Source organism: Bos taurus, chromosome 28 (genome assembly GCF_002263795.3).
Source record: "Bos taurus isolate L1 Dominette 01449 registration number 42190680 breed Hereford chromosome 28, ARS-UCD2.0, whole genome shotgun sequence".
NCBI lineage: Eukaryota > Metazoa > Chordata > Mammalia > Artiodactyla > Bovidae > Bos > Bos taurus.
In genome coordinates, this window is record NC_037355.1 from 33,673,986 (window position 1) to 33,961,663 (window position 287,678).

The following is a 287,678-nucleotide window of genomic DNA, read 5'->3' on the forward strand; positions in this document are numbered from 1 at the left end:
GCTGGCTCAGAGGGACCTTTCTCTTTGCTCTGGTGAGGCCTCATGTGCTGAGCCTGCCCACAGGAGCCAGGCCCTCAATTCTGAAGCCTCAACCCTAGACTGTGTTGGACACGTTTTTGTCGCCCCACCCACTTCTGCCAAAGAATTGTTTCTAGATGCATTAGTATCTGATTTACCTGTTTGGTTTACTGTTGTACTTTCAGTACCTAGAACAGGACTTTGGACTAATTGAATGAATGAAGTCAAGCTAGATACCTGATCCTGGCCAGGCAGCACCTCCAGAAGATGGGTGTGGGGGATGCTGCCCCACAATTCACTGGATTTGAAGTAGCCACATGGGGTGGGAGGGGGCTGGATGCTTACTGCTGACCTTTAGAGGTGGGCCTGCAGCAGGAACATTCATCATTTTAGGAGTTGAAGCCCACCTGTAACCCAACTACCCTGTTTCACAACCCTCTGGGCTGAACTGCCACACTTTTTTGTATAGCACGTTTCCTTCTTTTGAGTTTTGATAGAAAAATAAGAGTTCTGCCAAGAGACAACAAAACTTTAAGAAAAAATCACCACCACATTGTGTCAGATTGAATCAGACATTCATCAGTGTGAACACACGTGGACAGAAGCTGGAGTAGACACACAGCTCTGCATTTAGCTCTTATCCGACAGACACTGAAACACTCCAGAATGTCTCTCCCGCCCCCAAAGTGCTGAACAAAGTGGGGCGGGGCTGTAACTGAGCCAGTCACTATTTCGATCCCTGTGTACAAAGGATGGGAAAAGGGTCAAGGACTGGACAGATCACCAGTCAGAAATACGTGTCTAATGGATGAGGCAGAATTTAAACATTTTATTTCTTCCAAATAGGCCAGAATAACATCCTAACCTTCTGTTCAGCTCGGTCTTCAGTGTATACTGAAGTGTTTGAGTTGTGTTTGCACAAAGCCCAAGGCCAGGGTAGATGATCAGATTAGGGGGAATTTTAACTCCCACCCCTGGGATGTGCAGTGGGGAGGCCGGAGTAGGGTTTACCAGTCAACACCGCCTATGGTGGCAGGGCTGGTGGCGAGGGTACCTCACTGTCACTGGGGGTGTGCCCCTTCCCAGAACCACGTGCTGGTCTGAATCCAACCCAGAACCTGTATCCACCGCGGCCACGTCTCACCCAGGGAGTCAGAGTGCTTGCCAGAGACCGGGCCAGACTCCCAGAGGTGCCCACTTTGTCACGCACAGCAGAAAACTGTGGCCACGGTCTCTCCAGCTTCTGTCACAGAGCAAGGTGGGCACCGTGGTCCCTTCCATCACCCAATTCCACCCTCCCTGTCCCTCACTTGTAGTCCAGCAGTCCTGGATCTGATCAGGCCCAGAAGTTACTTCTCAGGTTTTAGGAAGCCAGTCTTGTGGCTCCTGGCAGGTTGGGTGAGAAGCACAGTCCATGGTGAAGCTGCATGGGGCAAACCTGCATAAGCATTATTAACGGGCTCAACCATTTGTCTTAAACTAGGCCAGATCAGTTCAAAGATACAGGGGGAGCTGAATGTGAAAAATGGCATTTTTTTTCCATATCACCGGCACCCTAAGTGTATAGGTTAACCTCATAGGTGTGGGGCCAAACTAAGTTTACACTCAGTCGTGTCCAACTCTCTGTGACCCTACAGGCTGTAGCCTGCCAGGCTCCTCTGTCCATGGGATTCTCCAGGCAAGAATACTGGAGTGGGCTGCCATGACCTCCAGGGTATCTTCCTGACCCAGGGATCAAACCCACGTCTCTTGTGTCTCCTGCACTGACAGGCAGATTCTTTACCACTGTGCCACCTGAGAAGCCCAGACTCACTTTGGTAGAATTGAAACCTGAGCATTGACAAAAAATAACTCAGGTCAAGAATTCCTAACTTATGTCAGTATGGGGAAAAAAAGCCCTCGTTCCAAACACGCACCCGAGAACCTAGGGCTTTGCAGAGTACCTTAGCAGCATTAACTCAGAAGGTGGGAAATCAACTAGGGAATGACCAAAGAATGTACTTCTATAAAATACTGCTTGAATTCTTTGGGCCTCCCCTTCTTCTTTTACCACACCCTCTTTAATCATCCAAACCATCTTCTCACTCAAAACCAGATGCTCATCTCTTCGGTCTGCACTGTTGTGTCTTCCAGTAGCTTAACAGCGAGATGCACCAGCTATCGTTTCAGAGGTTGATCTTCTTCCCAAGAGCAGGGAGCCAGAAACAGGGTCACAGCTCCACTTTTCATATCATCTCACTTCTGACCAAGCAGTCTAGGTTTTCCAAGGCCCCCCAGGGAGGGAAGGAAAAGCCAGAGTGAGAAGCTTGGCTCCGGGCAGGGAAGGGAAGGACAGGCTCCAGGGAACATTCTTGGAGGAGAGCTGTGGCCACCAGTTCTTTCCCTGTGGCTCCAGCCCCATCCCAAGGAGCAAATTCGGCACAAAGAACCACCGTCTCTGTGAGCAAACCCCTGTGCTCTCTAGGAGACCAGCTGCGTACGTTTCTTTCTGGTGTTTCACAAAACCCCCTGTAAGCCTTGAAAACCCTACCAGCGATGGAAGGCGCGGTCACTAGCAGAGGCCCAAGCAGGCAGCAGAACACGGGCTTCCTGGGACGCCCTGCCGGGTCCTTTCTACCGCCTCACGTGTGTTATCATCACAGACGTCCTCTGAGAAACCCGCTGCAGCCACCTGGGGGACGTCAACTCCAGCGGGCGCCCACCCCCGTGCGGGCCCCACCCTTCCTGTCTGGGTGGCCGCTTCACCCCTGAGAGCCGCGCCTGCCTGCGCCCAGAGGGCCCTCTCACGCCAGGCCCCGGGGCACTCGCGAGGCCTCCGGCTCTGCAGCTGCCTGTGTGCTCCCCGGCTGCGGGAGGCGAGCACACGTGTGGATTCCTCAGGAGGAGTGCGGATGCCCCCAGGCAGGGCAGGGGCCTGCCCCACTCCTCATCTCCATGTACACCGGGAGTCCCCACCTTAGCCAGCTCTAAACTCTGGAGAGGCTTCTACAGGCCACAAAGAATGAGTTTGACTCATGTGCCCCCATGGGCATCGGAAATATACACAAAGAGGGTGCCATGGGAGTCTGCAAAAGGTGTTTCAGAGCAGCTTGGCCTCATGACAGTTTCAACACAGTTTCACATCCTAGATAGCCCCATTTGCTTAACTAGTTTTTCCAAGGATGCTTCAAAGCTGGCTCTCTTGGTTTCCACAGCTTCTTGGTTTCAAAAGGAAAACTAAAATAACAATAAAAACTCCAAATTCTTCAGTGAACAAATAAATACTACGAACAATATTTACATTAGTATGTCACATTGGGAGATTCCAGCATGACCAGGGAACGGAAGAACTGAGAACGTGCCCTGGCTTTGGGGCTTAGCACTGGCTCCTGGTCAGGCTGGGACTCCTGTGAGCGAATGGAGGGACAGGGGAGGTGGAAATGAGCAGAGATGCTTGGCTGGGGCCTCCTTACAAGTCCAGGGAGGTGGAGTAGGCAGGAGGTGCAGAGCTGTCCCCAGATTAAGCAGGTTTCAAACCGACAGAAAAATCCCGGTTTACCCCACCAAGCACTGTGCTATGGCTGGGGTCATGGGATGAGCAGCTCCCAGCACTCAGGGAACCTTCTCCAACAGCCAGCATGGTAGGGGCAGCAGGGCCTCGGTCCTGGGGAGCACAAAGCTCAGGAGTTGGCTGCTGGCCTCCAGCCCTTTTCCAGGTGACAAGGAGCCAAGGTCAGGAACAGCCCCCTCTTCCTTGGACTAGGTGACAAGGGGGATGTGGAATTCGTTTGTGTCGAAGATGAGGGGCCTCCTGGGAGGGCTGGGGTCCCTGTTGGCCTTGTGGAGCAGCTTGAAGAGTCCAGTTCCAATGTTCATGGGGATCCCCATGATGATGCATTCAGACACCCCTGAAACCAACCAGAAAGGAGGTGAGAGAGCGTCTCTACACTTGGGGAAGTCTTCAAACAGGACAGAAAGACTACTGACTTGGAGTCCCAGCCCCCATGTGTTGGACCTGGGCTGCTCACTTTACTCCTCTTCTATGGATGCTGAAGGCATGGCCTGGTGCTCCTGGGCAGGCGGGGGGAGTTCCTGCATCTGGTTGAAGGGAAGTGCTTGCTCACAGCCCCGCTGCTGCCTCAGCAGCCTTTCTGCCCAAGCTAAAGGCATCATGTGGCCTCACCTTTGAGCACTAAACTCAAACAGCAAGGATACACTGAATGATGCTCAGGAAACCCCAAGTTTGCCACCCAGCATGTCCTTAGCTTAGGGCCCAGGGAACAAGCAAATGGGATCGCAGTGAGCAAATGCCAATCCCCATGGAAACAGCAGCACAGATTTGTTCTGTGCCCAGGGGTCAGGGGTGGGCCAGGGGTTAACACCACCCCAACCTCGGAGTCCACAGCTTGAATCAGAAACACTGAGAAGGCAGGGTCCCTCATGGGAGTGACAGGAGTCAGGCGACAGTGTAGATCCTTTCTCCAAGCTCCCTTTCAGCTTTCTAAGATCTAAATGTTGGGCTCTGCATGAGGCTTCTGGTTCTATAGTAAGCAAGTGTATATCTGCTGTGTTCTGGGCTTTGTGCTATCAGGGGCCAGAGAGGCAATCAAACTAAAACCCAACATAGAGTGAGGGCTGACACTAAGTTACAACATGCAGAGGACCAGGGGACTTTAAAGCTGGGGCAGGGCAACCACGCCAGGCCCCTAAAGGTGGAGCAGGGTGCTGGGTCTCAGGCCTGCAAGCAGGCTTGCTCTCACTTTTGGCTGGGCCTTGCCCTTCTCCTGCCCCCATCTCTGCCTGCTTTTCTTTCCTTTCACCCTTCGTTATAGTAAAGAACTGCCTAATTTCTCTTTCCCTCTATTTGCAACCTGTCACCCTAATCTTAGAAGCAAAAAGTAGGCACACACTGCCTGGTCCCATTCGCCCATCACCTCGGGTGCTGAGTCCACACAAGGAGGTGAGAAGGGAAACGGCCACTAGGAAGCGGAGCTCTGGCGGCAGTGCTTGGGGCCAGGCGCGGCGTCACTGTCTGAACCCCAAACTCCCACCTCAGGCCACAGGGTCTTGCTGTGGCACGAGAAAGGCTGGAGTAAAGTGGGCACTCTGGGGCGCGGGGAGCAGAGCTTGGCTGTGACAGCCACCCCTCTCCCCTAGGCCCGCCAGACCAGCTCTGTGTGGGGAGGGCAGGCCAGCGCAGGGCGAGACTCTGATAACGAGTTAGTGCCCTTGGTCTTCTCCCTGTGAAAGGGCTGATATCCATGCCTCAGCAACGTGCTGAGATGGCACACAAGGCACCCAGCGGAAGCGTGCCAGCTGCCTCGTTCAGGGAGTTGGGACAGCGGGAGCGCCTGGGGCAGGACCAGAGTGGCTGACTCTCATTCTGAAGGCTAGAAAATTCCTACCTGCCCAGGGGTGACCTCTCCTCTGTCCTGACTGAGCAGGGTTCTAAAGGATGTGGGGGACGCAGGCTGCCGCAATCAGGCTTTGGAGATAAAAGATCGGTTAGCTCTAATTCTGTGAGCTGCGACTTGACTCTTAAAACAAGGCAAAGCTCTCCCTGCTCAGTTTCTCTTGAGAAGCCCTGGCCATGGTCTAAACTGTAAAAAACAAAACAAAACAAAAAAAACCAACAAAACCCCACAAAGGCCTCTGGTGAGGCTGCTGCAAGCACCAAACCTACCACACACAGAGTCCTTCTGCCCAAAGTAGGCAGCGTCAAAGAGGTGGTCGGCCGTCTTCTCAAACGAGGCCAGCATCAGCACGCTCTCCTTCATCTTGGCCAGGCCAAACCTGGTGATGCCCAGGACTTCACCCTGTGCCAAGGGAGAGAGCCAGAGTGGGGACTCCTGCCAGGTCGAGAATGCAGCCCCTGCCCCCCTCAACAGAAGAAGCAAAAAGCAGCCAGGCTGCTGTTCAAGTCACAATCCAGGTTTGCGAAGGACCCTAACGACCATCTGTCCCACCCGTGTCCCTCTGGGGTCACTGGCGCTGACAGCACAGATCCTGGCACTCAAGGCCAGGGGCCACTGAAACAAAGAACCGAGAACTGGGAAGTAAAGAGTGGATATGTGTGTATGTGTAACCAATTCACTCTGCTGCACAACAGAAACTAACACAACGCCGTAAAGCAACTACACACCAATGAAAACGAACCGAACAAAAGCTGAAAAGTGGGGGATTTTCTGCTGGTCCAGTGATTACGACCCTGCACTCTCACTGCTGAGGGTCTGGGTTCAAATCCTGGTCGGGGAACTAAACTGCACCCCTCCCCACTAAAAGAAAAAAAAATAACTTTTGAAGATGTTTCTTATGACTCAAAGAAATAAAAACCCAAATAATTTAAAAACCTCAAAGTAGGGAAACAAGTATATTTAGGTACTTTCATTCAAAGGAATACTGAACCATCATTAAAAAAGTATCTTTATAAAACTACATAGCAATGTGGAAAACACTTATAATGTTCAATAAAAATGACATGCTCATTTTTACTGTTTACCTGTAGTAATCTAATGTATGCGTATAGAACAAAAATGGAAAGGAAGACTTTAAAATGACTGTCTTTACTACGGGGTGGTAGGAAATGGGTCACTTCTCCCACCCAGCTTCTGAATTTGCTGCAGTACAAGTGTGTCTGTGGAGGCATCATGCCTTATGGCATGATGAGAGAGGAAAGATTTTTGGTACAAGAGACAAAAACAAAAACCAACCAACCAACCAAACTCAGTCCCCAGTCAGATTTTCACCTAGAAATGGCTATAGGAGTATGAGAAATGGGTTCGGCAGGACATAAACCTCAGTCTGTCATGGAATCCTTAGGCTTCTGGCAATGGCTAATTTTCTTTTAGGATAGAAACCATGCCCTGCCTCCTGCCATGTGGTTGCAATTTTCACACGGGAATTTTACCAGCACGCCCAGCTGGACCACTGTACTCTGGTTCTGGGGTAATGGTGGTCATCACAGCCAGGCACTGTATATGTCCTCCAAGCCTGGTGCTCCTGAGACTGGGTTTGCGATAGCAGCCACGAGGCCCCACGCACCTTGTAGGTCATGAGGTCGGAGAGCAGCATGACGTGCCGCCGGTCGATGCTCATGCCGTGGTTGACCATCGTATACTGGATCTCGTTGATGATAGTTGTCCGGGCAGCTTCGATGCCCAGGGTTTTCTCCACCTGCGGAGGGCAGAGATGAATGGAGGCAGCCACGTCCAGGGCTCCCCAGCTTCCCCTCACATCCTCCTCTGCCCTGCAGGTTCCCAGCACCCTGTGTCCCTCCACAGAGATGGAGTGTGGGGTAGTCTTCGGTGCAGACCCAGAGTGAACGGCAGGGTCAGAGGAACGTGCTGGGCCGACTGCAGGAGCCCCGGCTGCGAGCGGTACCTCGTACGTGTTGTTGGAGGTGGTCCGGGTGCCCTTCACGCCGTGGGTGGCCATGACGGCCCGCAGGTTATCCCCCTCCACCAGGAGCTTGTACTTCTCCTTCCCGCTCTGCTCATCAATGTGGATGACAGCTCGGGACACCTCCGGGATGCCCTGCACCACCACCTGGACACAGAGACACAGAGGGCTCCAGACCCCGCAGTGCGAATGGCCCCGCCCACCTAGCAGCCTGGGAAACCAGTGGCTGCGAGAACTGGGGGTGTCACAGCCTGTGTTTGTGGTCTTGATCACCCCATCTCGGAGGTGACTGTCAGGAATGCGCCAAAGCGGGGAGTGCCTGTGTGCTGCCTGAGCCGCTGCGGGGTGGGGAGGTGGGAAAGCAGAAGCGCAGGGGGTCGTGCCCTCCTCCACCACCAGTTTTAGGAGAGAAGAGAAAAGCTGAACAGGCAGAATGGTGAGGCAGGGCAAAGAAGGCAACCTGAGCCTGCCTGACTCCTCAGGGATGTGGCAAAGAAACGAAGGAACCGGGCGCCACCCGCAGTCTCGGCAGCCCTTCCGCGCCCCGATGCCTGGCTCTGCAGCTTAGAGACAAACATGCTCCCTCCTGTCATGCATCCTCAGGCGTGAGGCCTGACAGCTGGGGAGGCGACCTGAGACTCACCTTGGGGAGATCCTCTTTCAGGAACTGCAGCACGTAGTACATGGAGCTCTTGCTGTTCTCTCGGGGGGTGACGCACACCACTGCCTCGCCGTGCACGGCCACGTCGCCGGGCTTCACGCGCAGCTTGGACATGCAGATGGAGTACCTCACTGTCTCAGCGTTCACCTGTGAGGGGTCACATGCCCAGGTTACTGGCGGGATTTGGAGGCTGCAGTTTCTGTGTTTCTTGGCCTTTCAGCATCCTGCCCCTCTAAGGAGCCTTTTTAATTATCCCCGCCCCCCCAGTCTCTCTCCGCATAATGTCTTTTTTGGTACTGTGATATTTTAATACCAGAGATATATGTATATGTATGTACTGTATATACTGTATATACACCTCTGCTTATTCACTAAAAAAGTAGATCCACCCGCCCCTCCTAAATCCATTTTGCCACCGTTACCCGTTTATAAATGCCAGTAAGAAGCCAGGTCAACCCACGTATCCTGAGCCAGCCATTGCTGTGCTGGGGGCCCACAGGTGGGTAAGACACAGCTGGCACTATGGTCCTTCCAACTGCTGGCATGCTGTGTCACAGCAAATGGGCACTGTGGTCTGCATACTACCTCCACTAATGTCCTGTGTGTCTCTAGGTGGTCACATCTGTGCCGGGATTGGGGTAGACAGAACGTGAAGGCACAACAGATCCAGAGGACAGACGCCGAGTGGAAGCCTCTTTGGGGCTTCCCGTGCTACGCACAGCTCTTGCCCTAGTTCATCACACCTGTCCTGGGACTGAAAGGGGATGACTTCCTTCACGCATTTAATTACGGGACTCACTTCCAGCCTCAGAAGTCTGATCCGTTCTAGGGAGAGCTTGACGAGAATGAAGCAATCATCAGGAAGAAACACTTCTTCGATATACTCTGAAATCTGTGGTGTCAAAAGATCAGAACATCCGTCAGTCACTTCCCTGTCCCTCGGAGCATACGAGGCTCCCTCTCGTCTTTAAGGACACAGAGCAGCGTGGACACACGGATTGGTAAACCCACTACAGGAGGTTCTCACACGTCCTGGCAACGCTGCTGGGTTAGTTTTCTTATTATCGAGAGGGATTTCTTCTTACCTCTCCCAAGAGGGTTTTCTCAATTCTGCCTTTCACCAGACGAGCATAATCTGCATCGTCATCCTTGTCCAGCTGTGCTGTGATGATGGGAGTGCTGTGGGGAGGAGGGCACAGGATCACGAGGCTGCTTGAAGACCACGCTGCGTTACGTCCGGGTGAGTTTGGAACCCTAACAGCAACTGCAGTTTACTGTCCTGCGCGTTCACTGGAGTCAGGCGCAGTCCTGAGGGCTGCACACACCCGTGCTCATGAGGCAAGCCACTCCATCAGTGAGCGAGTGGCTTTCAGAACAGTCTTCCTGGCCAAGCACACCTACCTTTTCCTCTTTGGTCCTAATACGTAGTTACTTCAGTTCTGTTCCCTGAGTAAACTGACCCTTTGTATACGATGGGTTTGTATACTACGGCATGTGCAGTGACAAAATCATGTCACTTATAGCTTACCCCGCTCCAATCCCACAACCTCCCCTCCAGGACACCTCTGGCTGCTCCAACTACTAGCTCGTAGCTTCCAGCCTTGCCATTCTGGATGGCATCCCCTGAACGCACACTCCTGGGTGATCTGACTGACCTAGAGGCGGGCAGAGCTCCTGCCACCCTGGACATGGACAGGCGCTGTTCCAGAACCGAGTGCAGCGTTCTCTCCTTTAACGCTGTACTGTCATTTTGCTACATTCCGATCATAGGTAGGACATGATTTTGTCACTGAATGCGCTATAAAATATTTCTCTTTCCTAGTTTCAGGTCACCTACAAATTCTATCATGAAACCACCAGGGGGTGGGATTTGGGCTGGGGGAGTGTTGTCACAGAATACGGCCCCAAAATTGAGTCGCAGACACATCAGGACTAGTGAAGCTGGGAATAACATCATCAAAAGGATGAAGTCTACAATGACACATGGTTCCAATTTTTCCAGGCATTGTTTTAGGTTTCTCTCTTACATGTGACTTGTGGCCACAAGAACCATTGCTTCGGCTTTGACCCTCTCCAGTTTGGACGTTCTGTCTTGGGTGTTTTTTAAGAGCCACAATATGATTAACACTAGCACGTGTCACTCCAGAGTCTGAGATACTGTCCACTAGCATTTATCAGACACCCACTCGTGACAAGGGACACGTTGTTTCTCCTGGACGTGACAGACGAGTGTGAGAACAAGAGGGAAAGGGATGAGGGCACCTGATGGCCTTGGAGGCGTTGATGATCTCTTTGATGCGGGGCACGCCCAGGGTGATGTTCATGGAGGCCACGCCCGCAAAGTGGAAAGTCTTCAGGGTCATCTGGGTGCCCGGCTCACCAATGCTCTGGGCACAGAGCGCGCCCACTGCGGAACCTGGCTCCATCTGTGCCCTGAAAAGACAAAACGGGATGAAATGTACAGCCTAGGGGCTACAGTTAATGACGATGCAATATCTTTGTACGGCGGCAGATGGTAACCAGATGTATCGTGGTGACCTTTTTGCAATATACAGAAATACTGAATTGCTGTGTTTGCGCCTGAAACTTGCATAATGTTGTAGGTCAACTATCTGTCGTTTGTTTAGTTGGCCAAGTTGTGTCCGACTCTTTGTGACCCCATGGACTGCAGCACACCAGGCTCCTCTTTCCATGGAATTTTCCCAACCAAGAATACTGGAATGGGTGGCCATTTCCTTCTCTAGGGGATCTTCTTGACCCAGGGATTAAACCCGAGTCTCCTGCTTGGCAGGAGGATTCTTTACGACTAAGCCACCTGGGAAGCCCCTACTCCATTAATACAATTAAACAAAAGAGATGCAACTATCTTATATAAAACCCATTTAAATATACCCATTTTATATACTTTTACATATAGGTCACCTATACCTCAATTAAAAGACAAAACCAGGGAATTCCCTGGCCCTCCAGTGATTAGGACTTTGTCCTTTCACTGCCAGGGACCAGGTTCAACTCCCAGAGACAAAGATCCTGCAAGCCTTGTGCCACGGCCAAAAAAAAAAAGAGACAAAACTAAAACCCTCAAACTGCTGGGGAGGTGTCTGATTATCTTTCAACAGAAAAAATACATATGCCGTCAGGGTCAGGAAGGAATTGGCAAGGACCCAGGTTGGGCCTGTGACAGAGGAAGAACCGGACACAGATCAGTTACAGGTACAGAGGAGGGGGAGCACTTCTCAGAGGGGCCCAATGACGACAGGGAACCGCGTGGCTACTTGTGGTCAGCGTGGGTGACCGGACAAGACCTACGGGCTCCGCTCACACATGGTACCGCAGGTGGACAAGCAGCCAGCCCTGGCCAAATATGTTGGTAGCTTCCCTATGAAAAAGACGACGCTCGGAAATTTGTTTGCACTTCTTCCCACATGTTGGAGCACTCAGCCTGCCTACCCACTGGAGCCCCTAGAGAGGAGGTGACAGAACCTGCTCGAGGCTGGCAGCTGGTAAGTGATGTGGGCACAGGATTCTGCTTCCTGGGGAAACAGGAAAGATGCCAGAGACCCACTGGACTGCCCGGCAACCTGAGACAATTAGCGCCCTCACCTCATGTACTTGTCCCTACACGTCTCCAGAAACTTCTCTATCTGGGTGGGGGTGATCCGGTCCAACTGGTACAGCACACGGGGCTAGAGGAACAAAAGCCGAGTTCAGGGCCGGGGCCGGCAGCGTGGGAAACCCTCTGCATCTCCTGACCCCCGGGGGAGGGCCACTACCTCTGTCGTGCCGTTGTCGTTGATGCCGTATTTATCTCTGGTCTTCTTGATCTTCTCAGAAACCTCCTTGATAAACTTTTTTATCTCCTGAAAGATTACACAACAAACATCAGATATATATTTCTCAGTGATTTGCACGACCTGATTCATTTTTTAGTAAACTTTAGTCACGTGATGAAGCCTTCCTACTTTAGTGGTGGCTAAACAAGACACTAGAAGGGATATAACATGGATACAGGTTCTATTACAAAATGTTCTTCTAAGGAACACACCACGTTCCCCATACCCTGGACACGTTCATCCGTTGCAGTGTTTCTCAGGTCTTTTCACTCTGATGATGTTTCCTGTGAATCTGCAGTGCTAACCCAGCACGTGAAGGTTGACACAGGATGACCCTTTCCACCTGCCGCCATCTTCCCTGCTCTCCTGGACACCTCGCTGCCCACATTCATGCAGCTCAGAGTAAGTACTGCTGCACCACTTGTACTTCTAAGCCTTTAGACTCATACATTTTTGAGGGTTTCTTCTGAAGCTGTTCTGCTCAACATAAATACTACAGAGCTTGGCTTTGTAGACGCTGTGCACATTTCAAGCACATGCCTTCAGCCTGCCTTCATTTCAAAGGAAACACGCCCAGGCCCCAGCTCTATCTCTGACCCTCACCTCTGCCTTGCTCGCCTGTCTCATGCTCCCTTCCCACACACAGTCAGAACTTTGTAAGGCCTCCAGGAAATCACCCTCAAAGCTGCAAATGAAACATCAGCCTATCTGTTGCTCCCGCTGTATTTTAAGAATAGGGCTCTAAGCCCTGGGATGATGACAAAACGGAGCAAGAAAGAAGGTGAAGAGACTTTACATTGTATGGAAGATCCACAGGGCACAGCTAGAAATGACAGGCCTAAGTTTTCTGGTAACTACTCTAAGGGGAAGACCCATATGCGTTATACTTTGGTATGTGTCTGTGAAAGAGCCTTGTGGTTGCTCCTAGAACCAGCATCAGCCAGGCTCTCCTTTTGAGGAGTTTTCACAGAGGGTGTGGTGTTTAATGGGCCACACACATCCATGTCCTGCTGCCAGCACACACCACGTACCGTGGGACTGACTCCTAGAGCACTTCAGGTGAGCTGAGGACACATGGAATCTAGCAGCTGCATCCTTCAAAGAAAGCACATCCGCTGCTCTGGTTTGATCCAGGGGTGTTTCTGACAGTAAGGGAAAGGGTGGATAGACTATGCTTCCTCTCAGCGACCCTCAGGGAAATATGATTTCTCTCAATGATTTTGGACAAATTGGGGGTTGGGGGGCACTCTGGCCAAGTGCAGGCATCCAGCTGCTTTGTGCGGCTGGCTGAGGTCGGATCCACACATCTGGACAAATCCCCAGGCAGGTCCGAGGGTGGACAACTGTTTTGATGGCTGCAAAGCCTCACCAGGTCTTGTTTCTCAGTTGAGGATAACTGTACCAGAAGACCAGCACGCCTGCCCAGTGTCGACTCAATCTATATCACAGCTGAAAATATCTAAAGTTTTGTCTGAAAGAAATGTTTCAAAGGGCAGACTGGACCAGAAGCCCACTTTTGCAAAAATAAAATTCAATAAGGCACTTACAGAAAGCTTGAGACTTAACTAGCCGGGTATTGTTCTAACATTGCAAAAATAAATCTCTCTAGCCTCCCATAGACTACTGAGCAATTTCTAGTTACTATCTTTACTGAAAGCAAAAAACTAAAACTTTTGGGGTCCACAGGGTCTGTGACCACAAACTCTTCTTAGTCACTTGCTGTCTAGCATGGTGCGCTCTCCCTGTGGGAAGGCAGGACTCTGGCTCCATCACTCTAGAGCAGAGGCCATTTGGGCTGACTAAGGTCAGGGCTTGGCTAAGGGAACAGGCCCCTCTACAAAGTCAAATGTTTCTGCCCAGTCTACACTCAGGGGAGGGGTTTTCTGCAAAGTTGTCTCGGCCCACTGGACACTTCAGAATGGCTCCCAGGAGCCCAGGTGATTGAGGGGCTATAAGGGTGGACTCCGTCACACCTGGGCTGTCCCCTGTTCATGAACACAAGGCTTCCCATGACTCTACTTGTTGGTCAACTCCCCTCACTGACAAAGAGTGGAAGGTTACCATGCCACTCAGCCATCATTCTGTGCAGAAAGACTTTTATTTAAGAAAGAACTTAAACTAATTTAAAAGAACTTGAAAATTCTCAAGAGACTCTTTTTAACGAGAGACTCTACAGGCTTACTTGTTAATTACAGGTTTGAGGCCACGTTTTTCAGATACAGTTAGTTGTTACAAATCAGAGGTAGAACTCAGAGCTGGAGACGGTGGTGGGACAATCTCCCCTGGGGAGGCTCTGCCTTCCAGTGGGATCCTCATCAGCAATAAAACCTGCGGCCACCTAGTGTCTCCTCTGAATCATTCAGTATTAAGAGCTTCCTTCAATGGGTGACTTCTTCCCTGAGCCTACTTTCTAGCTGTGGTCGTGTCCTTTAAGGCGAGCCTCTGAAAGCCCTCCTGACCCAGATGTTGCCATTTGCCTGCTAGGTGTTCAAGGCTGCCCCACTTGTTGGCACCGGGAAACCAGGGCCAGAACCCAAGGCCAAGCTGATCCAGGGGGTTTTCATCTGTTGAGGCAGTCCATACATACGAGCAGTCAAGAGCACACACCTCACACCATCCCCCAGTTTGGGTGCTGCAAAGGACAGCTTTCAGCTGCCACCCATGTGGACATGCTTCTGGCAGCGGCTTTGCTAAAAGGAATGAGTTCCCTCACCTAAGAGTTATGGCAGATATTCTGGAAGTTAGGTTAAAAGGAAAAAAGCTCCCTTTTTGGAAGGGGAAACTGAGACAAGCTACTAAGAGCTCAGCAGGATCAACCCATGCATACCAAGGGAACTCAGAACACGGCAACTGGCAGGCTGTTAATCACACGGCTGCCCAGCAGCTAACGCTCACACTCAGCCCGCAGAGTGTGTGTGGGCCTGGCTGTCGGCTTCTGGCAGGGCTAGGGCTCAGCGCCACCCGCGAGTTCTCTCTGCCTCCCCAGCTCTGACATCACAGCCAGACAGCGTTTTCTCGGCTCAGGTGAATCTGTTCTGGTTGGTGAATTTTGGAATCCCTCGGCAAACCTGAGCTCAGACTGAGTGACTGGAGGGTGAGGACGTGTTCCGCCACCTCTGCGGCCCTGCATCTGTGGGGCGTGTGACAGATGGGGGCGGGACGGATGAACAAGTGCTCACCGAACCCACAAGTGCTGCTGGTCAGGGGACCACTGTCAAACCATAAGACAAGAAAGGGCCTGAGCCAAGTGACGAAGGGGAAGCCCTGCCGGCCGGACTGGGACAGCGCCCTGCAGAGCCTGGGGCTGGCAGACCGCTGGGTGCAGCACAGCTTCACCCCCTGCTCGGCAGCCACAGCGCGGAAGCACGTTACCTCGTTGTATCTCTCATAGCCTGTCTCAGTTAAGGTCTTCGAGGAGAAACAGAAACACAAATAAGTGAATACAGTCATGGAGAAAAACCAAATCACACCTCTCATTTGTTACTTAAAAAAAAAAAAAATTGTGAAGTAACAAAAACAAAATGAAGGCACTCAGCTTAGCCAGGCTCTTAATTTTAAATGTATTAAAATCCGGAAGAGTCTCTTTTTCACCTTTTGTATCTTACCACGTCAAAGAGTGAAGAGCTTTTAACTAAAATATCCTTATGTAAGTGTTTTACTGTTTTCATTTTTTATATACTTCAAGGGATATATTTTGTGCTATATTTGAATCACAATCAGTATACGCAGGGAACCATGTATTCCTGTATTCCTTTGCTTTTGATCATAAACATGATTATCAACAGAAAGGAGGAGGTCTGTGAAATAAAAACAAACTAAAAACAAGACGATGTCAAGGTAACAGGTCCCTGGAAGAAAAAGGAAGGATGACTGTACATTTCTAACCCATCTTGTGGCAAGAAAAAAAGCCATTTAAAATAATGATGGTATTAAACACTACTGCATCATTTATTGTCTAAAACACAATAAATGGCATTAAAACAATGCTCTTACTATTACAAATTACTGGGTTTCAAAACCACGGAGGGAGGAGTTGGCCTACAGGACGAGAGACTGGGTGGCAGGGGGTGATAGGGACAGGGTTTAAAAAAAAATCAGCTCTCGTAACCAGAGCACTTGCCTTCTACCAGAGAAACACTTGTGCAAAAGACAATCTAAAAAAGACATGAGACAAATCCTTTATGCCGACTGCTGAGATTCTCCTGCCTGCGCCGCTCTTAAACCTTCTAATGAGAAACACTCTTACGTAAACACCCCCAGCTTATACACGTCACTGTCGGCACCTGCAGAATGATTCCTTGGTGACGGCCAAGGCGGGTGCGCAACCCCCCGCAGAGCTCACCTGCAGGAAGCTGTCCTGGCAGCAGAGAAACTCGTTCTTCTTCATGATGGACTCGGCGCTCAGGAGCAGCTCGTTCTTACTGAGAGCAGGCTCGCTCCGGCACGGGAAGACTGCCTGAGTATCAAAAGAAAACAGTGTGATTTGGAGGCGGGCAGGGGGCAGTATTCAGTGAAGGAGTTTATAAGAGACAAAACAACCTCCCCCAGAGTGAGCTTTCAGCAGCCTGTGATGTTTTTGTCTTTCAAAACACATTGTAGACTCTACCTTTAACACGAAGGTGAGAACAGCATAAACTGATACTCCCCCTTACGTAACAGCTTCTGGGCTATTCAGTGGGTATTGTGTCATTCCTTCCCAACTTCACCCCGCCCTGGATCTGCACTAAAACCATAAACTGCTGTTATAAAAAAAATAATTCAAGTGTGAAAATACTTGCCCACCCCCAAGCTCATGGGTTTTCCCTCAAAGTTTTAATGGCTATACTGCACCCTAACGTGGACAGACCATTCCATGTTTGACCTGTCCTCCACAGATGGCCTGCATCTGCTATAAACAATGCTGGAAGAACATTCTTGGCACATTTAGATCATTTCTGTAGGGCAAATTCCTATAAGCGAAATTTAAGTATCGCTCAAGGGCACCCAGATTTAAATTCCAGATCAACACTGTCCAGCTACCTCTCAAAAAGCTTGCTCTAAATTATATCCCGTAACACCATGTGAAACAGGCCTGCTTCTCCACACCCTTGACTTTTACACGGTCTCTACCGCACTTTACTAGATACTGACAAGAAGACAAAGCCCTCTTCCGCTGACACTGGTTTACTACCAATAACTAGACTTGGAAATTGAGAAACTCTCTTTCCTTAATACCTGGGGAAAGTTATGCAAAGTGAATACAAAAGACAAACACCATCGCAGTGGTTGGGTAGATACGACAGCGTTGACTGTGTGCTATGCCAAAGGCACATCCATTCTAAGGAAATGTCCTTGAAAACGCTCACAGATATAATGCTTAATCTTACTTTGATGTTGTCCAGAACCCTTTTAAACTCTAAGGGCTCATCTTTTCCTTCCATGGCTGCAGGATCTAAGCCGTCTCCCCCGTAAATGAACTGGATGATATCGCCCGTAGAGCTGCGGACTGTGAGGTCATACTGTGAACAAAGATCTTCCAGGGACTTGACGAGCCTTCTCTGAAGGGAGAGAAGGAGAGGAGATAAAAGTTCAGGTGCTTTGAGAGCGCTAGTCACATGTACGAAGGTTGATATCTGCAACTGAGCTTCAAGGCTACCAGTGCTTTTAATCACATAAAAACGTTGTATTAGAAATCCCTTAAAGAGTCCCTGACCTCAAGAATGGCCCCACAAGTGCCTCACTAGCCTGTGCAATGGGATTTAGAATATGCTCCACGCTCCAGTGTGTTTTAGAATACAAGCAATTTAAACCCCACCACCCCCGAAGGACTCTGCAAACACTGTTTTCCTAGGCTGCTTTACCTTCCCTCTCTGTCTCTCTAAGGTTTAAACTAATGCAATTGCTTTGCATTTCTAAACACAACTTAATCCGGGACCCCTGTGGACTTCAATATGAATTACAGAGGATCCGGTGCAGGCCCTCTTCTGGGACCGATGGGTAAGAAGAGAGAACAGGACTAGTGTTGTTTGAAGCAGCAGGCAGCAGCCATTTCTCAAACCTGCTTAGGGAGAACCTTCCACCAGCAGAACCCTCCAGCCAGCGGGGTGAAGGGGTTCAATGAGTTAAAGGGAAAGATATCTTCCTCCAGGCAACTTCACAACAAAAATCCCTCATGCCAGAAGTAATTTGTTCCAGGTTAACAAGCCACTCTGGGAAAGTCATACTCTCGACTCCAGAAAGGTAAAGGACAAAAAATAAAGTCAAAAGACATTCGGGCAAGAGTGTTAAAAGCATTTCACAGTCTGCTAGGTTTCTGACAAAAGCACACTCTGAAGCTAAAGGGCGATTTCCCATTAAAAGATCATTAAAAGGGAAGCACTATCAGTAATGCCACACAGGGGACAGACGAGAGGTTATGGAAATTGGTGGGTACTGACTCGAGTCCATTTTGCTCTCATCAACCTTGTGTATCCTGGCTTACTCATTCACTCATTGCTCATCTTTGGTTATCAGGCCTGGTTCCCCTGCTTGCCAAGGGCTGTGCTTCTCAGTCCATGGTGGGGAGAAAAGGGACACAAAACCACAGCAGTTCATGGCCTAGCAACTTGGAGTGTTAACCTCAGCATGTATTGTAAGCAGATAAAATCATCAAAAAACCAAACCAAAACCAAAACCAAACACAAGACAAAAAACAAAACGTAGATTATGGAGTACAAGGTAGAAATGAGAATTAGAGACGGAGAGAGATCTTTCGCTTGTGGTCTTATGGAAGCACAAAGTAGGATGTGTTCTCACCCCTCTGCTGTCTAGGATGTACCCCTGTGGCAGTCTCAGAAACACAGGCATAAAAAGCATGTAGCTCAGCCCTGTCCCCCAAGACTGCTCTCCTGCAACTACACACACAGCGGAGAACGAGTCCGCCCTCCAAGTGCCCAAGCCCTCCTGTGGGCCGTGGAACAGGTTCTCTGAGTCCCTTAGAGTGACATTAATGATAGATTACATAAACCGCTGCAGTGAGCACAGCCCTCTCAGTGTGTAATCAGGAGGTGGGTGTTGTCCCCTATCTCTGTGTATTAGCAAGTAGTGGCTCAGTGAGATGACGTGCCGGGGGATTTCTGGTCCATGTTCTCCTCCAGCAGAGCTTTGGTACATGTGGTTCCAGCCTGGTCTGCACCATTCAAAGGAGACACTGATTTTGAACTTCTTTTTTTGAACATCTTACTTTTTTGTGTTGTTTATTTTTACGGCATCTACATCTCTCAGTTTTTCCTTTTAAATGCCAAGACTTAATACATCAGAAGTCAGGTAGAAAAGAAGCGAACACTCAGCAGTCAAGATCTGCAGACCTGTCCGGCTTCACTGCTAATGGCCTACGTTTCTTCAGGTTACCTGCATATATCCTGTTTCAGCTGTCTTCACGGCTGTGTCGACCAGACCTTCCCGGCCAGCCATCGTGTGGAAGAAAAACTCGGTTGGTGTCAAACCAGAATAAAAGCTATTAGCCACAAAGCCTTTGGCAGCTGGGAGCTGAAGAGAGGTAGGAAAAAAAAAAAAGAAAAATCTAACAAATAAAAGTTTAAGGTCCCCAATTCCAAGACCCATTCAAATCAGAAAACACCTCACCTTTAGACCATAAATACCTGGCCAATGCACTCCCATGTTTTATGCCCTTTCCTAAAGAAATAATTTAGTTCAAATTATCCTTACCAGAGAAAAGGAGAGTGAGTTCCCAGCCAGGGCTGGTGCTCGTGCCAGTGGCAGCCAGGTGGCTCAGGACAGGGACACCGAAGCTTGGGCTGCTACTCCTAGAGTTGGCAGGCAGTCATGGATCTCAGTTTAGAGGGCACCCTGGCCTTCTCCCAGGAAACGACTGTTTTTAAGATACCTGCCGGCAGGCTGGACCTGTCCACCTCCAAAACATAGATGTGTGCTGCTACAGTTTATGGGGATTCATTTTTGGGCTGTTGGAAATATCCTAAAATTGAGATTATGTGTGTTCACAACTCGGTGAACACACTAAGCTGCTGAACTCTACACTTTAAATGGGTGAATATTAAGATAAAGAAAAAAAAAAACTGTAAAAAAACAAAAAAACCCACATATAAAAAACACCCTATGAAATGCCCAATGGCCTTTGATCTGGACAGGTTCGTGTTCCTTGGAGGACAACTCAGATGAACAGGCTAAAATTCTTTTGCCCCATTTCACTTAAGGGGCAGCTGGCATACTCAAAAGCACTTCTAGGCAAGTACCATCTTCCCCAAAGTCTGGCACTAGATGTCCTTGGCATCTTTCTAAATTGGTCAGGCTTTGACTCTGAGCCATATAAGCACAGTCAGCCATATAAGCACTCCAGTGACTTGCTGGCTGCCTGACCTCTAGTAAATTCTGATCTTGGACGGAGAGCCCAAGTTGTTCCTGGGGCCACCGGATACGGACAGCGTCTGTCAATTTCAGTACAGCAGGCCCCTCTCCCCAGGAGGGGCTGGCCATAAGTCCTGTAGCTCCTCAGGCCAGGAGCAGCTGGGCCATCTGTGTTTTAGTGTGAATAACAGTTGACTCCATCCAGAATTACTAAGTGACCAAATCAGCTCTAAGTTCCTCAACTGTTCGTTTAATGGCTATCTACCCCAGAATCTCAGAAAACCCCAGTCCAGGCCTGTCTGTCTCACTCTGCTGACAGTAGTGCCCAGACCACGAGGCCCAACGGAACTCAGAAGTCATTTACAGGCAGTTTAGGAATTCCAGAGAGAACCTGGAATTTCCTGGTTGTTTCACTGTGGTTCACGTGTTCACTGTTTAAAACCTTTTTACTTTTATGGAAGTGTTCCCTAAAATAAGCGTACAGATTGAACGCACACAAATGGTAACAACACAAGCAGATTACTTAAGGTGAAGTTCGATGGGAAACGGACATCCTCCTCCTTAGAAGAGAAAATACACAAAAGGGCACGGGTCCAAGTCTTTCAGCTCCGAGTTTCATGAGGGTCCTTCTACAGGACTCAGTCAAGTTTGGGCTGCAGAGGGAATAACTCTGAGTGGTCCCCACCCTCTATGCCAGCTTCAGGAGTCACCTAATTGGCAGCCCCAGAGCTTCGGTCATTCTTTCGTGCTGCTGAAGGTTGTCCTTCAAAGTTGTATTTGATCCACTCCTGCTTACCTTTGAGTGTTTTTCAAAGTGAGGCAGGGACCTGTTTTCAAAGCCATCTGGCACTCGCGAGCCACTGATAGCTTGCTGTCCCACACAGGCAATCATCTGTGATATGTTAATGAAGGAACCTGGGGAAGCAGGTCAGAAATGGAACATTCATTTACCAGAATCACAGTAACTGAAGTACAAGCAGATCTGTTGGTAAAACAGGAATACAACACGGCACAGCCCCCATCCTCCACAAGTTCATACTCTAGGGACGGTGAAGGACAGAACCAGAACAGCAAGGACAGAGCTGTCAGTAACACAAGGAAGGCCAGGCAGGGCTAGAGCTCAGGGGCGAGCGAGCACTCTGGGGCTGGAGGAGAGACTTCCAAGGGGAGTATTTGAGAAGGCAGCATTAACCAGCTGGACTCTTAGATATTATGACTTCCACATAGAGGACATGGGGGAGGAGTTCCAAAATGGGTCAGAGAGTGGGAAGCAGAGACACAGGACAGGAGTGTGGGGTATGCACCAGGAGCAGGGAGGAGACTATGGGGTGAAGGACAGCAAGGCTCAAGAGACTGGACTTTATTCTGTCAGAAATTTGTGAAAACAGGAAGTTTGGAAAGCTCAGGGTTCTGAATTTCAGTGCAGTATCATGAAACCTAACACTTTCAGGTCCTGGCTAACTATAAAATTTAAGGGTATTTAATTATCATCAAACATATGATTTTAAAAATCCCTGGCTCTTCTTTCTTTCTTCAAAAAAATAAGACCAAGTTTACTCAAAGCAGCCTCAAACTCAGAAATCCACACACATGATAAACAAGTTTCTCCAAAGCAGTTAGACATTCTAAAAATGCAAATAACCGTCTCTTTCTCTAAGCATTATTTGAAAAGATACAGTGGCTCAGATGGTAAAGCATCTGCCTGAAATGTAGGAGACCCAGGTTCAATCTCGGAGTCAGGAAGATCCCCTGGAGAAGGCAATGGCACCCCACTCCAGTACCCTTGCCTGGAAAATCCCATGGACAGAGGAGCCTGGCAGGCTACAGTCCATGGGGTCACAAAGAGTCGGACACGACTGAGCGACTTCGCTTTCTTTCACTTTCACACGCTTGTCAGCAGAAGGCCTGAAGCTCTGTTTTCTTGAGCTTGGTGGAGGCGGGCTGCTGTGCAGCTTGTGGGACCTTGGTTCCCTGACCAGGGATTCAACCCGGGCCTGGGCAGTGAAAGCACTGAGTCCTGACCACTGCACGAACAACCAGGGAATTCTCGGCCTGAAGTTCTGATGCACATTTTCCAGAGCACAACCAGCCAGCCTGCATGGAAGGCAGTGACAGCAGCGGCCAGAGGAGGCGCTCACCTTTGGAACCACACAGAGCCATGGTGAGGGGGCTGTTGCTCTTATCCAGCTCCCGGAGGCAGGCGCTACCTGCGTGGTCACGGATCACGGACAGCTCCTTCAGGATCAAAGCCTGGTGGGAGAAAGAGAGATGCACGGTGCCTATGTGATTACTGATGTTCAACGTGACATTTAAGAGAACGTGAAGAATTCGAGTGAGATGTCAGATTTCCAGCAGATAAAAGGTTTCAGACCTTAGAAGACCAAGATGTCCTATCTCTGCAGACTGACATTTTCCATGTGCTAAGTCATTTCCGTTGTGTCCTACTCTTAGAGGCCCTATGGACTGTAGCCTGTCAGGTTCCTCTGGCCATGGGATTCTCCAGGCAAGAACACTGGAGGGGGTTGCCATGCCTTTCTCCAGGGGATCTTCCTGACCCAGGGATAGGACTCACGTCACTTATGTCTCCTGCATTGGCAGGCAGATTCTTTACCACTAGTGCCCCCTGGGAAGTCCCACGGGTTTCATAATCAGTGTGTAAGGAAAAAATGGTTAGTAACAAAACCTCGGAAAAGTATTTAAATGGTCAATGAGGTAGAATACATGCAGCTTTGTGTATATACCCTACACAGTGGTGTCTCTGTATGAGCATTATATACGTCACTGTATATACACACGCTTGTGTATACTGTGTATACACACGTGTAACACTTTGCACTTTATGTGACATTATGTTATACGTACTAAAAGAGTGGCGTGTACTGTTGCTAAAATTTGTCTCTGCCAAGCACACACTTGAATTCCCACCAACTGGGCATGTGATTAGGCAACTCAATAGAATACTCTAGTCCATGAGCTCATCTAGACTGCCATCCCTCAACCCACAACCTATGATGCTCAATCAGCTGGGAATCATGCTTTCACTAAAGAGAAGTGCAGCTGAGGCCTCAAGTAATCTTCTAGGTGAGAAACACCCCATTTCTCTCTCTTTTGGTTTTTCTTTAAGACTTACATTAAGAAAGAGCTAATTGTGAACACCTCACACAACTCTGCTTTCTTTTTGCTTTAAAAAGTTCATCAGAAAATTTCTTACTGAGGTTTCCCTGGTGGCTCGGTGGCAAAGAATCTGCCTGCCAATGCAGAAAGACACGGGTTTGATCCCTGGTCTGGGAAGATCCCACATGCCTTGAAGCAACTAAGCCCATGTGCCAGCACTATTGAAGCTGTGCTCTCGAGCCCAAGAGCTGCAACTACCGAGTCCGTGCTGCAACTGCTGAAGCCTGTGTGCCCTGGAGCCCTGTGCTCTGCAACAAGAGACGCCACCGCAATGAGAAGCCACTGCACCACAGTGAAGAGCGGCCCGTGCTCACCGCAACCAGAGAAAGCCCACACGCACCAACCAAGACCCAGAGCAACCAAAAGACGTACAGATAAAATAAAAAAAATTATTTTTGATTGTTCAAAAATCCTTTCTTCCCTACTTACTGAGTTAAAGCCCTGAGCGCCAGGCTACTGGGAGGCAGAAGAGAGTCAGACAGGGCCCTGGTGCAGTCGGACTGCGAAGGCAGGCTGCTTCAGAGAAAACGCAGGACTCTCAGGCCATTCTGACTCTCACACCTCAGGTCCAGTTCTCAGCTAACTTAGCTCCAGACTGGAACGTGCCTGGAACGTGCAACAGACTGGACTGTGACTCTCAAACATGACTTAACCACGTCTCTTTCAAAGACCATCCTTTCAAAGCTGTGGTGTCAGTCTGGTCACAGGATGCTGGTAATAGGGCCAAAGCACTGAAGTATGAGGGACAGAAGGGGCCCAAGTGTGACGATGGAACAAGAGCAGCCCCATGTGGCCAAATGAACAGATAGCTGATCACCACCTGGAACACGAAAGCTGGAAGCGATGGAACAGATTTGATGGGAGGCCCTCCCATCATTAGAACACACACGAGCTGCACAGCTCACAGACGGGCTGAAGCCACTGCCTTTCCTCTCCGCTCACCTCTGTCGCTTCTCTTCAGGGCCTACAATGCCACTGGCTGCTAACCTGACTCAGAGCCAGACTCACCTCCAGAGTCTCCTCGGCGGTGCAGCCGGGCTGCTGCTGCAGCTTGCCTGTGTTCAGGGCTTCGATGTACTCATCGCATTTTTTGTAGCCAGCGTTCAGCAACTCATACTTGGCCTTCAGCAGCCCTTGGCCAGGTGTGACGTCACCAATCCCGATTGAGAATCCACGGTTAGCTGCAGAAGGGTTGGCAAGGAGAGCCAGAAGAGAGAACCATTGATGTTAGTCAACCTGTTATGCAGAAACAAGTTTATACCTTCAGAGAACTTGCTGCAAGCCAGTTAAACAAAAACTTACTGTACCGGTCCCTAGGTTGTTACACAAAGATGACTAAGACTCACTAACCCCTCTCAGAGAGCTCACAACCTGGTATGGAGCACAGGGATGTCCCAACTATATTATAAAGCAGGCAGCCACTGAACAGGAAAGAGAGACTGAGAGAGCCAGTTGCAGAAAGTGGGCTACCGGATGGCTGGCGCTCAGCATCCCAGACACCTCTCTGCTCCAATTCTCTTTTTCAGAAATCGTTCCAAAATAGAGGCTAAGAAGCAAATGTGAACTCTACCTTTGATTGAACTATATACCATCAATAATCCTAACCCTAACACCTGTAGCAACTGGGCAGGTGAGGGGCAACTGGATTAACAGGGTGGGGAAGGGGATGCTGAAAAGTGGCTGTGGAGTGGAGGGCCACTGAGTCTGAAAGTCTCAGAAACAAATCCTCACATTCTGTTGGAGGTAATGTACGAGCTGCAAATGGGGAAACCTGGATGGAAAGTTTGTACAAGTACACCTTTTTTTACTGTGCTTCACAGATAGTGTGTTTCTTTAAAAACAGAAGGTTTGTGGCAACCTTGTATTTGAACAAGTCTAAAAGCACAGTTTTTCCAATGGTATTTGCTCATTTTGTGTCTCTATGTTGAATTTCAGTAATTCTCACAATATTTTAAACACTTCCATTATTATATTTTTATGATGCTCTGGGCTGTTGTTATTATGACTCACTGAAGGCTCAGAAGATTAGCATTTTTCAGCAGTAAAGTCTTTTTTTTATTAAGGTGTGTACACGTAAGACACTAAGATCACGGCATCTGACCCCATCACTTCATGGCAAACAGACGGGGAAAAGTGAAAGCAGTGACACATTTTATTTTCTTGGATCCAAAATCACTGTGGACGGCGACCGCAGCCATGAAATTAAGACACCTGCTCCTTGCAAGAAAAGCTATGACAAACCTAGACAGCATATTAAAAAGCAAAGACATCACTTTGCTGACAAATGTCTGTATAATCAAAACTATGGTTTTTCCAGTAGTCACGTATGGATGTGAGTGTTGGATCATAAAGAAGGCTGAGCACTGAAGAACTGATGCCTTCGAACTGGTGTTGGAGAAGACTCTTTACAGTCCGGTGGACTGCAAGGAGATCAAACCAGTCAATCCGAAAGGAAATCAATCCTGAACATTCACTGAAAGGATTGATACTAAAGCTGAAGCTCCAATACTTTGGCCACCTGATATGAAGAGCTGACTCATTGGAAAAGACCCTGATGCTGGGAAAAATTGAAGGCAAAAGAAGAGGGTGGCAGAGGACGAGGTGGTTAGATAGTATCACTGATTCAATGGACAAGAATCTGAGCAAACGCTGGGAAACACAGGGAAGCCTGGCATGCTGCAGTCCATGAGTCATAAAGAGTCAGACACAGCTTATCGACTGAACAACAACATGTTAACACATAATACTATTGCATACTTAATAAGACTATAGTACAAACAAGCTTTTTATGCACTGGGAAACCAAAACATTCATATGAGTTGCTTGATTGTTATATATGCTTCATCATGGTATCTAGAACCAAACCTGCAATGTTTGAGGTCTGTCTATAAAAAAAGAGGCCTCAGGCCCTTCCCGCTACGGGAAACAGAGTGCTATAAAAGAGGTGTTTGAGCATCAAGAATAGGAAGTCTTAAAAAGAGAAGAAAGAAAAGAAGGAAACCAAGAGAAAAGAACTACTGGCAAATAAGAACAATGGCTGGAAATTAAATATATGATACTGAAAATTAAAAAAAAAAAAACAAAAAAAAAACAACTGTTAAAAAGAAAACTGAATCCAGAAACAAATAAATGGACAACAGGGAAAAAGAGAAAATCAGAGAATCACTCCAAGAACTCTACCAGACAATTAACAGAAATTCCAAAAAGCAAGAACAGAGAAAGTAAAAGAGAGACTATGATCAGAAAAAGTACAAGAAAATTTCCAGAACTGAAGGACACATGTTGCAGATTGAGAGAGCTTGCAGAGCGCTCAGCACAATGAATGATAAACATCCCAAGGCTGCATCACTGTGAACTTTCAGAATGCCAGAAACAAAGAGGACCTCAAAGCTTCTAGAATAAAAAGACAATTCAGGATAAACAAGGTCCTAAAGTACAGCTCAGGGAGTCATATTCAATATCCTGTAAAAAACCACAATGGAAAAGAATATTAAAAAAAAGAATGCATGTATGTATATAACTGGGTAAACTAAACTGGATTACCCCAAAACTGGATACTGCAATTAAAAAAAAGACAATTCAAATGCAAAAAGTTGGGAATAAGAAGGGAAATACATTTTACAGCAACCCTAAAAGAACAGAATGGAGTAATACCTTCAAAATTCTCAGGGAAAATAACATTCAGTCTAGAATTCTGCACTCAGCTGAAGAGTCAAGTCTAAGAGTAGACTAAAGACAGACTAAAGATATCCGGGGGGACGCAAAGAAAACCTCCTGGCCTGATGCACAGGCCAGTAGGGAAACACTGAGTCAGCTGGGAGGGCTGAACTGTGGAAGGACCAGAGGGTGACACTTCTGCACAGCCTACCTTGGAAGCAGCCCATGAAGGCCCTTTGTGTAACAGCCCATGTATGTCATGGGCATTAGGGAGCTACTGTAGCTTTTGAGAAGAGAACTGGAAAGCAAATTCGAATCTGCAGTCAAATTGGTCAGCATCAAGTTTATTTCATTAAGAAAAGCATAAATGGTTTAGCCTGGAACAAGTATCCTTTTCTTTGTGTTTGTATGTGTTTGGGGCAGGGGGATGAAATAGGAAAAGAACCCCCTAAAACATCAATAACCTATAGCAATAAAACAAGGACGCTAAGACACTCACACAAGTAGACGGGAGCCAGCCTGGCAAGCCGTGACATCGCGTCGGCAGCTTCATTCTGCCCCCAGTCTCGCAGCAAAATGTAAAAAATGTTGTTCTTGGATCCTGACCCCAGCGTTCCTTTGTCCATGCTGCCACTCATCAGCTCGCTGTTCTGGATTGTGACGTCTGGAAGGAAAAGATTATGGACTCACACAAATGATTATCTGTTACTCTGTCTCATTCCAAAATGAATTTAAGGCAGTTGAGAAAATTTGTTTTTTAAGTTAGAGCAGAGCAAATAGAAATGCTCTCTAAAAAATTTCTTTTTGAGGGGGGAAAAGGAGAAATCTAGCAACTTTTGAAAAGCAGGAAAGATCTAGTTTGTTACCATATAGCCCTGACTCTGAAAGGCTCTCTCGTCGTCTTTATCTGTGGTATGTGGATGGCAGTATCAAGCTCTGCCATCTTTATGTCATGGGGATGTTTTGGGCACCAATTCAATCATGTACAACAAAGTGTTGTTTATAAAGCACTTCCTTATTCACTAAGACATTTAAAACTAGGAGTGGCACCATCGTGAAAAGCCTAAACGACAAAATGAAATTTGTATCTAGAAACAAAAACACAATATAAAACAAGAAGCCAAAATACATTAAAGTCCAAGGGAGTACACTTATGAAACCGGGGGGCGGGGGAGAGAAAAAAAATCAGTGCTCTTCATCATGAGACAGCAGAGAATCCTTGACCTTCAGAGTTTTTGCGGTTCAGTCGTCTCTATAGAGGCCTGCAGATCCACCTCTCGTCACAAAGCCTTGCTAGCAAAGGCCATTCTAAACCAGTGTTACTCAAAGCAGTCTGCTGGGGAACTGCCTGTTAGCAGCCTGGGACCGAGAGAGTAAATGCTGCCTGAATAGCATAGGTCTGGGGAACACACTCTTGGGCTGAATCAGTCTAGGGGACTCAGAGGACTCATATTTAAATGTTCTCACTGTTACACTGGGGCTTCCCAGGTGGCGTTAGCGGTAAAGAGCTTGCCTGCTGATGCAGGAGACTAGAGCCAGAGGTTCGGTCCCTGAGTCAGGAATACCCTTGGAGAAGGAAATGGCAACCCACTCCAGGATTCTTGCCAGGAGAATCCCATGGACAGGGGAGCCTGGTGGGCTATACAGTCCATAGGGTCGCAAAGAGTCAGACACGACTGAATGACTTAGCACACACAGCACTGTTACACCTGATCCACATGTGATCAAAGCCTCCACTGACCGGCCGAGGCAGGTAAAAATCAGCCTTTCAGTAGTACTTTACAGCCATGGATGTGTGCTCTGTTGCTCATGTGTGTTCAACTCCTGGCGACCCAGTGAACTGTAGCGCACCAGGCTCCTCTGGCCACGGGATTTTCCAGGCTAGAATACTGAGTGGGTTGCCATTTCTTCCTCCCGGAGATCTTTCTGACCCAGAAATTCAACCTGTTTCCTGTATCTCCTGAATTGGCAAGCAGATTCTTTACCACAGAGCCACTTGGGAAACCCACTTACATATACTTCTAGTCATACTTCTAAACAATGAACACATTTTTGGACATAAAATAACAAATTATAAGCCTTAAATAATGAGACCCTTGTACAGCAAAACACACACACACACACAAACCAACAACAGAAAAAGAGGAAAAGAATTTCATTAATTGGCAGAAACAAGTCACCTGAGACAAAGCACGTGGAGAAGAGCACTCTAACTGCGGGTTGGCCATGTGTCCACATGACCTCTACCTTCTGGAGAAACACCAGCTGCATTTCCCTGAAGAACAAACTTCCTGCCTAAGGCCTTAGGGAAACACGGGGTTTACGCGCAAAGTGAAGGGAACTGCTGGCCCCGACCTGCTGCCTTCACTCACAGGAGTCGTTGACACAGAGGTCCTCGCCTCTGCCGCAGTACTGCTTGCCCTTGGTTCGGAGGTTGGCCCTCACTGGATTGTCATCGCTGGGTCTCAGGATGACACTGAAGATCTGCTTTCCCGTCCACAGGGTGACAGGCTGGAGGAGGAGAGAAGCCAGAGCGTCAGTGGGCCGAGCCTGCTCTCACCTGCCCTTCACACCAATGAACCAAGATGGTACTGCGGTCACAAGCCTACTTGGCACCAGCAGGTGTACCCCAGACCACCGGTGCGTCCGCACACACCGTCACAGCTCCTGCACAAACCTTGAGTATTGTAGGGGGTGGGAGACGAACTTTAATTTTCTCATCCTTGCCCACCAGTATTGAAGCGATGATCTGACAAGCTTTGGCTCGGTCAAAGAAAGTATCCTTAAGAGTGAGGAGATAGGCACCTGAGGATGTTAAGAAAGAACACAAAACGAAGGAAAGGAATGAAATTGTGAGAAAAATCACAAGGTTTCAACTTTAAAAATACAGACAGACTATCACTAAAAGAGTGAGGTAAAACACAGCTGCTGCCTGGCTTTCTCTTCCAATGAGAATCCAGGCTCCACAGGGAAAGGGGCTTTGTCTTACCCGTTGCCATGTCCCCAGCACTTAGAAAAGTAAAAAATATCTCGTGTATGGTTCATGAACACAATCACACTCAGTAAACAAACAACAGAATTACACAGCTTTTCAAGTGCTCACGTGAACACGTGAAAGAGAACCCTCGTGTTCCAAAGTCTCTTTTCAAGTAAATTCCACAAAACCCACCTGTCAGAAAATCCTGAATAGCAGCAATTAGTGGTTCTCCATTTCTCGGTGTTACAAGGTTTGCTTTAGTCTGAAGGAAAAAGGAACACAGTACGTTAGCCGTGTTTGGATGCGTGATGCGGCCCCAAAATCTTCACCACAAACACTCTTAATGGTTATGGACAAGTGAAGAGCGCAGGAAGGTAAGGCTACGAATGGGAGGCTGGGGGTTCTTAACTGCAGCTTTGTCACTAATATCGTCATCTGTCAACGGCAGAGGTAAAAAATAGCAGCAAGACTGACCTCAGAGGTCCCTATGTTTAAATACCGTGTGGAGTCGTTCTGCATTCTTATAAAGAACTCTCTGGGTAAAAGACGTTAGTGTAATTAGAAATGCTCTCCTCCAGAGAAAACTTCCTTCTATGAATGATGGGTAGCACTGTGCTATCTTTGAAGTCAATCAATTCCACGCTGGTTACAATAATGGCAGAATGGTCAAGCTTCTCTTGGTTGAGACACTAAGTTAGAACAGCGTTTATTAATCACCCAAATGTAATGAGTGCCTACGCTAGCAAAAACGGGCGCTAGCTGTTCACTGCATAAGCACCCAATTTAAAGAAGGTTCTGTATATCAAGGTGCATTTGCTTAGGAACTCGCTGGTGGTCCAGTGGTTAGCACTCTGTGCTTTCACTGCTGAGGGTGTGGGTTCAATCCCTGGTCGGGGAACTAAGATCCTGTAAGCAGTCGCTTGGCACAGCCAAAAGGGGGAAAAAAAAAGGTGCATCAGCTCCAATCCTTTATCTGAAGTATAATGGACCATGACATCCAGCAGTCACGCTTCTGACACACCCTGTCTTACCTTTTCATAACTGGTGCGCATGTGTGTGTATTCTCCTAGGAACCCACAGTACAGGTCGGAAGGTACCCAGTCCTTTCAACTCCCCACCCATGAGAGAAACCAACTCCCTTACATACTACGGGTGTTTTCAAACAAGACTTGTTTCCCTTCTCCTCCTTTTTCTCAGGAGCTGGGATGCACCACCCTACATACCCCCATGAGAACAAGGGCTTCTGCTTTAGCTTCTTCTGTTTGAGGAAGATGAAGGTTCATTTCATCTCCATCAAAATCCGCATTGTAGGGTGTACAGACACACTCGTTAAATCTGAAAGTCCGGTGGGGCTTGACCCTGGCCTGTGGAATACAAAATAAAGCAAATCAGGAAAAGGACATAAGTCATTTATTCAAATCTTCTTAGTCCCATTATTTAAAAAAAAAAAAGGCTTCCTGCAGACCTGGACACTTTACATTAAGGAAGAAAATTCCTAGTATGTTCTGGTATGGATGAGGTCATTAGTTCAGTTCAGTTGCTCAGTTGTGTCAGACTCTTGACAACCCCATGGACTACAGCACACCAGGCTTCCCTGTCCATCACCAACTCCTGGAGCTTGCTCAAACTCATGTCCATTGAATTGGTGATGCCATCCAATCATCTTGTCCTCTGCTGTATTCTTCTCCTGCCTTCAATCTTTCCCAGCATCAGGGTCTTTTCATGAGTCAGTTCTTCGCATCATGTAGCCAAAGTACTGGAGCTTCAGCTTCAGCATCAGTCCCTCCAATAAATACTCAGGACTAATTTCCTTTAGCATTGACTGGTTTGACCTCCTTGCAGTCCCAGGGATTATCAAGAGTCTTTGACAAGGAACCTTGCAAGGAAGGCACCACGCCGAGGCATCTGACCTTCTTCACATAGCTAAGACAGCCAGCCAGCCAGCGTGTACCTCCTGAAATATGGCAAAAGGAAGCAGCCAGTACCACCTATGAGTTATTATTGCCAAAAAAGTTCTATTTGAATCTGATTATGCTTTGAGAGTTTATTTCTAGTTTACAGGAAAACAATGAAGCATGCAGGAACCCTCACTGCCACACACAGGCAGACAAATAAAGAACGTGCAGCGTTCTTCAGGACAAATGACCTGGTTTTTTCAGACATGACATGGAAATTAAAAGGAGGAGGGAGGACTGTAATAGGGGCTTAAGACATGGATCAATTAAATGTGTAGATTTCAGATCTCACTTTGAGCAAACTAGCTGCAAAAAGATTTTTAAGACACATGGGGCAATCTGACTATGGCCGGGGTGCTAGACAACACCAGGGAATGACTTCATTTTGGTGAGGTGTGATCATGGCACTGTAGCTACGCGTGTTTTGCAGAAGCAAGCTGAAAACACATGGGAAAAAGACATGGTACCTGGTTTCATCAAAGGAAAAAGGGAGAGAGAAAACCAGTGTGGCAAAAGCTTGAAAATAACTGAATATAAAGGATGGGAATATGTGAGTTCATCACAGTACTCTTTCTACTTTTGTATATACTTGAAAGTTTTCAAATAAAAATATTTCTATGTTAAATGGGCCAAGTTTCCAGAAAGGGAAGGCTTCTGTTCACCTCCTGCTGCTGCTGCTGCTGCTGCTGCGTCGCTTCAGTCCTGTCCAACTCTATACAACCCCAAAGACAGCAGCCCACCAGGCTTCCCCGTCCCTGGGATTCTCCAGGCAAGAACACTGGAGTGGGTTACCATTTCCTCTTCCAATGCATGAAAGTGAAAACTCAAAGTGAAGTCACTCGGTCGTGTCTGACTCTTCGCGACCCCATGGACTGCAGCCTACCAGGCTCCTCCATCCATGGGAGTTTCCAGGCAAGAGTACTGGAGTGGGGTGCCATCGCCTTCTCCATTTGTTCACCTCCTAGAGCTCCATAATCATAAAATCTATCTTTGGTATTTCTGCCATTGAGCAAAAAGATTGATGTAATGTTTCCATAAACTACTGGGAAAAAAATCAATCTAGAAAAACACTACCTTAGGAGCCTGTTTGCAAATGCTCAGGGATTTAATGGTTTTTTCATATAGGAGAATTTATGAATATTTAACAAATTGAAGTTGCATCTTGTTTCCATTTGAAATCTCCAGAAAAGGAAACTGCTGCTGTTGCAAAGTAAACTGCTCCAAAAAATATGCCTTCAGGTCTTGGTCGGAGGACGACTACAAAGAAAAATCCTGTAAGCATTTTAGCTTCTTAGTTAATATGCTGTTTTAAATCAAGTCGATTTTCTGCCATGTCTATTTTACATAATTTTGTGCACACAGATATGCATCTATGTTGTCTGCAAGTGAAATCACAGTCGTCACTTTCACACTAATTTTCAATTAGTTCCTGTTTCACTGTTGTGTGAAAAGTATGTTATAAATATTAAAAACATTGAAGGGAAGCTTGAAATTGAAGAGTTTCACTCAAACTAAAATGGAAGAGAAGAGGAAAACCAAAAGTTATAAAATTTGAGATTACTGGCAGTTTAAACTTTAGATGTCTGGAGTTTGAGCAGGGCGCACACAGCAAAGCTCCACCCAGCAGATACGAACACCAGTCTCCTGCTCACCAGGTGCGCCATGATGCTCAGTTTGTGCAGCGAGGGCTGCCGGTTGAAGAGGACCACGTCTCCATCGATGAGGTGCCTCTCCACAATGTCCCCGAACTTGAGCTCCTGGGCCATCTTTTCTCTGTTTCCGTATTTCAGAAACCTTAACATACAATAATGGACATAACCTGTGAGAACAGTTTCCTCAGCACGTTTCTCCCTCTTCATATCTAAAATGACCATGTTTCACTGAATTTAAGGTGCCTCCCTCCACTGTCAATTAAACCACCGTAACAACAACAAAATTGTTTTTGTAACTTTATTTTTTGGCCACGCCAAGTGGCCTGTGGGATCCTAGTTCCCCAAACAGGAATTAAACCCCGGCCCACGGGAGTGTAAGTGCCAAGCCCTAACCACTGGACCACCAGGGAAGTCCCTAAACTACAACAAATTGATTGTATGACACCTCTTAATTTTAGAAATGTCCAACTGTGATAAAAGTATGTCTTAGAGTCACAGAAACTGAGTAATAAACTAGCTTCTAGCACAGGGCCCTGGTGATGTTTGAATTTCATGAAACGAAAAGCACTGGTGATCAGCTCATGTCACTGTGAAAAGCCAGAACTGACAAAGTGTGTGCCTCCTGGGTTATGAGTGCACCCAGAGCACCCAGGTGGCCCAGAAAATGATCTGCTTTCACACCCCAATGCGGTGTATCTACCTAAATGTTAAATGCTATTGAATAAACGAACACTGTGCATCCATTCAAAGAGCCAGCAGAGGAAACAAAACGTACCTAGGCTAACTGCAATTTAAACAGGTGTTTTCCACATGTCAACATATCACAATAATTGTACTTTGGACTGCCTTCTGTGGCTGAGTATGGCGACAGTGAACTTGGTCACGAGGAGATAATCACATCCAACCACACTGTGAAAGCATTACCTTTTCATCTGCGTGTGTCTCTGCTGAATGAAATTGGCTCCTGGGTGAACTTCAGGGCCATTTCGAACCAGTTTCCTCAAAAAGTTGATGTTTGCTTTGTTCACCTGGAGGACCACAGCAGGAAACAGAGCGAGGCACTGTTAGGTTTCGCTACGCTCGCATGCCATCCTGAATTGAGTCTCAGCCTCCACTTTAAGTGATTCTAGGGGGTGTCCCTGGTGGCCCCTTGCATAGGACTCTGCACTTCCACTGCATGGGGAAAGGGTTTGATCGCTGGTCAGGGAACTAAGACCCCACATGCCACTTGTGGGGTCCAGGAAAAAAAAAAAGCATAACTGAACCCCTTGTGCAATTCTAGGAGAGAGGTACCTGTGGCACGCTGCTGCCGAGGTCTTCAGTGTAAGGACGACGGCTCACGTCTGAATTCGGCCACTCACTTGCTGGGTGACAGGGCCAGGTCCGTGACTGACCTTTGGCTTCTCTACTGATAAAATGACTGGGCTGGACTGATCTGCAGGGACCTTTCAGCATATTCTGTGACCCTAAAAACAGGTGGCAGCTTCATCTGCAGTGATTCACCATGGGCTTCTAAGGTTTAAAAGCTGTTAACACCAGAACAGCAGGTCCTGGACTGCACCAGCATGTCCTGCAGCCTACTGGACAAGAGTCTCGTGGGGCACTGTCTCAGAGAAGGAACTCATCCAAGGACACTGCTTTTTTTAAATTCTGACTGCACTGAGTCTCTGTTGCAGCTCTTCCTTGAGGCGTGTGCAAGGCTAGCTGCCTTGTAGCATGTAGGATCTTAGTTGCCTGACCAGGGACTGAACCGGTGTCCCCTGCATTGGAAGGCGGATTCTCAACCACTGGACCACCAGGTCCCAACCAAGGATACTTTTTATACAAGCTTTTTACCAGAAGCACCTATGGTCTGGGCTAATTATGAATTTCAAGAACAAAGTCAAAGCCAATCAATATCTTCCTGTTATCAGACCTTTCAATTATCTACACCTCAGTTAAAAAAGAAAATACTATAAATACCAGTTTACACTCACGACGAGTATGAACTCAGTGTAAAGTGGTACAGCCTTTCTGGTTATGCATCAACAGCTTTTTAATATTCAGAGTCTTTGAGTCAATGATTCTAATGTTTTAAAAATGATTCTAAAATCATTTAAAAATTCTAATGTTTTAACTCATCCCAAGAAAATTAACTGGGTGTGGATATTTATCATTTAGTTATTTAAGGCATGAGGTATGAACTAGCACAGAAAAATATCAAAGATGGAAAAAAGTAGACTTGAATGTTTAATGCATATCTGAGTATTTGAATATAAAGCAGACACCACTGTGTACGTGTTGTAGATGTTATATATGGTGACACACGTGTGAAACAAACTGGAAAAAAACACACACACACGTGCCAAACTATGGGCTGGGTGGGTTACTGGGGGTTCCCCACTGTTGAGATTGTTTGGAACCTCAGAACATAACATAAAACACTGGATTCAGACAAAGTACTGAGCAGTTCAATGTACTTACCTTCTCAGGAAATGTTAGAATTTTGGCCACGTGAACTGGCACAGCTACCTCATCAATTCGGAGGTTGGGGTCAGGTGAGATGACTGTTCTACCAGAAAAATCCACTCTCTTTCCTGAGAGATTGCCTCTGAATCGACCTAAATAAATAAAAATATATCGTCTCCAGGGCACAACGTGTGCCGTTTGGGAGCAATGCGACCAGAAAGGCCAAGGGAAGACTGTGATCTCCAACGAGATAAGCTGGACACACATCCCCCAAAACGCACCCAAGGCAGCAGACTGTCTTCTGCACACGCAGGTGGACACGTACCCTGCTTTCCCTTCAGGCGCTGGACAAACCCTCTGGTCCATTTCTTGGGTGCCATATTGAGGGGGATGCCTGAGAGCTCGCTGTTAATGTAGAGAGCACACTGCAGCTGCAGGAAGTCCCAGTCTTCCATGATCATCTGGGTCTTGGCTCCGGATATCCGATGCTAAGAATGAGCAGAAGCAAGCCTGGTCAATTTGACTTTCTCCATCAGACACTTCTGTTTGCAGGGACAGACTCTAAAACCTGGAGTTTGGAAATGCCCATGGGAAGTGCTGACCTTTTTAATGACGTCATTTAGGAAAATGATTTCTGTCAACTTCATCGTCAGATCGTCTTCATTGGTGCCAGACTTCAAATCACTCACGACAGAGGGTCTGATGCACAAAGGGGGCACTAAGAGTCGTGTGAGAATCAAATCGGAGGGCTTTCCAGCTTCCGGATTCATCAGAAGTAGAGGGATATCTTCAGCTGGGATTCGTTTAAATAAATTCAAAACTACTAAGGGATTCAAGTTTTCCTATGGAAAGGAAGGAAGAGCAGAGAGAGCTCAGCTTTTTTTCCACAGCTTAGGCAAAGGTTTACTTCCCCATGCCCCCTAACCCAGCAGTACCCAATCTTGGCATCAGGAACTGACTAAGGGGGCGATGGTTCAGGCAGGACTGCCAGTGGGGGAGCAGCAGATGAAGCTTCGCCTGCCTGCCGCTCACCTCTCACGTGCCCGGTTCCTAACAGGCCTCTGACCAGTACTGGCCCACGGCCCAGGAGCTGGGACCCCTGCTCTAACTGCTTACCTGAAAACACGTACAAGTGATGACAACGGCTTCTGATAACTTGCTATATATACTGCAAGAGCCCTAAAAATGTGCATGACTTTTATTCCAGTAATTTAAGCCAATAATACCACTTAATTTTTCCAAAGGGTATGATTTTAGAAATTAACACAAAGATTTAGCTATAAGGATGTTCACTAAAGCAGATCTGAATTGTGAAAGCTGCTAACAGCCTGAAAAGTTACTGGCCAGATAAAATCATGGTACATTCATATGTAGAAAACTATGAAGCCGTTTAAAGAAAAAAAATGAAGACACAAAAATGTGGCCTATGCCATGAAAGGTGTTCATAAAATATTGATAAATGAGATAGGTATGTTTACAATGTGGTCTAATTTGGGCAAAGATGTACATCTACGGAAAAGAGGAAATGGAAGAGTTTACCAAGGTGTGAACAGGGCCATCTTTAGCTGAGTTGGATTATCGTTTTGCTTCTTTTTATACATTTCACCTTTCTGTAATGAACTTGTATTGTCTTTGTATTAACGTCACATAACAGAGGCGCCACGCTGTAAAAATGCTGGTTATTAGATTTTCTTGGGCTCAGACTGTGACTGAGACTGTACGTTGTCAGCACAATTCGCCGCACGTGACTTAATGAAACAGGGAACAAAGCCAAGACGAATGATCAGCTCCTAGAACACCACCCAAGGAAAAGTGTCTACAGTCCTGCCCTGGAGAAGATGGCAGTGTGGCTGGGCAGAAGGAAGGAATCTCACTGGAGGCTTTCGAGTCCGGGCCCCTGTCCAGAGAACAATGCATGTCCTTGGCTCCCATCTCGCAGCAATGGGCACCTCACTGCCATCAGAAACAGTCAGGGAGGAGGAAGCTTAAATCTAACAAAATTCTAGAATGGGACGAAGGCGAGACGTTGCCTGTAGTACCACAGTCAGTCCTGGACGAGAACATTAAGGAGCTGAAGGCCGTCCAGGAGGGCAGGAAGACTGGCAAGAGCCTGGAAACCAGTTCTCAGCAAGTGATAGGAACAACTGCATCCTCAGAGGCACGAGGAAGAGGCCGCTGACTTACTGTTAAATACCAGGAAACGGAGGTCAGGGACTGATGGACGGCAGAGCAGGGCCCGGATGTGCATGAGGCAGAAGACCCAAACAGCCCAAGCTCTCTAGACATAGAGCGTGGCTGCCTCGGGTGGTGATGAGCCGACACAGCTGAGGACTGGTACTCAGTCTGCAGGGATGATGTCATTATGGAGAGACCTTATCTGCAGGTCTACCCATCCCCAGATTCGTACTAAAACAGGAGTGGATATACGTCAGCCCTCTGGAGTAGAGTCCAGAGTTTCTGTCCAATTCCTAAAGGTGTCTGTGACCCACAAAAGGTCAAGAACCACTGCTCTAATGTCTCTTCCACTTCAATCATGTTGTGCCTCCTATAACGGCATGGGGCTGCACATTCCTGAAAATTCAATGGGCAGGCACACGTCAGTGAGTGAAAGCTGCTCAGTCATATCTGACTCTTAGTACCCCCATGGACTGTCACCCGCCAGGCTCCTCTGTCCATGGGATTTCCCAGGCAAGAATTCTGGAGCAGGTTGCCATTCCTTTCTCCAGGGGATCTTCTAGACCCAGGGATCCAACCTGGGTCTCCCACGCCGCAGGCAGAGTCTTTACTGTCGGAGTCACCAGGGAAGCACCATGTTAGGACACAGGCCATCCTGAGATTAATGAGACACCTTTTTGCTGCCTGTCTTTATAAAAGGTAAATGTTAACTCAGTAATTGTTTACTTTGGTTACTGAGTGGCCCTCTCTGAGGAGGGGCTGCTTGGAATTAGGCAATTGGTGAACTCATGCTTTGTTCTCACCCATGGCACAAGAAAGCCCAGGACAAACTGGTAATCTTGGAGGACCCGCCAGTACTCCAAGCACTGTGACTGGCATCAAACAGGACCTCAGAGCAAAGGATCCTGTGAGGGACTAAACTGAAGTGGGAGAAACTAGCAGAAACATAAGACGGAACACAAGAGGTGTATGGGGCACAGCAAATGAACACGTGGTTGAGGAAAAGGTGAAGACTGGGGTGGGGTGCGTTGCAGAGAGAGAGCAGGCTGCATGGAAGCCCAGGGATGGGGGATTCGGGAGAGAGGGAGGGCGCAGAGGCTCTCTTAAGCTGAAGGGACACACAAATAAGAAATGGAAGAAGCCTTACCTCTCCATCATTATTTCTGTTAATACAGGAACATCAGTAATAAGAAAACCACAGTAACTGGGTCACGTGCTTGAAGCATTTGCTATTTGCTAAGCATTTGATCTGGAATCCATCTTTTACTCCTCATAATGGCCCTAAAGCAGACACTCTTGTAATCCCTTTTATAGTTGTGGAAACTCAAGTCCAGGTTGGGTCATGTGTCTAAGATCATAGAGTAAGTAAGTGGCAGTGTGCGTGTGTGCTAAGTCACTTCAGTCATGTTTGACTCTTTGTAACCTTATGGATTGTAGCCTGCCAGGCTCCTCTGTCCTTGGGATTTTCCCACCATGAATACTGGAATGGGTTGCCATTTCCTCCTCCAGGAGGAAGGAAGTCTCCTGCATTGGCAGGCAGATTCTTTACCACTGAGCCGCCTGGCAAGCCCCAAAGCTCTCAACCATCACCATCCTAAATCACATTGAGGGTGTCAGCTGGGTCACGTGGGCTGGGGTGGACAGAGAGGTGGAGGCAGTGGGGGGCACAGAGAGACAAGATGTACACGCTAGACAGGTGGCTCCTAAGTGGGAGGAGGTTACCTCCTGGGCCCAGTCACTCAGGACAGTGGGCCCCAACCTTCGGCACCACGGACTGATTTCACAGAAGACAACTTTTTCACGGACCTGGGCTGAAGGGGTGGTTTTGGGATGATTCCAGCACACTACATTTTTTGTGTGCTTTCCTTCTCATCTAATGCCTCTGCTGATCTTGAAGGAGGTATTGCTCCACAGCCTGGAAGTTGGGGACCTCTGACTTAAGAGACTTTTCCAAACAAGATGCCTCCTAGGCCCTAAACACTTCTACTGCAGAGGGTGCGGGGAGCAGAGAAGACTTGGTCCTCTGCACGTAAGGACAGTGGCCTCAGGGGCCCAGGCGGAGAGTTGGCAGGGGAAAGTGGTGACGGGCATCAGGGAGGCTGATCTGGGGGCAGCAGAGGGAATGCACAGGAGGCTGCAGCTAAGGCCACACCCAGGAGAGCCGGGCAGCCCTCAGACTCGCTGAACGCTTTCTGCACAGTTGTCAGCCTGGAGGGTGGAATTCCTCTACACTCACGCTGGGAGGAGGACGAGATCAGCTTTCTCAGTCTGCACCTTCACTTCATCTGCAGGAGCTTGAAGACATCTCCACTGGGATGCACGGCTGATGCCGTGCCCCATCATGGAGTCCAGGGGGACTACCAGTTTCCAGACGCCAGCACATGGACACCCGCTCACCTCTGACCGCCTCCTCTCACACCCGTTGCCACAGTGGCTGGTCATCAGTTACTATCCATTCTGACTGCACACTCTGACCTCTGGCTTCACTATCACTGCCCAGGGTCAGGGCCTGCTTCCTTTTTACATCTCACTCCCTAAATCAAGGCATAACTTACATATATAATAGTAAACTGCACACATTTTAAAGAGACGGCTAAATTTTTACACAGGTACACAACCACCACCATTCAAATCAGGACAAAGAATATGTGCCCCTCTCCAGAAAATACCGATACCCCTTTCTCAGTACTAAGCCCTCACCCCAGTTCAGTCTGGCCTGTTCTTGGTCTTGATATAAATGCAATTGCATGGACTCTCATATAAGGCTGCCTCCTCTCAATAGGATTCTGTGATTCAGCCAGGCTGTGTGTGTCAGCTTGATTCTGTCATTCCAGCACAGTATTCCACTGTGTGGATCTATTACAATCTGCACATTCTCCTGTTGACAGGCATCTGGGTTGTTTCTAATTCTGGCTTTTATTAATGAAGCTGCAATGAACATACTTGCACAAATATTTTTGTGGATGTATGCACTTGCCTCTCTTGGGTACATGCCCAAGAATAAAGCTGCTAGAAAATACAGTAAGTGTAGGTCTTACTTTGTAAGGAATTTCAGAGTGGTAGAAACATTTTATAAGGTTACTATTGATATAGGAGTGCCAGTTGCTTCAGATCCTTGCCAGCACTTGGTTTTCAGTTGTTTTACATTTAATTTTTCTAAGAGGGTGTGTGTTTCAATTAGTATTTCCCTGATGACTAATAATGTGGAACAACTTTCCATCTACTGATTGGCTGTTTGAATATATCCTTTTGTGCAGCGCCTATTCAAGTCTTGCTTCTGCTTTTAAAAATCAGGACTTTATATTCCGGACATGAGAGTCCTTTGTCAGACATATGAAAGTTGAGCATTTGCTCCCAGCTTGTGACCTGGTTTTTCATTTTTGTTACAGTGTCTTTTGAGCAGTCAGGCTGTTCTAAAATGTCATTGTTTATGTCTCTCCCTTGCTTAAAACTTGAATGGCTCCACATTCTCCAGAGTGGGAGGACCTCGACAAAGTGGGTTCAGCTGTCTGTCTTTTCTCCAGCACAGGCCTGCGCCCCAATGGCCTCAGCGAGGATTCCCCCTCCACCACTTACTGTTATTTTGGCCGATGCGGCCTCACAGGGTTGCTGTCAGGATAAAATACGAGGCGCTCCACGGAAAGAACTTGGACCGACACCGGACAGTAACAGCAGTCACCAAGTGCGAGGCGCTTTGTTAGCGAAACGCTGGGACTTCTGAACAGAACTCGGCTTCAGAAGGAGCCCCAGCACAGCCTCCTGGATGTGGCAGGCTCACTGCCCGAGACTCTCTAAACCCTACTCAGGTTTAAGGACCACAACAAACCACACCTTTCCTCACAGTCCTCCCTAACCAAGCCCCCTATTTCCCACTCCTTCCTATCCTTTCCATGCCTGTGACAGTCAGCACTGTGTCCCATGGTATTGGCTATACTTTCATGGGTTAATGTCCTACAACACTTTTAAAACCATGGGATTCCTGGGTGCAGACCCCCTGCCTGGTGGTTTCTGATGCTCCCCACAGGTCTGGCAGTTTGGTACTCAGTGGCCACTTAACTGTTAGTTTTGTATACTATCAATTCTAGAAGGTACCATGTGTCTCAAGTACTAATCGAATTCAGAACAAGGTAGAACAAGACACGTCACAAAATCCTACTAATTAAGTTTGTGCCAAGTAAAGCAATGGGAATTACCTACAAATTCTATTAACGCCACATCCATGTGAGACCCAGGATCCCTCAGTGTATGCTGTACACAGCTATGCTTTTACAATCTTTCACAATGAAAATGTAACATGTGTTACCTATATAACTAGACGTGTGTTAGTTACGAGGACAGCTCACAATAAACTGAGTGCCAGGCGAATACCTGTCACGTGAAGTATCCCTGGAGATCTAACCCCAGTGGACCTCCGGTTCTGGAGGAAGGGTGTACCCAGAGGGTGAGGAGACAACGTGTGATGCAGACAGAGCGAGGCGGGGCAGGCTCACCTGGGCCTTTCCCAGCAGAGGCTCCACTTCCTTGTTATGCTCTATGGCGGTTTCAAAGGACTGAAGGAAACTTGATACGATGGGATCCACCACTTTCTTGTTGGTCTTGTATTTCTCATGGATTATCTTCAGTAACCCGCATTTCTTGACAGTACCTGTAAGAGTTAATCCATTCTACCATGATTGGAAAAATCAGGTTCTTGGTTAGGCTGGTCTGAGGTCGCGATCTAGGAAATGCAGTTACGGAAACTGCCATCGCGATAACAAACAAGACGTGCATCTGGCTCACCATTGAAGGCGCCGCAGTGATGGCACGTGTTCTTTTTCCGGCACTTGTCAGAGATTTTCTTCTTTAGCCCTCGCTTCTGGAGGTAGGTCAGGCCGGGCCTCTTTAGATAATCCAGAAACTGCTTCTTCTCCTCCTGGGACAGCATGATGTGGCAGCAGGTTTTACAGATCATCTTTTGAAAATTAAACCAAACAGATAAAAGGATGAGAGGATGAAAAAGTATTTTCTTTTTTTTAAAAAAAGCTGCATCCATCCCTTGTCCAGGACACTTAATTATATGCACAGATCTACAGGAAGACATGCTTAGAGGCAGCCCATGTTCACCAGAATGCTGGCTGTAGCCACAGCTGGCAGGTGGGGTTTTTGTTAGCTTTAGTCCCCTTCTTGTGCTTGAATTCTTTTGTGCTTGTATTGCTTTATTATTTTTTTACAATGTATATCTACAACCTACTCAAGGAAAATCAAAGAAAAAGAATCTTCAAGCAATTTAACTTATTGCAGGATGAAATATTATGCCAGAAAAATCAAACCAAAACAAAAAAACAAACCCCTCAAACAAAACAAATAATACAGGTTTAGTATAAAAATGTTCCCTACATGTATCCCCCACCAAGCTCACTCTCATGTCTGAGGATCAGTAACTTTCAGGGAGATGGAGTTACTGTATGGAGATGGACACATACACGCATACCTGTAAGATGCCTATAACTGCTCGGAAGTACCCCACGTGGAAGCACGGCAGCTCCAAGTCAATGTACCCATAGTGGCCTAGACAGTCAGCCAAGTTCTTCCCACAGGTTTCACAAGGACGGTCCTTCTCACTTGTACCCTGCGAATAAAAGTATGATCAATAATCAGTGGAGACCAATGGAGAGGAAACTGGGACGAGCCCTCACAGGTGGCCAGGGGACCCAGAGTCAGAATCACCTGGGAAAGTGCAGGGTATTCATGTTCACTGGACCAAGGAAGGCTGGAGTCCCTGAGATATGCTGGGGAAGGGGGGAGGTGGAAGGAAGACTTGGCTTCTTCCTAGTTGGTAAGTCACCAGTTGCACCGGCCAGTCAAAATACATGGAACCATGAAGGGCAGCAGGTCTTACCATCCTGTGGTCAAGCACCCCGTATAGCAGTGGGGAGTGGTTGTTGTCCTGGCTGTACAGGTTCTTACTCACAACCTGGATGTGTGCCTGCTGGCGCATCTCCTCGGCTGACTTCATTCCAAAACAGATGTGGCTTCTGGAATGGAAAGAGATAGGGGAACAGTTACATCAAAACCACTCACCAGGAAAAGCATTTATGCCTGTGACCCACCATAAGCAACCTTATCCTTCCCACGCCTGACAGGCTCTGCTCTCTCATTACTAAATGTTCCTTCATCCTGCTGACTTGTTCTCACCTTCATTATCTAAGGATGGTTGTCAGTTGTACCTACCTCCTTGCTGCTGAATCCAGGAAGAATTTCTCATTTTAACGTCTCTCTGCAGCACTGACAGTAACCTCTTCACCCCTTATCTTGCAATAATTTCTTTCCCTGGCTTTGGTAACACCATCCATGCTTTGAGTTTTTCCCCTCTCTGGCTGTTACATCTTAAGTTTCTTTTGTGGCCTCTCCTACCGCCCTCTCTCAGATGTTGGCTTTTCTCCTTACCTGGAGTTACAACCCCATTCCTCCTGGCCTTCTACACCTTGTTCCCGAGTGCTGTCTGTCTAATCTCTATCTGTAGCCCAACTATTCCGACTCATACACATACCTCCTTTGGACAGTTACACAAGTACCTAAACTCGGCACTTTCTCTCCCAAATCTGTTCCTTTGTTCATTTTCCCAACAAACTGGGGGTTTATAATGTGCCAGGCACCATCCTGAGGGGCTGAGGGTACAGGTTAGACAAGACAAACTCCCTTCCAACATGGGGCTCAGTTTCAGGGAGGGCAAGACAGAGAATAAATAAACAGATTCACAAAAGTGAATAGATGCAAAGACTGAACAAACTGAAGCCTAGGGGAGAGTTTGACAAGACTATGTTATGTGGTCAGAAAGTCTGGAAAATTGACATTTCAGCTGAATTCTGAATCAGAGGGAGCCAGTCATAAGATGACCAAGAAGTCATGCATAGAAGTACAGCTTAACTAGGGCAAGGGTTCTAGAGCCAGCTCAGGCCTGGCATTTTCAAGGCACCAAATGAAACCAGTACTGTAGAGCACAGAAAGCTAACGGAACAAGAAAAAGTCCGTGAGGTATGCAAAGACCGGCTTTAGGAGGGCTTGGGAACTTAAATGTTAGTCCAAGGGAAAGCTGCTTGAAGAGTTCAATCTCAAGTGTCAGGGATCTAATTTGCGTTTTAATAGAATCACTTCAGGTGGTCAGAGGAAAACAGATTATATCTACATCTGAATATCGTCGGAGGTTGGGATGGCTTTGGAGGGACCACCAGGGATAATTTATCTAGCAAAGAGGCACGTTTCCCATTCCAGTGAATGGCAACCTCCAAACAGTCACCCAAGCAAGAAATTCTGTGCATCAGTCTCATTTCTCCCTTACCCATCCCTACCAAAACTGTCGATTTCACACCTCTCAACCGAGAGAATGGCCATCATCAAAAATTCTACAAATAATAAATGCTGGGGAGTGTGTGGAGAAAAAGGAACCCTCATTCACTGTTGGTGGGAATGTAAATTGGTACAACCAGTATAGAGAAAAGTACAGAGGTTCCTTTAAAAACTAAAAAGAGTTATTGTATGATCCAGCAAGCCCACTCCTGGGCATATATCTGGAGAACACAAACTACAATATGAAAAGCTATACCTCAATGTTCACTGCAGCTCTATTGACAATAGCCAGGAGAAAAGGAAAGATATAAGCAACTGAATGCAGAGTTCCAAAGAATAGCAAGAAGAGATAAAGCCTTCCTCAGCACTCAATGCAAAGAAATAGAGGAAAACAACAGAATGGGAAAGACTAGAGATCTCTTCAAGAAAATTAGAGATACAAAGGGAACATTTCATGCAAAGATGAGCTCGATAAAGGACAGAAATGGTATGGACCTAACAGAAGCAGTAGATATTAAGAAGAGGTGGCAAGAATACACAGAACTGTACAAAAAAAGATCTTCACGACCAAGATAATCACGATGGTATGATCACTCACCTAGAGCCAGGCATCCTGGAATGTGAAGTCAAGTGGGCCTTAGAAAGCATCACTATGAACAAAGCTAGTGGAGGTGAAGGAATTCCACTTGAGCTATTTCAAATCCTGAAAGATGATGCTGTGAAAGTGCTGCACTCAATATGCCAGCAAATTTGGAAAACTCAGCAGTGGCCAAAGGACTGGAAAAGGTCAGTTTTCATTCCAATCCCAAAGAAAGGCAATGCCAAAGAATGCTCAAACTACTGCACAATTGCACTCATCTCACACGCTAGTAAAGTAATGCTCAAAATTCTCCAAGCCAGGCTTCGGCAATACGTGAACCATGAACTTCCTGATGTTCAAGCTGGTTTTAGAAAAGGCAGAGGAACCAGAGATCAAATTGCCAACATCTGCTAGATCGTCAAAAAAGCAAGAGAGTTCCAGAAAAACATCTATTTCTGCTTTACTGATATGCCAAAGCCTTTGACTGTGTGGATCACAATAAACTATGGAAAATTCTGAAAGAGATGGGAATACCAGACCACCTGACCTGCTTCTTCAGAAATCTATATGCAGGTCAGGAAGCAACAGTTAGAACTGGACATGGAACAACAGACTGGTTCCAAATAGGAAAAGGATTATGTCAAGGCTGTATATTGTCACCTTGCTTATTTAATTTCTATGCAGAGTACATCATGAGAAACACTGGGCTGGAAGAAGCACAAGCTGGAATCAAGATTGCCGGGAGAAATATCAATAACCTCAGACATGCAGATGACACCACCCTTGTGGCAGAAAGTGAAGAGGAACTCAAAAGCCTCTTGATGAAAGTGAAAGAGGAGAGTGAAAAAGTTGGCTTAAAGCTCAACATTCAGAAAACGAAGATCATGGCATCTGGTCCCATCACTTCATGGGAAATAGATGGGGAAACTGTCAGACTTTATTTTGGGGGGCTCCAAAATCACTGCAGATGGTGACTGCAGCCATGAAATTAAAAGACGCTTACTCCTTGGAAGGAAAGTTATGACTAACCTAGATAGCACATTCAAAAGCAGAGACATTACTTTGCCAACAAAGGTCCGTCTAGTCAAGGCTATGGTTTTTCCAGTAGTCGTGTATGGATGTGGGAGTTGGACTGTGAAGAAAGCTGAGTGCTGAAGAATTGATGCTTTTGAACTGTGGTGTTGGAGAAGACTCTTGAGAGTCTCTTGGACTGCAAGGAGATTCAACCACTCCATTGTAAAGGAGATCAGTCCTGGGTGTTATTTGGAAGGAATGATGCTAAAGCTGAAACTCCAGTACTTTGGCCAACTCATGTGAAGAGCTGACTCACTGGAAAAGACCCTGATGCTGGGAGGGATTGGGGGCAGGAGGAGAAGGGGACGACAGAGGATGAGATGGCTGGATGGCATCACTGACTCGATGGACGTGAGTTTGAGTGAACTCCGGGAGTTGGTGATGGACAGAGAGGCCTGGCGTGCTGCAGTTTATGGGGTCACAAAGAGTCGGACACGACTCAGTGACTGAATTGAACTGAAGACATGGAAGCAACCTAAAAGTTCATCAACAGATGCATGGATAGGATGCAGTGTGTGTGTATACACACATAAACCCCACACACACCATAAAAAAGAAACAATGCCATTTTCAGTAACATGGATCGCTCTAGAGATTATCATACTAAGTACAGTAAGCTAGACAGAGAAAGACAAATGTCATATGATATTGCTTATATGTGGGGGAGAAAAAGATACAAATGAACTTATTTACAAAAGAGAAGCAGACCCACACACACAGCAAACAAACTTACAGTTACCAAAGGGGCAGGTGGGGGTGGCAGAGATAAATTAGGAGTTTGACATGAAAATATACCCTTACTATATTTAAAATAGATACCCAACAAGAAGCTACTGTATGGCACAGAAATGTATACTTAATATTTTGTATAACCTATAAAAGAATCTAAAAAATAATATGATTATAAAAATAATATGAATATAATCTAAGAAAGAACATGTGTATAAAATAACATATAGTATATATATAATAAAAGGTATATTTTTAGATTCTTTAACAGATATAATAACAGATATATATTATTATACGTGTTGTTTCTTATATCTATTATAGGCATATTATGCTACTTTATACATATACATTCTTTCTTAGATTACATACACATTTTCTTTTTTAGATTCTTTTCCCTTATAGGTTCTATAAAAGAGTATCTGCCTGCATTGCAGGAACTGCCCGAGACGTGGGTTTGATCCCTGGGTCCGGAAGATCCCCTGGAGGAGGGCACACAACCCACTCCAGTATTCCTGCCTACAGAATCCCATGGACAGAGGAGCCTGGTGGGTTACCATCCAGGCAGTTCGCAAAGAGTCAGACACGGGTGAAGTGACTGAGCATACATGCATGTAACTGACTAACACAACATTGTAAATCAACTACACTTCAATTGACAAAAAAACCCTCCCTGCCTGCAAGATGACTCTGGAACAAAGCTGCAAAATCAGCTTTCTTCTCATCACTGTAATGTCTCCCTCCTCTATGCTCCTGTAGGAAGGCTGTTTGGTTTGATTTCTTCCGTCTGAACCCCTTTCCCGTTGGTGCCAACCCTTTTCCTTGCACTTGTCCAGCTCAACCGCTGGCTGGCCTACCTTCTCCAACTAGACTAAGCAGTAAGGTCTTCCTCATGTCATATCCGGAGAAGGCAATGGCACCCCACTCCAGTACTCTTGCCTGGAAACTCCCATGGATGGAGGAGCCTGGTAGGCTGCAGTCCATGGGGTCGCGAAGAGTCGGATACGACTGAGCGACTTCACTTTCACTTTTCACTTTCCTGCATTGGAGAAGGAAATGGCAACCCACTCCAGTGTTCTTGCCTGGAGAATCCCAGGGACGGGGGAGCCTGGTGGGCTGCCGTCTATGGGGTTGCACAGAGTCGGACACGACTGAAGCGACTTAGCTTAGCTTAGCATGTCACATCTCTAATGCCTATCAGAGGGCCCAGCACACAGTACCTTCCTCAACTAAGTGTCTCCTGAAAGAACGATTGATTTATTTCTTTACCGGAAGTTCTAAGGCGAGGCTGTGACCTATTAAATTTCACCTCATTTGGGGCACTGCTATCCATGCGCCTGTGACACAGCTTTCTAGCTGGTAACTCCATTTTTTTCGTCAACAAATATTACCTCCGTGTCATGTATCCTGCAGCAAAATGAGTCCCCGCCCCAGGCTGCTTCCCAAGCTGTAGTGACCAAAGATTCGCAGAAAGGGGTCATCATCTGACCTCAGAAAAACTCTAGTTTCGACCCAGGGTGTACTTTATCGCCAAGGTTCCCACATCTCCCATTCTCTGCCGAAACCCAAAGGAACACCCCTGGCCTGCGGTTCCCCAGATGCTGAAATACCCCCTGCCCAATCAATATTCATTAATCTAACCTGATAATCCTGAGCTGTGCCTACACATCCCACTGATTCTTGGTCCTTTCCTTCCAACTGACCCTCAGCTATGACGCTTCGAGACCCAAGACGCCTGACCTTGGATTCCTTTACCCCTAATTTCTCTGCCCTTTGGGGATTTTGGCTCCATCTTACATTTTCTTGGCCACATCTGTCTCCCGGAACTGCTCCTTCACCATGGTGACGGCTGCCGGGGCTCCCTCCTATAAACTCCTGGAGCTGGATTAGAAATACGACGTTCTCCGTACCACCCGTGGCTGCTTCTTGACCGGTTGCTAACACATCTGCGGCATTTTTTCGGCCACCGTAACACGCCCCACGTGCCCGCCCCCACTTCCGCTACTCGCTAGCGCGAGTCTGTCAAGAGAGGCTTCAGGCCCGCAGCTTCTCGCCTTCTCTCCATACCGCCATCTGGCGGCACCTAGTTGAAACCGCCGCGAAGTCCGAGCTGTATTTTCCAAGTTCCATTTCCAATCTATTTCTGCTTTATTGGTCTGTCTCTCTTTGAACCAGCACTCTTTATTTTATTGCTACACGTCTATCTCCCTGTAATCAACGGACAAATTTCAAATAGCAAATACTTATTAAAAGCTATAAAGAAAGCTGTGCATCGAAGAATTGATGATTTTGAACTGCGGTGTTGGAGAAGACTCTTGAGAGTCCCTTGGACTGCAAGGAGATCCAACCAGTCCATCCTAAAGGAGATCAGTCCTGGGTGTTCATTGGAAGGACTGATGTTGAAGCTGAAACTCCAATACTTTGGCCACCTGATGCGAAGAGCTGACTCATTGGAAAAGACCCTGATGCTGGGAAAGATCGAGGGCAGGAGAAAGGGACGACAGAGGATGAGATGATTGGATGGCCTCACTGGCTTAATGGACCTGAGTTTGGGTAAACTTTGGGAGTTGGTGATGGACAGGGAGACCTGGCGTGCTGTGGTTCATGGGGTCGCAAAAGAGTCGGACACGAGCGACTGAACTGAACTGATTAAAAGCCCACTCCAGTAGTCTTGCCTGGAAAATCCCATGGACAGAGGAGCCTGTCTATGGGGTTGGGTATAGTCGGACACGACTGAGCGACTTCACTTTTCACTCTAACCCTGAGGGTTGGGATGGGGAGGAAGGTGGGGGGGGAGGGGTGGTGTTTAGGATGGGGGACACATGTATACCCATAGCTGATTCATGTGAATGTATGGCAAAACCCACTACAATCTTGTAAAGTAATTAGCCTCCAATTAAAATAAATAAATTTACCAAAAAAAAAAAAAAAAGCTCACTTTTGTAGGGACTAAGATTTTCATGAAAAGACAAAGTTTTGGAAAAAAATTTAGACAATCAGATTCTCTAATCTCACAAAAATAATAGCAACGGTCGGGTCTGCGTACTTGAAATAACAAAAGGTTTTGAGTCAGTTCTGCAGTTTCCCCAGAGGTAAAATGAGGAGGCTGGTCGAGGGGACCGCCAAGGATGCCTTCCAGCTTTACCAACCGCTAATGCGGGTGGAGGGGATTTAACTTTAATCTGCTTTAACTTAATTTTAAGTCCAGACAGTCCAAAATAATGAATCGAAGTGGAACATGTGCTAGCATAAACCTGCTCCGTCTAAACTGTGTACCCTCGGGATTGGCTAGTTCCCGTTCGGGGTGGGTGTGGCGAAAGACCAGAGAGATCAGATCTTAAAGCACTTTCAAACAGGCATTGGCGACGGCGGCCTCACGGTCCGGCCACGCCCCCACGTCGGCGCCGTCCGGGGACCTTCTGTGAGCGTTGATATGATTGGCCGGGGAAGTTTAGCCCTCTTTTCCTCCCTGGCTGCTTGAAGATCAGCCGCCATCATGGTGAGTCTCTCCGAACCCGTGCATCCATCCGCCGCATATCTGAGCCATCCTCCGTCCCCTGGTTCTGACATTGGCGTTACACCCACCGCATAGCCCCGTTACTCTTCCATGGCCGAGTCTGACCGGGCAGACCTGTTGCCGAGGGCCTGGGAGCCTTCGGCGAGGAGTCCGGGATGTGTGCTGTCTACCTAGACATGCCGGGCTTTCAAGAGTCCCAGGAGTGGGGGATTGCGGGAGTACCTACTGTCTTTGTCGTCCTCGTGGAGTCTAATGGATGGGGTGGGGTGAAGAGAGAGACATCGTGTTTGCACTCCCAACTTGTGGTAGACGGTTTGCCTGTGAAGGCAGCCCAGGAGGTGAAGAGGGTGCCAGCAGCGCCCGGGCGAGTTGCGATGAGTGAAACTCATGTGTAAGCTACAGTTATTGTCAGCCGAATGGCTTCTCTTGTTTCATGGGGGAAACGGAGGCCTCCGGGTGTGGAGCCACTTTAAGGCTTGCGTGCCATTGCTAGTTCACTCATTTGAAGGTTCACCAGTTTTTAACCCCGCTCCATCTTCGACCTATTTTTTTCCTTGATCCCGACTTTAAAGAATTGAACTTTGTTAAGTGGATTCAGTTTGGTGTAGTTTTTTTAAACTGTAGTTGAGATAGCTGTCAATTTACTCTGAGAGCTCTTCTTACCGGTTTTGTTTGTAGTGTAAACATGCTGAATGCCCACATTCTTTGGTAGTTACTGTGTAAAAGCAGTGGGGCCATTCAGAAGGGAGTACGATTTTTGTGGGATGTAGAGTCGGTCATTCAAGAAGGGTAGTTTACATGAAGATAGTGCGATGCTTGTCAGATCTCTGCTGGCTCCTACAAACAGGGTGGTCTGACAATAACATTCGTAGAATCACAGCTTCACCCCAGAGAAGTGGAACTTGGGGTGGTTTTTGTCTTAAGGGTACAGTTGGCAGAGTCTGGAGACATTCTTGGTCAGAACTAGGAAGTGGGTGTGCTGCTAAACATTCTGAAATACACGGGACAGTCCGCACAACAGAGTAGTAGCTGGGCCAAGACATCTGAGGTTCGAGAAACCTGGAGAGTGATTTCTGTAACAAAACGAAGTAAGCCTTTACAGATTCAGTGTGTGGCTGTTGAGCACATATTCTTGGTACTGTTTTTGTGTTGGGGTGACCTGTGAGTTAGGCAGTTTGCTAAGTGTGTTAGGAGGAGATGGGAATTGGTGTTTTTTTTTTCCCCTTTTATTCAAGGTTTCCTGGTACTGATGCATATGACTTCTTTGTTTTAAATTAACTGTTTACGGACAGTGGCTATTGATGTGGACCGTGCAGGTCTAGGTCTTGGAAAATCACAGTAGGGTCAGGAAAAGATTGACTAGTTATTAAAACTATTACTAAAACGAGCGTTATGTTTTCAGAACGACACAGTAACTATCCGGACTAGGAAGTTCATGACCAACCGACTGCTTCAGCGGAAACAAATGGTAAGGAGGGGTAGGTCAAAGTTTGGTTGTTACTCAGTTTAGAAGACGTATTTCATTATAATATACTCTAAACTTGATAATTTCTTCGTAGGTCATCGATGTTCTTCACCCTGGAAAGGCAACAGTACCTAAAACAGAAATTCGGGAAAAACTGGCCAAAATGTACAAGACCACACCAGATGTCATCTTTGTATTTGGGTTCAGAACGCATTTTGGTGGTGGCAAGACAACTGGCTTTGGCATGATTTACGATTCCTTGGATTACGCGAAGAAGAATGAGCCCAAACACAGGCTTGCGAGAGTAGGTGCCCTCATTTGTTCAGGCGCTGCTGAAGACATGTTTTTAATGGCATTGTATTGTGGGTGCAGCAGAATGAGCAAGAGCAAGCAGTCTGGAGGGATGACACTAAATAACTCTTCAGTGGTTGACAGAAGAGGTTCTTTGATAAAACGCACAGATAGAGAGTGGGGTTCAGATGGTGTCTGCAGGATTTGAGGAGGTGCCTTTCGAGCTGGGTCTGGAAGAGCAAGTGAAGTGCTCCTGGAGGTAGGAACTGGCTGGCAGTAGAGGGATGGGTTTAGAAAGCATAGGTTGGCCCTACCTGAAGTGAAATCTTTATTCCCAAATGTCTTAGAGTTTGGACTTAGCTTCATAGTTTAGGTTCATTGAGCAAGGAGCCATGAAAAGCTTGGGGTGATTTCCTGAGTATCAGGTACATAGTGAACTCCAGGTGATGCTTGAAGAACGCTGGTTTGAACGTCCACTTATATGCAGATGTTTTTTCAGTCGTACAGTCTGTAGTATGGTGATCCAAGGTTGGTTGAATGCATGGTGGCAAAAGAAAGCGGATGTGGAGGGCCAAGCCAGCCATACATTCTACTAAGACACTCGGCTGTCGAGATTTGATGTCTTATTCCTGGAGTTGGATGAGTTGATGTTTGCAAGTCGTATGTTCATATACACACCTTTCTCCTTCAGCATGGCCTATATGAGAAGAAAAAGACCTCACGAAAACAGCGGAAGGAACGCAAGAACAGAATGAAGAAAGTCAGGGGGACTGCAAAGGCCAACGTTGGTGCTGGCAAAAAGGTATAGTTTATCGAGGAAAATACAGAAATGTCAGTTTCAGGTTTTTAGTTTATAGAAAGGTGGGGTTTTGTTTTCTTAATAACCTTTCTTAATGTTTCTTCTTTTCCCACTTCTTCTGGATTACAGAAGGTAACCTGTTTTGAGAAGCCACGTAACGTAGTATCTTAACACCTCAGTAGAGTAGCTTTGCCCACCCCTTAGCTCACAGATTAGCACAGCACAGGGCCACATCGGTTCAGTGATCCTGGTGGGTGCCTTGCAAGTCTTACCAGGAAAGTTTTCATTTTACTGCTAATTGCAAAGGTTTGTAAAGAGGGAGCGGATCTAGGTTCCCAAGACTGATGTCCTTAAAATTGGCAACTGATTGAGGAAGCAGCTGAATCAATGTGGCCCGTGTTTTCCTGGCACGCTGGAGAGGCAGCACAGTTTTCCATTGCTTTCCTCTCCAGTTAGTCAGGACTTGAGTGATTTTAATTCTCAGCTTTTTACCAGCTTGGCTAGCTAATTGTAAGTAGTTGAATGGAATTAAGGTGTTGGGTTGTCAAATTAACAAATAATTAAGTGTTCTGTGAACTTTTTTTTTTTTGCCTTTTCCCTCTACTATCTTGGAATTCTTGTTCATCAGAAATGAAGTGTCTAGCAGGTACTGAGATTACGAGCACGGTGTGGGGATGGATGCATCGCCTTCACTGAGTTTGCTTTGATGCTTTGCATGTTGGCTTTCAGAGGAGAGTTTTGTAGCAGAGTCTATTATACAACACTACTGCTGTGGTTTAAAATAGTATATTGTGAGCAAAGGAGAGAAACTTTAAATCGTGTTTATTTTGGAAACTCAGAAATGCATGTTAAGTTGTGAGGTGTCCCAGTGGAGGAAGGTGGCCCCTTTTAATTGGCACTTGCTGTGTTCCAGAGCACCACATACCCAGGAAATGAATGGCTTTACTTCATTAACAAGGGCTTCGAAAGGGTTCTCTGATCCAGTCATGAGCAGTGTCTCTCTTGGAGACTGGTTGATTGACTGGCAGCTCAGTAAACTGGCCCAGAAAATCTGGCAAAGCCTCTGTCTCAGAACACCCACCCAAAGCTGCCTTTCACCATCTCTCTACTGTCCCATTGCTTATTATTTGATCTCCAGGTTTCTACCTGATGCCCCCCTTTTTTTTAATTAAAAAATTTCCAAGATAATGGAGTATTCACATCAAAACCTTTGATAAGCTTTTCCCACAGATATTTAAATATATTTGTACAGTGAGCAGCCTGAACATGTAGCATGAAAAGTGGGCTGGGAGTGGATTGGGGCTAGCAGGGTTTGAAGCAGTGGTGGTCACAGCCCTGTGTTTCCTCATCGTGACTCCCTGCAGAGCAGGCAGGCACCTGGTGTGCGCCCTCAGGCTCTGACCACTTCCTGGTGCCGAGGAGCTGTCGTGGACGGACTGCCTGAGGAGCTGCTTGCTGCTTAGAACTGCTCTCTGTTTGTGAGGCTTCCTAAACCTGTTGACAGACATTCCAGAAGTTGAAAGCAGTCAATATTTGTGTACTGATCTGGATGATCTGAAGAATGTTTTTACGTTTTGTTTCCTTCATTCAGCCATGTGTTAGTGCTCAGCGGTGACAAGGTGCAGAAAGTCAGGCACCGTAATTGTTCTTTTTAACTTAATTTTTGTCCACATGTTGGAATTGCATCTTTTGGGTGCTGTAGAGTTTTATGTTAAAAGAATAGTCTTGTGTTTGAGCAGCGACTGAACTATTTTTACATCAGCTAAATTCTGTCTCTTAAAATACTAATTTGCTACTTTTGTTGATTGTGAATAGTGGCTTTTAAATTACTGAACCTGAGACAGGTCTTAAAGACTTGCTTGATCCTTTAGAGCTCTCCCTTTGGTTAAATTAGACTTTAGTCTGGGATGATTCTCAAGTCTGTTGATGGTGCTAACATGCCCAGCATGTTGTTGCTGAGCAGAGCAGAGGGGCTGAGGCTCCTAAAGTGGGCATAGAAATCGGGCAGGGTGTTCTCAAAATTGGGGAGAATAAAATCAGTTAGTGCATCTAGGGAGTGCTCTATATACGATTGCAAAGAATAAAACAATCATCATTAAGGTACCTGATTGCATGCAGATTATTTAGGAGTTTGCAAAGGGACTATTAACGAAATGTTTCTTTTCCCTCTTCCCTCCTTTCTCCCTTCCCTGCCACTATTCAGTGAGCTGGAGATTGGACAACAGGTATTCAAGCTTTTCGTTTAGATTTAGATTTTTGGTTGACAGTATTAAAGCATGTGAAACGATTTAGAAGCATATTTACAGTTGCTCTCAAGAGTTGTGCCTTTTATAAACTAGCAGTGTCATGGTTTTGTTTTCAAAACTTGTTTTTTGTCTCATCCCTAACTGGAATGTTTTTTTGTTTCTTGATGTTTGCATTGTGTTAAGATTACACAGACTTAATACGGACTAGGTTACTAATGTTCGTTGTGCATGAGTGTCATTAATTTTGCAGTTTGTTGAAGACTTTGTACTGTTAATTTTTAAAGACTTTTAAAGGTAGTTGCTAACTAATTTCTTTTTTCTTTGATTCACAGAAGGAGTAAAGATTCTGCAGTGACTGTATCTGTGGTGATTGTGCAGATTTTTCATGAAAGAGAGAATAAACTAAGACCTTTTACATGTCTGGCTGTTTGGAGTATATTTGAAGTTTCCTGGGAGTGTTGTAAATTGGTTTGCTATTTAACAGAATTAAACAGCCCAAGATCACATGTTGCATTAAGCATTCAGTGAAAACTTGCTATATTGGGGTGGTGTTTGTCCTTTCCTTTACTAGCACAAAGATGTCAGTGTATAGAGTATCTGTAGCATGGGGCATGTAGGGCCAGTCCAGTGTGCCATGTTAATACTTGGTATTGTAGTTGGTCAGTCTCTGAAAGAGACACTTGAAACCTGAATTGCTTTTTGGTCTTACTAAAACCAAAACCTTAGTTGTTAAGGAAAAAAATGTGCTGGCTGTGATGAAAATGAAAGTTACTAGGTTGCATTCTCATTATTTACCCTGGAGTAAATAGGATCTGACACAATCATTAGTCTATCACAGGTTTGTGCTTATGTGATAAATGGGTGTTCTGTTGTGGGTGGGGAATTTGGAAGAGGCTCTCAAGTGGTGAATATTTGTGTAGTGTGTAGTTGTTTGGTAAGTCTGATTGTGCATGGGATTTATGAGGTATGGAGGATTATCTGGTGCTGCTTTTTCTTTGCCAGATGCTGATTCTCAGATTGGCTTTCTCAGGCATCAGGTTGAGAGGCTGAACTGGCTTACTGGTCAGTTGTGTGGGGGTGGCGGGCTTGAGGGTTCATGAGTTGGGAGGGCTTGAGTGTTTAGTGGGGGCAGAAGGGATGTTAATAGTTTGGGTTTTCTGTATCATTCATTCTTCCCCACAGTTGGTGTGATTGATTTGTACATGTAGGAATTAAGCTTATAAATGCCATTAAGAACTATGTCAGTGGATGGAAAGCTCCAGAGAAACTTCAGGAAGCAACAGAGGACTGTTTGGTTGGTTGCTTTGATGGGGGAGCCAGGAGAAGTAAGAATTTCCAGCAGAAAGCATCTGAGGGTTGTAGGAAGGAAAGATATTTTGAAGAGAGCATGCTGGGAAGCCTTGACTTGAAGGAGCTATATGCTGGGAGGGCAGGGATATGACCAGGTAAGTGAGGGGCCTGAACCTGCTGGCTGAGGATACAGAGGGCAGAGTGGGTGTAGGTCCGTTTGTAGTATGCTGAGGCTAGATACTTGGGTTTGTGGAACATCATGGCCCTATGGGTTCCCTTACTAGGAAACCTGCTTTGTGTTTCCTTAATAGGACCAGGAAATAAGACCTGATGGTCTACTTGTAGGAAGAGTAGAGAAGTGGGGGATTTGGGCCTGCATGCTACACTTGAACCAAAATGGCTAATGGGTGGCGTGGGATCCCTGGGGGATTGGAGGTGAGTGGCAGTTTTCAGTGAGCAGTGCGTGGGGGTCAGAAGAAGTCATCTAAGCCTGGTGAAGATGCAGTTTCCCACTACTGACTGGGGGTGTGGGAACAGAGACCGATTGGTGAGCAGCATGTAGGCAAGAAGCAGAAGATCCTGGGAGGCTCAGGACAGGGCAGAAGGTAAAGCTGGAAGCAGTGGTGGGCACGGTTGACGGGGTAGCCCCAAGTTCCCGTGGTCACCAAGTTAAGGAACAAGGCTCAAAGAAGCAATGGAGCAAGAACTGAAGGGTAGGAGGTGGTTTTCAGAGTAGGGTACTAGAGGCTGATGTGAAGATAGACACTGCAGGGAACCTGACCAGGTGAGGGTTGGCATGCAAGTCCCAAGGTGTGTAAGCTTTTCTATTGGGATATGCTCAGGAAAGGCAGGGTGCAGTCACTCAGCCAGTAGTCTCTCTGAAGGGGGTTGTATATAAAAGATCCAGAGTTCTAACCTCTTGAGTTGGAGGAGTCCACAGCAGGCCCAACCTGGCATGGTGACAGCTGGCAAAAGTAGAGGGTGGGCTGTGTGCCTCAGGGTAGATGTTCTGCTGTCCCTGTGGCCTCTGCTCCTGCAGCTGGCCTGGACCCTGGTCCACCTACCCTCTGTTCTCATGGCCCATCTGCATGCTGCTTAGCCTTCCATCTAGTCCAGCTGGGTGGGCACGTTGCCTAGTCCCCTGATTGGGTTAGCTTCTCTATATCGGGGCCCTCCAAGAGTGCATTAGCTTCCCAGGTGGCACCAGTGGTAATGAATCCACCTGCAAGGCAGGAGACGCTGGTTTGATCTCTGGGTCAGTAAGATCTCTTGGAGGAGCAAATGGCAACCCACTCCAGTATTCTTGCCTGGGAAATCCCGTGGACAGAGGAGCCTGGTGGGGTAAAGTCCATGAGGCTTCAAAGAGTTGGACACGACTGAACGCGCACGCAGTGTGTGCTCTGCTGACCTGACACAAGGTCATTTTGAGTCTCAAATGATAAAAGCATCTATGAGAACAGTTTGGAAACAAGTGCTGAACAACTGTGCCAGAAAGTGAGGACTCTCTTTCAGTTGTGCCCAATTGTGTGCAGTTTGAGGGTTCTTAAGAGATTGAGCTCTTTGTCGGCTCTGATAGTAACCAGATCAAGTTCTGCTGTCAACAGGCTTTGAAAGAGCCTCCATGAAAACAAAGTTGACTTTACTGATCAGCAGTCAGGGAGGGCACATCCCTTCCCTTCGCTTGGCACTTGTGAGGCTTGTGGTGCCGTGAAGAGAGCTAGAAAGAGTCTGATGAGAAGAGCTTAGGACCGCACCCTTTCTTTCCACTTGCAGCCGCAGGTGCCCAGGTGGGAGTTCAGTTGCTTAATCTATCCGACTCTTTGCGACCCAATGGCCTTCCCCGTCCTTCACTATCTCCCGGAGCTTGCTCAAACTCAAGTCCATTGAGTCCATGATGCCATCCAACCATCTCGTCCTCTGTCATCCCTTTCTCCTGCCTTCAGTATTTCCCAGCATCAAGGTCTTCCAATGAATCAGCTCTTTGTATCAGGTGGTCAAAGTATTGGAGCTTCAGCATCAGTCTTTACAATGAATATTCAGGGTTGATTTTGTTTAGGATTGACTGGTTTCATCTTGCAGTCCAGGGGGCTCTCAAGAGCCTTCAGTCAACACCACAATTCAAAAGTATCAATTCTCATTTGTGCCCAGGTAATCAGCTTCTAACTGCTACACTCTCTTCCAAAGAAAAGATCAAATGGCAGGTTGATTATTTTGGGCTCTGCTGAAAGATGGTATCTTGACAAACCATACTTTTGGAGCTGAGTTAGGTACTGTATGAACAGTTCTTTAATCTGTACAATAGCTCGAAGAGGCCAGTCTCACTGGACCTATGTTGGAGGGTTTAGAGCAGGTAAACAACTTTCAGCTCAGTGATGGGGTGGGATTAGAATGCAGTTGAGACTTTATTGTGCATTTCTGTGTGTGCGTGCCGTGCTCTGCTCAGTCGCTCAGTTGTGTGACTCTGCAAGCCCGTGGACTAGCCCACCAGTCTTCTCTGTCCATGGGATTCTCCAGGCAAGAATGCTGGAGTCCGTTGCCATTTTCTACTCCAGGGGATCTTGCCAACTCGGGTCAAACCCGTGTCTTCTGCACTGACAAGTGGATTCTTTACAACTGGACCACCTGGGAAGCCTGCAGGACTACCTATTATGTACTGTATTTGTCTAACTCTTATTTGTAGTTAGAGTGCCTGTTGCCAGGAGTGTTATTGAACACTCACATTGATGGCCAATCGAATCTCCCATTTACTGACCTGCTGTGCACAGTCCTCCTTGTTCTGGTATCTGGGGAGATGCTGGAGAAGCTGTCCCTGCCCACAGAGCTCAAAGGGGCTTGAGCCACTTACCCCGAGGCTCATGGCCAGGTTTCTGTTCCTGGCCGTTGAAGCAGCAGACTGTAATTAAGTCACGTGATGGGAACCCAAAGGCAGGAAGTCTCCCGAGAGTAACTGACTAGGGCAGGAGGTGGTGATCTGGGCATATGGGAGCAGGTGTCTGACAGGAAGGCTGTGAAAGTGGAGAAGGGTCATGCAGCAGGGAGCTTTAGGACGAGGCGCAGCAGTCATCTTGCAGAAGAGGGGATGAGACGAGAGAGTAGGGGTGCAGTGCAGGCAGGCTTTGTCATCCTCAGTGAGGTGGCCCTATGGCGACTGGGGGCTTCCAGCAGAGTGTTGGCCAGTGCATTTCTGGTAGGAGAAATTCTGTTTCAAAAATAAGACTTCAGGTTGGCTGCAAGAGCACAGAGGTGTGACACTTGATTTATTTATGCTGGCAAAGTAGAGGTGTTCTGGGTTCTGGAGCCCTATAGTGTGAGCCAAGGGAGTAAACACACCTGACTTTCATTTGTCCATTCCTTTCCTCTCACCCTTGAACTTCCTTTCCTATATGCTAAACTTTGTGGAAGTCATACCCACAGAACAAGTGTCTGTGGTCTGGTTGAGGATCAGTGCACAAGGGAGCTTCTGGTGGGAAATGAGACAAGGTCAGCAGGGAAGAGGTCAGGGAGGAACCTTGTATGCTGGGCTAAGGAGGTCTCATCCAGAATTTTGGTTGAGTTAAAACTAGATGTTCGGCAGTGAATTGATTGTCCTTGTCATGTGCTAAGTTCCTCTGCATGGAGGATACCAAAGCCCTTGGACTGCTCATTTATGTTGGAGAGGGAACTTATACAGAAAGTTAGGTGTTGATGAGATGGTATCCAAGCAGTCTAGCTTAGTGGGAAAAGGACTAGACTGGAAATCAGGAGACTTAGTTTCTGACTACTACTCAGCCTCCAGCCACCTGGGGCCCTGGAAAGACAAGGGGCTTCCCTTTCCTAGGCCTCTATTTGCCTGTGTCTAGATGAGATACAAGGGCTTGATGCGTGCTTCCCAAACTGGTACCTGGGGCCTTGTTAAAAAAGCAAATGCCCATGCCTCCTTCCTGTTTCCAGAAGTCTGGGTCGGAGTGAAGGACATCTGAAGTTTTAACAGCTTCCAGGTGATGCTGCTGACAAGCTTGGTTAGGGAAACTGGACTCGAAAGGTCTCTAATGTTCCTTCTGCCTCAGAATTTTGTGTCTCTGTCATTCTGAATTCTCTTGTCATTAAGAAGCTGGCAAAGAAACAGTAGTACTGCTGTTACTACTGCTAATAAAAGTAAAAAGAAGAGCTAACACTTTTGGAGTGCTTTCTAAGTGCTGGTGCTGAACTGATGTCTCTCATTTGCCTTTTATAACCACTGTGTGAGGGACGTATTCATATCCTTGTTTTACAGATGAGGAGATTGAGGCTCCAAGAGGTGAACTCTTTCAGTCAAAGTTTTGCAGCCATAGGGCCACAAAAAGTCAAGTATGAGCATGCATGCCGTGCAGCTTTGACAGCCTATGATACACCTGTGGGCATTTTTGGAATTTCCCAGTAAGGAGGTATAATTTGCACTGAGTCTTGAGTGCAGGGAGGTTAGCTAGCAATTCTCCGAATGTGTGACACAGGCAGCATCTATATCACCCTGCAGCTTGTGAGAAATGCAAGTTCTCAGGCCCCAGCCGAGACCCACTGAATCAGACTGGGGGGTCCACCCACCTCTGTTAACAAGTCCTCAAGGAGGTTCTGATGCAGGTTAAGGTTTGCAAGAACCCCTGAGCTAGAGAGCGAGAACATCCCAGGATTGCAGGCTGGCCCATCACGGGCCTTAGCTTTGGTGGAAGCAAGAGGTCAGATGAGCCACGAAGACTCCCACAAGGGGGCGCTGTGGGCTCAGGCTTGGATGCTGCTTGCTTTGTTGTCATGGCTGCTACCCTGGTGGAAGCGTGAAAAAAGCCTGGTGTCACATCAACTGGAGAGATCATTCATTCTTCTCAGAAAAGGTCTAATGGGGGTGGTAATCTTGTTTATAGGATTCGGCCCTCGTAGGGAAGCTGAACCTGCAGGGCTTTCTGCTGTTCACATGTGCACAGCTATGTCTACCTGTCTGTGCTGCAGTGTCTCTGCAGATCCCCTGCAAATAGCATTCGTCTTGTAGCTGCCCAGCCAAGGGGCTTGTAGTTTCTTTGAGAGAAAGACCGCTTGAACCCCAGCAGCCTGATTCTAGTTCAGTGTTTTGCCTATAGGCGATGCCTCTGCCTAGTTTTTTTGATAGTTTGGGAGCAGGGTGCAATGCTGGGTTACAAGATCCGTCTTCAAACCTTAGCTGTTCCCCAACTATACTTCGTGATCTCAGGCATTTGAGAAAGACCCCTTTCTTCAGGCTTGAGTTTCTGGTTGTGCTAGATAAAGGAGTAGTGCGGAGAGGGTGGCTTCCAGCATCTCTCTCTCTACGTATAAAATGCTGCCCTGGGGAGTTCAGGAGGAGCTAGGCCTGTATTATTCAAGGAGCTGGCAATGCAGGGCAGCAGTAAGCCCAGCTTCACTACATCCATCTCCTGTATCCGTTTAAGTAAGTCAGGTACTTGGTATAAGGCAGAAAGGTGGAACCTGTCAAATTGGATTTTTTTTTTAAGTCCAGATCTTTAGGTAAGGATTTGCCTCTATAAATTTCTGTTCTGAAGAATGAAAGATTTACACCTTGTTCTCTTAGCTGTAGTGTGTATTTCTTAAAATACTGGGGTTGTGGCAGCATGGGGGCTTTGACATTCTCATTAATCCGGGGGTTGGCGTTCTACACCTCATGGTGACTGCTCACCCAGCCGAGCTACTCTGCCTGGGCACTTCGTTTCTGGAATTGTGTTTTCAGAGAGCTGTAAATGTGCTCATCTCAGAGCCAGAGGGAATTAAAGAGAGGGTCTGGTCTAGCCCTCTGCTGGTTGCCCCTGTGTATACACAGTGATGTTCAGAGCGTTTGGTTAGAAATTGCCCCACCCAGTGGCAAACACTGTCAAGCTGCAGCTCTCTTTGGTGGAGGAAGCTCCTTAAACAAGATCTCTTTCCATCAGGCCTCCTTGGAGAAGGAAAGAAAGCTCTTCAGTTGATCTGGCACCTCTGTTTTGTGTCCACGTGATTCTGCTCTTTTCTCCTATTTATGGACGAGGCCGCTGAGGCATCATCAGGTCCAGTGGCTTTCCCCAGCCCCGCAGCTCATCTCTAGTGGTGGAGGAATGCGCATAAGGCCTCTTCACCTTGAGCTGCTCCCCTCCTGATTGCTGCTGAGCCATGTGCTATTCAGGTGCCAGTTTCTCCTCTTCTTTTTTTTTGAAGTATTCTACCCTTAGTTGTTTCTTTTAAAAATTTTTTTTTCCATTTTATTGAGATATAATTGACATGTCGCATGATGTGAAAGATCTATATATCGTGAAATCGTGAAATGATTACCACAGTAAGTCTATTTAACACCCATCACCTCACATAGTTAAAAATTTTCTTTTTTCTTGTGGTGAGAACTTAACAACAGCTTTCAAATGTACAATACTATATTTTGTCCATGTAGTCGCCATGCTGTACACTACGTGCCCAGAACTTCAGCTGGAAGTTGGTACCTTTTGGCCACCTTCCCCGTTTTCACCCTCCTCCTGCTACTGGCAGCTGCCACCCTGTTCGCTGTCTGTGTGAGTTTGGTTTGTTTTAGATTCCACGTAAAAGTGAGATCATTCAGCATTTGTCTTGCTGACTTACTTCGCTTATCATGTCCCCAAGTCCATCTGTATTGTCACAAAAGGCAGGATTTCCTTCTGAAAGACTGAAGAGTACTCCATCTGTGTGTGTGCGTGTGTGTGCGTGTGGCATCGTTGGTCACTCATCTAGTCACGGGCACTAAGGTCGTCTCTGTGTCTTTACTGTTGTGAACGACGCTGCGTGAGCGTGGGAGTGCAGACACCTCTTGGAGAATGATTTCATTTCCTTTGGATATATACCCAAGTTTGGAATTGCTGGGTCATATTACAGTTCTATTTTTAATTAATTAATTTTATTTTAAAATTTTTGAGGAAACTCAATACTGTTTTCGGTAGCAGTTGCACCAGTTATATTCCCACCCACAGTGTACAAGGGTCCGTCTTCTCCACGTTTTTGCCAACACCTGTCTCCTTTGGTCCTTGCCATCTTCAGGGCCTTATGGTTGCCTGCATCTGCCTTGCAGAGTGAGGAGATAGGCAGAGGAGATGCACCTATTCTCCATAAAGGCCTGACCAGAAGCCACCCACAGCACTCCATTCCTACTCTGCCGGCTGCAGCTTAGCCCCCGGCACGCCTAACCACATGGGGGATGAGGAATGTAGGCAGCTCCATCCCAGGCAGAGGCCAGGAGAGTGGTCTGAGGGCACATCTGCTAGTCTTTGCCACGGCAAGACAAAGGAAATGGGTGCTTTGTGGGATCCCTTTGAACAGAAGCCTCTCAAGCAAATGGAATTTATTGGAAAGCTGGAGGTGTCTAATAGCCATAATGTAGACAGTGCTGATGGCTTTTCTGGGATTGGGACTGGGAGTTGTTCCAGTAAAAATCAGCTCTTCTTCCTTCGCCATCTTTGAGTCTATATCACTCCTTTCAGGTTGGCCTTTTTTTGCTCTTCCCCAGAGCTTTCATTTCAGCTTCCCATTCCCTTCCTTTCTAAGCATCCAACAATGTTGATTCGAACCTGCATCCCACTTAGCACTTCCCAAGAATGAGACACTGACTGGCCTGGCCCAGGAGTAGGGTCCCTTCCTCATCCTGCCAGCCCATGGAGCCCACTTTCCTCTTAACCAGGACTGAGGGGGCACTTGCTGAGGAGTGAAGATCAGGGGCTGCCGCCACGCCCACGGCGGCCGCCCTTCGTACTGCTACAACTTGCTGTCTCTCCTTGTCACTCCCAGATCACCATGTTACCACTTAAAGACAAAACCAATGCTTTGTTTTTAAAAACAAACAAAAAGCTTTACTGAGGTACAGTTCACATACCAAAATCTTTTTGAAACTCACATTTCAGTGGGCTTCAGTATTTTTGCAGAGTTTTGTAACTATTATCACCACCTACTTTTTAAACATTTTCATCATGCCAGAAAGGAACCCTGTGCCTGCTAGGAGTCTCTCCCCATTTACTCCAGCCTCTACCCTTTAACCCTGGGCCACTGCTAATCTACTTTCTGTTGCTATGCACACGTGCATGCTAAGCTGCTTCAGTTGTGTCCAACTCTGCGACCCTATGGACTGTCCATGGATATTCTGTCCATGGGATTCTCCAGGCAAGAATCCTGGAGTGGTAGCCATGCTCTTCTCCAGGGGATCTTCCTGATTGAGGGACTGAACCAGCGCCTCTTAGGCCTCCTACGTTGGCAGGCAGGGTCTTTACCACTAGTATAGATTTGCCGATTTTGGACATACTCATTGCATATAAATGGAATTACATGAAATGTGATCTTTTTGTGATTATATTCTTTCACTTAGTATTTTTAAGTTTCATCTATATTTTAGTGTGTATCATTACTTCATTCCTCTAAAAAATACAGCTTTATTGAGTTATAATTGACGTAGCATGGAATTCACCGTATATAGCCCTGCGTTGTTTTTAATATATTCACAGAGTTGTGCAGCACTCACCACTGTCTAATTTTAGAGCAAAGGTTCATCCATGTAGTGGCAAGCAGCAGTACAATTAATGCCTTTTAATTGTCAAATAATACTCAGTTGTATGGATATACCATATTTTGTTTATCCATGTATCAGTTGATGGGCATTTGAATTATTTCTGTATTTTTGCTGTTATGAATAATTCTATGAACATTCACGTACAAATTTCTGTGTGGACATATCTTAACATCTTGAGGTGCTGCCAAACTTTTTTGCAGACACAGCACCATTTTATGTAACTCCCAGCAATCTGTGAGGATCGTGATTCCTTCACGTCCTTGCCAGCACTTTTTATCATCTGTACTTTTGATTTCAGCCATCACGTGAGTATGAAGTGGTTTCTCATTATGGCTTTAATTTGCATTTGATAATCAGTGTTACTGAGCATATTTTAATGTGCTTGTTGGCTGTTTTATATGTTTTACTTAGTAAAGCATTTAAGTCTCACTTATTTTAGAATTGGATTATTTGTCTTTTTAAAAAAAATTGAAGTATAATTGATTTACAATATTGTGTTAGTTTCAGGTATACAGTAAAGTGATTCGGATATATATATATCCATTATAGATTATTTAAAAATATCAAATATAGTCCCCTCAGCTTCCCTGGTAGCTCAGCTGGTAAAGAATCCACCTGCAATGCAGGAGACCCCGGTTCAATTCCTGGGTTGGCAAGTTCCCCTGGAGAAGGGATAGACTGCCCTCTCCAGTATTCTTGGGCTTCCTTGGTGTCTTAGTTGGTAAAGAACCCGCCTGCAATGCAGCAGACCTGGGTTTGGCCCTTGGGTTGGGAAGATCCCCTGGAGGAGGGCAGAGCAACCCACCTCAGTATTCGTGCTTGGAGAATTCTCATGGACAGAGGAGCCTGGCGAGTTGCAGTCCATGGGGTCACAAAGCGTCAGATACGACTGAGAGACTAAGCATAGCACAGTGCTGCACAGTAAATCCTTATTTATCTGTTTTATGTATATCCGCTTGTTAACCTCATAGTCCTAATTTGTCACCCCTCCCCCCCTTAGGTACTGTATTTGTTTCTGTTTTGTATATAGATTCATTTGAGTCATTTCTTAGGTTGCATATTATCATATTTTTGTCTTTGGTTGTTGTCTTACTTCACTTAGTATGATATTCTCTAGATCTATCCATGTTGCTGCAAATATTGTTGAGTTATAAGTATTCTTTATATATTCTAGATATAAATCTCTTAGATATATGGTTTGTACGTATTTTCATCCATTCTTTGGGTTGTGTTTTCACTTTTTTGATTGTGTTCTTTAAAAGGCGAAAAGTTCTACATTTTGATGAATTCCAAACTCTTTGCTTCTGTTACATGTTTTTGATATTTAGCTAAGAAGTCATAGTCTAACCCAAAGTCACAAAGGTGACTGATTTCTGTTGTGAGTTGTATAGTTTTAGTTCTAACATTTAGGTTTGAGATCCATTTTGAGTTCATTTTTGTAGATGGTGTTAGGATGGGGTCTGACTCCACTCTTTTCCCACGTGGCTCCTCAGTTGTCATCACACCACTGGTTGAAAAGTCTCAGTTCAGTTCAGTCACTCAGTCGTGGCCGACTCTTTGCGACCCCATGAATCGCAGCACGCCAGGCCTCCCTGTCCATCACCAACTCCTGGAGTTCACTCAGACCCACGTCCACCGAGTCATTGATGCCATCCAGTCATCTCATCCTCTGTTGTCCCCTTCTCCTCCTGCCCACAATCCCTCCCAGCATCAGAGTCTTTTCCAGTGAGTCAACTCTTCGCATGAGGTGGCCAAAGTACTGGAGTTTCAGCTTTAGCATCATTCCTTCCAAAGAAATCCCAGGGCTGATCTCCTTCAGAATGGACTGGTTGGATCTCCTTGCAGTCCAAGGGACTCTCAAGAGTCTTCTCCAACACCACAGTTCAAAAGCATCAGTTCTTCGGCACTCAGCTTTCTTCACAGTCCAACTCTGACATCCATACATGACCACTGGAAAAACCATATCCTTGACTGGACGGACCTTTGTTGGCAAAGTAATGTCTCTGCTTTTGAATATGCTATCTAGGTTGGTCATAACTTTCCTTCCAAGGAGTAAGCGTCTTTTAATTTCATGGCTGCAATCACCATCTGCAGTGATTCTGGAGCCCCAAAAAATAAAGTCTGACACTGTTTCCACTGTTTCCCCATTTATTTGCCATGAAGTGATGGGACCAGAGGCCATGAAAAGTCGACTTTCCCATGAACTGTATTGGCATCCTTGTGGAAAACTGGTTTTGTGTGTAGCCACTTACTGGATTTTCTGTCCTTGGAAACTGCTGTCAGGGCCGCCGTGAGACTTTGAATATGACGATAATGCCTTTCTTGTATTGAACACCTACCATTTACACTTCTAGGCACATTATATGTATTCTCTTTTGTCCTCACAGTAATTCTTCAAGGTGAGTATTACTCTCCTCATGTCAGAGATAAGCAAATTGGAATTTAGGATTTCAGCCATTTGCTGAGGGTCTTTTAGTATGTGGTAGAGCTGGGCCTTGAACTTAGATCACTGTGGCTCCAAGGGCAGAGCCTGACCCTGTGCTATGGTTCTCTGTTCCCAGGAGGTCCCATCCAATTTAGGTGTCATTTCTGGGATTCTTTGAGGCCATGACTAGTCAGGTATATGTATGGCAACATTATGGCCTGAAACCTGAACGTAGATTATATGATTTCACAGTGTACTTTGTAATTTTTTTTTTTTAAAGCAAATTTTTGCCTCCAGCTGCCACTGTAGACATTGGGTACCTAAAGTGAAGGAATGGTGGGTGGGTCCTGTCGTGCCCTGTTGGGCCACTCCCAGGGGTTACGTTATTTTAGAAGCCATGCAGTGCATGGCTTTAAGAAGAGAGTAAGGAAAGAGTATCAAGATGGTGGCCTGCCTTCGGATAATGGCCTGTGAAGTAAAGGTTGGAAGGTATTTAACTTGGAAATGAATAGAGAGAGTTGCTGTTGGTGCAAGGGCTGTCGTGTGGAAAAAGGGTGCGATTTGTGCCAAACATGGTGAAATGGTTTGGCTGGACAGGAGGAAGTTTTTAAAACTCAGAACTAGTGGGAGGTGGCAGGGGCAGCCTTGGGGAGTCATGAGCTCTCGTCACAGGTGGTGTACAGGCAGAGCCTAGCTGCTCACCTTGAGGGATTGTTCTAGAGGCTCTTGGGGACTTCTGTCAGGTGTAAGCCTGTGGGATTTTTTTAAGGCTTCTTTTGACCCCCAAAGCTTATGTGTCATGGCTTCCGGTTTTACAGGGACTTCCTGTCTATGCATCTGGGATTGCTCCCAGCTCAGATCTGTCATGCCTCACTGATCCCAAGGGCTAAATTTGGAATTTAATAACAACACTTGGGATTTATGTAGCCTGTTTCCTTGGAGGCACTTCATCTGTTATCCCATTAATTCTTATAACATCCCTGAGCGGAAAGTGAGGGAGGGCATGAGAGGAGAAGGAATCTCTCTGACTTCTGCACATCCTGAAGGTGAGAGGAGGTGGTGGGATTAGGAGCTAGCCAGGGGCTGGGGGAGTGGCTTGGAGCACGGCCCCTCCGGCTCCCCACCCATCCCCTTACCTTCACACACAGAGAAGCAGTTGCCCACTGGATAAAGGATGTGTCTGCCCAGCAGGAAGCTCAGGTCTTGGGCAGAGCATATTGGTGATGTGATTCCACAGAAAGTTTAAGACATCTCCATGATGCATATAGCTCCAGGTCAACTCTGTCATGAGTGGGAGTGGATGTGTATGGAGGAGAGCAATGAAGCTTGAGCCCCAAGGAGAAGGGGAAGACCAGTGTCCATCGTGTCCACCACTAACTTCTAGTGGCGGGGGGCGGGCAGAGGCAGCAGGAGGGCTTCCTGGGGGAGGACATTTGAGCCAAGTTTGAAGTCTTGGAGAGAACTTTGGATATACAGTCTGGAGCTCAGAGAGTTGAGTGGTTTTCATACAACTAGCTGTGTAATGTGGGTAAAGTCCTTACCCCCGGCTCACTTTCCCAGGGCGGGTCTTGCCTTGTGTGCTTTTTAAGTTTTTGAGCCTGTGAGCTGAGTGCTGTTGCAGGGATGGATAAAGAGTCTGGGCATGCAGAGGAGGACCTGTGGACTAGCTTAGGAGGAGGTGCTGGAACTGCTGTCAAGGTTGAGCAGGGATGGAGGGAAGAGGACCCCGGGTAAAGGTGTCTGCTTGGGCAAAGTCCTTGTCACTCCAGACCATGCTGCTTGTCACCCCTGCCTCTGTTCTACTCTCATGGGCATCTGGCTTCTCCGTGCCTGCCAAGCTCTTTCCCTTTAAGCCTTGGCATTCTGTTTCAGGCTGGCCCTCGGTAAGTGTCCCAGCCTGCAGTGGGGACACTCCTGGCTGGACTCTGAGTGCTGCTAGTCTTCCCTGGCACCAGGCAAGAGAGGGCACGGAAACCTAAGGCCACAGACTGGAGACTGCTGCAGCTGGAAGGTCCCTTGAGAATCATCTGGTGCTGTACTCCCCGTCACCTTTTGGTAGATGAGGGAATTGGGGCTTGGAGTTGCAAGCCTTGGAAAGAGCAGAACAGGTGCCAAGACATGAGGCAATAGAAAGCAGATGGATTTGTGGAAGGTGAAAGAGTCAGGACTGGGAGTGCTTGAGAAATGAGGCGGAGGGGTGGGCAGGGCCAGGCCGCCACAGGACGATGTTAAGCAGAGGAACGGTTCCTTTTGCAAAGGGCGCTGGCCAGAAACCAAGCCCCCAGTTTTCCCTGCTTCCCCTGTGCCTTGCTGACCTTTCCCACCAGTAGAGCACCCAAGGCAAGGCCTAACACCTCTTCTCACCTCCACAGTCCAGACTTCAGTGTTTTCTCTGTTGTGAGAACTCGCTCTCAGGCACTTAGTTGGGCAGTTACTGTATGCCAAGCCCTGTGATAGGTACTGAGGATCTAAGGATGACTAAAAACGGTACCTGCCCTCAGTGGCCTGGTATGGCCACTGCAGAAGAGGTCAGGCCCATGCTGTCTGGATACTGCCACCCAGCCCCGCAGGACACCCAGAATTCTGTGTAATCTACTTTCCCAAGGTGCAAACCCAGGGGCCAGGAGCCCTCCAGAATCTTGCTTTCCTTAATGAAGTCCTAATCTGCCCCTAACGGGCGACAGGTGCTTGCTTGACATTGCTGAGCCATGACGAGTGGGCTGCCGGGGTACCCTCGGCTTCGACTCTGAGCCCTTGGGGCAGCAGGGCCCTGGGCCCAGAACTGTGCAGGGCTGTCCCCATAGGAAGGATTCTTTGGTGATGAACACTGTGTCTGCAGAAACTAATGGCCCAGCCTCCTATTCAGTTTATGTAAAATAAAACCGGCCATATGCTGCTGCTTTCAGAGTTTGGGTGTTTAAATTAAATGTTGTTTAATGAATATTCAAACCCATTTGCTCCAAAGTTGCGCTCAGTGTGGTGGCGGCTTTCATCCCCACTCCTTCCTTGCGGCCCCCTCCCTCCTCCAATACCCAGGGTATTAAACCATTAGAACGGGGTGTGAACATCCAGGCATCTGCCTTCCAACGGAAAGTTGGATATTAAAATGCTGGAGCAGATGACAGTATAAATAAAGACATACAGTGAGAGGCTCGCCTGGTTATTTTTTTGTTTGGTAATTAAGACTGAGGAGGTTTTGACTTAAGTTCTGTCTTACTGAGAAACAGAGTTGGGGGGCCAAGAACTCTCCACATCTCTCCTTTGCCCATCAGCCCAGAGGGGGCTTCCACACTGGCCTCTGTGTAACTGGTTTATTGACGAGTCTCGACTTGGTGGCACAGAGAAGTAAAATGGTTTATTTTCTTCCAGTCACTGCTTTCTGCTGAACTCTGTCAAATTACCCTTAACATCTGCTGGAGTGGAGTCCTTAGTTTTATGGTCGTTTATAGTCCAGGCTCTGGGTCGGGAATAGCCCCTGGAAGAGGGCATGGCAACCCACTCCAGTATTCTTGCCTGGAGAATCCCATGGACAGGGGAGCCTGGCGGGCTGCAGTGCAGGGGTCACAGAGAGTCGGACACGACCAAAGCAACTTAGTACACATAGTCCAGGCTAGTTCACTCCTGGCTCGTCTCTGGGTAGAACCTCTCCCCTTGGCCTGCAGACCAGACCCGACTCGGACGACTGAAGTGGGGAGGGGGTTTGTCTCACTCCTCCTCCAGCTCCAGAGCCTTGGGTCTCACTCCTTCAAATTCAAGGGCAGGGACCATGCGCTGCGGAGGCAGGGTGTCCTAGGGAAGCAGTCCCCTGGGTGGTGGGAGGTATCTACTTTGGCTTGCTGCCATGGCTGACCTGGTGGTCTCTGTGTCGATGGGGGGCTGGAGTCCCTGGGGGCAGAGTCCATCTCATTCCAGCACCATCCATCACTGAAGATGTCCTTAGGAGGTGCCCCCCTCTGAGGCCATGACATCCTGTTGTACACATTTAGAGTGAGGGTTTGTGTATGACTGGAACCGTATTTGGAGCATCATGAGGGCTCCCATCCTTCTCTCCTACCCCGCAAGACACCCCCCACCCAGAGAGCTCCAGTGCCTCTGATTATCACCTCCACGTGGAGACCTCCAGCTTCTGTCAGGAGCCCTGAGCTCTCTCTGTGGCTCTCTTTCCACTTGGACGTCCCACTAAATTTCATTATGCTCATTTTCAACGTCCTCATCTCTTCTCACCTCCACAGTCCAAACCAGTGTTTTCGTTGTTGTGAGAACTTCCTCAATAGGCACTTAGTTGAGCAGCTACTATATGCCAAGCCCTGTGATACGCACTGAGGATCCAAGGATGGCTAAAAATGCTCCCTGCCCTCAAGGAGCTCTTGGCTCAGTGGCGTCCATGGACCTAAGGGAGACTCTGGATATGAAAAGGTAAGAGCTAAGGGATGGAGGTGGAGAGCTCTTAAAAGTATTTCACTAACCTCTAAGCATGTGGGCACTCAGGCTTTCTGGAGGGGATGACCTTTAAGCTCAGGCTGGAATTGTAGTAACTAGCAGGGTAAGAAATGTGAGAAGGACATCCCGAGGAAAGCAAATAGCAAGAAGAAAGACATGGAGGCATGGAAGAGCTGTTCTGGGTTCCTGGCGTCTAATACGCAGGGTAGGGAATGGTAAGAGATGGCTGGTTCCTGTCTCTGTTTCTGGCCTATTCCTCCTCCCAGCCCTCCTCCTCCTAAAGAGCTGTGTCTGACACCTCTTCAGCAAGCCTTCAGCCCTGCAGTCCGTCTCACCGTAGGGTGAGTGATGAAGTGGCTGGTCACACGGTATCTTCCTGCTTTGGTGTCATGCCACCAGTAGGTAAGTATGGTGATGTCTCTCCTGGGGGAGGTGGCCTGGTGGAACCATTTGAAGGTGGGAAGCTATCCTAGGGCTAGACCCTGTGCCTTCACCCTGGCCTTCCTTTGGGCTCAGCTCTTGGTCTGAATTCTGAATCTCCTTCATTCACGACTTCATTTGCATTCTTTTTAGTCTCTAACTTTATTTTAGAATCTACTTCCCAAATTCGATCTGATCTCTTAGAGTAGGCAAGGTAGATAGATCCACCTCTGTTGGTATCTCACATGCCCAGACCTCAGAGAAAAGGACCCACCTGTGGCCCCAAGGTATTCTTACAGATCCCCGCCTTACCTGGATCCCACAGCTCCTGTTGTCCAGGAGGATTGGCATCTTCTAGGTGAGGTCAGCCTGGAGACTTCCTTCCCTGCCCTGATTGTGTATTCATATGCATATAAATGCATGTCTGCCTGTCTGTGTTGAGAGGGATTGGCAGGGAGCCAGTGTCCCAGCTGAGAATCTGTTCCTGGAGCTCAGAGGAAACTGGGCATCCCTCCCACTGGCCCGGGCTCCCAATCATCAATAAGTGCATTATCTGTGATAGGAGTATTACATTTTTGGGGGCTAGAAGCCCTAGTCCGAAGCCCATGCCTAGGCCCCTGACTCTCCCAGGTGACAGGTGTGGCTTCAAATGCATTTTCCTGATAAACACAGCCAAACAATTCAAGAGCTGAATGTGCTATAAGGAACCTGTTCATTTGTTCCTTCTTTCTTACAATTTGTGTCAGAGCTTGTGCTGGGAATTGGAGGGTAGCAGGATGAATAAGATACAGCTCCTGCTCTCAAGGGGTTCATAGCATGGTGCAGGCTGGGAGAGAGCATTCTGCGCTGTGCATGTTTAGTGGTCCTGCGCATCACGGATAGCCACCTCCATAGGATGAAGGGGCTGATGTTTGTCAGGCCCTTACCTTGCACCTGCCTTGGGGCTGACCTCTCTTGAATTATTTCACTTCATCCTCACAACTGCCTGATGAGATCAGTACTGTTCCATCAGAAGAAATAGGCTTAGGGAGGGTAAGCAAAGTGTCTGAGGGACACAGGGACAGCCTTTGAGTGTGGACAGCCAATTTCTAGAAACCCCACTCTTGATTCCTGATGGCTCCCGGTCTCCTTGTGGGGACAGGCGCTGAACTGCGTCTACCTGACGGAGTTTGTGAAGGTGACTTGTTCCGTTGGGCAGGGGCTCCCTGGCCTGGCTCTTGGGGGTCCACAGAGCCCCTCTAAATGCCAGGGACAAAAAGAAGTAGTTCAAGGGAAGAAATTCCCTGGTGGTCCACTGATCAGGACTCTTGAGTTTCCACTGCAGGAAGCATGGGTTCAATCCCTGATCAGGAAATCAAGATCCCACGTGTCACAGCTCAGCCAAAGAAAGAAAAAAAAGCAGCTCCACGTCTTTGTGGACATCCCTATAGTCCTGAATCTGGAAAAGACAGCGCTCAAGACAGTGACAAATGGTCTACCTAAGCTTATTCAGGTTCCCTCTGGGCACGAAGAAGAACCGGCTCACCCTGGTGAGGGATGGGAAAGATAATGGGGGAGTCAGATGCTTTATCTGTGAGTTGAGGACAGTAGTTCTGCCTCTGTATCCCAGAGTGGTTGTGAGATGGTATTTTAGAAGATCAACTCCTACAAAAATGTAAAACATTACTCACACTGCTACCTGAAATTCTTCCATTTCAGTGGGTTTTTCTCTGTCATTAGTGGATTTCTAAAAACCAATCAACCGAGCAGCTGCCCCTGTCCATCAGAATACATTTATTTCATACCTATTTGTTGCCAGTCAGGTACAAAGAAAGGCAGGCAGTTAGGCAGGCAGTATTGTAGGCAACCTCCTACAATATGTTTAATTAGATACCTTATTTTGCTGCATCTTCTCCATACCAGTCAGATGCTATCTCCATAGGAGATGACAAAGTTGAGCAACAGAGAGGCTAAGTTATTTGCTCCAAGTCGCCGAGGTAGTAAGTCATGCAGCCAGAATTTGAATCCAAGTTTTTTGACTTCCAGTGGCTTGCCATGCTGATGATGCAGTGGCCTTAAAGGGTCATATTTTTATTTGGTGGAGGAGACTGTCTTGGTTCCAGAAGAGAAACAATCCATCATGTGGCTGCACTGAAGGTTTCTCAGTGAAGGGCAGTGACTCCAGGATGGTTTTGTAGACCTCTCCCCTTATCTCTATAGACAGCTGAGCTGTGACACCCTGAATTCAGTATGCTGCCTGATCTGCATACTGCCCAGGAACTTGGGGGTATCTTAACAGGCACATGGGACTTGGGCCCATGGGAAGGATGGAGAGGACATTCAGATGGGCATAGAGACCAATTTCTCACACCAGGACCAAGAGGCCCCTGAAAGATGCACCCTCGCCCCTTGGTGGATGCCCCTTGGCCTCATTATTGTAGGTGGGGATCCCTGGGTTGCATGGAACGCAGTCTGTGTGAGCCAGCTTATGCACTGGGGGTCGGACAGACCGCAGTTATTGGAGCGGTACAGAGTTCTTAGGTGGGAAGTGAGGCCAGGCAGCTCGTGGGGACCAGATCTGATAGGCCATCAGAGAGTGAGGCAGCTTGCCCCTCTGAAGTCTCCTGTCTCTCCTGGGCTGTGTGGTCTTTGCCCTTTGCCTCCCTCTGAGCCTCTGTGCTGTTTTCGTCTCTGCAGGCAGGACTCCTTTGCTTATTTATGGTTCCTCTGCTCGGTATACCTTTCTTCTCCATTCTTTTTGCTTGGTTTGCTGTAGGGTCAACATAACTCTACACAACCTCAAATGCCCATCACCGTCTAACTTGGTCTAAATTCTTGAGAGAAAAAAATCTGATTGGTCACTGATTAGCCAGTGAACTTGATATCCTTAGGTCAGGTATCTTATCCATCTCCCGTCCATTCAGAAGAGAACAAGTGGTATAGACATGGCCACTTGGGGCTGCCCCTTCAGCCAGGGATGTGGGCAGGGCAGGTACACCTGAACACATCTGCTGTGGATCAGGGCAAGCTAAAGCCCCTTGTCTCACTCAGACCTCGGGCAGAGGGCACAACCAGGCTCAGTTTCCTGTGGTCTAGGTTTCTCCAAGTGGGCAGTTGCCTTCCGAAGGCTCTGAGCAGCAGAGGCCCCCAAGACCACAGTTCACTGGGTTTGTCTCTGGGTTCACATTGTGAGCCCTCCGGGTAGGGAGGACACGGTAAGAGACACGTGTCCATGTTACTCGGGGCCCTTCCAGCATGTGAGGACAGAGGGAGAAGCCTGCAGCGGAAGAGGGCCTGCACTGGCCGCTGGTACCACAGTCTTGGTCTTCCAGCCTCCAGAGACTTGAAGGATGGACTTCTGGGGTTGATAAGCCGCCCGGTTTGTGGTGTGTTGTCACAGTAGCACGAATAGGCTCGGACCCTGTTCACATCTGGAAGCTCTGCTGGCCCAGCTGGCTGCACAGAGCCGTGTCTGTCCGTGGCTGACCCTGCCAGCCTCTTCTTCCTTGCTCCCGTGGACCTCTCTATGTCAGGGTCGTGTCTTCACAGGACAAACAAGCCGTGTGTGTGTGAGAGAGAGAGAAAGAAGGAGAGGGAGGGCAAGGGTTAGGCATCAAGGAAGGCCTTAACATCAGGGCCGATGATGAGCTAAGTGACCAGGTGACTGTTCCTAACTGGCTGTCACAACAGCCAGCCAGGTCCCACCACATTTGTACAGGACTCCTGCTTGCCTGAGGAGGTGAGGCACAGTCAGGCAGGGCTGGAAACGGGACCATCCCTTCCCCACACCACAACTGTAATCCAGGAGGCTTGACACCCAGCAAGGACTTAACGGCTTGGCCAGCTTTCTGGAAGGGCTGAAGGCCCTTTTCCCTCGGTCTGACTGCCTCCATCAAGGCAGACAGAAGGAGCTTCTGATTGGGAGTCCCTAACTCTGGGGCTACTATAACTGACTGCTCTATGTTGTAACGAGCCCAGAAGCCATCAGGGAGAGGAGAGGACTGGTGAAAGAATGGCCCTATTTTGGATGAGCGGGGAGAAGGAGAGCATGCCCTGTGGTCTCTGTTGCTGAGGAAACGAGACACGGCTGCGTCAGAGCGCTGAGCTGGCAGAAGGCTGTGCTTTGACGTCACGGAAGGAGCATGAATGTAAGAGCCGGAGGCGTGGAGCCAAGCTCTAAGAAGATAGTGACTGATAATATCATAGTGCTTAGCACTTTTTGTGTTTTAAATTCATTTGGGGTTTACAACAACACAATGGAACAGGTACATCCCTGTCTGTTTCGTGGTGGAAAAAACTGAGGCGTGGGGAGGGTGAGTGCCTTGCCCACGGGCGCATCGCCTGTTAGCGGCTAGTCAGACTGTCAGGAGCCGCGCAAGTCTGCCGCTTGGCCTGGGGCCGGCCGCGGGCCTCTTCACAAGGAGTGGCTGGTGTGGCAGTGCCCTGCCCGTTGTCGTCCGCTGTGTTTTGACCCTGAAGTCTGGCCTTGGGACTCTCTGCAGGGTTGTGAGATGGCGAGGGGTGGAGCTTTTCTTCCCAGGGACAAAGGAGCTATCCAGATGATGTCATCACCGAGCTGTGCAAGCCAGCCTTCCCTGGTTGATCACACTAGTCATTAATCCCCGTGAAAAACGCAGCTCGGGACCAGGCTCCAGACTCCGTAGTCACATGCCTGATAAATGATTCTGTTGGAAGAGGTTTGAAGGGCATCTGTGGAGAGTGGTTCTCAGCAAGATTCTTTAAGACCTTTTTACACATTCCCATCCATTCTGAGGCTGCCCTGGGACTGAGCAATGAGACTGCTTGCAGCATTGGGAAGCCAGCTCTGAAGGCCTTTGGCCTGGAGTCAGAGGATGCTGTGCAGTCTTCTTTCAGGAAGTCAGGGAGGGAGAGCACCTTAGTCTCTCTCTCACTGCACTTGGGGTCCAGATGGGAGAAGGGAGTATTCCAGGGTGGTCAGCATTAGTCCTTGTGTTGGGACTCCTAGAACCATGCTTGGCCTTTCTCCTTGCCCACTAATAATATATGGAACACTGGCGTGTTGCATGCATTGCCTCTTATCTAATCACACCAACCCCAGGAGAGGAGTGCTATTAAGCCAGTTTTACAGATGAGGAAATTGAGGTCAAACTAGCAGAAGCAGAATTTGGCCCCAAATGCTTCCTTATTATTCCTTTTTGTAGTATTAAGAGCCTTTGTATTTTCCAGAGCACTTTCTCTTTCACGCACAGGCTGGTGGCCATAATTCCTGAACCAACAATCTGGATGGTCAATCCAATATCAGATAGCCCAAGTTCAAATCCCAGCTCCACCATTTACTGTGGCCTTGAGTAAGGCAAACAGTTGTTGAAGCCTCAGTTTCTATTATAAATTGAGGGTAATAATGTCTAAATCACAGAGCAATTTTTAGGATGAAATGAGACAGCCCTTGGGTGGCACTTATGATTCCAAATATGTAAGTGGTAGCCACTAAATTATTATTATTGATTAGAAATGCCAATATTTGATATTGAGTCTTGTCCTGGACATCTAGAATTAAGTTTGTTGTGACCAAATGCTAAAGCTTTTGGCCAATTTCTAAAGAAGGAACGGCTATTATGATTTATTTTATTAAGTCTGTGATAGGCTGAATAAAGGGTCTCCCAAAATGTCTACATCCTAAATCCAGACTCTGTGAATGTGTTAACTTATGTGGCAAGAGATACTTCGTAGAAGTGATTAAATTAAGGATCTTGAGACAGGGAGATTATCTACATTATCTGGGTGGGCCAAGGCCAGCACAGGGTCCTTAGAAGAAGGAAACAGGAAGGACAGAGTTAGAGAAGCAGATATGATAATGGAAGCAAAGTTCAGAGAGAGAGAGAGAGATTTGAAGATGATTTGCTGCTAGCTCTGAGGTGAAGAACGGGGCCATGAGCCAAGGAATGTGGGTGCCTCTAGAAGCTAGGGAAAAGCCAGGAAACAGATTCTCCTCTGGGGCCTCCACAAGGAATGCAGCCCAGTCCGGACCTGTGACCTGTAGGACCGTAAGGTGATAAACTGGTATTGTTTTAAGCCACTAAATTTGTGGTAATTTGTTAGGCCACAGTAGGAAATCAATATAAGATCCTTACCAAAAAGGCTGAATCCAGGTGATACCACAGCAGAAAGATCATTTAGGAGACTTGGTTGGGTCTAGCTTATACTTCTTTTGTCAAATCTTACTGTACCTTTGTTTGAAATAGACTATTTGACTTTCACTGGGATCCTGAGTGTCAATGAATAAATGATATTCTAGTTTTTCTGAATAAATGATGGTTCAGTTTTTCCACACACAAAAAATTATAGGATCCTTATTTAATGTCTTCCATTCAGATTTCACAGGTAATGATAAGCACCTCCTCCACAGACCAGGCTCGTGCAAGGTACTTCACCTCTGTGCATTACTATAGGCAGTGTGATGAGTGCGTTTAGAGAGTGTGGGCTTTGATGTAGAAGATGCGAGCAGGAGTGCCAGTCTTACTGCTCACGAGCAATGTGACCTTGGGCCAGTCACCTGACCTCTCTGAGCCTTAGTTTACAAATCTGTTAAGTAGGGTTCAGCACATGAGAAATACTTGACATGGGCCCAGCACTCAGTAGATCCTGACCCAGTTAATTTTGCTGCTTCCCTCTCTCAGCCTTGGGTGCTCCGCATCGCTTCCCAGGAGAGCTCTCTTGTCCGGTGAATGCTGGCACTAGGCATCGGGCACGTGAGGTTCAGCGCCTCATGCTTTGTGGCTCTCCTGAAGAGAGGCGGCCTGGCCCACGGACAGGGTTAGTGCCAGGCAGTGGGGAAGAACTCACTTGTAGCCAGAACTTTCCAGATGTGGAACCAGCTCCTTGTTACCTTCCTTGTCTTCAGGGGGCCCGGGTGTTACGACTTTCTGTCCCACGAGGGCCTGGGAAGGATAGTGGCTCAGTGCAGGTTGTGAAGATGTGGACTTTGGGAGTCATCCCCTCATGGGGTCACAGATGCAGTCACAGAGCCCACTGCTGGGACTGAAGGAAACAAACAACACGCATCGTGGAGTCTTGAACTCATGTTTGCTTTCTGGTCTTTGCTATCTGTAGTGCTCCATACTTCCCGAGATTACAGGCTTTATCATAGTATTGGCACAAAGACATATATCGATCAATGGAACAAAATGGAGAACCCAGAAATAAACTCACACACCTGTGTTCAGTTAATCTACAACAAAGAAGGCAAGACTATATAATGAAGAAAAGACAGTCTCCTCAGCACATGGTGTTGGGACAGCTGGACAGCTGGACATGTAAGTCAATGAAAGTAGAACACTCCCTCACACCACATATAGAAATATGGCTCAAAATGGCTTAAGGGCCTAAATATAAGACAATACTATAAAACTCCTGGGCTTCCCTTGTAACTCAGTTGGTAAAGAATCTGACTGCAATGCAGGAGACCCGGGTTCCAGCCCTGGGTCGGGAAGATCCCCTGGAGAAGGAAATGACAACCCACTCCAGTATTATTGCCTAGAGAATCTCATGGACAGAGGAGTCTGGCAGGCTACAGTCAATGGGGTTGCAAAAGTCAGACATGACTTAGCGACTAAACCACCACCATAAAACTCCTAGAAGAGAACATAAGCAAAACATTTTTAGACAGGAATTGTAGCAGTATTTTCTTTGGTCAATCTTCCAAGCAAAAAAATAAAAAATAAAAGCAAAAATAAACCCCAAAATGGGACCTAATCAGACTTAAAAGCTTGTTCACAGCAAAGGAAACCATTAACAAAAAATGATGTAAATGACAAGGGGTTAATATCCAAGGTATAAAAATAGCTCAGACAACTCAATATTTAAAAAACTGAACAACCCAATCAAAATAATGGGGAGAAGACCTACATAGACATTTCAACAAAGAAGACATACAGATGGCCAAATAGGCACATGAGAAGATGCTCAACATCAGTAATGATTTGATAAATGCAAACCCAAACCACAAGAGGCATCTACCTTATACTGATCAAAACACTCATCATCAAAAAGTCTACAGATAATAAATGTGGGAGGGACTTCCCCGGCAATCCAGTGGTTAAGACCCCATGGCTTCCATTGATTAGGGCATGGATCCCATCCTTGGTTGGAGAACCAAGATCCTAAATGCTAAATGGGGCACAACTAACCAAAAAAAGAAAAGGAATGCTGGAGAGGGTCTGGAGAAAACAACCCTCTTACACCGTTGGTGGGAATATAAATTGGTGCAGACACTATGGAAAAGAGTATGGAAGTTCTTTAAAAAACTAAAAATAGAGCTACATATGATCCAGCAGTCCCACTGCTGAGTAGATACCTAGAAAAGATGAAAACTTTAATTTGAAAAAAAAAAAAAAATCCATGAATCCCAGCGCTCATCACACTACTTAAAATAGTCAAAACACGGAAGCAACCTAAGTGTCCATCAACAGATGAAGGGATAAAGAAGATGTATGTGTACACACACACACACACACACACACACACACACACACACAATGTTATATCACTCAGCTATAAAAAGAAATGAAATATTGCCCTTACAGCAACCTGGATGGACCTAGAGAATATGCTAAGTGAAATAAGTCAGAGAAAGACAAATATATATCACTTAAATGTGGAATCTAAAAAATACTACAAATGAACCTATATACAAAACAGAAAGAGGCTTACAGACATAGAAAACAAGCTTATGGTTACCAAAGGTGGGGAGGGATCAATTAGGAGTATGGGATTAACAGATACAAATGCCTACAAATAAAATAGATAACCAATGAAGATTTACTGTATAGCACAGGGAACTGTATTCAATATCTTGCAGTAGCCTGTAATGGAAAATAATCTGAAAATATATATAGCTGAATCGCTTTGTTGTATACCTGAAACTAACACAATATTGTAAATCAACCATACTTCAATAAAAAGAATATAGACTCCATCTTTTGACTGGCAATCACACTGCATTGCATTGTGTTTTGGATTGGTGGGTGAAAACAATATTTTGGTAAATGTACACATTAAAAATTCCTCTCCCCCCGACCCCCCGCTTTTAAAATTCTCGCCCCGGCAATTCTTTATTTTTCACTCAGAGCTTCAAGAAAAGGAATTAGCCTAACTTGAACTTAACTTCATGAAGACTTTGCCTCCAGCCAGTATCTGAAAAAGAAGGAAAAAATACAAAAATTACCCAAATCTGCGGTATTTGAATAGAGTCTTCCTCCTTTGAAGCCCCATCCCATTCATTATCTCCTGTAATGCTTTCAGCAGCCTCTGAGGAAGGTGTTCTTATACTGCTGATCCAGTGCTCAACCAGGTGAACAGGTGAGGGCATGGGGCATCGGACCATACCACCGTGCCCCAGGTCTGGTCCTGTCCTGCCAGCATCCGTTCTGATTGGTAATAGCCCATGCTGCACTGATGTTTACTTGTTTGAATAGTACCCCTGATTTTCCCCACTTCACAGGTGAAAACTCAGAGAGGTGAAGGATGTAAGCCAGGCCGCACAGCTGAACCTGGGGCCCCTGACTTGCAGAACCCGTGAACTTTTCCTGCTTCAAGCTGTCCCTCTCTGTGGCAGGTTAAATCATACCAGCTTTAAAGACCCCATTACAATACCTTTGTTTCTTTCTTTTCACCACCTCGGAAGCGGCAGTAAAAATATTAAAACCAATTGCCGTCATCTTTCAGACTGCTGCGTTTATGAGAGGTAGCCTTCAAATGAATGAAAATAATCGCAAACTCCCTCCCTGTTCCATTCTATGGGGACATTTCAGATTTATACAATATTTCTGAAAGCTGTTATAATAGGGCACATGCGCTTAGGGCATTAATGAAGTCGGCTCAGTGCTGGCTGGTCTCATTTCATGGAGCTAATTGTTAAGTGTTTTGCATACTTACAATTGAACTAAATTATTCCAAGCTCGCTGGTTTCAGGAAGTGTTAATTATATTTCAGTAAAGGAAAATCAAGGCTAAAAAATCATCCACTTAGAGCTTATCTATTTATGAACATCTCATTCTGGAGATCTCAAACATATATTTTAACACCATGTGAATATTGAGATTAATATTTCTTCACCAAGGAAAGCTTTATTCCTCCTTTGAATAGGCCCCTTCTGCCCCCATTCCGTCCTTCTAGCTTTAGTCAGCAGTCTGGTCTGAAAGTTGAAAAAGGCCTTCTTGTCTGTTTCTGGTGCCTTGAATCTTTAAGCTGGGTGCCAAGAGCAGCATTAGCTCCATTCATCTTGAGACCAACTGGCCTTCTATAAATGATTTTAATTCATTTAGGGGTCCTGCACAGGCCGTTTCAGACCAAGTGCTCCCTTGCTCCTGGGGTTCTTTCTCGAGTAAGTCGTTTGGACGGGAGTTTTCTCCTGGGACATGAGTTGGAGAGGGTGAGCGGCCCAGCATTGTCACTCAGGTCTCAGTACAGCAGGGGTGGGGATGAAGAGCTGGAGAGAAGGAGGTCTGAGGGGGCCACAGCGCCTGCGTTGTCTTTTCACACTGCTCCTTCTGCCCACTGGGTCAGAAGGACTGACGGATGCCTAACAAGAAGGTCTCAGTGTCTTTTGCATCTGTCGCTCAGTTTCTTTTCTACTTGTTCTTAACTTTTTGTTCATTCACTCCTGCATGCACTCATTGGTTCCTTCAGTGCACACATATGAAGCTAGGGAAGGCCCATCGCTCGAGCAATGGGCCAGGGGCTGGGCGTGGGGAGCTGAGCATGGCAGAGCCCCTGCCTTCAGGAGTGCTCATAATAGGTAAATAGCCCAGAGCCTCCTGGAGGCCTTGCTAAAACACAAAGGGCTGGGCCCCACCCCAGAGTTTTTGATTGAGCAGGTCTAAGGGGAGCTGATAACTGGCATATCTAACAGGTTCCCAGGTGATGCTGATGCTCTGGTCCAGGAATTACCCTCTGAGAACCACTGCAGGAGACTCATGGGATGTAGGAGGCTACATCCTGAGGCCATCGTAGTTTGTATGTATAGAACTCTGGTATAACTCTTTTTGGCTGGTAGATGTGAGTGGCATTTTTTCATGAATAAAGACTTTTTCCTTTAAAAAATTACTTTATCTTATAAATAACAGAGAATAACCAATATGTGTTGAGAAATGAGCGTCAAGTGTCTAAGTTGGGCTTCTGAAACAGCTGCACAGCTCCTCCCGCACACTAGCCTTCCAGAAGGAGATTCAAACACACGCTTGTGCGAAATGACAAACACTGCTTTGTAGAGGCCTCCAGGGATGCTTGCATGTACGTGGGACCTTGAGAGGAATTAGTATTTAAATAGCAGTGGTATGGACAGCATCTCAGTGTTAAATCTCCACAGGTCCAGGTCTACCCAAAGCTTATGTAGGCCTGGGCTTGGGATCTGAGCACTGAAGAGGACATGGGTAAGCTGGAGAGAGAAGAACAGGGTCATGGCAGGACACAGGAAGCTGGTGAGGGGACGGTGCACTTGGGGCTTTGAGGGGTGAATAGGAGTTTACCAGCACTGGAGTGAGCACAGGGTAGAGAACCACTTTGGGCTGAGGGGACAGTCTTTGCAAGGTGGAGGTGAGAAAGGCAAGGCTTGTTCAAAGAACGTTGTGCAGGCACTGCTGTGTGGAAGCAGGAGGAAGAGTGGACAATGAAGCAGGGTTACAAAAACTGACTGTTAGGCTGAAATGCTAGACTTTATCCTGAAATACAGATGAGAGGGTCACTTGGTGCTTTATAGTCGGGAGAGTGACTCAAGACTGCTGTGGTGAGGGCTTAGAAAAGAAGTCTGGCAGGACTGGGAGACCAGCTGGGAGGCAGACTTAAGTCACATAAAAGCTTCCGTCCCTCAGCTGTAGTGGCCGTGTCTCCAGGACTTCTTTGCCACATGAAGCTAGTGGCTACCATTGGCCAGTGTCTAGAGAAAATCCCTGTGGAATGTTCTATCGGACGGTGCTAGTATGGACGGGAAGCCTGATGTCTGGGTAGTTACATCTCTTTGGGTCTGTGGACTCCTCACCACAGGGAGAGAGGGGTGTAATGCAGGAGGGCCAGAGTGGAGCCCTCTCAAAGTGCCAGATCCCAAGTTCAAGGGTAGCACTTGGGTGGAGTGGAAGCCATGCCCAGAGGTTGCTAGCAGAGTATAAACAATGGGAGTTGCTGGAGAGGGATGGTCAGGGGTCAGAGGAAAGATGACTCAAGCTCAGTCCTAGAGGCCAAGAAGGACAGTTTGAAGAAGTGAAAGCCATTGGTGAGCCTGGGAAGAGCAGGGATGTTCAGGAGACTCCACCTTGGCCAGTCAGTCCTTTCTCCTGGAAATCTGAGTTGAGACAGTGACTGAGCCCATTAACTGCAGGAGCTGAGTTGGAAGGTCATTAGCTTGGGGGACAGAGCTGAGACTGCTATGTTTGGGAGGATGCAAGGAAGATGGTGTGCCAGAAGAGGAGAAGCCAGTTTGTGGAGGGAGAGGAGAAGAGCAGATGTGTAGAGAGAAAGGGAGCTGCCACTCCCTGGAAGGAATGGGCTGAGAGTCTGGCTCTGAGCCCCTGCCGCTTCCCAGGAGATCCTGTCCCCGCTCTGCACCTTCACAGCAAGACTGCCTCCACTCCTAACCAACGGAGTTTCGCTGGATTCTTCTTTCTTACAATGCAGCCATCTCTAAGCGTGTCCTACCGCCTAGCCCAGGAAGTGACACACACCAGGTGCCCAATCAGAGCCTTTGCCTTTATTTACAAATTTATTTTTTAAATTGGAGTTTAATTGCTTTACAATGTTTTGTTACAATTTCTGCTATACAACGACAGATGAATGATTAAAGATGCGGTACATATACACAATGGAATACGATTCAGCCATGAGAAGGAACGCAGTTAGGTCATTTGTATAGATGTGGATGAACCTAGAGTCTGTCATACAGAGTGAAGTGGGTCAGAAGGAGGAAAACAGATACATTACTGTGCATATATGGACTCTCGAAAGATGGTGCTGATGAACTTATTTGCTAGGCAGGAATAGAGATGCAGTCAAAGCTTTTAAGGTGTTGGATCAGTGTGAGATTTGAACCATGGACAGCATGAGAGGGTCAGAGGCAGAGAAGAGGCCATGGGTTGCCTCTTCATCCTTCCTCCCACCCCCTGGAACGCAGATGGAAATACCATGGGCAACTGAAAGATGGCCCCTTCCTCCCCACCCCTTTGGCACATGGGATGTGGTGCCCCCTCCTTCCTTCTTCCAGAGACTACACCTGTGGTTGGCGCTGCTTCTGATGTCTTTCCTTGCATCACCACACTCTTGCATCAGTTAAGGTGGTGATTTAGAGCCAATTAAAATGTGTAAGCCACAGGTAGTGAGTGAAATCCCTAGGATTAATTTGCTCAGTGGAGTATTAATCTGTGTAATGTCACAGGTGCTTCTTCAGCAAACGCGGCAAGATGGAGATGGAGGTACATCCCCTCTGCGTGTTTTACCGTAAGTGCTCTAATTGGCCCCGCCGGGCTGGGGCTGGGGTGTGGCTCCACCTCCTCTGAGCCCCGTGAAAGGGCAGAGTCAGCTGATTGGGCCCCCAGCCAAGCTGCCAAGCATCCAGGCCCCCTCCTCTGTGCCAGCTGGCCCCCACACCCTCGCCCTGTGCCATCTTTCCACACTGCCCCTTGGGCAAAGCAAGAGAAGGAGCTTAGTGGGCTGATCCTACCAGTCCCCAGGACTCGCCACTTTGCAACTTTGTAATTAGAATCCTTCTCAATTAGGAGGTGGAGTGAATCAGCATCCAAGTTAACCATATGACCACGCCCATCTGTCTGACCCAGCTACCTTGCCTTTAAGACAGCCCCAAGAGCAGGAGAGGATTTTTTAGTGCTGAGGCTGCAGAATCAGGACTGCATGGTTGGGGGGATGTGAACCTGTCTAGTAAGCTTAGGCGCTGTGGTTCAGGACATCTGGCTTCTAAGGAAATGTCTTCCCTCACCAGAGCTGGACTCATGAGAACCTAGTCTTAAGGGCTCTGGGTTTCCTCCTGGAGAGTCTAAACTGCACTGTTGCAGTGACTGTGGCTGGTGATCTTGGAGTCTGGAGGGGCTTAGGTGGCTTGTCCAGAGACAGTGGCAGGACAGTGGAGAGCCATTCAATACAATGGCCAAGAGTTCTGGCTTTGGAGCCAGACAGGTGTGGATTCAAGTCCAGCTTCTGTGCTTAGCAGTTGGATGCCCTTAGGCAGATAACTTAACTTCGCTGGGCTTATTTTCTTAATACCAGAATGTGTATCACAGTATCTGCCTTACAGAGTCGTGTGATGTGTAGGAAGTGTTTAGCACAGAGCTTGCACAGTCAACTTAAAAGCACTGGATGCTTGGGGCTAGTGCACTGGGACCACCCAGAGGGATGGTATGGGGAGGGAGGAGGGAGGAGGGTTCAGGATGGGGAACACATGTATACCTGTGGTGGATTCATTTTGATATTTGGCAAACCTAATACAATTATGTAAAGTTTAAAAAAAAAAGCGGCAGTTTTTATTATTATCGTTAATAGTAGTGATAATGGAATAAAATGCCCTCAGGTGCCCTGAGGTCGCTATGCCTGCCTGTCCTTTGTCCTCCTGCTGCCTCCCCTGTCAATAACAAAGACCTGCATGTCTCCTCGACCTGTGCGTCGTGATAGTGAGGCAGGATAGTGGAGGCGACAGATCTGAAGAGGACATAATTGGTGCTTAAGCATAGAGATGATTATGGCCAATAAGCTAAGCTGAAGCCCTAGAACCCTCCAGAGCTGGTCAGCTCGTCTGATGACATGGGGATGGAAGTTCCTCTCAGCTTCACAGGATTCTGATGTTGGGGTGAACATTGCCAAGTTCACTGTCGCCAGCAACAGAAATGGCCTCTGGCTGGTTTAAGTAGGAAAGGACTTTCTTGAGAGTATGGTGTCTCAGAGAAAGCTGGGAAACCAGGGTAAGGCAGGTGGGGAGAGCTGTGCTGCCTCTGACCTCACTGTGCCTGGGGTCACACATGGACACCCTGGGGACACAGGAGCTGCCTCATCTCTGGCATCTGTTCTCTCCTGACCTTGCCTCTCTGTGCCTCTTGCACATCCTGAATATCTGATCCATTCTTCCTGGGTGACATACTGGATTTCCGCTGCACAGTTGAGTAGGGGAATACTAAACGCCTGTCAGGCCTGCCTTGTTTTCTGAATTGGGAGGAGGGCTGTGTCTCCCCAAGAGTCACACAGGTGTTTATTACATAGTAAGAATACTTGGTCATGGGGCAGCCATTGGTGTATGTCAATGGAAAATGCTAGAGGCCTTCAAAGTCCCCATCCCGTGGACCATGATGCTGCTGAAACCTTACCTGGCACATTTCCAGCATATTTCTGCACTGATAGCTGCTTCTGTCCTCCTGTCCTGTAGAGAAAGGGGCTTAGACTCCTGGAAGTCCAGGCCCAGATCTTCAGATGACAGGATGCTTGGGAGCTCTGGGAGTGAGGGTGGGGGCAGCTGGTCAACAAGTTCAGGCCGTGAGCACAGTCTCTCTCCGGAGCAGCAGTGAGTCAGAGCCCAGGTTGCAGGGTGGCAGGAGAACCGGAGGTGCAGCCACGGTGGGGGGCTGCCATGCTGCCCTTCTGGGGACACACCAGATATGACACCCCTCCTCACCAGGCCCCACTCCGTATGATGTACGTGGGGAGGAGACTGGCTGAAAAGGCCCTTGTCCTGTCTTGACAGCATCGTTCGTGTCCTGGGGCTTCACCCCCATCCCCTATCCCCATTCCCTGCAGTGGGTGACCACCATGCTCCAGGGAAATGAAAGGTAGCTTCCTGTCACCAAATGATAAGGCATCTTCATGATATATTCCGGTTGTTCCCACAAAACAGTATTTAAACAGTCAAACAGCAATTAAAAAAAAAAAAAAGCCAATCTGATCCACAGCACAAAAAATTACCGTTGCTCTGTTAAAACCCTGGGTGAATGGAGGGTTGGGTGTGGGGTCGGAATTCACACAGCCTCCCCTGTGTCCCCTGAAGCAACACCCGGCCTCTTAGGACAGCGGTTCTTAAAGTGTGGTCAGCAGCTTCAGCGGCGCCTGGAAACGCGAAAAACAGCTTCTTGGACCCCATGCCAGACTCGCTGAGTCAGAAACTCTGGGAGTGGGGCCCAGCACTGCTGTAACAAGCCCTTCAGGGAACGCTGATATTTGAGAACCACTGCCTTAGGTTTTGAGGAGGTATATTCTCCTTCCTGAAGGCCCTCAGTTTCCCTATCAGTAAGGTGAAGAATTTGGATGGGGACTTCCCTGTGGTCCCGTGGCTAAGACTTTGTGCTCCTAATGCAGGGGGCCCGGGTCTGCCCCCTGGTCGGGGAACTAGATCCCACATGCCACAACTGAGAGATCTGGTGTGCCACAGCGGGGACCCGGCACAGCCAAGTAAATGCGTAATTATTACTTTTTAAGTTATTTGGATGAATTTTTAAACTGAAAATTCAAATAATTCCTGGAGTGGAGAAGCCTGGGTTTCTCACTCTGTTATCAATCAGCTGAGGGTCATTGGGTAAGTCACAAAACCTGGGCATAGTTTCCTTATCCATCAAAGGAAAGGTATTTGATGGCTTCATGGAGGAGGCAGGACCTGGGGATGGACTGGATAGATGACTTCTGCAGGCCGACTGTGGACCTGTCGTGTGCCAGGGTGTGTTTGCAGTGGGGGTTTCCTGCAGCTCTGAGTTTTTAAAAAAATTATTTATTTTTTATTGAAGGATAATTGCTTTACAGAATTTTGCTGTTTTCTGTCAAACCTCAACATGAATCAGCCATAGGTATACATATATCCCCTCCCTTTGAAACTCCCTCCCATCTCCCTCCCCATCCCACCCTGCTAGGTTGATACAGAGCCCCTGTTTGAGTTTCCTGAGCTATACAGCAAATCCCCGCTGGCTATCTATTTTACATATGGTAATGTAAGTTTCCATGTTACTCTTTCCATACATTTCACCCTCTCCTCCCCTCCCCCATGTCCATAAGTCTGTTCTCTATGTCTGTTTCTCCATTGCTTCCCTGCAAATAAATTCTTCAGTACCATTTTTCTAGATTCCATATATATGCGTTAGAATACGGTATTTATTTTTCTCTTTGACTCCACTTCACTCTGTATAATAGTTTATAGGTTCATTAGAACTGACTCAAATGTGTTCCTTTTTATGGCTGAGTAACATTCCATTGTGTGTCTGTACCACAACTCCTTTATCCATTCATCTGTCGATGGACATCTAGGTTGCTTCCATGTTCTAGCTATTGTAAATAGTGCTGCAGTGAACAATGGGCTACATGTGTCTTTTTCAATTTTGGTTTCCTCAGGGTATATGCCTAGGAGTGGGATTGCGGGGTCATATGGTGGTTGTATTCCTAATTTTTTAGGAATCTCCATACCATCTTCCATAGTGGCTGTATCAATTTACATTCCCACTAACAGTGCAAGAGTGCTCCCTTTTCTCCACACCCTCACCAGCATATATTGTTTGTAGATTTTTTGATGAGGGCCATTCTGACCAGTGTGAGGTGATATCTCTTTGTAGTTTTGATTTGCATTTCTCTAATAATGAGAGATGTTGAGCATCTTCTCATGTGTTTGTTAGCCATCTGTATGTCTTCTTTGGAGAAATGTCTGTTTAGGTGTCTTTCCCACTTTTTGATTGGGTTGTTTGTTTTTCTGGTATTGAGTAGTATGAGCTGCTTGTGTATTTGGGAAATTAATCCTTTGTCAGTTGTTTCATTTGCTATTATTTTCTCCCATTCTGAGGTGCAGCTCTGATTTTTAAAGTACAAGGCTGGCCAAAGTATTGGAGCTTCAAATTTAGCATCAGTGTTTCCAATGAATATTCAGGAGTGTAGAACTGCCTAAAATGAGTATAGGAACTAACAGGAAAACAGAAATCTCTTTTTACTGGAATGGAGATATTCTGCAGTTGGAGCTATAGAGACAGAATAGGAAAACGTATAAGGATTGTATGTTGGTGGATTCATGGACTAAAGCATCAGTTCACGCCTTCATGAAAACAGAGACTAAGAAAAATAGATAAGATTGAGGCCAGAGGAATGGATAAGGCCTAAGGAAAGGCTGAAGCTCAGCAAGAGATAAAGATTGAGGTAAAGTTCAAAATTAGTTAAGTGCTCAGAGACGCAGTGAACTACTGGAATACTGATCAGGGATGTGTCTACTGTCTTGGTATTGATGGCTATTGTGATGAGTTCATATCAAAACTGCTACCTCCAAACGTGCATTGGGATGTTCTTTTAGTCAAGAAATATCAGTGCTTAGGTAGAGGACTGTGTTGGGATCAGAGAGGATTTTCTGCATAGAATCAAGATTCAATATAAGTTTTCTGTGGGAAAAAGATATATCAGATACCCAAGAAATCTGGCAAAAGAAACAATTTAGCATTTGTACTCAAGTCCAGGTGGTGCTAGTGATAAAGAGCCTGCCTACCAGTGCAGGAGAGGTAAGAGACACAGGTTTGATCCTTGGGTCAGGAAGATCCCCTGGGGGAGGGCATGGCAATCCACTTCAGTATTCTTGCCTGGAGAATCCCATGGACAGAGGAGCCTGGCGTGTCCGTAGGGTCACAAAAAGACACGACTGAAGTGGCTTAGCACACAGACTGGAAACAGCTGTAGATCCGCAAATAGATGCGTCCATGCAATCGAATATCCTGCACTGTCAAAAAGGGGGGAGGGGGGAATGACTACCCACTCCAGTATTCTTGCTTGGAGAATCCCACGGGCAGAGGAGCCTGGCAGGCTGCAGGCCATGGGGTTGCAAAGAGTCAGACACGACAGAGAAATGAGAATGTTCATGTACTGATTTGGGCTAATCTGTCAGATATGGTAAGTGAAACAAACAAGGTAGAAAACTGTATATAATATGTTAAAATTTGTATGAAGAAGATATAGACATGTTTGAATATATGTAAGACGTCTCTGGCTATAGGACATGCCCCTGGACAGGGCATCTTAGGCACTGGTGTTGAAGGTGGATGGGAGTGAGACTTACTGGTTACCATATCCCCTTTGGTACATTTGAGTTTTTAAAGCACATACATGTACTACTCAGAAAATGAAAACATAACAGAAAGCAGCAAAAACAGAGGGCCACAGGCCGGCCTGGCCCTCTGGTGGTCTGGCCCTTGAGTACTGGCAAGTCAAGGCTGCACGCCAGAGACGAGCAAGGCTCCTGTGGTGCCTGAAAGACAGGAGCCAGCAGGTGTGGGCCGGGTTCACTGTTAACATGTTCACAGGCAGCCCAGCTCTCCAGGCCTCTGTCTGCACCTTGCAAAGGAGGGGGAGGTGTGGAGGCCCAGAGGGCCCCCGCTTATAGGCTGTGTAGTGAGCTGAGCAGGGGAGCTCTGGAGGGCAGAGGTGTGCTTGCCAGGCAGTCAGGGCACCGGTGTCACCGTGGACTCCAGCTGGGCACGTCCCTGCCGGCTCCCAGGACCACAGAGGTGGTTGTGCTGGAGCCCAGGGCTTTGCATTCCCAGCGCCCTTCTCCATATGTCATCTGCACGCCTGTGATGGGGGAGTGTTGCTAATCCCTTTCTGCACATGAAGAATCGGAGGCTTGTTTGTTCCAAAGACCTGTCCAAGGTCACCTCACTGGTACATGGCTGAGCTGGGGTTGGAACTCAGTCCATGTCCCATGCAGTGAATGGTGGGAAGAAGTTGCTGATGACTTGGGCAGGAAATGGGCATCACCCTCTTCTGGCCCAGGCTGAGAGAGCTCAGGGTCCCAGGTTTGAGAAGCAGGTTTGGTAAAGCAGACAATTCAGCAGCAACTGCTGACCTTGAGGAACTTCCTTGGACTAGAACTGCCACTGCTTCCTCATAGGGAAGAGGAAGGTGACTCTGGGACCCTGTGAGAGGTTCTGCCATGGCCTGGTCCCATTTCCCTCTTCTTGTTGGCAAGTGCCAGTCAGGCTAGATAAGTGGATAAAGTGAACATTCTCTGCCTATTGGGAAACTCTATTATTTCTCCAAGGCCTGGCCCAAATGCCAGTCCTCCACAGAGATTCTCAGACCACTCCCAGGGCACTGGATCTCTTTATTCTTGCAGAGCAGGTTCACACACAGTTCCCTCCTCAGGGCAGGGTCCTAGAGGTTGCCCACGCTATGGCCACCTTTGGGTTCACAGGAAGGTTTCGTGAAGGCTGAAAGATGTCCTGGCCTCATCTCTCCTCTCCACAGACAGAAGTCATTTATGATGATGACTCTCATATGGCCAGGACAGAGGGTGTTTAGCAGTGAGTGACTCAAGAGTTGGGGCTGGTTGTGAAGGCTGCAGGGAGATTTTCTCCTGGAGGCCCTAGGACCTGCAGTGCCGGTGCCAGCCGGCAAAGTCGATCAGGTCCCGAGAACGTGCACGCCGGGGCTAAGAAAGAAACTAAAGCAAGAGACTACAAAGATGGGGTCGAGAGGTTCAGACACGTCTCCACGAAGGGACGCAGTCTGACACCAACTTTGTTCAGCATCTTATATTTATACAGAAGAGCGTGAGAAAGACAAGACAGTTGACATTTTTTCTTGGTTGACCTATACATCTTACAGAAAGTCACAAGAAATCTTGAGAGCATGGGAATGGCACCCTGTTATTATTTCTTACACCAGATAACATTTCTCTGTGCGTGAGAAGTTTGCACAGAACTCCAGGTGCCTGCAGTAAATAAGCGCCTAATCTCTGGGGTGGCGGGACAGAGAGCTATGTTTGCAAGCAAACCCTCGAGGACTGAGGCAGCTCCCAGAGCTGTGTCCTTCAGACAAAGGACCCCGTTCTCACGGGCAGCTCCCCGCACTGCCGAGATGCTGAATTAACCTGTGTGGTCTCTGGCAGTGGTAAGGTGGAAGCTTGGGGGTACAGGGAGAGGCTGCATGTGGACAACCAGGCCACTCAGTGGGCCTGGGATGTGGGATAGGTCTGAATGAGGCAGTTGGGGAGGGGCAGCCAGAGCTGGAATCAGCAGTTAGTGGGAAAGAGAGTGAGGAGGAGAAAGAGGAGGAGAAAGGAAGGGGAGGGGTGGACCTATATTGTCTGGTGGCTTCTGATGGGCCCCACAGTGGATAACACGTTATTTCAGCCAAAAAGAGGGGTCAAAGAAGTCTCAAAACCCAGGGAGCACCCTTTTAAAAAGAAGGGGTGATGGCCGACTTCACAGGGTTCAGAGGAGGTCAGTCTGTGCAGGGCTCGGGGAGGTGGCTGGCACAGGCAGTTAGGAGGCCACGTAGCCTGGATTGATGGCTCTCCGGGCATGATGGTGGAGAAGCTGGATGGCAGTGTGAGGCGGGCAGTGAGGCATCGCTTGGGGGTTGGGAATGGGCCCAGCACAGGCTCACTGCATGATTGATTCTGCTGCTTGAGCCAAATAGCTGGAAATGTAAACACTGCCCCTCCCGGCACAGCTCTTGGCATTGCTAATTAGCCCTGAGATTATTCCTTGCAAGGGAGCAACCACATCACACCTCAGTTACGGCTGAACTACCTGAGGGGGAGGCCCGTCTGCTCATTGGCTGCCTCTGCCCCAGTTCTCCCTGAGAAATGCTCCGAACAGTCATCTGGCCCCTGTCTCCCGGTTCTGCCTTCTTCCCAAGGTGCCACTGCTTAGGTGTCATTACTTAGGAGAGGGACTAATTTGTATAGGGGAAAAGTCACAGGGAGAGGCTGTGGTGTAAATGTTAATCGTTTTTTTAACTCCGCATTATGTGATCCGTTAACATTAATATTTAATTTAATGCAGTCAAAAGATTAATGCTTGTGTTTATTTCTAAAAAAAGGCAAGGATGCTTCAGGCTGCTTTTCAGCTTGGTTGAGCTTTGGGGGTAGAAAAAAAAAAAAAAAACAACAACAAAAAACCCAGAACAGAAGAAATGTATTCATGCTGTAATAATACAAATACCCCCTCTCCCTCCCGTTCTCCCTCCTCAATTCCTAAAAATAAGCCACGGGGTTCTAATGGGGACACTGATTAAATATTCGGCTCTGTAATTTATGCCCAAGTGAATCCCAACAGGAACCAGGGGCTCTGGAAATCTGTTGTGAAATAATTATCCTGAATGACATTGTCGAGATGGTCTGCAAGGGTGCTGTCAATAATGCATTAGCCCAAATCTGTTTGAAATACAGCAAGGAAATTACACGATATTCATGGGAACCTGAAAGAATTATCAGTAAACAAATTTAATCAACTTGATGTTATGCATACCACTCAACCTCTTATTATCTGATCATCTAGGTTTAGAACACGCAGGGGAATTGAATGACGTGGGATGCGAGGCTGTGTGTGTGTGTGTGCGTGTGTGTGTACTTGGTGGAACCAGCCTCAGGTTTCTACATTTCTCCTCCTTGGCTTCATTTCATTTGCATTTTTCTCTAGGGCTGATTGTTGGCTGTCAGCTCTCATCTCAGCCTGCTCCTTGAACACTCAGTTTTTCTCCCCCGTGTCAGAGCCCTGCTTAGAAAATCAGCTTACTGTCCACCTGTCCTTCAGATACCTCATACTCCCCTTCTACCTTCCAAAGGAGTGGTACTTGCCCCTGCTTTCAGCTCAGAAGTAAAGAGGAAGTGAGTGCTGTTATCTGAGGGCTACTTCCTGGCATAGCAGAAAAGAGCCCTAAGTGAGGATCTGCCACTGATTTGCTGGGTGATCTTACCTCAGTCCCTTGCCATCTCTGGGCCTTAGTTTTCCCGTCTGAAAAGTGGGTCTTGGGCTGAGCTTCTTGGTAGCAGCTCAGCAGAGTCTCATTTGATTGGCTTCTTCTTCGTGTCCTCTTGAAGCTGATGGGGACCCCAGAAGGGGGCTTTCTCAAAATTACATGGGAAGTTGGAGGCAGAGTCAAGATGAGACCTTTCAGACCCACTTCTCAGGACCTCTCTGTCTTCTAGCCAGAATGTTTTATCTTTGCCTGCACTACAATCCACGAGGAGCATTTCTGAGTCTTTAATTCCCATCTGAGCTCTCACTCCTGGGTCAGGGGACTTGGGTTGCCTCCTGGGATGTGTATTCCTTTCTATTTCCAAGTCTCAGCTTCCCTACCTACACAACAGAGCAGTTGGGTGAGATGACTTTCAGAAGCCACTTATTTTAATTAAAAAAAAAAAATTTTATTTGGCCGTGTTGAGTCCTAGTTACAGTGCATGGGCTCTGTCATTGTGGCACATGGGCTTAGTTTCTCCAAGACATGTGGGATCTTAGTTCCCTGACCAGGGATTGGACCCGAGTCTCCTGCACTGCATGCTGGTTCTTAACCAGGGAACCTCCAGGAAAGTCCCAGATGCCGCTTATTTTAGGTTTGACATTCCTCATTGTCACCTACTTTCTAAGTTCCTCGGTTGGCTGTGGCTTCCTGCTTTGAGGAAGAGGGTCTAACTTCCATATCCAGACAGTAACCCTCCTGTCTAACTTCTCTGTGAAATGAAGGTGCACTCCTGTTGAGCACCTGCTGTGGTCAGTGTCCAGGACCAGGCCCTGGGTGCATGTGAGGTGGGTGGTGCTCATTGAGTCCTACTTTGTGATTGGCCCTGAGCCTCACACTGGTGTAACTTGATGGAAGTTGAGAAGTTCTACTTGGAGATTAAGTAAAAGCCAATTCATTCATAGACTTCTTTTCTGGGCACCTGCTGTGTGTCCATCCCTACACTTGGCATTGTGTAGAATAACAGTAACATATGAATATAGACTATGTACTTAGTACTGAACTAAACACTTTGCATGTTTAAGAGCATGATGAATTGTCTAAGAATGGGCCATCACGAGGGCTTCCTTGGTGGCTCAGCAGTAAAGAACTGGCCTACAATGCAGGAGAGTGGGTTCAATCCCTGGGTTGGGAACATCCCCTGGAAGAGGGCATGGGAACCCAATCCAGTAATCTTGCCAGGAAAATCCCATGGACAGAGGAGCCTGGTGGACTACAGTTCATGGGGTCGCAAAGAGTCAGACACGACTGAAATGACTGAGCACACACGCATGGGCCATCATGAAATAAAGTTAGGGGTAAGAGGCAGAAAACACCTGTATTATAAAGAACAGCCAAAGCAGAGAGGTGTAGACCCCGCAGCCTCCGCCCCCCATCCAGAAGCTACTGAACGGGCCCCTCTCCCTCCACCCATCACTGTAGCCTGGCCCCTGGGCCCCGCATTGTCCCAGCCTATACAAATGGAAGTCTAGAGCTGGTGCTGCTCAATATGGTAGCCACTAGCCCCAGGTGGCTATTCAGTCCAGACTGAGGAGTGCTGTAAGTGTATACTACACACTGGACTGCAACAGTAAGTACAATTACAGCATGTCAAATATTTCACTAATAATTTTTATATGACAAGACGACATGGGCTTCCCTGGTGGCTCAGACAGTAAACAGTCTGCCTGCAGTTTGGAAGACACGGGTTTGATCCCTGGGTTGGGAAGATCTTGACTTTTTGGAGGAAGGAAACCCACTCCAGTATTCTTGCCTGAAAAATCTCATGGACAGAGAAGCTTGGCAGGCCACAATCCATGGGGCTGAAAATAGTTGGACACAACTGAGCGACTAACACTAATAGATGTTGAAATATTATTTTGGATAGATTGAGTGAAATGAAGTATTATATTAAAATTAGATTCACCTGTTTCTTTTTCCTTATTTTAATGTGACTAATAGGAAATCTAACATGATACATGTCTTATATTTTATTTCTACTGGAAATAGAAATATGTAAATATGGAAATAATTTATCCCGTGGGAATAAGGAGTACCAGGGTGGTGGTGCTGTGACTCCCCTCCCATTTCTCATGGGGGAGACTAGAGGGGAGTCTGTCCCTACGCATGTAAGGGGTTCTAAGAGAATCAGTCATAGCAGTGGAGGAGTGCTGGATGAAGGAAGACTGGCGTCTTATCTATTGGCTTAATTTATCAGGAGAACTGCTCCCTCTGCTGGTCTGAACAGGGGGAAAAGATAATTGGGGAGCATGGTAGATGGAAAAATCCACACCCCCCTCACCCCAAAGATGTCTCTGTCTTCATTCCAGCAACCTGTACATATGTTAACTTACATGGCAAAAGGGACATTGCAGATATGATTAAGGTTAAAGACCTTTCGATGTGATTATCCTGGATTATCCATCTGGGCCTAATCTAATCACAAGAGTCCTTGAAAGTGGAGAACATTTCCTGGCTGCCCTCAGAGAGATGGGATGACAGGGATGATGGCAGAAGAGGCAGGAGAAATCAGAGTATGAAAGGGACCTGACTTGCCATTGCTGGCTTTAACGTTGGAGGAAGAGTGTCATGACCCAAGCAATGCAGATGGCCTCTAGAAGTTGAGTACACAGGGAAACATGCTCCCCTAGAACCTCTAGAAATGACACAGCCCCGCTCATGCCTTGGACTTCTGACCTACAGAGCTGGGAGGCCTTTGTGTTAAGTCACGGTCTGTAGTTATTTGTTATGACAGCAATAGGAAGTGAATATAGAGAAAGACATGAGGTTGGAGAGAGGGTACAGCATCGGGTCCAGTCAAATTGCATGAGTTGCTCATGAGTTGAGGGGACATCTTGGAATACAGCCAGGCTTGAACCATTCTGCCAAGACATATCCAAGAGCCCAGATGCAGGGGAAGGAGCTTAGCAGTAAGAGGCTTTGGGATAGATCACCAAGGGTGACAGCTGAGAAAGATCAAATGAGATTAGGTTGGAGCAGATGTGGGGGCTGTGTAATGCAGAGTCCTGCTTCCTGTAGGGCCTCCGGAAGAGCTCATGCATGTGTTCCAGGATCAGTTTGGGACCTGTCACACAGAGATTATTACCAGAGACAGTGAAGATTGGGCCATGGAAGAGCTATTTCTATCAGTTAGTTAGACTAGGCTAATGCTAAGTAACAAATAGTCCACAAATATTAGCACTTTGTAACAATGGAGTATATTCCCCATGTGTTCTCCATGTCCATCTCTACTCATCCTTCTGGGATCCATGCTCACATGTCATGTGCTAAAGCATGCCACATGGCTCCACCTAACTTCAAGGGGAAAGGAAACTGTAATCTTACTATATGCCTGGGGCTATAATTGGGGATAGTTAACCCCCAGAACCAATGCCCACCAATCCTCTTTTCATTTCTATTCTTTCCAGGCCCAAAAGCTCCTGAGGAGAAAGGATCCCAGGAGAGGAAGGAGAGGAGGGAGAAAGAGCAGAGCATGTACCCTCCCTCGTAGCATGACTCTCAGATTGATGCCTGACTAGTATGGGAGGAAGGGTAGCATGTGACAATTGAATTAGTTATCCAACTGAGATTTTAAGCCACACTGGGCTTTTCATTTAGATTTTGAAAGGATATGGGAGGTTCTTCCTGTGATGTCATTACAAAATAAGAAACTGAGATTCATCAGGGCATGGATGAAGGCTGCTGCTGCTGCTGCTAAGTCACTTCAGTCGTGTCCGACTCTGTGCGACCCCAGAGACGGCAGCCCACCAGGGTCCTCTGTCCCTGGGATTCTCCAGGCAAGAACGCTGGAGTGGGTTGCCATTTCCTTCTCCAATGCTTGAAAGTGAAAAAATAAAGTGAAGTCGCTCAGTCGTGTCCGACTCCTAGTGACCCCATGGACTGCAGCCCACCAGGCCCCTCCGTCCATGGGATTTTCCAGGCAAGAGTACTGGAGTGGGGTGCCATCGCCTTCTCTGTGGATGAAGGCTGCTGCTAAGTCACTTTAGTCGTGTCCAACTCTGTGCGACCCCATAGATGGCAGCCTACCAGGCTCCCCCGTCCCTGGGATTCTCCAGGCAAGAACACTGGAGTGGGTTGCCATTTCCTTCTCCAACGCATGGAAGTGAAAAGTGAAAGTGAAGTCGCTCAGTCGTGTCTGACTCTTAGCGACCCCATGGACTGCAGCCCACCAGGCTCCTCCATCCATGGTATTTTCCAGGCAAGAGTACTGGAGTGGGGTGCCATTGCCTTCTCCGGTGGGTGAAGGCAGTACTTAGAAAATAAAGTTTTTTTTATTTGGCCCACTAATTTCAGCTTTGCAAACCAACTACCAATGCATTTAATCCTCAGAATGATCCTTTGAAGTAGTCACTATTATTACCTTCATTTTATATATTACCAAACTCAGGCTCAGAGAGGTAAAGTAACGTGTCCAATGGTACACAGCTCTAGCAGTGAGCCAAAACTCAAACTCAGATTTGTCTGCAAGTACACTTCTGGGCATCTCCAATGGCTCAGTGGTAAAGATTCTGCCTGCGATGCAAGGGACATGGGTTTGATTCCTGGTTGGGAAAGATCCCCTGGAGGAGGGCATGGCAACCCACTCCAGTATTCTTGCCTGGAGAATCCCATGGATGGAGGAGCCTGGTGGGCTATAGTCCATAGGGTTGCAAAGAGTCAGCCATAACTGAAGTGACTGGGCTTGCACAGGCATGCAAGTATACTTTTAAAAGTCACACTTGCGTCCCTGTGCCATAGTACTCTGATATAAGTGACCCTTCTAAAGGAAACAAGAAGAGACTCACTTACACTGGGAGTTATCCCTTTGTCAGTAGGAGGGTAAATTTAGAAAGATCTTCAGGATGTAGCAAAAGGGAACCCACATTTCTGGGACACCTGCTATGTGCCAGGGCGCACCACATACTTGGCATGTATTATCTCATTTACCTCCTGGGCAACTCTATAAGATAAGGAATTCCATTCCAGTTTTGCAGGTGAATCAAATGGAGGCATCAAGAGGTCATGTGACTTGCCCTATGTCAAGTAACTAACAGGCAAGATTTAAATCCAGTTCTGTCTGTTTTGCAAAGCTCTCTCCACCCATCAGCAATTCCCAATGAATGCATTTTGGAGGAGTTAGAGTTGGAGGGGGTGGTCTTGGTGGAACAGTTGAGAAGGGCTTCCAGAATGAGAGGGTGTGATAAAGCAAGAAAGGTTGCAAGTGAAGGTGCAGAGATGAGAGTTTGGGGACTCAAGAGTGGACAGATCTGGTTGTCACCTGGAGTGTGTAAAAACAGTGGAGGTGAGAAAAAAGGCGATCCGGAGCCAAATGGGGTCTTGTTTGGGATGTCGGGATGAAGAGTTTGGCTTTGTTCCTGCAGGTCTTGGGAGACCATTTGCAGTGAAGTCTGGCAAGCTGCTGGGGAGGACTAGGAAGCCCCAGGCCTTAGCGCAGGGGCTTTCTGCACATAGAGGCATGGTCCTCTGGACAGGTGGAAGACAGGAAGGGGTACTTCAGGCAGAAAGGACTGCCTCAGGACAAGGCATGGCCAGGGTTGGGGGAGATGGTGGGAGAAGATTCCAGCCACAGAAGACAGACAATGGAAGGCACCAAAGCAGGCAGGATGCATAAGGCAGCAGAAAGAGTGTGTTTTTGGCACATGACAGGTCTCTTTCTGGTGTCGGCTGTGTCTTTTAGTGTCTTTGCGACACTGGGCACATAATTCTGCTTTTATGACACTTAAATTCAGTGAGATCTGTGTGGTAGAAGCTGTATTTTACTGTACTTGACTTGCTCAAAAAGGTAGCCTCTTTGATTTTCCTGACCTTCTTGCTGAGCTCCTCTTCTGCAGGAGAATAGGAAACCCAACATGCCAGTGACAGCCTCTGCCAGTCTGTTCAGTCTCTTCTCAGTGCAAATGTCCCCATTCATCATTTTATTTTGTTCTCAGAGCTGATTGAATGGTCCCTCTTGGGACTTCCCTGGTGGTCCAGTGGTCAGGACTTGAGCTTCCACTGCAGAGGGCATGGGTTTGCTCCCTGGTCGGGGAACTAGGATCTCACATGTTGTGTGGTACAGCCAGAAAAAAAAAAATGGTAAAAAAAAAAAGTCCCACCTGAATAGCTCTTCAAGTCAATGCTCGGTCTTCCAGCTTCTTTCCTTCTCTGGCTTTTCTGCACTCCTAGGCCAGTGAGGACAGGTGTCCTCCATGCCCAAGAGCTGGTCTGCTCTGCCCCTGGACTGCGGCCGCTAGGTATGACTGATCTCTTCCAGACTTCTAGGGATGTCTCTGGTTTTGGCCGTTTGTCCTTGGGTCATACAATTCCTGTCCATGGTGGCCTCTGTCTCTGGATCCTGGGGGGCCTCTGCCCTCTCAGTACCTCTGTGTGCCCTCTTTGGATCGCCCTGTTGGTGGAGGGTCAGGGGTGCTGTCTCAGGCTCAGTCCTCTGGCCATTTCCTGCAGACGCTGCTGAGCCATCACCCTTTACTGTGCTGGAATTCTCTTATGAGGGGCTTTTCCTGGAGGCTTACAGACTCCTGCCAGTACACATGGGGAGTGGGTCTTTAGTTCTTTGAATGGTCTTGGCTTTCCTCTTGATTCATCTAATTTATCACTTCAAAGTGAGATTGAAGTTAGAGGGGAAAGGTAGAACATGATAGCCAGCTTCCTGTCAATTCTTCTCTCCCTTCCTCCATCCATCTTTTCTTTCTCATCACTTCTTGAATGTGAAGGGATGAACACCTTGGCTTTTACTCTGGGGAAATACAGCACCCTAGACCATGCATTTTGGGGTGCTGACTCCATGCCTAAACCCTAGGGATGGACAGATTCCTTAGGCCTGGACGACCAGGTTAGTCCCTTCCCCTGTCCAGGCACTGGTTCAGGGATAAACATGTGACCACATTTGTGTAATGAGATACAGCTCTGGGAACTAATTAGAATAGAGAGGCTCTCTTTTAAATTTTGTAATTTTGAGATATAATTTATACAGAGTGAAAGGTACAGATCTTCAGTATTTGGTTTGAAGAGTTTGACAAATGTTTAGTTGACCCTTGAAAGACATGGGTTTGAACTGCACAGGTCTTCTTACTAATGGAGTTTTTTCAATAAAAAATACATATTGAAGTACTATAAGGTCTACGGTTGCCTCTGTGGATGTGGCATTGTGAATACAGAGGGCCGACTATAGGGTTATAGAGGATTTTTACTGTGTGGGGTGACCCTAGCCCCCTGTGTTGTTTAAGGCTCAACTGTATACACGTTCATGTAACTAACACGCAAATCAAGGTACAGATCATTTCCATCACCTAAGAGGGTCCCTCTGGCTCTTTTCCAGTCAATCCCAGGAAGTGTCCACTTGCCCCTTCTCGGTCAATACCACTCTCTCCCCAGTGCACAAAGCAGAGGCAATCACGATTCTGACTTTTTATCACCATAACTTACTTTTCCTGTTCTAGAACTTTACAGTCTGTTCCACTTCTCTGTCTTTCCTTTATCCAATATCACACTGCCTTGATATACTGCCTTGAAGTTCAGTTCAGTTCAGTCACTCAGTCGTGTCTGACTCTTCATGACCCCATGAATCGCAGCACGCCAGGTCTCCCTGTCCATCACCAACTCCCAGAGTTCACTCAGACTCCCGTCCATTGAGTCAGTGATGCCATCCAGCCATCTCATCCTCTGTCGTCCCCTTCTCCTCTTGCCCCCAATCCCTCCTAGCATCAGAGTCTTTTCCAATGAGTCAAGTCTTTGCATGGGGTGGCCAAAGTACTGGAGTTTCAGCTTTCGCATCATTCCTTCCAAAGAAATCCCAGGACTGGTCTCCTTCAGAATGGACTGGTTGGATCTCCTTGCAGTCCAAGGGACTCTCAAGAATCTTCTCCAACACCACAGTTCAAAAGCATCAATTCTTCGGCGCTCAGCCTTCTTCACAGTCCAACTCTGACATCCATACATGACCACTGGAAAAACCATAGCCTTGACTAGATGGACCTTCGTTGGCAAAGTAATGTCTCTGCTTTTGAATACACTATCTAGGTTGGTCATAACTTTCCTTCCAAGGAGTAAGCATCTTTTAATTTCATGGCTGCAGTCACCATCTGCAGTGATATTGGAGCCCAGAAAAATAAAGTCTGACACTGTTTCCCCATCTATTTCCCATGAAGTGATGGGACTGGATGCCATGATCTTCGTTTTCTGAATGTTGAGCTTTAAGCCAACTTTTTCACTCTCCTCTTTCACTTTCATCGAGAGGCTTTTTAGTTCCTCTTTACTTTCTGCCACAAGTAGTTTGAATTTTCTAATTTTGTCTTTTTCAAGATTTTTAAAAAATGTTTAGGTCCTTTGAATTTTCATATCAATTTGTATTTATCTTATTATTTTAAAAATATGTATTTATTTGGCTGCACAGGGTCTTAGTTACAGCATATGGTATCTCGTTCCCCAACCAGGAATCAAACCTGGGCCCCTTGCATTGGCACTGTGGAGTCATAGCTACTGAACCACCAGGGAATTCCCCTCATATCAGTTTTAGAAACAACACTTTCAATTCTTCAAAAAACAACATGATGGGATTTTGATTGGGACCTCATTAAATCTACAGATCCATTTAGAAAAAGTTGACATCTTATCCAGATTGAATCTTGCCATCCATGAATATATCTCTTTCCATTTTTTAAGTTTTTCTTTCATTTCTTTCAGCAATATTATGCCATTCTCAGTGTAGAGTCTTTCATTATGTTCATTCCCAAGTATTTTATTTTGTGTTGCTATTGTAAACAGTTTTTTAAAATTTCATTTCCCACTGTTTGTTGCTCCTATAGAGATTCTCTTTTCAGTGTTTGCTAGGCTTGGTGGGAGGTAAGCCATGCAGAGGTTACCATGGGGAGATGGTCTCCCTGAGAGTAAATTCAAAAGAGGTGGGGCATGGGACTTCCCTGGTGGTCCAGTGGTTAAGACTCTGTGCGTCCACTACAGGGGACAGGCCTCCATCCCTGGTTAGTGAACAAAGGTCCCACATGCCTCATGGTGTGGCCAAAAGATAATAAAAATTATGTATAAAAAGAGGGAAGCAGAGATGAAAACTAAAGAGAGATAAGGAAAGAGAGGAGGGGGGAAAGAGAAATAAAAAGAGAGAGATATCCTGGAGGTCACTGGAAACAATATGTATGTTTGTTTTGGGTAAGCCATTTTGAGCTGGATTCCTATAGTTTGCAGCTGAGAGTCTTGACTAATCCAGTGCAGACTCCTGTGTATGTGAGAGTATGAGTTCCATGCCTATGAAGAAAAGAAAAACAAAAAAAAGAAAAGAAAAATATGGGTAACCAATTCTTACTCCATCTTCCCACGAGTGAGAGCTGCAGGGGTGCCAGTTTCCTCACTGCTACTGCTGCTGCTGCTAAGTCGCTTCAGTCGTGTCCGACTCTGTGCGACCCCATAGATGGCAGCCCACCAGGCTCCCCCGTCCCTGGGATTCTCCAGGCACGAATACTGGAGGGGGTTGCCATTTCCTTCTCCAATGCATGAAAGTGAAAAGTGAAAGTGAAGTTGCTCAGTCATGTCTGACTCTTAGCGACCCCATGGACTGCAGCCCACCAGGCTCCTCCATCCATGGGATTTTCCAGGCAAGAGTACTGGAGTGGGTTGCCATTGCCTGCTCTGATTAATGTAATGATATCACTATATTCTAGAACATAAAAGTCTATTTTAAGAATGGATGGATGAATGAATAGCAAAGTGTTTAAGTGATTAAAAAAATATTCTTCAATCCCAAATTCAATACACAATCTTTTCTAGCCATGGTCTTAAGAAGAATATCAACATTCATTAATTAATTCATTCAATAATATGTAAAGAATACCTACTATATGCCAGGCCAGTATTGGTCCTGTGAATGAGTAAAGTAAGTTCCTAAGTTCATGGTGCTTATAGCCTTGTGGTAAAAGGCAGACAATATCATGATTTTTTAAAAAAAGTAATGTTTCAAGAACATGTGGTACATATATACAATGGAATATTACTTAGTCATAAAAAGGATAAAACCATGCCATTTGCAGCAACATAGATGAACCCAGAGATTATCACATTAAGTGAAATAAATCAGAGAAAGATAAATATAATATATCACTTATATGTGGAATCTAAAAAATTATGTAAATTATACAAACTTATTTACAAAACAGAAAAAAACTCAACAGAATTGGAAAACAAACTTATGGCTACCAAAGGGAAAGTGTGGAAGAAGGGATAAATTAGCAGTTTGAGATTAACAGATACACATTATCATATATAAAATAGATAAAAAACAAAGACCTACTGTATACCACAGGGAACTATATTCAATAACTTGCAATAACCTGAAATGGAAAAGAACCTGAAAAAGAATATATATATATACACATATATAACTGAATCACTTTGCTGTATACTTGAAACTAACACAACATTATAAATTAACTACGTGTATGTGCTCAGTCATGTCCAACTCTTTGTGACCCTATGGACTTGTAGCTCTTCAGGGTCCTCTGTCCACCGAATTTTCCAGGCAAGAACACTGAAATGGAGTGCCATTTCCTCCTTCAGGAGATCTTCCTGACCCAGGGATTGAACCCACTTCTCTTGTGTCTCTTGCAATAGCCCGTGGATTCTTTTCCACTGAGCCCCCTTGGAAACCATTAATGGAAGGGTCTTTTGAGTCATGTTCTACATGCTGGTCAGGAGAGTCCTGTTAGTAACCTTGAGAATTTCCACAGAAACTTGGAGGAAGGTATGTGGATTCTATGAGAAGATTAATCCCAGCTGTGGGAATGGCAGGTGCAAAGGTCCTGCGGAGGCTGTGGCCTTGGTGTATGAGTAATAGTAGAGAAGCCCATGGGGCTGGGAATGATATGAAGGAGAAAGAGTATTTGAGCTGTGAAAATTAATAGGAGTAAGCCCATTGCTTAATTCTCTTCTCCCCTTCCTCCTCTTTCCCTCCCCTCTGCTACTATTAAGCTTGTAGAATAGAACTATAGACTATACTGGCTTTACAACATAGGAAAATGCCAGTGAATATTATGGGGTGGTGTTTGAATAATGTAACATCGGGATGTCCTAATAAGGCTGATAGCACGAAGTTCTTGTCTTTCAAGACTTGTTATTTCTTGGAATACCACTCAGAGGATTTATGTAAAGTATACTATGCATATGGACTTATTAATATTTATTTTATTTGCAATAACAACTCATCATTATTAGCAAAAAGAGCCTCAAACACACAGAGACAACACGACAACAGCTATGAGCAAGACTGACTCATGTCAACTGCGACCTTCAACTCTATATGTCCGAGTTGTCTGTTCTTGGCTGTGACTTGAGATTGCTGTGTTCCTTCAATCCAAAATGTCTCTATATTGATATACTTTAATTTGCACAGGAGAATTATGTTATATTTTCTTGTTTCCTTGCATGATTTTTCTTGGAAATTGAGATTGTTTAACACCGAAATCAGATTGATTATATTCTTTGCAGCTAAAGATGGAGAAGCTCTATACAGTCAGCAAAAACAAGACCAGGAGCTGACTGTGGCCCAGACCATGAACTCCTTATTGCCAAATTCAGACTTAAATTGAAGAAAGTAGGGAAAACCACTAGACCATTCAGGTATGACCTAAATCAAATCCCTTATAATTATAAAGTGAAAGTGACAAATAGATTCAAGGGGTTAGATCTGATGATAGAATGCCTGAAAAACTATGGATGGAGGTTCGTGATATTGTACAGGAGGCAGGGATCAAGACCATCCCCAAGGAAAAGAAAGGCAAAAAGGCAAAATGGTTGTCTGAAGAGGCCTTACAAATAGATGTGAATAGAAAAGAAGTGAAAGGCAAAGGAGAGAAGGAAAGGTATAACCATTTGAATGTAGAGTTCCAAAGAATAGCAAGGAGAGATAAGAAAGCCTTCCTCAGTGATCAGTGCAAAGAAATAGAGGAAAACAATAGAATGGGAAAGACTAGAGATCTCTTCAAGAAAATTAGAGATACCAAGGGAACATTTCATGCAAAGATGGGCTCTATAAAGGACAGAAATTCTATGGACCTAACAGAAGCAGAGGATATTAAGAAGAGGTGGCAAGAATACACAGAAGAACTTTACAAAAAAGTGACCCAGACAATCACGATGGTGTGATCACTCACACCATTCCAGACATCTTGGAATGCAAAGTCGAGTAGGCCTTAGGAAGCATCACTATGAACAAAGCTAGTGGAGGTGATGGAATTCCAGTTGAGCTATATCAAATCCTGAAAGATGATGCTGTGAAAGTGCTGCACTCAATATGCCAGCAAATTTGGAAAACTCAGCAGTGGCCACAGGACTGGAAAATGTCAGTTTTCATTCCAATCCCAAAGAAAGGCAATGCCAAAGAATGCTTAAACTACCGCACAATTGCACTCATCTCACACGCTAGCAAAGTAATGCTCAAAATTCTCCAAGCCAGGCTTCTACAGTACTTGAACTGTGAATTTCCAGATGTTCAAGCTAGATTTAGGAAAGGCAGAGGAACCAGAAATCAAATTGCCAACATCTGCTGGATCATCGAAAAAGCAAGAGAGTTCCCGAAAAGCATCTGCTTTATTGACTATGCCAAAGCCTTTGACTGTGTGGATCACAAAGAGTGGTTCACAAAGAGTGTGGTAGAGTCAGACACGACTGAGCGACTGAACTGAACTGAGTTTCAAAAAGAACATTTAAATTCCCTGAGAAGTAACAAGATAGGCTAGTCTTGAGGGAAGTGCAGATGTAAGCTAGAGGATCTGGGTAAGGTAAATATGATGAGCAGCTGTTGAACTCACACTAGGCTACCTATAGGAGCTACCATGTGAGGTGGGCTGTGAATGGTACCCCGGATTTAGAGACAGGAGGTGGAGGTAAGAGTCAGAAGGAAGACATTCCAGGTAGAAGGCACAGCTTTTGAAAAGAGAAACTGAGAAGTTGAAATTTGGGGATACACCAGGAAGTTGGATTCACCTTGAACAGAGTTTATGAAGGGGGAGATTGACAATATGATTGGAAGGGTAGCGTGGGGCTAACTCCTTGTGGAACACGGTGGGCTTCCTATACCGTTTGCATCTCCCCACCCTGTAAAGAAGGTACTTTAGCATTGTTTGTTTGCATGTTCTGATGAGGAACCTGAGGCATGTGAATTAAGGGATTTGCTTAAAGTCACACAGGTAATAAATGGTAGAAGCTGGGGAACATGAGCCCCCAGAGCCTGAAATCTAACATCTTGCCCATCACAGGAGACGCTGGAAGTTTATGGAAGTGAAAGAGTGATTGGGGCTTTCTTTTTTTTAAAAAAAACCTTTATTTATTTGGCTGCATTGGGTCTTAGTTGCAGCACATGGGATCTTCAACCTTTGCCCCCTGCACTGGGAGTGTGAAGTCTTAGCCACTGGACCACCAGGGAAGGCCCTACTGGGGCTTTCTTAAATGTCTGTTGAGTTGAATTGATATGTAGAAATTAGAGAGAAATCAGATTTTGGTTCAGTATGAACAAACACTTTCAGGAAAACTAGGCTTCTATAACAAGTTGTTTTAGCAATCAATTTTGGGGATCTCTCTCTCTTTCACTGATGTTGTGAATTTGTAACTGGTAATGGTTCTTTCTTCCTTTTAGCTACAAGGAAGCTTAATGTCAAATTTGTAGCTCTATAGAATGGCTGGTCTGCTTTTCTGCATGCTAATCTTACTCCTTGTTTTATTTTTTCCTGCCCTTTGGTCCCTTTGCTGTTAATTTTATCCCTTTGTGTCGGACATAGCCAGTCAAGCTGCCTCAAATTTGCATATAATTAACTAATTATTGGGGGCACAGATTGAGAAATTGTAACAGATACGCTGCCTTGTGAGGTCATGAGCTCACTGCCATCAGAGATATGTAAGAAGAGACTGGAGGACCTTTTGGCCCAAAGATCAGTTCCAAGAGTTTTTTATTATAAGAGTCAGAAATAGGTCATTCTTTGACTGCACCCATACCCATTCCCCTAACAAGGTGCACCCCAGTGCCCATAATAAAGTCTTCATCCTCCCGCCTGAGGTCCTCTGGCTTCACCAGCTAATGAGACTCTGGGGGCCGGGCACACAGGCTGCCTGGGACTGGGGCAGCAGTGCAGATGACATTAATAGCATGTGACTAGCCATGGACTGATTGAGTAAGCAGATGTTAAGGTCTGGGCTGATAATGACTCATTACTATTTGGGCAAAACCTGATAGAGACGCTCTGGCTCTAAGAATTAAGTAGTTTATGCTTCATCAGTTGTATTGAGCAGAGTGTAAATGGCCCTTCTGGGTACAGAACTCTCCAGTTAGGACAATTAGCATTCCTTCTACCCAGCAAGACATGGAAACAGGAAGTTTCCTTCCACTGAAGGGCAGGCTAGAGGAGGAGGGGAAGAACTTGAAGACAGAGGTGTGCATACTTAATATTTGCATTACCAGCATCCATCCCCCATCCTCCCCTGCTTTATCATTTGGAGATGTGCCTCTTTGCCACTCTCAGTCCAGGCAAGGGTGGGGCTCCTCTCTCACTCAAGTTGGGAGGGAGAGCAGGTAGCCCAAAGCTGGGCCAGTCATTGCCTGGGCCACAGTGATTGGTACAGGGAGGTGCACTTGTGACCCGATCAGACTCCATGAGACTTGAGACATCTGCTGGGAATCTAGGGAAAGCCATTCTCTTACTCCTCCCAAAGGATGTGAAATAGGACCTGCAGCAGCCATTTTGTGATTTGAACTCCCAGGCCTCTGAGTCACTTTCAGCATCTGAGTCTCCCCAGATGGTGCTATGTGGAGCAGAGACTACTGTCCCCACTGAGACCTGTCCAAATGACAGATTTGCCAGCAAATATAAGATTGTTATTGTTTTAAGCCACTGCGTTTGAGGCTATTTGTTATACAGCAGTTGATATCTAGGACAGTTCATCTCTCATATCTTGCACTCTGGGCTAATCTTTTCTTATTTGCAAACCTGATCATCTTGCCTCTGCTTAAAAAGTCCTCAAGAGCCTGCAGGTTAAAGACCAAACTTCTTCATGTGTTATTCAAGGACTTTCAGGCTCTACCTCTGAGATCTTATCCTCCTGTCTTCCTCTTGGATATTCTGTCCTTCAGTCACACAGAGCTGCTCATAGCTCCATAAACAGCTCCTACTCCCAGCTCATACTCTGTGTCTTACATAGGCTGTTCCCTGTGCCTGGAATGCCTGTCGGGTCCCTACCAGAAGACTCCTCTCTGCAGAGGTCTTTCTACTCTTTTCTCTTTCTCAAACTCCTTTTGGTCAAATTAATCTAAATTAATCCAACATTTGGATTAATTAATTAGATTAATCACTATATTCCCTCTATTTCTATACATATTCTCTGTTTTTCTCTATGGAGATTGCCTTGATTTTATCTTTCAACCCTTCCTATGGAAAATTCCTACGGAGAGTGAAAAAGTTGGCTTAAAGCTCAACATTCAGAAAACTAATATCATGGCATCTGGTCCCATCACTTCATGGCAAATAGATGGGGAAACAGTGGAAACAGTGGCAGACTTAATTTTCTTGGGCCTGCAAAACACTGCAGATGGTGACTGCAGCCATGAAATTAAAAGATGCTTACTCCTTGGAAGAGAAGTTACGACAACCTAGACAGCATATTCAAAAGCAGAGACATTACTTTGTCAACAAAGGTCCATCTAGTCAAGACTACAGTTTTTTTCCAGTAGTCATGTGTGGATGTGAGAGTTGGACTATAAAGAAAGCTGAGCGCTGAAGAATTGATGCTTTTGAAGTGTGGTGTTGGAGAAGACTCTTGAGAGTCCCTTGGACTGCAAGGAGATCCAACCAATCCATCCTAATGAAATCAGTCCTGAATGTTCATTGGTAGGACTGATGTTGAAGCTGAAACTCCAATACTTTGGCCACCTGATGCGAAGAGCTGACTCATTTGAAAAGACCCTGATGCTAGGAAAGATTGAAGGCAGGCAGAGAGTGCAACAACAGAGGATGAGATAATTGGATGGCATCACCGACTCAATGGACACGGGTTTGGGTGGACTCCGGGAGTTGGTGATGGACAGGGAGGCCTGGCATGCTGCAGTCCATGGGGTCACCAAGAGTTGGACAAGACTGAGTGACTAAACTGATTGATGGAAAAGTCTATTTTATCTCATTTTAAATTTCCAACAGCTCTTTTTAAAAATTCCGTTTTTCACTGTATCTTGTATTGTTTCATGTTTTATGTTTCTTGCTTCATGAATGAAGTAGCTTCTTAAATCTTGCTGTTCTTCTTTATTCTGAATGTTTTTCTATATTTCTTGATTTCTTGCTTTCTTACTGGTGACCCCATGGACTGTAGCCCACCAGGCTCCTCTGTTCATGGGATTCTTCAGGCAAGAATACAGGAGTGGGTTGCCATTCCCTTCGCCAAAGGATCTTCCTGACCCAGGGATTGAACCCAGGTCTCTTGCATTCTAGGCAGATTCTTTACCACCTGAGCCTTCAGGGAAGCCCTTTTCTTGTTGGCAACTTGCCTCAAATGGACAATTCTTGAGTTGTCCATTCATGTTTAAGAAAGAGCAGCTTGGGAGCTCTGAGGACATAGGGCTTGAAGCATTCCCCTGTGATGGGTGAACAGGAAGCTATTACCCTGGAAAAACTCGAGTGCCATAGATATAGGGTACAATATCCCACCCCCTGAGCTATTTTTGGTTGTCCCAGACAGTTCATTCTAGCTCATGGGAGTGTATTCTTCCTTGTCACTGAGTGATGCATACTTTGATATAGAGCCCACTGTACATGGTGTGGCGTAGGAGGAGTAATGAGCCTTATAAAGATTAACCCTCTCTATTCATCCCCAGATCTACCTTCTGATCCTCCTTCTTACTTGGTAACTTTGAATCACAAGCCTCTCTGTACCTGGACATGGCAGGATAGCCTCATCAGCTATAACCTCATTCTCAGGTGTTTTAGACTGCCTCTTCTTCCATCCAACTCCATCCATATCTGGGCAGTTTCTATCTTCTGCTGCTGCTGCTGCTAAGTCACTTCAGTCATATCTGACTCTGTGCAACCCCATAGACGGCAGCCCACCAGGCTCCCCCATCCCTGGGATTCTCCAGGCAAGAACACTGGAGTGGGTTGCCATCTCCTTCTCCAATGCATGAAAGTGAAAAGTGAAAGTGAAGTCACTCAGTCATGTCTGACTCTTCGCGACCCCATGGACTGCAGCCTACCAGGCTCCTCCACCCATGGGATTTTCCAGGCAAGAGTACTGGAGTGGGGTGCCATTGCCTTCTCCAAAATAGAAGCACAGCCGTTGCTAAATTAAGTACAGAGTCATCATCCTGGCAGCTCAGACCCTCTGCAGGGTGAAATCTCTGCCCCCAACTCCCACCTGGTTTGTCCACCTGTTGCCTCAGACCCCTTCCCCTCTTGCCCTAGCTGAGCCATGCAGTCTACACCAGTCCCCCTGGTCCTAATTCTTTATGGCTGATTGGAACAGTGTTTAAATGTAGTCCCTAGGGCCCACCATTGATAACTGTGTTATAGCAAATGGCACCCTCAAGCACTTGGAGAATCCCTCTCTTGTCTCTTTTGCTGCTGCCTTTGCTGAGTTTTAAATCTGTTTAACAAAATAGACTTCTGTCCTATTTGTGTCTTGGCTCTCATCAGAATTTCCTTGAAGGGAAGGATTGTGGCTTAGTCATCTTAGTTTCCTCCAGAAGGTTGGCTGGTGTAGTACTTCCCACCTGCTAATAAGCATGATGGAACGACTTGGAGATGGGGAGACCTGACTGAGGTCTCAGCTGTGCCAGTCAATAGCTATGCAGCCTCAGAAAACTAAATTACCTTCTCTGGTCTACCACTACCTTGTGTGCATTTTGAGACACAAATAAGATGATAAAGCTTTTACGAACCTAATAAACTGAGAGGGGAAGATTTCATTGTTGTTGTCAGTTGCTAAGTTGTGTCCGACTTTTTTGTGACCTCATGGACTGTAGCCCACCAGGCTCCTCTGTCCATGGGATTTCCCAGGCAAGAATATTGGAGTGGGTTGCCATTTCCTTCTCCAGGGAGTCTTCCTGACCCAAGAATCGAACCATGTCTCCTGCACTGCAGGTGGATTCATTACCACTGAGCCAAACCGAAGTCACTGTAAGAGGAGGATTTCATGCTTATAAAGAGAAAAGCTGAGCACTGATGGACAAGGATCCCTGCAGGTAGGATGGGATAAGGGAGATGAAACCCCAGGGATCTATCAGGGAAGACTTGGTAGAGGCATGCAGTGGTGGTCAGGGGCAACTAGCACCTATGAAAAGCGGGAGGTGGGTGGTCAAGAGGACAGGGATTTTAAGTGTAGCTGATTGGAGGATGCTGTGATGACCGGGATGGAGAATTTGGCGGGAGAGCAAGTTTGGTGCGCAGATGAGGTGTTAGGTTTGGGAAATGTAAGGTCTGAGGTGAGGATTCCATAGAGACGCTCTGTCAGAAAGTTGAACACGTGAAGTTCCTACATGGGAGAGAATCTTGGATGTCTCTGTTACTGAGCTGATTGTTGTACCATGGAGAGGATGAGATGTGTAAGGGAATGTGGAGACAGATCAGAGAGCTGAGGACAGGATTTTAGGGAAGAGAAGCATCTTTTGAAGTTTTAGGCTAGAATTGTAGTCCATGGAAAGAGGAAAGTGCTCTGTGACACAGCAGGGGACCAGGAGAGCACTGGTCTCAAAGATGAGAGTTTAAAGAATGAATGCTGATTATTGATTGGGTATTTGTTGATATTAAAAAACTATGTGATGTGTTTAGATGTGATAATGGTGTTGTGTTTATGCTTTTTTAAAAAAGTCTTAATCTTTTAGATATGCACATTCTTCATCTGAATGATTTACAGATAAAATGATATAGTGTTTGGTACCTGCTTTCAAATAAACTGGTGGGATATCCAAAAGGGACACACGTAGAGTCAAGATTCAAATAGGATGAAAGTTAAGGATGGAAAAAATATACCATGCAAATAGTAACCAAAAAGAGAGCTGAGGTGGCTATACTATCATCAGACAAAATGGACTCTAAGACTGAACTTATTATTAATGACTAAGGAGGATATTTTACAATGACTAAAGGCCAATCCATCAGGAAGACATAAAGATTATAAAAATATATGCACCTCACAAGCCTGGCAGGCTACAGTCTGTGGGTTCGCAAAGAATCAGACACAACTGAGTGACTAAAGAGAGGAGGAGGCATGTACAGATCCTCAAAAACATGAAGGAAAAAAAAAACCCTGATAGAACTGGAATGAGAAATAGATAATCAACAGTAACAGCTGGGGCCTTCAGTACTCCACTTTGAATAATGGATAAAATAAAGAAGATCAACAAAAGAAGTACATTTGAACAGCACTCTAAAACAATAGACCTAACAGATACCTAGAGAGCATTCTAGCCAACAAAAACAAAATACATGTTCTTTCCAAGTGTACATAGAACATCTTGAGAATTTAGTTGGGACTTGAAAGGGTTTTCTGAGCCTGGCATAATTTGAGGCCAGTTTTCCTGAATTAATCAGCCACTAAATCCCTGCTGATTAAGGATAGGATAGGACACAGTGTTTGGGGGCAGAGCCTGCTGCATTGGTTTGAGTTCTTAATTATACTTACAAAAGTGGGTGGCTTTGTGCTTAAGAAGATGGGCTCAGGGTAGTGGTCTGGATCCGATTCCTGGGTCTGCCATTTACTGGGTCTCCGAACATAAGCAAATTGCTCAACCTCTTTGTGCCTTGATTTTTTTCGCCTGTGGAATAAAAAATGATATTAATATTGATATCTTAATATTTGTTAATAGTTGTTAGGATTAAATTTAAAAATCTGTGTCAAGCATATAGAAACATGCATGGAACCTAGTAAACATTCAGTCAGTCAGTTCAGTCGCTCAGTCGTGTCTGACTCTTTGCAACCCCGTGAATCGCAGCACGCCAGGCCTCCCTGTCCATCACCAGCTCCCGGAGTTCACTCAGACTCACGTCCATCGAATCAGTGATGCCATTCAGCCATCTCATCCTCCGTCATCCCCTTCTCCTCCTGCCCCCAATCCCTCCCAGCATCAGAGTCTTTTCCAATAAGTCAACTCTTCGCATGAGGTGGCCAAAGTACTGGAGTTTCAGCTTTAGCATCATTCCTTCAAAAGAAATCCCAGGACTGATCTCCTTCAGAATGGACTGGTTGGATCTCCTTGCAGTCCAAGGGACTCTCAAGAGTCTTCTCCAACACCACAGTTCAAAAGCATCAATTCTTCGGCGCTCAGCCTTCTTCACAGTCCAACTCTCACATCCATACATGACCACAGGAAAAACCATAGCCTTGACTAGACGGACCTTTGTTGGCAAAGTAATGTCTCTGGTCTTGTAAACATTAAACAAGTGTTATTATTATGTGTTAGTATTATTATGAATGACTGGGTTACAGGTAACAGAAATTCAACACAACTAGATTAGGGAAGAGGGAGGGATTTATTGACTCTTGTAACTGACAGTATAAGAAACCAAGCATTTATAAATCAGTTTATTTTCAGGAATATCTCGAGGCTTCACCTTCTTCCATGTTGGTTTACTTCTCAGGCAGGTTTTCCACAAGGTGGCCACCTGCTTCTCTGTGCTCACATGCTACTTTCTGAGCAATGCCCACAGAAGACAGAGCTCCTTTTATCTTAAAGCTCCAGCAAAGGCTTTGGAGTTGGCTTTTACTGGCCTGGCTGGTGTTCCCAGCCCATCAGTGATCTGATTACTGTGGCTAGGGGAACTCAGTGCTGTCCTTGGCCAGTCCCGAGTCACATGTAACCTTTACAGCTGAACCACATGATCTGAGGTTGGGGTGAGGGGATAGTCCCAAAAAAGAGTGAGGTATTTTTATCAGAAGAAGAATAAGGATACTGGGCAAGTAGAAAGTCATTTCTACGACACCCGCAGAAGGCGCAAAGTGGAGAAGGGCTGTGGAAGAAGGGAGGCACCTGTGCCAGGCGGTGAGGCAGTAGCTAGTAAGGAGCATGAGGATGTGTCACATAAGTTGGTAAGATATTTCCCAAAGTGAGTTCCACTGAGTGCCAGTTCAAACAAGCATTAATAGATGTTCCTGTGAGACAGGTTCTGTGGAGGAGGAAGTTTGGGAAATGCCAGGTGTCTTTACTACAAAACTCTCCCTGCTTTTAACACACCTCTGTATTTCATGATTCTGCAGGATCGAGATACACATCTGAGATTCCCAAACATATGGAACCATGGAACCCTTATTCAGTGGAGCATTTTGTAGGATCACAATCTGTGGAACACGATTTGGGAAGCATGGTAGAATAGGATGGTGATGAGGTTGGGAAATGGCAGGAGCAAGAGACTCCCCTGAATGTTTGCAGGGGGACAGTGGTCTGCAGGTGACTGTGGGTGGTGAGGGGTGAGACTCTCCTCTTCAAGCCTAGAGTGAGAAACTTCTGTCTTAGTCCAAAGAGGAAACCAAGATCACATCGTTTTGCCTCTAACGAAGTTGTCCCTCACCCAGAGAACACACCCTCCCTACATGTCGGGAAACAAATAGAGGACTGATGCAGGTTCTCCCCCTTTAGATTCAGCCGAGAACAATGGGGAGGAGCCTCGTCCCTGGGGAGAGCAGAGTTACTAGACCTACTCCTCCAGGCAGGGTGTGGTGCGCAGGAATGTGGGGCCTGATCTTGGAAGGTCTCTGCAGGGCAAGTTCTGTGTCCTCCATGTGTGCTCAGGGGCAGGAGAGAACTTCCATCAATGGGTGTAACAGCAGCGTCTCAGACAGCACTCTGTGGCCTGGAGAAGACTCTTTTATGGGGCTACCTGGGAGTAACCATGTTCTCAGGGAGACAGCCAAGTCTTTGCCAGCTTAGGTACCAGGGAGTCAGCCCCCTAGAATCCTTTTGAGCTATGTCACTGCAATCCTAATGCACTCTTACCATCCTATGGTAGCCTTTGCATGGGAATTAATCCCACTGTACTCTAACAGAGCTATGTGTTCTTCTTTATGACTTGAGACTAGAGGTTTCATCCTATACCAGGGGATAGACTGGTGACCTAAAGGGAGACATCTCTTGAAGGTGGCATTTGTCCAGAGGGCCATTCCCCCACAGAAAGGGGCCTCTACCACCACATTACCCCTCAGTGCTGTCATGAAAGTCAATTGCTGCTGTTAATCATTTCAGTTTCAGGGACATTTCTGGAGTAGACTTCCCTGGTGGCTCAGATGGTAAAGCATCTGCCTACAGTGCGAGAGACCCGGGTTTGATCCCTGGGTGGGGAAGATCCTCTGGAGAAGGAAATGGTACCCACTCCAGTACTCTTGCCTAGAAAATCCCATGGATGGAGGAGTATGGTAGGCTACAGTCCACGGGGTCCCAAACAGTCAGACATGACTTAGCGACTTCACTTTCACTTCACTTTTCATGGACTAGGCACCAAGTTTTCAGTGGGCTTTCATTGTTTCTGTTGGTTCATGAGAATTTGTTTACAACTGAGGAAATGGAGATTCAGAGTTTAGAAAATTTTCCTGGAATCATACAGATGGCAAGTGGCAGAGCTAGGGTTCAAATGCAGATCTGTCTGATGCCAGAGACTGTGCACTTTAGGGAACTGACAAGAATACTAGAGTGGGTTGCCATTTCCTTCTCCAGGGGATTTTCCTGACCCAGGGATCGAACCTAGGTCTCCTGCATTGCAGGCGGTTCTTTACCATCTCCTGAAATGATGATGCTCTTAGGATTTACACAACAGGGGGGATTTGGGTTTGATGTTTGTCTGGGGGAGGAGCATTCACTGCTGGGTGTTCTTCTTAAGAGGCAGGATATGTTCTGGGACTTGGGTCCTGGGAGTCTCTTCATATTTTCTCTGTCAATGTCCTCTGGGACCCAGGAGCCATGGTTTTGAAGCTACTCCTGCCAGTTAGCTTTGATACAAATGGGCATCAGCTCTAAATCAGTAGAATGTTCTGTCATTGGCTCTAAGCGGCAAATGAGATAATTAGGTCTTGCAAAGCTGGTCACCTGTCATCTCATTTCCATGTTTGATGGGGTTCCTAAACATTGGTACCATTTGTCAAATACTCCCTTGTGCTCCTTTTGAAGGAGTTTTGCTCTAAAGGGGAGGAAGAGAAGTGAGGTGGTACGTGAAGGGAAAATTGAGATTAGGAGAGGCAGTTTTTTGTTTGTTTTTAAATCAATGAACAAGTGAATGAATGACTAAACACATAAATAATAAGAGTATGTTAGTATGCTGAAAGGAATGATCAGTAGTGAGGAGGCATGTGCTGAAATAAGATGACTGAAGCTATGTCCTCAAGTAGATGAGATGGGGATAGATTTAAAATACAGATGGAAGGAATGGCTGTAATCAGACATTTGGCTGGAATCCAGGTATCCCATGCTTACAGAATCCTCCAGGCCATAGAGGGGAGGCTGTGGGTCTTGGGGAAGAGACTTGGCCTTAGCCAGGAGGACTGATTTTCCAATGGCCCTGTGCTTCCTCCAGAGGGTCCTGGAACAGGGTGGATAACCTCTATGAGCTTTGGTTTTGGTCTCCTTGTAAGATGAAGATGATTTTGCATACTCTGCAGAGTTGCAACAAGTATTAAACAACAAGTATAAGCAGAACCCTTGGCATGGAAAATAAAAGTGATTTCAATTCTATCACTGAGAGATAACTGTATTCACCATTTTAATGTATTTTTGCAACTATCTTTTTCCCACTTAATATAAACACATACTTAAAAATACTATTGTTCTTTACATACTCTTCTATAACATGCTTTTAGCACTTAAATATATTGAGAACAATTTTCCACAGCAATTTTTCTATAACATCATGTTTTAAATATATGCAGATCATTGCAGTAGGTGGATATACCATACTGTATTTTAACCAATTCCTGTTGTAGACGACATGGAAGTTGCTCCTTACTATTTTCTATTATAAATTACACTGTTAACATTTCCTTTCAGCTGTATTTTCACATACATCCATGGTTATTTCCCTATGGAAGTTTTCTGGCAGTGGAATTTCAGCTGACCTGTGGGCAAGCTCTTTCACATGGCTATATATAGAGAGGAAGAGGATTTTAGGGGACAGCACAGACAGGCAGAGTGAAGTGTGATACCTGAAGGGTGCTGATGAATGGCTTGCTGTCATTCAGGAAGCAGGGCTCTGGGGGCCTGAGATCAATCTCAAGATGTGATCTGTCTCCTTTAACAATTTAGTTGCTGCCCTGGTTGAAGACATGAAGGCAAGCTTACCAAATATGAGGATGTTGTGAAGTTGGCAAGGATATGTTGAATGATGGAATCAAGATGCAAGGGAGACCCTGAATGGCAGGAAGAATGGGCTGAAGCAAACAGGAGAGACTGAATTGGGAAAACTGTAGTGTCTTAATGATAAATCTAGACTATGCACATCAGGGCTAGAGTAGAGCTGGATGAATGCCAGGTCATGCCAAAAAGACATGGGAGTTGATGTCGTGTGGTTGACCCCCAAACTCATGCAAAACAATCCAATAACCCTCAGGTGGTACTGGTATGAGTACAGTGTCTAGACCTTGCGTCAGTGGAATGTTGATAAGCTGGAGCTCAGCAGAAAGAAAAAAGCGATCAGGCTGTTGAATGGTCTAGACCATAACTGTTCAATAGAAATACTGCTGTTGTTCCATCACTAAGTCAAGTCCAACTCTTTGTGACCCCCTGAACTGCAGCATGCCAGGCTTCCCAGTCCTTTCCAATGAGACAGCTTTACAACGCAGGCCATATCAATCTATCTATCTAAAATTAAAAAAATTTCTAGTAGCCAGTACAATATTTTAGATAACTCAGTCTATCCAAAATATTATCATTTTGGCATGTAATCAATATAAACAAATTATTGAGATATTACATTCTCTTTCTCCCCTTATGTGCTAAGTCTTTGAAATCCAGTGTGTATCTTATACTTCCAGCACATCTCAGTTCAAGCTGTAAATTTTCAATGGTCAAAATGAAATATAGTTCACTGAAAGAAAAAGTTGTATTTAGTGGAAAAATATTTTATACTGCTTTTGTTTTTTAATTTAAATTTAAATTATTAAAATTAAGCACAATAAAAATTGAGGTCCTCAGTTGCCCCAACAGCACTTCAAGTACTCAGTAACCTCGTGTGGCCAGTGGCTATTGAAATTGGACAGGGAAGGTCTATACCCTATGGTTGCTACTCAAAATGTGGTCCATGGACCAACAGGATTTGCATCCTCTGGGAAGTCATTAGAAGTGCAGATGGTCAGGCTCCACCCAGAACTCCTGAGTCAAAATTTGCACTTCAGCAAATTCTCTGCATGATTCATGTGCTCACTTGAGAAATAGTGATCTAGATGTCAGGTGATGACTTGGGGAATATATGAAGAAGCCAAGAAACCATGTTTCACATGGGAAAAGGAAACTTCAGGAGACTATGATAATTTTCAAACATTTAAGGGCCCATATGTGGAAAGTGGGAAAGATCAGGTGGAAGAACTGAGACCACAGGTGGAGGTGGGGCTGGGGTGGGAGAAAGGGAACTGAACTTTTTTAAGCTTCCATAGTTAATTTCAGTTAATCCTCATAACGAAAGAACTGGACTTGGAGTTAACCCAGATAATCTGAGTTGAGATTTCATCATCACTAATCACTGTGCAACCTCAAGGAAAAATTTCTTAGCCACTCTGAACCTCAGTTTATTGTCTCTAAAATGGGAAAAATAACAGCCTACATGCCAGGGCTAATGTGAAGACCATGTAGGCAAGGACAATAATCACTGTATTTACCACACGTTCCCTGGGCTCAGACATGGCATAGATTCTGTCCGCAGTGAGGATTTCTTTGTAAACTAGGCAGAGCTCTGGCATGTGAAGGATGGCTGGTACTACTGTTAGCAGGCTTGTGGTTTGGGGTGACAGATTGCGTTTTCAGTAGATACAAATGAACCCTGCCCCTGCGTGTCTTCATTGCACCAAAAGCCTCTTTTTTTGTTTACAGCCCTGATTGATCTGGGTTGATCTGTCTGCAAACCTTTTCATCAGGAGGGTTGAAAATGGAAAATTGGGGAGGAGAGGTCAGGGCTCCTCCATCTCACCCTGCTCAGTGGGTGGTGCTGGGTCTCTAGCCACGTTACCTTAACGGGGGTAAAAGGTCTCTGAAGCGTGGTACTGGGTCATTCCAAGATGGGGAGAAACTGGCCCATCAGAGCGTTTCTCAGCAAAAGATCTCGTTGCTGCTGCGCCAAACCACATCTGTGCTCTGTCAAGTAAACAAAGAATATCTACAGCTCTCAGGCAGGCACTAACATTAGCCGAGTGAGGGCTCTTTGGGGACCGGGGAGAGTAGGCTCACGTTTGAAAATGAACCACTGTACGTGGATTTATAGCACTGCTTTTCTGATGAAGAGGGGGAAATATTTTTCTCTGGGAGATTAGAATTTACTAGTGGATTCAAGTGTAACTTTGGAGAGTGGCAGAGGTATTAGATGTGGCAGTATCACAGTATTGTTTTATTGGCAATTAGATTTCAAACTGGCACGAATGTATGAAAATAAGTCTCAATTATGGGCCTGCAAAGTTTCTCCACCATCTGTCAACAGTTTGCTCCTTATGCCACAACATGTGTACCTTTGGAGGGAAAATGATTTAATAGCCCAAGTCAAGAGGTACAGCTCACCAAATTATATTGGAGTTTATGGCCAAGGCCTGCATTTGTGATTTCTGATGCAGAGAATGCAAACTGAACTTGTGTGCGCGCACACACACACACACACACACACACACTCTTCAGGGTCTCACAGCTGTCAGAGATGGAAGATATCTTCAAAAGGAATGAGTTTAACTTTTGCATTTTATAATTGGGAAAAATCAAGTCCCAGAGAGGCCAGGGACTTGTGCAATTGGTGCTGTGAGACCAGGCAGAGCTGGAATGATAATAGGAGACTTAGGGATGGGGCAGTGGTGGGTTAGTAAATGTGTAACAACCTCTGGGGAAGTGAAAGCCCCGATGTGTAGCACCTGCCTATTCCCATGATACAAGCACTTTCATGACGGCGATTTCATACTAACGTGATACCACTGAATGTGAAGTTTGGAAGGGATGTACGCTTGCCTCTCAAAAGCCAGTTTCTGTGGCTCCAGTGTACCGTTGAGAAGGGGGATGGAGGTGGTTATAGATATTTGCGGCTCGCCTGCCCAGCATCTGTTTCCCTTTCTAGTAAGTGTACCCTAATTTTCCCTGAGGGTGTCCACCTGTACCCCGTTTTCAGCCCATGGAGTTTGGTTAGGGTTTCCCCATCACCAACTCCAGGAGTGGACCCAGACCTCGGCCAATCAGTGCATTTCATCTCCCTGGACATTGATTGGCTCAGGGTTGGGCTTGTGGCCCAACTCGGCCCTGGGAGTCAGGCCCAGGGCCTTTGTTTGAAGTGGTGGTCTTGGAGCTATGAAGGAGCTTGTATCGAGTGGTGGTCAGGTTGCCACCATGAGAGAAGAGGCTGTCGAGAATGAAGACACACGCAGAGGAGAACAGAGCTGAGAGACTAGAAAGGACAGGCCCTGAGTCTGTTCTTTGCTTCTGGATCTATCTGAGCTTCAAGAGTAGTTCCTGGACATTTTGAGAATCAATGAACATGTTTCATTTTTTGAAAAGTCTGTGCATTTATTATGTCAATTATGCCTCACTTTTAAAAATGTATCCAGACAGAACCAGTTGTGGAGCAGGGCTCCTTCAGGTCTACTCACTTCTGGAGCAGAAGCTCAGTTCTTAGCTGCCTTTCCCAACTGTGCCTTTTTCCCCTCTGTCCAAACTTCAGCAAGCATCCTTGTTCTGACTAGGATTTGGGGAAACTGCACGTTTCTTTATCAGGCATGTTACCTCTGATGGGAAGAGTTCTAACTGATGAGTTTGTCCCTGAGAGGTATACTAGGGAATCTCTAGAACCGTTTTGATGTGCTGCTTATCCAGAGTTTGATCCATGAAGCCACAAGCCTTGTCTATTTTGGACATCATTGCTTTCACAGAGCCCAGCACATGCCTGTTTGTGGGAGATGCTCAGTAAATATTAGTGGAATGTCTTGTCTCAGGCAGGCTTTGCTGTGTTATGATGCTGTAACAATCAACCTGTAAACTCAATGGCTTATAACAACAAAGTTTTATCTTTCACTCAAAGTCTTTTATCATTTATGTTGGCTGCAGCTCTGCTCCATGTCTTTTTGTTTTAGGGTCCGGGCTGATGGAACAGCTCCCACTGGGAACATGAAAATCTCATGGAAGAGGGAAAAAGAGCAAAGACAACACGTGATGACTCTTAAACTTTCTGCTTAGATAAGGTACTTGGTACTTTTTTTTTAATGTTCCATTGGTCAAAGCAAGTCACTTGGTAGGGACATGTCCCCCAAAGCGAGACACTGCATACCACAGATATCAGTGGAGATGAATAATCAATCCCCTTATAGTTTGGGGAGTGAGTAATGGGGAATAATAATATAGGCAACCACACACTTAAAGGGAGAATGTGGGAATGCGGCTAGAACTAATCTTGTGAAACTGAACATTTGAGTATAGACTGACCCAGCATTGGGCTTCCCTGATAGCTCAGTTGCAATGCAGGAGACCCCAGTTTGATTCCTGGGTCAGGAAGATCTGCTGGAGAAGGGATAGGCTACCCACTCCAGTATTCTTGGGCTTCCCTTGTGGCTCAGCTGGTAAAGAGCCGCCTGCAATGCGGGAGACCTGGGTTCGATCCCTGGGTTGGGAAGATCCCCTGGAGAAGGGAAAGGCTACCCACTCTAGTATTCTGGCCTGGAGAATTCCATGGACTGTATAGACAATCGGGTTGCAAAGAGTCGGTCATGACTGAGTGACTTTCACTTTCTTTCACTTTGACCCAGCAATGCCCAGAGAGCTTCTTGCCTGTGGGTACCAGTGTTTTAGGAGTGTTTCTAGGAGCATGTTTGGTTTAGCAGAAAACTCCCAACTCAAACAACTTAAATGTCTGTAGACAGATGAACGGATATATAAATTAGAATACACTTACACAAAAGAATGTAATGCAGCAATGAAAACGAACGAACCTCAGCTATTTGGAACAACATGAATACATCTTAGAGGCATATTAAGTTAAGTGAAGTAAGAAGATACAGAGAATTTGATTCCAATTTTATAAATCATTCACGTGAAAAAATTACACAAAAAGCAAATGAATGATAAACACAAAAATCAATATTTGGCTGCTTTGAGTGGGGCAAAGTATAACAGAGGGATAGGCGGATACAACTCACTGGTGACGTTCTAGCTTTCAAATGGGGTGGGGAGGTCATTTTCATATTGTGCATTTTAACATATTTGTTACATTCTTTTGTGTCTATGAAGTATTTTGTTCAAAATGGATTTATAAAAGAATGCAAAAATAACAGCTAGGAAAAGTAATAATTTTTAAAAAGATGAGTGGTTGTGGAAAAGTGCTGTCTTAAAAAGTGGGATTCGTAGAAGCAAATTTGGCAAATACACGTTGGGGCAGAATTCCGGGACCAGGATAGAAGGTGAGTCCTCTCAGCACCGACCCTAGACTGTGGGCAGTTCACACCATCAGCCCTCCCCACGCTTGGGGGATGACCTGTGTCCTCATTGGCCCCAGTATCAGGCTCCCTAGGCTGCCGCAGGGACTGAGATGCATGCAGGGAGCCTGCCTATGGGCCCGGACATTCCAGGTCCACAAAGAAAGGTTTGCCCCGGCTGATGAACACAATTGACGACTGGGTTTGTTCAACAGGGGTCCTGATTTAACTGTCCCTGAGTCTGGGCCTCTGTGGGTACATAGAGAAGGCTCCTTTTGGCCTTGTAAAGTTGAAGAGGCCACACCCAGATATCTCTTGGTAATCCCCATGCCCCACTGACCACTCCAGTGAGGTGGCATTCTGCTGGTAGAGTCCCTGATCCGGTCTCCAAGCTCAGGGCAGGAGAAGGAAGCTTCAGATTGAATATTATGGATCTCTGACAAAATAACCCAAGAGCACCTGCCCCCAGATGCTTCAGCATCTTCCTAGCCAGAGCAAGTTACATTACTGAGGGGGACTGCCTGCTGTGGTGACTCCAGGAGCCCAAGTGGCATCCGAGTCTCTTCCATCAGAGAGAGAAGAAGGGTGTTATGGGGCGGCTTGGAGATGAGCCAGAACCAAAACCAGAGCATGGGTGAGACCTACCCAACCTCTGCATGAGGGGAAGCCTGCCCACATCAGTTCTGCTGAACTTCCTTGCCCACCTGTGGGGCACATGCAAAAAGCTACCAACTTCTCCCTGTTGGGGGCGGTGCCTGCTTGCCAATCTCTACACTCTCAGGCTCATTTAGCTCATTTTAGTTTGGTTGCTTCTGGTTGCAGGTAACAGAAATCCCCCAAAATGTAATTGTTGTCTATTTGCATTTATATAGGAGTAGACATAACATTAGGTGAAACTTGGTCCAGGATTCAAAAAAATATCACTGAGCCCTCTTTCTCTCTCTCATCTCTTCTTGGCTCAGCTTTCCAGCATGGGCTTTATTTCAGAGAGACTTCTCACTACTCCCAGCCCTAGGGGTCTCCTAGAGCTTCTGGGACTCCACTAAAGTCCAGCGGGAAAGAAGTAACTTCTCAGTCCCCATGCCCATTAAAAGCCCTGAGATTCATCCTGTTGGGGTCACGTGCCCCTTCCAAACCAATCACAGTGACTGGGGACTGGGAGGCATTGATTGGTGTAGTCAGGTCACACGATCTCCTCAGGGCTGGGGATGAAGTCAGCATCCCCAGAACTTGTGGGTTTCAATAGAAATCCAGGACTGTGAGGAAGAAGGAAGGGGGACTGGATGCTCAGAGAGTAATCCACAGCCACTTCCTGTCTGCTGATGCTTGTTGTTCAGTCACCAAGTCAATGATGCCATCCTCTCAACCATTTCATCCTCTGTTGCCCTCTTCTCCTTCTGCCTTCAGTCTTTTCTGGCATCAGGGCCTTTTCCAGTGAGTCAGCTGTTTGTATTAGGTGGCCAAAGAATTGCTGATGCTTGTTAGTCATTTGGAGGAGCACCTTGCACCTTAAAGATAACAGTGGTTTATAGGCCCCACGGATGTTAAAAAAGTATTTTTCTCTATGGTTGTTTGCCTTTTAAATTTATGTTTGTTTTTTAAACTTTTATTTTTAACCATGGTCATTTTCAAACACATGCAAAAGCAGAGTGAACACAGTAATGAATGCATCTCTATCCATCAACCAGCTGCAACCATTGTCTTATGTTGCTTTTTGTCTTTCAAAGTTTCAAATTTGTTCAGAGTTCAATCTTCATCTTTTCTATTGTGGCTCCTCCTGATAGATGTGATTGTGTTCAGAGGGAAACTGGATACACAGTCACCTACATTTTTTCTAGGTTTGTTTTATTTGGATATATGCTGTGAAGTGAGATGCTAACAGGATTTTCCCTGGGTATCTGGTTTCCCCAGGTCTGTTATTGAATCATCCATCCTGTTCTCACTGGTTTGTGAAGCAACCTTGATTTGGTATTAAGTTCTCGCATGTACCAATATCTGTTTCTGGCTACATATTCTGTTTTATTGACCTATGTGTTCTTGCGCCAATATCAATGTTTAAAATTTAATAGATGTATAAATAAGTTTTCATACCCAGTATACCGAGTTCCACACTAGGCTTCTTTTTTCAGTATTTTCTTGCCCAACTTTATCTATTTATTCTTCCAGATGAAACGTAGAACGGTTTTTCTAAGTTCAAAATATAATGGCCTTAGGATTTTGATTAGAATTGGTTAAAGTTCTGTGTAAAGTTGGAAAAAAGAACATTTTCTTCATAATCAGCCTTCAAATGTGTAAATATAGCACATCTTCCCATTTATTCAGGTCTTGTAAGTCCCTCTGTAAAAGTGCATGGTGTTACCTCCCGTGAGGGCCATTCCTGGGTTGTTTATGTATTCTGCTTTGTTTATGGATGAGAGATTTAAAACTTCCTATTTTCTTTTCTTTATTCATTCTCTCTGACTTTTTATTTCTATCAAGTCTGAGTCACTCTGAGAGGTTTAGGCCATGCTTGCTAGGAACCCACCACCCAGTCGGCCAGAGTTTATATTTGCTCTAAAGGTGGACTCCCTTGAGCTCCATGTTACAGTGGAAAGAGCATGAGACCTGACCTCAAGGTAGGCCTGAGCTCAGGCCCCTGCTCTGCCCTTTATCAGCTGTGCATCCCTGGGCAAATTATCATTTTGCTTCTCCAAGTCTCATTTTCCTTACTGGCAAATGAATGTGGGTTGTTTTCTCCATTTTTAATCTATTTCCTTTTATTGTGTTTGTTTCCAAACTTCTCTTTCTTCTCCAGGGGAGGCTAAACTTTCTGGGAACAGAGGTTGTGCCTCCTCCACGGCTGCAGGTGGAGACCGTAATCAGCAAACAGTAGATGTGTGGTCCTGCCAGGCCACACTGACTTCAGAGTCCAGCCCATGGGCACCATTTTGGTTCATTTGAAATAGAAGATACTTCATTTATTTATTTTTATTTTTAGTAGGAGGATAATTGCTTTACAATGTTGTGTTGGTTTCTGCCTTACAACATGAATCGGCCATATATATATATATATATATATATGTATATGCATATAAATACGTATATATACCCCCTCCCTCTTGAACCTGCCTCCCACCGCCATCCCTATCCCACCTCTCTAGGTCATTGCAGAGCCCCGAGATGAGCTCCTTATGTTATATGGCAGCTTCCATTAGTTGTCTGTTTCACGCATGGTAGTGTATATATTCAGAGAAGGCGATGGCACCCCACTCCAGTGCTCTTGCCTGGAAAATCCCATGGACGGAGGACCCTGGTAGGCTGCAGTCCATGGGGTCACTAAGAGTCAGACACGACTGAGCGACTTCACTTTCACTTTTCACTTTCATGCATTGGAGAAGGAAATGGCAACCCACTCCAGTGTTCTTGCCTAGAGAATCCCAGGGATGGGGGAGCCTAGTGGGCTGCCGTCTATGAGGTCGCACAGAGTCGGACACGACTGAAGCGACTTAGCAGCAGCAGGAGCAGCAGCAGCAGCAACAGCATCAGCAGTGTATATATTTCAAGGCTGCTCTTAAAGTTTGTCCTGCCCTTTCCTTCTCCCACTATGTGTGCAAGTCTCTACATCTGCATCTCTCTAAATAAAAGATAACTTTGAAATAACCTGGAGCCCTCACCTGGATTATGGTTCTTTAATAAAACTTGGAAATATGGATAATAGTCTTCAAGAGGAAAATAGTTGAGGTTTATTGAGTTCTTAGCATGTGCCAGGTGCCAGGTGATCACGGTCCAGGTATGATCTCATGAGACTACACAGAACTCTGGTGCAGAAGGTATAATCCCCATCTTAGTTCAGAGATGCTAGAAACAAAGATAATGCAGCCCAAGTATGGTGCTACTGAGACCAGCTCAGTGCCCTGAACCTGCGTACCCTACCATCTTCCCAACCACAATCAAGCGGTGTGTTAACAGTGCCTCAGACCTTGGAGGTAGCCCTCTGGTGGTCTAGGTCTTGCTTTTAGCAAAGTAGTGAAGTCAGGGAGCCATTGATCGTGTTAGCTGCCTTCTCTTTCTCCTTACATTTTAAGCATCTCCAGAAAAAAGACTGTGATCAATGCTTCTCAGTATGGTGTTGAACTCTTCCTCACCCAGTCTGTGCCACCCCTTGCTCTCCTGACTCGTGAGTGGCAGGGCAGCAAGGCCTTGTAGGACTGCTGGGTGGAAGAGAGGGTATGGAGCATGAAAGGGGCATAGAGCATGGAGGTGGAGGACCCATGGCCTGGCAGGATGGCAGTGGGGAAGAGGTCTGAGTGGATTTGTGCATGGGCTTGGGGTTGCATGGGAGAGAGAATGTAGCCATGTGGGAGTATGTGCTTATGCGTGTGAGTCTGTGCATGTATGTTTGACTACATATGGGTGTAGGTTTAAGCACATGTGTACATACAGTCATGTTTGTCTTTGTGCGTGGTTACGCATGAGTGTGTGACTACATATCGGTGCGTATGTATGTTTGACTACATATGGGTGTACGTTTAAGCACATGTGTACATACAGTCATGTTTGTCTTTGTGCGTGGTTACGCATGAGTGTGTGACTACATATCGGTGCGTATGTATGTTTGACTACATATGGGTGTACGTTTAAGCACGTGTGTACGCACAGTTATGTTTGTCTTTGTGCGTGGTTACGCATGAGTGTGTGACTACGTATTGGTGCGTATGTATGTTTGACTACATATGGTGTAGGTTTAAGCACATGTGTACGTACAGTCATGTTTGTCTTTGTGCGTGGTTACGCATGAGTGTGTGACTACGTATCGGTGCGTATGTACGTTCGTGTGTGTGTGTGCAGTTGTCATTTGTGTACAGTTTTGTGTTCACATGTAGGGGAGAATGTGTATATCTTTGTGTAGGATTTTATGGGCATGTGGGCATGGGTGGATGTCAATATATGTGTGTGTGTAATTGTGTGTGTGCTTGTACGTGTGTGAGAGTGCGTGAGTGTATGTACAGCAGGGCCCTGGACTGCAGAGCGGGGTGCCTTTCCTTCACTCTTGACAGATGGTCTGGCTAATGAGGGCCCCTCTGCCACCTGCCTGCGTGCCCCCCTCCCCAGGGCCTTGCTCCCTCCTGCGAGTCCTGCTGCCTTCCTGTGGCTGTTTCTCCTCTCCCTGCCCCCTCCCTGACATGTGTGCCTTTTTGGCTGCTGTGTGGGGTAGGTGGGACTAGGACAGAGCTGACAGTCAAGGCTGCCCTGGCCTGAGCCTATGGTGACGGGGCCAGAAAGCAGGCAGGGCTGAGAGTGTGCGTGCGCGTGTGCCTATGCATGTGCGTGTGTGTGTGTGTGTGTGTGTGTGTGTGTGCGCGCGTGCGCGCCTGTGGTGGTTACCATGGCAGGGAGGCAAAGCCCAGGCAGCCCTCACCAGTGCCTGGCCTCATCCGCAGGGTGGGCAGGCAGCCCAGGGTAGAAAGGCCTGTGCTTTGCAGACAAAAATGCCAGATGGTGGGGGATTTGGGGGGGCCTTCCATGGCCTGGCTGCCAAGGGCAAGGAGGTTTTCTGGAGCTCTGGAGAATGAATTGGGGGTTGCTTATATGCTGCTGTGAGTTTTTTTGGTGAATGTGTATGTGTGTGTGTGTGTGTGTGTGTGTGTGTGTAGCCTTGTTTTTGCATATTTTAGAATATATTTCCCTTTTGGATTCTATCAGTTTGCTAAAAGATTTGATCTTTAAGCTTTAGTTTTCTTTTTTCTTGTATAAGAAGGGTACATGTTCCTGCAAGGAAGTCAAAACATCTTTTTAAACAGAAAATATTTATCGATAGGCTATGAAAAGCAGCACCAAATGAGGCAGACATTTAGATTGGGTGTTCCAGTTGTGAGTCAGCCTTAGGGCCATGGTGAGTGGCTGGGTTCTGTTCATGTTATGAATGGGTTTTGCCTCCTGCTGCCTAGTTTTCTAACTTTGTCTTTAGTGCAAGTTTTCCCGGGTGGACCCACCCATTCTCGACGATGTGCGCTGCCTGGTCCTATTGGAAAATGCAGAGCTTGCCCAGGTGCAGGCTCAGACAGGTGTGGGGTGGCTCTGCTCCTCCACCCTGAACCAACATGGCATCTCCATGGAGACCACCCCACACACTGATCTCACGAGGATAGCCACACCTGAGCACACAACCTTGGGTAGGGACCAGCTTTTCTTTTCTCTTTGGAAAAGAGAAACTGTGTGGGAGAAGGATGATTTTACGTGAGTGAAGCGTTCCCTGGCCCTCACACAGCCCAAGGACTAATGTCTGCACGGGAGGGCGGTGCTCACGGCAGCCTTGGGGATGATGCGTGGACCTTCCAGTGGAGCTTGCCTTGGAAACAGGTCTTCCCAGCCTCAAGGAAATGGCCAGCTGTCTGCCTCTGGCTGTCCTGTTCCCTCATCACCAGCTTAGAAAGCCTCCATGGTGTCATACCGAATAAAGTCCAGATTCCTTCACAGGGGACTGCAGGTGGTAAGCATAGCCTTCCCAGGGCAGCTTCTTCTGGTAGCTCATCTGTTGCTACAACTTTGGTATCTTACTCCAGGCTCTAAATGCCATTTTCTTTTTAAAAAGTAATTTTCTTTCTTTCTTTCTTTTTGGCTGTGCTGGGTCTTCGTTGCTGTGTGGGCTTTTCTCTGGTTGTGGTGAGTGGGGGTTACTCTGCAGTTGTGGTGTGTGGGCTTCTCAGTGGTGGCTTCTTTTGCTGTGAAGCACGGGCTCTAGAGCACGTGGGCTTCAGTGATTGTGTCTCACAGGCTCTAGAGCACAGGCTCAATAGTTGTGGCTCACGGGCTGAATTGCCCCATGGCATGTGGGATCTTCCAGGATCAGGGACCGAATCCATATCTCCTGCACTGGCAGGCGGATTCTTTACCAATGAGCCACCAGGGAAGCCCTGCTTTTAATTTTTAAGCAGAAAAAAATATATATTAACATGCTATAAAAGCAGTACCAAATACGAATGAAGACAATAAGACTTTCACTCATGCTGCCTCTCTCCCCAGGACGCCCTCTGCTCCTTTTCCTGCCTGAATCCCATCTTTCTTTCCGGGCTCAGCTAGCTGACACTTCCTCCTTCCTTTCCCTGTGCTCCTATGACATATCATAAACTAAGAAAAATCTCATGTGATTCGTGTGTGAAGTGGCCGCTTTCTTTTCTTGAGGTCGAGGGACTGTATTTAATCCTGACACCTAGCGAAGCTGCTGGCGCGTAGGAGGTGCTCGGTTGGCTGAATGAATAAACAGAAATGCAAGCAAAAAAAAAAAATTTGAAATGTGTACCACTGAGAACATGCATTGTGATTCTGAACGCTGGTCTACTCGTACCACCATCATCATTATTGTTATCGGGGTGTGTGTGTGTGTGTGTGTGTGTGTGTGTGTGTGTCTGTGGGTGTGTGTAACTGCATGTGTGGTGACACTGGTCCATTCAGTGGACACAGAAACAGAGCATTTACAAGTTTCACTCAGGAAATAAGAGATAATGAGACAGAAATTGTTACTCATCCGCCCAATATCCACAGTTTCTTCTTCCAGCACTTTCTGTCTTGAACATAGCCTTCATCAGCGTCATCTTGCATATGACCTCTCCCTCGCCATGATTATTATCAGCCTCTCTTCCACCTTCTGACATGCTCCTGATTGAATACATTTATACTCTAGAGGGAAAGATGGGCCAGTGATTCTGGGTCAAACATATGCTGGGTGTTGAGGATGCAGAGATGAAAGAAGCAGGACCCCTCCAATAAGGAACTCACGTCCTAGGAAGAGACCTGTACAGATACAGACAAAGCTTAGCTAATTCTGTAGTAGAAACAGGAGCAGATTCGCTTCTGAAGCGTAGGGGAGAGAGAGATCTTCACACTGGAAAGCTCCTACTCATTCTGAAAGTTCCAGCTCATCTGCCCCCTACTCTAGAATGCCTTCCTGTCCAGAAATGTGGGGATTCAGATGTATAATTCAGCCCCTTCCCCCCACAACCTTCCCACCCTGCTATATCACACACAGACATAGACAGACATTTGTATGTAGAGTCCTTCACTAACGGGGAGCAATTTCTCTTGCAAAAACACAAGCAACTTAAGGTTTAAGATTAGATGTTGCTTTTTTATAATGTCCCTTGATTGTTTCCACGACTTGAGTTCAACTCTTCCCATCATGTTACTTGATCCTCTTCCCTCTCCGCCTACTTTTTCTCTCTCGCTGGATCAACACCCCAACCTTCTTCATTTCTTGGGAGAACAAATGCTCTGTCCACAGCTGATAGCCCCTGGGATGCGCCTGGCTGGCCCTATGGTGGTTCATGGTGGGCGTCTGCCCTGATTGGTCGGTGCTCATGCCACACTTTGCTGTTAGCTATTTTGAATGTTACCCTGGCTTAGTTCCAGTCTTGGCTCCGGGACCCCCACTGCACATCAAGGGCTTGGCTTGGCAACACTTTCCTGTTGGGTCCTCTGTCTGCTTTTGTGTTTTGTTAGGTGTGGGTGTATTGAGTAGGAGGAGGCTCTAGAAGCTACATCAGCCTGCTTGCCCCACCCAACTGCTCCTGGGAATGATCTGCCCTCAGTGCTGTGAGGTGACACCATCACTTTGCGCTCACACTCCTGGCTGCTGAACCAAGTGGCTGGAGCAGGATTGCTCCTCAAACAGTGTAGGGGTAGGGGGAGCACCACCAATCCTTCAGTGAAAAATAAAAAGGTCAGTATTAATTCATCTGCACAACTCGCTGGGCTTAAGAAGCACAGCCTGAAATGGCTTCTTGATTGAGAGAAGATGCTTCATTAATCTTGGCCCTCTCATTTAAGAGTGTGAAGAATGGAGACTAATGGCTGGCATTTCAGTCTCATCAATGGGATGCAAATGCACAGACACTGGACTATAATTGTGAGCAGGCCAGGGAGATGAGCAGGGAACTCAGTATCCTGAGGATGGTGGTGGTGGGGAAATGCGTGTGTATTAGACCCTTCTTGTATACATTGCCTGTTAATTCAATATCCTGAATCATCCTGGAGACAGTCCTCCAGGTCCTCAGTGTGAGAGCTCTGGGCTAGAAGTCAAGAGTCCTGGGTTTGAGTCTGGTTCCTCCACTGCCTGACTGGGTGAGTGAAGCAAGTTGGTGCCCCTTGCTGTAAAATTCAGGGAGAGATGACTTCTCTGGTCCATCTCAGTGTTAGGCCGCTTGAAGCTGTGACAGATACCACTTGGGTTAGGCCTTGTAGCCTAGGGTTAAAGGCAATGCCTCTGGCTTTGTGGGGTAGCCACACCTGCTCATGAGATCCAGTGTGCTAAGAGACCTACATAAAGAAGGTGTCAGGAAGTGAATATGCCAAAAGAGTGTAATTGAGGTAGAAATCTAATAGGGAAGGAAAGGAGGGAAACCTCTTTGCAGTTGGGTGTGGGAAGGATTCTAAAAGGCTTCCTGGCAGAAGAGGGCCTTATGGCTCAGGACAAGCTCTGGCAGGCAGAGAAGACAGAGCTGGAAAGTTTCGACTTCCAAGTATCAGATCCGGGGCCCAAGGAGAACTATGTATTTTCTGTAGGTTTCTGGGATGAGGGAAGAGAAAGAACTAGCCATGGCCTGACCACCTAGAAGGCACCCTCAGTACCGTTTGAGCTGCACCAAACCTTGTTTCACACTTTCCAGGATTCCACCCTTGGGCAACCATTCCTGGAGACATAAAAGATTTTTCTTGGTTGCTTACCCGTGTGGTGACTTTGGACTAGTGGCATAGCTACTCTGAGCCGTGTTTCCACATCAGTAAACTGTGGATAATAGCATAGCTTGATAGGTAGATAGTTGAGATTGTATGATTTAATATATATAAAACGTTTACCATGGTGTCTGGCATGGGATAAGCGCTCAAAAGCATTGTTGTTGTTTAGTCACTAAGTTGTGTCTGATTCTTTTGCGACCCCATGGATGTAGCGTGCCAGGCTCCTCTGTCCTTGGGACTTCCCAGGCAGGAATACTGGAGTGGGTTGCCATTTGAGTTGCTAGCGTATGGCTGTCTTAATGATATCATTCCTGAGTACCTCCTGCCCCAGGGACGGTGCACTGCGTTCTAATAGTAACTAGCACATTGTGACAACAGTCCCACCCGGGCAGCACTGTCATCACCCCGTTCAGAGAAACCTGAGGCACAGAGATGTTAAGTGACCTGCTCAAGGCCACACAGGTAGTACGCAGTGGAGGTATAATTTGATTCCAGGCACCTACGCTCTAAACCACCCTGCTACCCCCTGCTACTAATTCTCTTGGAATTAGTATTATTATTTGGCTTTCAAAAATCAGGCTGCAGATCTAGCCGACCAGTGTGGGGAGGGGGGTGAGCAGAGGAGGCAGTCTGAAATAGTTTCCTTGTTTCCAGCCAACCTAAGGAACAGAGAAGGGGATGGTGGCTCCTGGGGGTAGGGAATGATAATCCTGCATATACAGAGTAGCAGGAGCTTGCTGTATGGGTGTGTGGTCAGACTGGGATGGTCCAGACTATAACCTAGGTCAGAAGGCAGCATCTTAGAAATGTGGTTGAATGTGCTGAAGGATGAACTGGGGGCAGATCAGAGGCAAACTTATCTCATGTCTGTGAGGGTTCATCTGTCCAGCTTTGGGGAGGTGGTGAGCAAATGTGATCAAATTGCCAACATCCGTTGGATCATAGAAAAAGCAGAATTCCAGAAAAACATCTTCTTCTGCTTCATTGACTATGCTAAAGCCTTTGACTGTGTGGATCACAACAAACTGTGGAAAATCCTTCAAGAGAGGGGAATACCAGACCACCTTACCTGCTTCCTGTGAAACCTGTATGCAGGTCAAGAAGCAACAGTTAGAACTAGACATGAAACAATGGAGTAGTTGAAATTGGGAAAGGAATACATCAAAGCTGTATATTGTCACCTTGTTTATTTAACTCATGTGAAACGCTGGGCTGGATGAAGCACCAGCTGGAATCAAGATTGCCAGGAGAAATATCAATAACCTCAGATATGCAGATGACACCACCCTTATGGCAGAAAGTGAAGAACAACTAAAGAGCCTCTTGATGAAGGTGAAAGATGAGAGTGAAATAGCTGGCTTAAAACTCAACATTTAAAAAGCAAAGATCATGGCATCTGGTCCCATTACGTCATGGCAAATAGATGAGGAAACAATGGAAAGTGGCAGACTTTATTTTCTTTGGCTCCAAAATCACTGCACATGGTGACTACAGCCATGAAATTAAGACGCTTACTCCTTGGAAGAAAAGCTATGACAAGCCTAGACAGCATATTAAAAAGCAGAGACATTGCTTTGCCGAAAAAGGTCCATCTAGTCAAAGCTGTGGTTTTTCTGGTAGTCACGTATGGATGTGAGAGTTGGACCGTAAAGAAAGCTGTCATTTAGTTGCTAAGTCATGTCCAACTCTTGTGACCCCGTGGACTGCAGCCCATCAGGCTCCTCTGTCCAAGGGGATTTTCCAAGCAAGAATACTGGAGTGGGTTGCCATTTCCTTCTCCACGGGATCTTCCTGACCCAGGGATTGAACTTAGGTCTCCTGCACTGCAGGCAGATTCTTTACCAACTGAGCTATCAGGGAATTCTCGTTGATCACCAAAAAATTGATGCCTTTGAAATGTGGTGTTGGAGAAGACCCTTGAGAGTCCCTTGGACTGCAAGGAGATTAAACCCATCAATCTTAAAAGAAATCAATCTTGAGTATTTATTGGAAGGACTGATGCTGAAGCTGAAGCTCCAATACTTTGGCCACCTAATGAGAAGAATTGACTCACTGGAAAAGACCCTGATCCTGGGGAAGATTGAAAACAGGAGGAGAAGGGGACGACAGAGGATGAGATGGTTTGATGGCATCACTGACTCAATGGATATGAGTTTGAGCATGCTCCGGGAGTTGGTGATGGACAGGGAAGCCTGGTGTGCTGCAATCCACTCAGACACGAATGAGTGACTGAACTGATGACGAGCAAATGTGATTCCTTGGTCCTCATAAGGTTATTGCCTCAGACTTGTAGAGCCACCCGTCATCCCTTGGAGAGGGCCTAGCTTGATATTTCCTTGGACTCTTCCATGGAACATGAGGACCTGGAGCTGTTTTCCTCAGTGTTGTGATTGAATCAGCCTTGAAAACTGCAGCTTTCCTCCATATGGTAGATATTATTGGGGTACCACCAGTCACTCCCGCAGCTGCCAAGCCAGTGCACTGGGCTGGACTTCCAGCCATCAGCATCTGGAAGAGCAGCCCCTCTGAGGCTTTCTTCTTGTGCCTGGGAAACAAGAAGTACTGGGCCTTTAATGACAATTAATGACACCCTCCCTAGCCCAGCTCAGTGACTGGCCACAGTTGGGGTGTAAATACCCCAGCTCCCTCACTCCTGATGGGATAACTCTGAGGCACGTCTCCCCCACCATGTCCCAGAGATCCCCAGTGGACGAAGCTCGTGCTGCCCACAGTGATAACTTGCTTGGTAACTCCTCCTTCACGGCTGCCTTCCTTTTCCTATCTCACTTCTTTTTTAGAAATAATATTTATTTATTTGGCTGCACCAGGTCTTGGTTGTGGCATGTACGCTCCGTAGCCCATGGGCTCAGTAGTTTCTGTGTGAGTTTAGTTGCTTAGAGTCATGTTGGGATCTTAGTTCTCCCACCAGGGGTCGACTCAGGTCCCCTACACTGCAAGGCAGATTCTTAACCACTGGACAACCAGGGAAGTCCCCCTATCTCATTTCTTTATTTCCCTACCAGGGTTCCCTGACATCACCTCCCAAATAAACTGCTGGCACTCAAATTCTTATATCACAGCCAGCTTCTGGGGAAACTCAAGCTAAGATAGCTGCTCTTGGAGATTTCTACAGCATATTAAAGCATTCAAGGCTCTGAGTAATCTTATAGTGAGACCTAACTAACTTAACCACCTAACTAACTTAAAACTAACTTTCCCAGACTTGTTTGACCAGAGGATTCCGTTTTAACCTGGTACCCAGTAACCGCCCATGAAGCGATGCTCTGCAGCACACACTGTGGGGAACCACGATCTAACCCTAGCTCACAGCTTAAGGCTGTGTTATCTGAGGCCCAAAGAAGGGAGTGAGTAGCTGAGCCTGCTCTTGGCAGAGCTGGGGTTAGGGCTTTTGGCCCCTCCACTCCTGGCCCAGGTGCCTTTTCTAGCTGTTGTAATTTCCTCCTCATCTGTGATATGCAGAGAATAATATTTCCTCCATAAGAGCTAAGGTAACATGTGTGAAATCCAGAGTGAGCTGAAGAGGATTATATAAATATGTGGAATGATTATTCTGACAGTGGGAGTGGGGGTGGAGAGCCCTAGACATAAGAACCAGGTTAGTTCAGTGGCTCAGGGGCATCTGAGTCATTCCTGGAGGAGACAAGGTGCCTGGAATTCTTAAAGCCACCAGGCTTCCTGCAAGAGCACTCCCCCTGCCCTTCTCCACAACCTGTCAAATCCAAGGCTGACCAGAAATACCAGCTTAGAGGAAAGTCGGAAAATGGCTTAGAGAAGGCCAGCATCCATCTTGGAATGTACTTATCTCATTTTCACAGTCACCGGAGACAGCCAGGGAGGAGAACCAGATGTTCAAGCATCCCTTTCTTGCTCTCACTCACTTGCTCGCTCACTCTATCTTTTTTGTAAATTGAATTTAAAGGACCTGTTTCTTAGCAACAGCAGCAGCCCGTGATTACAGAGTCCTCCTTGGCCATTTCAATGCCCAAGGTTTCAGTAAGCAAATAAACCTCTCAGTACAGGCTGGGGATTGGGAACAGATAGCAGGGCCACAGTGGAAGCCAGCACATCCAGGGGTGTGTTTAGAGAGGTTCCCAGAGAACCCCGGGCGAGGGCAGGAGGGCCTGCAGAACCCTCTGTGGCTCCCAGGTACACATGGTATGGCTTTGTGAAAAGAGCAGTAGATGAAATCTCAGGAAACTTGTCTGGCACTAGCAACAATGCAGGGTTACCTTGGGCAAGCCACTGCATTTTTCTAAGCCTTGGCTTCTGCACCTGCCAGATTGGTGGTAACACCTTTCCAAGCAGAGGTGTAAAAGTGATCAGAGCATGCAGGTGTCTGAAATGCGTGAGGAGTGATGATGGGTGTCAGGGGTTAGGAATGTTTCCTTCCTTGGCCTGTAATGCTCTGCCCCCTATTGCTGGAGAAAGCAAACCAGATCCTGAAAGCTGTGAGATAACCTTCCCTCCTCCCCAGAGCCTTGACGATGTCTTCAGGCTTGCAGACATAAAAATTGTGGGGTAGGAGGAGGTCCTGCCTGGGAAAGGGGAGGAGAAGACCTCTTGGTGCAGTCCTGATGATTACAGCGATGACAGGCCTTTGGGGCCCATCTGCTTATTTCATACCTTTCTGGTCCTTGTAGGCACTTGAATTTGAGATCTCTGTTTTACTGGCAATCCCTTGAACATTTATAAGATGGGGATGTTAATAAAATCTATTGAAAATAATGATTATTAGCTGCACTGCCTGGCTTGTGGGATCTTAGCTCCTTGACCAGAAATCCAACCTGTGCCCCCTGCAGTGGAAGCATGGAGTTCTAACCACGGGACTGCCAGGGAAGTCCCTAAAATAGTTTTTATTAAGGTGAAATGATGTAATGCATGTAAAGTGCCCAGCACATGGCAGGGGTTGAAAGATATTGGTTTTTGTCTCCCTAAAGCTTTCAGAACTTTGAGTCATTTGTATTAGTGGGTCAGCCATAGGAAACTAGAACGGTTCTTTCTAGAGACAACCTTTGTTTAGGCATGCATTCCTTCTGCCATTCATTCATTCATTCATTCAGGCACTGCTGTGTCAGAGTTTGGTCTCTAAAGATCAAGCTCAAGTTCAAATCAAGGTCAAGGCTTGGCTGCTTAAGATGTGGGTGACTTGGCCAAGCACTTGACTTCTGAGCTGCCCCATTCCATTCATTCATGCAAGCATTTATTTTTTGCTAGGCGTCGTGGTACTTGATGATGAGGCTTTAGTGATACATAAGACAGACAAAAGAAAGTCTTAGTCTTGTTTCCCAGAAGCAGAGCCTGAAGCAGGGGTTCAAGTGCACGTGGTTTATTAGTGAATATTCTTAGGAAATACCTTTAATGGAGGGAGTAAAGCAGAATAGAGAAAGAGAAAAGGCTGAGGTCAAATCTTGCCTCGATCTGATCCACAAGGAGGTGATTGGGTCCTGAATTGTAAACCACACTGTAAAGTGTTCCCCCTTCAGGCAAAAGGAGCAACATTTTATACTCCCAGTTCAATCAGGCATTGGCTATGGATCAATGCCGGGGTTGTGTGATCTCTGGGCAAAGCAGCTCCTGCCAGCCAAGGACAGTTCTCTGGAGAAGGGAGGCAGCTGTGGCTGTTAGCAGCCAACATTCACAGCAGTTGGGAGATGGGTATCCTGGCCAGGTAAGAGCATCTGTGCCAGGCACTGACTTTGTCTACCACATCCCACCACTTGCACCACTGAGATCCTCTTGACTCTCACATTCAGTTCATTCCACCTGGTGCCAGCTTCTCTAGAAATCCGTGGTTGTAACTCCTGGGGAAACTTTACAGAGGAGGATTAGTGGGACATGCTACAGTTCCTATTTCCACAATCTCAAGACCACAGTTGGTCATCATTATCTTCCTCCTCTTCTATTTGCTTTTGATTCCTCTTATCCTTGGCTAGCACTTTTGCTGGTCTGGGTGGCTTGCCAGGTCGGGTGGCCCAGGCACTCATCTCTAAAGGAGTCTGAGCACCTGGTTATTATGCCATCCTCAGGCTGTGGCTGTGGCACCTGCTACTTATACACAATACTAGGTATGGGAGTACCAGACACACCTCAGTGAATCACACGAGTTCCAAACACATTTCTCTACGTTCCCATTATATGGACACAAACCACACTTCTTTATGATGACCAGGGCCAGTGATCCCTGACAGTGTAGAAACTCTTTCTGTGCCTGCTGATCTAGTAACCCGGGAAGCAATTATAGAACCTTGATCAACCTGGCTAACAAGAAGCCCCTGCTGTTGGGCTTGTGCCTAGCTCGGTCCCTGCCACCGTGGGTACTTTGTTTATGAGCTCACTGCGCACACTACTGGTGATCAAGAACTGAGACTGGCTAACATTGTCTGGCGAAGTCTTCCTGTTTAGTCTTTCACAGAAGGTGATCCCTGGTGTACGTTAACATATGACACAGGGATCTGCACACTTGTGTTCACTCCCATGAGCCCATTCCCATGCCTCTACACCAGACTTTGTCCCTAGACTTCAATCTCGTTCCTTCCAGGCTCCTGGCTAACAAGCCCTGTTGTTGACTGTTGCCCATCAATCTACATATGTCCTAACTTTAGGCCACTTCTTTCTTCACACGAAGTGGATGATCAGATGCCTTGCCTGAAGCTTTTGCACTAGAAGGACCTCTTCTCACTATTGTCTGTTAGGGTCCCCTGAGTGGGGCTGTGGTGCAACAGTGTCTATTTTCTATGTGTACCAACATCTGTGAACCAAACTCGGGCTCCTTCTTCCTCTGCCTCCTGGTCATGGGGAACCTCTCACAGGACTTGTGTGAGTTGAGGGAGAGACACTGGTGCAAACGTGTTTGGTGCCGTGGAGTATGGGACCCTTGTTTGTTCAGTTATGTCTATCCTTGGACCTGTTGAAACATGATCCCGGATGTACCATGTCCAATTTCTGATGGATTGCTGACATTCCCAGATCACAGTGGGTTGTTTTGGTCTCATGGTTACTTGGTGTCCCATGACCACATACTCTTGTTACTGCTTACTTACTCATAAAGGTTTGATGACATTGATGACATGATATCATAAGTATAGTGAACCAGTGATGTTCTGTGGAATATCTAGACGTTTCAGGCCCCCTTGGATATATGATGACAGAATGAAGGAGAATGAACACAGTCCTGTGAGAGTATGAAAGGAGAATTGTGGATGAATACTGCTGTTCATCCCTTGTGAATATGAACTGTCCTGGGTACTCCTTTCTGCTGGGTATGGGAAAGAAAGCATTTATCAGATCAAAAGCTGCCTATCATTTACCCGCAACTATACTAATTCACTCTAGTTAAGATAACACATCAAGCTGAAAAGCTGCACATGGGGCTGCTGTTTGGTTAAGTTTGGAGTAGTTCACTGGAATCTGCCATGGCAGAGGCCAGACTAGTGTGTTAAATGTGAAATATGACAGGGACCATCTCCTCTGCACTTTTAAAGTCTTTGTGGATGGCACTAATCTCTGCCATTCCTGCGGGAAGTGGTAATGTTTTTGATTTACCACTTTGGTCCAGGAATGGGGACAGCTTTAGAAACTTCCACTTGGTCCTTTGTACTAAAAGGGATTTTACTCTACTTGTCAAGGAACATTTGCTAAGTAGATATACTCCAGTTATATACTTGGGAACTGAGAAATGACCACTGATCCTGGGCTTTCAATATCTTATTTGACCGCCATATGCTTCTACTATAATGAAGGAATCATGGTAGGTCTTTGGGTCTCAAGGTACCCATGGTAGCTTAGATCCTGTATTTAACATCCCTTAAAGAGTCTAGAGATTCCATCTCCCCATTGTAATTCTCCTTACCCTTGAATAAATGATAATATTTCCAGTGGTGAATGGCTTCCATGTGTTACTTACTATAAAGTTGCAAGATCTGTCTTATGGGGACTAGTTAATGGGTTCTGGGTCAAAGAACTGGCTCAAGTCTAGAAACTGGGCAAAGAACTATAAACCTCCACTGGAGTATCTAATCTTGGCATTGGACTCATCCGTTCATCTCATTCCTTTCTATATTAATACCCTTAGCTATTGGGAACCTTATGTTATTATTAACCATCTCAATGCGAAAGAAACCAGCACGTTTTTCCATAAAGGCTGGAGAGCACATGGTTTACGCTTTAAGGGTCATATGTCCTCCACTGCTGGTCGAATAGTAGTTTCACTTGAGCCCTTGGATCCCTGTCTCTACAAGTCTGTGACAGCAGCTTCTGAGAGCCATACCAGCAGCATGTCAGAACTGCCCTCTAGGTTTCTTTGCCAGGGAGTTAAATCCTGTGATCTAGGAGTGCCTCCATGTCAATAAACTTTTGAATCCAGCTTTATATTCTGCTTTTCTCCTTCAGCATCCACTTCCAGATATACTCTTCAGGTTTGTGCTGGTTTGTATTAGCTGGGTCTTATAGCTGCTTTGGTATTTAATCTCTCTCTTTCTCTGAGCAGGCTGAGCTCTTGCCCAGTGAGCCATGCTGCAGTTTGGTTCTATCCGTGGCTCTGGTGGCCAGGAAAGGAGGTGGGGGCGCATCCTGAGGAGGTTTAGTGTTGTCCTCTAAGCCACCAACCTCATCTGAGTCTGTAGAGACTTAAAGTGGGAGACTGGGGGATGCACAATCAAAAAGTGGGAGAAAGACCTAAGAAGATATTTCTCCAAAGAAGACATACAGATGGCTAACAAGCACATGAAAAGGTGCTCAATATCACTCATTATTAGAGAAATGCAAATCAAAATGAAAACGATGTACCACCTCACACCAGTCAGAATAGCTCTCATCAAAAAGTCTACAAACAGTAAATGCTGGAGAGGGTGTGGAGAAAAGGGAACGCTCTTGCACTGTTGGTGGGAATGTAAATTGATACAGCCACTATGGAAGATGGCATGGAGATTCATTAAGAAGCTAGGAATAAAACCACCATATGACCCAGCAATCCCACTCCTAGGCATATACCCTGAGGAAACCAAAACTGAAAAAGACACATGTACCCGAGTGTTCATTGCAGCACTATTTGCAATAGCTAGAACATGGAAGCAACCTAGATGTCCATCAACAGATGAATGGATAAAGAAGTTGTGGTACATATACATGTTGGAATACTACTCAGCCATAAAAAGGAACACATTTGAGTCAGTTCTAATGAGGTGGACGAACCTAGAGCCTATTATACAGAGTGAAGTGAGTCAGAAAGAGAAAGATAAATATCATATACTGATGCATATATGTGGAATCTAGAAAGATGGTACTGATGAATTTATTTGCAGGACAGCAATGGAGAAACAGACATAGAGAACAGACTTATGGACACAGGGGATGGGAGGAGGGAAAAGGGGAAATGTATGGAGAGAGTAACATGGAAATTTACAATACCACATGTAAATAGCCACATGTAGATAGCCAATGGGAATTTGCTGTGTGACTCAGGGAGCTTAAACAGGGGCTCTGTGACAGACTGAAGGGAGGATGAGGAGGGAGATAGGAGGGAGATTCGGGAGGGAGGAGAAATAGGTGTACCTATGGCTGATTCTTGCTGATGTATGACAGAAAACCACACAATTCTGTAGTGCAGTTATCCTTCAATTAAAAAAAATGCATAGCGTGTAGGCGTTTTCAGTACACTCAATGTTTAGGGGAGATAGGGAGTCAAGGGATTCAAGTGTATCTACTTACATGTCTCCATCTCCAATTTCAGGATCCCATTTCTTCCTTTCAGGGCTCTGACTTGGTGTATGAGAACTGCTGGGCCTGAGAAGACAACCTTCTCCAAGTTCTGCTACTCTTACGATTGTGTCCTGGATCTAGCCCCAGGTCTATCATCTAACTGCAGGAGGTGGGGGTCTCTAACTCTGTAAATGCCATTGAACAAGTTGTCTGCCTCTCGTAATTGCTTTAAATTAGTGATTGATTGTCTCAAACTTGCTATTTTCTCTTCAAAGCGTTGAGTGTTCTGCAGCAGCTACCAATTTTATGGCCCTTATATTTGTCCTTTCTCCTTTTTGTTGTTTTCAGTCACTAAAGTCATGTCTGACTCTTGCAGCCTCCTGGACTGTAGCCCGCCAGGCTCCTCTGTTCATGGGATTTCCCAGGCAAGAAGACTGGGGTGGGTTGCCATTTCCTTCTCCAGCCTTTCTCCTGCGTCACTCGGGCTCCAGAGATGCTGCGTGAGTCTGTGCTTCCTCCTCTACCTGTGTCCCATCCCGGTCGCCACAGGTGAAAAGCAGCAAGTGCCCCGCACCTCATGCTCCAGACTCCCAGTTCTTACCTGCCTCCTGGCCCTGAGGGATGCGCCCCAGACCCATCCTGGGATCTGCTTCCTAGGTCCACCCCTGATACCGCCTGTCTTTAGCTGATTTCCCAGAGCCTGAAAAGGGATTCGGACTTCTGTGATTCACTCAGCGGGTGCTCTTCAGTACAGCCTGGGGTGGGGAGTAAGGCTAGGAAAGGAGAAGAAACTGAGCAGGGATGTGCTTGTGAGTAGTCTACCTTCAGCTTGACCCATGGTGGTGGGGCTCTGCAGCAGGAATCATCTATTCTTGGAGCAAGGGGGCTAGACTTCTGTATCCCTGTATCAATTAGTCATTGGCTGTTGATGTCCTTGGGATGGAGCTGTAACCTCCCTGGCAAGGGGATGTGGCTCAGCCAAGTCTCTGGAAGAGGGGCAGCTGTGAATTGTCCTCAGTCAGTTAACAGAGTGGCTGGGGGTGGGTGGTGGAACTGCTGAGCGGGAACCTTGGCATCTTCCTGAGAGGATGGATATTCTGGAAGAGGAGGAATTTCAGCAGGGCTGGGGCCTACAGAGCAAGGCATCCAGGTAGCTGTAGCCTTTGGATCAGAGTGGTTGGCAGTGGAGGTTGATACCCAAAATGGTTGAATTTTGGATATTAAAAAGAAAACCCCAACCCCCAATAAAACAACTTTATTGAGATATAATTGACATACAACAAACGACATGTACAGGATATAATTTAACATGTCTTCAGTTCAGTTCAGTCGCTCAGCCATGTCTGACTCTTTACGACCCCATGGACTGCAGCATGATGAAGGTAAATATTCATGAAATCATCACAATAATCAAGATAATGAACAAATTCATAGTTTGAAAAACTCTCATTTTGTTCTTTGTAATCTCTCCTTGCCCATTCTCATCATGCCTTGCCCACCACCCATCAAATCCTAGTCAATTACAAAGCTTTCTGTCACTATAGGGTAGTTTGCATTTTCTAGGATTTTGCATAAATGAAGTCATATAAAAAAAAGTATGTACTGATTTATTCTTGTTCTGCTTCTTTCACTGAGCATTGTTATCATTATTTTATTGAAGTATGGTTGATTCACAGCATTGTGTTAGTTTCAGGTGTGCAGCCAAGTCATTCAGATTTTTTTTTTTCAGATTCTTTTCCATTATAGGTTGTATAAGATATTGAATATAGTTCCCCGTGCTATGCAGTAGGACCTTGTTGTTCATCTGTTTTATATGTAGTAGTGGATATCTGTTAATCTCATGGGCTTCCCAGGTGACTTAGTGGTAAAGAATCCACCTGCAATGCAGGAGACACAGGTTCAATGCCTGGGTCGGGAAGATCCCCTGGAAAAGGAAATAGCAACTCACTGCGGTGTTCTTGCTGGGGAAATCCCATGGACAGAGGAGTCTGGTGGGCTACAGTCCATGAGGTTGCAAAGAGTCAGACACCACTTAGTGACTAAACCGAAATCTGTTAACCCCATGCTCCTAATTGATTTCTCCCTCACTCTTTCTCCTTTGATAGCCACAAGTTTGTTTTCTATGTCTGTAAATCTGTTTCTGTTTTATATATAAATTCATTTGTATTAATTCTTTTAGATTCCACATATAAGTGATATCATCTGATCTTTGTCTTTGTCTGAGTTACTTCACTTACTATGATAATCTCTAGATCTATCCATGTTGCTGCAAATGGCGATATTTCATTTGTTTTCATGGCTGAGTAATAGTCCGTTGTATTTATATGACCATGTCTTCTTTATCCATTTGATGTGTGTTTCTCTAATAATTAATGATGCTCTCAGCTTTATTATTTTGAGTTGCAGCCATGTCATTGCACACATCATTCCTTTTGCTGTTGTGTGCTCATTCCTTTTTATTGCTGAGTAATATTGCACTGTATGGGTACACCACATTTTGTTGACCCATTCTCCTGCTGACAAACATTCGAGTGATTTTCAGTCTGTGGCTATCACAGATAAAGTTGCTGTGAACATTTGTGTACAAGTCTTTGTGTGGACATATGCTTTCCTTTCTCTTGGTTAAATAGTTGTGAAATGATTGCATTATATGGTAAGTATATGTTTAACTTTGTAATAAACTGCCAGACTGTTTTCCAAAGTGATCAAGCCATTTTACCTTCCACTAGCAGTGTATTCAATTCCCCGTATCCCTACCAACACTTGGTGTGGTCAGCCTTTTTAATTCAGCCATTGTAATAAATGTTCTGAACATTTAAAAAGTGTTTCTTTAAAAAAAAATTTAAAAATTGTTTATATGTTTCTAAAACACATTTAAAAAGATGTTTTCTCTTTTATTCTTTTTGACCACATCATGCAACATGCAGGATATTAGTTCCCTGACCAGGGATCGACCCCTTGCCCCCTGAAATGGAAGCCCAGAGTCCTGACCACTGGACTGCCAGGGATGTCCCCTGGATGTGTTTTGGACGCAGAGCCTTGGGGATTTTAATGGATTGGATCTGATATGAGAAGAGGAAATGGAGTTATTTTTCAAAAAATATTGAGTGCCTTCTCTCTTCAGGCATTACTCTAGAGGCTGAGGGAATAGTGGAGAATAAAATAGATGTTATCTCTTTCCTCATGGAACTTACAGTCTGTATCTCTTCTCTGCCCATTTGAGGAAGCCTGGGGTGGTGTGGGGCTCTAGCGGGGATGGGATGAGAAAGTGAAGGCAGGGGCCGGTGCAATTGATGGAGGAGCTGAAGAGAGAAGGGGCAGAGGGTGAAGACAGGCTGTGAGCTGTAAAAATCGGTGGATCTGGTTGAAGAAGTTGCAGTGATGTCCTGACTCCTGTTTACTCTTAGTGTGACCTTGGCCAAGTCATGTCTTCTCTATGAGAAGCCTCAGTTTCTTCATCTGTAAAGTGGGAATACCAAACCCAACTGCTTAGTGAACTTACTAAAGTCAGTGACATTGATTCACTCACTCATTGAGCTCCTTAGACAGGACCACAAGCGTTGCAGTGTTCCTAGGAGGGTCCTAGGAACCTCAAAGTCCGCCTACGGTCCACCACCTCATCTCCACCCTCTCTGCCAACCTCTCAGAGGCAGATGCCAACTCATGGGCCCCGAGCAGCTGAAGGAAGTGTGAAGCTATTTTGCAGCTTTATTTTTAGAGCCGCCCCTGGAAGATGGCTCTGGTTGCCTCTCCGTGGGGAGCTGGAGTCAGGCTATATTTAGCAGGCACAGCTGCGATGCTCCATCCTTCCTGCATCTCTGGGTTTTAGTCATCATGGTGCTCGAGGGCACATATCACTCTGCCTAAGCTGTCTTTGTTGTCTACGGGTCCCTGGGAGTGGCAGGCCCTCCTGACTCAACCTGTATCTCCAGCTCTCCGAGGTGGCAGTGGCAGCAGGGGGCAGTCTTCCTCCCCTGAGTCCAGTGGATTCCGCCTCATCACCACTCACAGGTGGGGTGTGGCTCCCCTCAGTGCCCTGTGTGTAGCCATAGCAACTACGACGCTCTCCTTTTGATCAGTGTTTACGTTTGCTTGGTGCTTCCACGCCGTCACCCAGGGTGTTCTCCAGGTGGGTGTGGGGTGTGGCATCATTGTCACCGTCCCTTCTGCTGAGTCACAAGCTGCTTTAGGGCAGGGCTCATGACTCATCGTTTCTATATTCCCCATGTGCAGAGTCACCTAGTGTAGACTACACGAGCACACAGTAGGGGCCTGAGAGGTTCCGCCTGAATTGAATTCCAATCAAATTCTGCAACTGGATGTACTTCACAGATCAGTTAGATCCTTGAACTCATAGCTGGGCTCTGCCATTTGCTGGCTGGCTCATAGCAAACATCAGGCCTCAGTTTGTTCAACCTGTAATGTAGGAATAATCATAGGAATTATATCTCATGGGAGTTAAAGACCGGAGTAATACTCATAATGTAGGTATTGTCTATCCCGTGAGGTTGTTGTGAGGATCACAAGCACTAATGTCATGTGTGTTACACAGCCTGCTGCATAATGAATGCTAAAAAGGATTTATCCACAGGAGACGCTTGTTCTTTTCTCGGCAATCTTGTCCAGTTCTGCTGGCAGGACCAGGGATCTACTGACATGTTACGTCAGCCAACACTACAAAGAATAAATGAATGGATATTCATTAAGCACCTGTCGTGTGACATTCTTTCATTCATTCTCTCATTCTTTTATCCATTCAGAGTTGATATGACTCACTTGGGGGCATCAGAAAAAGGTGGAAGCTCTCCCATATCTTCCCTGTCTCATGTCAACTCTGTCCTCTGACTGTAGAAAGGGGGACTTCTCTGCTTTACTAATAGAGAGGTCAGTCATTTCCCTTCAGCCTCTTTTTATTGTGAACTTGATGAAATCGACCTCCAGATGGACCAGGAAGTAAAAGGAATAAAAGCATATGAAAAAGTCCCTCAAAGGACTGATGGGCTGTGAATATGCCCCTGTCTCCACCTGTCCCATAGTCCACCAGGGCTGTGGGCTGAGGATTGGGGGCTGGACCAGAGGGAGGGCTTCGGTAGCCTGGAAGGAGGATCTGCCTTGGATGGTTGCCAGCTGAGGCAGGGAGATGGCCAGTGTGTGTTGGGAGCCTTAGGCTCTTCCAGTGGGCAGACAGCTGCAACTGGCAGGGGTAGGAGGAGCTGGAGGCAGGGGTCTGGCTGCGGAAGCCCATTTCAGTGGTGGGTCTAGTCACTAGATGATTTGGTTGGGCTAGAAGTAGAGAATGCCCAGGTGGCATACAGCAGCCATGGCAGTAGGGGTTGGGGTTGCTCTGAAGCTGGGAGTGGCTGACTTGGCTTAATTTGGAATTGGCACCAACTAGACACTTTTTTGCCATAAACGAGGGCTTTGTTGACCTTTCATCAAGGGCTGATGACATTGGCCCTGTGACTGGGGACACTGATGCCCTGTTGGCTTTCTTACAGAGAATAATCTTATGGGGGACAGTCTGGCTTTACTCTAAGGAAATAAGGGAAAGACTTATAAGACTCTGTAGATTGGAGAGCAGGAGTCAGGGGTGTCCTTGCATGTAGCAGAGACCATGGTGATCACATCACTGATAGACTATTTGCTTCTCCAGAGCCATGTGACTACTCTGGCCATGGGCAGTCAACTGAAGTTGGGGGAATCCCTTCTGGAGTGAACATGGAAGGTCTTACAGCTGTCCCTCCCTCTGCTGCAGTGAGGGAGGAGGCTAAGACATTTTAGGGGGTTCAGCTCTAACCTGGAGGAGACCGTTGGCCTCGATTCCAGAGTCCCTGTGTGGAGCAGAGTTCTCCTGAGACTTAAGTTCGTTCTTTGTTCAGTTGCTAAGTTGCGTCAGACTGTCTGCAGCCCTATTGTCTTCAGCACGCCAGGCTCCCCTGTCCTTTACTATCTCCCAAGTTTGCTCAGATTCAAGTCCATAGAGTCAATGATGTGCTCTAACCATTATATCTTTCACTGCCCCCCTTGTCCTTTTGCCTTCAGTCTTTCCCAGCATTAGGGTCTTTTCCAATGAATCTAGGAACAGCAACAGCAAACCTTTGTTTTGTTGAGCCACAGAGACTTTGGAGTTGTTTGCTCAGCGAAGTGAACACTCGGGATTATTGAAGTTGGTGGCAATGATGTGGGAGGATACTGATGTTTCCTAGACTCAACCAAATATTTTTGGTCAAGTACCATTTATATTGTATTCTAGGGATAAACTCCTGCCCTAGAGCTCAGCTGCCTTACCAATCCTCTTGACCTCACTCAACAGACAGGGAAATCAGGGCCCAGAGAGGTGACAAGCTTGAGTCCACACGACTGGTTTAGAGGCAGAGTCATACCTTACAAGTTCTGCCTTAATGTGTTGTCTGTAAATGGATATATTTTTGCAAAGAGAACTTCATTTGCCCGCTGGCTTTATTCAGTCCTCTCAGAGGTGCTTCATCAGCATTTGATTAGGCTTAAGTGGAGTTTACAGAACCACAGCCAATGGAAGCTTCCTTCCCCTTGTATTCAAGCAGTTAATGTGAACAAACGAACCCTCAGATCTGGTGGGAGAACCCCCTGTGAAGGGGACCCTGGGATGACTCCTTAAGTGAAATAAGAACTCTTTGAGAAAGTGAATAACTGCTTTCTTACTGATGTTTGCAAACAAGAATTTTTGTATATTGGAGATAAAAAAAATGGTGATGCTGCATCTACTTGGGTGTACATACGTATGTTTGCAAGTTTATGTGTGCTGACTCCAAGGGAAGACAATGAACTTGCAGAGCATACATTCTTAATCAATACATACCCAGTGGGCTGGGCTTTTTAATTAGGGGTGGCTCAGTGATAAAGAATCTGCCTGCCAATGTAGGAGATGCAGGAGACTCTGGTTTGATCCCTGGGTCAGCGAGATCCTTTGGAGGAGGAAATGGCAACCCACTCCAGTATTCTTGCCTGGAGAATTCCATGGATAGAGGAGCTTGGTGGGCTATAGTCCATAAGACTACAAGAGTCAGACATGGCTGAGTGACTGAGCATGAATACACACACAATAATTTTGTGAGAATGAAGAAAGTAGTGAAAAAAGCAGGAGTTTGTCTTTGAAAATGAAAAAATATTTAGTATTATGGAGGTCTTGAATTTTCCTCAATCCCAGGCCCCTAAACGTTCAGATTGTATCAAGAATGAATGTTCAGTTAAAAAAAAATTGAAGTATAGTTGATTTACAAAGTATATTAGTTTTAGGCGTACAAAAAAAGAATGAATGTTCATTCATTTAAGGAACAGTTATTGTGCACCTACTGTATGCCAAAGATGGAGAAGCTCTATGCAGTCAGCAAAAATGAGACTGGGAGCTGACTGTGGCTCAGATCATGAACTCCTTATTGCCAAATTCAGACTGAAATTGAAGAAAGTGGAGAAAACCACTAGACCATTCAGGTATGACCTAAATCAAATCCCTTAAGACTATACAGTGGAAGTGAGAAATAGATTTAAGGGACTAGATCTGATAGACAGAGTGCCTGATGAACTATGGATGGAGGTTCATGACATTGTACAGGAGACAGGAATCAAGACCACCCCCCAAAAAAAGAAATGCAAAAACAAAATGGCTGTCTGAGGAGGCCTTAAAAATAGCTGTGAAAAGAAGGGAAGTGAAGAGAAAAGGAAAGATATATCCATTTGAATGCAGACTTCCAAAGAATAGCAAGGAGAAATAAGAAAGCCTTCCTCAGCGATCAATGAAAAGAAATAGAGGAAAACAATAGAATGGGAAAGTCTAGAGATCTCTTCAAGAAAATTAGAGATACCAAGGGAACATTTCATGCAAAGATGGGCATGATAAATGACAGAAATGGTATGGACCTAACAGAAGCAGAAAATATTAAGAAGAAGTGGCAAGAATACACAGAAGAACTGTACAATAAAGATCTTCATGACTCAGATAATCATGATGGTGTGATCACTTACCTAGAGCCAGACATCCTGGAATGTGAAGTCAAGTGGGCCTTAGGAAGCATCACTACGAACAAAGCTAGTGGAGGTGATGGGATTCCTGTTGAGCTATTTCAAATCCTGAAAGATGAGGCTGTGAAAGTGCTGCACTCAATATGCCAGCAAATTTGGGAAACTCAGCAGTGGCCACACGACTGGAAAAGGCCAATTTTCATTCCAATCCCAAAGAAAGACAAAGCCAAAGAATGCTCAAACTACCGCACAATTGCACTCATCTCACACACTAGAAAAGTGATGCTTAATTCTGCAAGCCAGGCTTCAGCAATATGTGAACCATGAACTTCCAGATGTTCAAGCTGGATTTAGAAAAGGCAGAGGAACCAGAGATCAAATTGCCAACATCTGCTGGATCATTGAAAAAGCAAGAGAGTTCCAGAAAAACATCTAGTTCTGCTTTATTGACTATGCCAAAGCCTTTGACTGTGTGGATCACAATAAACTGTAGAAAATTCTGAAAGAGATGGGAATACCAGACCACCTGACCTGCCTCTTGAGAAACCTGTATGCAGGTCAGGAAGCAACAGTTAGAACTGGACATGGGACAACAGACTGGTTCCAAATAGGAAAAGGAGTATGTCAAGGCTGTATATTGTCCCCCTGCTTATTTAACTTATATGCAGAGTACATCATGAGAAACGCTGGGCTGGAAGAAGCACAAGCTGGAATCAAGATTGCTGGGAGAAATATCAATACCCTCAGATATGCAGATGACACCACCCTTATGGCAGAAAGTGAAGAGGAACTAAAGAGTTTCTTGATGAAAGTGAAAGAGGAGAATGAAAAAGTTGGCTTAAAGCTCAACATTCAGAAAACTAAGATCATGGCATCTGGTCCCATCATTTCATGGGAAATAGATGGGGAACCAGTGGAAACAGAGGCTGACTTTATTTTTCTGGGCTCTCAAATCACTGCAGATAGTGATTGCACCATGAAATTAAAAGACGCTTACTCCTTGGAAAGAAAGTTATGACCAACCTAGACAGCATATTCAAAAGCAGAGACATTATTTTGTCAACAAAGGTTGGTCTAGTCAAGGCTATGGTTTTTCCAGTGGTCATGTATGGATGTGAGAGTTGGACTGTAAAGAAAGCTGAGCACTGAAGAATTGATGCTTTTGAAGTGTGGTGTTGGAGAAGACTCTTGAGAGTCCCTTGGACTGCAAGGAGATCCAACCAGTCCATCCTAAAGGAGATCCGTCCTGAATGTTCATTGGAAGGACTGATGCTGAAGCTGAAACTTCAGCATTGGCCACCTGATTTGAAGAGCTGACTCATTTGAAAAGACCCCGATGCTAGGAAAGATTGAGGGCAGGAGGAGAAGGGGACAATAGAGGATAAGATGGTTGGATGGCATCACCAACTCAATGGACATGGATTTGGGTGAACTCCGGGAGTTGATGAGGGACAGGGAGGCTTGGAGTGCTGTGGTTCATGGGGTCGCAAAGAATCGGACATAACTTAGTGACTGAATTGAAATGGACTGTATCCCAAGTCCTATGTTACTGGCATTGGGGCCTTTGAGGCAAGGCCCTGACAATGACCTACAGGAGCGTGGAGTTTCCAGGGGGAGAGAAGATCAGAATGTGTTAAGTGCTTTAGAAGAGTATTCTCTGAGGGCGGGAAAATTTCCCCACCTGAGGCTAGCAATCTGGGAGAGCCTCATGCAGGAGGAAGCATTCAAATTGACTCAGAGCACAAAGAACAGGTAGAATTTTGATAGAAAATGCAGGGTAAGGGAGGCCATTCTTAACAAAGCCACTAGCTGGGGCTCTGGCATGAATGTAGGGGTAAAACCAGACTAATGGATTTCCACAAGGAGAGTGAAATAAAAAAATCGCAGGTTATCCTCTAATTAACTGGAAACCACTAAGTGACTGGAACCACTTATAGAAGGTTGTTCCATTAATTAAGATTTTCCTGCGTGTGTGCGTAGCATGTGTGAGACGGCACAGTCACAGACACACACACACACACACACACACACACACACCTGTTCAGTCCCAGACTCCCCTGAGCACCTTCCTTATGCAGCCAAAGGGTGCTGATCTTTGCACCCCTTCAAGGCTGGGGCCGCCGGGGGTGGGGATGCTGCCTATCAGCCAGGAAGACACATTCTCAGCATGCCATGCTGCGGCTTCACTGAGGCCCCATTCCAAAAGGATTGGAAATGTAATCACAACAGTTTTTATTAGCAAAAGAACAGCAGGAGCCCTTCTGCTGTCCATATGGACAGATCCCGATGGGTATTCATGAAGCAGTTTGCTTCGGGAATAGCCGTGCTTAAAACTCCTCGTCCAATTACCTTTGAACTTGCCTTTTTTGCTGCCGTGGCTGTTGCCGCTGCATGTGAAACATCTCACACACTTGTTTCTCTCCAGGAGGGATGGGTCTGTCTTACCCTGTTTGGTGTTCCTTTGCCTGGAGACTGGTGGGCCAGAGAAGACTCAGGAGTTTGGGACCTGGTCACCTCTCCTGGATGTCTTGGAGTTTGGCTTGGTCTCATCTGTCCTGTGTTATACTGTCCAGTTGACTGGAGCCAACAGTAGCTTTAGAAGAAGCCCCTCAGGCCTGTTGGAACCTGGGACAAAGAGTGATTTTGCAGAGACACCTGGCGAGGGGTAAAGAGCTGCCAGTCCAAGCATTGCTTCCTGGCCTCCTCCACATGCTCCTGGGTAGAGGACAGTGGACACAGTGACCATACAGCCTAGGTGTTGGGGACATTTCTAGTTCCAGATGCCTGTCTCATTGTCACTAGTCATGCGTATCACATTACAGGTCCAGATTCTGGGAGAAGACACACAATTTCTATGTATGGAGGACAGGCATGTATAAATCTAAGATAGGGTCATCATTAAAGCAGAAAGAAGCCCATCCTTTCTGAAAGATGTAGGTGCCAGAGTTGGACTTCATCTTCTGGAAGAGGACAAGGAGGCAGATTCAGCAGCTGGAAGTAGACACATGTTTCTGAGTTTGTGAAGATCCAAAACAGAAGGGGAGCCTGGAGAGGCAAGCACAGTGTTATGGGTTGATGCCTTGTGTGCTGCGCGGGGCTGCCCTGGACATTTGAGTCTGGGAGAAGTCAGAGCGCACATCTGTTGTTCTGCCTGCTGCACCGACCGTCTTCTGGCAACGCTCCCTCCACTTTCCTTCAGGGCTGTTTCACTCTTCTGTTGCCGGGCAAAGTGGTTTAACTGAGTTGGTTTAACTGAGTCATTCTCATCTGTTGACTCAGGAGTGACGCTACTGGATCATTGTCTGGAAGAGGACAAGGAGGATCGGTTCTGATCCAGTAGTGTCACATGGATAGGTTCTAGAATGATCCGTTTGTGACCCTATGAACTTTAGCCCACCAGGCTCCTCTGTCCATAGAATTCTCCGGGCAAGAATATTGGGGTGGGTAGCTATTTCCTTCTCCAGGAAATCTTCCTGACCCAGGGATCAAACCCAGATCTCCTGCATTGCAGGCAGATTGTTTACCGTCTAAGCCACCAGGGAAGCAGAAAGATCCTACTTGAGTCAACAAAGTCTGACTTGAAATTTTTGCTGGAACTCTTTAAGAGAGGCTTTTGAGCAGGGGAAATTAACCCTGGAGGTGTGGGTGGCCACACAGCTGCCATCTGGAGAGAGCCTGCTGCTAGTGACTCCCCGGTGCATAAAGCCACGGGGTCTCTGCCCGCGCAACACCATGACTCCTATTTTGTGCTTAAGCCAGTTCAAGAAGCCTCCGGGGTGAAGACTGGCAGGTTACCCTCTTCCACAAGATGCTGGCACCCCTAGGTCTTTCCTTTCTGTTTTCAAATCTGTCATGGAAGGCCTCCCCTCTCTGGTCAGGGCGTGGCTTTCCCAGTTGTCCAGAGGAGAGTTAGTCGTCTTCCCTGCATGCTTGTCACACATGGCTATATCAGATGGTCCTGAGTACAGTCCTGGCTCATAGTAGCAGCTTATTAAATCATGCTAGTCTGACTGTACACATCTACGAGCCTTTTCCATTCCTCATCCCTAAAGGCAGAATCATCCTGGGGTTCAGTCTAGAGTGTGGGTCTTGGAATTGAACAGACCTGGATTCTTGTTTTCTGATTCTGCTACTTGCAAGCAATGACTGAGGCAAGTTATTCAACCTCTCCAGGTCTCGATTTATTTGGAAAATGGGTGTAATTATACTCCTCGCTTACTGGATGCTTTAAGGACTGAGTGAAAAGATTATGGAGAGCAAAGTTTAGCACAGAGCATAGCTTATCCTATGTAGTAGCTATATTATTATTTCTAGAGAACTCCCCAAACTGCCTTTAAAGCTACTGAAGCAATGCCCAGCAATTGTTATTCCTTTGGATTTCCCAGTGTACACGCCCATTTACTTTTCTATCGTTTCCCCTTGGTGTCTACTGAGGGCTCATTTTTTTCTGTTTTGGACTCCATAGTTACCCAGATGTAGAAGCTGACAGCCTGGGAGCTCCTCAGGGCCAGAAACCACACCAAACAACCAGGAAAGACCAGAGCAGAAGACAGAGTGTTCTAATGGAGGAACAAGAAGCCCTGTGCCCAGAGGGAGGGGACAGGCTATGGAGAGCTCTTGTGCCCATGACCTTTGACCCTGGGATGCTTTGTTTGAAGCACAAAACCACCCTTGTTCTGTCTTGGAGACTGCGAGAGCATTCCTTCAATGCAGTCAGTCTTCCTGAGTTCTTGCTTTGTTCGGAGCTGTGGCACCAACTCCACCTCAGTCTCTTTCCTATTTGTTTTCTTGTCAAATGGTTCAAGGACAAGGAGGACGTGGGCAGTAGCATAGCAATTGTAGAAACTGGCAAGCTGACTCTTCAATTCATATGGAAATGAAAAGGACTTAGAATAACCAAAACAATTTTGAAAATGAAGGAAGCTGGAGGACTAACACTGCCTGATTTTAAGGCGTATTACTAAGCTGTAGTAATCAAGACAGTGAGCTATGGGCATCAAGACTGACAAATAGATCAATGGAATGGAATTGGAAGTGCAAAAGTAGCCCTACATATATGTGGACAAGTGATCTGTGACAAAAGTGCAGAGACAATTCACTCAGAGAAAGAAGAGTCTTTTTCTTTTTTAAACAAGTGGTGCTGGTACAATTGGATGTGCTGAAAAATGGGATGTGCTCAGTCATATCCGACTCTTTGTGACCCTATGGACTGTAGCCAGCCAGGCTGCTCTGTCCATGGGGATTCTCCAGGCAAGAATACTGGAGTGGGTTGCCATGCCCTCCTCTAGGGGATTTCCCAACCCAGGGATCGAACCCAGGTCTCCCACATTGCAGACAGATTCTTTACTGTCTGAGCTACCAGGGAAGTCCAGGAATAATGGAGTGGGTAGCCTATCCCTTCTCTAGGGGATCTTCCCAACCCAGGAATCAAATCTCGGTCTCTTGCTTTGCAGGTGGATTCTTTACCAGCTGAGCTACCAGGAAAGCCTGGTGCAATTGGATATCCATTAAAAAATGAACTTTGACCCATAACTTGCACCATGTACAAAAATTAGCTCAAAATGGATGATAAATATAAAGCCTAAAACTATAGGCTTTCTAGAAGAAAACAGAAGTCTTTGTAACCTTTGTTTGGGCAGAGTTCTTAAATATGACACTGAAAGCACAATTCATGAAAGAAAAATAATAATAAATTGTACTTAATCAAAATTAAAAACTTCTGCTCTTTGAGTGATACTGTAAAGAGAATTAAAAAAGCAAGTCACAGACAGAGAAAATAAATGCAAATAATTTATCTTATGAAGGACTTGTGTCTATAACATACAATGAAATTTCAATAATAGTAAGACAAACCAATTAAAAATAGACAAAAGATTTAAGTAGATATTTCACTGAATAAGATATGCAAATGCGTAATAAGCACATGAAAAGAATCTCGACATCATTAGTCATTAGGAAATGCAAATTAAAACCACAGTGAAGTATTATTACACACCTTTTAGAGTGGCTAAAATGAAAAAGACTGACCGGACCAAGTGTTGGGGATGTGAGAGACCTGAAACTCTCATATGCTGCTGGTGGGAAGTAAAATGCTACAACATTTTGGAAAACAGCTTGATGGTTTCTTATAAAGTTAAATGGACACTTACTATGTGATCCAGTCAGTCCACAGCGAGCTATTTACCCAAGAGAAAAGAAAGCACTTGTCCACACAAAGACTTGAACACAGTTGCTTATAGCAGTTTTGTTCATAATAGCCCCAGTCTGAAAACAACCCAATATCCTTTAGCAGATGAACAGGTATATCATGAGGGGTGTATCCATACAATGGAATCCTACTCAGCAATAAAAGAGAATGAGCTATTTAAAAATATATATTTATTAATTTGACTGCTCTAAGTCTTAGCTGTGGTATGTGGGATCTAGATCCCTGACCAGAGATCAAGCTCAGGCCCCCTGCCCTGGGAGTACAGAGTCTTAGCCACTGGACTGCAGAAGTCCCAGGAACAGACTATTGATACATGCTGTGACATTGATGAATTTCAAAATAGTTAGGCTGAGTGGAAGAAGTCAGGAAAAAAGTGTAATATTATATGATTTCATTTAAATAAAATTCTAAAAATGCAAGCGAATTGATAGAGAAAGCAGATTGGTAGTGTGGGGGGATGAGGACAGGGGCCGGTGGAGAGGGGCGGAAGGAAATTTCTGGAGTGGATGGATATGTTCATGATTTGAACTTCAGTGATCATTTCCATGGTGTCTACACATGTCAAAACTGATTAGAATTTAATTATGTGCAGTTTATTGTATGTCAATATATGGTCCACAGTGTCGCAAAGAGTTGGATACGACTGAAGCAACTTAGTGTGTGCGCACACACACACATCTTAATAATACTGTTTTAAAAAGAAAGGGAAGACTTCCCTGATGGTACAGTGGTTAAGAATCCACCTGCCAATGTAGGGGACACGGGTTCGATCTCTGGTATAGGAGGATTCCACAGGCATTGGAACAACTAAGCCTGTGGGCCACCGTAGTCCTCGCACTAGAGCCAGCTAGGGTAGCTGCGGCTACCAAGTCTACATGCTGCTACTCCTGAGGCCCACACACCTAGAGCTTGGGCTCTGCAACAAGAGAGGTGACTGCAATGAGAAGCCCACAAACGGCAACAGAGAGTAGCCCCTGCTCTCCGCAACTAGAAAAAGTGTGCACGCAGCAACAAAGACCCAGAGCAATCAAAAGAGAAAGGGAGAATAGAACTCTGCCAGCATTCCCTAGACCAGGTAAGGCAGCCTGAGAAAGCTGCTGTCCTGTCCAGGCAACGGGGGAGAGATAGACAGGGATCCTAGTTCCAGTGTCTCCCTAGTTTGCATTTGCCTACTTTTCCTTCGCCGTCCCCTAGGTCGGGTCATGCCTTCCCAATCCACTTCACCTATTTAGGATCTATTTTTCCTTCTACATCTAGAGGAGAAATTGTCTCCTCCATGAAGCCTTCCAAGACCACAACAAACTTGGGGTTTTTTTCATCTTGATACTCACACAGCATCTGTTTTATATGTTACCACTCAGATCATTGATTGTGTTTCTTGTGATGAGAAAACAAAGAAGAAGAATTCAGTCCAGCTCCAGTACCTGCTCTCTCAGGCTCTGTTCATACTTCGCAAGGCCTCTGCCACTCTTGTCCTGGCCGTTTCTCCACCTCCCCTCGGATAAGAAGTGGCAGCTGTGTGCATACCAGTATCTCTTTGTGCTGTGCTGTGCTTAGTTGCTTAGTTGTGTCTGACTCTTTGTGACCCCATGGACTGTAGCCCTTCAGGCTCCTCTGTCCATGGGATTCTCCAGGCAAGAATACTGGAGTGGGTTGCCATGCCCTCCTTCAGGGGATCTTCCCAACCCAGGGATCGAACCCAGGTCTCCCGTATTGCAGGTGGGTTCTTTACTATCTGAGTCACCAGGGAAGCTGCCCTCCCCCACCTCTTTAGTCAACAGCAACTCCAGCTACTCGAGGGCAACACCCATGAAAGCCTCCTCCTCTCCCCCATGCACAGTCAATCACAACAGACTCTTGGCTCTCTCCAAATCTTGAATGAAGCTTCTCCTTAGTAGCCAGGACCCTAGTCCCAGGCATACAACTGCTTGTCTGGATCACTGGAACAGCCTTGTCCCTGGGTTTCCCATGTCAACCCTTCCCACCATCCCCAACAGGTCTAATTTTAAAAAAAATTTTTAATTAAAAAAATTTTCTTTGGCCACAGAGCATGTTCCCTGACCAGGGATAGAACCCGCACCCCTTGCATTGAAATCACGGTCTTAACTGCTGGATTGCCAGGGAAGTCCTCCCCAGTGGTCCTATTCTCAATCCAGTGCCCAGTCAGTCCGTCTGAAACCTACATCAGCATGTGTCACTTTTCTGCATAAAACTTTTATCTAAGTTCTGGTTGTGCTTGGATTAGAATCAAGCCCCTTGCATGGCTGATACAGCTGTAGCTGACCTGGCCTTGCTCTGTGCCATGTACTGGCTCCCTTCCCACACTCTGTGCTCCCTGGAGTGGCTTGCTTTCCATAACACGTGCACACCAGACTCTCTCCATCACAGGGCATCCCTCTCCCTGGCGCACCCTCCCTACTCCACCCTCCCCGACTACCTGTTGCAGGGAGTCCTTGCTTTTTCACTTCTCTCACAGAATCCAGTACTTTCTTAGAGTGTATTTCTAAGTGCACTATTATCTGTTTGCTTTACTAATGTGATGACTGTCCACTGCTTGGCTGGAGGTCTTATAGGGAGCAAGCCTGCATTTTCTGCTCTATATGGTGTCTCAAGTACTGGGCTCTCAAGAAATATTCGTCGAATGATTGAACGACTGAACCTCAAGGGGAACTTTGACGAGACTGCCTCTTTGCTGTATCCTTTGTCCAAGTGACCTTGGAGCATGAGGATACAATTTTCTATCTTACAACGTGCATTTCTGAAATCAGGGTGGCTCTTGTAGTTGTCACATAAAGTAGATGTTTTTCCTTCAGAAAACTGCTAATTTGGTGATTCAGTCTTACAATTGTTGTTCAGTCACTAAGTCATGTCTGATTCTTTGCGATCCCATGGTCTGTGGAATGCCTGGCTTCCCTGTCCTTCACTATCTCCTGGAATTTGCTCAAATTCATGCCCATTGAGTTGGTCATGCTATACATTATGTCTGAGAAGTGAAGTAATAGAAAACCTTTGTGTTGTCCAATAGATGACATGTCTAACAACAGAGGAGGGCATCTGGAAGCTTTCCTGTTGTCTCTCAGCTGTGACATGGGCTTTGTGACCTCAACTGTGCTGTGTTCATCAAATATTTAGTTTTTATAGTTTTCATATAGATGTGCAGCTTCTCCATAGTCCAGAATGTAAGCTTCCTGAGGGCAGTCATGGTGTTTCATATTCACTGTTCAAGGACTCAGATTGGGCACAGAAGGGAAGGGTAGGGGAGGAGAGAAAGGGGAGGGGAGACCACTAGAAAGAGTCTAGCAGCTCAGCTGTGAGGCCTCTTGAGCCACCCTGGCCTCAAAGGTAAGTCTTGTCTTGAGACCTCAGGAGTTCTAGGCTGGATCTCTGAGCTCTCACCTCCAGAACATCCTTGCTAGCAGGGCCCTCTCTGGCATGCTGTGCAATTCTAATAATAAGGGTTTGCCTTGTCTATCAGACAAATGCTGCTGTTTTATGAACTGGGTCTCTCCCTTGCGCTCTGAATCCAGGGCCTTACACAGCTAACCTGAGCTGAGGCTTCAGCTCACTCTGTGTGTCTCCTAGGATTTGGAGCTCAGCCTGGGCCACCAGCTTTCAGACCTCCATGCTTTTGAGGAATGGTCCTGTCTTGTGGTTGGGAACTTTGGCTGGGCTCAGGCTAACTTAAGCTTCATCTCGGCTCTGCTTTGAGCTAGATGTGTGACTCTGAGTGAGTTGGGTTTTTTCTCAGAGCTTCAATTTCCTCATCTATAGAACAGGGGTGATAATAATACCCAACTTACAGGATAGTTATAAGCAAAGGTTACAGTAAAAATACTATCAACTTGTAGTGCATGAATGGCTATCAGCTAGTGCTAGAAAAGGCTCAGGCACTAACCTTGAGTGGCCTTGGGGGAGGGGCTGGTGGCTAGGATGGAAGGAACACAGCAGGGGCCTGGGGCAGAAGTTATTATTATTATTATGTTTTTGGTTTGTTTGCTTTTAACTGAAGGAAAATTGCTTTACAATGTGGTGTTGGTTTCTGCCACGCACCAGCATGGATCAGCCCCAGGTATGCATATGTCCCCTCCCTCTTGAACCTCCTTCCCACCTTCCACCCTCATCCCACCCCTCTAGGTTGTCACAGAGCGCTGGTTTGAGCTCCCTGAGTCATACAGCAAATTCCCACTGGCGATCTATGGGACAGCCGTTGTTTCCCAGCCCAAATGAACGTGGTTTGATGCCGTAACAGCCCTCATGCCCTACAGGTGTGTGCTGCCCAGGTTGCACGTGACAAACGTCAGATGTCCAGCATGATGCCAGGTAGAGAGGACCCGCTTGATTTAGGGTAGCAAATACCACTAGTGTGCTGATAAATGCTAGTGCACACAGGCTTTGCAGGAAAAAAAAAAAAGGAGACCCAATTTTCATTAATAATATTTGCCAAATTCCATCATCTAAAGACTACCAACATGGTTCATTTCAAGAGAAGCACAGTAGTCACTATGATTTAGAATTTTCACCATACAGATATAATCAATTTAAGTAAACTCAGCAATATAGAGAATAGTAAGATGCAGTAAAATAAGTAGGAAGGAATATGTTTTGAGTACCTTTTATCTTTGTTCTTAATTTAATTATAGTTTATATAATTTGATGTTTACTAATGGCCATGTTTAACAACTACTGGTAGACTTCCTGAAAATGTAACAATTGCCTTTTGACAACAGTATAAACCATGTCGGCATCCCTTTGAAAGATGGCTACTGTCGCCCACCCACCTGTCTGCCAGATCTCTGCCTAGTCCCCAGTCTGAGACTTCTGGTCACCCTCTTGCCCATTACCTGTAGCATCAGCCCCACCCGATGCTCACTGTTGGCCATCCTTACCTACTGCCAAGGCTGGTAGCAAGGCTAAGTATGTGCCCTGCCCTATGGGGCATCCCTGGTCCCTTCTTTCTCTCTGGCCACCCACCACTTCCTTGACCCCCAGCTTCCCTCCTGGGCCGGACCCTGATGGGACAGCGCTAATGGGTGGATGAGAAGACAGTGTGTTCTGGGGTGTGAAAGCAGAGGAATGCTGCTTTTCTTCTCAGGGTGAGAGAGAACCACCTACCAAATAGGGTTTGGCTCACGATTGCCCGGTTGCCTGCTCCCTTCAACACTTGACTGCAGTCCTTGGTGCTTGGCAAATGAATCTCCCAAATGCATAGAAACCTCTCCTGCCAAATGCAACCCTCCAACTGGTGGCAGATCCTCACCACCGGTCCGCACAGGGGCAAACCAAGCAAACCAGGAGCGCGAGCCGCGGCATCAGCATGGGGAGTTTACAGCGCTTTGAACCCCTGCGGGTCCGCACTGCACAACGTTATCAAATGGAGTAAAGGAGGAATGGATGCTGCTGAGAGAAGATGCCCTGCTTTGTTCCGGATTTTGTCAACAGGCAGATCTGTCATCAAGCCTTTATCTCGGGGAAAGCTGCTGGGAAGAGTTGTTTGAGAGGCTAGTTCAGAGAGAGGGAACACTGCCAGCAGACAGGCCTGTCTCTTGTTTTGTGTCTCTGGGATGAAGAGGAAGAGGGGAGAAGAGGAAAGCTAGACCTGGAAGGCAGTGGAAAAGACCCAGGCTTTGGAGGCAAACTGTTCATGTTTGGGCTCCATCAGTTTCTCATTGTGTGACCTTGGCCAAGTAGGTCCATTTCTGAGCCTTGAATTCTTCATCTATGAAAATAGGAATAGTGGTATTGTAGCAGGTGCTGCTGAAACTTGGTTCGTGTCTCTGGGCACTACCATCCCTGTGCACTCTGGCCTGGCTGCGTCTGAGGCAAGCACTCGGGGGCATCTGGCTAAGGGGCTGATCTGAACACACACCTGGCATGGGCTGGATGCAGTGGGGAGTTAATGCACCTGTGATGGCTGGCAGCTGAGGATCAATCCCCCAGCTCCCTGGCCCCTCCGAGGGATGACTGTGGTGTTCTGCATAGAATGGACCCTCCCTTGCCTGCAGGAATGGTGTGCTCCTTGACCTGCCTTCTGTTGGCTTCTGTCCTTTGTTTCTCTTCCCCTCTCTCACAAGGGTGGTTCCTGGAATCGCATCCCAAATAAACTACTTGCGCTTGAATGCCTTTCTCAGGGACTCCTGAGGGGAATCCAGCCTAAGGCAGATGTCTCTATCACAGGATCATTTTGAGGACTGACAGAGCAGTCACTAAATATGCAGAGTTAAGTGCACAGGGAGGGTACCTGGTAGGGGCTGAGCTGGGTGGACGCTGGTCTCCTATGTCTCTCTTCATCTTCCTGTCTCTTTCCCGGGAAACATCTGCCTCAGTGAGGACCTCTTCTCTCAGGGCCTCTCGCTGTGTGCCTAGCAGCTGTTTGAGTCACCAGCAGGCAAGGGAGTGGGCGAGTGGCTGTCTGCAAGGCTGTCTTCTCAATGCTGGGGATCCCGAGCTTCAGAGAGTGTGAAACTCCCCTCCCGTGGGGTACAAGTGGAGCCTCTGGGAGTTCTTTTGGGGGCTAAACAGACTCGAGGATTAATTAGCTAATGCCTGTGGAGTGTCTTGGAAATGTCAAGTGCTGAGTGTGAAGTGGTATCACTTGAGACGGTTTCCCCTAAGCCCCCGTGAATGATGCCGATTACTGTGTGTGGAGGAGCTGTTGCTGAGTCTCTAGCTGGGGCTCTTAACCAGGCAAATATTGACAGTTCCCATAGGTGCTCAAGGTTTGGTTTTGCAGGCCCCCAGAAACTGGAGCTCACATGGGCAGTGTTGGTGGGAAGATGGCTCCTCCATGGCACCCCCTTGGGGATTCCTCTGCCCAGTACCCTCCAGTTCCATACCACTCTAGGACCCTCTAATTGATGCAGCCAAGCCCTGAGGTTGCTCACTGGTCTTTGACTAATCATTCAGAGCATGGGTCTGCAACTGTCGTCTTCTCCCTTCAAACCTGTTCTTCCTCCTCCTTCTGAGGGTGCCACTATCATCCTCCCCCACATTGCAGGCATCTTTGTTATCATCAGTGCCCAACCATTACCAAGATGTTTGGATTGTTTCTCTGTATCATTATGACATCTGTCTCCTCTTCTCCATCCCATCTTCACTGCCCTGGCTCAGGCTGTCATCCTGCTCCCTTAACCTGTTGTTTCCATCTCCTGGCCATGCTCCTAGCTGCCAGTCTGCTCTCATATATCATGTGGAGACTCATTCTGAAACTCAATGCTGATGGAATCTCTCCTTCAACGAACATTCACTGGCTCCCTATTGCTTACGGAATAAAATGCAAACCCTTCTGTTGGCTTACAGTCAACAGTTATTGGGCCCTAACTGATCTCTCTCTCTTTTTTTTTTTCTTTGAACTCTTTCCTTCCATGTTCCTACCACTCCAGTCAGCGTGAACGACCCTGGAGTTGGAGACTGCTCACCCAATGGACTGTCCAAAGCCTTCCACTTTCTACATACACCCCCATCTTTTTTTCCCACTGGGGCCTTTATTCGTGGGGAGGGGCACCCTTCTCGTACCTCCACATGTCTATTTGTGCTAAGTCACTTCAGTCGTGTCCGACTCTTTGTGACCCCATGGACTGTAGCCCACCAGGCTCATCTGTCCACGGGATTCTCCAGGCCAGAATACTGGAGTGGGTTGCCATACCCTTCTCCAACATGTCTATTTAGAGAACATCAATATCACCCCCTTCTCCTCTCACCTCCTTTTGCTACAGAGGCTTTTTGATTTCATGTTTCAGCGGTGAGTAAGAAGTCAGCCTTGTGCCTCATATTAATGCTGTGTCTGGTAAAGATGTTTTTGACAGCAAGTGTGGTGCTGTAATATAATGACCCCTCCATCAGCAGAGAAGACGGCTGCATTTAGCCCCAGATTGCCTGCTCCCCGGCTGTTTTCCAACTGAACGTGTGTATGCATCTGTCTTTTCTCCAGGCCCTCAAGGAACTCCTTGTACCTAATATTTTTCCTCACTGCCGGCAAGTATTAGTTGTTCAATACTTGTTGAAATAAGATGAACTTGTGGCTTCAGAGACCACCAGGTATGTTATTAAGATGTGGCATCTCTTTCTCAGGATGTATGTTTACACGCTGGGTTGATGGCACATCACAGCCGGTTTGGGATTCCCTGGGCAGAGGTCTGCTTGAAACTCTTCTGTAGTCCCTCCCAGATCCTGAGGTCCTCATGTGACTTTGCTTGGAGGTGTCCCCTGCTGGGCAGTGGCGCTTGTATCAGGAAGGTGGGATTCAGAGACTAAGACCCCGGAGTGCAGGAAGCCAGTGTCTGGATGAGCAGGTAGGAACTCAGGTGGTAGAATCAGAGGTGTGGGTGCCAGGAATCTAGGTGCATCGTCTGGTCCTACTGGGATGAGTGGTGAAATATAGCAGGCTCCTTAGGAAGGAGCTGGGCTGGGGTCAGCCTGGGTGTTAGATGGCAGGAGATCTGAAGGTACCGGGTTCAGTTTGATTTCTCTTCTCCACTGGTCTCTTTTTTTCTTAAAACATAAAGGGTGTCTTTGCCCAGTGTGATTCGTCCACTCCCAGGTATGGCACATTCCACAACTCCAGGGCTCTGTGTGATGCCGCCACTGCCACCCAGTTGCCAGGCCAGGCCCTGACTTTACAGTCTGAAAGCCTATCAGGCAGATAAGTCCCTAATAGGGACTTTGTTTGACCTGCTAGGGTCAGCAGGAAATTGAGCTAACATTTTAAAATTATGACATTTTGCCTAAAATGTCTATTTCTGGTTTCTTTTTAAAAAAACTGGAAGACCTTGTAAGACTGGGCTTTTTTTCCCTATAAGGCAGCTCCAAGCTGGAGTCAAGCAGTGGCTGCTTCTGCGGACAGGGCAGGTGGGCACCTGTGTGACATGGGGGTCTCCTAGCTTACTTCATTCATTGACTGTCCTGACCGGTGGCCTGGCCTTAAGGTCACAGTCCAGGAAAATATCATTGATACAGCAGAGAATCCTTTGTTATCAATAATTGATGCCAGAACAAAGCCATTGAGATATGTGAATCTGAATCATAGTCAGAGTTGGAAAAGCTGTTCTGAAACTATGTTCCCATTTCTTTTATTTGCAGGCACAGACTTGAAACTCAGAGCTCGGAAGGGACTTGCCACGGCCACTTGGTCAGTTGATGGCAAAACTGAGACCAAATCCCAGGTCTCCTTACCCATCTCTAGGAGTCTTTCCCAGTCAGAGAGCACACTTGTCTCCTGGTTCCTTTGTGCCCCTCATTTCATGGCCATCAGCTCCATCTCAGACCTGTGCAGAAACCGAGGGAAGCACGTGATGGGGAGGGCCAGGGAATAAAGGGTAGGGAGGCCCCAGGCTGCTGGGGATAAAGGCTGAATGCAGGGGTGTTCAAAAGCCACTGGGCACTGAGTGAGTTAAGCTGTGCCTGTCTCCGTTGCCCGGGTACTCTTTATGCATCACATAATGCCATTGTTCAGCCAGAGCTAAGGGCCAGAGTGAGCACTGTCTTTGCAGGTAGACATCTAGTGCCGGCTCGGCAGAAAGAGAGGGAACAGGAGAGGCTGGGATATTTCAGCTTGAAAACAGCAGCTGTATAATAAAGCCAGGCTGGTTCGTCTCCGGGCCCCGCTGTCCCTTCTCCCCGCCTCAAAGTAGCAGCATGAATCAGTTCACTGCGGCAATGGTCCAGGCGATGTGACTTGCATCCCCATAAGCTACCTGATTGCAGTCCCTGGATGCACGAGACACCGGATGTGCCTGGAATACCAAACTGCCTGCCTCGGCGCCGCAGCTGCCAGAAGATCTCTGGCCCCGCCTGGCCTCATGGACAGAGCCGGGCATCCTTCAAGGCCACCACTGGCCTTTTATCTTGCCTGGGGCTCCAGGACGGTCACTGCGATTCTGGGGCTGCTTTTGATCGGGGAGTGCCACCAGCCTGTCTCAAAGATGCTCTGACAAGCCCCTCCAGCCCTGGGCAGACAAAGGCTTGAAAGGAGAGGAATTGCACATGGTCCAGACGCTGCTGTTTCTAATACGTTATTCTGACATACAATTAACTGCAAATTTGCTCTAAGCAAAGAGCTCGAGCCCTCGTGGGGTCTGCATGGCACAGTTCAGGCAGAATTTGATCTGGTGCAATCCTCGCCTTTCACTATGGTCCAGGGGTTGCCTGGTACCCACGATGATGCCACCCGTCTCACGACTGGCGGGTGTAGGCACTCAATCAGAAAGCATGTACCAGCTTCCCCGGGCCCCCACTTGGGGCAGGGAAACCATGGCCCAGGGGAGGCGGGGGAGAGCCTGCATGAACTCTTCTAGCAAAGCAGCTGAACAACAACCCTTCCTAAAATGGTGGCGCTTATCCTCCGCTGACAAAAGGCTGGTTTGAGTTCTCCCCGGAGGTGGGATGAAGCCAACACATTTCCTTTTATCTCCCTGTCGCTTTGAGGGGGGAGACAACTGGTACCCAGCGTGGTGGGGAGCCCTGGAGAAGGCGCTCTCGAATGAAAGGCATAATCTCCAGCTCCCCAAACCAAGAGGCTTTTATCCCCCACCCCCCAGCTCCCCCCGCATCCTGGAGGCATCTGAATGGAAGCAGGAGCTCGAAGGAGAGGCTCTTGCCGCTGCACAATGCCACACAATATTGCTTCTCCCCGGGAGCCTGGAGAAGGCCACGGGCAGACGGCGTCTTACTTTGAAACCAATCCTCCAATCAGCTATTTAAATAAGAAATATAATCTCATTGAACACCGAGAGCTGTCGGCCTGAGACGCTTCCATTTACAAGGCACTTGAAGAAAGTCCCCAAGCCCCTAGTTTATCAGGACAGCCAGCTTAGGGCTATTTACTGGGGGAAAGAGAGGTGGCAGAAGAGGAAAAAAAGAGAATTGAAGTTGGCTATTAGAAATCAGCTACTCAAGGGGTGAACACACCCCCCCAGCGCCAGGGGCCTCCATGGAGCAGGCGGGAGAGTCTGTGGTTCTCAGAAAATCACCTTAGGACCAGCGTGGTGCTTGGTTGGTTGTCGCGGTTGGGGGAGAAGTGGGTCTGTGGTGGTGACTGCTGTGTCCCAGGGGTCTTGCTGGCATCCAGAAGCCTTGCCTGTCACTCTTTTGGAAACATCTCTGAGCGCCTGCTCAGTTCATCGCTCCAGTCAGAGGTGGAGTGGTCGTTAAGACCCAGTGAGAAAAATTTCCCTCATAAAAACAGGCCCAGCAAGGAGGGTGGGCATGGTTTGACTGAGTCCCATGCTTGAGCTCACAGATCTGCCTCCTGGACCAGCTGTGTTTCTAAGCTTCCCACTGTGGTTCCTTGTGGGTCCTCAGGAGAGGCTGGGGAGCCTGGTACTGTGTTTAACAGGGTGGGCCTGGACCTGATGGCTTTAGTGAGAATCCTGGTTCTGCCATTTACTAACTTTCTAATCCACATGCAGTTTACTCCCTCAGAGCCTCAGTTTTCCTCCTCTGCCCATCAACTCATCCGAGTGGGTTGTTAGGGCCTGGCAGGGAGTCTGTGCCCTATACAGGACAGCTATTAGTATATTGTAATGGAGTGCCCCGTCTTGACGCACGGCTTGTCAGACATGACCCCCTGCTATGGTTCTGGGGTGTCACTTCTGGTCAACAGCTCTGGCCTACCTTGCCTCACTCTCTTCTGCCCAATCCTGCCCTACTTCACCTGTCCTGGGAGGGGCCAGGGAGAGGAGCGTCAGCTTGAGCTAGAAGGCTGCCTGGAGGAGGTGTGGACTGAAGCGTGGGAAGGACCTGGGGATCAGAGGAGCAAGGGGTGTAGAGAAAAGATTTGAGGGTAAGAATGAGCAAGCGGGAGGGTCAGGCAGCCAGCCTGTAGGGAGGGGAAGGGAGAGGAAGGGATGATGGAAGTCAGCGCCTCCTTTCTTTATTCCTTTTCACCATCTGGGCACCACTGCTCATGAGAGGCTGAGTTCGCCTTAGAGGGAACCAGAATTGAGAAGGCCTTCTGGGTGAGCCACTCTGAGCCCCAGTGCATGAGTTCCTGTTGGTCATGGGCAAGTGTGGCCCTGATTGTGTGCAAAGAGGAGCCTTAAAGCCCTGGAGGGGCCCTGGTGGGCCAACACCCCAGTTTAGAGTGAAGAAACCTAGACCCAGAGAGGGCAGGGAACTTCTCAGGGTCACGCAGCAAGTCAGCTGCAGGGCAGGGCATGGCCTGGAGCTCCTCACACCTGTTCTTTCCTTTGTTATTAAACCTAGCTCTGATTGAGCGCCTACTGTGTGCCAGGTGCTGTTCTAGTTCTTCATATATATTTCCCCGTTTAAGGCTACTGTAGCCCTGCAAAGTAGGGGTTATTATTATTATCATCCTTATTTTAGAGATGAAGAAGCCAAGGAAGAGGGGAACCCAAGCTTCTAGCGTCTGAGCTCCTTTCTTGCCTTTGAGGGCGCCTCGCCCAGCTCCCCTCTCCTTTCCGGAAGGAACGTGTCCTTGTCGAGGTCTCAGCTTCATTTGGTATTCCCTCCCTCCTCAGCAAAGCACCTAAGTGCCTTCCGTGCTCCCAGAACGTCAGGGAACATCAGCAAGGCAGGCGAGGAGGCCCCCAGACCCGCGCCCCGCGCTGCGGGAAGGGCTGGCTCACTCCGCTGACTTCCATTAAACATTTGACGCATCGCAGAGCTGCCGAAAGCCATCCATCACGGCCGCCTGCCTCCTTCTGCCTTTCTGACCTGCTCCCAGAGTGGGGCCTCTGCCTTCATGGCCAACGTATAAGTGGAGTGGGAGAGAGGGGACATGGCCATGGCCAGGTGCCTGTGACCACCTCTTCCCTTGTACAGGGCCCAAGGAGGAGCTTCAGGGTTGACTGAGCCCTGATATTAACAAGAATACTGTCTACTGAATGCTCAGTGCACCGAGCAGACCGGAGCGCCTTCTGGAGTTCATCTCCCCCAAACCCCACCCCTCTCACCACCGAAAGGCACACTTATCATTGCCCTTCGTTAGATGCGGAGACTGACATTGGAAGGTTTGGTTACTGTGGGGGTGCTGGAGCCACACTGGGCCCTGGCATGTGAATCCCGTCCCTCCCCTCACCCCTTCTCTACTTGGGGATGGCTGGGAGGACAGGCGCTCAGCAGGGAGGTAGGGGATGAGCCTGAAGGTCAGGGTGTCCTGGGTGGGCACTCCAACTGGGCGGGCACTTTACTCAGTGCCCAGTGGAGGATCCCAGCCTTGGATGAGCCACAGGACAGCCTCTGTGCATGGTGGGGTCCTGTCCCTCCCTCCACCCAGTTACTCCAGCCAGAACTGGGCCCCTCCTGGCCCCTCGCTCACTCTTGGTCCCCAGTTCAGTCAGTCTGAAGTCTCTCAGTTCCTCTTCCTGAGTGTTCTTTAATCCTTAAGCCAGACCCCTTTCACATATCACGGCTGCTCGTGGGGACTGCTCCAGCCCCTGCTGGTCCCTGGCCTCACCTTCAGGTTCTGTTTCTTCTCCCCACTGGAGCCAGACAGGTCCAGATGTGTTCTGGAGCCCACATCTGCTCCTCACCCCTCTGCTTAAAAACCTGAACTCACCTTGGGGTAGAGCCCACGTGTCTTACTTGGCTAGACTTGGGGGCTGCTCAGCTCTCCATGCCCCTCTCCCCCTTGCCTCTGTCCACACCCCAGGCTCATGCTGAGGTCTCCGCTCCTGCTTTGCTCTCGGCGGGGGTACCATCTCACGCCTCACTTCCTGGCTGATTCCTGCCTACTACTCAAATCTCAGCTTAGATGGTATTTCTTCCAGGGAGCCTTCCCTGGTTTGCCAGCCTGGGCTCAAGGGGCCCTTTCATGTTCTTCCCTCCATAGTGGCACAGTCTGAACTGTCCCAATTGCTTCCCTGCTTGGTTGCCACCCTCTAGTGACTGTCAGATGCGGGGAGGTTGTGAGTGCCCCCTACCAGTGTTCCCTTGGAGTTTAGCACAGGGCCTGCTCTGTAGTAGGCACCACGTGAATGAATGACTCATGTGATGAATGAATAAATGAAGACTGATAAGGCCACGGTGGGGCCCTGACGGTGTGGCACAGGAGGCAGGGGCAGTGCCAGCAGGAGGAGGCAATGTGGAGCTTTGGAGTTTAAACCAGACCCCAAGGGGGTGAGAGATTGGGCTTGACATGTATACACTACTATGTATAGAATAGATCGCTAATGAGAACCTACTGCGTAGCTCGGGGAACTCTACTCTGTGCTGTGTGGTGACCTACGAGGGAAGGAAATCCGAAAAAGAGGGGATGTATGTGTACATACGCTGACTCACTTTGCTGTACAGTAGTGACTAACACAACGTTGTAAAGCGACTGTACTTCAATGAAAGTTAATAAAACAAAATGAAAAATCACCAGACCCCCCTGTTTACAAGCTGGGTGTGCTTGGGTTTAGCCTCTCCCAGCTGCAGTTTGTTCATATGCAACACGGAAATAATAACAATAACTCCTTTGCTGGGGCCTGGTGGAGAGAGGCCCTGGACACAGTGGTTGTACAGTGCCTAGCCCTGGGCTTGGCAGAGGATGAAACAGGGCTCTTTCTGGGACGGAGCAGGGAACCCCTTCTCCCTTCATCCCGGGGATGCCCGGGCGTCCCCCTTGGCCATGAGACCAGGGCCAGGCTGGAGGCTTCTCTGAAGGTGGGACTGACAGGCCTGGGCTCTGCAATCAGGCAGGTGTTGAAGCCTGGACCGACCAGGAGCATAAAGGAGAGGCCAGCACCAGGCCTGGCAGTTTCTCCACGCCGCCCGCAGGCTGCCTCCCATCCTTAGCTCATCACTCCTTCGCATCTAGCCAGAGTTAGAACTGGAAGACTGAGGTTTTACGATGTGAGGAAGCGGAGGGTCTCACTCAGAGAGGGTTTGGAACATTGGGGTGTGGAGGTGAGGGAGGTGGGACATAGAGAGGGGAGCAGATCACCATTTGCTGATTAACAGTTGTCACTCTTGCATGCAGACACTTTTAATTCTATTTTACATGATGGTTAAAAGCACTGGCTTAAAAAATGCATGTATTTATTGGCTGCATCATCGGGCCTTACTTGTCGCACGTGGGCTTCTCTCTAGTTGTGGCGCACACACTCTCTATAGCTGCCACACACAGGCTTAGTTGCCCTGCAGCCTGTGGGGTCCTAGTCCCCCAACCAGGGATCGAACCCGTGTACCTTCCACTGGAAGGCAGACTCTTAACCATTGGACCTCCAAGGAAGTCCCAAGAGCACTGGCTTTAATGTCAGAAAGGCATCTTTAATTCTGGGTCTGTGACTGTGTATACACTGTAAGGACTGGGAATAAGACAGTTTCCCCCGATCGTTGTGGTGAGCTCTGGCGACAGTGTGAGAGAATCACCCAGCGCTGCTATGTGTGAGCCCACGATGGAATCTTTGCAACAGCATGCTGGGAGACACAGTCTTCATCTCCAGACGAGGACATCAGGTCTAGGGAGATGAAGTGAGGAGCCCACTGTGACCAAAGGAATGAGTGATCTGGCCTGGGCCCCGTGTTAAGGAGTTTGGCCTCTGGAGCCACAGGGGGCTGCATATGGCGGGTAGTATTTTTCTCATCACCCTCACATTGCATTTCTTAATTTAAAGTGGGAAATTCCATATTCGGTGCCTCATCAATCATTTTTGTGAGCTCAGCTCCGTGGAAAGCACAGAAAACATTTATATTTGCAGCTCAAACTGTTGAAAATGTAAAACAATTTAAATAATATTAACATTTTAACAGCCTCCACTCATGGTTCTGTGAAATTAACCATTATCTCTTGGAGTGTTTGTTAAAATTCAGCAGTGGCTAAGTAGTGAGGTTCCGGGTATTGCCTGGCTTTGGGGGTCTGGATGGGAAGGCAGCCCATGTGACTTCTCCAGGGGCCGTTCCTGCCCACGCCCTTGCCAAAGGGGCAGCCTCCTACAGCAGGAAGGTTCCATGAAGACCTCCCAAGTGGGCTAGGTGTTGGAGGCAGAGATGAATGTGACACAGACTTGCCCTCATGGGACTTCAGCGTGGGGCAGGTGACTGGAAAAATATACACCAGGGTAGAATATGTGCTACATATGAGAACGGGGTACTGCTGTCCTGGGAGCGCTGCAGAGGCAATCAGGAGCACTTCCTGGAGGAGGAGGCGTCTGTGCTGGTCTTTGTACCGGTTTGTCACTAGATAGGGGAACAGATGGGTCACCTCAGGCCCGGCCCTGCGGTCAGGGTCTGCAGTCTATCCTTGGCAGTGAGGAAGCAGGGTCTCCAGAGGCAGTGTGTCTTTTGGTCCTGTGCACCCACCTGGGAGGGGGTCAGAAGACGGTTGGGGTAGACACTTGCTGAGCAGTTGGGTGGCTTAGACGTGATAAGCCCAGAACCACAAAGACTCAGGGGTAAAATGATGTCATTTTCAAATAATGGGAAGGAGGGATGGACTTTTTTGATGACTTCAAGAGGAATAAGTGGGCTTTGTAGGTACATGGTATCATTTTTAACCTCTTATCTCCTTATCTGTTCTTGCTTTACCGCAGAGTCACGATAGAGTTGACAAGGATGAGATGGTGAGTTTCCCATCTTGAGGGGAGGGTCCAGCAGATGGGTGATGTGTCAGGCACTTGTAAACAGGGACTCCTGCAGGGGACATATGTCTAGCCCTCACGTTGGCTTTCCCCACATGGGGCTTCCCGGGTGGCGCTAGGGGTAAAAAACCCAGATGCCAATGCAGGAGACACAAGAGATGTGGGTTCGATCCCTGGGTCAGGAAGATCCCCTGGAGTAGGAAGTGGCAACCCATTCCAGTATTCTTTCCCGGGAAATTCCATGGACAGAGAAGCCTGGTGGGCTATAGTCCATGGGATCACAAAAGAGTTGGACACGACTGAACACATGTGCACACACACATATTGGCCAGGCCCTGGCCAGACGCTATCTCCTTGAAAGAAGAGGCAGACCTGGTGGTTACAGACTGAATTAAGTGTCCCCCCCAGCCCTGCCCCCACCCCCCGCCATGTGACTATATCTGGAGATGGGGCCTTTAATATGGTAATTAAAGTTAAATGAGGTTATAAGCGTGGGGCCCTAATCAGACAGGTCTGATGGCCTTATAAGAAACGGAGGACAAACCCGAGATCTCTCTTCCCAAGAGCACACAAAGAAGAGGCCCCATGAGAAGGGAGGAGATGTCAGCTATAAGCTATGAGAGAGCTCTCGTCAGAAACCAACTCCAGTGGCACCTTGGGCTTCCAGCCTCCAGAACGATGAGAAGATAAGTTTCTGTTGTTTAAGCCACCCAGTCTGTGGTACTTTGTAATGCCAGCCTGAGTAAACTGATGAAGGGGGTTCACGGTTTGGTGGGAGAAATACTGAGGCTGCTGGTGATGACACAGCATGATACAGATACGCCCTGGGAGGGTGGCACCTGGCTCAGCCAGGTGGACATCAGGGCAGGCTCCCTGGAGGAGGCAGTAGTACTGGAGCCAAGTGCGGAAAGAAAGGGAGAAGCTGGTCATAGGAAAGGGGGAGAGGAAGCAGGGAGGTTGTGTCAGTGGAGAGAACAAAATGTGCAAAGACCCAGAAGTGTTGAAAAGATGACAGGTTTGGAAGCACTGAGAGGAGGTCTGTGCAACCTGGTGCAGGGTAGGGAGGGAACATGAGGGAGAGAGGAGGTGGGGGGACAGGCAGGGCCCACCAACCAGCGGAGGCCCTCTTGGATCTTCCAGGGATGGCCATGTCAGATCCAGTGCCTTCCAGAGTCCCTGGCTATGAGGACTCCACGATTAGCAACTCACTTGCTGTGTGACCTTAGGCAAGTCACTTAACCTCTCTGCACAGCAATTTTCTCATTTGTAAACCGGGGAGAAGGATCCCTGCCCTGCCTGCCTCCCGCCTGCTTTGCAGGCTCAATAAGGTAATGCCTGCGAAAGCACTCTGGCGAAAACCCCACAGTAGCACCACAGACATGGAAGGTGTTATTATTATGCACCCACGCTGACTCCCATCAGAGGAGCGCAGAGTCAATGGGAGTCTTGAGGGCTGTCAGGGAACTGGCTGCTCTCTGAAGCTTGTCACAGAGACCTGTCTTTTCATTGTACTCCTTTCATATCACTGTTGGCTCGATGAAAGAAGGGGAAAGAATCTTTGATATGTCTAAATATTCCGTTCCCACCAAGACGGGAGGAATTCCGAGGAAGAGCTATTATTAGAGGCTGAGCTGGAAGCGGGCGCCTTCAGCGGATTGGAGCTGTCAGTTTGCATCAACAGCCTCCTGTGCTGCAGAGGCGGCCAGGCGGCTGGGGCCCAGGCACAGAGCAGGCGCACCAGCCCGGCTGGTTGAATTCTGATGGCCCTTACCTGGGAGGCAGGGGGACCTGCTTCTGGTCCTGATTCTGCATGCACTTTGCTGGGTCACCCAGGGCCAGTTGCTCACCCTCTCTGAGCCAAACAATGACAGTATATAGAGTTCTTACTAAGGGAGAGGGCTTTTATGTGCAGGGAAAATAAGATGCGGTAAGTACAGAGGTGTGGGCAGACTGACAGGTGTCCAAGCACAGGCTGCCAATACCCTCATACGTGGAAGGCAGAAAATTTCCTCTCTGGGAAGGATACATTAGGATCTTGCATCAGAGCCACCTGAGGGTTTGAAAAATCAGATTCCCCGGCACCACTCCAGGCCCACAGAATCAGAATCTCTCTGTAAGTTCCCAGGCGGTGTGAATGCAAGAAGCCTGACCCAGCATTCTGTGCTCCATACTCCTGCAAACCCTTAGACTGGGTCAGTGGTTGGGCTCTGGGATGCTGTGATTCCCTGAGAACAGTGGCACAGTATGACCCAGTGAATCCATCCTTTTCTCCATTGGCCTCTAGCCACACTTAGCCCTCCAGGAGCCTGTGGGTCCGAAGAACTGGACGGATGGTGGCCTAATGCTGGCTCCTGGCTAGGGACATTGCCTTCCATACTGGTCTCACTGAGATTGTCATGTGCTGACAAGCTGTGGAGAGACCAAATGGGGAGGACTTCCGGCAACTGAAAAGAATGGACTCACTTTTAGTGACTAGTCACTTACAGAAGACCTCAGAGGGTCAGGCCCAGAAAGGGCTGTCACCTAAATCTAGTCCCTGTTTCAAAGGTGAAGACGTGGACTCAGCAGCGCAAGCCAGTTACTTCAACTCGGAACCCTGAGCTATCAGGTCTGGCTCATCTAGGACCAGGTTTAAGTGAGAGAAGGCAGAGAGAGCCCCGTGGCTGTCCACAGCCTGAGGACGGTCAGTGAGAGAAGGCAGAGAGAGCCCCGTGGCTGTCCACAGCCTGAGAACGGTCAGTGTTCCGATGTAGGCTGACATACTGGGGGCGTTTTAGAGCCTGTGCCTGTCCTGGCTCTAAGCGGTACATTTGAGCAGCCCGCTGTGGAGACACTTGACTTGGAGACTACCTGGGTCCCTCTCAGTAGGTCCTCTGGAATTTCCTGGGAGTGGCTGCAAAATGCCATGAGCCTCTCTACTTCCTCTCCAGAGAACATAGCGGAACGGGGCTGAGGGTTACATTTGTAGAAGAGGTGAATCACTACAGATGTTGCATTTATTATGACTCGCGACATGCCTCCCACCTGAGTGGGACCCTGAGTGACGCATCATCAGGGCTGGTAGCCCTAGATGCTGCCACGTGTCATGTTTGGGTCAGCCTCTCACTGGCATTGTGGGGGAAGCTGGATGAAGCTCAGTGTGGACCCCAGTCCAACTATCTAAGGGGAGGTAGACCCAGCCTGCGAGGCAAAGCTTCCACTTAGGAGACTTCACTGCCTTTGCTTTCACAGCACCTTCATGCCCTGAAAACACCTGATGCCTTTGCTGGAAGGAGATTTCTCAGGTTGAGGCTGTGTATGGTTTTTAGTCCCAGATGTATATATTTTTACTCTCCTCGAATTAGGCAGTAGTGCTGGGCTTTCTGCCCTTAGGGGTAGCAGTGGCCAGGAGGAAAGAGTTGTCTAAAAGATAATTCCATCCCTGGCTTTTCTTTCTAAAGCTACCTTGAGGCAGTGATGGGCTTCCCTGGTGGTTCAGACAGTAAAGAATCTGCCTGCAATGTGGGAGACCTGGATTAGATCCCTGGGTCGGGAAGATTCCCTAGAGAAGAGTATTCTTGCCTGGAGAATTCCATGGACAGAGGAGCCTGGCGGGCTACAGTCCATGTGGGCGCAAAGAGTCAGACACGACTGAGCGACTAACACTGAAGCAGTGATACTGGGAGAGCCCTGAGGGAAACAGGGAAAAAGAGAAAAGAAGCTGTCCCTCAACCACCCCTTTAACCCCAACGTCTCCAGACCAGGGCAAAGAGTGGCTTCCAGCTGTGCAATCAGTAGGGCCCTGCATCTCTCTGCAGGGAGCCCAGGAGGAATGGCTGGCTGTGTGGTTTTTAGCCTCCCTGAAGAGTTCCAACCCCAGTATGGGACAGAGGCAGAGTGTAGGACATCCCAAGGGACTGAGGCTGGGGACAGTGATGTGTATGCAGAACTGCTCAAGCCTGGAGGTGCTCCCCAAGCCTATACCTGGTATAAGACCCAGGGACCTTTGCATCATTTTTGCCTAGGAGGAAGGGCTCCTGGTCATAAGTGACTGGGGTTACATTTCTAGCCACCAGGATCAGGCCTCCAGAATTCAAAATGAAAATGATGTGTAGGAAAGGCTAAATGTGATTCTTCCTGTAAGCTTTAGTTTGGGAACTGAGATTCTGGTCCTCAGAATAGATAGTAAAGCAGGTCAGTGCCAGAATCACATCACAGGTGGTCAAGAGATGGCTAACGTGTATCATCTAGAGAACAACTAAGATTAACTGGGAGAAGCTATCTAGGGCTCTGTATTGAGAGGATTCCGAAGAGGAGTCTTTGATTTTGCTGTTGTTTAGTCGCTAGGTCACATCTGACTCTTTGCGACTCCATGGGCTGCAGCACGCCAGGCCTCCCTGCCCTTCATTAGCTCCCAGAGTTTGCTCAGATTCACGTCCATTGTGTCAGTGATGCTGTCTAACCATCTCATCCTCTGCTGCCCTCTTCTCTTTTTGCCTTCAATCTTTCCCAGCTTTAGGGTCTTTTCCAATGAGTTGGTTCTTTGCATCAGGTGGCCAAAGTAGTGGAGCTTCGGTTTCAGCATCAGTCCTTCCAATGAATATTCAGGGTTGTTTTCCCTTAGGATTGATTGATTTGATCTCCTTGCAGTCCAAGAGACTCTCAAGAGTCTTCCCAGCACCACAATTCGAAAGCATCAATTCTTCAGTTCTCAGCCTTCTTTGTGGTCCAACTGTCATATCCATACATGACTATTGGAAAAACCATAGTTTTGATGATAGAGACCTTTGTCAGCAAAATGATGTATGTCTCTGCTTTTTAATACACTGTCTAGGTTTGTCATAGCTTTCCTTCCAAGGAGCAAGCATCTTTTAATTTCATGCTGCAGTCACCATCCACAGTGATTTTGGAGCCCAAGAAAATAAAATCTGTCCCTGCTTCCAGTTTCTCCCCTTCTCTTTGCCATGAGGAGTCTTCGATTAAGGAGAAATTAAGCTTTCATTTTGGGCTTACCAGGTGGGCTTCCCTCGGGTAGGAAATGGCAGCCTACTCCAGTATTCCTGCCTGGAGAATCTCATGGACAGAGGAGCCTGGCAGGCTACGGTCCATGGGATCACAATGATGACTGAGCGACTATCACTTACCAGGTGGCTCGGTGGTAAAGAATCCGCCTGCCAATTCAGGAGATGCAAGAGATGCGGTTTTGATCCCTGGATCAGGAAGATCCACTGGAGGAGGAAATGGCAACCCACTCTAATATTCTTGCCTGGAGAATCACATGGACAGAGGAGCCTGGTGGGCTACAGTCCATGGGATTCGCAGAGTTGGACATGACTTAGCAAGTACTGAGCACAGTACAGGTGTTCACTGACTAGTGAGCTATAGCATATAGGCAATTTTATTTTATTATTTATTTATTTAATTTTTTTTGGTTATACTACTTGTGAGATCTCAGTTCCCCAGAGAGGGATTGAACCTGAGCCCCTGGCAGTGAAAACTTGGAGTCCTAACCACTGGACCATCGGGGAATTCTTGTATATAGGCAGTTTTGAATATTACTTGACTCTTTCATTTTATAAGCAAGGACACTGAGGCCCAGAGGTTTAAGCCTTTGCCAAAGTTTGGGACAAAGCTAGAGATGAGGACTTGTGATTCCAGCGCTTTTCCCCCTTAACCATAGGTCAAAAATTATTTATGAATTAAATAAGAGTAAGCTTACAAAGGGCTTCCTCAGTGGCTCAGCGGTAAAGAATCTGCCTGCAGTTCATGAGCCACATGAGACATGGGTTCAATCCCTGTGGGGGCCCCCTGGAGGAGGCAACCCACTCTAGTATTGGTGTCTGGAGAATCCCCATGGACAGAGGAGCCTGGTGGGCTACAGTCCAGAGGGTCGCAGAGAGTCAGACATGACTGAAGTGACTTAGCGTGCATGTACAAGCTTAGAAAAACAAAATCCAAATAACATCAATTTGTGATGTCAGTGCTCTTTAATTGACAGTAGTTCACTGGGAATTTTTTGTTCCCTTACTTATTCCAGGCTCTGTGTTAGAGCAGGTGGAAAGAGTAGTGATGATATAAAAAACTGACTATTAACTGCTTGCCTGCCATAGTATTTCTAATCCTCATGAGCATGCTATGTGACTAGTATTTCTCTTTGTGAGGATGTGGGAACTGCATTTGTGAGCAACCTCAGCCTTTCCTGCAGTAGTAAAGATAATGCAGTGTTCCACAGGTTGTGCCACTTGGCAGTCACTCAGGGGTTCTCATAGCTCTGCCACCTCCCAAGGCCTCACCATTCTCTGCTGGCAGATGGGGACACGAGAGCAAGTGCGGAGGACTCTGTGAAGCAGGTCAGCTGGGGCATTATCACTCCCACCCACCATCCACTGGCCAGGACTCAGCCACCTGGCCACCTCTACCTGCAAAGGATGCTGGGAATGCAGGTTGGATATATGAAGATGGGAAAAGAGAAAGGGGTTTGCGTTGAATTTGCTGTTTCCATTTTAAAGAGAATGAGACTGAGACTTAGAGACTTACATAGATCGCCTTAAGGTCAACCAGCCAGTAAGAGGCAGAGGCAGAGGCAGAAATTTGTATTGGTTTGCTGGGGCTTGCCGAGGCCAAGTACCACAGACCGGTGGCTTAAACCACAGAAATTTATTGTCTCACTGTATGGAGGCTGGATGTCCAAAATCAAGGCCAGACTCTGAATGCTGAGACATACATTTTTATTGTCAGCAGGACTGGGTATTTCTGAGGGCTGTGAGAGAGAATCTGATCCCTTGGCTCCTGGTAGCCTCGGGGGCTCCTTGGCTGGTAGATAATGTTCTCCTTGGGTCTTCACATTGTCTTCCTGCTGTGCAGGTCTTTCTCTTATCCAAATTTCCTCTTTTTACAAGGACACCAGTCATATAGGATTAGGACCTGCCCCAGTGACCTCATCTTTAACTACGTATATTTTTTTTGGCATGATATTTATATATATGTATATATATTAAATTTTTATTGAAATATAGTTGACTTACAATGTTGTGGTAGTTTCAGGCGTATGGCACAGTGATTCAGTTACATGAATGTATAAATATATATTCTTTTATGGATTCTTTTCCACTATAGCTTATTACACAATATTGAGTAGTTTCCTGCGCTGTAGAGTAGGCCTTTGTTGGTTACCTATTTTATATAGTGTGTGTATTTTACCATGACCTCATCTTCTCTTGATCACCTGCAAAGACCCTGCTTCTAAATAAGGTCACGTTCACAGGTACTGGGGGCTCAGACTCCAACATATTTTGAGGGAATGCAATTCAACCCATGCTGTTGTTCAATCGCTAAGTCGTGTCTGACTCTTTGCAACCCCATTGACTGCAGCGCACCAGGGCTCACTGTCCCTCACTATCTCCCAGAGTTTGCCCAAGTTCATGTCCATTGAATTGGTGATGCCATCCAATCATCTCATGCTCTGTCACCCTCCTCTCCTCTTGCCCTCAATCTTTCCCAGCATCAGGGTCTTTTCAAATGAATTGACTCTTCGCATCAGGCGGCCAAAGTATTGGAGTTTCAGCTTCAGCATCAGTCCTTCCAATGAGTATTCAGGGTTGATTTCCTTTAGGATTGACTGGTTTGATCTCCTTGCTTCAACCCCTAACAGAATTCAAAGCCAGGTGTGTTTGGAAGCCAAGAGAAGGGCATGTTGAGTCTGCCCAGAGGACTGAGGGAGGGCTTCCGGAGAGGGCAGTGGTCACGCCAGGCATTGAGGATAGATCAGGTTTCTCCAGGTGGATGAGGGGGAAGGGAATTCTAGACAGTCCTGATGTACAGCCGCATTCATGAGCTACAACACGTCATGAACTGAAGGAATAGCCTACATTTCTTTTTAGACATCCTAGAACTCAGCTGTGGCATTCAGACGGCATTCCTCCCTTGAATCTAAATTACCAAGTCCCAGTTAGAGGGAAACAACAAATATGTATTGAGAACTGCTTTGTGATAAGCAATCTGCTATCCCCTGTGGACTCAGCGACAAGTAAAACAGAACCCCAGCTCCCCAGAAGCTTATAGCTCGGGTAAGCACACAATGAGCCCTCATGGAAAGCTCCCTGGTGGAGGAAGACTATGGGTTGGGACTTGACAGAGGGTTTGGATATATAGAGAGAGAAGGGAAGGGAGTGGGATTTTATATAATGGGAACAGAGTAGCCAGGATTGGTGGAAGCCAATTGGAGAATAATAGAGCCTTGAGCGCCAGCCTGCAGGTTGGAGTTTGTGCTTAGAGCCTGGCTGCTGACGTTCTCCTGCCAGTGGGCAGATTGCGTGTGAGCCTACAGCTGGAGGTGCACGGCGTCTGACCACTACAGCGACGTGTCTTAATGACGCACACACCGGGGCCTGCGGGGACCAGCAGGGGTTGCTGCAAATGCTCCCCCGCCCTCTGAACGCTGAGACAGATGCGGCGAGATGACTGTTAGGACCTCGGCTTGATGACTAGATAAGAGCAGACAGCACAAGCAGGCAATTGTTGTTCTTGCCACGAAGGGCATTCTGGGGGGGCGGCCCTGCTAAGATCTCAGCCCAGCGGTCTCCCTGCGGGGGCCCAGGCACAGTGGCAGCATCACTGCAGTCCCAAATTCACAGTTATTAACTTAAATGACTGCCTTTACAGAGCACAGCATGGCACCGACCCTCCGTCAATTCTCAGACCGCGCTGGGCGGCTTTTGTCTCTTGGCGCCACCTCGCCCCGCTCCCTGGCCTTCGGAAGGTGGGAAGGTGGCAGGGATATCCTCCCTGGCCTTCGGAAGGTGGGAAGGTGGCAGGGACATCCTCCCCCATCTGCTGGGGCCGGAGAAAACACACCTGTCAGGGAGAGAGGAGAGAGGTTGTTTAAGGTGCATGCTCACAGCAAGAGTAACCCTTCCTGGGGCCTAGGAGCGAGACCCAGAGGTGGTAGGTGGAGTTCTGGCCTGGGCTGTGGGAGCCCCAGTTCTGGTCCTGGCTCAACCCCTAATCACAAAGGGACCTTGGGCCCAACAGGTCTCTCTGGGCCTCAGTTTCCCCTGTAACAAACAAGAAAATGGAGTTTATTGGGGAGCCGAATGTTTTGGTTTTGATATTGAAAAAGAAAGAGCTTTTTAAGACATATGTTCTGTCTGAATATTTTGGAAAATTTAGAAGCAATACAGTTCTAGTCTGTCATAATAAACTTAGTAAGGAGGGAGTGGTTGAGGCCAGCGCTCTCCTTCCCTCATCCGGGTGTCCCTGAAATGGACCTCTGACCCCACCCCATTTGCGTACTCGTTCTAAGGTCTTCAATTACATGGTGAAGAACTGGGAACAGACTGATCAAAAGTCAGCCTTTGCTAATGAAAGAAGTCGTCATAAATCAGGATTTAGGACCCATAGACTGACGTAGATGCCAGCGGGAATGCTAATCCCTGTGCCTCTTTCCAGGAATAAACTTGCCAAGTGAAAGTTTCCACGTGGCCAAGAGGGTGGCTGATGTAAGGTCCAGCTTCTCTAGGAAGGCCCTTGATTTCTCCATATGCCATGCCTCTGTCTACACCTCTGCACAGGTGGGTTATTTGTGGTGTGTTTGTGTCCTTCCCAGGCTGTGAATGCCCCTGGCAAGGGGACCACATCGTTGCTGTCTGCAGAGCCTGGCATAGGGCCTGGCAGGAGCAGATGCTCAGTGAACAAGCAGTAAGTGGAATCCTTGCTGAGCACCTACTGTGTGCCAAGCCATGTCAGGCATGTGTGGCATGCTGAGGACTGGTCTGGTCACTGCCCTAAACTTGTGCCCATGAGGAAAGCTGATTGGCTGACAGGGTTGAGCAGTGTAGACAGTGGGTGAAGGGCAGGAGAGGGTTCTTGAGGAGGGTCACCTGGCCTGTGTCTTGGGGATGGACAGGAGTTAGGCAGGCAGCAGGGAAGAGTGAGGACATTCCGGGGGAGTGACCGACGTTCCCCATCGCAGGGAGTGCAGGATCTCTAGGAAGCATGTCCCATTCTGTCCTCCCAACAGAGTTTACGGATGTTACGATCTCCATTTTACGGACAAGGGAACTCGGGCTGTGCCAGGTTAGGTGATTTTCCAAGCTCATTCACAAGCTGCATGTGAGCTCAGGTGTGTCTAATGCCTGTGCTCCTGTGCAGGCCAGAAGGGCCGCAGGGCCTGGGTGGAGTAGGGAGTGGGCATGGTTGGCAAGCAGTAGGGAGGGGATAGGTCAGGAACATTCTGGGGCCTCACACTTTCAGAGATCGGTCTCCAGTCCCTATCAGTCCTGGAACTTCCTGGCCAGTGGACCAGATTTTGTTTCCCCTTGGGCGGATGAGAAAATTGAGACTCAGAAAAAGAGAGTGCTTTGCTGCTCTTCTAGAAATCTCTTAGGATAGGCACTGACGGAATAGGGGTGTCAGCTCAGAGAGGGCAGAGATGGGTCACCTTGCTCTGCACTTTACTGCTGGGGCCAGAACAGTGCCTGGCTCACGGCAAATGCTAAGTAAACTTTTACAGAATGAATGAGTGAACAAATGGATGAATGTGGGAGCTGTCCAAGCATTGTGTATGTGTGTGTGTGTGTGTGTGTGTGTGTGTGTGGCTGGTGGTGTTGCCTTTAGAATAAGATCTAGATGGTCTTAGGAATTCTAGGAAGGGTATTCCTTCACCCACAACAAAGAGAGCTACACAGAGGGAATTTGTAAGTCCTTGCTGTGTCTTTGGACCTGTGCGAGATAGACTCTGGAGCAAACATTCACTTATCTAACAACATGTTGGTGGGAATGGGAGCAGCAGCATCCTAAGTCTTTGGGGATAGAGCAGTGAATGAAACAGTCAGGGTCCCTGTGTTCAGCAGCTCACTTCCTAGTTGGGTGGCACAGAGAATAAGTCAGGAAGCAAAAAAAGTTCCCTGAAACCATTACTGCGAGGTGATTTTTAGTGATAATTGCTATGAAGATGATAAAAGAGGGTAAGAATAATGGGTCTGGAGGATGTACTAGAAAGGGGAGGATTAAGGGAAGGTCTTTCCTGCTTGGTGCAAATAGGCTAAATCTAGAGGAAGAGCATTTCAGGCAGAGCAAACTGCCTGTGCAGAGCCCTGTGGCCGGCAGGGCTTGCTTTCCGGAGGAACAGGAGGAGGCCGCTATGGCTGGACAGTGAGTGGACAGGGAGGAAGCAGGAGGAGAGGACGAAAGTGGGAGGAGAGGACACAGGCAGGAGGGTGGGGCCCACCATGCAGGGCTGTGTGAGGGTTCTTGTAAATGCTACAGGAGGGTTTTGGGGCAGGCCAGTTAGCATTCTCATATTCGGGTGTTGAAAAGATAAGCAAGTCCATTCATGAATGATGTAAGTGTGATGAATATACTGAAGAAGAAATAAAGGATGTCTGGTGGCCATGGTGGGGGACTTGGCTGTGTCAGAGGAGGTGGCATCGAGGTGAGATCTTGAGGCATCCAGGCAGGGACACTGGTGTACAGGGCTCCTGCTGGGTGGTGGGATGATGTGGCCCAAACTGACCCCGTAGGGGATGTGCCCTGTGAGTAAGGGTGGCAGGATGGTCAGAGGGTGGCAGACCTGGCAGGCCCTCTTGGCTGTGATGAGTAGAGTTATTGGCCCTGGGGAGCCACTGAGGGCCAAGAGGAGGAGTGACAGAGTCAGGTAGGCTCTTTGGAGGGACTGCTCCAGCTGCTGGTAGGGGACCCACTGGAGGGGTAGGCATGACAGCAGGGAACCAGTGACGAGACTGGCTGGGGTCCCGAGCCAGGAGGTGGCAGCGAGAGGGCACAGATGTGGACAGATTAGAGAGTGTCCTGGGATCTGACAGGATCTGCGGTCTGGTTGGTCCCATGACTTTCCTAAGAACAGAGGAAGCTCTCTGGGAGATGGAAGGAGAAGCGTGCTGGGTTGAATGGTGTCCCCCCACAAGAGATGTGTCTACCTAGAACCACAGGGTGTGATCTTATTTGGAATAAGGGTCTTTGTGGATGTAGTGAAGGTCAGACTCTCAAAGTCAGGTCATTCGGAACTGGTGGCTCTTAGTGTTTAGTCCCTAAGTTATGTCCAGCTCTTTTGCGTCCCCATGGACTATAGCCCGCCAGGATCCTCTGTCCATGGGATTTCCCAAGCAAGAACACTGGAACGGGTTGCCATTTCCTTCTCCATTCTGAATTGGACTGGGCCTTAAATCCAATGACAAGCATCCTTATAAGAGAGTGAGAAGATCTAGAAACCAAGGAGGAAGGGGATATGAAGGCAGAGGCAGAGATGGGAGCGATGTGGCCACAAGTCAAGGAACACCAGAAGCCATCAAAAGCTGGAAGAGGCAAGGGAGCAGTCAGAGCAAGTGTGGCCCTCCTGACACTCTGGCTCCAGACTTGTGGCCTCCAGAACTATGGGATGATGCCTTTCTGTTGTTTTAAGCCATCGAGTTTGTGACCATTTGCTATAGTAGCCTAGGAAACACCACAGTGCCCAAGGAGAGACCTGACTGATGCTGCTCCGATGGTTACAAGCCCCAGCTTGGGCTCCTTTGAAGAGCTCTGCTCTGTTCCTGTTTTGCCGCCCTCCCCCTTGCTCACCCCCTCTCCTATATTAAAATAAGATTGAATTTTCTAGCTTGGGTTACTGAGCTTTCAGATCTGGAAACTGTGGCCATTAATCAGCTGTCACGGGATGTCGTAAACAAGGGGCTTTAAAAACCATGTTTGCTTTTTAGGCTGATAATACTTGGAGGTGAAGCCAGAGAGTTATACATAATGCATGCATTTTAATGGGCCGCGCACTACAGCCCTCTTTAGTCGGAATGATTCGTTTTAATGTTCAAAATAAATATCAGAGACAATTTGCCAACAAAGCTGATTTTCTCCGCCCGCCATTAACTTAATCTTTATACCTCAGCCTAATGACAGAGGGGCTGGGGGTGGGGGGTGGTGCTTTGTATTTCAAGTAATGGAGAGACGCAGTCAGTACGGTCCTGAACCGTAGGTGACAGCTCGTCCCAGTTTGCTCAGGACAGCCCTGCTTTATGCTCAGTGTCCTGGAGTAATTATTCTGAGATTGGATCAAGTGGGATTGCCGATGTCCAACTATTTTTGACCTACAAAATAGCAATTCCATATGGTTTACTCAAAACATAGAAAAGTTATAAATTAGTTTGGGATTAACATACATACCCTAATATATAATAGATCATCAACAGGGACCTACTGGATAGCACAGGGAACTCTACTCAATAATCTTTAATAGCCTATATGAGAAAAGAATTTGAAAATGAGTGTATATATGTGTGTGTATGACTGAGCCGCTTTGCTGTACATCTGAAACTAATAGAACATTGCAAATCAACGATACTCCAGAATAAGACAATTAAATCAAAAAAGGAAACAAAACAAAAAACCATAAAGTACTGTTTTGAACCTTGAATAAAAAAACAGAGAAGTTCCCTGATTTATATGATAAATGATATCTGGCACTACAAATGCCCTTTAGTCTATTGATGGGAAAAATGAGGCCCAGAGAGCTGAGAAATGTTCCCTGGGGCTACTGAGCTTCATAGAGGCTGAGCTGTAGGCTCCCTGGGTGCCCCATGCTCCTGTTCCCAAGTCAAGTGTTTTTCTCTTGTTGTTTAGTCGCTAAGTCATGTCCGACTCTTCGTGACCCCATGGACTGTAGCTCGCTAGGCTCCTCTGTCCATGGGATTCCCCAGGCAAGTATATTGGAGTGGGTGGCCAGTTCCTTCTCCAGGGGATCTTCCCAACCCAGGGACAAAACCTACATCTCCTGCATTGCCAGGCTCATTCTTTACTGCTGAGCCACCAGGGAAGCCCATCTGTACCTGCCTCCACTTGAGTCTTCTGCTCTGAGGGCTTCTTTCTGTCCTTCTGAAAGGCAAACTTTGGAGTCACACACCCGTTTCACAGCCCGGCTGCCTGGGGTGATGTTTTCTGGGGGATGCCCTGGCTGTGGCACCACAGTCTACTCCCTATGAGTCCTAAAAACCCAAAACGCATAACCATGGGAATGAGGACCACATACTGACCATTCATTAGTTTTGAAAACTGATACATAATTGCAGTAAGATAGGATCCCTCTTTCTTGACAGGAGAGACAGGATGAATGTCTCTCGAGGTGTAGAGGACATTAACTCACTTAACGTCCTTGTGCAATTCTGGTGAGTTGGGGAGGAATTCAGAAGGGGAGGAGATCAAGGTGTGGGATTTGCTGAACAAGACTGATTTTAAACCCACAGTGACCTTGCAAAAAGGTGAGTGTCTTCTCCCCATGCAGCCCCCGGAAAACTCACATCCACTTGATGGTGGGTCTGTGTGTGTCGGGGTTGGTGGTTTCTAGAGACCCCTGTTCTGGGAGACCGCTGCTGGGGACACGGATAGGCCATGAGGCATGGTGGGCCTTGCCGTGCCCACCAGTCCAGATGAGTACAGGGTTTTGCATCTCTTACTGCAGAGGAGGATCCCTCTGCCAGACTGAGCTGCAGAGGGAAGAACATGCGCTTCAGAGTTGTTCATTTTTTCTTTATTCACTCAGTACATAAGGAGTCCTCAAGTGCCAGCTGTTCTGCTAAGTATCAGGATAAATTCACCTAAAAATCCAGGTTTCTGTCTTTCTGTAAAAATTGTAAGATCTAGCTCATGACCTGGCATTCCTGCCTGGCATCGCTGGAGCTGAGCTGTGGCTGCTCTCCTTAGCATCACCTTTGACCAGCCCATGTCACCCTTCTAGGCAGCCTGCCTGGCCCCTGCAAGTGTTTAATTTTGGGAACTCTGGTTTAGTCTATGCTTCCTGTACCAAAGGAAGGTGCCCAAGAAATTCTTGCTGTTTGTTACATGAAACTGACTCAAGATGGTTCTCCAAAGAGGTCCTGAACTTCTTTCAAGCCTTTTCACAGCTTAGTCTAAGTGCCCTGGGATTCTGGAGGACAGCAAGTCCCACCCCCGACCCCGGCCCCAGCCCCCAGGAAGCTCAGATTTGGAAGGGACCCTGATGGACCAGCACCCTGCTCAGTATTCTAGGAGAAGTGGGTTCACAGTACTATGGGTACAACAGCCTTCGTGAGAACCCAGAGTCGCCCAGGCACTTGGAGGACAATTTGGCCACATCTCTCAAAGTTTGCAAAGCCCATGCCCTTTGGCACAGTTGTTTCAGGGCCACAGACCACAGGTGTGTTTGCAAAAGTGCATTAAGATATAGACGCAAGCCTGAGTATTAATGAAAGTTTGTAACAGCAACTAGAAGCCACGAAAGTATCCACCCAGGGGCTGAGTATATGAGATATGATGCTTCCGTGCCAAGTGGCTGCAGGAGAGAATATAGCTGTTTTTGTGCTTATATGGAGAGATTCAGAGTTGCATTTTCAGCAAAATAAAGCCAGGGGCAGAAGCAGGTATATAGGAACACATTTGTATTATCAAAAAAGGACTGTTGAAAGTGTGGCCTTTGGCACAGCCTACTGGGGTGTAAGTTTCTGCCTTCCCGCTTACCAGCTGTGTGACTTGGGAAAGTCGCTTGACCTCTCTAGGTTTAGTTACCTCGCCTGTACAATGGAGCTAATAATAGCGTCTGATCGTAGGGCCATTATGAGGTTTCAGTGCATTTCATATACATAGAACATAACTGGTGCCGGGCCTAGAGTAAGTCCTCATTAGCTAGTCTTGTTACTATATGTACTTGTATAATTTGTTTTCCCTGAAAGAAACACAAAATGTTGGTAAGGGCTAACAATGCAAGTTGCTTAGAGCAGCATGTGGCACATCAAAAGGGCTTATTGAGTATGTGCTGTGTGTATGTGCTAAGTCGCTTCAGTCGTGTCCAACTCTTTGCAACCCCATGCACTACAGGCCGCCAGGCTCCTCTGTTCATGGGATTTTCCAGGCAAGAATACTGGAGCGGGTTGCCATTTCTTTCTCTAGGGGATCTTCCTGACCTAGGGATCGAACCTTAGGTCTCGATCTTAGGCATCTCTTAGGTCTCCTACATTGGCAAGCAGGTTCTTTACCACTGGTGCCGCCTGGGAAGCCACTGTATATACTTATATAATTTATTTTCTCCTTAAAGAAGCACAAAATGTTAGCAGGGGGCTAGTTTGGGTACTGAGGGCAGGGAGTCCATGTGGAAGGTGAGACTTCCTTTTTAATCTATACATCTTTAGGAAAAAAGTTCAACATTTTTATCAAAGGCATTTTATACTTTTATTTCTAAATCAGTTAAATACACACATCCACACATCCACATATCACAGAGGAGGAAGCTATTTCTGTCTGGAGTGAAGTGGGAGCTGGGAAGGTTAATTGAAGAGGTTATAGTGAAGCTGGACCTTAAAGGATCATCCAGGCAAAGAAATGGGCTAGGGGATGGTTTACTGGGTGGAAGAGCTGGCATGTGCAAATGTCCTGAGGCCTGAAAGGTCATAGGGAGCAGTGCAAGGTGAGGGTTCAGGGTCACAGAGGAGCTGGAGGGGTGAGGGCTTTCAGAAGTGCTTGTGGACAGGGCCCAGGCCTCATGTCCTCAAAATCACGCATGTTCTCAGATGAGGGAGAACAGATTATATGTTTCTGAGTAGATATCAATACACAATATCCCCATTTCCCAGATCTAAAAACTGAGGCACAGAGACATGAAGTGATTTTCCAAGATCGCTCATCAAATCAGAGGTACAGAGTTCCTCCTGACCTCTGGTGTCATCTTGTTCTATGTAGTGCATGCTTGACCAGTCCCACCAGCTAGCATCTCAGTGTAAGGTTTGGGAAACGAAGGTTTGGAGGGCAGATTACTTGTTAACTTCTTGTAGTCTGTCTCCTCACTCAGCCATTAGCTCTAGTAAGGCAGGAACTGTGACTGTTTTGTGGGCTAATGCATGCCCCAGGGCTCAGGACAATGTCAAGTACATGGTAGGCACACGGTAAATGTTTGTTGAATGCATGAATAAATAAGGTCACCGAGAAATCAGGGACAACCACAACAGGAATCCAGGCTCTGCACCCCCAGGCTGGGCTCTGTCCATTGCACAAGGAAACCTAGACTCCAGAGCAAGGCTTTTGTTGCTGTTGTTCAGTCTCTCAGTCGTGTCCAGCTCTTTGCGACCCCATGGACTGCAAGCGCGTCAGGCTCCCTGTCCTTCACCATCTCCCAGAACTTGTTCAAACTCATGTCCATTGAATCAGTGATGCCATCCAACCATCTCATCGTCTGTCATCCCTTTCTCCTCCTGCCTTCCATCTGTCCCAGCATCAGGGTCTTTTCCAATGAGTCAGTTCTTTGCATCAGGTGGCCAAAGTATTGAAGCTTCAGCTTCAGCATTAGTCCTTCCAATGAATATTCAGGACTGATTTTCCTTTAGGATGGACTGGTTTGATCTCCTTGCAGTCTAAGGGACTCTCAAGAGTTTTCTCTGGCACCACTGAATGCATCAGTTCTTCTTTATGGTCCAACTCTCACATCCATACACAACTACGGGAAAAACCATGGCTTGGGCTATACGTACCTTTGTCGGCAAAGTAATGTCTCTGCTTTTTAATATGCTATCTAGGTTTGTCATAGTTTTTCTTCCAAAGAGCAAGGGTCTTTTAATTTCATGACTACAGTCACTGTCTGCAGTGATTCTGGAGACCAAGAAAATAAAATCTGTCACTGTTTCCATTGTTTCCCCCTCTATTTGCTATGAAGTGATGGAACTGGATGCCATGATCTTCATTTAGCATTGCTGTTTGTTTGGTTGTTCATAGTATCATTGCTCCCATCCTGGCAGCAGGTGCTCCAAAGATGAAAGCATTTAGCGCTGCTGGAATACTCTGTCTCCAAGCCTTTGCATGCACTGTGCCTTTTGCCTGAATGTCCTTCAACCCCTGGGCATTGAGTCCCACCTGCTCACGCTTCACGGCTCAGTTCTCCTGGCCTGCCTTGCTTCTCAGAATCTCTCTGGACTAGAGGCTTTTCCCTCTGGGTGCCCCCTGAGGGCCTCGTGCCCTAAAGTGCAGGCCCTCCTTCTGCTGGCTCCTATCTGCTATCTCCCACCACTCCAGGGGACTTGCCCTTGCTCTCTGTGGCCCTTGCGTGTCTCTCTCCCACTTCATTTCCCCTTAGACCGGTGGTCTAGGCCCCTTGCTTCCCCAGGAGGTGATCAGCCCCACTCTTCATGAAAAGAGAACTGAGCCTCAAAGAAGGTTCAATTCCCAGCGCTGGCACTCCTGACCTCTGTGGCCTGGGGCAAGTGACCTTGTGTCTCTGAGCCTCAGTGCCCTCATCTGTGCAATGGGGATGCTAATGACGCCTGCCTGACAGGTTGTTATGGCGGTCATGTGAGCTGACCTGTAGAAGCTGTCTGAAGGTGGCTTCTCCTAAGGGCTGAGTGTGAGCTGTTACTATGGTTGTTATGTTTGTTGCTGTGGTTATCAATTCTCCCAAGACCCACTGCCAATATATAAGTGGGATTTCCTGGTCCTGAAATCCCATTTGCTCTCACCAATCTCCCTCCCACCTCAGAGGCTGGCTCAGCAGCCAGATTTTAAGAATGGAGGTGTGCTAGGGTTTCTCCAGGGGAGTTGGCAATGCCCTTCTCTCCTCCAGGGGTGGCTCTGAAGGAGAGGGCCAGCGAATGGCCACTGATGTTGAAACAACAGTCTCCTCTTTGCTGTGAAGGTCCTTGATGTTGTGACTTGCTTCTGTGCCGCCTCCCTATGTCTTACTCGTCAGATATGGTCCCTGGGGACCGAGCAAGACTGCCTGGCTCCCTTGAGTTCCTTTGCTCCAGACACCTCTGCTCCCTCCAGAAGCTTTCTCTCTACTTTCCAGGTGGTATCCCTGTCTGGGGAAAGCACAGCTCAAGTCACAGCAAGAGATGGCATAGAGGACACGGCCTGGGACCCTGGGGAGCCTCTGAACCTCCATCCCACCCCAGCTTGCTGTGTGACATTGAGTGCAAAGCTCTACCTCTCTGAGCTTCAATTTCCTTACCTAGGGATTAAAGAGTTTGTACTCTCTAAGAAACTCTGAAAACTCTCTTTCTCTTAACCAGGAAAAGAAAACTAAGTCTTTTATTCAGAGTTGCTGCTGCTGTTATTGTGTATGTGTTTTTGCCTGGAATGCCACTCTCCCTCCTTTGCTCAGGAAGGGCTCACTTCAGGTATGCCGTCTTCCTCCAGGAAGCCTTCCCTGACTACTCTCCCGGGATAGGTTAGGGTCCCTCCTCTGGGCATTCAAAACTTTAGATATCCTTCCATCAAGGTACAATCACTTTGTGGTACAACAGTTTCTGTGCCTCCCCCATCCCTCCCCCCGCCCTCTGCCCCCACCGTTTGGGAGCCAGAGGGCAGGTGCGGTGTATCCTGCATCTTGGAACTTCCATCCTTAATAGAGAGCCTGGTCCGAGAAGGCCTCACTCAGTATTAGTTGAAGTGCCCTAACATTAGACAAGGGGAGCAGATTTCTGGACTTTCTGATTAGGGCAGTTTCCTGGGGGCAAGGGGAGGGGCAGGGCATGGAAGTCCTGCTTTCCGGGTCTGTGAGGCTCCTCCTGAAGCATCTTTGAATGACAGAGCTGGGCAGGTGTCCAGGAGAAGAGAGGTGAGACCCTCCCCCTCTGAGGGTAGTGAGATTTTAACTTGCTTTTCCAGGCCTGACTTTGTTCGTGGGCCGTGCCAGAGCCCTTGGTTTCCCCGAATGAAGCCTCCTCCATCCCTCGGGGCCCACGAAGCGCGGCCGGCCAGGCTGGGGCAGCTGGCACGTCCTCTCTGATCCTCCCTTTCATTTCGGGCCTCTCTGAACATCCGGCCCTGTGCCCTTGGTCCTCTGCGCTCAAAGCTTCACAGACACAGCTCAGCGGGAAGCGAGAGTCGCTCTGACCCCTCTAGTCTCTTAAACTCTTGTAAAGGAGAAATACCCTGACGAGAGAGTCTTCTGTCAGATTTACATTTTTTTTTTAATGCCAACTACCGCTCCACGGGTTTCAAAATGGGAATGCTGGGCTCCACGGTGAGGATCAAGGCACAGGCAGAGAGCCAGTGGCTGACTTCCTTCTTCACTCCCTGCTCTGGGCTCAGGGCCAGTGCCTTCTCCAGCTGCCCAGGAAGAGCAGCCACCAGGCCACCTTCGGCCAGGCTCCCTGTCCCCGTCACCACCTGCTCTGGCTCCTCTGTGGTCCTCCTCACCTCACACCAAGCACATTCCTGCCTCTGGATTGCGGGGTGCCCTGCCTCCCACTGAACATCTTCCTCCTCTCCTAGCTCCTCACCTGAGTCTCTGTCCTTGGAGGAGCCCTCCCTGGACCAGGAGGGAGATTATCCTTCTGCTCCACCCTTTAAGGCCACCTCTGGAACCCAGTGTCAGGAAATACAAAGGTTTGGAGCCTGAGAGTATGTTTGTGTGCTCAATTCAATTGTGTCTGACTCTGCAATTGCATGGACTGTAGCCTGCCAGACTTCTCTGGCCACGGGATGATCCCAGCAAGAATACTGGAGTGGGTTGCTATTTCTTCCTCCAGGAGATCTTTCCAACCCAGGGATTGAACTCCTGTCTCCTGCATTGGCAGGTGGATTCTTTACCACTGAGCCACCTAGGAAGCCCCAGAGTGTGAAAGATCTGGGTGTAAAACTTAACTGTCTATCCACTGGCTTTTGCAAACTGGCAACTCACTAACCATCCCCAGGCCTCAGGTTCCCCATCCGAAAAGTGGGTATGAGAGCACCCATCTCTGGCCTGGAGGACAGAGCGGTTAATGTGTGTGACTTGCCCAGTATTGAGCCCCAGTGTAGCTCTGCTCCAAGCCTGGCCCCAGGACCAGCACCATCTCCACACTGTTTAGTACCGCGGAATTTTGACGAAAATGTGAGCTGCATGAATTTATGTTGCAGGATGTGGGAATCGAGGGGTACTGGGGAAATGAGAAATGAACACATTTTCAATAGGTTCCTGTATTTTTATACATTTGCTTCTTTCTGCCCCCCTTCTCTACAAGGATGGTGTTTAAAAAGTTAATGCACATTTAAGTTTATTACAGAAACTAAGACTAAGAATTAGACAGTGGTTCAGCAATTGGCGTTACCATGACATCTTATTTCACAAAAGTATCTTTAACAGATTAGAGGATGCATTGATTGCAAATGAAAAGTGGTCCTTTCACGCTGAGAATTTGAGAAGCCTTGTCTTGGCATGGAAGTTCATCCTTCCATCCATCCATCCATTATGAGTTAGGCTCTCATTATGATGCTCTGAGGAGTTAAATTGACTCCTGGCTGTGACTCCTCATTTATTGAGTCTCTTGGGGCAGAGGAGGAAGGTGGGCACGTCCCTACATTTCCTCCAGGGGATGGGCAGAAATAAGTTTGCTTAACAAGGCTCAGGTAATTAGACCCACTTTACATTATCTTTAGGATGAGTAGGGTAGACCAGGAGAGGCTCTGCCCCCAGTTCCCACCACTTGTCCTTGCTTGGTACGGCCTTCTTTTTTGATGGAATAAACTCTGGGCAGAATTTACTTTGTCCTTCATCTTTCCCAAAGTCAGAATCAGAGTTTGCCCCCCTCCCATTTTCTTTTATTATGGAAACTGGGAAAATGACAAGTAATTGTTTGAAGATGTTAGAAAGATTGCATTTTGTTTTGCAACTATCAGCTTAAAAATAATGTTTAAGAGATTATGAATGGGCGATTAACTATTTTTTCCATTACTTCCCTCTCCAAATAAAAACTGTAACGATTGTGATATGCACAGTAAAATGGAGGCCTCGCTATCAAAAACCAGGGGAGAAAACAAGTAGCCAGTGTCCCTTTTGGGGTGAAACTCTACCTGTCACACCTTGGAGAAGGCTGGGGCAGGCAAGGTGGTGAATGTCGTCTACACAAATATGGTCTCCATGTGCTAATTTCTCTCCAGCGCCCCATCCCTCCCCACTCCTTATATCAACACCAGTTATGGGGATTGTAGTCAAATTCACTATTTACTGCCTTTCCTGAGTCAGTTAGTTTTGGGTGAAAATAGTTTTTGATGCAGCTCTATTGCGCCATTTCAGTGGGTGTTTATCATTTAAAAGGAACAATTTTAATACCTACATTTGCCTTACAGTATGAGCCATAAATGTGATTTAGGTTTCCCTTTATAATAGACTCTTACAAGCGATTGCCCAGGCTCCAGAAGAACCATTCCTCCAAGTGGTGGCCATGAAAGTGAACAGGCTTTTGCTTCTTTTACAGAAGTTTTCCTTTTTAAATACCTTTTGAAGTTATTGAACGAGAGCTGGATAAATGAGCTGATTTGTGCGCCTTCCTCTCAGGGAATCTGGAACTCCTGGCGATGTCTTGGGGAGGGGTGGTTCTCCCACTGTGGGAGGTAAGGCCCAGGAGGTGTGGTGATGATGCTGTATTGATGTCCAGGGGCTGTTCATCCTCCCTTCTGCATCCTGCTTCTCTGGCCTCCAGCTTCCTCATCTGTAAGAGTGAAGGTGGTGACAGTAATATGGATCCCCTAGATCAGTGCTACTCAGTGAGGTTTGCAGGCAGGCAGCCTCAGTATTACCCAGGAACTTAGCAGCAAGGCAGTTTCCCTGGCTCTGCCCAGACCGGCTGTTATCAGAATCTGAAGGTGGGGTCCAGCAACCAGTTTTATCAGCCCTCCAGGTGATTTCAGTGTATGCTAAAATTTGAGACTGGAGCCTGGAGCCTGTGAAACATCAGGGCAAGCCATTGAAAGAGTTCAGGAGTTTGTTTAGTCGAAAGGTTTCCTCACCCTGGGAAGTTGTAGGCCCAAGGCATGCTTAGGACCCAAGCTGGCTTATGACAAAAATTGGCCAGTGTTGGACACCACAAAGAAAGATTGGATATTGATAAACTGGTTTGTGTGTCCTGAAATGACAAGGATGATGGTGAAAAATCTGGAAGATGAAACTTTGTCCTGTTTGTTCAGAATTACCCAATAAATACCACTGGTCCCCAAGGCCCTCTCCCACACTACCCTGCTGTGCGCTTGGGCATCGACATGTTTTACTCAGAGAATAAAAGAAGCCATTAGGAGAGGCAGAGACAAGGAGACTGTCTTCCAGTTCCTGGAGGTCTGGACCATTGATAAAAAAGTTGATGTCTATGCAGCCTCAGAGATGCTCCTGGAGAAGAGGTGAGAAGAAGGCGTGTTCTACATCCCTGGAGATGCGTAGACAGAAGCAGGTGACCGTGGTCCTGCTTACCATCAAGGGTGCTCCTACTTTTTGTTCCATCCACAGCTGACCTTCTTGTGGCCACTCTTCCCCAGGGTAGGAAGGCCATAACCTCATGAATGAGGAAAGCCCTCCTGCATGGATATGCCACTTCCTGCTGAGAAATGCCTCCATTCGGGGGAAAAATGGGATTAATTTTTAGCGGAAGCAGCAGTGGCTGAACGTGCAGTTTTCAAATTGTTGACTATGATATTAAGTAACAAGCAGACTCCTGTCCAATGGATGTTATTAAAATTAACTGTTTTAGCACTACATTTAGAATCAAAACCAATCTGTCACTCCTAAATTGGTTTCTTTCAGCTGCTATTTGTGGTTAAAATGAACAGTTTTAACAATTGCATCTCCAGTGCAAATCATAAACTTGATTTACAGGAAAACACTTAATTTACTGCATTTGACTGTGCACCAGAGCTGCCAATTATCTGACTGTAAATTTCCCGCTTGGTTATTCGCTTCTTAAGCAGCAGGCTTGGTTCCGTTGCCTCACTTGCAGTTGGGCCTAAGGCCCTACCTGGGGTTTTAGCCTCCGATCTAGGGTTTTTTCTGTGAAGAGTTGGGTGCTCAGAAGTAGATGGGGATCTATATGGAGCTGGAGCCCTGAGGGCCCTCTATTCTGCGCTGATTCATGTTGTAAAATATTGAGTGGATTAGCAGTGCCATTTAACCCAATCTGGGTGAGCCATTATGGAGGGAAAAATCTGTGTATTTGAGCAGGAAGGCCCTTGGAGAAAACAATAAATGATTCATTCATTCACTTGTTCATCAAACAGTTGATTAAACAGCCATTCTCCATTGCAAGAAGCTATAGGCTATGCTGCGATGGATGCACACTCTGTGGTGTCTGCCCTCAACGAGTTCACAGTCTAATAGGAAAGACACATGCTGGACATCATCACTTTATGATACAGTAAATCATCTCTTTAATGGTTGACTGTTAAGGAGCTGAAGCACTGGGCCCACTGAGAGGCAATAGCTCTGCTCACTGGTACCAGTGCCAGGGTGGGGAAGATGAGATGCTGAAGCTTTGTACAAGTTCTGTTTGAACTGGGTCTTGATGAGTCAGTAGGAATTTTTCAGGTAGAGAAGGAGAGCAAAGAGCATCCCAGGCAGAGGGAGCAGCATTAGCCAGGGAGGAGCAGGGTATTTTTTTTCAGTGAGAGGGGCATTGTCCAGTCTGGCAGGAGGGGAGAGACCACAGAAGTCGGTGGGAGGCGAGACTGCTTGGAGGTCTCGCCTCCAAGGAGGAGGAGGAGGAGGAGCAGGATTGTCTGTTTAAAAGAGTTTAGATTCTGCCCGGTTTGCAGTTGAACTCCTCTTCTAGCTAAGCAAATGCAAGTCCACGGTTCTGAAATGGCCCTTGTCAGTCGGGAGTGACTGTGAATGCCAAGAAGTTACAGTATGGAGGAGGGTTTCCTGGTATTTTGAGAAGTCAGGAAGCATATGCAAACCACATGCAAATGAGATGCAAGCCAGCACCTGCTCCGCATTGTGCTGTCAGCCGGCTCTGCAGCAGGGAGGGTCCTGTGCATCCCAACAAAGGTGAACACAAGTAGCTGAGCTACAGGACGCAGCCTGAGGCTCCATAGAAAAATACAGTTGCCCCAAGACTTTCCCTCCAGGAGCCCTTCTATAGAAGGCAGTGTCTTGCAGGGAGAGTGAAGGCCCGGAGTTTAGGCCCTAAGAGTGCAGGATGAAGGCCCACGGTTGCCACCCAGAGAGAGCACAGGACTCAGGATTTCCCGGATGTGGTTTCCACTGGGGCCAGGAGATGGGCTGGGAGGCTGGCTTGGGAGGCTGGGTTCTCATCCCCACTGCACGCCCCGCTCCTTTGCACTCCATGTCCCCCTCAGGAAGGGATCAGTGAGATCTACATTGAGTGAGTCAGGGGTCTGTGCTTTTCTGCTGATTGTCCAGCTCCGCGGCCCCTCTGAGCCCCACGGGGTGGGGGTGATCACTGAGACGGGGATGGTATTTCAGGCTGTTTCTCCTCACAAGGGACTTGGGGAGGGGGTAGCCTCCTCCACAGGGCCCTCCTATGCCCCTGAGTTGTGCTGGAGAGCTGCTGTGGGCTTGGGTGCCCAGGACCACTGAAGAATCCTGAGAGGAGTTTTCACTCTGACTCTCTCTTTCCTCAGGGATTCTATCAAGAAACAAGATGACAAGGACCCTTTGCCCACGCCACACCCCCTCCCCTCCACTCCACATGACAAAGGGATGGGGTGGCGAGCAGCACCTGGACCCTGGAAGCTTCCAGGGCTGACTCTTCCCAATCTGCTGTGTTGTTGTTGTTAAGCCGTTCAGTCATGTCCAACTCTGTGACCCCATGGACTGCAGCACGTCAGGCTTCCCTGTCCATCACCATCTCCCAGAGCTTGCTCAAACTCATGTCCATTGAGTCAGTGATGCCATCCAGCCATCTCGTCCTCTGTCGCCCCCTTCTCCTGCCTTCAATCTTTCCCAGCATCAGGGTGTTTTCCGATGGGTTTCTGTGTACCTCGAAACCAAACTAGATATTTCACATAAGAAATTTTCCTGTTGAGAGTCAGCCCGTCTTGATCTGAGCCCCTTTGGGGCAGGGGCTGCTGGACAAACATTTTGGAGAGCCGGGGTGGCATGGATGTCCAGGTCTTCAGAACAGACTGCCCCCTCAGGTCCTGGCACCCCATGGAGGGAGGTTCGCTGCATCTGTGGGTCCTGGGGCGGGGTGTGGGGGCTCTCAGCGGCTCGGGCATGTCGGGACCTCCTGCCTCGTTTTCCCGTCTCCTTTTCTCTTCCCTTGTCTCTCCTTCCTCCTCTCTGTTTACCTCCCTTGCGTGCCTGACTCGTTCTCCCATCTGGTTCTTTCTGTGTGCTTTCTCATAGTCTCTTGGTCCGACTTCCTCCTACCTGCCCTCCCTGCCTCTGTCTCCCTGGGGATCGCTGCCTCCACCTCCCTCTCCTTGCCTGGCTCCTGGAAGCCGGCTCCCTTTCCCCTTCTCCACGGTCTTCCACCTCTACACCTCCTCTCTTCTCCCATCTACATCCACCCCCACCTCCCCTCATTCAGCTCCCAGCTCCTGGTGGGCACTTTAGGGCAAACTGAGGGAAGGTCTCTGATGAGGGTGGGAGGGGCGAGAAAGGAGAAGACAGAGAACCACCAGCCTTCAGCAGGTGGCACTGTTGGGCGACTTTTGCTTGTGAAATCTTTCAGGACTGAAAAAAATGCACTGGAATCTATTGGCATTTGAGAGTCCTTCTCTCTCTTCTTTTTTTTTAAATAAAAATAATGACTCTCATTTCCTGGGCATCATTAAACAAGGTGCAGTGTTTGTGTGTGTGCGTGTGGGTGTGTGAATGCAGATGTCTGCACATGAGCCTGTAGGGCTGGAGTGTTAGGGGTGTGTGAGCACATGGCCAGTGTGTCCCTGTCCATGTGTATGTGTGTGGTGGAGGTGTGCGTGTAGGACTGTTTGTGTGTAGCTCTGTGACTGTGGGTTTTCAGGGGCTCAGTCTGTACCAGTGTTAGTGGTGTCTGTATCTGCCTATCTGTCAGTGTTGGGCCCATGGATCTGTGCCTGTGTGTGTGTGTGTGTGTAGCTGCGAGTGTGTGAGTGCATAGGTGCATGGGTGGGATTGTGTGGGGATCACAGGTGATGGATTTGTGTTCTTACACATGCCTCTGGTGGCAGCTTAGCACAGTGGATAAGAGGGAGCCATGGACTCAGGCCTCCGGGTTTAAATTCTGGCTTCACATTTGTAGCTGTGTGATTTTGACTTAGTCACTTCACATCTCTGAGTCTCAGATTCTTCATGTGAAAAATGAGCTGATAATAATACGTCTCTCTCTGGATGACTATGAAGATGAAGTATGAGCACCCCATCAAGGGCCTGGCAGGGTGCCGTCACAGTCTCAGAGCCACGATGCGACAGTGTGAGGGTCAGCAGGCCATGGCCTCCCGCTCTGGCTCCACTGGTTGGCCAGGCTGGACTTGCGGGACCAGAGGCTTGAAATGCTGCTCTCTCCAGGAGCTTAGAGGCCCAGGGTGGGGCAGGGGCCTCCCACAGTTCCCTGAGTCTGTAGGACGGAACCAGGGCTGGATGGACCCCCATGGTGGAGACCCAAGAACTGGAGGGGACCTCAGGGGCCATGACTTCAGCTCCTCATGTGAGGAGGGGAGAGAGCAGCCCAGGGGCCAGGGCCTAGTCAGGGCCAGGCCAGTGTCAGAGGACACTAAGTCAGGCTGATTCCCAGCCTGGGGCCTGAGGGCGGAGAGGCTCCACTCCTAGTAACCTTAGCTCCTTCCTCTTGTCTCTTTTCCTCTTCTTCCTTGTCTATTATAACACTTTCTTACAGCTGGACGTGAAGATGGGGAGACATCTGTTCTGGGTGTCCACTGAGGTGTAACAGTCATCCTCAAACTTAGTGTCTGGGAAAAATTTGTTATCATTGTGCCCGATTGTGGGTTGATGGGGCTCAGCTGGGATTTCCTGGCGTGGCCTGACTGGAGCACACCTGAGAAATGCCCACCTGCCTCCCTCCTGTGCTCAGCTCCTCAGGTCCCTCTCACTGTGGGCAGCGTTCCCTCCTCCTGACCCCTCTGCATGACTTGGGCCTCTCCCAGCAGGGTGGACTCAGGGTAGTTGCACTTTTTACTTGGAGGCTGGCTCCAGGGTACAGAAAACAGAGGTAACTGGGCTAGTTAGGGGCTGTGCCTGTACCAACCATGCCATTTTCTGTATTTTGCTGGACAAAGCAGGCTTCCTTGGTGGCTCAGTGGTAAAGAATCCACCTGCCAATGCAGGAGACACAGGTTTGGGCCCTCGGCCAGGAAGAGCCCCTGGAGAAGCAGTGGTCACCCACTCCAGTATTCTTGCCTGGGAAATCCCATGGACAGAGGAGCCTGGTGGCCTACAATAGATTGGGTCACAAAAGAAGTAGGACACAACTTAGCAACTAAATGACAGCAATTGAATAAAGCAGTTGTGGGCCCACCCAAATTAAAGAGGGCAGAGAAACAGAAGCCACTTCTCTATGGAAGGGAGCAAAGTGGTATTGCCAGGGAGCCTGGGGGCAGGTGATGGCAGCGTGGGCATCTTTGCAAATGCAACCCCCCGCAGCATCGTCGTGATGCTGTAAGAGGACGACCTCCAGAGCATTCCTCTCTGTCACTGCACCCAGCTCTCTGAGCGGCAGGGCTCCGCTGGCCTCCTTTCTCCCTGTGTGATCTCGGGCAGCTCGCTTCACTCCCCAGCATCTCACTCGGCACATTTGTAAAGCAGGAGGATGGTACTAGAGCCCGCCCCAGCCAGCTTGCAGCATACCGCCGGGTGCATAGCGAGGCCTCAGAGGTGTCCCTGTTACTGTCTTCATCCTTGCCTGCCCTTCAGCTGAGGAAATGGAGGCTCAGGGAAGTTAAGGGGTTGCCCAGAGCTGCACAGCTTGGAAATGCCCGAGCCGGTCCTGGAATGCCAGCATTGTCCGTCTAAACTCCATGCTGTTCTCTGGAGGCTTCGTGCTGCTGAGAGAGAGCTCGGAGGGGCTAGGGAGCAGGGAAAAAATGGAAGACTAGGCGCTGAGGGAGTCATTGCCCTGTCTCAAGTTCTAGGTCATGTCAACATCCAGACTCACAGGCTGTCTCCTGATTCATCGCTGACTCTTCTGTCCCAAGGCCCCCATTTTGATTCTGGCCCCTACTCCTGGGAGCAGTGGTGGGACCAGCTCCTGATTCCTCCCAATGGGGAGTCATTTCACAGCTTCCCCAACTCCCCTCCCACCCGGGCCCCCGGGTCCTCCCAGCTGCCCAGGGGGAAACTGAGGCCTGGAGAGGTCACGCGGCTCCCCCAAGTGCCCCAGGGCTGGGGTGCTGCAGCTCCAATTCCCCTGGGCATTTGCCCGCTGCCCCTGCTCTCTCACCTCCCTCCAGCAGGCCTGCATGAGCCTCCCGACCTGCATCCCGAGATGATGGTACCCTTACGTTCCCGGCTCTCCAAGCCCTGCCGTGTTTCCCGACTGTGCTTGCTGGAGCTCTATTCCCACGAGAAGCTCCGTGACGAAGTGTCTGTAGTCAGATGATCTGGGAAACGTGGCTCCCCTCATCCCTGCCTTCTCAGGGACCCACCCTGTGTGTCGCAGTGAAAGGGCCCCTGAGGACCCCCAGAAAAGAAACGGGTTCACTTTGTCCTAAGCCAAGGTTTTGCCAAATTTAATCAGAGCGCCGCCCCTCCTGGTTCCACGCACACACCTTCTTCTGTTTCACAAAGTCACTTTTTAACACCTGTTTTCAGAATACTTTTTAAGGAATGTGGCCTAAGCAATAAAGCCCAAATGTCTAGCTTTGGTGTTGAAAGGAAGAGTGGTATAGCAGTCTTCAATCCCATTTTCAGTTTTCTGTCTCTTGGATTTCAAAGAATCCTTCTCCCTGGCATTCCCTGGTCCACACAGGACCGGTGGCCTCTCCTCTCCCTGTTTGCACTCAGACCTCTCCCTTCATTCCTTCAGGGACACCCCCAGCCAGGGGTCACCTCCCTGGGTGGGCTGTGATGGCCGTGTCTCCCTCTGCGGTGGGTTGCATATTACATGAGCTGCCCTTTCATGCGCCAGTCTTGAGCCCGGAACTAAACACAAGCTCTTTGCAGACACAGGCCTGCGTCTCAGGCCTGCGTGTCTCCTGACACCCTCCCTGGCCCAGCGCAGTTCGGTCTTGTGGTTGGGTTGGTGGGCAGTGGGCCCTGGGAAAGCTCAGGAGGAAAAGGGATTTTGATATCTTGCAACCGGCTGACATGCTGGAGTTTCACCCTGAGGTGACGAGGTACCTGTGACCTACTCTCGGCTTTGGTGTCAGAGTCTCCCAGGGACCTGTGACTCACTCTTGGCCTTGGTGTTACAGTCCCAGGCACTCAGGACAGTAGACGTCCCCGGACTGTACATCTGCCCCATATTCAACTTGAGTTGAACTTGGAACCAGCACTCCCCTACTTATTTCTCCCTGGGAGACAGAGGAGCAATAGAATGGCTTCAGCTGGAGCAGCAGAGACCTCACTAGACTTGGAGTGGCTTTCCAACTAGTGATGGATTAGAGTTGGGGACAGGTCTTAGGCTTGGGGGATCTTCTCTGTCATCCTTAAGAACTGCACCCCTTCTGGTGAAGAAACAGATGACCTCTTTGGGGGTTTTCATCCCTGGGGTTTCCAGGTTGCCAGCTCCAAGGGTCCTTGGAGCCCTAGGGGACGAAGGAGTTATGCGCCCCGGGGGAATGAGGGTGGAGAGGAGAGCATCGTGAGGAGGGGTCTGTGCAACAGGGCCCCATCCTGACCAGATGATGGGAGGCTGTCGTGCCAAGCCAGTCCCTAGCGGCTCTCAGAGCCACTCTGGGGCCGCCCCCCACTCACGTGCTGCAGTTATTTTTAGTGCTGGGATGTGCAGAACATGCCACAGAGAAATAGAGTGGAAAATCTGACACTCAGAGCCCTGCTTTGAGGGAGGCACTGCTCCTCCAGCCGGGCATCGTTCAAGTGTCTGGTTTGCACCCATCATGTTTCTCCATGCTGGAGAAGGCGATGGCACCCCACTGCAGTACTCTTGCCTGGAGAATCCCATGGACGGAGGAGCCTGGTGGGCTGCAGTCCATGGGGTCGATAGGAGTCAGACACGACTGAGCGACTTCACTTTCACTTTTCACTTTCCTGCATTGGAGGAGGAAATGGCAACCCACTCCAGTGTTCTTGCCTGGAGAATCCCAGGGATGGGGGAGCCCGGTGGGCTGCCGTCTCTGGGGTCGCACAGAGTCGGACATGACTGACGTGACTTAGCAGCAGCAGCAGCAGCAGCAGCGTTTCTCCATGCAGTCTGACTTCAAATTCTGTGGACTCTCCGGAAGTGGCCCACAGCCTCGGGGGAGGGGTCCGGGGTCCTGGGATTTGGGGGTCCTGGGATTCTGGTCAGGCTCTTCTTCCCTCTGCCTATGATTGAAATGGTGACCTGCATAGAAGTATGGGTCCTACACCAGAAGAGCCCAGCTGTCCTCTCCTGGGGCCTCCCAGCTGCAATGTGGAGAAGGCAGGGTGGGTCTTAGGACTCCTGTTAGGTAGGGGATGAAACTGAGGCTCAGAGAGGATGTTGTGGGGCCCAAGGTTGCACAGAGAGGGAAGAACAGCGCTGGCCCTTAGGGGAGCCCACATCTCGGTCCTTGGAGAGTCCATTGCAGCATGTGATGTCTAGGACACCTGGAATCGAAGTCCAAAATGGTGTGGGAGTGGCAAGAGCAAAGCAGCAGCGGACACAAACCTTGTTCAGGGGCAGGGACAGCATTCCCTGCTGGAGGCTTGTGTGGCATGTAGATATTTAATTAAACATTACTTCAGTTTTTTTTTTTCCCTCTTATTACGAAAACATGCATGCTCTTTGTAGAAAATTTAAAAATACAGATAAGCAAACAGAAGGAAATTAAAAACACCCCTAATCCCAACACAAAGATAAACCCTGTAAATATTTTGGTATTTTGGTGGATAGACAGCCAGGCTTTCCTTTTTTTCTTCTTTAAAACGTTTTCATTTATTTTTAATTACACATAAGATATAGGAATGCATTCTTGTTGGAAACATTCACAAAATACAGACCAAACTAACCCCCTCCCCTCCCTCCCTTTTCTCTTCCAGCAGAGGTAACCGCAGTTACAATGTTGATGTATATCGCTCCTGATCTTTCCCTACGTGTACACACACATTTATATCAGTACATAGAGAGATACATGGTTTTATTTTTAGTGTGTTCAGATGGTTTTTTTTTTCTTCAACAAGAATGGTATCACACTGTATATATTGTTCTGCACTTTTATTTTGTCACCTAACTATTAGTCTTGGAGTTTTCTCCATGTCAGTGCTTATAGCTCCAACTCGTTCATTCTAACTGCTCGGTAAAAAATCCTTGGCACAGATACATCAGAGTTTATTTAGCCATCCCCCTGGTGATGTGCTGTTAGATTGCTTCCACGTTTCTTTCTTTCTTTTTTTTTTTTGCTATTGCAGGGCTGTTTTCCATGCTCTTGAACATGCCTCCTTGGGTGAGAATGTCTTTCTAAGATCAAAGCTGAGAAGAGAAATTGCTGGTCATTTTCTTTTCACACATATTAAGAAGATGGGAGCATCTTGGAGCAACTGCCATCAGAACTTGGCTTCTTCACTTCTCTATGTTAATAAACAGGCAGCTGTGATAAGCATTTCCCAAAGTCTGCTCTGGATGACCCTGACATCGAGTGAGACACAATAGGGGTGCCTGGGGAGGGAAAAACCATGCAGGTGTGCAGCCGAGCTCTTCACTCATGCACATTAGCATGTCAGGAGGCCTCCTGAAGTCAAGAAACACGCTTCTCTTCATTTAACCTGGCTTCTCCCATTTGAGGGCTGTGGCGGAGGAAATATAGATTGTAGCAGACAGTGGCCAGGCTCTGCCCACATCCCCATGGCCCTGCCACTTCAGCACATGGCTGGTCTTCCTTCTACCTGCTGGCACCTGAATTCTGTGTTCTGAAGACTTTCTCTTGCTGTAGGAGACTGCTCGGCTGCCCTGTGGCAGCAGGAAGTGCTGAAGAATCAACGCTCTTGTCTCCTGCCTTTGACAGTTCTCTGTCAATGACTGAAGGGAGTCAGTGTATAAATGCCCCAGCTCCCTCACCCTCTGGGCAGGACAACTCTGAGGCAAATGTTTTAAGTTGGTCCCAGAGTTTACCTAGAGGAATTAGGCTGCAGCTGCCCACCGTGGTGGCTGGTTTGAAAACACCCCTGTCATTATTGCCTTCCTTCATGTCTCACCTCCTCATTGCCTTACCTTCACCTCCCACACAGTTACATGTACCTGCATTCGAGTCCTCGGTCTGCTCCAGGGAGACCTGTAGCTAAGATTCTGATGGGTTGATTACTTGTTAATGGCATCATGTGAATGTCCCAAGTATTTCTTCAATCCACCCTGCATTGTTGGACGTAAAGGTTATTTCTAAAAATTTTTTTGCTATTATAAACAGTCGCCTGATCGTCATCCTTGAAGCTCACTAGCTGTGCACATTCTGTTTTTAAAAGAATATTCGTTTATTTTTGGCTGTGCTGGGTCTTTGTGGCTGTGTGGGCTTCTCTAGTTGCTTTGAGCGGGGACTGCTCTCTAGCTGCAGTGTGCAGGCTTCTGTTGTGGAGCGTGGGCTCTAGGGTGCGCAGGCTTCAGTAGTCTCCACATATGGGCTCAGTAGTTGAGGCTCCTGGGCTCTAGAGCTCAATGGTTGTGTCCCACAGGCTTAGTTGCTCTGTGGCGTGTGGGATCCTCCCTGAGCAGGAATTGAACCCGTGTCTCCTGAATTGGCAGGCAGATTCTTTACCACTGAGCCACCAGGAAAGCCCTTGTCTTTCTTAATTATTTTTTAGGGATTGTTCCTGGACATAAAGACATTGGTTCAAAGGCGTGCATTTTTCTAAGGCTTTGGGAGGTAGTGGCATCTGCATCCTCCCCTTCTTATCTTGCTCAAAATACCAAGTAGCAGCCCACAGAGGGCCCAGTGGGGCCAGCCTGGCTATGCTCAGGGGCTCTGGAGGTCAGTGAAGATCTGTCAGGACTGGAAAGGCTGGCTAGAGGAGGAGCCTGGCAGGATCCAGGGAGACAACCACATATTCGCCTGGGAGTTCACAGTAAGGGGTCTGGAGCTTGGCGATTAAGGTGCCTCTTCCCAAGTTCTTGTTCGAAACCTTTCTTATCCTGTAAGGCCTAGCTGAATCTCCATATCCTCCAGGAAGCCTTCCTTGACTTCTCCAGCTCTTTGAACCTCTCCCGGAGGCTGCACACAATTCAATACTAATCTTATAAGATCCAAGCCTCATCCTGTGGGTAGAGGTTCTGTCTGAGAGTCAGTGTCAGGCACAGGACAGAGTTACATGCTTGGGGTTTAGTAACTGCTGCGGTAAGAGCCCTGGCTTGGGAACCAGGGAGCTCTAACGCGAATCCCACCTTTGCTGTTGACCCTGGGTGTGGGCATGTGGCCTCAGGGCAGAGGCCCTCAGCTGGGCTTGAGTGGGAATGAGGACAACATGGACCCACTCTCTCCCTCCCCAGCCTGTGGTTTTGCCTCTTTCTAGGGAGTCCCTATGCCGGGAGCCCCAGGGACTGGGCCGTCTGCGTTCTGCATGGGCTGCGGATATCTGGGCGCCTTTCTTTTATCCTTCCATGGGCACGTTTCCGGAGACAAATATACCCTCCATTCCCAGCCCCTCGATCTGTCTAAACACAATTTGACATGCGTTGCTATTAGCTTAGCACCTTATCAAATAGTGCGGCCTGATAGAGATAAAAGGCTTTACAGCCCTTGCTGCCTTTGTTTCTGCCTGCATTCACCCGCCGAGACAGCTAATAATTACCACCAAAGACAAAGAGAAATCTATACGCTCAGCGTCGAGGTTCCCGTGTGCATGTTAAGCAGCAGCTTGAGGAAAAAGAGCAAGGAGGAGATGGCCCCAGTGCAGGCTGTGCAGCCCAGATGGGGCCTGGCTCCCTACTGGGTGCCAGGGCTGCAGGTGGAGAGAATGGTGGGCGTGGGTGCCACGGCCCCGCTGTGGACAAGTCAAGTCCTGGTTAGGTGGGATGGAGGTGGAGCAAAGAGTGAGGAAGGGGACACAGATGTAGGGGACATGGCCCCACTCACGGATGCTGGGGATCTGGGACCCTGCCTCTGCTACTGGATTACGCTGTGACCTGGGGTAAATCTCTTGCCCTGTGTGGGCCTCAGCCTCTGTTTCTGTAAATGGGACTCCTTAGGCAGCCTGGTGGGGAGCCTGGAGACCTTGGTTCTCAGATCAGCTTGTTGACAGGCAGGGGATACTATTCTGGGCCTCTGTTTCTCCATCTGGAAAATGAGAGTCTGACTGGGATGATGGCTACATACATTTCAGGACTTGGTCCCAGGCAGGGGATGACACAGCTGGCATCTCCCCAAGCATCTATTTCATGGCCAGGCCAAAGTGGCACACTGACTGTGGGGAATGGAGACGGAGGGGACATAGGCTTTGAACCCAGAAGCTTTTCCAGGGAGGTAGTCTTCATCCCAGAACCAATAAACACAGAAAGGGAAATGAGAGCTTGGAGTTGGGGGGCTCACTGCAAATTAAAGTAGTCTGAGGTGACTTCCTGGAAGAGGAGAGCATGGGTATTCTCAAGGGTGATGGAGTGGACCACTGAATGGGGGTGCCTGCTGCCAGAGCAGTGGTATGGGATGAATGTTTATTGGGCCTTTGGGAGTTGACTGGTTATGGAACCAGAGCCCTATGAATGGGATTAATATCTTAAAAAAGAGACCCCAGAGAGCTCCGTTACCGCTTCCACCATGCAAAGATTTAGGGAGCAGACTGCTGTCTATGAACCAGGAAGCAGGGTCTCCCTAGACGCTGAATGTGCTATGTCTGGATCTTGGACTTCCCAAGTCTCCCAGAGCTGTGAGAAACGAAAGTTATTTACAAAGCACAAAGCCTGTGGTATTTCATTACAGCAGCTCCAATGGACTGAGACAAGCAGCAACAGGATCACAAACAAGGTGGGATGCAGGGATTGCCAGTCTCGGATAAAGTGGTCTGGACTTCAGCACCTGTAGGTACCAGTCACTCACCGGTGAACAAGGCTTATCCATGGAGCTCAGGACTGAAGAGGTACCTTGATTCTCTGTTCCTCGTAGCTGGCCAGGGCTGTGAGGGTGAATAGAGCCAGTGCTGTGCTGGTAAATGTTTAACAACAGATCTCTGGGGGTAAAAATACTTTGATTTGTATAATTTTCCAGTTTCCCTGGTGTAACTACTCCCATCATGGCTGATTTCAAGCTAGCAGTGTTATATCACTGATCGTGGAGTTGGGAAGAGCTACACAAAGTCTCTTATGATTGGGTATGAGCTTGGTCTGGCACATCACTGGTCAGAGCCCCGTTTCAGCCCAGATGAAGTCAGATCGGAGATTCATGGTATGTCAAGGCTCAAGCAGCAAGGGATGGTAAGTAGCACACATGCCACCTCTGCTCCCACCTTTGCCTACAGCAGACATCACTAATCAATCATGTCTCTGCACAGACCCCAGGTTCTTGTCATCAGAATGCTCCAGGCAGCCACTACCAATTGATTAGGATTGGTTGTAAAATAATAGCTCCTTGCTGTTGATGATCTAGACTGACTGCCTCAATGTACAGATGGGGAAACTGAGGCCCAGATAGGGGAGGTCACCTAAAAAGTTTTGATAAGCTGAAGCTGGAAGCCCAGCGATCCATCTCCCAAGCCTGCACCCTCCTGCTCACTCTCGTCTCTCCCTGTAAGAGCAGCAACAGGGGCCAAAGGAACCTTGTTGCTGAAAGAGGTGGCTTTGGGCCTGAACTGTGCAGGTCTCTTCCCTGAAGCTCCTATCTTGAACGCAGGGATGAATCATGAAGTCTCATTACAAAAACCCCTTGGCAGCCAATTGCCCTTTTGCTCTGTGCGCTGCCTTGGTATATATGTGTAAAAGCGGATGAGCGTGAGTGTGCATGCAGACTTACATAGCTCTGCACACACAAATGGACACGTTTGCATCTCCTATCACTGGTGACAAGCTTGGGGCCCTCCCCGGAGAGCGGCAGGCCCTCCAGAGTGCGCTCGTCTGTCTCCCAGATTTACAGGAGGAGCCAGGCACTGAGTCATGATTTATCCTGAGATGGGCTCTGGGCCAGGCCGCTCATGGCTGTGGAGCGTCTGGCTGGCTCTCTCTCTTTTCTTCCCCTTTCTTCTTGGCGTCTTTACATAGGTAGCTACCCTCAGACACCATTCCTCTGTGAAGCCCTTCCTGGGCCCAGACGCCGGCTGTCTCCTGTACCTCCTGCTCACCTCCGGCTTCCCGCCCATCACCCTGAGCCTGGGACTCTTTGCTTTTGTGCCTGTCTCCCTCCTGGACTGGGAGCTCCTAGGAGGCAGGACCGTCCGCCACTGTTGAGTGAACCCCAGGGCCCTGTTTCACTCTCTCTTCCCCGTGCCTCTTTCCGTAGTTGTCCTCGTCTTCCTGCGATTTTGTATCCAGGACCGTCAGGGCCGGGAAGAGGCCTGGGGGCCTAACAGTCATTCTTGCTCATTGCTAGGCAGTGCACTCTCTTGTGGCCAAGTGTGTTTTTTTTGGGCCTTGCTCAGAAGAGTGGGCTGTGCTCAGTGTCCCTGTCACAGCACTGCCCTTCCTAACTGCTGACGCAGCTCTGCCCTGGACCTGTCTTTGTCCTTTATCTGCCCTGAGAACATGCCGCCTCAGTCGGCTCCCCCTCTGTGTGAGTCCTGTCTCTAGGGGTGGGGACATCACCTATATCCTGGCCAGCATCAAAGCAGGTCCTGAGCTGCCCGAAGGCCAGCTGCCCTTCTCCACGGGAGAAGGGGGAGGAGCTGTGCCCTTGCCCATGGGCAGAAAATGGGTATTTACTGAGTACCAGCTGTGTACTTAGTTATTACTATGCTAGATCCTTTAATGCTTTATTTCATCTTCCCAATAGTGGGGTGATGTGATATTATATTCCCATTTCAAAGATGAGAAACCAAAGTTACCTTTGTCTTACACAGATTTACCCAAGATTTTAAGTAGGAAGGGGCGGGGTTGGGGAACTTCAGTCTGGGTCCTTCTGTGTCTGTGATGCCTTCATAGCTAGAGAGTGGGGCTTACCCTGGTGGTCCAGTGGTTAAGACTTAGCCTTCCAATGTAGGGGGTGAACATTCAATCCCTGGCTAGGGAGCTAAGCTCTCACATCCCTCATGGCCAAAACAAAGCAAAAGCAATATGTAAGACTTAACACTAAAAAAAAAAGAGAAAGTGATGAAGTTGAAGAGTGAACCTGACCACCTTAGAACTCATTTTCTTCGGTGAGTTTGGGAGCCATTATGTGAGTACAAAGGATTGACAAGGCCCAGGGGAACTCCACGATTTTCTGTTCCCCAGACCGAGCACTTAGAAGCCAGGGAATTACTCACTCTCTTCTAAGACCTGGGACCCATGTGGCAACCTTGTATAGACATCCAGCACCTCCGCTCCAGAACCAGATGTGACCTTGGGAACTTCTTGTTTACACCCCCATTTTGCAGAGGAGAAGACTGAGGCTGGAATAGAGAATTGCCTCAGATTCCTCCTGAGGAGTAGCCAGGATGAAGATGGCTGCTCTCTACCCCTGAGCAGCCCTCACAGGCCTGAAGACCTGTCTAGGACATGTCACAGGTCCTCAGACCTAGACAGGACTGAGGGAGGTGTTCATTAGTCAGTAGATGAATCTCTCTGGAAATACTACAGGCTGGTGTTTAAATGGTAAGCCCCTTGAGATCTGAGCTCATCCTTGTACCTCGTTGCACCTGCAGAAAGCCACACCTGGCACTGTGCCTGGCCGGGCACTCAGTAAGGCAACAAGAAGGGGCCTGGAGTCCCTGAGCCAGGGAGTGTCAGATCGCTGCACTCCTCCTCCAGTGCTACTTCTATGGCCTCCCTCTAGAATAAGCAGGAAACACACAGGCTACAAGGTCTCCATGACTCTGGAGAGAGTTTGGATGTGGGGCTACAGAATTCTAGAATCCTAAAGTCCCTGTCTCTTGGAGACCCTCCTGCTCCTGGCACAAATTCTTACTCAGCCTTAATTTGAATACTTCCAGTGATGGGGAGCTCACTCCTCCCTGCTGCTGGCCATACCACTTAATGCCAAGTTCTCTTTCCTTCCTCTGATAACCATCACTCCGGACTCAGGGCCACTTGGGTTCCTGCTGACTGAGCTCCGAGACCATTTCTTGGCTGGTGGTGGTTGGTTCTCTGGCTGTGACTTTCCTCCCTGTTGCAGATCCCAGCCTGCCTAGCTTGAGGGTCAGGGAGATCAAGTCTGACTTGTCGCCTTTCCTCTCATCTTGTGACCTTGGACATGATACCTAGTTTCTCTGAGCCTTTGATTTCCTCCTTTGTAAAATGATGATAGCTTTATTGGATTGTTGAGAAGATTAAGTGAGAAAAGTCCTGAAAAGTGCTTAGCCTGGTAGTTGGCAACGAGTAAGAACTCAATAAATGCTAGGTAGTATTATTATGACCTCCTAATTTGTGAGCCAGGGGTGGTAACACCTGCTTTGTGGAGTCATCTTGAGGATTACCACAAAAGTGCTGAGCACAGATTTTGACTCAGAGTGAAGCTGGCCTCGTAGTGACAGTCGTACCTTGTCACGCATGTTACCATCACAAAGAGAGGGTCCTGCCAAAGACGTGTGTGAGAAACAAACACCCAGGCACCACTTTCTTGAGGCACATATCAGAGATTGACCCAAGCCCCTTTAATTAAAAACTTTGAGTTTCTTTCTTTCTTTTTCTTTTTCATCCTCATCCCAGTTGGGATGCTTTCATCTAACAGAAGAACCAAGTAAGATGGCTTGAAGGATAGATTTATTTTTGCACATTACAAAAATAGTGGAGTGGTGGCAGACTCTACTATAATCAGAAAGAGTTTAGAGCCCAAAGCTAGGCTGCGTACGGAAGAATAATTGCTAGATTTATGACCTTGAGGCAGTTACTTAACCTTTCTGCACCTCGGTTTTCATATCTGCAAATGGCACTACCAATAACTCCTTCCTTCCTGGGCTTTTGTGAGGATTAAATGGGTTAACAAATGCAAAGTGATTAGAACAGCGCCTGGCACAACTTAAGTGGTACATTAGCGTTGACCATTATTTATGGCCGAGCAAGGACGATCCTGAGGCTCCTCAATGTGGGGACTCAGCGATACGCGCAGGCACTGGGTTTTTCCATTATCTGCTCTGTGGTTGTCACTCTGTCTTTTTTTCCATTGTCACTCTGCCTCTGACTTTGTCCTCAGGCTTGTGCCCTCATGGTGCAAGACGGCTGCAGTTGCATCAAACATTACTCCTCATACAACACTGTCCAAAGCTACCAGAAGACAGAATATCTTTTTTGCCTTTTTTTTAAGAGAGAAGAAAGTTTTCCCAAATGACATCTTTCTTGACATTTCTTCAGCTGGAAATGGATCAAATGTGTAAACGCACCACTTCAGGAAGAGGAGAATGGAGTTATTATGATTGGCTCGGCCTAACCCAGATTCTGCTTTCTAAGCCACTCATTCTTGGACCAGCTGGGGATCTATAGGGATAAAGGAGGGAATGGAATGATGAACCAGCCAACAGTGTCTGACTCAGGGTAACAGATATGGGGACAGAGCAGTGTGGCAAAGGCCCTGCCATCATGCCGGGGTCAGCTTTGCAGGCCCTGAGATAATTTTTTGGCTACTCCTGAAAGCCTGTCTGAATTGGTGGCGGCTGCCACCAGGGCTGCCAAGGGCAGTAGTGGAGAAAGAGCAGACCCAGGGCCAAGCAAAGGCCTTGTCTGCAATCACTCACAATAATAGCAACTTCTGTTTATTCAATAGTAAGTTTCATTTATCCAGTCTTACCTTCTTCTCTCCCCCGTAACCTGAGTAGCAAGTACTATTTTGATTTTCACTGGCAGATGAGAAAACTGAGGCAGAGAGAGGAGAAGTGACATGCTTCTCCCGAGATACTTCTGAGGCCCACCCATAACCCTCTGGTCCCTCCTGGAGGTCGCCTGCAGCCTTGGTGGAGAGTGGTTGTTATGTGTCAGTTGCTTCCTGCATCAAGCTACCTACATCCTGGGCATGCCAGGAAGTTAATTTTGCCCGGTGACAATGCTCAAAAGGCGGTGGGTAAAAACCCGAGCTTCCTTGGCCCTCAGGGGGCAATTCTGAGCTGTCTTCTATAGTCTCTTGAGGTGTGTACGACAGTCGTTAGCTTGCTTACAAAGGCACATGTATACGCCTTTGGTCTCTTCCTCACGTTTTCCCACTCCCTCACCTGGACTCCTCAGGATCACCTCTCACAAAACTTGAGCTCATGGACTGCTTTATATACGTAACCTGAACAAAGAGCCTTGTCTCAAGTTGCAGAGTGAGTCAGTGATGAGCTGGGAGACATACTGGGCCAGCCCTAAGCCTGAGCTCATGACCACTGACCATCTTCCTGTCAGCAGAAGGATCAAGAGAGAAACAGGAGATGGCAACCTCAAACCCCAAACCCCAGCCGTCTTCAACTAGGCCCGAGCCAATGGTGGAGCGATCGGCTGGCGCAGTAGCCGAACCTGCTGCTTCCTGCAGGCCTGCTGGGCTCTGATCACCGACCTCAGGGGCTCATAAACCGCCTGATGGGATGGGACCAGTGACCTGTGAACCGAATCTGAGGAACAATTCGGCCTTCCCCAGCCGGCTTCAAAGGAGCGATTACGGACCATCCAGGAAATAATACATTTCATGGAAAAGACCGTAATTATGGAGCATTGAGTAAATAATGCGTGCTTTTAAAAAGTCTGCAATTATGTATTTATCCTATCTGTAATTAGGGAATTTTTAAAGGGTACATTATAGGTAATTTAAAAATAAAATAATGACACCACTCAAAACAAACAGCCCCAAACAAAGACAATTCAGGCCACCCCAAACTCAGCTGACTGATGATTTCAGAGAGTCACTGTCCTCAGCTTCATGGAAACCAGATGGCCCGTGTTTGGCTTGGGTGTGTGAGGTGAGCTTGACCCCAACCTTGTCTAGAAGTTCACTCATGCTCAAATTCTCTCCTTGACTAGCCTCTCTTTCACAGCCTTAATCCTCAGAGATTTCTTCTTCTTGTGACACAGCTGACAAGTGACTGGTGAGCACTGGCAGCTTCTCTTGCCTTGATTCTTCCAGAAACTTCGAAACCTGGCTGTCCAATATGGTAGCCACTAGCCTCTAAGTGAAAGTGAAAGTGTTCGTCACTCAGTCATGTCCGACTCTTTGCAACCCCATGAACTGTAGCCCACCGGGCCCCTCTGTCCATGGAATTCTCCAGGCAAGAATATTGGAGTGGGTTGCCATTGCCTTCTCTAGGGGATCTTCCCCAGCCAGGGATCGAACCTGAGTCTCCTGCATTGCAGGCAGACTCTTTACTGTCTGAGCCACCAGGGGAGACACTAAGTAGTGTGGCTATTTAAATATGAATGAATGGAAACAGGGATTTTCCTGGCAATCTAGTGGCTTAGACTCCATGCTTCCACTGCAGGGGGCATGGCTTTGATTCCTGGTTGGGGAACTGAGATCGTCCATGCTGCATGGCATGGCACCCCCTGAAAATAAATAAATAGACAAAGGAACCAATCAAAACAACATTTTAAACAGTCAGTTCCTCAGGATACTAGGCACATTTCAAGTGCCCTAGAACCACACATACGGTTGGTGGTTACCATGCTGGGGTATACAGATACAGAGCATCTTTACTGCAGAAACAGTGGAAAGCGTTGCTTCTCTGGCACAGACCTGGTCTTGACCATCACAGCAAAAGGAAATGGGTTTCCTTTTGTTTGGAAGTCTGGAAGTTTGGGATCGAACTTTGTTCGAAGTTTCCTTTGTTTGGAAGTTTCCTCCTCACTGGTCTGCCCGGTTAACGCAACTGTATTTGTCCTTGGGCCACTTGGGCGTCCCCAGTGATCATCACTCCCTTGCTCTTCTCTTGTGTTTCTGACACTCTTTAGCCTGTGTTGTTTTCACTCCAGTCTCCCCTAGCCCTGGTGAGCCCTGTTTCATTCATTTCATGGCCCCTAATCACAGGCCATGATCTAGAGTGTTGGTGGAGAAGTCCTAGCTCAAAACTGCTGTGAAAGCCGTTCTCCCTTCCTCATCCGCCTTGTTCCCCAGCTCAGTGTCTGTCTTATCACTCTTGGGCACATCAAAGACAAGCTCAAGGGAGTTACCTGGTGGTCCAGTGGGTAAGAATCGGTGCTTTCACTACTGCGGACCCAGGTTCAACCCCTGGTCGAGGAGCTAAGATCCTGAAAGCTGTGTGATGCAACCAAACACAACACAAACAAACTCGAAGGCAGCGTGTCCTGAGAGGCAGTGACCCTCCTGCCCACACTGCCCGTGTGTAACTCTTGTTATTCAGCACTTGTCATTGCCTGGCTATAGGGAGTGGGTCAGTATGGGCCTCTAAGGGGTAGGCATATCCAGGCAGGACGCCAGGGTGCCCCGGCCCTGACTGGTGCCTTTTTCCTGTGGAGATGAGGCTCAGAAGCCTTATCTGGGAGCAGGGAGTCGGGCAGCTCCTGGCAGATGGGATGGGGTGGCAAGGACACCAGGTGGGCAGTCAGGACATGGCCAAGGTGGGCAGATCAGCAGGTGTATGGATGGGACACCTGGAAACAAGTTCCCAGCAGCAGAACCTCCCTCTCCTGGTCTTGCGGCCCTTGATTTTCTCAGTGGAGCTTTTTGGAAAGTTATGTTGGTGTTGGTGGTAGTAAGGAAGGCCAAGGTGGTTGTGGTGGTGGCAGTGGGAACTGAGGTCAGACCCCACCCCCAGGAAGTTAGGGCTCAAGGTGATCGTGTCTGCGTGCCCTGGCCCAGCCTCCCTGCCTACCGAGGGGCTCTTCTGTCCCAACTTTGCAGGCTCTGGGGTTTAGCTGGTTTTCCTTTTTTAGGGGAGCAAGATTACTTTACCATGGCCCTCTTATCTGATGTCTGAGTGGGAGGGGTGACAGCTTATTTCCTGAGAACTTCTCTGTGTCTGGACTCACTGGTGCTAAACTAAGACCAAATGTTGGTGGAGTGCAAGGCTGGCTGGGCTGGCCCTGCTCTGGCTCCCCTGTGCCTGAACCACAGACCAACCTTTCTAAGCTTCAGGTCCTTTGCTGTGAACACCTCCACCGTCATCCTACTGTGGGCATTATGTGAAAGGATGCTTAACTTTTTAAGTTAAAGACTCTATTTAATAAAGTTTGAATGGCTGGTATATTTGTGTATTCAAAAATAAAAATAAAGTGAAAAGATCCCCGATCTGTCCATTCCTACCCTCCAGCTGGACACCGTTACCCATTTCTCAGGTCCCAGAGGGTTTCTTTTTAATGTGCTTACATTAAAGCAAACGCAAACATATATTCGTTTCTCTGTGTGTTACCCCCACAGCAGCACAGTGAGCTCACGGCTCCGAGCTTTGGCTTTTAAGCTGTGTTTTAAGCTACAGGACGCTGTGTGTGCGTGTGAGTTATTCACTCTTTTGGAAGAGTGTCACCCAGATGAATCCACCAGGTCTTCGAGTGCAGGGACTGCGCATTCTTCTTCTGTGGCCGCCCTCAAGGCCTGACCTGGAGCTGAGCGCGGCCTGACCTGGAGCTGAGCGCAGCGTGACACAGCACGACCTTGGTTATCAGTGGAACCGCGTTCTTAGTGAATTGTGTGACCTCTGTTTCTATATTGTAGAATGGGGACGATAAGAATCTCTTTCTGGAAGGGTTGTTATTGCCATGCTTCACTAGAGTGCCGAATGGCACACAGTAGGTGGCCACTGAGTGGCGGAAATGAAAGCAGTGACGGGCATCAGCGTGGCCGTGACACAGGTAGGCTGCGAGGTCGTCTCTCCTTTAGCTGGTGGGGTAGGAAGTGTTGAGGATGACCTTACTCTCTGTCCTTGTTTACAACAGAGCTCGGAGCTCGCACCTCTTCATCTGTGTCCCGTCAGAGGCCAGGCAACGGGGAAATCTTGCCAGAGTGGTGGTGTGATGGTTGGAAGGAGCCTGTCAGGTCCCATCAACATCCGCAGACAGGTTGTCACGGCAGAGGCTCGTGAAGGCAGCGTGTGCTGTTCAAGCATGCCCTCCCCACCCCTACCTCCAATGCTTCCAGGAGGGTTAAGGACCCCCGTGTCACAGTGTACTTACACGTGTCTGCCGGAGCCCCTTGGAGCCCACTGGAGCTGTTCTCAGTGCTGGTGGAGAGGCGGGGGGAGGACCCGAGGCCGAAGCATCTTCTTGCCACTCTGGCAGGACAGAGTGGAGGCCCAGAAAGATGCACCCAGATGGAGCTCATCCCCAGCCCACCACCTCTGGCCTCCACCACCCTATCAGGCCTCACTGCTCCTCCTGTCCCTGTGACCTGTCTTCCTCGTTGTCCCTGGAATCAGTGACTCACAGGTCAGCGCTGACTGCCTTTCTCTTGGGCTTACTTGAGTGCATGTCTGGCCCAGTTCCTCTCTGTTTGCTCCAGACAGGCTGCATTGCTTCATCTGCCCCAAAGTAGCTGGTCGGGCAGCCTTTGGAGCCAGGCAGGAAGGACTGCCAGCCCCTCTACTCTTTAGGCAGAAGCTTCATGCCCTTAACTCCCCAGCACTAGTCCCGCCCCCTTCAGGTCCGCTCCTGACCACTCTTCCTCTCCAAGCCCTTCTCTACTACTGGACACCGACTACCGGGTGGTCTGCCCTGGACTATTGCCCCAGTCTCATTTTCTGCAAAGAAAATAGGATACTATAGTAAAGAATATGGACTTCAGAGTCATACTGTCTGGGTTTAAACCACGTACTAGCTGTGTGTCCTTTGGCAAGGAGCCTCAGCCCTCTGAGCCTCAGTGTCCTTGTCTGTAAATAGGAGTAATGTACCCACCTTCCGGGTGCTGAGTGATTGGGCAGATGCAAGTGAATGGCATGCGGCCCCTGGCAGAGTGGACAGTTGACACGTTCGCTATCAGTATGATACTGAGGATGTCTGATTTCTTTGATTTCTATCACAGGAAGAAATATTCTGACCATCATCCTACCCACCCCCATACGAGAGAGGCTGACCTGGTGGGGGACAGAGGAGAGGACAGTGGCCATTTATTTTGGGAATACAGGAGAAATCTGATCTATTTCATTGTACTCCCCCCTCAGGCCTCCCTACTCCCCATCCAGACCCAATCACCTAATCCTCCCCACAGAGGGATCCCCAGGCTCCCAGAACCCTGATGTATAAAGCTGGGGCCCTGCAGGCAGGTGTCGGCCACAGGAATAGCGGGTTTACAAGGTAAGGACGTATAAGATGTGACAGGCCCAGAATTAGCAATGCAATTCCTCTGTCATTTTTATCATTGGCCCCTGCAGGGAGGAGTTGATTAAATGGATATTCAACTCTTTGCATTAATGTGCATCCAGCTTCAATTTGCATTTCATTAGCTGCACAAAAAGCATAATTTTATTATTTGCCGTTGGAAAGCAGATCTCTGCTAACAAGCAGCTACACGCTGTTACTGAAATATGATGTGACTGACTTGCTCTGCTGTCTTGCTGGCTCTGCCATCCTCTGCCCCTCAGCAGACTTCTGGCTCTATAGCAGACTCAGCCGCGTCATAGCAGACTCTGTTCTCCTTGTAGCCCTGATCCGTCAGAGGGCTCCCTGGCCTTCCTGTAGCCACAGTGTGTGGACGCACTGGCTCCATTTTCCAATGCAGCCAGGAAGGCAAGGGTTGACCGCTATCTTTTTGGACAGCGGTGTCACCAGTAATCACTACAATGACATTGTCTGAACAGTATATCCACCATTGTAACATCACCACCAGCAGTGCCATTAACACCACCTCGACCTCCACCATCACCGCCCTCATCACCTCCATCGTCATCACCTCTGCTATCTCTACCATGCTGATGCTTCTGCGGCCACAACCATGATTGTCATCGTCACCAGCATCAGTTCCACCACCGTGCCGCCACCGTTACTAACACCGCACCCACCCCAACACCATCTCCGTCATATCCCTACCACCCCCTCACCACCTCCACCACCGAGCACTGCTATTCCCACGACCAGTGTTGTCACCATCAGAATTATCACTATTTTCGTTATTACCACTGCCGTGATTTCCGCTGTCAACCCTGCGCTGTCCATTACTTCTGCTTCCATGACAACCTTGACCCTTAGTGATGGACTGAACGAAACCTTAGAGGACAGCAGGGCCCAGGTGGCCAGTGACATTTTGACTGAAAGTGGGGTCTGGCTTCTTGCTGCTCGAAGAGCTGATAAATAGGCTGAGTTGGTGGAAAAGAAAGTTGGCTTTATTTTGGATGCCAGCAACCTCGGGGGAAGGGCGGACTGTCCAAAGACCACCTCCTCCCTAGTGACAATCAGTGAGTTAGGGCTTTTATAGGCTGAGGGAGTGGGCTACATTCAGAAAAACAGTACAGTCAGTTCTGACAGTCATCTTGAAATTGGTCCTTGGTGGTTTGACCAGCATCATCTTGATTGTTTTAGGTACAGTTAATCTTCAGTTCCAAGGCGGTTTGTTTCCATCTCTGGAGGCCAGTTCTCAAAATTGTGGCAGTTTATGTCATGGTTACAGTCTAGTCATCATGCAGTTGACTTCTCCACCTGGTAGGGATTTCAGTATCTACAAGACAGCTCTCAGGATATGGCTCAGAGTATTACCTATAGTCCTTGAGAAGGGACCGAATGTCCTTGACTGTGCTTACTGACTAAACATATTATTTGGTCTCCTTTGACTGTTTTCCTTTGCTTCTGCATGTTTTCACATCTCTGATTAAATTTATTCTTTGGCTAAATTTCCCCCCTGACAAAAGGCAGGCTGAGAATATGGGGGGCAAGGACCATAGGGTCCTGCTCCATTTCACTGTGAGGGGATCTGGAGATTGGAAACACAGGGAAAGGAGCAGTAAAGTCATTACAGTGAGAGCCTGACTTCGGAAGTAGGTAGAATTGATCTCATGAATGAGTCACTTTTCTGAGTCTTAGTTCCTTATCTGTACAGTGGGGCAAATAACACCCTCTTTGTTGAGTTGAGTGTTAATTAAATGAGAACATGTATATTGAGGATCTGTGTAGTGGATACTATCGGTTCTCTGCCTTGAATCCCCCTGGATCTCCTTCATGAGTTCTGTGTGTCCAGCCCAGCTTCTGAAGGCTTCCCTCCTAATATGTCAAAGTTGCAAGCTTCTGCAGAGGCCCACCTTTGGGCTACTGCAGTAACTTCACTCAAGAATTATTCTCAGAGTGGCCTGTAAGCCATGGTCAATGAGGCAGGAGTATGGACGCTTTGATTCAAGGTTGAGCAAGTTTGGTGGTGTAACTTACCCTCTAGAGCTCCCTGTGGGATCAGGCCACGCTGGGACTTTATCTGTGATTGTATCAGGGCATCGTGTCTTGCCCTTCTCTGTCTGGCTTTCTGCACTTCCTCAGTGGCTTCTCCCAGGATAAATTCTGTGATACATCGCTTGCACAGGAATCACCATTTCAGGGTCTGCTTGTGACTTGCATGGCACACAGCAGGATTTCAACGTGCACCATTCCCTTCCCTCCCCTCCCCATTTGTCAGGTTTATTAGTTAATAGAGGGCTTTCCTATATATTGTTTGCTGGAGGTGTATGCTAACCATAACAGTTTTTCTAGACTGGGAATTATTATCCCCACTTTACAGACAGAAACAGAGGCTAAAGTCATGGAAATTAAGTGGAAAATGCGGGACATGAACCATATTTTCTAAGAGTCAGTTCTTCCTGCTGTACCAGCCTGCAGAATTTCTGAGCTCAGTGTGGGCTCAAGCCTGGGCCAACATCTGTGAATGGTGACTGTAGGTCAGTGACCAGGTAGAGAGATCTAACTCCCATCTTTTTCACTCCTTCACCTTAAACACCAATAGCATCACCAATGCAATGGGACCACCATGGAGGAAGGGATGGCCTGCTGGTTTAAACGGAAAACTACGCAGAAAAAAGGTTTCCCAGGCGGCTCAATGGTAAAGAACCTGCCTGCCGATACAGGAGACGTAGGAGACACGGTTTAATCCCTGGGTTGGGAAGATTCCTGGAGAAGGAAATGGCAACCCACTTGTGTTCTTGCCTGGATAGTCCCACGGACAGAGGAGGCTGGTGGACTACAGAGTCAGATATGACTTAGCAACTCAAAAAAACGCAGTGACTGTCAATGTAGGGCAAAAACCACCGCAATATTGTAAAGTAATTAGCCTCCAATTAAAATAAATAAATTAATTTTAAAAATGCAGTGAAAGGGACCCTGTGCCCCTACTCACATGCATTGTAACCTTGGGCAAATTACTTAACCGCTCTGAGCCCTCGTTTCCCATTTAGTCCTCCCAACCCCTCGGTGGGGCTTCCCTGATAGCTCAGTTGGTAAAGAATCCATCTGCAATGCGGGAAGCCTGGGTTTGATCCCTGGGTTGGGAACATCCCCTGGAGAGAGGAAAGGCTACCCACTCCAGTATTCCCTGGAGAATTCCATGGACTGTATAGTCCATGGGGGTCACAAAGAATCGGACAGGACTGAGTAACTTTCACTTTCACTTTCAACCACTTGGTGAGGCACGGGCATACATCCCAGTTTTTCAGATGACTAAAAGTGGTAAAAAATGTTCTGAGAACAGGAAGATAGATCAGAACAGAGAATCAGTTCCTTTGTCCCCTTCTCCCAGCTTGAGAATCTTCTGAGCTATGTTCCTGACAAACGAGGCCTGGTTTCAGCTCAAAGACTTCTCCACACCAGGGACCTTGCTCTCTTGCAAAGTGGCCCCTCCCAACTCAGCTCCTTCCTCACACAGCCAACTGACTTTTCCACAGTCTCTGCACACTGGGTCAGGTTGAATTTTGGGGGTTGTTTAGAATGACCATGCCTAACAGGGATTTGAAGACAACTTCCTACTTCTTCAAATCTACCCTTTCTCAGGTTTATCCCAGCGAGGAGGGAGTAGGACAGCCCCTTACACATCACTGTCGCCCCCCGTCATTCTCCTTTGGACCTGTGCGCACCAGCCCTCTAACGAGATCACTGTGGTGTGCTGAAACCGTTTATGTGCCTGACTCCTCTATGAGATGTGTTCTTTAATAGTAGGGACCTCATCTTCAGTTCAGTTTAGTTTCTTAGTCATGTCGACTCTTTGCGACCCCATGGACTGCAGCACAGCAGGCTTCCCTGTCCATCACCAACACCCGGAGCTTGCTCAAACTCATGTCCATTGAGTCAATAATGCCATCCAACCATCTCATCCTCTGTCGTCCCCTTCTTTTCCTGCCTTCAATCTTTCCCAGCATCAGGGTCTTTTCCAGTGAGTCAGTTCTTCACATCAGGTGGCCAAAGTATTGGAGCTTCAGCTTCAGCATCCAGTGAATATTCAGGACTGATCTCCTTCAGAATGGACTGGTTTGATCTTCTTGCAGTCCAAGGGACTCTCAAGAGACTTCTCCAACACCACAGTTCAAAAGCATCAATTCTTCAGCACTCAACTTTCTTTATAGTCCAACTCTCACATCCATACATGACTACTGGAAAAACCATAGCTTTGACTAGATGGACATTTCTGGCAAAGTAATGTCTCTGCTTTTTAATATGCTGTCTAGGTTGGTCATAGCTTTTCTTCCAAGGAGCAAGGCTTTTTAATTTCATGGCTGCAGTCACCATCTGCAGTGATTTTAAAGCCCCCCCAAAATAAAGTTTCTCAATATTTCCATTGTTTCCCCATCTATTTGCCATGAAGTGATGGGACCAGATGCCATGATCTTAGTTTTCTGAATGTTGAATTTTAAGCCAACTTTTTCACTCTCCTCTTTCACTTTCATCAAGAGGCTCTTTAGTTTTCTTCACTTTCTACCATAAGGGCGGTGTCATCTGCATATCTGAGGTTGTTGATATTTCTCCTGGCAATCTTGATTCCAGCTCTGATTCATCCAGCCTGGCATTTTGCATGATATACACTGCATATAGTTAAATAAGCAGGGTGACAATATACAATCTTGACCTACTCCTTTCCTGATTTGGAACCAATCTGTTATTCCAAGTCAAGTTCTTACTGTTGCTTCTTGACCTGCATACAGATTTCTCAGGAGGCAGGTAAGGTTGTCTGGAATACCCATCTCTTGATGAATTTTCCACAGTTTGTTTTGATCCACACAAAGGTTTTGGCATAGTCAATAAAGCAGAAGTAGATGTTTTTCTGGAACTCTCTTGATTTTTCCATGATCCAGCAGATGTTGGCAATTTGATCTCTGGCTCCTCTGCCTTTTCTAAATCCAGCTTGAACATCAGGAAGTTCACGGTTCGCATACTGTTGAAGCCTGGCTTGGAGAATTTTGAGCATTACTTTGCTAGCATGTGAGATGAGCACTATTGTATAGTAGTTTGAATATTCTCCAGCATTGCCCCTCTTTGGGATTGGAATAAAAACTGACCTTTTTCAGTCCCATGGCCACTGTTGAGTTTTCCAAATTTGCTAACATATTGAGTGCAGCACTTTCACAGCATCATCTTTTCAGGATTTGAAATAGCTCAACTGGAATTCCATCACCTCCACTAGCTTTGGTTATAGTGATGAACAGTATGAGAAGGCAAAAAAGATATGACCTCATCCTAATTCTCTTTAAATCTCCAAGGCCCAGCTCTGGGTCTGGCCCAGAGCAAGTCCTCAAGAGTAGCATAATACAGTGGTTCTTGGAGTCAGGTGGACTTGCATTCCCATCCCAGTTCTACTGTCTCTTAGCTGTATAGTCTTGGGCAAAGCACAGTGCTTCTTTGAACCTCAGTTTCTTCATCTGTGAAATGGGTCTAATAGTGTCACCTACTACACAGGGCTGTAATGAGGATCAAATGGGATTACGAATGGAGAAGGCCGAGTCCTGTACCCATTCTGCAGTGAGAAACATCTGGACCTGAGAAGTGTCTAGCACCTGCTCCCTGCGCTACAAGGGTGGTTGGAGCTGGACATGCTTCTAGTGGGGTAGCCAGATAGCTTGAGAATTCTGAGCCTTTCACCTGCCTAGTGCTGGCACTGTTCTCATTCTGCCTGGTGACCCGCAGATGGCTGTCTCCCTGCAGAGTTGCCGGGTTGGAGAGGTCTGTAGGCAGCAGATGCAGACAGAATGGCGCAGGCTTGAACCCCGACACTGATTGCCATGGTCTGACTGGATACACATCTCCAGACTTCAAGGCAAGCGTCTCTGGCCAAACCCACTGTGGAGATCCTAAATTGGCACCCTGTGGAGTGAGCTGTCTGATTGTACAAAGGCAGTATTTCTGGTTTTCAAAAGAGCTGCATAATTTAAAATGCATAAGACAAAAAGTGGGATTAAGGCAATCTGATAGACTCTCCAGACTGGGGTATCAATTATACACACTCAACTCGTAAAGCTTTATTTGTGAGATTCGGAATTTATTATCTGTCTGAAGCACTAATTACCAGGTTTCTCTCTTTCAGTCTTACAGGTCTCTTTTCAAATTTATCTTCCTGTTTTTTCTTTCCCCCCACTGGGGCCAAATAACTCCTGTTCCTGGAAGGGAAACTGCCTACTTGGAAAGGAACAGAGGGTGATATCTGAGTTTCAGTTCAGTTCAGTTCAGTTCAGTTGCTCAGTCCTGTCCGACTCTTTGCGACCCCATGAATCGCAGCACGCCAGGCCTCCCTGTCCATCACCAATTCCCAGAGTTCACTCAGACTCACGTCCATCGAGTCAGTGATGCCATCCAGCCATCTCATCCTCTGTCATCCCCTTCTCCTCCTGCCCCCAATCCCTCCTAGCATCAGAGTCTTTTCCAATGAGTCAACTCTTTGCATGAGGTGGCCAAAGTACTGGAGTTTCAGTTTTAGCATCATTCCTTCCAAAGAACACCCATGACTGATGTCCTTTAGGATGGACTGGTTGGATCTCCTTGCAGTCCAAGGGACTCTCAAGAGTCTTCTCCAACACCACAGTTTAAAAGCATCGATTCCTTAGCTTGGTCCGTTTCGGGCACTTTGGGGAAGCTGGACAGAGGGGAGGAGGACTCAGATGTATACATTTGAATAGGTGAACTGTTGCCGTTTTGCACTGTCAGGGTCACGTATGTTTCTCGTTTAAGACAACTACTTCCACGTAGCGCACTTTCCTTTTCCTTTCATGCGCAACTTTTTGTTTTACCTAGAGCTAGTAACTATCTTGTTCTTTTGCCTGCTTGCCCATCTATCTGAGGATCACTAATCCTGCTCCGGAGTCTTTGCTCCCTGTGCTTTCTCCCAGGCTTTCACATGCATCACACACGCTATCAATGTCTTCGTCCTGAAACTGTCACTCAGACTCTCTGACTGGTGCCTTCAGAACGGGCGGTGCCCTGTGTCTGGCCACTGCCTCCTCCTGGGGCCTTCCTTTGTCATCATCCTGGAGATGCACTTCCTGTTTCTCCTGTGTCCATTTCCTATATTTTCGGTATCCCTCTATTTTAGTTTACAACTTTGTTTTGGCAGGGCACATCCTTCAATAGCTTTTAAGAAAAAATCTACAAGAGGCAAAAGTTTTGCCTTTCTGAAAATCACACTTGTTGGATATTCAGCGTTGGTTCATTTTTTTCTTTTTAAAAAATTTTATTTATTTATTTTTGGCTGTGATGGCTGAGTCTCTGTCGCTGTGCTGGTGTTCTCTAATGGCGACGAGCAGGATCTAGTCTCTGGTTGTGGTGTGCTAGCTTCTCATGGCGGTGGCCTCTTTCGTTGCAGAGCGTGGGTTCTGGGGCACGCAGGCTTCAGTAGTTGCTGCACATGGGCTCAGTAGTAATGGTTTCTGGGCTGTAGAGCACAGGCTCGATAGTTGTGGCTCACGGGCTTAGTTGCTCTGCGGCACGTGGGATCTTCCGGGACCAGGGACCGAACACCTGTCTCCTATACTGGCAGACGGATTCTTTACCACTGAGCCACCAGTGTAGCCTGAAGTTCCTTTTTTTCTTAAATGTGAACATTTCACCATTATGTTTTGGTTTCCAGTGATGTAAAGAAGTCAATGTCATTCTGCTCCTCAATTCTGAGTATGCTACCTTCTTTTTTTTTCTCTCTCTTGTAAAACCTTGAGAAAGCTTGTGGGCCCTTCTTGTTGCCAGAAGTCTAAACGTTGACCTTCAGACTGTGCTGAAGGTCTATTTTAATCCATCGTGTTGAGCAGTTAATGGAACTTTTAGTTTACAAACTCATGCCCTCTATTTCTGGGAAATTTTCCCAAATTATTTCTTGGATGACTTCCTTCCCTCTGTTTCTTTGGTTCTGTCTTTCTGGGAACTCTTATAATTATATATATTCGACTTCCTGGGTTGGTTCTCTAGCTTTGTCTTTTTTTTCCCTTCTTTTTCCTTTGTATTTTTGATCTCCTTTTGGAAAATTTTCCTTCAGCTTTAACTTCTAATCATTGTATTGAGCTTTATCACTTTCTTACCTTATACATTTAATTTACAAATTTATTGATGTATAATTGATTTACAATATTGTGTTAGTTTCTGCTGTATAGCAAAGTGATTCAGTTACACACATATATATTTTTGTTCATATTATTTTCCACTATAGTTTATCATAGGGTATTACATAAAGTTCCCCGTGCTATACAGTAGGATCTTGTTGTTTATTCATACATTTAACTTTCAAATTATTCTCCATGCTGCCCCTGAGTGACTGTGTCGTAGACTCATTGTATTGAAGATTTCCATGGGTTTCTATTGCCTCAGAAAGACCCTTGTTTTTGGTGACCTTCAGGCCCAGCCCATTTCTCCAGCCTTATCACATTAAGCCTCTCCCTGTAGTCACAGCTGCAGCTGCTCCAGCCAACTCATCACACTCCACACATGAAGCACCCTCTTGCCTCCGTGCCTTTGCTCTGTTTCCTCTTGCTTTGGCTGCTCTCACAGTTGACTATGTCCTATCCTCCCTACTGGATTATGAGGTGCCTGAGGTCAGAGTCAAAGCATGGTCACATCTATTTGCCCAGTACCTACCAAGGCCCTGGACCATGGTAAGTAGGTGTTCAATCAATATTTGGAGATTCTTTTTTTTTAAGATGTTTATTTATTTGGCTGCATCAGGTTTCAGCTGCCTCACTTGGGGTCTTCTGTTCTGGCGCACAAACTCTCTAGTCGTGGCGTGCAGGCTCCGGAGTGTGCAGACTCAGTAGTTGCGGCATAAGGGCCGAGTTGCTCCTCCACACGTGGGCTCTAAGTTCCCCAGTCAGGGGTTGAACCTGCTTCCCTGCATTGCAAGGTGGATTATTAACCCTTGGAACACCAGGGAAGTCCCAATACTTGAAGATTTTTGATAAACACATGTGTTTGTTGAGTGTGCTTATGTGCATGCTCAGTCATGTCTGACTCTTTATGACTCCATGGACTGCAGCCCGCCAGGTTCCTCTGCCTATGGGATTTCCCAGGCAAGAATACTGGAGGGGGTTGCCATTTCCTCCTCCAGGGGATCTTCCTGACCCAAGGGTCAAATCTCTGTCTCCTGAGGCTCCTGTAGTCACAGATGGCTTCTTTACCCCTTGGGCCACCTGGAAAGCCTGCTTGTTGAGTGTGCTCATATGTAAGCCTCTGGACTAGTCTCATGGAAATCCAGGGATGATTTCAGCCCAGTCCTTGCACTAGGGTGATTACATTAGTGGGGTGAGGGCCTGCCAGGGGTGCTCATATCTGTGCATGCAGACTGTGGTCAGTGTACAAGGAGAGGGACATACAGTGTACAAGGAGGATCTCTGAGGGAAAAACCCTTCCATCAAATCTAGTTAAATAAAACACCAAAGCCTTCGTGAGAAGTGCCAGAGTGTGGCCTCTTTGGACCTGCACGTGGGCTTGGATGCTTCTGCCTGAGCCTCTGCCTCCCTAGGTGGGCCTCGCCCCTTGGTCCTTGCTGCTGCCTCTCCAGGCCGATGTGTCCTCCTCTCAAGGACAGGCTGAGATCATTTTCCATTTGCTTCAGTGCTGAGCAGCAGGCTGGGCTTTCCCAAAAGCCCTTCTCTGTAAACAGGAACAAATTGGGAGGAGCTAAATTCTCCCAGCTCAGGCTAACCTTGCCATGGTGGGGTCCACACTGCCCACAGGGGGCCCTGGTTTAATAGTATTTATCTTCATTTACTGGGTGTGTCCTGTAAGCCAGGCTCTATGCTAAGTGCCACAGGTGTGTGATCTCATCTGTGAGATTATGACCTCACAGTAGATCTGTGGGCTAGGTGCTGTTGCCATCATTTTATACATGAGGAAACCGAAGCTCAGAGAGTTTAAGTGATCAGGTCAACACAGGCCCAAAAGACAGCCAGGACTCAGGTCAGATCACTCTGTTCGTTAACACAGTAAGGAAGAAAATCAAGAGAGAAAGAAGGCACAAAGATTCTCATTTGGAACTCCTATGGAAGGGCTCCTGGCAGGAGGCACCTCAGGGAACCAGGGTAGAGAGATGAGGCTATGGGGGTCCCATGCATCTTTCATCCCTGAGCCAAGGCAGGACCCAGATGTGACCTTGGGAAATCACCATCTCTTGATGAAAGTGAAAGTGGAGAGTGAAAAAGTTGGCTTAAAGCTCAACATTCAGAAAACGAAGATCATGGCATCCGGTCCCATCACTTCATGGGAAATAGATGGGGAAACAGTGGAAACAGTGGCTGACTTTATTTTTCTGGGCTCCAGAATCACTACAGATGGTGACTGCAGCCATGAAATTAAAAGACGCTTACTCCTTGGAAGGAAAGTTATGACCAACCTAGATAGCATATTGAAAGCAGAGACATTACTTTGCCAACAAAGGTCCGTCTAGTCAAGGCTATGGTTTTTCCTGTGGTCATGTATGGATGTGAGAGTTGGACTGTGAAGAAGGCTGAGTGCCGAAGAATTGATGCTTTTGAACTGTGGTGTTGGAGAAGACTCTTGAGAGTCCCTTGGACTGCAAGGAGATCCAACCAGTCCATTCTGAAGGAGATCAGCCCCGGGATTACTTTGGAAAGACTGATGCTAAAGCTGAAACTCCAGTACTTTGGCCACCTCATGTAAAGAGTTGACTCATTGGAAAAGACTCTCATGCTGGGAGGGATTGGGGGCGGGAGGAGAAGGGGACGACAGAGGATGAGATGGCTGGATGGCATCACTGACTCGATGGATGTGAGTCTGAGTGAACTCTGGGAGTTGGTGATGGACAGGGAGGCCTGGTGTGCTGCGATTCATGGGGTCGCAAAGAGTCGGACACGACTGAGCGACTGATCTGATCTGATCTGATCCCACTGCACAACCTGCATGATGTACTTGGTGAGGGCATTGGTCAGGAGCCAGGATGTGGCCCCCAAGAGCTCATTTGTGGCTGATGTTGTCTGCCAGGTGCAAAGGCAGAAGAAAGATTTAGTTACGCAGCTTGAAGACGGAAGGAGCCTCAGAGACTGTCCAGCCGGATCCCCTTGCCTCACTCCCCAGGGGGAAGTGACCTGCTCAGGGCCACCTGGTGAGAGGGGCAGGGACTGGCTCACCCCAGGGATCCTGCCAGGGCACTTCAGAGATGCTTCTCTGATCCAGAGCCACCAAGAACACAGCTCAGATTTCCCAGAGAGGACCAAGAACAACCAAAGATGAGATGGGGGTGATTGCCACTTGTGTTTTTAAGTAAGGGGTGCCATTTGATCACTTTTTATTCCTAAGAACAACTCTAGCAGCCAAGGAAGATGTGCCCAAGGAGGCCACTGTGGCAGAGACAGTCCTCATTTTGAACCTTCTAAACAGATCCTGGTCTTGTTACTTACACACTGCTGGGGGCGGGGGCTGGTGGGAGAGCAAATTGGCCCATGGTTACTGAAAGCAATTATATGGAGAAGTCAAGAGATGCTCACACCCTGTGACTCACAAGTCTATTCCTCAGAGAAGAAGCTGGAAAATCTCATGGCCTCTCTCACCCCCAGAAGTTATCTACGCAGAAGGAGATTTACTTTTCTGCAGTTTTGTGGAGGAGATTTTTTTTTTTTGGAAGGGTGGCACATGGGTGGAACAAGAAGGGAGACCCCTGTCTGGCCTGAAGAATTGGATTTTGGCCCTGATGGGAGAGGGGATGGGGCAGAAGCTGATTGAAAAGCGTTAATAAAAGTTGTGGTGAGACTCAGAGCTCAGGGAGGCTGGCTTTGGGGCTAAGTCCCGCATAGTGTCATTGTGGGGCTAGAACTGAATGGCAGAGTGGCATGGGGTCAGGGAGCAGTTCCCGAAGCAGGCAGTTCCCATCAAGCCAGGTAGAGGGTCCTGGGTGCATGAAGCCTCTTTGATTTGCCCACGGTCCTCCCAGGGGAGTGGGTCGCTTCTGAGGGCACACGAGCCACCTACAGCATCTCCCAGCAACAACTGGGGGAGGTTAGTGGAGGGAGGTGATAACACTTTGAAGTTATGCAGGTGGGAGCTCAGAGCCACCAGAATTTAAATATTAATGCTAATACAGCTACATTTATATGCACAGCTGTCATTAAATAATATTTGATTGAATAATTTTTAATGGTTGTCATAGTATTCTATTGTTTGGATATATTGTGGTAAATCTATCTGATCCTTTAATTAAGTTGTTTCTCTTTACAAGCAACTCTGTAATAAATATTTGTGAACATTTGTGACTATCTCCTAAGGAGACTTTACTAGAAATAGATTTACTGGGGCAATGGCTTAGCAAAATTTTAAGGCGTTTGATACAAATCGCTAAACTGTCCTCTGCAATTGTGTGAATTTATACTCCCACCAGCTGTAAATCAAAGTACCTGTTTTCTCACACTCTTGCCAAGATGAAATATTATTATTTAAAAATATATTTTGCAAATTGAAGGGCCCCAAATTATAGTGTCTCATTCTCATTTCTTTTCCAGAGAAGGTAAACTTTTTCATGTTTCCTGAACATTTATTTCTTGGCATTATTTGTTCATCTTTTTTCATTTTTTTCCCCATCTGGGCATTCATGTTTTTTTCTAATACAATGTGAAGCATTGTTTATATGTTGAGGATGTAACTATTTTTCTGTCCTGTGATTTGCATTTTTCCAGTTTGTCTCTTACATTTTTATGTGGTTGTTTGCTTTTATTTTGAAATAATCTCAAGCTTATAAAAAACAATGCAAGTACAGTACAAAGACATTTTTATCCAGACTCATTTGAGGGTAAGTTGTTGACCTGATGCCCATCATCCTTGGGGACTTTAGTGTGTATTTCCTACCAACAAGGATCTTCTCGTACATGACCACAATACAACCATCAACATCAGGACGCTGACCTTGTACTGAAATACGGGTACCAGCTATTCTTCAGACATCATTCAACTTTTGCTAATTGTTCCAGTAATGTCATTTGCAGCAGAAGGATCTGGTTCAGAATCATGCACGGCACGTAGCTGTGTTTCTTTACTGTCCCCAGTCTGAAATTGCTCCTCAGGCTTTCATGACCTTGACACTGTCGAAGAAAGAACATAGATCAGTTGTTTTGTTGAATGCCCGTCAAAGTGTGTTTTTCATGTTTCCTCTTGTTTGCTTCATCTTATCCATGTTGGGTGGGCTACCCTGGTGGTTCAGCATTAAAGAATTTGCGTGCAGTGCAGGAGATGCAGTAGATTGGGGTTCAGTCCCTGAATCAGAAAGGTCCCCTGGAGGAGAAAATGGCAACCCACTCCAGTATTCTTGCCAGGAAAATCCTGAGCATCCCATCAGCTCACACATGATCTGGATTGGTCTCATTACAGAGTGAAGCTTTGATCACTTGACTAAGGTGGTGTCTGCCAGCTCTGCCCACTGGAAAATCACCTTTCCCCTTGGAAATTAATACATATTTCACAGGGAGATACTTTGAGACTATGTAAATATCTTATTCCTCTTCAAACTTTCAACTTATTCATTTGTATATGTTTATCATATAAACTTACAGATTTATATTATGCAGTGAACTATAATCCATTAATGTCATTATTTATTCTGGTACTTCAGTTGTCCTCAGTTTTGCCAGTAGGTGCCCCTTCAAGTGAGCTTCCGTGTCTTTTTTATTTTGTCCCCATCATTCTTTGAGTGCTTCCTTATCTTTTGGTGATCCAAGATGTCCCTGGAATTGGCCAGTTCTCTAAGGGGCGTGGCACCTTTCAGTGGAGAATAGTACTTAGAAGTCAAAGTCTGGATCCTGGGTGCGCTCGTTAGCACTGCCGTGTCGCTTCTCCCAGTTCTCCTTCATGGACATGCAAATATAAGCATGCAGTCACACATTTGCATCTGCATTTATTTTATCTTTATATGTTAAAAACATACATGTTCATAAAACCATGACTTTAATGTCTCCAATTCCAACCATGCCCCATGGGTACATTCTAACTTTCTCTCTTTCCATTGTTGTAACTGTCTTCTACGTCATGAGAAAATTGGTTCCCATTCCATCGTCTATAATACATTCCACTGTTTGATCAATGCTGTGTATGTAATTAATTTCCCATCGTGGTCACTGCCTAGCATACCCTTCCCCTGCCTCTCAGTGAGGATCCCTTTCTTATCTTGTTGAAGCTCCAACACTATGTGCTGGCCCACCTCTATGCGTGGCTGTCTCCTTACTCTACTCAGCCTGTGATATCCCCTTCTGGGCTGTCCCTGACTCCTCAGATGCCCTCCTCACCCCTTTTGGGCTCCAACACCCCCACTGGGGCACATTCCATTCTCATTTATGTCTCTTTTGCCCTGTTCAGACTTTGAGACCCCTTATTGCCCCCTGACACCCTATCCTTGTCCATCTATGGAATTCTGTCTTAAAAGCATATAAAAATTTCAAATCTATTGAGTCAATTTCATTGCTCTGTCTACCAGTTTCTTTGCTGAAACCACACTGTTTTAATTATTGTAGCTTTAGAACTTAATTCAATATCTGCAGTGCAAATATCCCTTTTGATGTTCTTTTTCAGAAATTTATAAATGACTTGTAGTAGTTAATTTTTCTTAGAGGAACTTCTAAATTATTGCATTTTCAATTCCCTTTCACCTTTCCCTGGGGGGCGGGGGGAGGGGAGGAAATCCCCTATTTGTACATTCTTCAGCTAAGTAACAAACCCTTGTTTCACAGATGGCCAGAAGATATACAGGCAGGAGGAATAAAGACACAGATGGTATATTTGCACTCACAACACTGCCTACCTGGTAACCGTAACTTTGCAGCAATCCTGTGACTTTAGGAAGAGGTGGTCATTCCGTACACTTCAAGTACGGCTTATAAAGGTTTTTCCCAAGGTCACACAGTAAGTATCAGAATGCAGTTTTTTATTCAGAGAGGTCTCTAGAAAGAGCATCAATATAGGAATCAGGAATGAACTCTGTGCTTCTAATGGGAAATCTTTGGTCCTGATGTGTATGTTTAAATGGAAGCACGATTTTAACTGAGGCTCCAGAAAGACCTTCCTAGCAATAAGGGGCATGAGATATTAGAGCAGAAAATAATGCAGAAAATAATCTTCTGTGAGGGTCTTGAAATAGAGAGCCTTGTTCTAAGGATTGTGTCCCTGACACACAGAGCCAGTCCTCCTCTGTTCTTTGAGCCCCCTTCCCCCCACCCCCACCTTGGGCCCTGCTGTTGGCTGGTGCTTTGGTTGGCAGCCACCACTGGCCTCTGCAGTGTTCCCCACCATTGGCCTGCCTGGACCTCAGTATCTTGAAGTGTCTTTGGCCCATTCTGTTCCTCTAGGGCTTGTTGCTGGCTCTCCAGTTAGGCTCGAGTTGGTCCTTCTGTCCTGCTTATCCAGATCTTTCCAAGCTTGGGCCATTTCAGCTCTGCAAAAGCACCCTAGGAACAAAGATATCCAAATAGAAAAGAAGCACTTTCCTTTGGTGCAGTTATTCCTAGCCTCTAAGATACTGTTCTCTCTCTGTTTTGGTAAGTTTCTCTATCCTAAAGAAACAAGAGGCTGCTTGTTTCTTGGTGATGAGAAGAAACATGACTGAATGCCCCTTCTGTGCCAGGCATTTGATGGGTCACCACATATAATCTTCCCAGAAATTCTATCCCCACTTTACAGATGAGGAGACTGAGGCCACAGGGCTTATGGAATTTGTATTAAGTCATGTGGAATATTAATGGTGAAACCAGGAGAAAAAACCAGCTCTACCTGACCCCAAGTCCACAAATGCAGATGTTGGCATCCTACTGTGTGCCAGGCACCATGCTTTTGATCCATACTTGCCTCTCTATTGCCAAAGATTGGAGCAGATCAGTTGAGCACATTTTTGGGTAGGTCTCTATTTTTCTTAGAGCCATTCTCATTTTAAGCACATTGTGTGCAGACTGTCAGAGCCTGATCTCTTGAGCTGGGCGTGTTCGGAAAGCAGTAAAATAGCAGAAGCACAAAGACTATGCATCATGGAGTCCTGTGTGTTGGGCCAGTTGAGCCTCCTGCGTTTGCTGCGTTCATTTTCCTTTGGCTCTGGAAAGGATGGTTTGGTTTTACGGACGAAGGCCGAGGACATCTGCCAGCTTGCTAACTGCCTTGCCCCCATCAAATGTGTCAGACTCACAGAACATGGCTCCCCAGCTGCAGGCCCATGGTTTTGAGATTGCCTAAATAGAAAACCACTCATTTCCCTTCGCAGGAGAGGCGCCCAAAGCAGATATTTCAATATATTCCAATTTAGCCAAGGGAAGCCAGAACATGGATGCTGTTGCCAAGGAAACCACCTCCTTCCTCCCCGTGTGCTGTGCATACGTGTATCACTTCATCTCTCCACTCTCCAAGGTAATATCATAGCCCTGTGCTTGGGGAAGGATTTTTAAAAAGGCATATAAAACCTCTTAGCATCGAGAAGATTCATTAAATGATCTCACTCCAGAGGAGCTTAAATTATTCTTTTTAGACCCTTTTATGCTGAGGATGGGGAAATGGCTGAGTCAGTGCTATCTCTCACAGCCCAGCTTGGTGTCTTGCTGGAAACAGTTTTCAGAAATAAACAAATCAGGGTGCAGAAGCTTAGACAGGGAGAGTGTGTGTGTAATAATACCGAGGCCATCATGTAGCTGTAATGTCACTGGCTAATCCCTCCGAGGAGGTCTGCTGAGACCACCTCATCCACAGGCCTCCTGGGCATGAGGCCATGTCTCACAGGGCAAGCTTCAAAGTGCAGACAAGAGAGGGTCTCTGTAGCAAGGCCACCTGTCAAAAGTCCCTGTGTCAGGAACCACACAGGGCCTTCTTGTGTCTGATCTGTACTCAGGCCCAAGCCAGGGACCGTTTCTGTCCTCACTCCAGTGTCTGGTCTCAGTCTGTCTCTCTCCCTGATCACCCTTCTTATCCCCACCTGCCCCGATTCTGTGTGTTCAAATAGGTGCAACTCACCCCCGATGTCTCACAACTGAACAGGCAAACTGGGCTCCAGCCTTGATAATCATGTGGGTGTTCTGTGTGTGGCCCTGACTTCATGCCTTCTTTTCTCAGCCCCTTTCTGGCTCCTGGTACTCAGCTCCCCTCCTGCCCATTGAATGAGTAGATTCAATTTGACTTCCTTTGTTCAATTAATGGCACTTGCCAAGGATATTGGCTTATACTAGTGGTTCTCAACTAGGGGCAGCCTGTTCCCTCAGGAGACACTGGCAGTGTCGAAGGCATTTTTAGTTGTTAGGTCTGGGAGCAGGTACACCGGCATGCAGTGGTTTGAGGCCATGGATGTTGCTAACATTCTGAAATGCACAGGACAACCCCTTGGTGTGTTAGTCGCTCAGTCATGTCTGACTCTTTTCAATCCCATGGACTGCAGCCTGCCAGGCACCTCTGTCTAAGGAATTCTCCAGGCAAGAATACTGGAGTGGGTAACCAGTCCCTTCTCCAGAGGTTCTTGACCCAGGGATCAAAGCCCATCTCCTGCATTGCAGGTGGATTTTTTTACTGTCTGAGCCACCAGGAAAGTCTGGACAGCTACCATATCCAGCCCCAAATGTCAGTAGTGTTGAGGCTGAGAAACACTGGCTTATACTTATTCTCTTTGCTCATTCATTTAATAAATATTTATTGAGTACCTACTATGCATCAGGCTCTGAACCAAGCACCTTGGGACATGAGTTTAACAAGATGGACATCCATTTGCTCACTTTCTCACTTAGAGCCAATTGGATGACATTAAACCAGTAATTATACAAAAAACATTATTTAAGTACATTTGGGATCCTGATACGAGAACAGGCTTGGTTCTCCTGCCCCTTTTCTGAGGCCTGCCTGGTGCTCCAGCCCATCCTGCCCTGGCTCCTGTGTGGTATGGATGTCCATTTCATCCTCCACAGTTGCTCCACCATGCCTGGCACACAGCTTGCTTCCTCGACAAGACATAGGCTTTTGTAGTTTAACTGCATGGTTGCTGATCACGACAGGTGGACAGTTAGCAGACCATGAAAAGAACAACCCTGAGATGTCACAGAAGGTCCAGGACTCTGTCATCTTCTGAAGCCCCAGTCCCTGACCTGCCTCTCCTAAATGACATCTAGGACAGCAAACAGAATAATCCTCCAGCTTCACCCTCTGCTTCCTTTCAGGTGGGACTTACTGATCCCTACCTCCCAGCCCTCCTCTCACCAGCCCCCTTCTCTTATGGGCTTACCTAATACCATGAAGTCCTTTGGGGACTTCAGAACTAGACGACCTGGGTTTGAATCCCACCTTCACCACTTACTAGCTGTGTGACCATGGACAAGTTGCCTAGCCTCTCTGTGCCTTGGATTATTTTTATGTAAAATGAAGATAATAGTAATGTCTATCTTATAAAATTTTCCGGCAGTTAAATGAGTTAGTGTACTAAAGTCCCTGATTCACAGTAAGTGCCATTTATGCTTTGCTATTTCCCCAGCATGTTGGCCTGATGATGCAAACACAGCAGGAGTTTCTGGCTCTGCCTCTTGTGGCCATTTGCTCGTCCCCATGGAGCTCAGCCATGCCTGAAGAGCCACAGATCTTTCTTCTGCGTCACCTGGGAGAGCTGGCTGCTGGAGGGCAATGAATGCTTGGCCTGGGCATTTTGAGGGTTTCCACAAGTGGGAGGAAGATGACAATGACTGTGGAAGGAGAGGTTGTCATGGAAATGCACCTTGTCCAGGTTGTTGCAACCTGGCCTCTGGGCTGGCTCCACCTGGATGCGCCTTACACGGGGTCTTGCCTTACCATTTGTTCAGGGAGGCGATGGACAGAGATAGATGCTTCTTACCCACCAGTCTGCTGCTGCATCTTTTTCTGTCTGATGTGATGAGCAGCTCAGGCTTCTCCTGTCTCCCAGCTTCTGTGAACATCACATGAGGTGATGGGCGCCAAATGATGCTGGTGGCAGCTGTTGACTGGGTGGCTCCCTGTCCGACAGCAGAGTGGGCTGGGGGGAAGGGGACTGATGGTTGGGGAACATCTTCTCTGTGGCTGGACTGAGAGGCTTATGTGTGCTGTCTCGTTGAACCTCCCAGTAGTGCTGAAGAAGCTGGAGCGTATTGTCACCTGCTCAGAGTCCCACACCAGGGGATGACAGTGCCTGAGCTGGTAGCCATGCTCCGTCTGCCTTTAAAGCCCAGCCATGTCTCCCCATGCATAATTGCTCCTGGCCAGTTGGGGAACCTCAGCAATGGCCAAGAAATGCCAACACGAGCTCCTACTTAGGTGGCCACATTGGCAGAGGGACTTGGCCAGCTGGAAGGCACCTACATTGCCTCTGTCCAAGTGGGCTGGCGTGGGCCCGGGTCATCAACTACAGGGTGGTGGGATTCCAGTGCTCTGGGGCCTGCCGGCTGCCTCCATGACCACCAGGCACCTCCTGGGAGGCCAGTGATGGGAAAGAGCCCACAGCCCTGCATGGGCAGTTCTTTCTGCTCTTGTCTTTTCCTCCTCCACCCACCTGCTAATCTCGCTTGCACATGAAAGTCTCCCCCCACAATCTCCACTCCCCTCCCCGATCCCTTCCCTGCGTTTGTACTTTATGATGCGGGACTTGGAGAGAAGACTCATTAGAGTCATTATTACATGCACAGAAATATGTCTTTCATCTCATTCACATTTCATGTTCCTCCCACTTGATCTCTTGACGCTTTTTAATTCCTGATATTACATCACACACACACACACACACACACACACAGTTCTTGTTGGGGTTCATTCTTTCTACAGAGTTGTCATCATTGCTTGCTGTCTGAGGAGTGCTCCTTGTTGTATATTTATTCATTTCTGAAAAAGATTTGGGGATTGACATTGCCTGATGCTCCTGACTTTGATTGTAGGGGTAGGTAGCATTGTAATTAGAGGAGATGTGAGGACAGAGGACCAAAGTCTAGAGCCTTGTCCCCTGTCCCCTTCCTCCCTAGAGGCCAGATGTCCATCTGTGAAACAGGCAGATCCCATCGCCTAGTTCAATCCCCACATCTGGCGTCAAATGGGCTTTTTGGGGTGTAAGCACTGTTTAACTTATGGTAAAAGGGATATTGGGAGGAGTCGGGGCCATCCATAGAACCACAGAAAAGGTTGAAAAATCAACTCTGATGGGCAGAGCAGGGTAGCCCGGGAACCTGGGAACTGGGTTCCCTGCTGCCTCTTTAGGCTCCATGATGAGGATGAAAGGAGATCTAAAGGCTGTCAGTTCCTCCCTTCTCAGCTCAAGGTCCCAATGCAGGGAGAGAGTATGGGATCGGCTCAGCTACCAAGATAAGAAGGAAGTGTGTTTTGACTGACAGTTTCATTAAGATTCCATCTAATCAGGGCAAGGGGTTCCCCAAAGTAAGAGGTTGTTTCCAGAAGGAGGCAGTGGATTCTGAGTATGTAGAACAACAGACACCATGACACAGTCCCAACAGTGGAGGTGGTATGACTGCTGTGCGAAGAGAGGAAGAAGCAGGTCTTTCTGGCTCTAAATCTGTGACCAAGAGATATATTTTTGGAACTCAGAGATTGCCTTCTAATTCGGAACTCAGGGGCTGGCAAACTTTCCCCGGAAAGGGCTAGGTAGTAACTATTTTGGCTTTCTGGGCCATATGGTTTCTGCCACAAGGACTCAACTCTGCCAAGACCTGAAAGCAGCCGTAGGCAATATGTAAATGAGGTGGTTTTGGCCCTGTTTCAATAAAGTTTTATTGAAAAAAACCCCAAGTAGCATGTCCTGGACATTCAGGTCAAAGTTGTTCTAGTAAGTCACCTTCATGTCATGGAGAATCTCCCTCTCTGCTTTAGTAACCCTTGTATTTCTGATTGCGGTTCTTCAACTCGGCTCTGCTTCAGGACACTCAAGGGAGCCTGTCGTGAGCTCATGAGCACAGATGCCCAGGACCTGTTCAGACTTCCAGGTCAGAATCTTCAAGGATGGGCCCAGGGCCTGCATGTTTAACCCATGCCCTAGGTGGTTCTGACTTATGTATGCATTGTCATGAACTGGTCTAAGTTGTAGTCAGGGAGACAAGATCATCCTTCATGAACCACAGGAGTGACAGATGAGATGGGGGTGGGCTTAGGAGCTGAGAGGAGGGAAGCTCCTGAGGGCTAGGGGAGAGCACGTGTGTGCAGGGTGGGCTCAAACTGGCCCTGAAGGAAGTCTGAACTGTCAGAGCACTAACCTGGCTTTTTCTAGCTGGCAGTCTCTTTCCCCATCCTGTACTCTGCTGTTAATTAAGAAGGAAGTTTATTAAAAGCAGGTGCTAAACCTGAGACCTGTGGTGCTCTGCTCTGCAGCGGTCAGGTCTCTGAACAGCTTTGTGTCCTCATCCTTCTGAAGGGGCCACACCTGTAGCCCAGCCTCACTTCTCTGCCTTCTTCCAAGTCTCCTCTTCCCCTTTCATTTGTGCTTTGCTCCCCAAAGACCTGGTTTCTCACAACACCTCTTCTCCTTTGCCCCAGAAAACAGCCACCCATGGCTCTTTCTGAGCGTGACCATGTTCTGTCAAATTCAGCTCCTTCTTGCCATAATCATTAATAGGATTAGGAGCCTGGTGAGTCGTTCTCTCCCATCTTGCTCCTCTTTCCATGTTTTCATCCCCACCAAATACCATCCCCTAAAACCTTTGGGGTATCTTCTGTTGAGGGGGAGAGTGCCCTCTGTAGGTGCTAGCAAAGCTGCTTCAGTCATAAGGAGGAGAATGGGTTATTGCTCCTTGGGTATGGCCTGGACCTAGATGGCCTCTGATCCTCACCTCCTCCCCTTGGATCCAGACAGAGAGCTCTGCTCATTACAGTAGAAAATACTAATTGCTGGCTCAATAGTCATCTCCTTCTTCTGGCAATAGAGCACCCTTTTCTTTGGGAATCCACTCCATATTCACTCCGAGTCCATGTGGATGGGGTGTGATAACTCCAGAGACTGCATGTGACTCAGGCCCGGTACATCAGTGCATCTGACTCCCCCAGGTACTCTCAGTGGTCCAGGGCAAAGTTGGTTCAATGCTGGTACTCTTGAGGGGTTTTGGAGAGGAGAGCTCTCTCCTTCAGGATTTGGGATTGTGATATTGTCAACCCAGAGCTTTGAGACTCCCACATGTGGAGAGAGTGTGCCCGAGAGTGAAAATCGCACAGAGGAAAACAAAGCCCAGAGACAGACCAGATGGAGAACCAAGAGCAGGAGCTCAAACACAGGTCCAGAGGGCGTGGGTCAAGCTTCTGGATCCAGCTAGACCTGAAGCCAGAACACTGCTTGTAGCCTCTTCTGCTATCGGAGCCTCACAGTAGCCTTTTGGATTTAGCTGACTTATGTTGAAACTCAGGGTCTTGACTGATAGTTTACTTGACAGTGGCAGCGAGGGTCACTCAACCGGGATGTCTGGGCTGCAGGCCGACTATCTCGTCAGCTGTGAGGCCACCCAGGGTGGGTGTCAGGTCCAAGGGCACATGGCTTCCTCCTGGGAAAGGCTGAGTTTGGTGGGAGTGGAGATGGCCAGTGGGAAGAGGCTGCAGCCATACTGAGCAGAGTGAGGAGGTCAGGCTTCTGGCTTGGAGACCTGGTGGATGGAGAGATGCTAAGGAGTTGGAGGGTGGGAGGGTGTTCAGGTTACTGGGTGGTGGTGGAGGAGGGCCTTGCTGCCCCCAAGCCATCCTCTCCCCTCTTGGCCGTCTCTGCTATCACTGACCTCAGCCTTTCCCAGGAGGAAGGCAGGTGGCCTCGGGTCTGACATTTACCCTGGGTGGCCTTGGTTCCCTTATCTGTGAATGGGGATGAGACAGTACCCTAAAAGTGTGAAGTGTACCCAAGAATCTGAATGTGAGGGGGATGCAGTGGCCCTCTGACCACTCAACCCAGACATTAAGTCATAAAATGGAGCAAAGCAAGGACACAAAATCCCTTCAAGAGGCAGTGGGTCAGGAAAGCTTGGAAATCACTGACCAACTGACCGAATGCATGTGAAGGCGGTGCTCATCATGGAGTCTCACCAGCCCAGTGGAGCAGAGGAATTAGGGTGGCCCAGGGGCACGTGTCGGAGGGCCCTGAATGGCTGCACCTGGCCTCTGTCGTGAAGAAGGATTGTCACAGCCTGGTGCCACGGGCTCCCCTAGTGACACTCTAGTGCCCTGGATTCCTGTATCGCTGGTCCTCGGGGAGAGGACGTGCTGGTCAGACAGCAGAACCAGCTGCAAATGAAGATATTGGCACTTGAGCTTTGGTCATTGTCTGTGAGAGCTGTGAGTCAGCATCCTAGAGCCTGTCAAGCCTGGACACTGATGACTCTGCGTTTCTGGTTTGCATGCCTGTGTCAGGCCCTGGCCCAGGGCTCCTAAGGTTAGGAGGTTATCAGTGTAACCAATGGGTTGTACCCCAGAGATTCTGATGAATGAGGTTGGAGTAGAGCCAGACCTTTCCATTAAACAGCCCCTAGGACGCTCTGAGCACAAGCTTGGAGAGAACAACCGCTACACAGACTGAAGCTCATATGGAACCCACTGGAACCTCTGACCTTCATGGAACCCCTACGTGGATTCTGCTGATTGGCTTCTATGTTCACTTGAGTGATTTTAATTCCCTCAAGATCCTCTGTGGGCTTCCCAGGTGGCACAGTGGTAAAGAACCAGCCTGCCAATGCAGGAGACATTAGAGGCATGGGTTCAAGCCTGCGTCAGGAAGATCCCCTGGATGCTGGCATGGCAGCCCACTCACCTCAGGGTGGTGTCGTTCATCCCGTCCCTCCTAGAAGCTAAGTGGAGAGGCAAAGGTCTGTTCAGTATAGGCTCTGATTTTTTATGTGACCTAAAAGCTCACAATGGCACCCCACTCCAGTACTCTTGCTTGGAAAATCCCGTGGACAGAGGAGCCTGTTAGGCTGCAATCCATGGGGTCACTATGGAGAAGGCAATGGCACCCCACTCCAGTACTCTTGCCTGGAAAATCCCATGGATGGAGGAGCCTGGTGGGCTGCAGTCCATGGCGTCGCTAAGAGTCGGACACGACTGAGCGACTTCACTTTCACTTCTCACTTTTACGCATTGGAGAAGGAAATGGCAACCCACTCCAGTGTTCTTGTTTGGAGAATCCCAGGGATGGGGGAGCCTGGTGGGCTGCCGTCTATGGGGTCACACAGAGTTGGACACGACTGAAGTGACTTAGCAAGCAAGCAAGCAAAAGCTCACAAGTATGGAGACTGTAGAAAGAACTTTCTCGGGCTAGGCTCTGTTGACCTGGACAAAATCATCTCAACTGGCTCACATTTTGAGCCAACATATACTCAGTATAGCAGAGAAGGCAATGGCACCATACTCCAGTACTCTTGCCTGGAAAATCCCATGGACAGAGGAGCCTGGAAGGCTGCAGTCCATGGGGTCGCTAAGAGTCGGACACGACTGAGCGACTTCACTTTCACTTTTCACTTTCATGCATTGGAGAAGGAAATGGCAACCCACTCCAGTGTTCTTGCCTGGGGAATCCCAGGGACGGGGGAGCCTGGTGGGCTGCCGTCTCTGGGGTCGAACAGAGTCGGACACGACTGAAGTGACTTAGCAGCAGCAGCATACTCACTATAGAACCATGGGCATTGTTAGTATTGCTTCACTTCTATTGCTTGTTTCCCTCCACAAACCTCTGCTATCACCTCCTTCTCGCTCTCTCTTTGCAGTTAACCCCAGGTCTTGCTCTGCAGAGAAAATAGAAGATGTCAAGTGGCAATGCCAATTAAATTTTAAGACATTGTCCACCATCCTGTCTTTATTCTCCAGATGTCTTTTTAACCAAGGCTAATGCCACCACTTGCTACTGTCTTAAGGGCCGTTTGTTGCGCTGTCTTCATGCTCTCCCTTTACTGAACTATTCCATCAGCATTCAGGCATGTTTGTGTCTCATCCCTATACACAGTGGAGTTCTTTCCTCTCTCCTCTCCTTTCAGCTGTTCTTCTCCTGGTCTTCATTCACAGACACATTTATTGAGAGAATAGTCTACCCTCCATACGTCGTGTGCTTTTCATGCAGGCTCAGGAATCTGCATTTTACACCCACCTTGGTCATCTGATGCATGAGGTCTTTGTACTCCATTTTGCAAATTCTTGCCTCAATCTTTGGTGTTCCTTGGCTTGAGCCTTTTCATTCTTCACCATCCACATTTCTTTTGAAATCTCATCTGGCTCAAGGCATCATCCACCACCTGGAATCTGCTTTCTATCTCCAGCCCAGTCATGGCTCTTGAGTTTCAGAACTGCGTTATCCAACTAACTCTGTGAGGATTTTCCAAAGACACTGAAATGTTCAGAGCAGGACCTCTCATCTTCCCCAAGTTTCCTTGTCCCCATGCTCCCCAGCCCTATCTCTAGCACCATTAACCATCTACTTACCCAAGTGAGAAACCTCAGCTCCCTCTTTCTCACTGCTCCTTGCCAAATTTTCAGTTCCCATGTGCCATCCATGCTAACTCTTAAACAAGTCTTAAATTCACCAGTTGTTCTTCATTCCCACTGCCACGACCTATCCAGGGCCCCGTGCTTTTTCTCCTGGATGAGCTCCAACCTGGGTCTTTGCTCTCAGGCTTACCTTCTCCCAGGCGGGTTCTACACTGACCTAGGGGCCTCTCTGGAGTTTGAATCTGACCTTGTCACTTCCCTACATTCAGGCCTTCAGTAGCATCTTGCTGCCTCTGTTTGGACAAAATATCACCTTACCTGGCATAGAAAGCCTTTCATGGCTCCTCTCCCGTCCCAAGATGCTCATTCATCAGCAAGATCAAGGAGTCACTTCTCAAGTCTGGCACAGTCCTGGGGCTGGGCAGAAAATTCAAAAGATTATGGCCAAGTTTAGCAAGTTTCTGTCCTTGAGACAAAATACAGTGACTCAGACTGAAAAGTCAGCTTCCTAAGAATCAGAACCCTTATCCAGTATTAAGTTTTACTAATAATTACAAGGGCTTCTCAAGTTGGGCTAGTGGTAAAGACAGCCTGCCAAATCAGGAGATGTGAGAGACACAGGTTCAGTCCCTGGGTTGGGCAGATCCCCTGGAGGAGGACATGGCAACCTTCTCCAGTATTCTTGCCTGTTGACTACCATGGATAGAGAAGCCTGTTGGGCTATAGTCTATAGGGTCGCAAAGAGTCTGACATGACTGAAGGGACTTAACACGCACGCCAGAAATTGCAAGGATCAAAATAATTGTGAGGCACAGGTAAAGCATGAGGCTCAAGACCACCTGTACTACTCCCTAAGACCATTTTTTTTCTTTTTTTTTTGCCTCATTCAGGTTATCAGAAGAGGTCTCATGTGACCCATGCGAGCCATCCCTTACTATAAAGGGAGCTATCTTGTTCATGCAGTATCTCCATTTTATTCTCTGATAGTTACACAGTTTGCACATTTCCCAGGGAGCCCTACCCCATAAATCCATAGGGTCCAGGTTTGTTTACCATAAGCAGTGCTGGACAGATATGGTACATCTTGCTAAAAGCATTCCATAGATAAGAACACTTCTGCTAGCCAATATCATTAGTGTGTTTGCCAGGGGCTCTGACATTAGCGATTATGAGGCGATTTGACCCGGTCATCTTTCTTTCTTCCCCAGTCAAGGTAGAGAGTGGCCTGCAGCTAACCCTTTCCTCCCCAGACCTGCTCTGCCTACCGCTCCCACGTCTGTGTTACCAGAGCTCTGTCCATGACCTCCTTCTGTGACCACGGGCCATGGACAGCCTCCTCCATGCCTGTGGCTTCCTTTCTCTAAACATAGGCTCCCCAATCCATACATACCTTGCACCCTTGACCCTCAGACCCACACATTCCACTGCCCGCCAGACCCCAACACCTTGGTGTCCTGCAGGCCCCCAAACTACATGCCCCTCGCTGAGCCCTCGCTGCCTCTCCAAGCCCATTCCTCTCCCACTGGACCTCTCAGGGCAATAACACCCACTTCACCTGGTTGCCCCCCAAACCTTGAGTCATCCTGGGCCTCCTAATTTCTGGCCCTTTGACTTAAGTTAAGTCAGAGAGGATAACCTCACTGAGCCTCAGTTTCCACAGATGTAAAATGGGCATAATAGCAACATCTGCTTCACAAAGCTGTTGCAGGATCCAATGAGATGGTGACGATTAGACGACATGGGCTTATCACAGCGGCTGGCAGGTGCTCAGAGACTGGCAGCAAGCGCCTCTGACTCCTCTTCCCCGCCATTGCCCAAGGCTAGGTGCTGCCTTCTCAGGGTCGCCACTCTGTTCACCATCCTCTGCTCTGTGCCCCCATCTCTGCCTCTGCCTATGGTAATAGTCTTGGGCCTGATCTGGCCTCCTCTGGGTGGCCCCTCTAATATCCCCTCTATTCCACCTCCAGTTACACACCTGACCTGCCACTGCCTTGGAAGGCTCTCTGCTGCCCCTTGGGATAAATTCTAGTCTCCTCGGAGTGGCTTAGGAGGCTGGATCAGATGTGGCTGCCACCCTGTGGCTCCCCTCCTCCAGTGCTAACCACTGGACACACAAAATTTTCAATTTCTCTGACCTTCAGGATTTGGCCAATGCCTCCCTCTGCCTGGAAGATTTCTCCCTTCTCCATCTCCGCCTGAGGACCCTCTGACCATCTCCTGCACATATGCAGTACACTGTCTTTCCTCCATCACAGCACTTTCTAGTTGCATGGTCACTGCCAGGTCCCATACTGGGACCTCTTGTAGGTCGGTGAGCATCAGGAGGGCAGGGAGCATGCCTGGTTCACGTAATGTCTCCAGCACTGAGAACATCGCTCAGCAGGGTAGGTTTTGGATACTAAATGAAAGCAGTTGTTAAATGCGAGGGTGGGTGAGGGGTGAGAAGGTGGGAGGAGCCCCTGAGTCAGGGGTTTCTGGTTTGCATGGAGTTGAGATAAGATCATGGCATCTGGTCCCATCACTTCATGGGAAATAGATGGGGAAACAGTGGAAACAGTGTCAGACTTTATTTTTGGGGCTCCAAAATCACTGCAGATGGTGATTGAAGCCATGAAATTAAAAGATGCTTACTCCTTGGAAGGAAAGTTATGACCAACCTAGATAGCATATTAAAAAGCAGAGATATTACTTTGCCAACAAAGGTCCGTTTAGTCAAGGCTATGGTTTTTCCAGTGGTCATGTATGGATGTGAGAGTTGGACTGTGAAGAAACCTGAGTGCTGAAGAATTGATGCTTTTGAACTGTGGTGTTGTAGAAGACTCTTGAGAGTCCTTTGGACTGCAAGGAGATCCAACCAGTCCATCCAAAAGGAGATCAGTCCTGGGTGTTCATTGGAAGGACTGATGCTGAGGCTGAAACTCCAGTACTTTGGCCACCTCATGCGAAGAGTTGACTCATTGGAAAAGACCCTGATGCTGGGAGGGATTGGGGGCAGGAGGAGAAGGGGATGTCAGAGGATGAGATGGCTGGATGGCATCACCGACTTGATGCACATGAGTTTGGGTGAATTCATGAGTTGGTGATGGACAGGGAGGCCTGGCGTGCTGCAATTCATGGGGTTGCAAAGAGTCAGACACAACTGAGTGACTGAACTGAACTGAGATGGGTGATATTAAGGGAGGTTGAATTGTGTTGGAGTTTTTGTATTAATGGACCAGGAAGGCCCAGGTGAGTTTGGCAGTTGGTCCCTGGAGACCTGGCCACTGGAAGTCAGGCCTTGGAAGCAGACCTAGCCTCCCTGTCCCCTCCTCTGCAGGGTTGGGGCACAGCATGGGCTCTCCCTATGGGGGTGCCGAAGAGTAGGTACATTTTCCTAAGGTTTCTTCCCTCCAACATTGCTTTGCATTGATCTGCTAATCCTGCAGAAGACTAGAGCTGGAACCCATGAGGCCAGTCCATTTTCCTCCGTTTCATGTGGCTCATCTCTAAGGGCCTCTGGGGAGGGACAGTTTGGTCTGGGAGTGGGGATGTCATTCCCAATGGTCTGCAGGAAGCACTCAGCAACATCTGAGAACTCCCTCTGGGTGGCTTCACGGGGAGGAGGGGCAGCAAAAAGTCACCCCTGTGTACATGTGTGTGTGCTAAGTCGCTTCAGTTGTGTCCACCTCTTTGCGATGCTAACGGACCGTAGCCCACCAGGCCCCTTGATCAGCTCTGGACTAAAGGGTGTGGGCAACGAGGGTGCAGGATAGAGTGGCACTTTATTCCCTTGACCTGACCTTGACATGTGGATTCTCCCAAGTCTTTGTAGGAGCATCCCCGTCATGCCTCCCTCCTCTCCTCCTATTCCTGTATTTCACAGATTCTGCTGTCTCTTCCGTCTCCCAACTGTGGTGGCTTCCTCCCTGCCCACTTTCTGCTTTTCTCTGTGGAGGGAGGGCTGAGCCCTACTCTGAGGAGGGGTGAGGGGGAAAGGAGCAGGGAGAGAAGGGTGTGGAGGAACGGAGGCTCTCACCCCAGGCTGGGGCTGGTTTCCTCTAAACCAACAGCAATCAAACATGTCTCACCACTGTGAGAATTAATTCCCTTCTCAAGCTCCCCTTCAGATAGGTGAGAAATGTGTGTGCCTCCTATTAACATGAGCGTGACCCCATTTCTTGTGAAATGACAACCCTGGTCTGATTATGCTCAGGAAGCATCCCCACCTGCCTGCCCCAGGCTGCGTGACAAAAGTTCCCTCGTCCTAACTGACAAATGAACGTCCCGCATCCAGATCTTCCGTGTGATCTGCAGACAATGCCCGCTTCATCTCAGTCATAGGATGGGATCAGGAAGACGGTCTGGTTTCCCTCTTTGTGTGCCCAGCAGTACTGGAAGTGAGAGAGGGAGCTGCTCACAGGCTTGGCTGGAGGAGCATGAGGCTGGGAGCAGCGTGGCCTGGTCCAGTCTGCTTGCTGGGTGTATTTGGGATTGAGTTCCTGGTGGCTCAGACAGTAAAGCATCCACCTGCAATGCAGGATACCTGGGTTCGATCCCTGGGTTGGGAAGATTCCCTGGAGAAGGAAATGGCAACCCACTCCAGTATTCTTGCCTGGAGAATCCCATAGACAGAGGAGCCTGGCAGGTTCCAGTCCACGGGGTTGCAAAGAGTTGGAGATGACTGAGCAACCAACCCCTCTCTTCTCTGAGAGCAGAGGGCTGGCCCATTAGACCTGGAAGGGCTTTTGAATCTGATACTTGCTGATTCCAGGCTATCACTGAGTACAGATTTAGAACCTCATAAAACTGGGCTCCCATTTGCAGTGTTGGAGGAAGGGTCTAGAAAGTTCTCTAGGAGACAGAGTTAAGAAGCCAGCTCAGTGTTTGGATAAAGGCTCTCCCTCGGGTAACGACACTGCTCAAGGCACCAGCAGAGCTTCTCTCCCTGGCAACTCGAAGCCCAGCATGGCCTGTGTGTTCAGCGGGAGCCAGCACATGGGTGAGAGGACAGGGTGTTCATTCCTTTGTTCAGACGCTCGCTCATCCATCAGATATTCATTGAGCATCACCTGAGATCCGGCAGCATGGGAGAGTAGAAGGAGGTCTGCCGTCAGTTGGAGCTCTGTTGCCCTCAGGCCAGCCTCTTTCTTGAGTGTCACGCGGACACCCGGCTGCTGGCCACTGGGCTGTGGCCATGCATCTGCCTGTTCTGGGCTGCCCACGCGAGGATGGGTGGAGATGATGCTCCTGGCAGGGAGTGGGCCTCCCACATACCACCCCCTTCTCTGTCCTCTGCACGCCCTGTCCTGGGTGCCCTTGGCCCCTGGGCGGGTCAGCCAGGCATGTGTACACAAATAGCTCTGCTACAGAGGAGGGACCGGGGCACCGCAGTCAGAGGGGTGAGAGGACTGACCAGAAGCTGTTTTACGGGATGGTGCTGAGTTGAACCTGGAGTGAGCTGGCATTTGGAAGAGAAGGGATGAAGGTCATTGCAGGGGCAGGGAACAGCTTGAGTGAATGCACGGATGCACAGAGCTTGGGAGGACCGAGGAGGAGAAGGAAGCCTGTGGGGGGCATGTGAGGGCAAACATGCTGGGCAGGATGGTGCCTCTGTGCAGGCTCTGGGGGAGGGCTGTTCGGACCACTCTCTTGTGAGAGCTGGGGCTGCCCTATTCTGGGGTCTCCAGGTACAGAACAGCAGTCTGGGGGTGATATTTCCTTCTCCTTTGCTCTCCAGAACTGGCTACTGTTAACACAGTTTTCTGTTTAACATAATAATTTTACTTTTTCTAAACTCTTCAGTAGGGGGAAAGCTGCCATTTGCTTGGTCTTGGAATAATTTGCCCTATCTTTCTTCTTGCAAAATAAGAAGAAATTCTTCCATTTGGCTTCTCTGCCCTCTTGTTCTCTGGAGAAAACCCTCTGCCTTGCCCACGCTGATGAGCACTTTGTGTTTGGCTCCCTGCTCTAGATTCCTAGCTCTATGAGGGCAAGGACCCACTCTTTGGTCTGCTCCTGTACCCCCAGCCTCGTGAGAACTGTTGTAACCATTAGGCTTTCAGTACATATTTGAAGAATCAGTAAATGAATGGCAGTTGGGTTGATGATTCTCGGGTCCCTCAACATGGGGCAGGTTGATGTGGTAAGATGTTGATTGAATCAGCCAAGCCCAGATTCATTTGAGACCTCGTGATGCTCTTGGGTGAGTGGTGAATATTATAGGATGCTTAAACTTCCGGGAAGATGAAAGAACAATCCTGAAGTTACACTGAAGGCTACACTGGGCTGGCTTCTCTCATCTCTCCCAGTGGCCCTGGCTTGTTGTGGGGTGCTGATTGCTATAGTGATGGCACGACTGAAGTGAATGGCAGTGATAAAATGCCACCAAGGGAGAAGGGGTTTTGACTAATCCATAGCCTTGTTCAAATGAAGTCCTTTGAAATAGCATTGAGAAGGGGTTATATCCTTTCCCCAAGGTGCTGGCAGATGTCATGATGTCAACAGCATTTCCTGATCTTCAGTGAGCAGCTAGGCTGATTTCTGTCTTCTCTCTGTTACTCAGCTCCCCGTGGGCCCACGAATAGTAAAGGAAGGAGGGTCCTGATCGAACATGTAGCAGAACATTAGTGGTTATGAATGGACATCCTCTATTTGAGTCCAATTCCTGCCCTGCCATGTCTGTGGGCACTCTCAAGGGACTGCGCTGCCCACCTTCCTCCAAACGCCAGGCCTGGAGTGGGTGCTAGTTAGGAAGGCACTCATGGTGATGCAGCTGATACGGATGGGACCGGGTAGAGGCCACATGGGGGAACAGGAAGGGGGCAGCAGGAGGGGCTGGGGTCGGGGTGGGGACAGCCTTCAGGTGTGAGCTCACTGCCGAATGGGGTTCCGAAGACTCAGTTTAGAACAGCATTGAAAAGGTCCCTAAGTTGTGAGATTATCCCCAGAGTGGGGGAGGGAGAAAATTTTAGGCACAGAGAGAGCAAGTGTAAAGACATGCGTGTGTGTGTGTGACACAGAGAGATATCTTACAGCTAGTTTCCTGGAGGGTGATCGGAGACAGAAGGGAAGCGGGTGGCAGCAGGGAGGGGACTGGGAGAGGGGAGGTGAGGACCAGACTGTGAAGTCCTTGAATCCCCTGGACATGGTGGGAAAGGTAAGGGAGTGACATGACCGGCTCTATTTCAGAAAAACCAGTCTGGGTGGCACATGAAGACTAGATTAGGGGGTGAGGTGGGCGGCAGGAACACTGTTAGGAGGCTGTTGGGGGAACCCAGGAGAGGGAATGGCAGGAGCCTAATCAAGGCCGTGGCACTGAGGACTGGACGGGGGACAGGTGGGCTGGCCGGAGCCTGGATACTGACTGGTGTGCCAGGAGGAGCCCTAGGGAGAGCAGTGAGTCTCAGAGCCCCGCCACCTCCCCCACCAGGGGTGTGGTCTGCTAGTGGTGGGGGAGCTGTGAGTGCTGATACTCACCAGGACGGAGGACCCCGGAGTAAACCATCATCCTCTGGCCAGGGGGCGGGATGCTTGTGCCCTGGATAGATCTGAGGTGAATTTATGCTTCGTAGAGTACGTGTCCCCCTTTGACCCTGACCCAGGCTCACCTGGGAAAGGCTGGTTCCTGACTCCTGCTCCTTCCTTTTTTCCTTCCTCCCTGGTATATTCTTTTAATCTCCTCCCTTCTTTTATCTCAGATATCTTATGTTAGCATGGGGAAGAGGAGCCATGGAATAACATCCAATGAGGGAAAGGTTATTCGCCCAGGATTATAATCATGGTGCCTCCTGTGTCTCTTACAGGGGAAGACAACAGACTCGATGGCTTAGCTAAAGCAAGCCTGGTACTTCCCTCAAGCAGCTTGTGGATTGCAGATTCCTGCCAGGCCCTCCAGAACCAGCCCAAGGTCTCTTCCCCCAGATCTGTCTGCTCTCAGCATTTTCTCCAAAAAGGTAAGACGCTTGTTGGCTGAGCCTGTGATTGAGAGTAAAGTTCACTCAACACCGAGTCCCTGGTTTCAGGGGCTGACAGTCAGCTGTTGAGTCACTGCATCCTGTCTGCCTGCCTCACCTACACCATGACCTCCTCTGGTGGTCTGGGGCTGTGGCTGTGCCCTCACCAATGTTATGGAAGGAGGAGGCCCTGGTTTAGGTAACCTTCTCTGAGTGCCTCTTCTGTGCAAGCCTCCGGACTCAGTACATGCAACGCGCCACAGACCACCCAGAGGCTTAGGGACCTCAACCATTTCTTTGGCACTTTGGTCACTGGAGTTTGGAGGAGGGGACCACTGACCTTAACTGTGTGTGGCTGTATCAATGGAGTGGGAAAGGTCACAAAAAGCTTCTTGCTAATTTCTTGGTTGCTTCAACAGCCGCTGTTTGGCTTCACAGCTCTTCCATTACATGTGGAACTAATTCTCTATGTTAAATTTCTTCTGTTTGAAATACCAAGAATCCTTGGGTCTTTCCAACTGGATGCTGACTGATACAGGTGTTTGAGGAGGGTGAAGAGGTAGACAGTGAGACAGTATGTTATAGAAATTAGGGGTGGTGGTTTAGTTGCTAAGTCATGTCCGACTGTTACAACTGCATGGACTGTAGCCTGACAGGCTCCTCTGTCCATGGGATTTCCCAGGCCAGAATACTGGACTGGGTTGCTATTTCCTTCTCCAGGGGATCTTCCTGACCCTGGGATCGAACCCACGTCTCCTGCATTGCAGGTGGATTCTTTACCACTAAGCCACCAGGGAAGCCCGTATTATACAGATTAAATATCCCCCAAAGATGTCTTATGTCATACAGAGTAAATATCCCCCAAAGAGTTATCAGGCTTCACTGATAGCTCAGTTGGTAAAGAATCTTCCTGCAATGTGGGAGACCTGGGTTCGATCCCTGGGTTGGGAAGATCCCCTGGAGAAGGGAACAGCTACCCACTCCAGTATTCTGGCCAGGATAATTCCATGGATTGTATAGCCCATGGGGTTGCAAAGAGTTGGACATGACTGAGCGACTTTCACTTTCAAAGGTATCCACATCCTAATCTCTGGAACCTATGACTGTATTACTTCATGTAGCAAAAGTGACTCTGTTATCCAGGATTATTCAGGAAATTATCTGGTTTATACGAGTGGGTCCCATGTAAACACAAGGTCTTTATAAGAGAGTGGCAGAAGAAGAGAGTCAGGGAGATGTGGTGATGGAAGCAGAGGTTGTAGTAATGGGATTGCTGGCTTCAACAGGAAGGAAAAGCCATGACCCAAGGAATGCAGGCGCCTCTAGATGCTGAACGAGGCAAGAGGACGGATTCTCCCCTAGAGCCTCCAGAAAGAATGTAGCCCCTTCAACACCTTGTCTTTAACCCAGTGAAAATCATTTTAGACTTCTGACCTCTAGAACTGCCAGATAGTAGATTTATGTTGCGTTAAGCCAGTGAGTATGCGGTACTTTGTTACAGCGGCAATAGGAAACTAGAGTAGAGGGCCAGAGTTCAAGATGCTGTGAATTATGCAAGGGAGTTGGATCTCGCTCTATAGGCCTGAAGGCTTACTGCTGCTCAGGAGCCCACGTGTGCTAAGTGTATGAGCTCTGAAGTCAGATTGCCTGGGTTTGAACACCCTCTGCCAAAGACCAGCTTTGTTAGGCAGGTGTTTTAAATTCTCAGACCCTCAGTGCTTCCGTCTCCAAAGTGGTGCACTGGCATTTCTTGTCTCAGACGCATAAGGCTTAAATGAAAAGATGTGTGTAGGGTGTTTGGCACAGCATTGGTCAGAAAAGTGACTGTTACTCTCACTTGCTTTGCAACTTTGGACAAGAGCATGTTTCCTTTGGAGCCTTGATCCCTACATCTGCCAAGAGGAGGTGATAGTGGGACTCCTCGTCTCCCAGCCTCCCCAGCCTGCAGGAATAAGAGGATTTTGTGAGATAACAGTTTGGAGAGGGATGTTACCGCTGTGCGCCCCTGCTGGCCTGGCTGGAGCTCTCCATCTGTGGAGCAGGTGCCAGCTGACCTGCCCACTCAATCCCCTCTGCCCCCATTCTACAGGCATGCCTGGATTCCTGTGCCCCTTAAGAGTTGTCCTGGTTTCTGCTCCACTGCACTATGCTCCAGGCATAAGCTATTTTAGTTACAAGTTCCTTACAATGCTACACCTTCCCTACCCATGCGACCGACCTCCCCAGGCCCAGCTGCCAAGTATTGATTTCCCCTTTAAATATTACAGCAGCCCAGGAGCATGTATGGATTAATTGATGAGGCTAGGCTTGTACCTGCACACTTCATTAACAGCTGCTACTAATTAGTGGAGTAGTCATTAAGAGACCTGCTGGGGTTTTGAGGATAATAGTTTTACTTTTTTTCCATGATTCCTAAGCACAGGATAAATTGGGGAGTGAAAGTCCGTAGTGCCACATTGGGATGGAAGTCATGGGGTGGCCTGTGCTCAGGGCTTGCCTCTAAGAACACAACAGAAACTAGAGAATCACCATAGTGGGACCAGAGTCAGGGGGGCCTTAGAGTCATCTGGTCACATATACAACTACCGCGGCTGGGAGAGGGGTGTCACCATCAAGGTCACACAGAGACAGGGAGGCAGAGCTGGGACAGGCAACCATGGCTGCCGGCTGTGCTCCAGGCCCGTTCTCCATTTACTAAATGGGGACTCTGATGCATGCATTTGAACAGCTTTATGGGGGAGGTTGGACCATGGACATAATCCTGTACCCTGGTGACCCCTACCCCCAAACCTGATGCGCTCTCCCCAGGCTGGTGCTGCTTTTCCTTTCCCAATTCTGGGCCTCCTCATATTTTGTCCGCATCATTCCACCTTCCATCTCCTTGCTCCTGGAACCCTGTCTCTGCCTTTGGCAGGCTTATCTCCAAACGGGCACGATTCAGCAGCTGGCCTACAGTGGCCCCTTTGGGCCATCCAGGCTGGTGGAAATACTCACTGAGTGGGATGAAGCCTGAAGTACGTGCATTTGGACAACTTTTTGACCCTCTTGGAATGTCCTCCTTAGGATGAAGAGGGCTAATGTGTGTACGGGGCCGAGCACAGGCCGGGCATAGAGTGAGTGAGTGAGTCCTTAGTAGATGGCGGCCATGTACCCTGGGCTCCTTAAGAAAGTGCGCCTGTGGCCCAGTTGGGCTTTGCTCAAGCTGACTTGAATCACTCACTCAGAACACATTGAGAAGTTTTACAGCAAGGAGTAGAGTTTTGACCTACTGTTTTCTTCTTGTTTAAGAGATAATGATAATCCCAATCACTCACCTTCCCTCTAAGCTTACTATGTGTCAGGGGTACTGTTCTAAGTGCTTTACATGGATTAATTTACTTTTATCATCTTGAAAACCCTATGAGGCAGGTGATTTAATTATGGTTCCTATTTCATAGGGGTGAAAATGAGTGTACTAAACTTGCCTCTGGTCACACAAGAAGGAGTTGGGGCTGAACCAGCACTCTAGCCCTGAGCCCAGGTTCTTAGTTGTGGCCCTTCTCAGCTCCCTCAAGGGGCTGATTTCCTGGCTAAGAGAAAGCCCAGTCTCCCAGTGCCTGCTGCGTGGGTGGCAGCTGTGTTTACATTATGTCTGCATCCTCCAGACTTCAGCTGATCGATTCAAGGTGGGCACTGGAAGCAGAGGCTTCTCCACACTGTATGCTTTGGGTATTCTGACTCAAAAGCCTAAGATGGGCCAATCTGACTCCTAACTGGGGAAGGCATCGGGAAGAGGCTGAGCCTGGGAGGAGGAAGAGCTGATGAGCTTGACTTAGAACTGGGTACCAGTCATGGTCACCAGCTGTGAGTGGCTGGAGGGAGCTGGCCAACCAAGAAGGCAAGCCAAGAGGTGCACGGATACCCCGGTCTTGGAGGCGTGCGTCACAATTGCTGGTTCCCATGGGGCCTAGCTGCTCTTGGCCTTCTGTTTGGGGATCCTGGTGAGAATCTGCTTTATATTGAACTATATATTGAACTAGTTTCTCTCCCTGAGTTGCTCTCATTTAGCTAGTGCCCCTCTTTCCCTTGTAAACAAGAGAACTCTAATAGGAACAATACTCTTACCAGGTTCATAGGGCTCTGCTGATTCAAGGAGGGGCACAACCCCATCTATGGTGTGCATCACCTCCTGTACAAGAACAATATCCTAAAATGACATGACTGGGACTTGTAAGCGAAGGTCTCTGGAGACAGTGCCCAGCTGCAGATAAACATCCATACTAGCCAGGGTGAGGATGTGCTGCTCTGTCATAATAATGCAATGGCATAGAGAGGACTGAAGTTCCTGTCTTTCTCACCTTATGATTTAAGGTAAATAGCCAGGTTGGCAGGACAGTTCTGACTTTCAGTCATTCAGGACTAGGGTCCTCTGAGCCATTAGTCCCTCCATCCTTGTGAGCCTTCTGGTGGTCTCCGTGATGGGGACTGCCACGCCTGGCTCCAGCCAGAGGTGGAAGTGAGCATGGAGGGGCACCCCTGATATCTTCCAGTACTTTCAGTCCAGTTCTACTGGTGAGAACTTAGCACGTTCCCCCCCGCCCCCCACCTGCAAGTGAGGCTGGGAAAGGAAATCTTGATCTGGAGTCATCAAACATTTTCTGTAAGGGCCAGACAGGAAATATTTTCAGCTTTGTGGACTGTTTGCTCTGCGCTGCAGGTATCTGACTCTGCCCTTGTATCTTGAAAACAGCCATAGGCAATATGTAAATGATGGGCGTGGCTATATCCCAATAAAACTTTATTCATGGATACTGAAATTCAAATTTCATATAAATTGCATGGCATAAATTTTTTTTTCCCCAACCATTTAGAAATGTAAAAACCATTCTTAGTCCATGGGTCATTCATAAATAGGCAGTGGTCTGGTCGGGCCAGGTGGAGTAGAGTGTGCAGACTCCTGGTCTGGATGGTGACCTTGGCCTGATCATGTATTTTTTGTCAGGGGAGATTGAATTTTGGTGGAAAGTGAGCAGTCCCCACCACAATATCCACTCCAGGCTTTGCTGAGAGAAGGGCCTTTTTTGAGAAGAGTAGAATTAGCTGAGTGGAAACAGCCATGCTCCTCTCCCCAGGCTTGCCAGGAACAAGGAGCAGGGGCAGCCACGCCCTGGGAGGTCCGTGATGTCAGAGGCTGTGGATAGGGTTCCAGTGTTACTGTAACTGTAAGGACCTGGCAGCTGGCCTCCCCTCACGCTAGAGGCCCGCTGGAGTGAGGACACCAGCGGCCGGAGTTAGACAGGATGCTGCAGGGCAGGATGCAGTCCCCTACCAAGGGGCAGCCAGTCACTCACAGCCAGGACAGTCCCATCCCCGCTGGTGGGGCTGATGGGAGCTACGCAGGAGGCAGCTTTGAACAGGACAACGCTCCTTAATCATTAGAAAGTGACTGCTGCAAATATTAAATGGGACCAGGAAAATCATCAGAAGGATGAAGATACTATTATTTGGCAAGTTTGTTTTCTCCCATCCCTCCCTCGCCTCCCTCAACCACCAGCTTGTGGGGTTGGGGCTTGCAGGGCAAAGCTGACAGCAGTTACTGAGAAAAATAGAATCATTCTGTGTTTGTCCATCACTGAGCTTATACCGTCAATCAAAATAGCTACATATATTTTTGATATCAACTGTCAATTATCCTTTCTGTGCCTTGGAAAAATTAGAACCAAAGACAGAAGCATTCACCCAGGGGTGTTAGGTGTGGACTCAGACCAGCCTGGGTTTGAGTCCTGGTTCTATCAGATCCCATGTGACATCTACTCGCCTTGTGACCCCCGGGGGCCGCAGCCCCCTCATCTGTGAAATGAAGAGAATAATGCCTGTTGTCAGGTGTGTTGCAAGAAGTCCGTTTCCACCACAAAGGATGCATTCATTCAAATGCAAAGGATGATTTTTGCTTTTCTCTCTGGGCCTCAGGTTCCCTATTTATAAAATGGATGGGTTGGACTGTGGTCCATTCCCATCCTGACAATCAGTAATTGTGTTGCTAGTGGACTTATGAGGAGGAGAAAGCTAGCCTTCAGAGGTGCTTCCTCCTGGTGAAAGATTTTGAAGATAAAGGAAGCAGCAGGTTGATCAGGAACCTCCTGATCTCAGACCCTCCCTGTCCTTCCTGGTGCGGCTCCAGCCTACCTCCTCCAAGAAACCCTCCTGGGTTCCTCCAGGCACAGACCATCTCACCCTTTCTGAAGGACCCAAGTGTTCGACCTTGACCTCCACCCCAGTCTTTCCCCCTACTTGCTGATTTGATGGTGGCAGACTCCCCATAACCACTTCTGTAACCCTGACCCTAACCCTGAAACCCTGACACTACCCCTGAACTCTGTAAATGGGTCCAGCATGGAATTGTGAGCTGGAGGTGCTCGGTTCTGGGGCCAGTCTGGAAGGACTCATCTATTCCTACCAGGCAGAGGGGAGCTAAACACCCAGACCCTTCAGCCAGGAGCCCATGTTGATAGCCATGTCCTCTTGGGGCCTGGGACAATATGGAGATGGCAGAAACCAGGTGGTTCATAGACCATGTGGACATACTGTTGGCTTCATGACCCCCACTGGCTTCACGGAAGCAGGAGATGCAACATCTCAAGTGGAGGTCCACCCTCTGCTCTCATCACACTACCAATACCTCTCCTGGGCACATGTGAGGATGCAAACTGACCAATGAGAGGTATGCTGATAAGCTGAAGATACTGGTTCTTGGTCTAAACGTACATCTAAACTTCTAGTTTGGATAAGGCACACTGTATTCTGTGACATCATTTGGTTCATCTGTTAATTCTTTCGGCAATGTGGTCTGCCTACCTGGTGCTGGGGAAACAGGGGCCAACAAGACAGAAATAGTTCCTGGTCTTGTGGAGTTTACAAACTGGGGGGAATCTACTCAATTCAGCAAACAATTGCAAAAGCATCTGATTAGCTTGCAGCCTGGGATATGGAGCTGAAGGTGACCAGACCATGGAAAGGTGAGGTGATGCAAGACAGAACACCTGGAATGTTCCAGGCGGAGGAACCATGGGTATGAAAGAACACAGATGAGAGGAGCAACGTTAGTCTAGAGCCTGAAGGGAGACCTCTGTGTTTGGGCCAAAAAGCAAGGAGGGAGAGGGGTTAGCGTGGTGCTGCAGTGCGTAGGCAGGGACTAGATTCTGAAAGTCCTTGATGAGCATTGTAACAGTCTTTGGACTTTGGTCTGAGGGCATGGGAAGACCTGGGAACTTTTTGGACAGTAGTATATGTGATGGGCTTTCATTTTAGAAGGATTCCTCTGGCTTTCAGGTGCAGGATCTTCTGTCCTCAATCTTTCCCAGTCCCAGGGTATTTTCCAATGAGTTGGCTCTTTGCATCAGGTGGCCAAGAATTGGAGCTTCAGCTTCAGCATCAGTCCTTCCAGTGAAAATTCAGGACTGATTTCCTTTAGGATTAACTGGTTTAATCTCCTTGCAGTCCAAGGAACTCTCAAGAGTTACAGGTGTACAATATAGTGATTCATAGTTTTTAAAGGTTATACTCCATCTACGGTTATTATAAAATATTGACTATATTCCTTGTGGTGTACAATAGATTGGTGTTGTCACTCAGTCGCTCAGCTGTGTCTGACTCTTTGCGATCCCGTGGACTGCAGCACGCCAGGCTTCCCTGTCCTTTACCATCTCCCAGAGCTTACTCAAACTCATGTCCATTGAGTTGGTGATGCCATCCAACCATCTCGTCCTCTGTCGTTCCCTTCTCTTCCTGCCCTCAATCTTGCCCAGCATCAGGGTCTTTTGTAATGAGTTGGCGCTTAGCATCAGGCGGCCGAAGTACAGAAGATCCTTTAGCTTACTTTATACCAATAGTCTCTACTCCTCATTCCCTGACGCCTATTTTGCCCCTCCATGCTTCCCTCTCCCCACTGATAACTACTCATCTTCCTCTCTATCTGTGAGTCTGCTGCCTTTTTGTTATGTTCACTGGTTTGCTGTATGTTGTAGGTTCCACATGTAAGTGACATCACACAGTGCTTGTCTTTTTCTGTGTGACTTATTTTGGGTGACTTGTTTTTCCTTCCTCCACCCTTCTAGTGCAGTACTCACTGGCATCTACCTAAGATGGAAATCTTAGCCTGTGTCTCTTATACCTGAAACTCTTCAAAGGGCATCTGAAAACAAATCCAAGTGTAACTGATGTTTTCCAGAGGCCTCTATAGTCTTGCCTTTGCCTACCTTTCCAGTTTGCTCAACTGCTGTGCCCTGGACTCTGGATCAGACCCATGGGCTCTGAGCATCTCCAAGGAGACACGAGCACTCTCTCACCTTGGTGTCTTTGCCTGGGCTCATCACTCAGCCTGGAACAGGTAATAGGGCTCTATAAATACTTACTGAAGGAATAGATGATAAATCCAGGAGAACAAAGGGAGAAAGAATGCTCAGGAGGAGTGTTTCTCTCCCCTTAAGGGGAGACCTGGCAGCATCTTTCATTCTCCGTGTGTCTCTCTCTTAAGCCTCAAACCTTTCCCCTCTTCCTAGTATTTGATGTCTGCACTTCAACCCAGAACCTCCAAGCTCCTCCCGGGCTCCAGCTACCCCAGGCAGCCTTAATTAATTGTAAAATTGATTAAGCCGCCCTCTTTGTTAGGCTGGGCTGGTGTTTATTTGTATTTTCATATTATTATCCTTTTATACTTCTCTGGGCACCCTCAGCTCTCTACTGACACCTTTTATTGGGGAAATGTTAATTTAAAAATCATCTATAATGCAGGTGTCACAAATCAAAGCTGTTCGGTAATGAGTTGCTCTTATGTCGTATAAAAACAATTAATTAAAGCCCTTTCTGAGAGAGCTGTGCCGGCAGATTTATGTTTCCCAGTGTCTCCCTCGACCTTCCTTTTTAAGGACCCTCCTGCACTCTGCTGGCTTCTCTAGCAGGATGCTTTCCTCCCACCTGTGTCCAGGAAATCACGTCCCAGCCTGATGGAGTGGGGAAGGCTCCAGGAGGGCGTGTGGTCCTTTCTCCTCACGGTTAGTGCTCCAAGAACGACTTCACTGAGGTCACATACCAGTTGGGTGGCAGAGCCGGGTTCAGAGCAGCCTCGGCCGCCCAGGTCCTGTCTTGGTCATCCTCCTGAAGTCCTCCTGACAAAGTTCACTGACCAGGGGACCATGGACACCTGTGCCACTGTTTCATTGGTCCAGTAAAGGACCACTTGTTTCCCCACTGACATACATGGTCGCTTCACAAGCGCTTTCCACTCCTTGCTCATCAATCCAGCGCTTAGGAAATGTTATCCAGGGCATCTAAGTTCTGGTTTTGCCTCTGCTCTGGATCCGCTATGTAACCTTGGGTAAGTCGCTTCCCTTTGGTTGGGCCTCAGTTTCTCTCTCTGAGAAATGGGAACACTGATTTAGTATGGGAGTTGCGAAGGGAAGAACCTCCAGGTACCGTGAACAAATAAGGCAGGCCTGGTGGGAATGGTGAAAAACTGGAGAAGAAGATGCTCCTCTGAAGGGGACAGAAGGATGCTCCTTCTGAAGGGGACAGCCTCTAATGCCCCTGGATGTTTGCTGCATCTGGGAGTGCAGACCCAAAATTGTTCTTTTTCATGAGAAGCTGGAAATCCAGCTCAAGATTTAAGAATGTTGGCCAGGGTACTGGCCCTTGGTTCACTTGCTCTCAGATCCCCTCCTTGCCTTTCTTCCGTTTGCTCTGTATCCTGGGGGTCTGGCCCCTCCAGACCCCTGGGTGGGTTGTGTTGAGTCAACGAGAGGCTCCGGTTGGTGATGGGAAGGGGAGAGGGCAGGAGACAGGGAGCAGCCAGGGTGTCTCCCTCCCTATCTCTGCCTTGGGCATCATCTCTGGCAGTGCTCCTGTCTCTGACCCATCAGAGTTCCAGGTTGGCCAGGTCATCACAGCCCCTGGGCTCTGGTCACCCAGCTCCCACCTTCTTTCCTCCAGACCTGCTCTCCTGTTGATTCTTCATCTCCTGTAACCAGTCTTGAGTTAAATTCCCTCGGCTTTAAATACCTAGAGTGGTTGATAGGTTCTTGGCTGGACCCTGACTGATACATTTAAAAAATATATCATTATTATTATTATTTGTTGTTTTGGTTGTTCAGTCGCTCAGTCATATCCGACTCTTTGCAACCCCATGGACCACAGCACATGAGGCTTCCTTGTCCTTCACTATCTCCTGGAGCTTGCTCAAACTCATGTCCGTTGAGAAGGTGATGCCATCCAACCATCTCATCCCCTGTCGTCCCCTTCTCCTCCTGCCTTCTATCTTTCCCAGCATCAGGGTCTTTCCCTATCATTATCATTACTTAACACAGTGATGACTTGTCTGTGAACTGGACCAAGTATGGAGAACCCCAGTTTGGAGAAGCTGAATTCCAAGGTTGTGACTTGGTTTAGGATTGACGGAGAAAATCACACAACATTGGTCCCTGTACTCCAGAAGCGTCCAGTCTTAAGTATGGGCATCTGGATACAGGCCCTTGTGCCTCCACTAAAGAACCTCCCTCTCCATTCTGGGGCCTCTGGGCTCTGCCCTGCCCAGCCTTTCTCCCTAGTTGGCGCTCCCTCCAGGCAATGAGGTGGCACTGCTCTTGGGTGACCTGTGAGGGCCTCTGGTGGGCTCTCAGCAGGCAGATGACTTTCCCACACCCTTGCTTCTCCTGCCTTCTCCAGAGCCACGGGGAGGCTATGCAAGTCAGGAGTAGAACCTGGGAGTCCTTCCATCAGGAGCTGCATGTCCCGTGCCTGCCGTGTTCCACACTCAGTGCCAGGGCTGGAGACACCCTCCCTGAGATGACCCCAGCCCCGCTTTCCAGGAGCTGGGCGTCCAGGCTGGCAGGTGAGAAGCATCCTGCCAGGCAAGGCTACCCCAGGCTTTGCCCTCAACTTCTGGATTGTTGCACCTCTGTGTGAATATGCTCCCGTCCCACCTGACATGGTGTGATTTGGGTACCGTCCAACTTAAGATGAAAAGAAGCCAGCCACGTGGCAAGCCGCCCTGCCGCCTCTGCTGGGGTGCCCCTCCTGCCGGCCAGGATCTCACTCTCCCTTCTGAGTGGGGCTGTGAAGTGTCTAATCCAGGCTTTTATCTGGCATCCACAATTATAATGTCAAGATTGAATAATCTGCCTTTATCTTCTGGGTGACAGCCATGTAGAAACTTCAAAAGAAACAGTAATGCTGGCATCTAACGGCTTTTGTTAATTACTATATCCCAAAGAAAATGAAATAAAGGAGGAAGAAAAATGATATTTCTCTGTGACAACTTTGTAAAAATATCAATGATGAAGCGGCACAGTTTAAGGGCTTTAACTATTCATGCAGGCGCGGCGGGCCTCCACCCACCCGTGCGGGGTCTGGAGGTTGTCTGAGGATGGCCGGGGCCCAGGCTTCTTCACAGGCTGCCCGCGCTGTCCACGCTGCTCTCATGGCCCCTCACACAGCCCTCCCTCTCTCTCTTTCACATGCACACACAAGCACCCCATCCCCTCCACCCTCATACACACTAACGCACAGCACACACTCCACACATCCCCCTATAGCACCGTCCCAAATATTCATACTCAATCCCCAATACACAGCCCTCAAATTCACCCCCATTCACAGCCTCACATCCACACTCTTTCACAGCCGCCTGTACATGCACACCCTCCTGTACACATGTCTCACACACACACAGGCAAGCGTTCCTTCCTTCATCTGATTGTTCAGAGCCCTCTCACACCCCACACTGTGCCAGGTGGGCTCTGCACCAGGTGCTGGGAAGCAGGTGTGCAAGAGCTCTGCTCTGGGCAGCAGGGAAGACAGGCCGGCAGACCATAGTCTGTCCTCTCTTTGTGCTCACGCCACGCTGCTGACGTCCCGAGTGAGGTGAGTGAGTGGGGACAGTGTGGTGGAGGGTGTAAGAGCTCAGGCTCTGGGGCTGGACCAGCTGGTTAGAATCCTGGTACTCTCGTGTTAGAGCTGTGTGACCCCAGGCAAGTCATGCAACCTCTCTGTGCTGCAGTGTCCTCGCCTGTAAGCTGAGGATAAGAATAGGACATCCTGTTCAGGGCCTGGTGAGAACTCTATGCAGTAACACAGGTAAAGTGTCCCCCAAGTGCTTTAAGGGTCATTTAGGGTCAGGCAGGGCAGCTGACTCTGCCTGTGGGGAGTGGCCTGGCATTTAGGGGAGGCTTCACGGAGGAGGTGATATTTGAGTGTGGGGCCTTGCGGCTTGGAAGAAAAGAGGGAGCACACAGCCCGGGCACAGAAGACAACACGGGAAGAGGTTTGGAGGTATGGTGGGGCACGTATGTCCCTTGGATGCTGCACGTTTGGTGTGACTGGAGGGTAGCGTGAAGCTTGGGTGGGAGAATATTCTGGAAAGGTAGGTCCTGATGGTGACAGACTCTGTGTTTCATTCTCAAGGGGTGGGTTTCCCTGTAGAAGCTGACGCTGCAGCTGAGTCATGTTGTCAGAACAGATGAAGGCCGGGGACAAGCAGGATGCAGGTGGGCCTGCCAGGGTGGGCTTGAGGGTAGGGGCACCAGAGAGGAGGCTGTGACAGAGCTAACAATTCAGCCTCCCACCACACACACATGCACTTCCACACACTCACACGCAAATACAGTCACACGTGAACACACCTGCTCACATGCTTAGTTACACACACACATACACAATCTTTTATTCGTCTCTCAAATCAAATCAAATCATGTTAGGTCCAATTCCAAATCTCTGCAGTGGCTCTTGACTCCTTAATTACCTGGCAGTGCACTGGCAGAGGTGTGACTACGGCAGAAACTGCCAAATAGACCTCCAAGGGCCCTGCTCTGTGATGTGTGCTCCTGTGTGGTCTGCAGGGGGCACCTTTGGGGCAGAGGGATGGGCTGGTCATGGCCCTGGGGGGTGGGGTCGGGTGACCTGGCATCTGGTTTGGCCTTAGTCTCTGCAGCTATAAAATGGGAGAGTTGAACATCTTCTCCAAGGACCCATCTGGTGATATTATCCTGGCATCTTCTTGAGGGTAAACCTACACTTTGGAGCACTAGAGAGGTGCACACGAGGAGCAGCAGACTCATTTCAAGAAAAAAAGAGGGAACATTTTTGAAGGAAAGCCTAGTGAGTGTTAAGCCCAATGCCAGGAGCCTCGGGGGATTTAAACCTGAGTCAGAGAGAAACAAGGGCTTCCCAGGTGGCCCTGGTGGTGAAGAACCTGCTGCCAGTGCTGGAGACTTAATAGACACGGGTTTGATTCCTGGGTTGGGAAGACCCTCTGGAGAAGGTAATGGTAACCCACTCTGGTATTCTTGCCTGGAGAATCCCATGGACAGAAGAGCCTGGAGGGCTACAGTCCATAGGGTCACACAGAATCAGACACGGCTAAGCCACAGAGCATGCACACACAGAGACAGACCAGGAAGCTGGCATCCTGCTTGCTCCTGACCCTGGCTCCCCTGGGAGAGTAGGGGGCCCTGGAGGACAGACATTGTCTCAGAAGAGATGCTGGCATCTCCAGGCACCGGGCAGGGAGGAGGCGGCCTTCTGTTTGGGGAGGTGGCAGTGAGGACTGGCCAGTCTTTTGGTGGGGAAGGGACATAGCCCGAACCCAAAGGGAGGCTTAAGATGGGCAGAGGATGGGTCTCACAGTGACAGAGAAACAAAGGCCTTGGAGTGGATATTTGGAAGCCTCTATCTTGGTTTTCTTCCCACTCCAGTACTCTTGCCTGGAAAATCCCATGGACGGAGGAGCCTGGTAGGCTGCAGTCCATGGGGTCACTAAGAGTTGGACACGACTGAACGACTTCACTTTCACGCATTGGAGAAAGAAATGGCAACCCACTCCAGTGTTCTTGCCTGGAGAATCCTAGGGATGGGGGAGCCTGGTGGGCTGCCGTCTATGGGGTCGCACAGAGTCAGACACACGACTGAAGTGACTTAGCAGCAGCAGCAGCAGCAGCAGCAGTATCTTGGTTTTCTTGAGCTTCTAGAAACAGAGACTCATCCCAAGTGGCCTCAGTGGAAGTAGGGAGGTCCAGGAAGTCTCACGGTTGTCTCCAGGGCCCAGGGAGGTACAGGCAGTGGGCCATCAGGAGCAGCTAGACCAACACTGGCCGCTCTCAAGCCAAGGCTCACCTCTGGATGGTTCTAGAGGAGTCCCATCTGTCACCTCTGGTTTTCTCTTCACAACTCTTTGCTCTCCTTCTTTCCCAATGCTGGAAGTGGTGCCCACCTCAACTTGCTACGTCCTAGACTGAGTGGGGCTCAGAGGAGGGGGTACCCTTGTTTCTCTCCAGCAGCCACCTCTCCCTCACTCTGGCCTTGAGGGCTGGCAGAAGGCAGCACTCCCATCGGGAGGCCACGGGGGCCAGGACAGGTGGAATCCATGGTGTTTTAGGAAGGCTGGTCTGTTCTAGAACCATAAGCAGGCTGGCCAGGAGTGGGAATGCAAGGAGGATTTCCCAGACCTGTGAGAAGGAGAACAGACCCTGTTCCCTGGGGCCTGATGTGGTCCCTGGGGAAGTCCTGTTGTGAAGAGCTCCTCACCTCTGAGGAGCAGCAGGGGTGCTTCCTGGCACTTGTGGGGCAGGTCTTGGCTCACAGAGACAGGTGGTGGCCAAAGATGGTGACTTTCCACGCCCGGAGGGTGGGAGCCTGGGACTGGAAGGTTGGGGGTTAGATTAGGAGGTGACCCTGTTGGCATGAGGAGGGGGCTGAGCAGGCATGTGGAAACCCATCATCTCTGTCTTCCTGCATGCCCAGGAACCAGGACTTGGTCTCGCTGGGGGTGTTTTGGAAGCATGAAGCCCAGAACTATAGGAGCCAGAGGGGAGAAGTGCCTGTCTAATGACAGAGGTGACTTGAATTCTGCTGGTTCTCAAACATCCCTAAGCAGCAGGTGCCTTCAGTCCAGTGAGCTGTAAGTGGAGCTTTGACATACAGAGCAGAAAGCCCTAGGGCTGCTCAGGATGGGGTCCTGGAGGCCTGTTCAGGGCCACTGCAGAGGCTGGGAAAGGCGCCCCCAGGAGTTGTGCAGGGCACAATTTTCATTGCCACGCATTCTGGCCCAGGTCCCACTGCTGGTCCCCCACCTTGTCACCAGGCACCTCCTGGCAGTCACCTCATGGAAACTCCTCTCCAGGAGGAAGCCAAGAGAAGGACACCAGCTTGGCCATGGGCACCCCATATTAGTAGGCAAATAGAGGTTCCACACAAGACTGAGTTAGACTGAAGTGACTGACTGTGAAGTCCAGACAGAGACATGGGCTTTGCTTGCGTTGTACTGACGTATAGAGGAGGTACAGTGTGGCTCCGATGGGTCTGGGACAAAGCATCACAGCGAGGGGCTCCCCCAGCCCTCTCTGGACCCCTGGACATTCCCAGTGTGGACAGCGCCCCCCCCCCCCCCCGCCCCCTGCACAGGGTGCTGATCCTAGGGTTTAAGAGTCGTCAAAGCCCTGAGTCTCCTGGATGCTCTAGCCATCATCTTTCTCCTGCCCTAGCTAAGCCCCCTCCTTCTCAGGGCCCTGTGCAGGAGGGAGATGGGGCTCTCCATCCCTCACCCCCCGCCCCGCCCCGTAGTGAACCCTGCCAGGCCTGAGGGGGAGCACCGGCCCTGGATCCAATCTCAGCCAGGTCTGAGCGCCCGTCGGCCGCCCCTCCCTCCCTCTAGTCATTAGTCTCCCCCGCTGCAGGTAGAGTGACAGGCCAGCTTGGAGCTCCTGAAAAGGCCTTTGTTTTATCGCCTTCAGTTCAGATGCTTCAGAGCACTAGCAGGCCATATTTTAATCTCAGGTCTTTGCAAACAAAATCGTTAAAAGCAGATGGCTGTGAAGACTGCCATGAATATTAATAGATATTGAAAAAAAAAGGCCCCTTAATCTTTCCATAAATCTTCTCGGAGGAGGTGGGGGAAGACACGGAAAAGATGAGGGCTGCAGCGTAGCTGTAGGTACCCTGGCCCTTCCTATAAAGCAGAAAGCCCCAGCTTGATCCTAATGGCTGAGCAATTAGTATCGGGGCTGGTGAGCCCAGCCCAGCACTAGGCACCAAGATGGGCCTGGAGCAGCCGCTCTGGGCTCCCCATCTCCTCTCTTCCCCATCCCTTCCCTGTGGGGCTGGGGGGTGAGGGCCAGCTCCATCCAGCACCCTGATTCCTGTGGAGGCCAACTGTGTCGGGCCCCACTCCTCTGATGCTGCATGTAAGGCTGCTAATCTTTGCAGATCTCCCACTATGTGCCAACTTCTCTGCATGCCAGTCTCATGTCACCTTTTTGAGGTGGATTATCATCCCCACTTCACAGATGAGGAAAGAGACTCTGAAAATGGAAACCACTGGCACCAGACCACTGAGTTAGTGGGTGGAATGGAAGAGATTTGAACCCAGATCTGTTTGATCCTGATAGCTGGTATGTCAAGAGTCTTCTAGGACCACCTCTTCCCTCTGGCCCCAGTGCCAGTCTTTCCTGTACACATGCTTTTGTATGGGACGTTTTGCTACTCGCAATTCATTCATTTGGATTATGCATTTTCTTCTCTTTTTAATTCCCTTTCAAAATACAAACACCCTTGGGAAAGGCAACCTATTAAGCTTCTGAGAAACATTAAAAGCTGCTCAACCACATAACCCAGGACCTGAGTTGAAGTCTTCTTAGCTCAGCCATTTCCTGGCTCTGTGACCTTGAGCCAGCATTGAATTCCACGGAGACCATTCTCTCTGGAAAAAAAAAAAAGGAGGGGGGGGGGTAATAATGAAACTGCCTTGTGGACAGGACTGGCAAGAATTTGAGATCAAAGATAGGAAGACACTTTGAAAACCACATACCACGGTACACCTGCAGAAGAGTATTGTTTTCATTGCTGTCCAAACACCTTATTCATTTCCGGGACCACTTTCATGAGAGGAGGGAATAAATAATCGTGGGGAGCAAGGCTGATGAGACCTGGAGCAAGGTGCCTGAGGCCTTCCAGGGAGGGGTGGTGGGTGGCAGGAAGAGAAACAGCGGCTCACACAGCCCATGGCATTGATCTCAACATGTCTTTTCTTTGGCCAGTGACTTACTTTGCTTTATGCTTCTAATCTAATTCAATTAGTCTTTCTCCCTTCCTCCCTCCTTCCTTCCTCTTCTACTCTCTTCTTTTCTGCCCCCACCCCCCGGCTCCCTGCCCCTCACCAAGAAATATTTTCTGATAACTTGTTAACGTTCTAGGGGTGGGGAGTCAATGGTGAACTCAGCGGCATGGTCCCTGTTCTAAACAAATAAACAGATAAATAATATACTTACAAATTGGATAAGCACTCTGTGGAAACAGACATGAGACTAAGCAAAGGAATTATCAAGAGTACCCATTTAAAATAGGACGGGGCCTCTCTGGTCTCCTAAACTGGCTTCAACAAAGCTTAAGGAGGTATGCAGGCATACCCTTACGGCAGGCCTTATGACCAACGCCGCCAAGTTCTAGAGGAAGTACATGAGAGCCAGTCAGCTCTGACCTGAGGCCTTTGCCGCAAAGGGCAATAGCCCAGACTCCACTCCACCAGACCACGCCCCTCTCCTGACCACGCCCCTCTCATTGCCCCGCCCCTGGCCTGGCACTGCCTCTAGCTGGGTTCTGCCCTCAGACGCTCTGTTTTTATGGGATAATCTGGCTGGGTATTTGTTCCAAGGGAGGGGGTATTAAGCAAATTCTACAGGCTGAGGTGAGGACAGTGGGACTGTGGGGGCTCTGAAGGGCTCACTGCCTTCTCTGGCTCCAACTTTTCATGTACAAGTTTTTTTTTTTTTTTTTTAGGGCGGAAGCCCAGAGTCTAGTATTGAGAAAAACCTCGGATATGGAAGAAGAGACCCATCACTCCAGTTCTGTGAAACTGTTGCTATTCCAAATGCAACGGATTCTTGGAGCCTGAGTACAAAGAGGCAGAAGCCTGTCAGGTTTCAACAAACATACTTTATTATACTGTATAATTTAAGGTATCATTTTATTCAAGTGACATTCAAACGTGTGAAAAAACGGTTGCATATGCCATAGCCGTTAATGAAATCATTACGTACAAATGGTTACGCTTTACCAAGTCATTCATTAAAAGTAAATTAATGAGGGGGACAGCATTAAAAATTTTTGCAATCATTACCAGGTCCAGCCTAACCCACTTTTATAAATATTCATCAACAAAAACGTGCCTCAAGAACTCACCCAGTAAATTAAATTCTCGGTCTTGAAGTGTTTTGCTTCTATTAATGGCATCGGCCGTGGTACTTTCTTTGATTTGTTTTCCGGAACTTTGGGATATATTGTAGGGAAATAATGACAAATTCTGAGTAATCGCTGATAATTAGGCCAAATCTATTATTCCCATGGTATTTACATTTTGATTACTATTTTCCCCCCAAAGGCAACATCTTGAATCTATTCTAATACAAGACAAAATAGTATCTGAGATTGTCAGGGCTGGAAGAAAATTCAGAAATTAAATAGTCCGGCTCTTACCTGATTTTGAATCTCCAGTCAGCATTTCTGCCAGATGGCCCTTTGGCTTCTGCTTAAATACCTCCAGTGCTGGGAAACTCATTACCACTTTAGTGTCCCATTCCATTCTTGGACATCTTTGCTTGTCATCTTTATTTCTAAACTGTATTGATCACTTTCTAATTTCCACATGTGTCCTAAGTCCTGCACTCTGGGGTGGAAATTAAAGACTTCACAAACACGGGAAGATTGTCTGGCAGATGTTATTACATTCTTGCCTACCCCCAAGTCTTCCCTCTTTAGGCTAAATATCTTCAAAGTACTTGAACCTTCTTCCAAGGAAGTGAACTCCGGACTCTTCACTTTCTTTCCATTTCCTGCAGAGAAGGACTTTTTTTCTCAGGTCCTGCTCAATCTTCCCCACCACCCACAATTTTCTCTGTACTTTAATATGGGTAACCCTGAACCATGTATGGTGTCCGTGTACAGACTGTTCACTAATTCTGAGCCTTTTCAGAGTCGTTTCCTCTGTCTGAAATGCTCTTCACCCCTTTAAATGCTTGACAAACTCCTATTCATCCTGCAGAACCCCTGCTCCATGGTCATCTCCTCTGAGAAGCCATCCTTGATTGGTTCCCAATCCCTCTCCTTGAGAGAATTGATTACACCTTCTCCTTACATGGCTTCTATTCCTTGTAGTTACTTCATCATACCTTCCAAGGGAATGGGAGAGAAGGGGTAGGAGGATCTCAGGTTCATGAAGTGTCTACTGATTAGCCTCTTCCCCCACCCTTTAAAATAACACATTCATTGTCTGACAGTTCTGTAGAGCAGAAATCCATTCCTTCACTCATGGCCTCTTTCCTCCATCTTCAAAGCTAGCAAAATTGGGCTGATTCTTCTCAGATTAGACTTATAATGTTTTTCCTTAAAGTCATCAGACTAGTAGCCTGATACTAGCAATACTCAAGGGAAAGTGGTCATTCAAAACTTACATCTTCTGCCCCATGACCAGCCCACATTGCTTGTACTGCACTATCAAATCACATTATTTTGTAAATAACGTGACTATTTTGAAAAGAGTCTAATTTTTATCAGATTGTACTTTGCGGGCTAAAAGTGTTAATTTGTGAAATGTAAACATTTAAAACTATCCACAGTTTTGGTCACCCTGCTTTGACATTTTAAGAAATTGTATTCAGTTTCAGCTTTAGCATCAGTCCTTCCAATGAACACCCAGGACTGATCTCCTTTTGGATGGACTGGTTGGATCTTCTTGCAGTCCAAGGGACTCTCAAGAGTCTTCTCCAACACCACAGTTCAAAAGCATCAATTCTTCGGTGCTCAGCTTTCTTCACAGTCCAACTCTCACATCCATACATGACCACTGGAAAAACCATAGCCTTGACTAGATGGACCTTTGTTGGCAAAGTAATGTCTCTGCTTTTGAATATGCTATTTAGGTTGGTCATAACTTTCCTTCCAAGGAGTAAGCGTCTTTTAATTTCATGGCTGCAATCACCATCTGCAGTGATTTTGGAGCCCCCCAAAATAAAGTCTGACACTGTTTCCACTGTTTCCCCATCTATTTCCCATGAAGTGATGGGACCGGATGCCATGATCTTCATTTTCTGAATGTTGAGCTTTAAGCCAACTTTTTCACTCTCCTCTTTCACTTTCATCAAGAGGCATTTTAGTTCCTCTTCACTTTCTGCCATAAGGGTGGTATCATCTGCATATCTGAGGTTATTGATATTTCTCCCAGCAATCTTGATTTCAGCTTGTGCTTCTTCCAGCCCAGCGTTTCTCATGATATACTCTGCATATAAGTTAAATAAGCAGGGTGACAATACACAGCCTTGACGTACTTCTTTTCCTATTTGGAACCAGTCTGTTCCATGTCCAGTTCTAATGTTGCTTCCTGACCTGCATATAGGTTTCTCAAGAGGCAGGTCAGGTGGTCTGGTATTCCCATCTCTTTCAGAATTTCCCACAGTTTATTGTGATCCACACAGTCAAAGGCTTTGGCATAGTCAATAAAGCAGAAATAGATGTTTTTCTGGACCTCTCTTGCTTTTTCGATGATCCAGCGGATGTTGGCAATTTGATCTCTGGTTCCTCTGCCTTTTCTAAAACCAGCTTGAACATCTGGAAGTTCACGGTTCATGTATTGTTGAAGCCTGGCTTGGAGAATTTTGAGCATTACTTTACTAGCGTGTGAGATGAGTGCAATTGTGCGGTAGTTTAAGCATTCTTTGGCATTGTCTTTCTTTGGGATTAGAATGAAAACTGACGTTTTCCAGTCCTGTGGCCACTGCTGAGTTTTCCACATTTGCTGGCATATTGAGTGCAGCACTTTCACAGCATCATCTTTCAGGATTTGAAATAGCTCAACTGGAATTCCTTCACCTCCACTAGCTTTGTTCATAGTGATGCTTCCTAAGGCCCACTTGACTTCACATTCTAGGATGTCTGGCTCTAGGTGAGTGATCACACCATCGTGATTATCTGGGTCGTGAAGATCTTTTTTGTACAGTTCTCCTGTGTATTCTTGCCACTTCTTCTTAATATCTTCTGCTTCTGTTAGGTCCATACCATTTCTGTCCTTTATAGTGTCCATCTTTGCATGAAATGTTCCCTTGGTATCTCTAATTTTCTTGAGGAGATCTCTAGTCTTTCCCATTCTGTTGTTTTCTTCTATTTCTTTGCACTGATTGCTGAGGAAGGCTTTCTTATCTCTCCTTGCTATTCTTTGGAACTCTACATTCAGATGCTTATATCTTTCCTTTCCTCCTTTGCTTTTCGCTTCTCTTCTTTTCACAGCTATTTGTAAGGCCTCCTCAGACAGCCATTTTGCTTTTTTGCATTTCTTTTCCATGGGGATGGTCTTGATCCCTGTCTCCTGTACAATGTCACGAACCTCTGTCCATAGTTCATCAGACACCCTGTCTATCAGATCTAGTCCCTTAAATTTATTAATTGTAGATTAATAATCAAGAAATTGTATTGCTGCTACTGCTAAGTCGCTTCAGTCGTGTCTGACTCTGTGCGACCCCATAGATGGCAGCCTACCAGGCTCCGCCATCCCTGGGATTCTCCAGGCAAGAACACTGGAGTGGGTTGCCATTTCCTTAGAACCAAAATGTGAGGATAGCCGGGTCCTTCCTTTATCCCCTGACAGGTGCATGCACCCCACACAGTGAGTTTCCTGGCTCACTTTTCCGTCGTACCTTCCAGTCTAAATACACTACGCAGTAGGCGAGAGCACAGACTTGGAACTAGGCTGCCTGGGTTCAAGTCCAGCTGGTTGACTGGGTGGCTCTGGGCCAGTTTCTTACCCTTGCTGTGCCTCCCTTTCCCCATCTGTAAAATAGGGGCTAATACAAGCACTCACTCATCAGAGGTGTGAGCACTAATTAAGTATCATGTCAAGTGCCTGGTACCAGGCTGTGCTCTAAAGTAGGGGTACCCAACCTCCAGAATCTAATGCCTGATAATCTGAGGTAGAGCTGATGTAATCACACTAGAAATAAAGTGCAAAACAAATGTAACATGCTTGAATTATCCCCAAACCATCTCTACCTTCCCAGTCCATGGAAAAATTGTCTTTCACAAAACTAGTCCCTCCCTGGTACCCAAAAGATTGGGTGTTCTAAAGCTTTCCCTGCCATAGGTGGGGGCAGGGTGTCTGTCTATGGCTTCAGTGCAGCTCCCGGTCCAGAGCATGGAGTCTGCAAAGGCTCGCTGCATCTCTGCTGACTGAGTAGCCCAGGCTCCCTCGTGCAGAAAGCCTGCCCACGCAGACCACATGCATCACCGCCCACAGCCTCTTCAGTGGGGATGCCTGTAAACAAGCAGAGGTCTATTACCAACTGGCTTGTTCCTCCTTCTGCAGACGCAAACCATCAGATAAGGCCGCTCCCATTTTGCTCCTGCCCTCGGAAAGGCATGGCATCGGGGTGATCAAATAAGATTTCCCCACTGTCAGTGTGCTATCTGTGGCTGCCTTTAGTCTTATTTTTCATGGAGCAGCAGCCTCTTAAAGAACAAGGCTCTTTCTCTCTTGTTTAGCAAAGAGCTAAAGACAGCCCGGCTCTTCTCCAGGTAAAGTGGTTGATCCCACTCCTGATACAGAGGGCGTGGCTGCTGTCCCAGTGCAGAGATTCCTCTTGGAGGCGGGGAGGAGATCGCACACTGGCAAATTTAGGTTTTCTTCCTTTCATGAGGAAGTCTTCCAAGGGTAATTCTTAATTATCCTCTACAGGAAAGGTCAGTTGGGAGGCAGCATGATGCTGTGTAGGGAACCTCTGGGGGGTATGACACAGAAAGGTTAAGTAACTCACCCAAGGTCACGCAGCTGAGTTGTACAGGAGTAGCATCTGAGGGCTGGTTGCGAGCAGTAGAATTAGCATGTTGACTATGAGAAGTGTGGAGTGGGGAGACTTGCCTAGCAGAGTCAGGGTCTCCCAGGCATTTTGTTGGTACAAACCTTAGGGAAACAAGTCTGTCTAGGCGGGTGCCAGTAGGGGTTGGAGGGCCAGGTGGGCAGGTAAGGAAGTGACTTTTACAGTCTGATTGGCTCATTTCAAAGACAGCCCTTGACTTCAAGGCAGGTGCTTTGAGGCCCAGAGAGAGGCAGCTCCCACTCCCCTGCCCCAGGTGGGTGACAGAGAGACTCACTCAGCCACACAAAGAAAGAGATAAACAGAGAGACAAGAAAGCATGAAAAAGAAAGCTGAAGTCAATCCAAGATGCAATGAGAGGCAGTATGGACAGCCGAGAGCAATGTTCTGCAACATCCACAGAGATGCAAGCCAGAGGCAGAGACAAACATCCTGAGACAGCCAGAGTCTCAGAGATCTGCCCAGACTTAGAGAGACAGGCCAGAGGCCAAGGAAGCACAGACCAGAAGGGACATTAACTCGTGGATATGGAAGAGTGAAGACAGTGGTGTTGGGAAAGAGAACCAGCTATACACACTTGAAAGTCTCTCCCTCGGTCCCAGGCAGTGGGCCAAAGAGTGGAGGAAGTTGGATGCAGACCTGGCAGGCTCTCAGACAGAGACCCCTGATGGGCAGCGGCCATATGGCTCAGAAATTAGGGCCAGTGAGTCTTGGCTACAGAGAGGGTGCTGTGGTGAGGATGTTCCTTCTCTCTGCATGCCTGGCAGGTGCTCAGAGCCCAGCCCAAGGTGGCAAGTACAGACCTGTACCCACCTGCCTAGACCTATTTAGTGGAGGTATAAGGGGAGATGGTGATGCTCACGAGCAAGGAGTTCCCGGCCACCTCCCCATCTGCTTGCTTGAGTTTGGCTTGCAGGGAACAGACAGCCTGGCTGGTTGTGCGAGCTCCTGGCTGTGCAGCCCGCAGTTGCTCTGGCCTGTCCATAAGTCTGCCCCTCCGAGGGAGAGGGGATGAGAGGGGAGCGGTATATTTTAGAGATGCCACCATAGATGTACCAGATAGACCAGGATGGGCAAAAGTCCTGCAGAGTGAACTGGGCTCAGCTAATAGCTGCCAGATAAATGTTTGTCCGAAGGTATAACCTGTTTATAAATGAGCCTTCACAGACCTGGGCCTTAGTTTGCTCACCTGTTAGTGAGAGAGCGTGACCAGGTAAACCTGGCCCCTCAGTCACAGGTTCAAAATCGGTTTCAACTCTGATAAATGTCATGGTTCTAGAAATTCCTCTTGGACCAGGAGTTCCCACAGGGCACAGGCTGTGTGATTTTATCCCCTACCATGTGCCCTCTGCCTGACACTGAGTGGGGACTGAGTACATACGGATGAATAAGTTCAAGCTTTTCTTTTCATATTTAGAAGTGACTTAGTTCTTGCTACAGGTCAGGCGTTTGGGGCTATACACCACTACGGAGAAGGCAGTGGCAACCCACTCCAGTATCCTTGCCTGGAAAATCTCAAGGACAGAGGAGCCTGGCGGGCTATAGTCTATGGGGTCGCACAGACACGACTGAAGTGATTAACGTAACACACACACACTCACCGTTATATCCACACTTGGCAGTGGCTCTAGCTGGCAGGGACTCTTAAGATCCATTTTACAGTTAGTAAACTGAGACCTACGGGGCACAGTATTCCCCCAAGATGGTATAACTAGAAAGTGATGCAACAGGCATCTGTACCCAGGTTGCCTGGATCTAGATTTGGAGGTCTTGCTGTTTCATTGTGGAAATTTTCATAGAACATTAAACAAATATGCATTTTTGGTTGTGCTGGGTCTTCATTGCTGGGTGGGCTTTTCTTTAGCTGCAGCAAGCAGGGGCTGCTCTCTAGTTGCGGTGGAAGGATTTCTCACTGTGGTGGCTTCTCTTATCGTGGAGCATGGGCTTCGGGCGCAGGCTCAGTAGTTGTGCACGGGCTCAGTTGCCCCGAGGCAGGTGGAATCTTCCCGGAACAGGGATTGAACTGGTGTTCCTGCATTGCAAGGTGGATTCTTAACCGCTACACCACCAGGGAAGCCCCATAGAACATGTCTGTAAATGGCTCAAAAATTTTCATACTTAACCTATCTGCTTTGGAAAACTGTCAAATGCAAGCCACACCATCTCTCACTTGGCGATTAGCAGCCTCCTCTGTGGTTCCCCTGCCTCCACTCCTGCCCCTTCCAATTGATTCCCATGAAGCACCCAGGGAGAACTTTCCAAAATGCAAGTCTCATTAGACTGCCCTGAAAAAGAGAACTGGGGCTTCCCATTGCTTGTGGGGTAAAGATACAGCCCCTGAACACAGCCCCCAAGGCCCTCTGCAGAACAGTGTCTCTTAACCTGTAGCCGTGGCCCATTAGGGAGCTGGGAAATCCATGCAGTGGTTGGTGACCTGCATTTTCTTAAGTCAAAGAAGTAGAATAGGAGAATAGAAATAGAACAGAAACTCTCAGAGTGGATCACATTTATTGTGGTAAAAGAAACTTTGTTTCACCAATTAAAAAAAAATGATGTATGCACATAACATACATGTGTGCACACGTGTGTGTTCTGTGGTCCCTCACAATGCAAAATGTTTTCCTAATGGCGTTGTCAACCTCTAGGGAAGCCCCTGGTTAGGAGCTCCTGGTCTACCCTCATCTTGTCCACAACACTCACCCTCTTCCTCTAGCCACAGCGGTCAGTTGTAAGTGCGTTCAGCTTTCAGTCAAAGACACAGGGCTTTTTCCTGGAATGTTCCTCCTACCTCTCCATTGAGATCACCCTACTTCATCCTTCATTTCTCAAGTGCTGCTTCCTCAGCGAGTGCCCCCTGTGCCCCTCTGCGCCGCACCCCCTCCCCACGCTTATCCGCCTCCAAGGCACCACAGACCTCCTCTTCCAGCATTTATCCTACTGTGGCAAGTTGACATTGGTTCATGTGATATTTGATCAACATCAGTTGCCCCTACTAGTCTATGTGCTCCACGGCGGGAGTCACCTGCAGGAAGTCTGCCTGCCTGGAGCACCCCACAAGGGCCGGAACAGGTTCATTTTGGCTTGTCCTCCTTCCTTACACCCAGCATGTGCCTGGGATATGGAGGTTTCCACAAGAACCTAGCGAATGAACAGATCGTGAAGGGCAGAGCTTTGCTGTGATCTGTACAGAAGAGGAAACTGAGGTTCAGAGTGGCTTTCCTGAGGCTTTGGTTGATGACTCACTAGGAGCCCCTCCACTCTGCACTCCCATCGTGGCCACTGTGGGTGCTGTGCGGTCCATGAGGTCTGGCTCGGGGTGTCTGTCCTGACCCTCCCCACTACCCCAACCTTCTCACCTTCCCATGTGCCAGCTCCCTTCCATGGGCCTCCTGGCTGTTTTCTCCGTGTTTCCTCTGCCTCTCCAGCTGGCTGAGCACGATGCATGGGGTGGCTGGAGGAGGCACAGCTCAGAAAGTGACAGCGACAATATTAGGAGTGAAAAAGATCAATTAAGCCCATCGAGCTGATTTGTGAAGCTGATTAAATTAGGAGCCTCCCTGGGGGCAGATTCTCGCTCAGGTTGACAGGCCAGCTGCCAGCAGTGCTGTGGGGGTACTTGCTAGCCCCCAGGGTGGAGTGGGGCCGCTTTGAAGGGCTCTGTGCATGGAGAGGGGGACAAGGAAACTTAGGAGAGCCCCTGGTCTCCTTTCCCTGTGGTTTCTCCAGGAATCACCCCAGCAAACCTGGGTCATCAGACAGGTTAGCCTGACTTTAGAATAAGACACTAGGCCTTAGCGAGGTTAGGTGAACTGGATGCGGTCACCCAGTTGGCAGGTGGAGGTAAGTGGTGGAGCTGGGGCTGGAACCTAGGACTGTTTATTCCTCTGCGTTTTGTTCTATCCTCTTGTTTATCTGCTCCTACTTCTGACTTCAGCATCCTGGTTGTCTCTTTCTCCAATTTTCTAGGCTCAAGGCTTTCCCCCAACCCCCATCCCCCTCCTCCCTTGACTAGATATAATCAGATTATCTCTCCAGTAACCTGACCCCTCTGCCTTGGCCTCAGGACTCTCTTTCATGGCCTGTCCCCAGGGCAGCTCTGGCCAGAATATCCTGTATTTCAGAATCCACCCCATTCTCCTGGTCTCTGGGTGGGGGCTGGGGGGAACACGGTTTGGACAAAGGCTCTTGTGTGTGCAGGGAAAATGGAGCCCGGGGAGGTTACCAAAATGAGGTCAGCATTTGCAGAGTGCAGGAGTAGAGAGGGCCTTGAATGCCAGCCTGAAGAATTTGGTCTTCCTCAAACATCACTTTTAATGGCAACAGTGAAGGGAGAACCCCCAAGGACCAAGTAACCATGGTCCGTGTTTCCAGGTGGAAAGGAGGGCCATGCAGGAGGCAACACTTGGAGCTGCAGAGGCCCAGGATGGAGACCTACACATAGGTGAAAGGGGTGGGATAGGAGGGCTTCTTAGCAGATGGGGCCTTTGTGCTGGGTCAGGAAAGGGTCAGAGAAGCCTGGAGGGAGAGAGTATTTCCCTTAGCTCCGGGCCAGAGATGGGGTGCAGAGATGGGGAGAGGGACTGACCTTCAGACAGTGCCTGGTATCTTATATTCAAGCCTGCTTCTTCCTTAGAGCAAATCTGTGCCAAATCTATAATCAATTTAAAAACACACACAAGCAAAACAGGCTCAGAGTCATGCAGCCACCAGTGGTATTTAGAATTCACACCCCAAGTCTGTGGGACTTCAGGGTCTGGGATCCTTTTATGGGCTAATTGCAAAAATGGAAGTTTTGGAAGTCTGGGGCAGAGTCAAAGAGACTTGCAAGCCTTGAATGACAGGATGCCAGGGTGATTAGGGGCCTAGTCAACTTAAAAAAACAGTCAAAACGTAAAGTCAAAATGTAAAAGTTGAGAGTAATGTTTTATTTGGTGGAAATTTTTAGGACTTAAGCCTGGGAGACAGCACCTCAACTAACCCTGACAGAAATGCTCAAAGGAGATGGAGAGGGAAGGAGCCAGGTTATATAGAAGTTTTGCAACAAAGGGCAGGTAGTCTGAATATCAAAAGATTATAGAAAACCAGATATCTTAAATTAAAGAATTTAGCGCTTGTCTATGTATGGGAAGATGCAAGTGTCTGGGCCCACAAATCAGTCCTTTCATAGTATCTCAGCTATCTGGGGACAGGATCCTGCATTTTTCATGAGCTGGGTTCCTCAGTGCTCACAGTGGGGAGTGGCTGCAGTCCTGATGGCTGCCAGATCTTCTCCTTCCTGAGTGCCCTTACGGCTCAGGAGTTCACTTTTGAAGGGCTAGAATTGCTGATGACTGTGAAACCCTTGTTTACTGATACAGCAGGGAATAGATACCCCATTTCTCACCTGGTTTGAAATCAGACTGGGTCCACTGTCCTGGCTCTGCAGCATGCTTGCTCTTTGGCCTTGGCCAAAGTTGGTCTTGCAATCAGTGACTTGCAACCAGTTGGTCTCTTTGTGCCTTACCTCTATAAAATGGGGATAATAATAGTACCCACCTCTCAGGGTTGTTATGGGATTAAATGAATGGACACAGATAGAAAATTCAGAACAGTGCCCATCGCTCAATAAGAGTTGGCCTCTGTTACTTGGGATGGAGGCAGGATGCAGGAGTCAGGCCAGGCTGGGGAAGGCCCAGTGATGTGTAGATCTCTAAGCTGGTGCTCTCAGCTCTCTCTGCACCTCTTCACCATCCAGCTCTGTGAGACTGAACTGGTGGGCCCAGCATCTCACAGGGAGGAGAAATGACTCATCCAGCTCCAGAGTTGAGTTCTGCAGCTTCTTTCTACTTAATTGACTGAGAAACTGAGGCTTAGACATGTTGTGGCAAGTCTGCCCTGTGACATGGGGTGAGTCGACCCTAGAGCCTTATCTAGGCCCAGATTCCTGAATTCTGGTCCAGGGTCTCCACTTGGCCCCTATAGTGAGTTTAATTTTTTCCAGGAAAACACCACCCTCATGACAGAAACACTTTCCCTGTAATCTTATTTGTAATTGCTAATGAGAAGCAGGGCTGTTCTCCATTGCTGAACCTCGTGTTCATCTCTAATTTGTTTCACCAGAGGCTGGGACTGAGGCTTCTGCCATCTCTGTGAAATATTAGCAATTATTTCTCAATTACTTCCTAACTGGAAAACAACTCTTGGAGATGGGGCTCTGGAAGCTGGAAGAAGCCATAAGCATGATTTTTTTTTTTTTGATCTGACATGAACCTTGAAAGGCACACATGCCTTGTCATCCCCACTCCAACCTGAGGGTTACAGTGGATGGTATATGACTCTCTTCTCTTCTCCTTTCACACGTGGCCTCCAGCCCAGCTCAGCTTCTGAGAACATTCTGAGCTCTCAGATACTGCAGAGGAGTGGAAAAGGGGGCAGGAGAAGAAGCTTTGTTGTAACTGCAGTAAATGGCAACTCCATCCCTATAGCTTAGATGGCAGGCCTTAGGGTCACCCTTGGCTCTTTCTCCCACACTACAAAACCAATCCATTAACAAATTTTGGCTCTGCCTTCAGAACACAGTCAGAACACAATCTTGACATTTCCCACCATCTCCAGTGCATCCATCCTAGTCCAAGCCAACATTAGCTCTCTCTTGGATTATATCAATCACATCCTAACTAGTCTTCCTGACCTCACCCTTCTTCCCTACAGTCCACCCAGGAGACAGAGTGATTGTTTCAAAATTCCATTTTAATACGATCATTTGACCTTCTAGCTATAGTGCTTTGCATTTTTATTTTTAGTTATTAAAAGATTTGATGGAATATCATTTAACTATTGCCATTTTATTTAAAACTGAAGTATAGTTGATTTACATGTTATGTAGTTTCTGGTGCACAGAAAAGTGATTCAAATACACACACACACACACACACACACACGTTCAGTCACTAAGTCGTGTCTGACTCCTTGCGATCCCATGGACTGTAGCCCGTCAGGCTCCTCTGCTCATGGAATTTTCCAGGTAAGGATACTGGAGTGGGTTACCATTTCCTCCTCCAGGGTATCTTCCCAACCCAGGGATAGAACCTATGTCTCTTGTGTCTCCTGCATTGGCAGGCAGGTTCTTTACCACAGGCTATTCTTGTTCAGACTCATTTCCAGTATAGGTTATCACAAGGCATTGAATATCGTTCCCTGTGCTATACAATAGAACCTCATTGGTTATCTGTCTTATGTATAGCAGTGTGCATCTGTTAATCCCAAACTCCTAATTTATCCCTCCCCTCGTTCCTCTTCGGTAACCATAAGTTTGTTTTATATGTTTGGGAGTCTGTTTCTGTTTTGTAAATAAGCTTATGGGTATCATCTTTTTAGACCCACATATGTGATATCATGTAATATTTGTCTTTCTCTGAGTTACCTTATTTAGTATGATTATCTCTAGATCCATCCAGGTTGTTGCAAATGGCATTATTTCATTCTTTGTATGGCTGGGAAATTTTCCATTATCGATATCAATATATATCTCACATATTTTTTATCTATTCATCTACTGATGGGCGTAGGTGACTTCCATGTCCTGGCTGTTGTAAATAGTGCTGCTATAAACACTGGGGTATGTGTATCTTTTCAAATTACACTTTTCATCTTTTCTGGATATATGCACAGGAGTGGGATTGCTGGATCGTATGGTACTTCCACTTTTAGTTTTATAAGGAGCCTCCGCGCTGATCTCCATAGTGTGGTTTCATCACTTTACATTCCTACCAACAGTGTAGGAGGGTTTCCTTTTCTCCACACCCTGTCCAGCGTTTAGTATTTGTAGACTTTTTGATGATCGTCATTCTGACCAATGCGAGGTAGTACCTCATTAGTTTTGCTTTGCATTTCTCTAATAATTAGTGATGTTGAGCATCTTTTTATGTGCCTGTTGGCCATCTGAATGTCTTTTTTAGAAAAATGTGTATTTAGATCTTTGAATTTCTTGATTGAATTGTTTGTTTGTTTTGATATTGAGCTATGTAAGCTGCATATATATTTGGAAAATTGAGCGATTGTCAGTCACATCACTTGCAAATATTTTCTCCCATTCCATAGGTTGTCTTTTCATTTTGTTTATGGTTTCCTTTGCTGGGCAAAAGCTTTTAAGTTTAATTAGGTCACAGTTGTTTATTTTTCCTTTTGTTTTCATTACTCTAAGAGATGGATCCAAAATGATCTTGCTGCGATTTATTTCAAAGACTGTTCTGCCTATGTTTTCCTCTAGGAATTTTATAGTATCTGGTCTTATATTTTAGGGTTTTAATCCATTCTGGGTTTATTTTTGCATATGGTGTTAGAGAGTATTCTAGTTTCGTTCTTTTATATAATGCTGTTCAGTTTTCCCAAAACCACTTACTGAAGAGATTGTCTTTCTTCCACTGTATATTCTTGCCTCCTTTGTTATAGATTAATTGACCGTAAGCATGTGCCTTTACCTCTGGGCTACCTGTCTGGTTCCATTGATTTCGTGTCTGTTTCTGTGCCAGTATCATACTATTTTGATTACTGTGGCTTTCTAGCATAGTCTGAATTCAGAGACTGTGATTCCTCCAGCTCTGTCCTCCTTTCTTAGGATTGTTTTGGCTATTTGGGGTCTTTTGTGTTTCCATATAAATTTTAATTTTTTTGTTTCCGTTCTGAAATGAAAAATGCTATTGGTAATTTGATAGGGATTGCATTGAATTTGTAGATTGCCTTGGGTGGTATGATCATTTTAACAATACTGATTCTTCCCATCCAAGAACATGGTATATCTTTCCATCTATTTGCGTGGTCTTCAATTTCTTTTACCAGTGTCTTATAGTTTTCAGAGTACGTGTCCTTTGCCTCCTTACGTAGGTTTATTCCTTGGTATTTTATTCTTTCTAATGAGATGATAAATGAGATTGCTTCCTTAACGTCTCTTTTTGATATTTCATTGTTAGGGTATCTCCACAGATCATGGGTTGGCTTCTTCTTGCTAGTGGGCTGTGTATGTGTGTTCAAGCTTGCACACCAGTGCACACTAAGTGAATGCAGTAAGGGAGGGGAAGGGCAGCAGTTAGCAGGTGCCCATGTGACAGACACCATGCTAGAACCCATACTGTCCTCTAGCGTACCTGCCTGGTTGGTTCTAATGATATCCTCATTTAGCCCTAAGGCTTGGCCAGTCTAGGGATTCACTCAAGGAGCAAAAACTGGGATTCTAGTGTGCATTGCTCTGGCCGTGATCCTGACCCCAGTGTTCTGCCAGGTCACTCCACTCCCATGGCTACTGCAGGACAGCTGTGGTAAAGTATTGCAAACCAGGGCCAACTGCAGCCTGTGGCCTGCTTTGGTAGAGCCTTGGAACACAGAATGATTTTTACGATTCTAATATGTTGTAAAAATGAGCAATACGTGACAGAGAAAGAATGACTGGCAAAGTCTACCATGCTTACCTTCTGGCCTTTTACAGAAGAAGTCTGAGGATCCCTAGCTTAGGATCCTGAGGACCAAGGAGGATTCTTTGGGCCTGCATCCT

General features: G+C 47.7%; 2 protein-coding genes and 1 long non-coding RNA gene across 10 annotated transcripts; 2 read left to right on the top strand and 1 right to left on the bottom strand.

Moving 5' to 3' along the window:
* Positions 1-850: 850 nt before the first annotated feature.
* Positions 851-49,959, bottom strand: POLR3A (RNA polymerase III subunit A). Of its 2 annotated transcripts, XM_005226449.5 has the most exons (32): positions 49,777-49,959; positions 44,149-44,284; positions 43,741-43,878; positions 43,050-43,221; positions 42,761-42,915; positions 36,698-36,937; positions 36,421-36,583; positions 36,111-36,247; positions 34,572-34,675; positions 33,648-33,789; positions 31,264-31,404; positions 30,233-30,302; positions 29,741-29,868; positions 29,436-29,574; positions 27,563-27,727; positions 24,415-24,587; positions 22,371-22,482; positions 21,029-21,147; positions 19,258-19,395; positions 17,256-17,426; positions 16,232-16,345; positions 15,262-15,297; positions 11,830-11,916; positions 11,660-11,742; positions 10,319-10,489; positions 9,142-9,235; positions 8,856-8,948; positions 8,039-8,203; positions 7,378-7,542; positions 7,039-7,170; positions 5,681-5,813; positions 3,241-3,905 (listed from the first exon to the last, which is right to left on the bottom strand). In XM_005226449.5, the coding sequence occupies exons 1-32, from the start codon at positions 49,818-49,820 to the stop codon at positions 3,757-3,759; spliced, it is 4,209 nt and encodes a 1,402-aa protein (XP_005226506.1). In that variant the 5' UTR covers positions 49,821-49,959; the 3' UTR covers positions 3,241-3,756.
* Positions 49,960-51,436: 1,477 nt separating this feature from the next.
* Positions 51,437-138,948, top strand: RPS24 (ribosomal protein S24). 7 transcript variants are annotated; one of them, XM_005226406.5, is made up of 7 exons: positions 51,437-51,478; positions 52,899-52,964; positions 53,056-53,265; positions 53,944-54,054; positions 54,680-54,697; positions 56,255-56,276; positions 56,630-56,718. In XM_005226406.5, exons 1-5 carry the CDS (start codon positions 51,476-51,478, stop codon positions 54,683-54,685), a joined length of 396 nt encoding a protein of 131 aa, XP_005226463.1. In that variant the 5' UTR covers positions 51,437-51,475; the 3' UTR covers positions 54,686-54,697; positions 56,255-56,276; positions 56,630-56,718. The 7 variants fall into 7 exon arrangements, with proteins under 7 accessions (XP_005226463.1, NP_001020510.1, XP_059738526.1 ...); NM_001025339.2 differs by lacking the exon at positions 54,680-54,697 and having other exon boundaries at positions 56,630-56,717; XM_059882543.1 differs by lacking the exons at positions 54,680-54,697; positions 56,255-56,276; positions 56,630-56,718 and adding an exon at positions 138,938-138,948.
* Positions 138,949-227,439: 88,491 nt separating this feature from the next.
* Positions 227,440-244,118, top strand: LOC132344144 (uncharacterized). The gene is made up of 4 exons (XR_009493264.1): positions 227,440-230,606; positions 236,673-236,844; positions 238,190-238,332; positions 240,428-244,118. It is a non-coding gene; the product is annotated as an uncharacterized lncRNA (long non-coding RNA).
* The last annotated feature ends 43,560 nt before the right edge of the window (positions 244,119-287,678 follow it).

Bases quoted from the DNA above. Each gene is read 5' to 3' on its own strand.
- POLR3A (XM_005226449.5), bottom strand. From the start codon at position 49,820: ATGGTGAAGGAGCAGTTCCGGGAGACAGATGTGGCCAAGAAAAT. The intron at 8,949-9,141 runs GTAAGAAGAAAT...TTGACACCACAG, and splicing joins AGAAAACCCTCTTGGGAGAG to ATTTCAGAGTATATCGAAGA. The intron at 5,814-7,038 runs GTGCGTGGGGCC...CCCTTGGCACAG, and splicing joins CCGACCTCATGACCTACAAG to GGTGAAGTCCTGGGCATCAC.
- RPS24 (XM_059882540.1), top strand. The intron at 52,965-53,055 runs GTAAGGAGGGGT...ATTTCTTCGTAG, and splicing joins TGCTTCAGCGGAAACAAATG to GTCATCGATGTTCTTCACCC. The intron at 54,055-54,180 runs GTATAGTTTATC...TCTGGATTACAG, and splicing joins ACGTTGGTGCTGGCAAAAAG to AAGGTAACCTGTTTTGAGAA.